The sequence below is a fragment of the Chionomys nivalis genome, chromosome 23 (genome assembly GCF_950005125.1).
Source record: "Chionomys nivalis chromosome 23, mChiNiv1.1, whole genome shotgun sequence".
Taxonomy (NCBI): Eukaryota; Metazoa; Chordata; class Mammalia; order Rodentia; family Cricetidae; genus Chionomys; species Chionomys nivalis.
This window is the reverse complement of record NC_080108.1, coordinates 10,998,039-11,285,224: the sequence shown is the minus strand read 5'-3', so window position 1 is coordinate 11,285,224 and position 287,186 is coordinate 10,998,039. Positions and strand designations below refer to the sequence as shown.

The 287,186-nt window shown below is 48.0% G+C and overlaps 4 protein-coding genes and 1 long non-coding RNA gene across 8 annotated transcripts; 1 reads left to right on the top strand and 4 right to left on the bottom strand.

Moving 5' to 3' along the window:
- Positions 1–3,953: 3,953 nt before the first annotated feature.
- Positions 3,954–15,341, bottom strand: Cfap161 (cilia and flagella associated protein 161). Its single transcript, XM_057756441.1, has 7 exons — positions 15,243–15,341; positions 14,459–14,548; positions 13,716–13,951; positions 12,121–12,211; positions 7,304–7,462; positions 5,804–5,877; positions 3,954–4,779 (listed from the first exon to the last, which is right to left on the bottom strand). The coding sequence occupies exons 1-7, from the start codon at positions 15,312–15,314 to the stop codon at positions 4,587–4,589; spliced, it is 915 nt and encodes a 304-aa protein (XP_057612424.1). The 5' UTR covers positions 15,315–15,341; the 3' UTR covers positions 3,954–4,586.
- Positions 15,342–88,940: 73,599 nt separating this feature from the next.
- Positions 88,941–91,845, bottom strand: Tlnrd1 (talin rod domain containing 1). The gene has a single exon (XM_057756521.1). It carries the CDS (start codon positions 90,638–90,640, stop codon positions 89,552–89,554), a length of 1,089 nt encoding a protein of 362 aa, XP_057612504.1. The 5' UTR covers positions 90,641–91,845; the 3' UTR covers positions 88,941–89,551.
- A 6,813-nt stretch (positions 91,846–98,658) lies between these two features.
- Positions 98,659–106,421, top strand: Mesd (mesoderm development LRP chaperone). Its single transcript, XM_057756232.1, has 3 exons — positions 98,659–98,895; positions 103,342–103,574; positions 105,168–106,421. Exons 1-3 carry the CDS (start codon positions 98,710–98,712, stop codon positions 105,424–105,426), a joined length of 678 nt encoding a protein of 225 aa, XP_057612215.1. The 5' UTR covers positions 98,659–98,709; the 3' UTR covers positions 105,427–106,421.
- Positions 106,422–122,680: 16,259 nt separating this feature from the next.
- Positions 122,681–266,612, bottom strand: Cemip (cell migration inducing hyaluronidase 1). Of its 4 annotated transcripts, XM_057756206.1 has the most exons (30): positions 266,524–266,612; positions 266,137–266,225; positions 187,953–188,062; positions 184,993–185,139; positions 184,381–184,519; positions 183,075–183,311; positions 181,961–182,140; positions 179,102–179,172; positions 177,764–177,859; positions 177,201–177,322; positions 174,086–174,218; positions 173,139–173,330; positions 163,431–163,606; positions 162,139–162,348; positions 154,936–155,141; positions 153,876–153,945; positions 152,179–152,307; positions 150,822–150,907; positions 149,900–150,031; positions 147,794–147,829; positions 147,557–147,712; positions 145,061–145,241; positions 143,714–143,929; positions 140,792–141,003; positions 139,349–139,534; positions 135,877–136,081; positions 135,615–135,701; positions 134,132–134,289; positions 129,586–129,686; positions 122,681–127,990 (listed from the first exon to the last, which is right to left on the bottom strand). In XM_057756206.1, the coding sequence occupies exons 2-30, from the start codon at positions 266,187–266,189 to the stop codon at positions 127,863–127,865; spliced, it is 4,155 nt and encodes a 1,384-aa protein (XP_057612189.1). In that variant the 5' UTR covers positions 266,190–266,225; positions 266,524–266,612; the 3' UTR covers positions 122,681–127,862. The 4 variants fall into 4 exon arrangements, with proteins under 4 accessions (XP_057612189.1, XP_057612192.1, XP_057612190.1 ...); XM_057756209.1 differs by lacking the exons at positions 266,137–266,225; positions 266,524–266,612 and adding an exon at positions 189,184–189,240; XM_057756207.1 differs by lacking the exons at positions 266,137–266,225; positions 266,524–266,612 and adding an exon at positions 188,214–188,300.
- On the bottom strand, positions 189,548–265,795 carry LOC130865261 (uncharacterized). Its single transcript, XR_009056090.1, has 3 exons — positions 265,209–265,795; positions 262,981–263,182; positions 189,548–190,144 (listed from the first exon to the last, which is right to left on the bottom strand). It is a non-coding gene; the product is annotated as an uncharacterized LOC130865261 (long non-coding RNA).
- Positions 266,613–287,186: the final 20,574 nt, after the last annotated feature.

Here is a 287,186-nt window from a genome sequence, read left to right as displayed (position 1 = left end):
TGTTTTTTATAATCCAGTTCAAACCTTCCACTGTAGTCTTCAAGCAGGATGTGTTGTTTCCTTTTGATTTGTTAAGAGTTTAGCGACCAACTGTTTGCTGTGCACAGCATTCGGGCCTACTAACTCAGCCAGGCTCTCATGGGGGCACAATAACTGAATTTATACTGCATGGTTATCAAATAAGTAGAACTACATGGTTATTTCTTCGAAAAAAACTCTAGATGATGAATTTAATAGTGAAAAAGGTGTTTCTAATTTTCCCTTTGGTGAAGGAATAAAAGTAAAAAAAAAAAAAAAAAAACCACTCCCCAGAAACCCACCAATCAGATCTGCAATCCGCACTTCAGGCCTTGGGCAACTTTCTCACACTTGTGATCCCAGAGTCACAGATGACCTCCTCCTCCAAAGGACCTTAAGGCCCTCCCCTCTTCCCTCCCCCTCCCTTGCTCTCCCTCCTCTTCCCCTCCATTTGTGGGTAGAAACAGATGAACTTACAGAGAAGTGTTTACCCGCATCATTTCTTCCTGCAGCCCTGGAGTGGGGAGGGAGGACTTGGAGCTAGAAAGTGACCAAACCTCATCTGTGGGATTATCTTATGTTCCTACTGCTGGAAGCTAGGGTTCCACTCAGTCCTGAACTTGGATTTGCTACCAGTGACCAAGGAAGGATGGGAGGATTACCAGCCTAGCAGATGACAGACACCCCGTCTGGAGGGAAGCAGCCTCTTCCTTGGGCCTACTCCCTCCAGGCAACCACCTCAGCTTCCCTGAACACTTGACCATCTGTGCTTGGTTCTTAGCAACGGGGTCCTTCTCTACCACCTCTCCCTCCTTCTCTTCTGCCTCCTCCTTTATCCACCAAATTGTGAAGCCCTGTCTTTCTCTGAGGCCTCTCCGGCCAGCTCATGCCATCTCTCCATACTTCCTAACACTGCCTGAATTCAAAAGCCCCCTGTCTCCTTCTCCCCAATCCCTCCACAGCAGTCTTTCTAAAGTGACATCATACACTTAACCTCTGCGACCTCTTTCACAACTGGCATCACCTTCAAGATAAAATTCAAGCTCCACTGCTTGGTACATGAAGCTTAGGACGGTACTCATCCTGTAGGCTGCTGTTGCATACAACACACAGTGGCGTAGGGTAGCCTCGAGCAGGCCTGTTCTGGTCTCCTCACGGTATTTGTGGTGTCTTTGAAAGACTGCCACTTTCGTGTAGGGTGTGAAGTCCAGAAACGGTGACAAATAAGGCCCAGGACAGCCCTGTGACAAAGAACTACCCAAACCCAAACAATCAAGGTCGCTATAGGAAGAGCCCTTGGTCTAGAAGCAGAGTCTGGAAGGAAAGCCCCAGCCCTGCTGCTTGGAGCTGTGTGGGCTTGCCAAGAATAATGCCACACATGTAACACCAGAGAAGGGTGGCAAATGAATGGCATAAAAATGGCATAAAAATGACAAAGTGTTGGGAGCTGTTGAGGGCTATAGAGCCCCAGACCCTGAATTCCCTGTGAGCGGCTTGTTTTTTCTATGCTTGCAGCTGCTCTGAGCATGAGACCTTGATGGCAGGCTGGTGGGTCTGCAGCTGAAAGATCTCGAGAGCTGGGGCATGGCCAGAGCTCTACATAAGCTTCCCCTGAGCACAATAAAGTTGCCACTCTTTTTTTTTTCTAAATATTTATTTATTATGTATACAATATTCTGTCTGTGTGTATGCCTGCAGGCCAGAAGAGGGCACCAGACCCCATTACAGATGGTTGTGAGCCACCATGTGGTTGCTGGGAATTGAACTCAGGACCTTTAGAAGAGCAGACAATGCTCTTAACCTCTGAGCCATCTCTCCAGCCCTAAAGTTGCCACTCTTGTATCAAGAGTGACCCCTGTCCCTGTCTGTTTGTGTGCCTTTGTATGTTTAAGTCTTAAGCTTAGTTCCCCGCTTGCAACCGAATCTGTAGTACCCTGGGGAGCTGCAGGCGTAATACCATATAGATCATAGTACAGGACCATTTTGGTGTTTAACTGATGGAGGAGTTAATTTCATTGGTTAAATAAAGAAACTGCCTTAGCCCTTTAATAGGACAGAAAATTAGGTAGGCAGAGTAGACAGAACAGAATGCTGGGAGAAAGAAGCCGAGTCAATGAGTCGCCATGATTCTCCCACTCCAGACAGACGCAGGTTAAGATCCTCCCTGGTAAGCCACCTCGTGGGGCTACACAGAATATCAGAAATGGGTTAGATCAATATGTAAGAGCTAGACAATAAGAGGCTGGAACTAATGGGCCAGGCAGTGTTCAAAAGAATAGTTTCCGTGTAATTATTTCGGGTGTAAAGCTAGCCGGGTGGCCCGGAGCTGGGGTGGCAGGACGCAGCCCGCTGCTCCTCACTACATTTAACAATAAAGGTCCTTTATAATGTAAGATGTTCAACAGGCGATCTGAGGAATGGGTGACCCAGGTAACAAGCTCAGTTCTGAAGTTCACCTCTTCTTTTAGTGACAGGCATGAGAGGCACAGGATTCATTTGTATCCACCATTCTCCAGTTTTGGGCGTTCAGACCTAAGGATCTCTGTATGCTAGTCAAGTACTCTATTATTCTCCAAGCCCAGGATTTTCTCTTACACACACACACACACACACACACACACACACACACACACACACACGGATGGATGGTGGTGGGGATTAAGATGCCCTTGTGATGGGAATGAAAATGGGCCAGAATTGACTACTATGTTTGCAGATGGTTTTGGCTATTACAGAATGTCTTCCCCAGATAGGAGGTGGAGCAACTCTACCTGTCTGACTTTTGCCCTTGGAGACCTATAAGCATATGTTACCCTCCTCTCCGAAGACAGTGACTCTATCTTAAAATAAACTAGCAAGCTTTTTTAAAATACTGTTTCTGTAGGCTGCAGAGATGACTCAGAATTAAAGAGCACTTTCTGCTCTTCAAGAGGTTCCATTCCCAGTACACACCTGGTTGCCAACGATTTTTAACTCCCATACCAGGGGATCTGATGCCCTCTTCTGTCCTTCATGGGTAATGCATGCATGTGATGTACAGACATACCTATAAACACCCATACACATAAAATAAAAATATTTCAAAAACCTTTAAAGTTTAACACTTTAATATGGAAATTGGAACTCTACCCAAAGTAAACCAAATGAGGCTCTCCTAAGATGTGCCCAAGCTTGCACACTTTAAAGCCCCACCCCAGAAACTGTGGTTTGGTAGAAGGAAGTACAGCCTGGACACAGCTCTTGCCTGAGGTCTTCAGGTGCTCGAGTACATAGCCAGGTTGACACCTGCTGACAAAGGCCTTTTCTGGCCACCTCAAGACACTATTACTTTCTTGTCTAGGTCCTTGTCTATGGGGCTTCTCTCGAAGCCCATGGACTGTCTGAAAGTCCCTGATGAAACTCATTGTCCAGGTTGAACCCAGGTTGAGTCAAGATATCTATTTAGAGTTCTGACATTAGTGGCTATAATTGTTCCCCAAGGTGGCTTCAGCACAGAGACAGGCCAGTCATCCTTTGGTACCAATGCCTGCTTCTTGAAGTGTGCTCAAGCCCAGGTTCACCTACATAAAACCTACTGTAACCTACTTTCTACAACTCAATGTGTATTTGGGCAGAGCTATTTATCCTATTATAATATCCTACATCAAAGGCAGAATGAGTAGCTGAATAAACAAGCATACACATTCTGTCCAGAATTTTTTTTTATTTGTGTATTAGTATGTTGGGGGGGGGGGGGGGGGTACTGTGAGGGCAATGCCTGAGCAGGCCAGAAGAGGGCACCGGTCCTCCTGGAGCGGGAAGTTGTCAGCCACCTGACATGGACTCTGAGGACCGAACTTGGGTCCTCTCGAAGAGCAGAATTCACATTTAACCACTCAGCCATCTCTCCAGCCTTGCTGGGACCTTCGTTACCCCATGGCTGACATCATAATTGAGTCAGTTTCAAAAATTCACTAGTGGTAAAGGGATTCTGCAGTGTGATTATAAGATCATAGATCCCCCGTTGAGCAGAGGACCTGACATCCCAGGTTGGAGGCTGAGACAAAAGTAGGGTGTTTTTTCATAACACAGTGATGCAATGGCTGTAATCCCAGAAGTCGGGGTGCAGAGGTAGGGGATTTAATCTCAAGGCAAAGCTACAGCTCAGAACTACACCTTGTTCCACATGAAAGAAAACTGGGAGAGAAACAGCAATGCCAAAACATCCATAAACTTCTGACATCCTTTATTACATAAACACAGCTTTGGAAAGGAGCATAGGCTTTGCAGGGCCTGCTAAGCAAGGGGCTCCGAGTCGGGGTACTGAGCTCGCCACAATTAGGATATCAACAAAAGCTGATCTAACTTCAAATACTATTGTTTTCAGACACCATTTACTCCCTACAGCTAGGCCCCCATCACTACCTTCAATACGTTTAATATGATATTTCTTTTAATACCGTGTTCCTGGAGTTCTGCAGCCTATTGGAAAAACTGCTTGGGACACAACCAAGATTGTTCATTTCTTTTTAAGACCTACAGTTGCTGAGGGCAGGGCCCGAGAGGTCACATGTGTGCCTGGTGTGTCACTATGTGCTGATGCCCATGGCCTGCTCCACAGCACGGGTGTCGTCTGTGGGAGGTTTGGGGAGTTCCAGCATGGTGGTCGCCTTGTTCCTGGGATTCCCAGTAACCAGCATCCAGTGGTTCTTGGGTTTTTCAGCTCTGTGTGAATCCAGATGTGTGTGAGCTGCAACCTCAACTTCCTTCCCAAAATAGGTCCTGGAGCACAAAAGGATGGATTCCAGTTAGAAACTGAATGACAGCGCTCATCCCTCCTAGGAAATCCCTCTTGGACCAGACCACTCTGCAAGGCCCAGTAGAGCCCCTAAAATATACCTTTGCAGGAATATTTCCCCCCTGTTCTAGGAGGTTTAGGCACATGGGGTCCCTTTATAGTGAACATCCTCCCATCAGGGAAGACTTTACTGAATAGCAGCATCAAAGTTCTACACAAAGCATAATTCATAATTATGACATTTAAAAGTATCAGTTACAATTCCAGGCAATAGATGATGTGTGGGCCATGAAGGTATCTCTGACAAAGTTTTTCTCAAATATAATACATTTCTCAAATATAATACATTAAGTTTCTTTAGTGTTAAAAATAAGTATTTGTGCCAGGCGATGATGATGCACGCCTGTAATTCCAGCACTCAGGAGACAGAGGCAGATGAATCTCTGAGTTCGAGGCCAGCCTGGTCTACAGAGCAAGTTCCAGGACAGGATCCAAAACTACAGAGAAACCCTGTCTCAACTAACTAAATAAATAAGTAAAAGGTATTTGCAAAATCAAGTCTTTTGGATTTTAAATTCAGGACAATCAAAACTTCAGGTGATAAACATATGGACCACCCTGAATTTAAACTAAACTTTTGATTGTCTTCATAAATTTAGTAACCCCTTTCTTGAATTATAAAATAAAATGTGTCACTTGACAAGATAAAGTATTTGACGTGCCAACTGAGTGCTTATCTTTGTTTCACAGAGCAGAAAAATTCAAATAACGTTGAGCAAGAACAAGGATTTTCACATATTTGACTTGTCTAGTATGCTTAACACTAATCGAAAACAAAAATTGGCCTTAACTTTTAAATAATTTTCATGAACAATGTCATTGTTCTTAATTCAGCACCTAAAAACCTTCACTTCGCATGACTAGACACAGACGTCTAGTCAAACGTCTCTGCTTTTACGTGCACGACCTGAGCCCACTATGACATTCTTACACCCAGCAGTATGGTACCTTAGGGGGAGATGCCGATGGGCGGCCAAGGCTCGGTTTGTGTGGCGATGATAGATGACAAGTTTTTCATTTGCCTTACAGGATAGGAAAAGAGTACCATTAGCATTCTGTACAATTTCCTGGAAGCAAGAATCTAGAAAATATTACCATTCATTTCAATGTAGTGCATATATAACCTACAAGGCTGGGGAACCATGATGGGCTTCGTGAGATGCACCATGGTAGATATCTACAGGGAAGAATAATATTCAAAGTCATATGTAAGAAGATTTTTGACAACGTGAAACATGGCTGATGCTATTAAGTACACACACATACACGCACACACGTATATATTCAGCAGTTCCTAATGCCATCCTAGGAAGCCAAGCAAGGAGAGGATGGCTACCTAGAAAATTCTGCCAAGCTTCCTTCGCTGTGGATAAGGTGACCATCCTCCACCCTGTACAACTCGGAGGGAGCCTCCAGAAACTGGGATCCCCTGCCAGAACTTTGAAGAAATGGATCCACGGTGTGGGGCAGATTCAGAGGAACCTGGGACTGTAGCCCCTCCCCTATGGGCAATCCTATAAAACTGCTGATGCCCGATGCATGCAGTGAATCCTAAAATCCCTCCCTCTCCTATGACAGACGCCCCCTTCGATATGGAGCAAAGCCTTGGGTTGGGGAGGCAGAGGCAGCAAGCTTGCTCTGTGCCCATAGCAACCTCCCCAAAGGATCATGTCTCATGCTCCGTCACACTTGGTCCAGAGTTCAAATCAAGGGTGATCAGGGACTGTGCCTGCCTCGGTAGCCGCTTGCTGCCTCCTCCCTTCCCTCGGCTTCCCAGCATCTTTCGAGATGAGAACTTAAGCCAGGCAAAGTGGTGCTGTTTGGATACTTGAAAAGAAAGTCTTGGGCCAGCCTGGGCTACAGAGTGAGGAAAGAAAGGAGTGGGGAAGGAGAAGAGAGGAGGGGAGGAGAGAAAGGGAGGGAGGGGGAAAGAAGGAAATAAAGGAGAGCAGAAGAGAAGAGAGTGGAGGACGACAGGAGGAAAGAGAGGGCAGGGATAGAGGAAGAAAGGAGAGAGGGAAAGGAAGAGAGGGAGAGAAAGGAGAAAAGGGAGGGGAGGAGAAAGAGAAAAAAAGGGGGGAAGGGGATTAATGGAGGGAGGGAGGGAGAGGAGGAGGGAGGAAGATATGTATAGATTAGATTGCCAAGCGCATTGCAGGCAGGGATCTCATACAGAGCTGGTGGCCTGTATTGGGAGTGCCCAGGGACCCTGGGTCTTTTGTACTCTTTGTGCAGCGATTCTAATCTGCAACCGCCAGGGTTCAGAGACAGGAATTCAAAGCACTGCCTCAGAACCCAGCGCTGTCCACATATACATTACAAACGAAAGAAAAAGAAGAAATCTTCCTGCGGTTGGAGTGGCAGTGAGCCTCTGCCTGAGGGCCAGGTGTGAGCCCCAGCCCTTTCCTCTCACAGACCCCGGGCCCGTGTCCCGCGTGCCAAGCTCACCCTGACTGGGAAGCCTTCATATTCCAGGCGCAGCTGGGGGTCGAGGAAGGTAGCCTGCCAGCAGTTCAGGTGAGAGTTCTCATCTGTCAGAGTCACCTCCTGGAGCCAGGACTTCTTAGAGGACTTCAGAAGGGTCCTGTGGTCACTCGATAAATAGAGCTGGAAACGGCACATGAGCAGAGTCACCACTATGGGGAAAGCCGGGGAATGGGCCACCAGAGAGACTGTGCAGCAAGCAGGCATGAAAGCAGCTTCTAGAACCCTGTCCCTCCCCCTTCCTGTATCCCTCCCCCCTTCTCTTTCCTGTGATGGTTTGAATGAAAATGGTCCCCATGCTCTTATGCTTGAAGACTTGGGTCCCCAGTTGGTGGACTGTTTGGGAAGGGTTAGGAGGTGTGTGTGACCTTATTGGAAGAGGTGCCTCACCAGGGGTGGGCTTCAAGGTTTCGGAAGTCCATGCCATTCCCAGTTAGCTCTCTCTCTTCCTGCTTCCTACTTAAAGAGCAGATATGAGCCCTCAACTCCTCTTCCAGCGCCATCTCTGCCTAACTGATGCCGTTCCACCTGCCAGCATGGTCATGGACTCTTAACACTCTGGAACCATGAACCTCCAAATTAAATGCTTTTTTTTTTCTGTCGCCTCGGTTGTGGTGTTTTGTCTCAGCAACAGAAAACGTTTTCCATACTCCATTTCCTGCTCCCCTAACTCTTTCAAAACGTGGGACCTGGGTCTGTATCCTCCACGCTATAAATAACATTACCGAAACCAGGCACCTGAGATGAAGCACTCTTCAGCCTGGGCTCATCACAGCCTGCACTGGCTCCTGACTTTCTAGTGACCCTGACCATCTGGAGTCCTTGTTCCCATTGGGAATAGAGCTTAGATGCATGGCTACCCTTGTCAAGAGCCATCCCATCCAGCCGGAAGTTCAAAATGTTCTCTTTGTTAGCTCTTTGCTTGTTCGCCTTCACCTTGAACATGAAGGTGGTTTGTCTTTTAAACAAGGTTTTAGTGTGTTCAAAAAATTAGATTTTATATACGAGTGTTTTGTCAACATATATGCTGTGTGTATATACGTATATGAAGAAGGCTTCAGGTCCTCTGGGACTGGTTGTGAACCACCGTGTGCATGCTGAGAAATGAAGCTGGGTTTTCTACGAAAGCAACAAGTGCTCTTAGCCATTGAGCATTTCCTGGGCCCTTTGTGTGTGCTTTATTATCTACTAAGCTGTGTTTGAGGTTCAATGAGGAAGGCATGAGTAAGTTAGAATCCTCTGTACATTTTCTACCCAGCGAGAGGGGCGACGGGCTGTGGATAAGAGCAGTATCCTGCTACCCTCTGGGTGTTGACTGTCCCCCATATGACTGCTGATTCCCAAGGTGGCATCAGTGGAATACGGGGCCTCGTGAGAGGATCTCCTATGCTTAGAGGGTTCCTCCGAAGACAGATCAGACCGATGAGGCCCGGACCATAGTTGGCATTGAGAACAAAAAGATGGCTGATGTGTACTACGGAGAGAGAAAATGAACTGGACCTGGATAGAAAGGAGCTTTGCTGAAAAGCCGACAGGAGGGAACAACACTATCAAGACCAGTGCTCTGACCGTGTGAGGTGAGTCACAAAACCTGACCAAGAGCTGACGTGCCTTTCTGAGAGAATTGGAGAGACACCTTACAAGAGTCAAACCTCCAAAAGTTGTGAATAAAGAAAGCACTTAGTTTTACAGTGCCAGCCAAACAAAGTGGCATTTCCCTGCACAGGCTGAGGGACTGGAAAAGATAATTATTGCATTTAGCTCAAAGATTAATTCCTACTGTAACCCAGACAAAGGGAGAGAAAGGAAGGGAACAGAGATCTGTCAACGTGCATTACGGCGCTGTATAATTATAACACTGTAGCCCTAGTAAAAATAGACTTCAGTGGATCAAAATAGAACATTCAGGAAGAGCATGTGGTGCAGAGGATAATTTAATATGTGCCTAAGGAAGCACCGGGTGTCAGGAGGAAGAATTATTCGAGAACTAACACGTGAGATGGATGATCATTTGGGGAACTTGGGGGGCAAAACCTTTTACCAAAATAAATCTCAAGTGTATTAAAAAATAAATGTAAACAAATGTCAAACTGTAAACATCTAGAAAGTAATACTTCTCTTCCTTCTTATCAGATCCCTAACAGACTAAACCTTAAAAGCAATGTAGGGGCTAAGGAGATGACTCTGAATAAGACCCTGTCTCAAACAAGGCAAAAAGTGAAAACTGACTCCTAAATGGTGTCCTAGGCACACAGTCACATACGCGCACGAGTACACGCCCCCCACGCACACACAAATAAGTTTCAAAGGAAAACTGATAGATGCATCTCAAAAATACAATTAAAACAACTACAATTTAAAATGAGGAACGAAATAGCAGTAACAAATATTCAAAATTTAATCATCCAAAGGGCAGAGAGGTAAGCCCACATCGATAAAGAAACAAAGACCATATGGTTGCCAGGGAAAAGAATAAGGATGGCAAAAACAGGGAGAAAAAGTGAGGACGTACGAGAGGGAAGGGCAGAAGTTCAGGGACTGAACCAGGTACTGCGATATTTACATATCCTTTCCTGTTTGTCCAGAAGATTAGCAAAGATTTAAATTGTGCTGTTTGCCACGCTTAATGCCTTTTGCATTTATTGTTGCTGAGGGTACAATTGGCCCAATCAATTAAAGAACTGGTTTCATGTTACCTTTAAAAAGAAACGAAAAAAAGAAAAAACAGGATCTCACTCTGAAACACAGGCTGACCTGGAATTTGTGGCAATCCCCCTGCTTCAGCTCTCCAAGTGCTGAAAATATAGGTGTGTGTTACTATATCCAGCTCTCATACTTCTATTTGTATTCGCATTCTTGATATCAGTAATTCTAGGCCAAAAGAAAAAAATCTTTTCTGGAGAAAGACTCACTAACCAGGGTTTGAGGGGTGTGAGCTTTAAGCATTTACTCATCTACACACATGAAACCCTATATGTAATAGAAACTAGAGTAACAAACTCAGGCATGGTGGCACACACACGTGTAATCACAGAACTCAGAAGGCTAAGGCAAGAAGATCGCTAGTTCAAGGCCAGCCCTGGGCTGAATAGTAAGACCACCAAAAGAAGAAAGCAAAGGAGACTGCCCGAAGATATAGACTAAGGACTGGGTCACTCTGACATGGCTGCACAATAATATAATAATAAATAATATATATATTCCTTAAATGTAACGGTTAACGGGAGCTTTGAAAACAGCGAAGTAGAAAGAAGCTGCGTGCTCATTATGGTCACAGCCGAGTTGTGTGCTTTGAAGAAGACACATAGGAAAGCACCAATCGAAGAAGACAGATGCTGGTGTGCACATCTCTGGGTGCTACGCCCCTTCCTCAATGACCTATGCTTCATTTCTGTATCTAAACTCAGGCTGCAGATGGACACCTATGCATGGCATAGTTTGACTGGCACCGTTGGTTTGGCTTAGTGCTACCAAAAGGACTGATGTCATGTCGAACACTGGGATTTCCTGCTCGTGTCCTTTGTCTCATTTGCTGTCTGATAAGACACAGTTTGCAGGGGGGGGGCTTACTGGGGCTCACAGTTTCAGGAATTAGTCTCTCGTGGTGGGGAAGGCTTGGCAGCAGGGACAGCTATGGCTGTGCCTATGGGGCCACTGATTACGTCTCAACAGACCGAGGAGCAGAGAGATTGGGCCTGAACGAGAAAGAGCTATAAGGCTTTTTCCCACTGCCAATCACTTCCTCCAGCTGGTTCCCCAACTCCCAAAAGAGCCCCGCCCATTGGGAACTCAGTGTCCAAACACTGGAACCTATGGGGGCGGGGGCTTTTCACACTCAAACCATAACAATGCCCACGGTCCTAGCTCTGCCATTTAAAGCTGAATGCCTAGTTCCCAGTGTTCTTACGTCAGGGACGCAGGTGAAAACAATGGAGTCACCGTGTGTGAAGCAATTGCGGCATTGCCTGGCACAGTGCTCCAAACTTTATACATTACCAACTCAAATGGTTACTTTACACAAATCCCTATTACAGAGCTTGCATGGGAAACTCAAGGATGAGTTTATCTGGTTCTTTCTATTGTCTGTTTGGGTCTTTCCAGATCGGTCTCACTCTATGGCCCAGAGTCTCAGACTCACGGCAATCCTCCAGCCACCACCTCTCAAGGGCTGGGTTTATAGGTGTGAGCCATGGCACCTGGCCTATTGTACTTCATTATCTCCAAAGTAAAGGAGATTATCAGAGACTTAAGCTTCCTGACTTCGGCAAACTCGTCTTGTCCTTATTACTTCTTAGAAAAAAAATAATTGCTAATCAAAAGCTTAAAATGCCAGAGCTAGAAACAAGGGTCCATGCCTACACTCCCAGATATTAGACAGGACACTGAGACTTGAGGTTCACTTTGAGTCCAGAAGTTCAAGATTAGTCTAAGCAACGTATATCTTGCTGGCGTTGGTGGCATATGACAAATGTCAGTTAACCCGTTCATTCCATTTACTGTTTAACGTGGCATAAACTTTGGCTTTTTGATAGCTGCATTACCAAAAAAGATTTTTTTCTCTTCACTCCTTAGCTTTTAAGGACAGGGATGCTGTTTGCTTGTTTTGTTATTTACAAAGCTAAGAGGAAAGAATCGGGTACACAATGCCCACTGGACCCCACAGACTGAATCCATGGTGACAGCAGAAATGGGGCCCTCATCTGCACAGTCCCTCTGGAGGTAGCTCTTGGCCATTTTGATAAACAAGGACAGACGACAGGGGCACACACAGGAAGACTCACCGTCTTGCATTCCAGGCCTGCAGCTATTCCGAGGCAGAAGCTCTGCCCATATCTAAGGACTTGGCCCACAGCGCTCCTGTCTGAGCTGTCACTGGAGGGTTAGAGCAAGGGGAGAGAGTGAGGACTGTGCCTTCCCATCATTCCCTCACGTTTCTTAGGGCATCTATTCAAATGTCATACTCAAATAACAAAAGTTCCTCTCTGGTCTGTTTGGCTTGCCAGGCAAAGACCTCAGAGATGACGTCAAGAGACCCTGACAAGAATCACCATTCTGGACCCCAATATCCATTTTTGCAACATTACTTAAAATACTCTTAAGCACCAACTGTAAGATATTTTTTCCTTTTCTTGTATTTTTCTATTCATGTCTTTAGTTGAGAAATGCACGATTTTGTTTTTTGGTGTTTTGAGACAGCCTGACACTGAAGCCCAGGCTGACATGGAACTTAGAGGAATCCTCCTGCCTCGGACTCCTGGGAGTGCTGGGGTTACAGCTGTAAACCACCATAGCCAGCTATAAAAGGTCTTCCATTTTAGCCTCAACATCCAGCTAGCCCCACAGATCGAACCCAGAGCCTCCCCGCGCTCTGTAGCCTTTGATTGGAGTAGACTAAACTTGTCATGTCAAAGTTCATGACAAGAACTTCATATCATGTGTGCTACGTTTTTAGACGGACCAAAGTGATACCTCTGCAGGCATTTAATACAATCTTCCCTCATCATCTCCCAGGGACAGAAATGATCCTCGACTTTAAGTTGTTTTACTGCAAACCACCTGTACTTAAATTAAATGAAGGGTACAGGAGGATGCAAGGCTCTGTTCTTGTCACTGAAGGATTGCCACAGTCTTAAAGTCAAAACAGTAGTTTGAGTTGTGATTGTATGTCTCTAAGGGTCTCATTGATCATTTCCAAAACCGCAGGTCAATTTTGGTAGAAGACTGATTTGAAGAGAGGAAAACCCTTCTCGTGTAAACCTTTTATTAAATGACATTTTTGTTGCGAAGCTAGCAAGAGCCATGGAAACTCTCTTGTGAGCACAAAGCATCCTGTAACATTGTTTAGAAAAATCCTTTACTTCCAGGCAGAATGTAAGTTCAAGTCTCTGGATCTGACCACCATGAAGCAAATATTTTGAACTGAACACAATTAGCTAATAACCTGTTGTCTTCAGCAACGGGCATGTAAAGGGTCCTCAGCAATGTTTCTCAAGTAAGCAAGCAGGTTGAGATGTCAGAAAATGTTTCCATAACCTTTGCCTGCAGCCGTTATTACCTGATCCCAGTGTGTATTTGTGTGTATTTGTGTGTGTTCACAGTGGTATTCCTCAGGTGCTGTTCACCTTTTTAAAAAGTGTCTCATTTGACCTGAATTTCAGTAAGTAAGCTAGGCTGGCTAACCAGTAAGGCTCAGATCTGCATGGCTCTTCCTGCCCAGTGCGGGAATTACAAAAGTGTCACCCCACTAGGCTTTTTTAAATGGGGTTTCTAGGAATCCAGCTCAGGTCCTCACACGTATGAGGGAAACTAATGTCTCTTCTCAGATTAAGCTACAAATCCAAGCGGATACTGCCATGCCCTGAATGATAGTCTCTACCTCAAAATGGTGAAGGTGTTCCTGCCCGTCGGGACGGTGGTCTGGACAGCACTCACGCCACAGGGCATTTCCAACTCATCGCATAGCTGGGCTTTAACTTCATCCGGGCTCACACACAGGCACATGTCCCCTTCCAGAAACACGCCAGCCTCCTCCCCCCGGGCATGGTCAGGGTTCACAAGGATCACTTTATCGCCGTAGTGGACAAAGCCATCTTGGGATATTGAAAGCTCCATCTACAGTTTTAAAAGGAATTTTCCAATAAGCCAACCAATTCCTTAGCTGCTGAGACCGAGGTCCCTCCTGAGGGTACCTCCTTTTTTTCTCAGACTGGCACCATTTCAATAAGGCCCTCCCCTTCTTCTTTCTCTTAGTGTCCTTCCCTTCCACACGGTCAAGCAAGTTCCCGGTGACCCTAAACAAGGTCAAGCGAAGCTGTTGGAATTCACATAGGTTGGTTCCATTATAAATTCTCTTAACCCAACATTCTCGAGCTGCAACTAGAAGGCACTTTATTTGGGCAAGTGTTAATCCATCCCTTAGATGCAAACACATTAAGTAAACATAATTAAGGGGAGACTTTCCGTTATGTTTCTAAACCTTGGAGAACTTTTCAAAAACTGTACTTTTCAGATTTTCTTTTTTTAAGTTTTCAAAATGGCTAGTTGTTTAAGACGTTTTCCTTGCTTAACTCACACTTAATTTGACAGCCATTTGAAACTGGCGTTGGAATTTGAGATTACCGGTCTCAAGAGGTTCTTTTTCAGCCTTCTGTTTCTCTGGATAAGAAGTTGTCCCTTCTCCCTCTTCTCTAGGAAGTCTCTCATGCGCTCCTGGGGATGCAAAGACAGGGTAAAGGGAAGCCCAGGGCAGGGCTTGCAAAGCACAGATCCTGGTAGCTTTTCCTTCAGAAGCATCTCAAGTTCAAAAACAGTTTGACAACACAAAGGGAAATGTGATCGTGACAAACATGGCAGAAATGTCCTCAGCATGTCACGGAGGAGTGCTTAGAAAACCCTAAGAACAATGCATGGAGAAGAAAAAAGAGGGTCGCTATGCTTATCCCGTCCACAGACGGGATATTTGGAGACCAGCAGTCTCTACTGGGGTCCTCCTGACTGTGTGGTGAACATGTAGAAAGCCTAGGCAGGTGGATCTCTGAGTTTGAGGCCAGCCTGGTCTACAAGAGCTAGTCCAGGACAGGCTCCAAAACCACAGAGAAACCCTGTCTTGAAAAAAAAAAAAAAAAGCCTAGTTTTCGCTATACACTCGTAACCCCAGAACCTTCCCAACACCTAGGGGTGCCACAAAGCTGGCGAAGGCAGAGAACCCGGAAGGAGGCAATCTGTGCCTGCTGTGGGTTCAGGAACCGCGAAGCTGGTGCTCAGAGAGCAGATGCTCTACACTCAGAGGGGAGTGGAGGACACGGTGAGGCTGAGTGAGAAGAGGCTACGTGCTCAGAGCAGCACAGAGGGAGCGTGCAGGACAGGATCTAGGATCCTGGGAACGCGGCGGCACCCTGCGCACCTCCTCCAGGAAGACGTCTTCGTTCCAGTTGCCCATCCGGACTCCACGACCATACAAGTTCCGCACCGCCATCGTCCCTGCTCAGTCAGAAAGCCAGCTTCCCAGGACACTAGTGTTAGCGTGTCTCGTTGCCATGACGACCAGGCAGCTCCCGGTTGGTCAAGGTCCTCTTGGCTAGCCAATAAGTGACAGCACACCAGGTGCGCAGGTTCCATGTTCCGCCTTAGGCCACCTCACCCTGCCCCTCCCATCACTGCCGCGGTCTTCTGTGAGGAACACCGCAAAGTTGATTGGGAACACCCGCAGCACAATGTTTCAAATGCTCCGTAGGGGGAAGAAAGGTCTTGAAACTTTTTTCTTGGGTTGGATTTTTTTTTTTTTTTTTTTTTTTTTTTTTTTTTTGGTTTTTCGAGACAGGGTTTCTCTGTGGTTTTGGAGCCTGTCCTGGAACTAGCTCTTGTAGACCAGGCTGGTCTCGAACTCACAGAGATCCGCCTGCCTCTGCCTCCTGAGTGCTGGGATTAAAGGCGTGTGCCACCACCGCCCGGCTCAAATCAATATTTTTAAGAACTGACTACTTGAAAAAAAAAAAGTTTTTGATACAAAGTCTGGAGTAGCCCAGACTGGCCTCACAAGGATGACCTTGAACTTTCAATCCCTTCTGCCTTTACCTGGAATCCGGGATTCCAGGCACACACCACCGCATGTGTTTGTGCAGAGCTGGGAATTGGATGCAGGGCTAATATAGATGCTAGGAAGCATTCAACCAACTGAGCCAAATCCCCAGCCCCCAGACTTCACTTTGGAGACTCTCAACTCTTCATGGGGCCCCAAACTGGAACTTAGAATCCTCCTGCATGAACTTCCTAAGTCCTGGGATGGCAGGTGTTTCCCCCCCACCACACCCAGCACGGCACTATGACACTTTTTTTTTTTTTTTTTTTTTTTTTGGTTTTTCAAGGCAGGGTTTCTCTGTGGCTTTGGAGCCTGTCCTGGAACTAGCTCTGTAGACCAGGCTGGTCTCGAACTCACAGAGATCCGCCTGCCTCTGCCTCCCGAGTGCTGGGATTAAAGGCGTGCGCCACCACCGCCCGGCTACTATGACACAAATTAAAGGGGAAACAGATGCCATCATGAGCACTACTCCAGTGCAGTCCATTGGGCTAACTGGCATCACTGAAATGCTGGGCAGGACCAGCTCACAGGGACAGTGCACACTCATGTGCATGGGATTTATGACAGTACCAGCTACTCCATCACATCCAAGGTAAAAAAGGTCCAGTCCACAAGGATAATCCACAAAGATAATGTGCTCGCCCTCCTGGAGTCAGAAGAGGCTTGGAAGCTGTGCTGATCTCGGTGATGGGTCCTAGGTATCCATCCTCGGGGCCCATGGGATGACCCACAACTGTTCAATAAATAGAGAGTTTGCATTGTACTGAGAGAAAGAAGGGGGAAAAGCTTTATTTCGGTTCACATTATCAGAGGGTTGCCCTATGCCTTAGCCCCGTGACTGTTGGCCTGTGTTGAGGCAGAGCATTGTGGCAAAAGAGGAAGACATAGTGAGGCAAGGTTCTTCATCTCATGGACAGGAAACAGATGGGAAGGGGCCTCAGACAAGGTATGCCTTCCCTGGGGATAGCTAGTGACCTCCCATCCTCTGACTAGGTCCCCTAACTTCTACAAAACTAAGTTTCAAAATACCAATGACTACTACCTGGAGACCACGCTTTCAACACATGAGCCCAATAGGAGACAGTTTATATTCAAATTATAACTCCAACTTAAGTGACTTTTGAGGCTCAAAGTGCATGATAATATAAAAAGATATAAGATTTGAACACACAGAAGCAGAAATAACAAAACATGCTTTCAGGCAAAGAAATAGAGACCAGAAATTCATGCAGGGCAGATTACATAAAATAATAAAGGAGCAGAGAGGAAAGGGTAAAAAAGCAAGGCCTGTGGATACTCTTCTATCTATGCACAGGGTGAAATTTCTCAAAAGAAACTGATACAGGGCAGTATAGTAGTCCACTGTAGAGATTTAAGGCAGGCACACCAGGAAGTCTGTTAGGGGACAGCCAGAAGGGCAGCTGTGTCTGTGGGGATGGAGAAGTGCAAGTGGATGAGAAAATCAAGTTACCATCACCAGATGTGGGAGCCCAGCTATGTCATGGGGGGATCCATACCAGTGAGCAGTTAGCGGGGACTAAATGTCCTGTGCCTTGCCCTGGGGAAATAGAGCTAAATAAGAGACTCTTGGCCCCTGTCTTTGTGGAGAGTCAGGAGGAGGGAGCCCTTCTGCGCAGTGAGGGCAGCCTGAGGATGGGGGTGGGTACAGGGAAGGCAGCTCTAAACGGAAGTTGACTCCCCCACCGAAGAGTCCTTTGATACAGAAGGCGAGGCACCAGAAATGGACCTACTCTAATGGAGTGACATTATTTCCCTTAATGTCTCCTCCAACCAGGGCAGCTCTTCCTACCCTCAACAAAGAACTTGTCATGCTGACACAGCAGAAAAGAGGCTTCCAGGTTTTTATGTCTCCATCTGGTTTTCCCTTCTGTTTTCCTTAGATTCCTACAGGCAAGAACCCCACATGAATATATCTCTCCCGAGCCAGGCATGACCCCTTTCCCACCAGAGCCTAGCATTCATCCCAGGTAACAGCTACGTTCCCTTGGACTCTTTCGACCAGAACTTGGCTGTCTTGCACTCAGTCTTTGGTCCTTCATCAGTGCAACCATCAGATGGCCCACTCTGAACACCCTGAAGACTTGACCCCAGAAGAAATGTCCTGCTTCCCAGTCCCTCACCTTCCCCACTGCAGGCAGAGAAGAGTGGGCCCTGGGAAAAGGAGCCTTTTATTCTTCTCCAAACCCTGACAGCTTTAGAAATCCAAGGGCAGTTTCAGGGATGGGTTTGGAAGCAAGGACTAGAAGGACTAGAAGAAGCCAAATGTCCTTGCCAGGAGAGCAGGAAACAAAAAACATTTTCCACTTAGGAGGAGGACGCTGCAGAAGTAGTTGACCCAGGGAGCAGGGGAACCGAGAGGGCAGAAGCCTGCTGGAGACTCCCAGATGGCCTTGGGAGGACTCGGGCATATAGCCAGCATGAAAGTGGAGCTTCAGGCCCTGTCTTCTGGGATTCCAGACCAGAGAGACCCTGTAGCTACAGGGGGAAGGTATCTTCTAAATCACTGAAAGTTTATTTCAGACTTCATGCCTCCCACTCCTTTGCAAGCAGAAGCAAGGCAAACGTAAATTGCATGTGACAAGCAGATAAAAAAAGGGAGCAGGGTTATAGTTTGACTCAAATGATGAGCTGGGACAGAAACGTCCCCCTCCTCACAGGGAAGAGTCATCAGGGCCTGTAGCACAGTATCACCACTTGGGCCACTCTGAACCTCTGGAGCCCAGAGTAGAACTGAGCTGTGGAAAGCCACACGCCTCTCCCAGTGGGTGATGTGGCTAGGGTGACTTGCATCTGCTGTGGGATAATGCTCTTGTACACTGTAGAAATTTGTCACTCATTTTGGTTTAATAACACTCCAATTGGACAGTTGTGGAGGCCCAAAAATGTGAGCCTATTTCCACCTTGTCTGAAGGTCAGAGAGTTTTAACTTGTTCAAAAGTTGTTGACAACAAGCGTGGCTACACACCCTGACCTAGGGTGTGGTTACTTGGTGTTTTGGACATTAAGATGGCCCTTACTTGTAGATCCACTCCACCCTGACCAATAGGCAGGAAATTCAAGCTTACTTCTGCTCCTTCTTTTGAAATAGGAGGCTTGACCTAGGGAGGGGCTGCCTTCAGGATACTTGGTCTAAGGTGGGTTCACTGCCTAAACAACAGAAAGCTAATTACTTGATGTTTCAAAGTACTGAAGCAAGTAACTGAGTTGGCCTTTGTATCATGTTAAAACAGTCTTTTGTCTTCTTTCCCCTGTGGTAGTGAGGTATAAAAGTGTATGGAAAATTAACCATGGGAGGGTTTCGGTATCCACTGGAACTCCCACTATCGTGCTGGGTTTTCTGTTTTATGATTTTCACCCATGTCTTCATCCTCTTTACTACTTTTCTGATCCCCATGCTCCATTACCAATACCTGGTAAGTGGTATTTTTGCTGAAGCTGGTCTCCGACCAGGCAGGCAATAGAGGCGGGGTGACCAGAATAAGAATTCTGGGAAGAGGAAAGACAGAGATGCAGTCACCAGCCAGATGCAGAGGAAGTAAGATGAGAATGCCTTCCTGAGTAAAAGTACCAAGCCATGTGGCTAAACATAGACAAGAATTACAGATTAATTTAAGTGTAAGAGCTAGTTAATAAGCCTAAGCTCATAGGCCAAACAGTTTATAATTAATATAAGCTCTGTGTTTCTTGCTGGGACTGAACGGACTGTGAAATCAGGTGGTACAGAAACTTCCATCTATGTGCATCCAACACAGTTTTCTCTCTCAGCAAACTCCAGCTTCACAGACACTGCCACCAACCCATTCATCCTATCTCCCCGATCAAAAAGAAAAAAAAAGAAATCTAGTCTTTATGGCTTCACCAAAATATAAGTATTTTATACATGGATAGTCAAATTCAGAATGTAGTAGAGATGCTTGACTCCATTTCTTTCCCACCGTCTATTATTGATACTATTGTCATCATCATTTTTTTCCAGATTTATTTATTTATTATATGTACAGTATTCTGCCTCTATGTAAGCCCACACGCCAGAAGAGGTCTCCAGATCTCATTATAGATGGTCGTGAGCCACCATGTGGTTGCTGGGAATCGAACTCAGGACCTCTGGAAGAGCAGCCAGTGCTCTTAACCACTGAGCCATCTCTCCATCCCCATCATCATTATTATTTAGGAACAGTGTTTAAGTGTTCTGCATGTCATGCCTCCACTGGTATGCTTTCACAGCAGTGAGCTCTATGGTACTGGGCTCACAAGGGTGTAACACAGAATCAGTTTCCCAAACAGCCTGCTTTTCCTCTTCCCTAAGTCTAATAAGAAAGCTGCGGCTTACTTTTATTTCACAGATAAAAAAAGACGAGCACAGAGAAGTTCTGGGAAATACCCAAGGCAGCATGGGAGCTAGAGCTGCAACCCTTCTCAAGAGTGAAAGAGAAAGACGCGAGAACAGGAAAATATGGCTTTCTATTTGAATAGCAGCCACTGACCCCGGGCACATCTGTATGAGGTTTTCAGTCTGGTATTGCCAGGACAAAAGATGTGAAACATTTTTACATTATATGGGCCAGCTTTGTGACTTAAATCATAGACTCCGAGTCAGGCATCCTCGACTCAAGGGGCAGAACTTACCACTGACCTGCTTTGTGACCTTGGGTGAAGTCACACTCCACCCTGTAACTCAGTTTCTTCATGTGTAGAATGAGATACACTAAAACCCTTATGGTTATTGCGATCTGTGTCAGGAGGTGTGTGCAGCATGTTGGCTTAGCAGCTGTTTCTGCTTGCTACAGAGCAAGCCCAGGTGCCAAGGCTCTCACAGCTGGCCAGGCACCTCACCCGGCAGATGTTTGCAGCTCTTGAATGTCCGCGTTGGAGGTTCCTTGGTGTGGTCTCATCCAAAAGCCAGCTGAGCCAGACCAGGTCCTTTCTGATTCTTCTTTGAAAGTAAACTGATTTCATACTTGGGCAATTGTGCCCTCTTGTGGCAAGTCCTAGACATAGTGTGCTAGCCCTAAAATACTAGTGCGGTCAGGACTAAGGAAAACCTCAGAACTCTGTTCTAAGGCCACTCCCCTCCCTGAGGCTCTATAAGCAGCTAGCCGTTGCTAAGGAGGTGGGACTCAGGCCTCTCCTGAGCTTCCCTAAAGATCTAAAGCAATAAATGGTTGCTGGGAGACAGGAAAGATGTATCCAGTAATGTAGCCACTGTTGAGGTGCCCACACTCCTGTAAATAAACCCACATGTGTGTTCCTATTAGAAACCCCAGTGAAACTCACTGGGTCACCATATCCCCAGAAAGGACATGAAAGTTGATCAGGGACAAAGTTGGGAAGAAGAAAGGGATCAGCAAGATAGGAGAGGGAAACAATGGAAGATGAATATGATTTCAGTATACGCATGTTAGAAAATGTCATGAAACCTGTTATAATGTTTAATGCATAATTAATATGTGACAATAATTTTAAAGGAGACTAGAGTTTACAAGTCTCTATTTCCAAAGGGGCTCCTGAAATTAATGGTGCATCTTACCTTTCCGTGAGGACCACTAGGATGAAAGGTCAACCGGATAACAGACATCTAAAGGGCTAGGAATGTAGAGTGGTTGATAGATTGCTGGCCCCGTGTGTGTGGAGCCCTGTCTGATCCCCAGCACCAAAGAAAACTGGCTCTGGTGGCTCACACTGCAATCCCAGTAGAGGGGAAGTGGAGACAAGGGAAGCAGAAGCCCAAGGTCACCCTTGGCTCTTCAGCCAGTTCTTTAGTGAGGTCAAGAGACCTAGTCTCAAAAGAGCAAACCAAAATCAAAACCGAAAACCACATTTACTAAGTGACTATTTAGTTGTGGTTGCCTCAGCTTCCTTTCCTGTAAATACCGTTTCATGCCATGTGCTAAGAGCCAAGTGTCGAAGGCTGCCATCAGCCTGACTGTTTCTCCTGGGAGATTTTACTCATTCAGCACCCTGCTTCCTATAACTTATTCTCACCCATCAAAGCTATCTCGAAAGGCCAGCTCCCTCCCCATCTCTAGACTGGATTCAGCCTTCACTGCCTGGCATTTTGTATTTTCTCTGCAAATCCATGCATGCCCTGGGCAATGTTGTCCTAGCAACGTGCAGGGGATTTGTGTGAGCCCCCTTTGCACAGTTGGTCCATGGATACTATTTGTGGAGCCATGGCATGGTCCACAGCAGGTGTTTCAAAGTGCATATTACACCCCAAATTACTCAGCATCCCCTCCTTTGCAGGTCCATCTGCAGTACAATCAATACTCCCTTCCCACAGGTCCAGTCACAACTTTTGTTCACTGAGCGTGTGCAGATGCCCACTCGCCAAACCCTGGGGCCGGTTTCTGCATGGACTTGATCTTTTGCCTGTTCTGGCCTCTGAGTCCCTGTCTACCCGAGTTCAGGTAAATCTTCAAATGCCTGTCCTGGGTCATGAGTGGTAGTGGTAGATGGATCTTCATCTCAGTACTGGGGCTTAAATGACAGGATTCTTTCTCCCCCCAAAATCCAAGACTCAGGATGAACCTTGGGGTCAGGCAGGTCCCAGATGAATTATTGTCCTTTGGATTTCCAGTGTGATGGTTAACTACTGTCAACTTGATTGGATTTAGGAACATGTAGGGAGCTGGGGAGTGGGTCTCCAAGGATACTTTGAAAGAGACGGAATGAGGGATGAACTGCCCAGTGTGTGAGCAGTGCCATCCCATGGACTAGGGGGTCCTGAGGTGAATAAAAGGGAAAAGTAAACACCCCACTCCCAGCTCTCTACTTCCTGATCTGTCTTGAAGGTGAGCAGTCTAGTGCTAATAGCACCACCGTGGAGAGCCACACCTGCCATCACGCCTTCCTTGATGGACTAATCCTTCTGACCATGAAGCCAAATCGGTCCTTCCTCCCTTTTGTTTCTTAGTTAATACTCAGTGACCATTGGGTCCTCAGTTCTCTTCTTGGCTTCTGAACACCTATGACGACGTCCCAGGCTGCAGAGCCGGCTCTCCACCCTGGCCCACGGACAGGCACACTCTGTCCAGCTGACTGAGGGTGGAGTGTTGACTCGGTTTATTTGACAAATTGATCCCTTCCCTTCCTGTGGGCTGGGCGTGTTTGGGAAGTATGGATAGATTTAACATTTTGTTATCAGTCCTGTCTAAAAAGGATGCTGAGCCCCAGAGGAGTCAGACCACTGTGACCCATGAAACACCTACCCTCCATGCCTGGGTCAGGACACATCAATCGCCAGAGCTGTCACCTTTGCAAACATTCCCACTGATGATGGCCCTAGAGCTCTCTGTGGCCACAGTGCTGGAACACATAGCTCCAGAGCCACGGTTCCCCCACCCTCCTAACACATTTGGTTCCCAGGCAAGCGCATCCCTTCTGCAGCCCATAGATAATGTCTTCTATCGATGTGGTATCCAAGGCAAGCCTGTTTGCTTCTTTTCTCTTGATGTTCTCTTTGTATAAATACCAAGTTCACTGAATAGACATCAATGGACTGTGTGAGGAAATCTCTAAGGTCTTGGAGTACTGATGGGAAGACTCAACAAATCCTTTGGAGACTATAGCCCTGGATGGAAGAAAAGGCCCCTTCAGCCTGTTCCCTCTCTCAACCACAGTACCCAGCAGAATGCCATAGGAAGAGAGGTGAAGTAAGAAACACCCACTTTGGATTCCCAACTGTGTTTGAGGCACTTCTCAATGGAAAAATCATTACATAGATAAAAATTTAAGTGCAGCTTGATGTAATGTCAGACTGCTGTAACGCAAGAACTTTGGAGGCTGAGGCAGGAGGACAGTGAGTTTGAGGCCAACCTAAGCTACATAGTAAGACCCTTGACTGTAGAGAAGTACAGAAAGGAATAGCAATGGAACCCGTGTTCATTTACATAAAGAGAAGTCCACCTGTGCAAATTAAAGGACGCTCAAATTCACATCCCCCTGGTACAGCAAATGTGACCACATTATTACAGACTCAGTAAGTTTACGCAAGTTCCCACTAGAAAGGCCCCTTACCCAGTGACTGGTGTCTTTATCAGAAGGGAGAATTTTGGGCCCAGACTCCTGGAGAAAGTGTCAGGAGCAGATGGAGACAGAGATTGGAGACATGCCAGGGGCCAAGACGCCTGTCCCCATCCTTCTACTTTTCAATATTGTCCTCCCAGCTCCTCTGGTGGGGCCATGAACCCCCTTTTCAGTCACTTAAGCTGCCTGCTCTTCATGGCCAGTCTTTGGGATTCGACCCCAAGATCCTGTCTCAAAGACACCAACTCCTCATCAGCTGGTGTAGCGACATGATTCTTCCCCATGTAATGTGACCAGACTTCAAGAGTAGGAAACATAAGGCTGAGGCCAAAACGTTTAGAACCAGTTCTTTTATTGTTCCTCAGGTCATGAGTGCCAGTGACCATCCTTCTAGAACCTTCCATCAAAAACCAGACGGGAGCTTTGTTTTTTTTTTGCCTGGATATTTTGCATCCTTGGCACAAGCCAAGGTTCCACTTGAAGGAAAGAATGTCTTCCTCGTAGCTCCTGGCTTCCGCTCACTTATCCTCCACTATTGAAGTCAGGGCAATCTGACCTCATCTCCTGTCCCCATTGTTATTCACACCATGTGACTCACACACCAACTGCCTCGTACGTGTGTACATCAGATGGGAGCAGAGTTAAAGCCTAATCCCTGGCCTGTGGATGAAGAGGTGTTCAAAATGTCCACAAGAATCTGGACTCTGATGCCCTACCAGGCCTATAGAATAGCACCCTCCCATTTCCCGAACTTTTAGAACTTGCGCAGAAGTGTGTGCCTTCCTCATCACCAGGAAAAGCCCATCAACACTCTGTCACAAAAGATGATGGAAATAGCAAGCTGTGGTACCACATGCCTTTAAACCCCAGCCCTCAGGAGGCAGAAGCAGGAGGATCTCTGTGAGTTGGAGATCAGCCTAGTTCAGAGAGAATTCTAGCGTAACCGAGGCTAGCTACATAGAGAGACTTTGTCTCAAAAAAACAGACAAACACATGGAAATGCTGGTAGCCCAAACTCAGCCTGTGTCTTCAGGTTTCCTATTTTTAGATCTCTGCCTACTGCCTAGCTGACCACAGCAGAAGAGCTGAGGGTCTCAGGGTGGTTGCTTTGGGAAGGAAATCTGGAGCAGCTGAGCAGGGGTGGAGAAGATAGAGTATGAAGCCCACCAGGCCACAATCAATCAGAAATCCCTTTCTGAAAAGCCAAGTTGATCTCCCTTCCCACTCCTAACAAATGATGGGGCCACTTTGGTGTGCAGTGGTCTTGAACTCCATCTCAGCTCAACTAAATCTTCTAAAAAGGTCCTGAATCCTTGCTGTCTTCAAAGCAGCTGCCAGCATTTCCAGGGGTATCCGTTCATCGCTTCTGTCTGAGCCCGCAAGACCGGTATTAGCTTTATGAGACAATGCTCGCTGCCTTGTTCCACCTGCCACGGATGTCTGCTTTCCGCCCAGCTTCCTTCCACTACCTGGAGAAAGAGAATTGTAGAAAGTAGGCTGAAAGCTCCCACCAACGGATGCCCCCTTTAACATTTGATTCAACAATCAAAACCTTCATTTACTACAAGAGCATTTACTGATACTTTGTCTAGAACAGTATCTAATGTTTGTTACTTCACTAAGAACCCGCCTATACTTTACTGGAGGAAGGGAATTTGAAAGCCAGCTCCATCGTTTGCCAGCTAGGTGGCTTCTCCTCTGCATCCCTGTTTTCTTATCTAGAAATAAAGGTGGTAAGGGTGTCTACTTTGTTCACTCAAACTGTTAAGTGCCTAAAGGCCTGTGAGCGGAGCTGAGCAGTACTGACTCATCCTTACTGAGTGGCCTCGGCCTTCATCATCACGATGGACTGCCCTGGGGTTTAATCTTCCATCTACCATCCTTCTGTGCGGTTGACAAGGTTAAGCTCTCAAAGTCCTAAGTGCCTGGGCCTGGCAAGCCTTAGTTAGCCTTCCTTTATCTGCTTCCCTCTCTCTGGATCACACTTCAGAGTGTTCTGTGCTTATAGAATTTCCACACCATATTCCACACTAAAGACAGAGTTCTTTCTTACCAAATTATTGTGCAGTTTCATGATCTTACGCCAACTTTATTTCTGGTCCCACCCCCGTCTTACCAATTAAACCTTGGGTCTTGAGATATCTGTGAACTATGCCAATGTCCCTTGTGTCTTCCTACCAAGGACACAAGCCTGCCCTCTTCAGCAGCAATCGGGAAAAAAAAAAAACTATCAAATTTCTGTGACCCAATTTTTCATATTGAGTTTTTATAGTACAGTGTGGATCACCTTCCTCTCAGTTCCCTGCAAGAGATCTTGTGCGGGAACTGGCCTAGAAAACATGAACTTGGCCTCGGCTCAACGCCTTCTCTGACCCAGTTCAAACCCAGCAACTCAGGGAGATCACTGTCAGTCTTCCCGATCCTTTCTCCCTGTGCGAAAATATCTTAGGCCTCTTACTGCTTGTGCTGAATAAACCTGGACTTCTTGGCACATTTCTCCGGCCATGTGGCAAAGTCATTTGTTGGCTCAGTTCCGGAGCAGGATGAGACTCAGTAGCTATGGGATGCCAGTCTCGCCCCAGTATTCCAGATGGTTCTTGCCACCCCCAAGTGCGCCTGCAAAGCTACAGAACCTTTTGCCAAGGAAGGGAGCCTTGGCGAGGCCCTACAACAACACGGTGAGGTCAGTTGGTCAGGTGCATATTTCAGATTCCTGGAACACATCCAGGCATTGTCTCCTCGCTGAGCTTCGGAGGGTACCATTGCTCATTAATCATCATCACACAGCATCCCTGCCAGAAGAACTAAGGACAAGCAGAGGCGCAGACAGATCCGGGGACAGCTCCAGCGGGATCTATTAAAAGACCGATAGGTCCTGGCTCTTCCATCATGAGTGTGTATATAGACATGACCTCCAGCTAGCAAGTCATTGCTGCCCAGAGTCCCCAACCTCACCTGAGACCCCCCCCCCCCGATGTCACACCCTCACCACCAGCACTATCTAAAGTGCTGATAGAATAGGAAATGTCTCTGCCTCTAACCCAGTCCCGTTTCTGCTTCTTCCTCGCTCTTACGTATTTGGACTACCATCACAACCTGGGCTCAACCGCAGAAGGAAGTCTGGATGGATAAAAAGTTCCGTGGGGAAAATGAGCGTGATCTGACACAAAATAAAACTCCGGGATCTAAGCATTTCCCAGGCTACTTCCTCAAGCACATTAAAGGATTGTCAAGTCACTGACGGGCTAGTTTGAACTGGGTCAAGCAGCCCTCAGTTTGGAGAAGTGAAAAAGGGAACTAGCATTGGACGAGAGAAAAACTGGGAACCTAAGGAATACACAAAGGCAAATTTAAACCTTCAAAATAAATACTTGGCCATCTTCAAATATTTTTATTTAGAGCCCAGACTGGAAGACGGTTGGGTCAATAAAGGGCTTGCTGCTCAAATATGAAGACAATTTCTAAGAGTGGGGAAATTCAACTCGGAATTCTGTACTCACACCAAGGAATGGACCAAAATGTCCCTTGGCTCTCAGTTCAACAAGGGACCTGTGCACCTCCCATTCCTGCATCCAGTGTTCTAGGAGAGGCAGAGGCCAGTGTGGGAAGTCTGGCAGGAAGAAGGCTCCTTTGACAGCACAGCCCTTGGGGCTGGTTCTCCTGAGGGCTCCCCTCCACTCCCCTCTGGCAAACCTCTCTTTGGAATAAAGGATGGGGCAGGGCTCCTCTCGGGTGTCTGCTGCTGTAGATAAGTTCCTGATGACTCCCTTTCGGAGAGATACATTTCCTATTTATGAGGAAGCCACACACCCCCTGCCCCAGCGGGAGGTGCTGATCTCCCACCCTTGGCAACAGTGGGAAGTGACTACGCCCACCCTTCCCCAGCCCTGGGGGATTCCAGCCATTGAAAGTTCTGAGCTGGAAAGATAAACATCACTGCCGATCCCTCATTCCCTCTTTGTTCCCCTTCGGAAACAGAAAAGGAACCGGGAAGGGAATCTGACTGCACGGAAATCCATCTGCAGGGTTGTTAAGGGAAACAGCCTAAAATGGTACTGGGGGTGGGGGGGTAGGGTGGGGGGAGGGGGACTCCTCCCTTCCTCCTCTCTGACACTCTCATCCACCCATTCAGCAAAGGAAAAAAAATCCTAAGTGTTGCTTCCTATTTCCCAAAGGAAGCTTCTGTATACTTGGCATCACAGTACCCTTTTCTCTGTATCTCCAGTCCCAAACCTCCAAGTCACAAGTCCAAGATCACCAGGGGAGACCTGGTTTTCTGTTAACAGTTCTGTAGCCTGGTTATCTGGTTCCAAAAAGGGGAATCATGCCACTAGCCCTGCCTGTCCCCCAGCTTTGTTCAGTGCAAGCACAGGAGTCCTTAGCAGCCGCCACCAAACACTTCTCGCCCTGGGGAACTCAACTCCCACTGCTCTTTCCCAAATGCAGAGGGTGAATTCTTGGTTCCCCTTCCAGTCCCTCTTCTGAACTGCTCTCCCTGTCGGAGAATCTCTGCTATTGAAATCTTTTTCATCCTTCCTAGCCTCTCTCCAAGAAGCTGTCCCCATCCTGACATGTCTTTGCAGAATTCCCCTCTTCTCTACTGGACTCCTCCGCCCCTTTCTCTGTTTAATTAATCAATTTATTTTTATTTTGTATGTAGGGATGAGTGTTTGGCTTGCTTGTCTGTGCACCATGGGAGTGCCTGATGTCTGTGGAGGCCAGAAGGTATACTGGGACTGGAGTTACAGATGTCTGTGACCCACCATGTGGGAGCTGGGAACTGAATTCTGTTCCTCTGGAAGAGCCGCCAGCGCGCTTAACTACTCAGCCAGCTGTTCTCAATCCTTTGGGGGACTCTACCCCTTTTTCACAGGGGTCACACCTAAGACCATCAGAAAACATTTACACCATGATTCCTAACCATAACAAAAATACTGTTAGAAAAGTTATGAAATAACAAGAAAAAATAATTTTATGGCTAAGGGTCACCACCACATAAGGAACTGAACTGAAGGGTCACAGTGTTAGGAAGGTTGAGCACCACTGCCCTAAGCCGTTTTACCCACCCCCGTTATCTGGTCTTTAGCACTAACCTTGCACTAAAGTTCTTTTACACACCAGCCTGAACCCTCGACAGACCAACCATGAGTAATTCCCAGGCAGAACCATCTCACTACACCCAAGTACCTGGCACTTATCCTGGGCTAAGGTTGTGGTAGGGATGGCCGTAAAGAGGAATAGCAATAACTGGGTGCGGTGGTGTGCACCTTTAGCCCAGCATGCTAGAAGCAGAGGCAGGAAAATCCCTGTGAGTTCAAAGCCAGACTGCTCTACATAGCGAGTTCCAGAGTTCCAGGACAGCCAGAGGTACACAGTGAGAGCCCATCTCCGAAAAAATAGAGGAGGAGAGGGGGAAAAAAAGAGGAAGGAGACAGCAATTGTTCATCCATCCCAAGCATATGTGTTTGTATGCGTGGATTTGTCTGAAAAAAAATTATACCTCACTATTTCCCAAAAGAGTTTAAGAAAACACCAAAAACCCAACGTAGCTAGGAGAATAATCTAGAGTGAAAACAGAACAGTGTGTCTCGAGGCACCTGAGACGACTTGTTTACTACAGTTGAGTGCGGGATTTATCTCTGGCTTTCCCGGATGAAAGGAAAATGCGCTGGCGCGTACACTTCTCATTGTACAACAGCCTTGGAATCGCACGGAAAAGAGAAATTTTTCCTGGCACTGTCTTCAAGGAGAAATTCATCAAGTCAGTCTTTATATAACAAACATGAGGTAATGCGAGAGAGGCATCTCCAGGCAGGCTTTACCACAGGGAAGCGACAGTCTTCAGAGGGTCAGCCCTTTGTGTGTGCAGCGTAGGGGTGTGTGCCTGTTCGTGTGAGAGTGTGGTGTGTGGGTGTGTACCTGTTTGTGTGCGAGTGCAGCGTGTGGGTGTGTACCTGTTCATGTATGAGTAGTATGTATGATGTCCGTGCATGTCCGTGTGTGAATGGGATGTGTACACCGGGTACATACACAGAGGACCACGCTGGATACTGTCTTCACCTTCCACCTTTTCTGAGATGGTGTCTCTGTTGGTCACCACAGCTTCCCAGGATCCCCCATGTCTGCTTCCCATCTCCCTGCAGGGGCACGGGGATTACAGGCTGGCACTACCTACTGTGGGATCTGAAGATTGGAGTTCAAATCTTCATGTTCGCATGGCAGTGTTGTACCCACTAGGTCATCCCTCCCTTGCCCTCTCTGTGTTCCGCCTTACTTTTTGAGACAGGGTCTCTCACCAAGCCTAGAACTCAGCCTTTCAGCTGGAGTGGGTGGCCACCTTGGGAATCCTCCTGTCTGTTTTCTCAGCGCTAGGATTACAAACGCTTGTCACACACCCAACTTTATATAGGTCAGGGGGACCAGACAGTCCCTCACACTGCCCCACTGAGCCATTTCTCCACCCCCAATTTTTGTTTTAATTCATCCCAATAAGACTCCTCCTCAGCAGCTGTTGCATATCCAGCACTGTTGTCACTTTGTCCCTGATGCTACCAAGGGCATCTACAGCAGCGAGCAGGGCAGGTGTGTCCCTGTCACAGAAGAACCAGCAGAGAGCCAAGGCAGCACAGGCCCAGGATGAAATGGCCGCTCAGAAGACACTTGCAAACCCATGGCCAAGTAGAAAGGAAAGACCCAAGCCACAAACTCACTGAGTGCCACCCTCTGCTTCAAGCCTATAGATGGCTGATCACTTAGGTGGAACCCCAGGAAGGAGCACCCCCTCCAGGAAATGAAACCCGCTCCTCAAGCCTGGTCTAAGGCCAAACTAGAAAGTCTTTTGCAAGGGGCCAGAGAAATGACTTCAGACAGTTCAACCACCTGTTAACTCTAGCTCCAGGGGATCCAACTTTGACCTCTACAGGCAAGGATGGACACAGAGAGACAGAGACAGACAGACAGAGACAGACAGACAGAGACAGACAGACAGAGACAGACAGACAGAGACAGACAGACAGACAGACACAGACAGACAGACACAGACACAGACAGACAGACACAGACAGACAGACACAGACAGACAGACACAGACAGACAGACACAGACAGACAGAGACAGACAGACAAAAAAAACATGTGTACACATTTTTTCAAAGAAAATCTTTTGCAAGTATGTTCAGCTAACCCTAGAATCCTCCTCCCACCTTCCTGCCTGCCTCTGAAGGGCTCTCCTTGATTCCACCTCATTTCCTCTGCTCTCACTCTTGGGGTGGTGTCGACAAAGACCTGAGGTGTGCCCAGGCCTAGGGAAGGAAATCACTCAAGGCCACGGTCAATCTGCAGCCAGGCTAAGTTTTTCAAGGTCAGCCCAACTCTGCTCCCAGCTTCCCCACAAAAGCAAGCCTCCTACACTGTGCTAAACAAAAAGTGAGGTCCTGATCTAGCCCCTATTTGAAGGAGGTTTGCTCTTTGTTTCAAAGGCTGGACCTGCTTGTCTTTGTGGAACTCACTGGGCACTAAATTCTTTTACTGCTTTTCCTTTCTTCCTCCCCTAACCAACCCCCTCCCAGCCCCCTTCCTTTCACTTTCTCTGTCTCTTTGTCTGAAGAGTCAGGGTCTCCAGGAAACTGTTTCTGCTTTCTTTCTCCAGGCCCCCAGCTCATCTGGTCCTCATGTAGCTATAATTACCGGCACATTTGTACCGTGCAGGGTGGAGGGAGATGCGTTAGTTCACTGAGGGGCTGGGAGAGGAATGGCCTTGATCTGGGCTGCAGTCTGGTTCTAATTTTAGCAGCCACAGAGCAGTGGACTTCCTGGAGGAATCAGATTGCTGGGTTCTCCCCCGCAGGGCTGACACCAGACATGTGGAAGAGATTCACATCACAGAATTGCCAAAGCAGGTTACACCTCCGGGTCACCGGGCCCAGGCTGTGTCTCAGAAAGTAGGAACGGGCTGTCTGAGCTTAGCAAGTGCCTTGTAAAACTTGCTTAGTTTATGCACAAAAGAGAGGGAAATGAAACCACCCACTGGGAAAGGCCAGTAGAGCTGGCTCAAGAATCCATCCTCTTCCTCCTGCCTCACATGGTCCTGATGGTGTCATTCCCTAAGCACCGTGGGTGGGCAACCCTGAGAAGGGTCTGTAATAGGCGCTGGGTGAGTACTGAGCGTCCCCGAGTATTTTAAGTAACTTTACCTAACTATTTTTTCAATAAGGTCAAATTGCTGTATAGTAAAAGGTACAGATCTCAGCTATGAAACAATGGATTTGACAAACCGCATACCCTCAACCAAAGAGAACACTTGGGTCACCTTGGGGTGATCCAGTTATAGTCGTCAGCCTTCGCCACAGGCAATTCTCAGTTCCAGGTTTTCTGCAGTGTACTAGTGCTGACAGCTCTTCAAGGAAATGGACTCACGGTGTCTGGGTGACAGATGGAAGGCTAAGTGAACCCCTGGCGGGTCCTTTCCCAGGTTCTCTCGGTTCACTTGTTCTGGGCTGCATGCGTAAGAATAGCTCTGTCCATTCCCTAAGTCCAAACAAGCCTTCAGGATAGAGGCTTCATGAAATTGGGATTTTTACTCCCACCTGGGAAACGCTGTCTAAAGTTTGGCTTTGTTAATCAAACTTTCCCCCAACCTGTGAGCAGTTTAATAATGTGCTTTGAGATCATTTATAACTGTGCCCTCACTCAGTTTACAGACTGTGTACTAAGCCTGTTTGGAATCGACTGACCTCTAAGAAACACATTGTAAGCCATCTTACCATGCTCTGGACCTCTGGTGTCATTAACCCCTAACAAGATTAATTACCCAACTTTGATTGTACCATAGTCCCTATTTCTCCTTTGTGGTCCATTCATGCCCCCGACTCAGAACAGCGTACACATGGGAGACGCAATGACCAGAACTAACCCCAGCCACTGAATGCAGCACGGTATTAAGAGCCCCCACCACCGCACACCCACAAAAGTGCACAGGGAACAACACATGGCTATAGAGAGATTATGCACTGTTTTATGGCTGTTCTGAGTCAGTAAGTCCAGAAAAAATGGTTTTCTCCCTCATGAGGCCCCTATAGGAGATTGAATAAGACTAGAGTCCCCCCCATTCCCTGTTACAGCATCTGAAGATGTGGCCATTGTTCGGGGCAATGTCTTAAATACAACTCTTAAAAAAGACTCCGTTTAGATTAGAATTGGGGAGACCAAAACCCTTCTGGATGAATCAAGTCGACTCTCGGGCAATTGACACTAAGAGTTAGCCGTATGGCATCACCACATACGGGCAAGTTAGGAATGGTCCAGGGGTCTCGTTTCCTGCCGCAGAAGAGGCACGTTCTCCTAAGGGGGTCTTTATTCCGATCCTTCTCATCCCCGGAAACAGCCCCCGCAAAGCTGTTACATAGATAACGATTCTTCCTCCTACGATCAACCTGAATGCTTTTTTCATTAAAATGTAAGAATGTTTTTTATGGTCCCTCAGCCCGGTGAAGCTTTTGAACAGCTGGTCAACAGCATAGTATCCAGTGAGAGTGTTATTCAGGTACACTTCAAACTGTCATCTTGGTGGACAGTCATTTTCTATAGCCGTCTTGTAAACATTGGTGTCTGACATTGGTTTCTAATGATTGCTGCGTATAGCTTCCATGTGAGTTATAATTCCACTCCTGTTTTGAGTCTTGTCTTTCTTCCCTGGAATGGGCTTCTTGCCACAACCTCACAGAATTATTCAAAGCTTTCTAAATCACTCCCCCATTTGTCTCAGTAAAGAACACTACAGGAAATAGTCGGGCAGATACACTGACTTCACCTGGAAATGAACAGATAGTCTCCGGGACCACTGCCCCCACCCCCTTCCCATAACCAGGGTGCCTTCCTGGTCCTGACCCCCTTCTATATATTCCCTTCAAGCCTCCATGACAGAGACCTGCCCTGTCCTTAACTTTACCCCAAGGTGGGGGAAGGAGAGAAAAGGTCTAGTTTCTGTGACAGAAGTCTGACAGAAACGGCATAAAGCAGCTGATAGTGAATCAGTTTGAGGGGACACAGTCGGGCCTGTCAGAAGGCATGCAGGAGGAGTGAGTGGCTAGTCACGTTGCATCCACATTCAGTAAACAAAGATATATATGGCTGCTCAGCTGATTTTCTTTTTATTCAACCTGGCACCTCAGTCCGTGTGTGGTGCTGCCTACATTCTGGCCGGGCCTTCCCTCCTCAGTTAAACCTTCCTAGAAAAGCCTCACAGAGAAACCTAGATGACTGCCTCATAGGTGACCCTAAACCCTGTCCAGCTGACAATCAAGATTAATCATATAGTCATCTACACTTCATTTTTCCAATCTCAGTTCACCTTACTCCATCTCCAGCCTCCCCTCAACTCCTCATCTCTCTGGGTGTCCATCTTCAAAGTAGTCATAAGGTTTTCTCCTCGAGTCCCTCTCAAACATGCTGACTTTAATCCATATCTGAGGCTTACTCTGGGTGTCTAGTTCATTGGTCACCATTATTATGAATCAAGAAATACTTCATTCCCTAAGGAAGGCATTCCATATTCTTTAATGTCATATTAAGTAACCATAATCCTATCAGCAAAATGCAGTCTTTCATCAAATTCGTGATCCTCCAGCTGCCATCCTTCTCTGCTGACATTGACACTTTCCCTTAGACTCCTCGAATGCATGGGCTCATGGTTGCCTCAAGTCAGGAAAAGAGATAGCTCCTCTCCTTCCTAGTCTTGAGGCCTCTACCAGAGCTCTAGCCCCACCTCACAAAAGCATGGGACGTTTATTCATGAGTAGATTTGTTGATTCGTTTGTCTGCTCTGCACTCAAAGGCCAAATGCATAATCAGAGGTAGAAAACACTGACCTGGAGCCTTGGACTACCTGAGGCAAAAGTTCACACTCCCTACTGTACCCCAAAGCTGTAGCCGCAAGGACATCTAAACACTTGCCCAGCTGACATCAGCATCTGAGCCTTGCTCTGGTCCAGCCCTGCAGTAGAACACAGAACACAACTACTATACAGTCTCTACGGGGTCTAAGTTGTGGAGTCAGGGCCAGCCTGACCCAGCTAAGGCTTTTAAGAGCCAGCCCAGGAAAGTGATGTCCTGGGTCAAAGGCAATCACACTACAATGTGTGCTCTCAGCTGGAGCAGCTCCAGCCTCACTTCAGCATGCTGGGATGGTTCCAGACCTGCTCAGATTACCTGGAAAACATGGATGGGAACATCCAGGAATGGACAGAAACAGTAGTGACCAGGTGTTATGAGGGTGAGGGGTATTGAGGCAGCAGAGTGTGAAGATTCCCCATTCTCTGCTTCCTGATCAGCTCAGATGGGAGGCACCCCCAAACCATGATCTAAAATATATCCTTATTTATTCATTCATTCATTGATTCATTTGGGTATTCCAGACAGGCTTGTTTGTGTAGCCCTCACTATCATGGAACTCATTCTGTAGACCAGGTTGACCTTGAAGTTAAATCTGCCTGCCTCTGCCTCCTGCATACTGAGAGATTAAAGGTGTGCGCCACCATCACCTGCCAAAATATATCCTTCTTAAGGGGCAAGTTAGGAAGGGGATCAGCATGAGTGGAAAGGGAATACCAGAGTGTAGCAGGGGATGAATGTGATCAAAATATATACTACACATGTCTGAAAATGTCATAATAAACCCATTGCTGTATTAAATGTGATAATAGAACTTAACAAAAAAACAAACATATAATAAAATACCTTTACATGTATATGTATTTTATGCACCCTTTTTCCTTTGATGCTTGTGCTAGGTTTTTGGTCAAGACAATGAGAAAATGTAATTAATGTCACATAGAACTAGAGATTTGAATTGAGAAAATTGACAAGTGTTTCCTGAGAATAACTCATCTTTGTAAATTGTCTTAGAGTTTCTATGTCTGTGAAGAGACACTATGACCATGCAACTCTTAAAAAAGAAAACATTTAATTGGATGGCTTATAGTTTCAGAGGCTTAGTTCATTATCATCATGGCAGGACATGCAGCATGCAGGCAGACATGGTGCTGGAGAAGGAGCTGAGATTGGAGAAGGAGCTATGTCTTGACCCCACAGGCAACAGGAAGTGGTCTGAAACACTGGTCAGTATTCCTGAGCATAGGAGACCTCAAAAGCCTGCCTCCACAGTGACACACTTCAACAAGGCTATATCCTCGCCAACAAAGGCACACCTCCTAATAATGCCACTCCCTTTGGGGGCTATTTTCTTTCAAACCACCACAACTCAATGCTGCTTTGATTATAAACGTAAACCAGTTGTTTTCCTGATTTGGGGAAATCTTTTGAAGTTTATTTTATGGATAAATGGAGAAAACAATACAAGTCAAGAATCTTTCAAAACTTGCTTGTCCCCCTAGTACTTACACAGTCCCTGGGCTGGCCACTGTGGGACATGGCCGTGGGGTCCAGGCCCCTAGCCCATGCCATAGTAATGACATGGCACAGATAAGTCAGTGAGAGGAGAGTCCCGAAAGCCAGGCACATCTGGTAGTGACTGTGATTCATGTAAATGCCTCAAATGACCCAGACTGCACGGCTCTCTAGGTCAATTCCAAGTTCCAGATGTATTTTGGCTATACCAATTCCAACTTTCCTGGGGAAAATAACAGCAGGGAGGTCCGAATTCAAAGAGGTAATAAAATGTGATTATAAATTATTTGTGTCGGGGTGGGAGGCTAGGAAGATAGCTCAGTTGCTAAAGTGTTTGCTATAAAACCACGAGGACCTGAGTTTGGATCCCCCATCCCCAGCACCCACAGAAAAGCTTGGCAGCACACATCTGTAACCCTACCACCAATAACACAGGCTGAAGGAGGCAAAGACAAGGGAATTCTTTTTTTGGGGGGGGGGTTTATTTATTCATTTATTTATTAAAGATTTCTGCCTTCTCCCCGCCACCAGGACAAGGGGATTCTTACAGCTTGCTGGCCAGCCAATCTAGCCCAACTGAGGAGCCTAGTTTCAGTGGGAGACCCTGTCTCAAAGTATAGGGCTCAGAACACAGCTTAGATGGTAGAGTTCCTGCCTCACATGCACAAAGCCTGGTGTTCAGTCCCTAGTACCCTATAAACCAGGTATAAGAGCACAAACCTACCTTCCTAGAACCTGAAAGAAGAATCAGAAGTTCAAGACCATCATCCTCCACTACATAGTGAATTTGAGGTGAGCATGTGTTACAATAAGGCTGTCTCAAAAAACAACAACAAAAAAAAACTAGTCAAGTGACTGAGGAAGAGCTGCCCACCATTGGACAGCAACCTCTAGGCTCCACACACACTTATCAAAATAAGCACATGAAAATACACACATTATTATTTGACCAAATAGGACCATGTGAACATATTGCTGAGGCCTCTCCCAGTGCCTCAGAGGGGATGCAGAGGGTGGGGGCACCTGTAGCCCATGCTTCATGGGCTGCCTATGTACATTTCCAGACTCAGCTCACATAGCAGAGTGATATAGCATGAGTCTTTAATTACCATAATTAGTATGGGGTGTTGCGTGGGTCTTATTACACTGCAGAGAAGCAGATTTGTACATTCCAAATAATTGGCTTCCTCCTTCTAGAGATGATTAAGAGGAAGCTGAGCCCCAACCATTGCCTCACCCCCTCCCTTCCAAAATGTATTAACCATGGGCACAGGGGAGGGAAAGAATGTGAAGGGTTAATGGAATCTTTGTTCTCGGTAGTATTTAAGTCATTCCGAGGGTTTGCCAATGCCAATCATAAATATGTATTCTAAAGAAATCATTAAAGGTGATTGAGCAAGTTAAAAATTAAGGGAAAATAATACATTACTGTTTGTCAAACGTTTGCTTTTGCTGAGTAAGTGGTAATGCAGTGCTGAGCCTGTTAGTCCAGAGAGGTCTGGGGAGAAGTGACAGATGGGCAGTGGGGTGACAGAGGGCAGTTGGGTCCCCACAGTCAAAGGGTCAAGCACACTTGCATCTGGTAAAGAAGGATGAATAAAAGTAATCAAGATACAGCCTTACTGCTGAGATGGACAGCAGGTGAGGACCTCAGCCATGAGGCTCTGCGAGGGACCATCCAGGTGGAAGTGATGAGAGAAAGAAGAGTGTTGTGAGACATCCCTCTCCGAGGCTGGAGTGAGTTGTTGCTTGGACTTGCCCCGGAGAAATGAGCATCTATTCACCATTCAGTTAGGGCACCAATAAGAGACCAAATAAATGATTCTACTCAAATGTAGCTTGGAGGACCAGTGAACTTAATTTGGGTTCCTTAAAGGATCTTGGGGATCGTTTACAGGAATGCAACTCGTTGGAAGCTACACCACTGAAGATGTCTCTCTTGCTACTCCCAATGTGAACTGCCCATAAACCCTTCAAGAAGGGAGGAGACTCATGACTGTTCATCCCAACAATTGTAAACGGCTCGACTTCATGAGCCCCTCTCCTCTCCGTGATGGAACATGAGTGGGCTCAGTCTTGCACAAGCATGTCATGTGGAGCAATTATAGCTACTAAGAATACAAGAGGGTAATGGCCAAGTCATAGCAAAAGGACAGGGTTCCCACAAGGGGTCTTCTATCCCAGAACTTTGAGATTAGAAGCCACTTCCAAAAGGCCTTCTATATGGTACCCAAATGGTCCCAGAGAAGCTAGCATCATAGAGCCAGTTACTATGGCTACCACAGTGGGAAAGCAGTCACAATCACCAGCAGAAGGCAAAGCAGGAAACATCCTCAACACAGAAAAGGAGAGGGTGGTCAGAGGGATGGGAGGGGTGGGTGGAAAAGAAAGCCTCATCTTTTGTCTCTCAGGTCCCCCCTACCCAGAAGCCAGGATGAGCCCAGGGGAGGTCAGTATCAAGTACACTGTAATGCTGAAGTTTAGGATTCAGGATTGAGACCAAGGGAAAATAGGAGCTTGCCATAGAACAAAGACAAGAAGAGAGATTACAAACTGCCCGCACAGTAAATTCAGACTGTTCAATAAATTATTCATAAGCACCAAGGACAGGGACAGATAGGCGCAGAGCCGCTGTATGACAGACCATCCTTCACACGGGCACTCTCCTCTCCCACATCCCTCAAGTGTACATGCTTGGAGCCATCACTGGGATCTTAGGTCGGATGAGTTCCCCAGTTTTTCAGGTCACTGAACCCTTCCTGACCTCCACTGCAGCAGAACAGGACAGGCAAAGAGGTGTGCACCCTTTGTCTACACCGGGAATGCAACCCTCAGCCAAGGTGGGATGGACAGCAGGGCAAGAGGATGGCTTTCCCCTTGTCCCTGGTGGACAGGCTGGCTCTGTGCTGTGGAGAGATTTGCGTGTGGGATGCATTACAGTCAATCCTAGAGACAGCTAGCTCGATAAAGCGCTTTTCATAGTCTCATCCCCTCCGTCTCACCCCAGCATCACCGGCTCCTCCACACGTGTCTGCTAATGCATGGGCACCAGTGTTCATACCTCGGGGTCTGTTTCTAACGAAACCCAAGCTAAGAGGATGCTGCCCACAAAACTGCAAGCCTCACAGCAACAGGAGTGGGGACTGACAGCTGACCTCGGGAACTCTTCTCAGGCTCCTTCCCAGTGTCAGTGACCTGCCCGTGGTTGTTCCCACAATCACTGTCTTTTCTGTACCCAAAGGCATGTGTCTTTCTTCTTACAAATGACCTTCAGCATCCTTTCTTCTTGACTGATCGGTTTTCTCTACCCCCCACATATCCACCTGAAAGGAGTCAAGAGGAATCCATTGTGTTTTCATTTGTGAAAAACGTGATGCCTGGCTACGCGAATGGAAAACAAGAATCACCCAGCTCGGCCCTTTGTTCTTGTGCACATAGGAGGGGCCACCATGTTCTTCCCTGTCAATATAAAACTCAGTCCCATGAGGGAAGCCAGACATGTTGCTGGTGCAAGGAAGGGAAGTTGGCAGAATCATATTTGAAATTCTTTCAGTAAAAGGCCTTTGCCACCTTGTGCCCTAGCATCTTGGTTCTTCCAATCACTGGTCCTCTGCACCTCTCTAGGGTAGCCTAGGGCGGGGTGGTAAAGGCCACTGAAATTCCAGTTTTGGCTAGAAGATCAGCGCCTGCCTGCATCCCACAGGTCCAGCTCTGATTGGCAACCTGGTTTTTCAAGGATGTTCACCACAAGGTGCTATCTGGTAGCCATTTAACCTGCTCCCCACTCCTGCGGCCAAACTTCCTCCCTCTGCCTTTCTCTCTTTACTGAAGAAACGAAAATACCCTCCATGAATCCCAGTCTCAGAGATCCTGCTGGGCAGTCTCCTCCTCAACCCTCAGGGCCAACCCTTCAGAGTCCTCTCTACTTTCTTCCCTGGGCCTTCATTTCTTTTCTCGAACACTAAGTTCAAACCACAGGGCCCTGGGGTCTCTTAAGCTTTCTTGCTCCCCCCACCGGACTCTGACATCAAACCCTACAGCTGCTCTTTCCTAGACTGCCTTTCTATGTCCTGGAGTACGGCAACCAGCCCACTGTCTCCCTGGGAAGCAGTGCTCAGAGAGCCACTGGCCATTGCTGCTCCTGCACTCTCAGTGATCCCTGCCAGAATCAAAGCAGAAGCCTCCAGCATTTGGTTCCTGACAAACCCTGGGTCCTAGCTCCAAGAGAAAAATCTACTTCCTAACCCCCAAGTAGCTTTCATTTCCTACCTACTGTTCTTTTGAATGTATTTTGGGGGGTCTACCAGTTCTTCCTGAAGCCTGAGGTCTTTGCGAGCGAGTCATTTGCTGGGCATGAAGGTTCTTTGTACTGGTTCATTCTCAGTTACTGAGGATGCAGGGGCTCTAGGGATCAAGGGGCACAGAAGGCTGTGGTGGCTCTACTCCATACCACAATCTCCCCCGACATAAACCCCTGGCAAGTCCATGGCCTTATTCCTTCTGAACACAGGCAATCTTCTAAATGAGTAGGAAAGCCCATTTTGCTGTGTTTTGTTTGGGTCGTTTTAATTAGAAGAGGTAATATATACAGGCTGTAACAAATTTAAAAAGCACAGTACAAGTGTGTGACAGTGTTTATCTGCCCCCCCATCAACTGCAATTCCTTTCCTCATAACTGCTCATGATAGACAACAAAAGGTCCAGTAGAAGACTTGGTGGATAAAGGTTCCTGCTGGAAAGTCGGATGGCCTGAGTTTATTCCCTGAGACCCACATGGTGGAAGGAAAGAACTTTCACAAGTTGTCTTTGACTCCCACACATGTGCATGCACACACAAACATGTAAGTGGGTCTTCTTTCTATGTGTTTCTTTCATTGATTAATAAAGAAACTGCTTGGTCTGATAGGTCAGAACATAGGTGGGTGGAGTAGACAGAACAGAATGCTGGGAAGAAGGGAAGTGAGTTAGACGGCATAGCTCTCCTCTCAGAGATGGATGCAGGTTAGAATCTTCCCTGTAAGCCACCACCTCGTGGTGCTACACACATTAATAGAAATGGGTTAATCAAGATGTAAGAGTTAGCCACTAAGAGGCTAGAGTTAATGGGCCAAGCAGTGTTTAAATGAATACAATTTGTGTGTTGTTATTTCTGGTGTAAAGCTAGCCATACAGGAGCTGGGCGGGAATGCAGCCTGATGCTCGTTCTACACATGTTCATGTGAGCACTTCCTGCCACACACATGTGATAGGAGACACTTTTTTCACCACAGGCTCCATTTGAAAGATCTTACACTGACCCAGCCTCTGTATTAGGCTGCCACATCCTTTCCTCCACTTCCATGTGTGTGTAGAAGGGTCATGCCCCTGTCTCAGGACTTATAAATAAGGACATGAGATAAAACTGATGATGTGTCTAGTGAGGATCTGACAAACTTACCAAGCCTAAGGAGTCCATGTAACACCCCTGAGCAACCCATAGACAGCAGGCAGCAAACAGGCCTTTCCGGGGAGAGCTGAGAACTCACAGACGTCAGCCTCATCCCGCGCGGTCCCGAGTATAGATGACAAGGGACTTCAGACCATCCCAGGCCATCTCTTAATGACTGAAGATAAAAGGGTGCCTTGACCCAAGTAGGAATGAAAAGACTAAGAAGAAAGGAGTGCAATTGAGAATTCCTACCCAGGAGTTCAAGGGCTCAAATTGCCTCCCTTCCCAGCTTGTGACTCTGAGGTCAAAAGTGCACCATGTGTTAAGAAGTAATTGTTAAGAGCAAAGTCAATTCTCTCTAGATGAATGGACTAAAACCAGGCTCAATTTTCCCCCCACAGGCAAGGAGACAGAAATAAGAAATAACACCCAGTCTCACAGCTACAGACATTGAGATTATCAGATAAATAATACCAAATAATGTCTGAGAAAGAAAAAATGATAGAGATTATAGACAATGGCTACTTTAGCTAGGTAGGCAGGAAGAAACGAGAAATGAAGTCGACGTTAAAATAAGATACATTAAAAATTGAAATTCACTGGGCACACACCTTTAATCCCAGCACTTGGGAGTTCGAGGCCAACCCAGTCTATAGAGTGAGTTCCAGGACAGCCTCAGTCTCAAAAAGAAACCCTGCATCCAAAAGCAAACAAAATTAAATTTATGGATAGATTGAATGATAGAATAAAGGTAGCTAAATAAAAAGTGAGTTCAGAAGAAGAAAAAAAGCACATGGAATAAACATAGGAACAGAGAGAGACAATACAAACTGGGAAAGACGTGAGACGCCAAGGAAAATCAAGTGAGAAGAGACCTAACGTGTGCGGCGAGAGCTCCAGAAAGAGCAAAGAGAGTGAAACAGGAAACACTCCCTGACATAATACCTAAGAACTTTCCAGAATCTATGAAAAACCCTCAGATCCGAACAGGCTTCCGCCATTGCCATCTGAAGAGTTCATAGCTACAGATTCAAGATGGCTACCCCAATATTATTTAGTGCCAAAACGGTAGAAGGGAAAAAAGCCAGACTTTAAATTTGCCCACAGACTCCAGCCCTGAGCCTTCATACGCTTCTCATGTAGGTCAATAACATGAGCAACGAGGCTAACAGCAAGCACATATGTGGCACCTTCATGTCGTGTTTTCTTCCCCCATCTGCAAACAGACGTAAAAGGAAGCCGTCTGTGAAGCCTTCTAGAACAGTCAGTGTCTAAAAACAAAACCCACACCAGCAACAATGAAACAGAATAAAGTAGAAAAGACCAACTCTTAGATGGTGATTTATTTAGTGATGCACTTGAAACACTGCCTGTACTGCCTGTTTGCCAAGCGTGACCTCACTTGCTACCTGGGACAGAATGACCTGGAGAAGCAGCTGAAACAATGGATCGTTGCCCTTAACCTGACCAATCTGGCTTACTCTGTCGCCCAACTTTGTGGCTTTAGAACGCACAATGAAAATATAAGCTGGACATGATACCAAGGCCTTTCAAGAGTTGTCACGGCTTTGGTTCAACAGCGACATCTTCTCTTCCACTCTTTGTCTAAATGTTTATTCCAGAAAGATTCCCGCAACATAACAAAAATCCCGCAGGCACCCCGGAACCCTGCTCTGTCTTGCACTGAGAGCCACACAGAAGCACAGTCCAGGCTCTGGCCCAGTCGCTTCCCCAGGGAAGCCTGTGACCAGGACACAAATGCAGCACTTCATCTCACGTGAGCATCCTCTGCCTCCTTTTTTTTTCCACCCAGCCCTATTCAACCTTTCCGGGAATTTCTAGTTCCTGGAAACCAGGACTCAGAAGCTAATACACTGTTTAGATTGCTTTTATAAAAAGAACAGGGCTGCCAGGCAGTGATAATGCATGCCTTTAACCCCACCGTTTATGTAAACACTAATGGAGGCAGAGGCAGGCGGACCTCCGAGTTCAAGTCCAGCCTGGTCTACAGACCAAGTTCCAGGACAGCTGAATCTGCACAAAGAAAAAAATTCTATTTCAATAAAAGGAGAGGAGAAGAAAGAGGAGGGAGGGAGAGAAAGAGAAAAGAAAGAGCAGGTCCATGGGGTGGATTTGGATTTTATCATTTCCCCCATGAGTCTGGTTAACTTCTGAGCTTCAGTTTTCCCATCTCTAAAATAAGGACAGTCACTGAATCAGAATTCTCTAGGATGAGAGAGAATCAAATGCACCTTTAACAAAACTAAACCAGAGGGAGCTTATTGATTCTATATCTGGATAGAGGCAAAGGGTTAACCAGGAAGTTTCTTGGGGGCATCACAATCAGAATCCCTAGGTGCTCTTTCTTAGTCTCCATCCTTTCTTCACCTTTACTGCCCTCCCTTCCTCCCAGCTCCCACCTCCTTGGCAGTCCTAGGCTGTTTCCCAAGCCTAGAAGCTCGCACCAGAAACCCAACAGCAAACAGAACAGGCGCTCTAGTTTCCCTAAAATCGTGTTGACTGGCCCAGCCCTAGGTCACGTGCGTAGCCCTAACCCAGCCCCGAGTGAAGACGCCGCGTGAACGCCCACAGCCTTCTGCATCTGAGGGCTGGAATTCTGTTCACAGAATTCTCCCAGAGAAAGTTGTTAAATCCATTTTATCTAACAACGGACCCCAGAGCTTGGCAACTTAAAACTAACAGCCATAATTATCTCATCACATCCTCACGCTGACAATATGGGTGTGGCCTCACTAGAGGTCTGACTCCAGGCTGCCTTTGGAGATAAGGCTGAAGTCATCTCCAGACTGCTAAGACAGAGGGGTGGCCTTTGGAATTTGTCTGCGTGGTGCTGGGTCAGCCTTGGTCCCTGGGAATCCAGTTCCTGCTTAGCTGGAGCCTTCAGTGGTCTCTGCCCATATGGGTCCCACAGGGAATAGTTAGTAGCAAAGAAAGAAAATAGACCGCAAGACGTGAGACCTGAGAAGCCACAGCCAAAATTCAGAAGTGACATACTGCTACTTCTGTGAGCAGCCAACACCAGTACACATGAAGGAGAGGAATGAGAGTAGCATTTGCTGATGTGAGGATGACTGGGGACCACGGTGGACAGCACACATTTAAATGACCTGGAGAGGACCAGGCATATCCGGGTTACCACTTCATCTCCCTTAGCCCAGACCTGGCACAGGTTAAAATATGCAAGGCTGAATCTAGGGGACTCCTATAAGTTTGAAGAAAATTGGCATGGTGAAACAAAGTATCTGATGATACACAAGAGGCAGAAAATGAGTCATCTGAGTCCGTTCCTCAACAAGTGGCTGAGGTTCGCAGCAAAGATGAACAGAGTTCAAGGGAGACCCCAGGTCTTCTGCTCAACTCCATTGCCCAGCCTTACCCTTCCTACATGATCGTTCGCTGACACTGTGTGACAGCTCTGGCTGTCCTGGAACTCACTTTGTAGACCAGGCTGGCATCAAATTCACATAGATCCACCTGCCTCTGCATCCCGAGTGCTAGGATTAAAGGCATGTACCACAAATGACCGATCACTGACAGCTTTGTTTTTTGAGACAGGGTTTCTCTGTGGCTTTGGAGCCTGTCCTGGAACTAGCTCTGTAGACCAGGCTGGTCTCGAACTCAGATATCTGCCTGCCTCTGCCTCCCGAGTGCTGGGATTAAAGGCGTGCACCACCATCTCCCGGCTCACCGACAGCTTCTTAAAGAACATGGAATTCCAGTGGTCTGTTACTCAGAAACCTGCCTCACCTCTCCATTTGCTTTCTCCTTCCAACCACGTAGATGGTGGTACAATCTGTGGTTCAAGGATGAGAAGGGGGTGGGCCAAAGATGACCTCTGTACAGATCTAAGACAAAGCTCAGAGAAGAGACATCTGGACATCTGGGTCAGACCCTAACGCTCCTGCTCAAGTTTCTAAGGGAAGAAAAAAAAGGTAGGCAGAGTATTTGACTCCTCTAAGCTCAGCATCCACATCTGTGAAATGGGTGCACACAGTATTTTTTATTCCAACCTCCCTGGTTTCTCACCCTTGTGATATTCCCATGAAATGATTTGGGCTCCCAGACTCTAAGCTCAAAACAAAATACAACCAGCCTTTTCTCCCAGTCAGTTCCTCATCTCAGTCCCCTCCTCTGTTGACAGAGCCAACGTTGTATTGGATATCTGTTATGTGTCCCCAAAACAGTCAGCAAAATCAAGGAACCTGACAGCTATTCAGACCTCTGGCCTCACTCTCTTCCCTCCCGAAAACCCTGATTCCCCAACCTTTGCTAAGACTGGGACTTCATCTTGTTCCCACCTGCCAAAGCCCTCCAACCCCACCCCTGCCCTCACGTCAGTGTTCCAAGGGCTTTGTCCCTCTCAACTTCATCTCTCCCAGGTATTTCCTCAGCTAACACTCACTCCTCCTCAAGATGCACACTGCCTTGCTCAGAGAAGGCAGATACAAACTGTCTTTGTCTTCCCTAGACATGGGTGTTAACGAGTTTGGGCAGCTCAAGCAAACACAAGGAGGGTTTAAAGGCAGGATGAGCTTCACCGGTGCAGAAAGAAACGCATGTGTCTGAGGAGGCTCGCAGTCGCTTCCGGCAAAGATGGATGCTCTCTTCTGCCCCGCTCTAATGCTGTTGGCATGTTGCACAATGGGGACCAACTATAGGAAACCGAGTCTTGGCCTCATTTCTGAGGATGAAGGCTGTAAGAGTGTGTGGTCTGGGGAAGTGGGACTCTTGGTCCTAGACTGATGACTAGTGTGTTTGTTCCCAAAAGTAAATCTTCCCAGTACTTCAGGGATTGAACGAAAACCTTACCTAACACCCACATGTGACAGTGGCTGATGTCCCCAAGAGCCATTCAGGTCAGGTCAGGGTTTCCCTGGCTCAGAGGAACCCCATATGCTCTGTTTCTTTACCCAGAATAAGAGATCCAGCCATCAGTGGGAAAGGCAGAGGGCTTTGGGAAATCTAGGGACTGCCTTGGCTCTGGGCCTTACCCCAATAGCTCCAATCCCCTTCCTCTGTGCTTAAGTGGCTGAGAGTGTTGCCAATAAATACAATCTAGTGAGTCATTAGCCAAAAACTGGATTGTTTAATTCAAGGGAGAAATTACATTTAGGAAAAGAAAATTTTGCATTTCGCATCAAATGAGAGCTCGGTGGACGCAAAGGTTGGCCAGCAGAGTTAGTGAGCTTTGTAGCCCACACCAAGAGCAGCACCAAGACAGGCAGTAGGGAGCAGTGTGAGCATCTTCAGTGGACAGTGGAAGGCCCGTGGGTAGGTGACAGAGCCATCTCTAGGAGTTCTTCTAGAGTGTTTGGACGAGAGAGAGGGAGAGAGTGCTGTGTGCCTTTTTTCTCCAAAATCAATATTTGAATTCACCTTGCTCACGTCTGACCCGTGTCTGACCTCACTGATCGAGATCTAGATTTAATTCCGTTTCCTCCCAAATTCTAACCTAAATAACTAAAGAGCTATTGTGAGCTGGGAGCCTCCTGTCAGCAGCGATCAGAACCGGAAGGGGGAGCTGGGCTCTTGGGTCAGATCTGGGCCTGCTAGCCACATCCTTCTCAGCACCTCTGACCATCCCGGTGCATGCGTGGTTGCGCCGAGTTTCCCTTCCCCCTGTATCCTGAGCCCTGTGCTGACCTCTGCAGGACCTTCGTCTCAGGACTTCCTCCCCACCTGTCCTCATTCTGCATCCAAAGAGGCATTCCTCCTTGTAGAGGACCTTCAAGATCATTTGTGATGCTCTGGTGGGAGGGGTCATAAAAAGACACTCCCTGTATGAGGTAAACCCTACTGTGTGGTCTTCCTGCCTATGGCCCCCCAACAACTCCTTTCTCTGAAGCTTTTTCACAAACCTGCATCCCATAAGATGTTCTCCAGGGAAGGTAGCTTTTGTCCCCAGAGCATTGTTTTTTGAGTGTTGAGTAGGGCATGAATCCCATAACATCCTGATATTGAACTTTGAACCTTCAAAACCAGGAATTATCTGCCTTACGTATTTCACTGTAGTAACACAAAACTAATATAGAAAATACATTTTAGAAAATCATCCCAGTAGTAAGAAATATAAATTAAAATATCATTTTTGATCCATTGGCAAATATTTTCTTAAGCTATAGTAATATGTACCGATGACCAGAACAGTACGGTTAGATCAGTAAAAAAAAAAGTCAATCATTCACTAACAACAAATGAATGACCTGGTTGAATCTTTTCTAGAAAATTATTTGTGAATGTGTAGTATGGGTCTTTAATCATGGTTACACATCCCTGTGATCAACAGTTGAGAGTCTAAGGCTAAAACCTGAGGGTTACAAGTTTGAAGCCCACTTTAGGCACATAGTTCAAATCCAGCGGGAGTACATGGGGAATCCTGTTTCAAATATGTGTATGTCCTAGCACATGTGTGTGGGAGGATGGGGCTTTTATTTACTCTGTTTACTAATAGATGAGTCAAGAATGCATACCATAATGTTGCATACTATTTTGAAAGATTAGAAAGAGCTAAAATCCCCCATAGAGGGATACTTGGATGGATTGTTTTATGCCCACATGAAGGAACATCAGGAATCATGAAAGACATATTCCTAAAAATAGGAAGCAAAGAGAATTAAGAATAGTGGTTGAGGAAGAGGAACAGAGGAGAGTTGGTATGGATCCCCCCAGGTGAGAGTAAGACCCCTACCACAATTTGTGAGCCACATTTGAAGCAAGCTTTATTAAATACTGGCCAGGACGATGGACACTGCCCAGGTCCATACCTGGGCTTCCCAGAGGATGGCCATGAATTACATTAGTCCTGTGATTACAGAGGAAAAACCCACAAGGAATTGTACTTCCTGCCTTCATCCAATTAGGAGTAAGCAGACATCCTAATGTACTTCCTGCCTACCTACTATGTGAGATTACACATCCTGTGCAGTTGAGGCAGGCAACCTTGTCTACAGAAGTAAAAGCACTCGTCTCGTTATCTTACGGGAGCAACAGCCCCCAGCATTCCAGGAGGTTATCTGTAAGCAAGTGGGGCTTACAGGCGAGAGGTCCCTTTGCTTTGTTTATCTCAAACACAGTAACTCAAAGTATAACTTCAACCCTCACCATGGACGGGGGAGCACCATGAGCAAAGTGCAAAACTATAGATGAAAACGTCACAATGCAATCCATTATCTTATATGCTAAAAATTCATCCTTAAAAGCCTAATACGATAATAAGGGGATGTGAAATTGGCTCTGCTCTGTACTATGGAAAGCAGGCTACTCAGTCAGCTATGTCCTGTGCTTCCACTCTCCTGTGAGTATCTGGATACATATTCTGTGCTGAGAAAGAAACCGAATCACAGCACACAGAAGGACCGGTCCACTTTGAAAGCAAGAACGGCTGACCAAAGTGATGAGAACATGGAGCTGTTGAGTGTTCTGCCCTAAACGGGATACCTGCTGATGGTGGCTCAGGGAACGTGGCTGAGGAGTAGAACACTGTGAAACATCTTCTAGACACGATATGGCTGTTGCATCCATGAAATCTCAGCAGGATTAACACTGGCACAAGCCTGGGCCACCAATAGTCCCGCAAGGGTAGGAAAGACTCATGAGGCCTCATCGGTAGCTGAGGACCTACTGGCAGTAAATGGGCTGGGGGATAGCCATATTCCTCAAACCGGTAAGTTCTTGGGAGAAGAGACTTTGTGGAAGGGGAGGGGAATAAGATAGAAAAATGATGAGATATAACCAAAGTACATTGTTTATGTATAAAATTGTAAGAGAATAAATTTTCAAAACGTGTGTATGTGCTTTATATAAGCGAATGAATGAATGAGAAGCATTCCTTAAATGATTAGTGTTCTTTGGATTGGCAGGTTAAAGGTCTTGTTTTCCCTATCTAACCTCTGAATTTGAAAGTTCATTGCTGCGTGAGGAAGAAGGAGCATAGCCTAAATGATTTCCTGGACCTGAGGCTCCAGTGTGGGCCACAGAAGGAAACTGAGGCTGTCAAGGACACAACAGCCTCTGAGTAGGCAGCTTCAAAATAAGTCTAGACTCGGGAAAGGCTGTGTGTGGCCCCCTGAGGCCACTTGCTGGATCTATGCACGCCTGGGGCAGGGGCCTGCTGTGATCTGCTGTAACCCCAGAGAAAAAGCCAGATCCACACCTCTGAAAGAGGCTCCCAGCCCCTGAGGCCTATGGGCACTCCAGGAGTGAAAGCAACGAAGCCCTCTTCACTCTCACCTAACCCCAGGTCTCCCTAACTTTCAGCTCTACCCCGAGCCCCTATTCTTCCCACCTCCCTGCTTGCCTTCTGTTGACCATTTCTCTCTGAAAGCCTCTATCCCTAGCTCTGGAATGATAGCCCATAGTTCATTTTGTTCTATGAATATTTGGAGCATAAAAAGTGTGAGCTCATCATAGCTGCTGCTGTGCACACTGGTGCGGAGGTCAAGAGCAGCCCACTCTTCAGCACTGTGAGCAAAGAGAAGCCAGAGACAGACAGGTGAGACAATCAACATAGCCCACTTTGCCTGGGTTCTTCAGGTTTGAGCACGGCAAAGAGCCCCACATTCACAGAAACACCCACTGTCCCTGGAAAACCAGGACAGTCGGTCACCCTGGGGACAAACAAAACCCTTTGGCAGGGATATAGAGCATCCTCTATGGATTTGTTGGACGAAGGCCCAGATTTTAGGGGAATTCTGCAAATACAGTGTTATTTATCCGGCAGCTAAAGAATTAGTTTCAGTATTTAAATACTATCCAAAGCAGATACAGCATTTCCCATGACCCTATCCCGACTTCTCAGTCTCCAGGAATCAAAGCCCTTTGTGAGGTTTATTTTCTTTATAATAGCACCACCTTATATAGCTGCCCACACAACCAAACTGACCTTGGAACTCCTATCTCTGTGTTAGGTCTACCCACGCTTCACTTGCAGGACAGGAATAAGCTTCTGTTCTGTACAAATTCTACAAGTAATCTTTTCCTTTGCATACTGATTGCTAAAAGCCAATGGGCAGATTCACATTCAAACCCTCAGGTAAAGCAGACAACAGAACAGAGCCCAGGCACTAGCCCTGCCCAGCGCTCAATATTCTTCTTAGCTTTATTTTTTGTTATTCTGGTTTTTTCCTTTTTCATTAGAAACAAGTTACACTGGCCAGATGTGGTGATACACATCTGTCATCCTAGCACCAGGGATTGAGACAGAAGGAAGGCATCTGAGGCGAGCCTAAGCTATATCTAAGCTGTTATTGAAGACATGGATAAAAAGGGGGCTGAAGAGGGGACTCATCTGTTAAAGCACTTATTGCCCTTTAACAGCGACTCAAGTCTAATTCCCAACAATGTCAAGCAACTAACAACTTCCTGGAACTGCGGCTCCAGAGAATTTAATACCTTCTTCTGGCCTCTTTAGGCACCTACATACATGTGCACATGCTCTCAGAGGCACACAGACACATAATAAAAGACAAAATCTTAAAAGAAAAAGTTCACACAAGGATTATGGTTGTGGTAAAACAGCCAATTACTGTGCTCAAGGCCCTCAATCTCTAGTAATGAGAAAAAGACAGAAGAGAGGATAACGGGCAGAGGAGAGAAAAGAGAATAAGACCTAAGAGATAGGACAGAGCTGGGAGGTGGCGGCACACACCTTTAATCCCAGCACTCGGAAGGCAGGCAGATCTCTGAGTTCGAGGCCAGCCTGGTCTACAGAATGAGCTTCATGACAGTCAAGGCTACACAGAGAAACCCTGTCTCAAAAAACAAAAGAGAGAGGGGACAGAGAAAAGAGCAACTATGACTTCATTAGTGGATCCATTAAATTAGAACCCTCATGATTCAATCACCTCTCAGCAACCCATCAACTGCCAATCAAGTCCTTGACTGCTGAGCCTAAAGCCTTAACACTTATGTTGTTCACAAGATCAGAGCACTGGCAAGGCATGAGCCTAGTCAAGTGCCAAGTTCCACCCTGCCACCTTCCATCAGGCACCTTGAGAAGACTGAAGGTAAGGTATTTAGTTCTTTAGAGTAAGTTCTGTAAAGCCCGCGCTACTACGTGTACTACGGTACTATGTCTGTAGCATACCGCCTGCACTACCAAAGGGCCTGGAGATTTAAACACACACACACACACAGAGAGAGAGAGAGACAGATCATCCTGAATTCCCCAAGAATGCCCCCTTTATTGTGTTCAGGAGCAGCTTATATAGGGATCCTTAGCTGATAGCTACGCCCCAACCAAACCCACCAGAAACCACTCTCCTGCCATCAGGAACTCCTGCGGGTCTCGTGCTCACTCCTGAGGGTCTCAAGCTCAGAGCAGCTGCAAACACAGAAAAACAAGTTGTTTTGCTCAGAGCAGCTGCAAGCATAACAAATTGTTTACAAGAAATTCAAGGTCTGGGGGTTTACAGCCTGGAACAAATTCCTCCAGCTGTAACAGAGGAATAAAATATATACAATCTCCAGGGCTATAGTGAGAAGTCCTGTATACAAGCATATAAAAAGGCGCATAGTAGGTATACAGAAATAGCTGTAGTTAGCAGTTAGCATTTGCGGTAAGAGTGAAATGAAGTAGAAATAATACAGAGATGGTATATGGGCCGTGCACCTTCCTAAGCTGTTTGTACTTTGCTGTGATCAGTGACCACAGGACCTATGCCAGGAAGCCTGAGAGAGAAAAATCAAACCATGGTAGAAATTATCACCCCTTCATCACCTCCCTCCCCCAGCTAAAGGATACTTACAGGGCATGGTGTCACAACCATGTCCTCCCTCCCCATTCTGTTGGTAACGATCTCAGTAAATGGGCTATTTCTATCCACAAGGGCCTAAGATATAAGGAAATACTAAAAAGTATACAAGAGGGATAGGCTAGAAGATCTAAACTGAGAGAACTGGAAAGGTCCTTCAACCCACAAGATCTGGAGACCAGGATAGGCTCCGTCCCCGAGAATGGTTTGTGATGGTTCTGAGAGAAACCTCTTCCTATTAGATACTGCAGTCACACCAGGTACTTTAGAAAGCAGCCTTCTGCCTAAGGAACTGACTGAACTTTCCTTTCTACTTTAATAATCAAGTTCACAGGCTCACAGAGAAAACTGAAACTAGAGGCATGTTCAACTAAAGCAGTAAGAGTCACCTTGTGATTCCAACTCAAAATCTTCTCGGAAAATCTTCCATGACAAAACAATGGTTTAAATTCTTGAAGAATCAGGGAAATGAGGCCAAGGTACTCAATGAGACAACATAGTTATCCATCTTCCTCCATGTGTCCCCCGTGTCCCTCACCCCTAACCCTGACACTGTGTTCATTAGTCAGAATGTTCTATGTTCTACAGACTCCCAAACACAATTCAATGAGCCCAGCGAAGGGCAGAATCTATCAGTCATTGTGAAGGCATGGCTGAAGCTAACTACAGAGCTTACTGGATCCTTCAAACTCTTCTTCTTGTGGCTCCTTGTTGGTGGCTTCATTTCCTTCAGGTTTACTTTCTCAGGGACCACTGATTTCGCAGTTCTCTGGCCCTGGGAGAAACTGGCTTTCTTGCCCAGCCCCCGCGATAGGCTTTGTTGTCCCTGGGCTTCATCAGGTTCTCGGCCTTTTGGCCAGGAATCAGTTTGGGTTGCCATTCCATCAGAAAGGGTCAGAGCAGACAAAGACAGCGGAGGATCACTTCAGCTTCCTCTGTCACAGCTCTTGACTGACATACGGTCACTTCTCTCGGAAAGTCTAGTCTCCAAACTTTGCTTTCCTGTGGTCCCCAAAGTCTGGGTTAAGAGACACCCAAGATTGCTTCATCTCTGTTCTACCCTTACGGATTTGTGAGTCTTTTCTCCACTGGGCTTAAACAACTGAGTGTGCTTTATGAAATCCTGTGTCTGGAAGGCTGAATTTTAATCTAAGTAAATTGTTTTGGGTTATTATAGGAAAACTCAGAGGCACGGCTGTCAATCACTCTCTTAGTCAGCTCTCCTTCCGATTCTAGATATATTCTGGGAACATCACCCAGAGCATTTATGATAATGCATTGCACGGAGTTACACAACCAAATTTTCTTAACCTCAGAAATCGCGGACTTACAAAAATAGTGTCAGAGAGGAAGATGGAAGATTCAGAGCAACATAATGCCAAATCCCAACCCTGTTTCTTTGTCTTCCAAGCCATATGTAGGAGAGGAAGTCAGATGGCAAGGAGGTACTGGAGAAAGAGAAGCCTTGCCAAGGACCCTCTGTTTGGAGGGTGGTTAAAGCCCATGTTGGAACTTGGCTCCCAGTGCAGCAGAGTTCAGAGTGGGGGCTTTTGGGAAGCGATTGCACCATCACTACTCTGCCTTCTCTCGATGGGGTCAAAGCATGTCTGCATTATTGGAAGACAGCACAAAGTGGGAGATGGGGGCCTAGTTGGAAGAAGTGATTCCTTACAGTTCTGGAGGGCTGGGAAGGCCAAAATCAAGATGCCAATCTGAGGTCAGGACAGCTGAATTGATGTGTTTTTTAGGTTCTTTTGAGAATAAGTTGCTTCCACAGTCTGGCCTATTTGCCCTGCTCTCCTCCCCCACTGTTTACCTCTTGCAGCCAAATCCATTTTTAGAGAATCAGCTCCTTGAAGAAGACATCCTTACCCACAAAACCCTGGTTGGTGGAGATGCCCAAGATCAGAAGTGACACATGACCTTATTCACAGGCACCCACTGACGAGTCTACTGTGCCTGTTTCCAGTCACCCACATGTGCCTGCATTGCTCCTCAAAGTCAGCAGGGACTGTGCTTTATTTAACTCTCTAGCCCCCTGTGGAGCAAAGTGTCTGAGCCATCGCAAAGGTCTGAGATATTGTGGACTGAGCTGTTGTACAAATGGACCATATGCCTAGCCATACTTACGCAGGATATACTGTCATATAGTTCCAAGTAAGGGACCAAAAGGGATCAGTCACAGTAGACTTTGGGCTTAGATGTTCTAGTCTAAGTAGCTCAGCAACCTTTCCGAGAATAGACCCTTGGACCGTCTTTAAAAGATAGCTCTACCTTCCACACTTAGCCTATACATTGAGTAGGTGCCTAAAGCAAACCACAGTGGGGAGCAGCAGATGTGGTAGGAGTCACTCACATCTAAACATTTCTTCAATATGAGCGTGGTGGCACATGCCTATAATTCCAGCACTTGGGGGAAAGAGAGATCACTAAGGGCAGCTTTCAGCTACACAGCAAATTAAAAGCCAACCTAGGCTACATAAGACCTGCCTCCAAAATAAAGAAGAAATGATTGTTTAATTGTAACGCAATGTCTGCTCTGTATGCGTTATGCGCTACACGCTCCGGAACGGTTCAGTTCTCAAGCCAGGCAAGGGGCTGGAGATTGGAACACACACGCCGATACTGAGACACAGGTCATCCTTGAAATAAGAACGCCAACTTTAGTGTTCCAGGGCAGCTTATACAGTGCCTTCCCTGACCAATGTCCACAACCTAGCGCTCAGCTGCAAGCCCACCAGAAACCACTCTCCTGCCATCAGGAAACTCCTGAGGGTCTCGTGCTCAGAGCAGCTGCAAGAAAACAAGTTGTTTACTCTGGCCACAAGAAATCCAGGGTCTGGGGTTCCAGTCCAACATTTAATTGCATATCAAAATTAAAGAAAACAAGGGTTTTTTTTGAATTAAGAAAACCAAAGTAGTGAGGATCAAGCCCCAGGGACTGGAGACTAGAACAGCAGGCCTCTTTGTTTTATGCTGTTGTATGTTTTAAAGTTGGGATTAAAAATGCAAGCTTGGATCCCTCTCATAATTTACCAGTGTTCTAAAACCACTTCCTTAGCTCTTTCCAATAAGATGATCTTTTTCTTGCTTTTGCCAGTGGCTAACTTGACTACATTTTAAGTGGGATACCCAGGCAGAAGACTGCCTCCTACCTGGTAGACCCCAACCTAGGAAGCTAGTATGCCCCCATTAGGTCAGCTGTCCCACTCTCTAGGAAGGTGTGGGATATGCCCCGTTTCCTGGCATTGTCTCTCCACAGGTCTTAGTGAGATGTGGAAGGCCATGGTGAGGGAGGATGCTGTGGGAAAGGAAGGGTCTAGGGCTGCTTGACCCTGATTCAGGTGTAGTTTGGACAGAGTCTCAAGAATGCTTGGTGGCTCATGTGACCCCTGGGTAGTATCCGTTGGTCTCAAGATGTATCTAGGTTGAAGTTTTCAATGAACACGTGCCATACACACCTGCCCTTGCCCCCTTTATACCAATCGCCTTCAAAGGTTTATAGGGCGCAGTAGATGGTATCACATCACTGATAGCCAGTGTTGACTTGAAAGCCCCGTGCCAGGTGTGTCTTCTGCCCCCTGGCAGATGTTCCCTCCTTGTCCCCTTCTCTGTGCCCAGGAGACTGACCTGGTTGTTCTATCAGTCTCTCCCTGACCCTAGGGCTCCCTCTGGGTGTGACCAATGCAATGCCTGCTGAAAAGGGAAGAGAGGGGAGGAAGTTGACTATTTGTCTTGCCGACTTACTTCATTGTTAGCCTGCGGGCAGTGACTGTCTCCCTTGATCAATTCGCTGCTCTTCCCAGGCTTTGTCCTACTGTCTCCCTCCAGAGTTCTCAAATTACCTAGCTACAAAGCAGGTCATTTGTTCCCTGTGGGTACCCAGCAGATAAGGTGTTTCTCGATGAGAACACCCAGAAACCTGTTTATATCTGGACCTTACATAAAGACCACAAGGCAGGTGTGACGATAGCTATGCCCACCCTGTGACTAGAAGATGCTGGATACGGTAGCATAAAATCTGCAATTTTTACAATCCAGAAAAAAAAGGAAGAGGATGGGGAGTTCAGAGTATGTGAGACCCTATCTCAAAGACACGTAACACCCAGAGAAAGAAAAGGAGAAGTAAAGGGAAGAATCGAGAACAAAAGAGAGAAAAATTTCTAGAAGATGTGCAGGCGCTGTGCTCTAAGTCCTTCATGATCTGTCGGGTTTAAGGCTTGATTCCCAACCCATGGCACCAAGCCTTAACACATGAAAGGTATCAAACTTTAAAAGGTAGGATTTTTTACTATACTATTTATGCCGATGTAAAGCATGCATCCGGCGGCCTCTTGGTTGCTGTTCTCCATTCCAGCAGAGGACTGTGACTTGTGAGTCTACCCCTAAATAAATAACCCTCTATTCTCAATTCTGAGCTAGAGTGGGATTTCTTTTAAGCATCCTTCTTCAGACTTTCACAAGAGGTCTTCGGGTCTACAGAGCCCTGCCTGCACGGATACAGTGAGATCCAAACCATGAAACCAGTTTCTCTCGGCTACTGGGAGACTTGGCCTCATCACCCATCCAAACCAATGGGGCCAAAGGGCCATGCAACTGAGCCTCCAAAACTTATCCATAATGATGGTCCTCCTTTCTCGAGAAGCAGATTATCTGAGGCCCTAGGGATCTGAGGTGGTGGAAGGTTGTCTGACATCCAGACATCACTAGAGCTTCTCCTTCCCAGGGCACTGGAGAGAACCTGTGGCCAGTGTAGCAAAAGAAATGACAATAGACCTGTCTGTACGGCTGCCCACCTCTTCAACATATCCTTCCTGCCGCAGGAAACCTACGGACCCTAGGTCAACTGCTTTCTATGCCTTCCATATTCTTATTATCAAAGCAAAGGCTGGTGATGCCAGGCATGGGCTGCCTGTCACTTGGGTAGAGACTCTCCTGCCTAAGCCTGAGTAAGGAAAGTAGCTGTAAGGAAAGTAGACCCTTCCATTGCCTTCTGACATGCTCACCTTCTGCCTAGTGAGTGTCTCCCTGCTCCCTCATCCTAGTTAAGCAGCTCTGCCTAAGTCTCAAGTCAGGAAGTCCAGGGCCAAGCCCTGATTTTGCACTTTCGGCCACTGATTGGAGAAGGGGTTCCCTCTGGAACCTGGAAGTTCCCATCAGCTTTTCCTTTTGGAAACATGAGTTCTGCTACCTTGCTGATGAGCCCATATAAAAAGTTGCAAAGACAGCATTTAGAAAGAGAGGAATTCAAATGTTGGTTCTGACAGAATCAGGACCCCAGTGAAGCAGCCTGGATTCTGGCATGATTCTGCTACAGTATCCCATGGCAGCAGCTTGTGTGTGTTTAGCATATATGCTCATGTGTGGGGGTGCGTGTGCATATGTGTACACAGGCCTCTATTGCTATGTTTTCTGACACGGGGTCTGAACCTAGAGCTTTCTAATGGACAAGACTGGCTGGCTGCAAAGCCCCAGATATCCTGTCTCCACCTCCACAGGGCTAGGTTATAGACATGCCCAGCAAAGCTTTGCTGGCTCTGCTCACTGAGTCACCTTTGGAGAAGTTCCTTGCTTTTTGAGGCTTTGAAGTTCTCTTCTGTAACAATAGCCCTTGACGATTCCAGTCTTGGTCGTAAAAGCCCTAATAAAATGACTAGAAAAGACTAGATTCTCCTCACTGAACAGTCTTAGAGAACTTGAGATGTGGTCAGTGGACTGAATAAATCAGTCAGGCCAAATAATTATGTTGTCTTTTCCCTACATAGACAAAGTCAGAAACAGGGAACAGTTAGAAATTTGTCCGACAGTCTTTCGGAGGCTTCTGAAAATTATCATCATTAGCATTATTATTATTTATTAAAGCTGCCTCTGAGCTATATTCCAGCAAGGATAGAACCCGGTCACAGGATCTGTATTCTGCCAGAACACTGAAAAGCCCTCCTGGGTGTGTTCACAGGATACTGGGTCGGATGTAGCAAGGGAGAAAACAGGCCCTTCCTTGATGCAGACAGAAGACATGGCATCAATGAAGGCTGGATGGGCGGGGCTCTTCAGGCCAAGGATGGGTGGGTTTGCCTCCTTTCACAGGAAATGGGTGAAGCCCCGTTTGGAATTATTCCTCAGACGTTTTGTGCCGTAGAGGAAATGTCTTCTGATAGCACAGAGCTATTGGTTTCCTGTTGTGAACTGGGAATTTCCGACTTGCCCAAGAATGGCCAGGAAGGGAAAGGGTAGTTGTCTGTTGAGAGTCCTTGTTTAATGAAAATGCTAATCCAAGGGTTTCCAGAGCACTGTAAATAGCCAGAAGGGAGATTGGGCGTCAGGGAGAGGTCATGATAGCAAGGGAGGTCTTGTGAGCAGACAGGTTTGTGACCACGTTAGTTCTAAGAATATTTACTGAGCAGTTCTGTTGTGAGCATTGCACTGTGATAGCCAGGTAGACCAGATGGCTTGGACAGCCTTCTCCCTCTAAATAACACGCAAGTGAGGAAATTGATATAAAAATGGATTTTGAGTAATATAGGACCAAAAACAGTTTGCTTAAAACACTTAGAAGTATATAGTGTACACTGGATTAATCTTTCCTGTGTACATACTGTGCACATACACCAGGACGGGTCAGGACAGGCTATCAATTATCCTGCTTTATAACTCTTCCACCTTAGTTCCTTGAGTCAGAGTCTCTCACTGAACCTAGAATTTGCCTTTTCTGCTAGGTTGTCTGGCCAACTGGCCCCAGAGACCTCTATGTCTGATGCATCCCTTATACTATGCCCTGGGGTTACAGACATGCACAGCCACCCCTGACTTTTCCATGGGCACTGAGGATCTAAATTCAGGTTCATCTATCCAATGTTCTTACCCCCTGAGCATCTCCCTAGAACCTTTGGAGTAGTATTACATGTTCTGGGTTCTTTTGTACCCCCTTCTCAGTTTTTTGTTTTGGTTTTTCGAGACAGGGTTCTCTGTAGCTTTTGGTGCCTGTCCTGGAAGTAGCTCTTGTAGACCAGGCTGGCCTCGAACTCAGAGATCCACCTGCCTCTGCCTCCCGAGTGCTGGGATTAAAGGCGTGTGCCACCACCTTTTTTTTCCCCTTCTCAGTTTATAATGAGATGGAGGCTCCCTAGAGCGTGACAGGATCGTACCGAGCCCAGGCTATGCTCTGAATGCTTCCACCTGTGTCCTCATCTAGTGTCACACTGGCCCTAAGAAACAGGTCTCCAGAATTGAGAAGGTAACAGTTTACTGAAGGCCATGCGATGTAAGACACAGAACCAGATGTTAGCATCCCTCTTTCCTCTCCTCTATATCTCAGACTCCCTTCTCTGATGTATTTTGCGGCGAGTAGGTTTGTACCTGCATTAGTCAGGTGGGGGCTGACTCGTTTTCAACGTGTGCTAAGAGATCTTACTGAAGATTTTGTTTTTATTAACACAGGGTAATAGCAAAAACAAAAAACTTCCTAAAAACTCAAATTAGGGATAGTCCCCCTCCAATTTCTTTTCCCAAAGAAGTTGAAAAACTATCACCAACGGTTTGCCAGCATGCCCTCGTTCCTGGGTTACGGCCTCACTCTGAAATTTGCCTTTCTCTTCTTCCATGTGTCTAGCCCTGATTTGCTATGCAGAATAATTGGCTCCTCCTATGAACAACTGCCTCTCCGCTGCCCCCAGAGAGAAACACAGAAACCCACAGAGATGGGTCCTAAGTGCTGCGGTTACACTGCCTTAGAGCACAAGTCTTTGTTTCCTTGTGCTTATGTCTGTGCACATATCAGGCTGCTGATTGGGAGCAACCATATCATTTTATAAAATATTGACCACAAACTTTTTTTCTTAACACTTGAAGGGTGTTCATGCACAGACAAGTGTTCTTCCCTGCATTCGTAAAGCTTCGAATCATGTTTACCAAGAACCAAATTCCACCCTGAGAACTAGGGATCCAGACAGAAATGAATAGAATGTGACCATCTTAGGGAGGTGGCTCTCAGTCCCCTGGGGACACTGTTTATACTGTGAGCTGGTCCTCCCCACACGTTGTGCCAATTCTCCACTCGTGGGTCTTTCTCTGTGATAGCGACTGGGGAGAGAAACGTTCATTGCTTTAGTGTCCCGTCTAGCTAGAAATGGCTATGAAACACAGAACAGAGTTTATGTGATACAGTTTTTGGAATAAACACAAGTCTGTGGAGAGGTGTTCTGGAAAAGCTTTCTATGACATGAAAGGAGGAACAAACGCACATGTGGCCATTTGCTTCCTGTCTGGAATGCAGACATGTGGGGGCTATCTTGTGATGAAGGGGTGGCCAGTCAGAGACTGTGGGCGAGGGTAATACACACCATCCCTCTGCTCTTGATGACAGCACTGAGTGTAGTCCCCAGATAGCAACTGCCTGATTTACGTATCCTTTTTCTCATGCTGGGAATAAAACCAGGGTCTTATGCATGCAGACCGAGCTCTCCGCCAGTGAGCATCCTCAGCCCTTGGTTTTTGGAGGCCCAGTCTTGTTATGGTCCCTGGAATTTACGACTTCTCCTGCCTTTTCCTTCCAATCTCTGGGATAACAAGTGTGTCTTTCGAGCCTGGGGGAAGCCCTTGAAAGCAGGATGGTAAGGAGGGCCTGGGTCTGCCAAGGTTAGTCTGCCAGGAGCTCACAGGATGGGTGATAGAGAAAACAGAGCAGAGCACGCTAAGACTGCTGAATTCAGAGAAATGAGGCAGGGAGTAAGCCTACAGCACCCAAATTAAGGAAAAGATTCGAGACGTAAGTGCTGAAGTCTAATCTAAAATGTCAATGAACCATACACACATACGATTTTGGAAATGCAAAAATCTCTGAAAGACACAGGCTATAAAAAATCTAGGCAGAGAGACAGGTATTAATAGCTATTGGGCTAGTTTCCCTTTGCCCTACTGGGCCTTGGGTTGCTCGTCTTTGATTCTCTGGTTCAAGAACAAATGTCCGGGTCTTGGGAGGTACCAAGTGGTAGAATGTCTGCCTCACTTGTACGAAATCCTAGGTTCTAGTCTCGTCACTGTATAAACCTGGTACGGTCACAAAGGCCTATAATCAAAGTACCTGGGAGGTAGAGCTGGAAGGATCAGAAGTTCAAAGTCTGTGACTACAAGAAGTTCAAACCTTGTCTGGGATATATAGTACACACCTTGTCAGTGACGCATGAATGTCCTTTAAGAGATCATCCAAAGTTACCCTGATCTAGAAAGGCCATGCCCCGAGTTCTCCCCTTGGCCCCCTTTTAGGTCCCCGAAGAGTCTCACCTCAGAATGCCCCTTGTCCCACTCTCACTGGCTAAAGTCTTGCCGTGTGACTACCTTTCCATTTCAGCCCTGGGAAAAGATGCCCACTTATCACCTCCACCCCTCCGGCACCTCCACCTGCCTGGGTTTTCAGCCTCTCTCAGAAACCTCTCAATGAATAGGTTGCCCCAAAGCACAAGGTGGGAGGCGACTTATCTAGCCTCTGGCTTCAGATAAGAAACTCAGGCCAGTCACGGTGGCACAGATCATTGATCCCAGCACTCGGGATACTGGTAAGTCTCTGTAGTTGAAACTACCCTCCCTACATTGTCTACATTGTAACTTTCAAGCTAGATAAAGCTACATAGTGAGAACTTGTGTCAAACAAAGCAAAAACAAAAAAAAAACAAAATTTCAGAACTTCATTTGTAAAACCCGAGTTTTACAAAACATTGAAGACTCCATGAGATGTTAATAGGTAGGCTTTTTTTTTTTTGGTTTTTCGAGACAGGGTTTCTCTGTGGCTTTGGAGCCTGTCCTGGAACTAGCTCTGTAAGACCAGGCTGGTCTCGAACTCAGAGATCCGCCTGCCTCTGCCTCCCGAGTGCTGGGATTAAAGGCATGCGCCACCATCGCCCGGCTTGGGTAGGCTTTTTTAAAGTACCTCTGTCAAACTTGATGAAGTTAAAGGTAGTTTTATGATAAATCATCTCAGACTTTAACAGGATAATATTTACTATATAATACACGCTGGCATTTTCAAAAGCCCTGGTTTGGCTCACCAGGATTCTCTGCCCTTGTTGGGCAGCAGCTGGGACTTGCAGCTGACTTCATCTTTCCAAGGAGCAGCAGATCTGTCCGCTGGCTGGGGAAGGGAAACAACCGTGCCCCCAAGCAGGAAAGGTCTTCGTCCACTTATGTTCAAACAGGAGGAAGGCCCCAGCTCCCAGCGGCCCCAGTGAGCTTCATCGAGGGAGACAGGCCATGGAGCACAGCTGGCAGGCCAGGGACCATCCATCCTTCCACTCCTGGACAGATGCCTCTGTCCATCCAGTCCCACCCAGGTTGCTGAGGCTTTCGAAGTAAAGAAAACGGGCAGGAAGCAGAGGAAACTAGCTGGGGAGAAATACCACACCCCACACACATACTCCCCACCCCACCCACATCCCTGTGTGACCACCCCTTCTACTTCAGTCTTCCTTCCCTTCCCTCCTCCCCCCAGGGTTCTTTCCTTCCTTTCTCTTTCACCTCAGGCTCAGCCTATGCTAATTGATTCCATTTCCCTTGGAAGCTACCTTCCCAAGCCCAAGAAACCCCTTATCTTCTATCTAGGATTTGCTTTGAAGCACTTGGTGGTGAGCAGTGTTCAGCCTGACTGAGGTGAGGTGGTTGGGGTCCATTCCCCTTTTCAGTACCATTTTAAAACCCACACACCTAGCAGGCATAGTAATAAACTTGGCCTTTGGGGCTCTTAAATTGCCAGACAAAACCAAAGTCATAAAAACAAGCAGAAAGGGAGCACACGCCAGAGAAACAGAAAGTCCAAATATAAAGTCTTAGCAGTAATTACAGAGTTGTAAAGTTCAAAGTCCTGAGGAGTGATTAATAAGCACCCCCCCCCCTCCTGTCTCAAAACTGATTTTGCCGGCTGCTCAGCCTCCAGACACAGCCCTCAGCATAACTCCACGGTCACAGGCCGGAGGCCACCTCCTTAACACAGACTCTCTGCAGTACTGAGCCCTAACTTCTGAATATAAAGAAATAAATGGTGTAAACCTACGTATCCCGTAGCTCACTGATCCAGCCAGACTGGCTGGCCAGCAAACCCCAGAGCTCCTCCCACTTCTACCTCCCTAGTGCTAGGGCTTTAGGCATGTGCCACTGCACCCAACATTTTGTTGTCCATGCGTGCTGAGGGTTGAACTCGGATCTGGCTGAGATCCCCAGACCCTCTGGTTTTAGTTGTGAGAAATCGCAGTAATATATTAAATGGTTGGTTTTAGGTTTTGGTCAACACTTAACCATCCGCAAACGGGGCCAGTTTGTGTTGTTTTAGAAGCCAAAAAGATGGCTCAGGTGTTAAGAGCATTGAATGCTCTTCCAGAGGACCCAAGTTCAATTTCCAGAGCCCATATGGTGACTCACATCCATTCATAACTCCAGTTCTGGGGGATTCAATGTCTTTTGCTGGTCTCTACAGGCACTGCACACATGCAGTGCACAGACATACATGCAGGCAAGACACTTAGACACATAAAAATAAATTTTAAGTTTTGTTCTAAGTGAACAACTTCAACACATAAATGAAAATGTTGGTTCTTTTTGTTTTGGGTTTTTCTTCATTTTGTTTTTGTTTGTGGTTTTGTTTTTGGTGCCTGTCCTGAAACTAGCTCTTGTAGATCGGGCTGACCTCAAACTCAGGAGGCAGAAGCAGGTGAATCTCTGACTGCTGGACTTAAAGGCGTGCACCACCACCACCAGGCTTATGTTTTGTTTTTTTAAGACAAGGTCTCACCATATATCGCTGGCTAGCTTTGAACTTGCTTAGTAGACCAGCTTGGCCAGGAACACCACACACCCAGGGATAATTTCATAAATGACTTCAGTTTATTTTGCTTGTACTTCAAGATTAAAGTTTTCAGCTACACTAAGAGCTTTGAAACATCACACCATGTAAACATGATCAGGTGTTCCACAGTGTTGCCCTTGGGGAGCTGGAGCGAGGCGCTTGATGATCTGGACTGTTTTCCAGGACCAACCTCACACCCCGGGATCCTGCCACCTGTGTCTGTCCTCTACTTGAGCCCCTTCTCTACCCCACCTGCCCAGCACTCTATCTCCTTATGATGTCTGGGAATACAGAAATATGAGGGCTGGTCAAGACACCCAAATTTCACCTCTTGTCTTTCTCTCCTTTCAACACCAAAGGGGTTTTTATTCCTACACTCAGCTCTCTGCTGTGTACACTTTACCTTCCAGGAAGGAAAAAACCAAACACAGACGTTATAATCAACAGGGAAATTGTCAGTTTTTTTTTTTTTTTTTTTTTTTTTGGTTTTTCGAAACAGGGTTTCTCTGTGACTTTGGAGCCTGTCCTGGAACTAGCTCTGTAGACCAGGCTGGTCTCAAACTCAGAGATCCGCCTGCCTCTGCCTCCCGAGTGCTGGGATTAAAGGCGTGGGAAATTGTCAGTTTTGAGCTCACAAATTTTATCTGCTTTTTATTTCATGTGAATGTTCTCTAGTCCACGAGGACAGTCTTTCCCCTTTCTGTGCCCATGCTCTGAAAATTCCGTTGTGGATCCTGGTCGAGAGATGTGCTTGGCACACCTTGGTTTTTAGCAGGAGGGTGACAGCTCTGATGGTCCCCATGGCTGCGAATGGACAGACTTGCTCCTGTCTGTCCAGTCTTTTTTTCCCCCTGACCAGAAGCTCTCTACCTCATAACATCATGATTACTGTGGTTTAGCTATGGTTTTAACGTGTTCTTCAAAGATTTTTGGGTCGGAGACTTGATTCCCACTGTACTGGGGGCTAGGGCTCATGGGATCTCTGACAGGCAGAACCTCATGGCCGATCATGACTGGCCATTCCCTGCTCTCAGGTTTCCTAACTCATCAAGATGACACTTCTTTTTTTACTTAAAAATTTCCACCTCCTCCCGTTTCCCTCTCCCTCCCCCCATTTCCCTCCCCCCATCCCCTTCCCCCTCCCTCTCCAGTCCAAAGAGAAGTCAGGGTTCCCTGCCCTGTGGGAAGTCCAAGATCCTCCCCCCCTCCATCCAGGTCTAGGAAGGTGAGCAGATGACAAGTTCTTTATCAGTTTGATACATCTTCTGTGAGGTCCCACCCAAGCCCAGCTGATGCCAGCATCATACCCAAACCTCCGGAGTTATAAAGCAAGATAATTTTTTTAATCAAATAACCCAATCTCCAGCGTTTCGTTGCAGTAAGAGAACACAGACAAACGCGAAGGTGAGGATTGTTGTGTTTGGAGTTAGGGTGGTTATAGATCCAGACCAGGCAGGAAAAAGGAGCAGAGATGAAACCTTATGCAAATCTGAAAATTTAGAATATGAAAAAAATGAATTGTCAAGTGTGATACTTATTCTTGGTTGACAATGTGACTACACCTGGAATTAACCGAAACTCAAATGGAGGGCACACCTGGGAGGGGGATTTTAGCTTAATTTTAAGTGGGAAGATTCTATTTCTAATCTGGATTGGCAGGCAGCAGGGAGAGAGAGACACCAGACCAGCGTGGGCTTTTGAAACCCACCCTCCAACACACACTTCCTCCCACAAAGCCACACTCTCATTTCCTCTCAAGTAATGCCACTCCCTTTAAATATGACCCTATGGGGGCCCTTCTTACTAACCCCCCCCAAAAGAAAAAGACTAGAGTGCCCAGGTCCTGGCCAACTAAAGCTGGTTCATGCTGCTGACACTCAAGCGTGGAGGCACTCTAGGGTGTCTTGGAATTACCTAAGCCTCCTTATTGTATAAAATACAGTGAATGTTGAAAATATCAATGAGACACGTGACCTATAGGTTTATATAGAGTTACGTGTAGACAGATACAGTGTGCCTACAAAAGCCTCTGTGGTACTGCGAATGAGCCCCGAAGCCCCTGCTATGTAATATAAAAGCTCCAATCTTTTGCACCCATACTATTTTCTGAATCTGGTCTGCTCCGGCCTGCCCCAGAAGCGTACAACCCCTTGATAAACTATCTCAGTTTCTGTTGCAACTGTGGGTTTCTGTTCAATTCCTTGTTCAGAGACACAACCTAGAACCAGTCCCCCCCACACCTTGTGCCATCTGAACCCTGATATCAGCTAATATCAATAGGAAAACTTCATAGTCACAACTATAACCAGCTGCTGGGGTTACTCTGATCCGTGGGTGGCAACGAACGCTTACTAAACCACATAGTACTCTGACTGGCATTCAGTAAATCCTCAGCAAAAATAAATTTTTTTTTAAGTTCACTAGACTCCCAATATCTGCCTTATTGCCATTTGTTCATAAGTCATCGATTTGCTAGACTTTTCTAGCAGAAAAAACCAAACCAGGCTCTTCCAGAAATGTTTCCGGAATTAAAATTCACCAGAGGTCCCGGTTCCCCCCTTTAACAAGATAGGCTCAGCTCCGCTGACCATCTCTGGCACAACCCCTCTCCTTCCCCATTGCCCATGACCGCTCTACCAACTTTGTTCCCACTCTTCCTCTCAGGACCTTGGAGTTTACTTCGTCCCTGCCAACAGTTTTACTGAGCCATCCTCACGTCTATTTCCAGACCTCGCCTTTTTCATTTTTCTTTTTCTTCTTCCCCCACCCTACCTCTCCTTCCTCTTCCTCCCTTTTGTTTTGACAGGAAGTCTTGTAGCCCACACTGGCTTCTAATTCTGTGTAGCTGAAGATGACCCTGGTTCCTGATCTTTTTTTCTCAAGTGACAAAATACCAACATGCCAGCATGTGTTCCCTGTCCAGTCTCCCAGCCTTTCTCTTCCGCATGTTTTAGCATCATTGGTGAAAAAAGCCATTGGCAATTCTAACTTTGCTTTTAACATTTGAGGAACCTAAGGAAAGTGTGATTTGAGGAAGACAGCCCATGCTGACAATGGGAAGATTATCATGTGGACTTAGAAAGAGAAGGCAGATGGCAAAGAAATGACAAGTCCTGCTGAGGGACAGAAGACACAGAGGTGGCTACCAGGAAGGACCCTTGCCTCTAGCTCCTGTAGTGGGCTTTCTCCGTCCACCAGCCCTCAAATGACACAGACTGCTTATGATGTATGCTTGGCTTTAGTTCATGCAACTTGATTTTCCCTGTTTCTCTTCATCTACATTTTTGCCTCGGGGCCTTTTACCTTTCTTTTGTTCTACTTCCCCATTTCTTCCCTGTCTGCCTGTTTGGCGACTGCCTGACCAACTGGCCCTGGGTATCTCCCTCTCATTCTGTCTCTCATCTCAATTCCTCCTCCTACTTATCATCTCTGCCCACCAACCCCACCCACCCCTCTACTGCCTAGCTTTCGGCTGGCTGGCTTTTTTCATTAGACTAGGCAGGTGCCTTAGGTGGGCAAGATAAGACAGCAACACATCTTTACATGGTTAAACAATTACTCTGCCACACAAACAAATTCAACACATCTTTACACAGTTAAACAATTACTCTGCCACACAAACAAATTCAACACATCTTTACACAGTTAAACAATTGCTCTGCCACACAAACAAATTCAACACATCTTTACACAGTTAAGCAGATATTCTATTCCACAACCTGGTCCAAGTGGGGTCTCTGCTCCAGCTGCCTCTGCAACCCTTGGAGCTCTTAAAAATGCTGACTCAGACCCGCTGATGACCACAGTCAGACTGCATTGTAACTAGACATCCAGGGAGTTCGCGGGCAACACTGTGCCCAAAACCCTGGGTAGAGCAGCAGATCACATCTGTGGGAGCAAGGACCGGGGTCTTTAGACCCACGAAAGACTGGGTACAGAAATAGCTTAGTAACCCCACATCTTGGAGGCAGCATTCCTGGAGCACATGGAGCCCGAATAGGTAGTGAGGTGATACATATAATCAATAGCAAAACCAAGGGACTTACAACCGCCTTGCTAGATATGAAGAGGCACTTCTGGGGATGCTTGCACTCAGTAAGAAACAACAACCGAGCCTGGCGCTGGCGACCCCAGTGCTCAGGAGGCAGAGGCAGGCAGATCTTTGAGTTCCAGGACAGCCAGAGCTACACAGAGAAACCCGGTCTTGAAACAAAAGAAATGAAGAAAGAAAGAGAAAGGAAGGCAGGCAGGCAAAAGCTGAATATTACATGAGACTAATGAGTGGGCTATTCTCATTGGTTTCTTATTATTTGATATTAGGCCAAAGAAAGACTACACAGCCAGGTGTGGTGATGGCACACCTATAATCCCAGCACTAAGGAGGCTGACACAGAAGTTCATAGGCTGAAGGGGGACAGCCTATGGCATAGCAAGGTCTTATCTCACGGAGCAAGAGGAGAAGGGAGGGAAGGAGGGAGGAAGGAAGGGAATGGCTTCCCAAGGTCTAGGTGCATTTCCTGTCCTGTCCATATTTATGAAAGGTGTCCATCCGGTAGAACGATCAGGATCAGCCTACTCCACTGGCCTTCTTACTGACAATGACGAAACTTTAGCCTTTGGCTTTGTCACTCCCCAACCCCCAAACCTCTCATTGCCAGCTCCTCGCCTTCCTTTCCCTATGCTCTTCTGTCTAGATCACAGCCCTTCTTCATTTTAAGAGCACTGCAAACTTTTGGGGTGTAGGGCAAATTAGAGGAGATGGAGATAGATAATAAGGCCCTGGACGTCAGATCCGCTTTTCTCATTGTTGTGTCCAAATATCTGACAGAAACAAAGGATTCACTTTGGCTCATAGTTTGTGCAGACAGGTCATTATGGCCTGGAAGGTGAGGCTGATGGCAGGGACTTCTCGCTTCTAGAAAGACCAGGAAGCAGAGAACAGGAAATGGTGCTCATTTCCTTTTCTCTTTTTATTCAATATAAGATCCCAGCCCAGTGTGTGTGCGCACTCTGGAGGCAGAGGCAGGCGATCTGAGTTTGAGGCAGCCTGGTCTACCAGAGCTAGTTCCAGGACAGGCTCCAAAGCTGCAGAGAAACGCTATGGGGGAGGGGGGTGAGAGGGTACAAAACAAAAAGATCCCAGCCCATTGGATGTTACTGCCCACCTTCAGGGCATTCAGCACCTTTCAGTCTTCTTCAGCTATTACTCTCCAGAAATATCTTAGTCACCCCTACACTGTGTCTCCTAGGTGATTTCAAATCTGATTAAATAGACTACTAAGCAAGCAGCATCAGATCTGAGTTTCTGAGATTTTACTTTTCCTGAGTCCCAGCTACACCTCTGCTTTTCCCTTCCACAGCTAGCTCAAATCAGGCTTCCGTGACTGAAGCCAAGAGCTGAAGCCATTCTCCAGGACCTCACCTTTCTCCTTAGATGCCATCACCGTGGGTGAATCCACGCTTACCAACTACTATGCTACACTGCTGTGGCGTTTATTGATTTACTTTATTCATTAATCACGCTGTGGCTAAAACCTAGGGCCTCACAGATGCTAGACCAGTGCTCTATTACTGGACTATGCCTGCTTCCTTGTATTACTTTAAACACACAAAAGTAATGTAAATATGTGTGTATCTAAATTATGATGCCATCTTTTCAGCTCCCTTTCTCTTTTGAAGTAGGGTTTCATGTAGCCCGGGCTAGTCTTCAACTTACAATGTAGCTGAGGATGACTTTGAACTGACCTCCCTGCCTGCCTCTCCTGGGATTATAGGAGTGTACTGCCACTCCTGGCTAGGAGTTCACATTGCTTTTTTATTTCAATGGCATGCTTGTTTCTCTATATGACTGTATACACATGTGCACCGCTGCTCGTGGGAGCCCAGAGGAGAGCATTCGATACCCTGGAGTTGGAATTACAGGTGGTGTACAGGCGTGAGCCACCCGTGCAGGTGCTGTGAACGAAACTCGGGTCCTCTGCAAGAGCGGTACACGTGCTTAACCGCTGAGCCATTTCACCTGACCCAGAATCTGTATTTTTGAACAAACTCCCTGGGAATGTGAAAGCTGCCCTCTCTCTACCCACAGCAGCTGACAAAGCTTCAGATGATTGCGTGACGTGACCTTGATCACGTGAAGACTTAGCATTTAAAAAGGAGCTCGGGAGGAAGTTTGGATTTTGTAGACCTTGGAATTGGTAGACAGTTCGAGCTGATTTTATATAGCCCTAGTGGGGTAGGGGGTCGGCCTCACAGCCACATCTGGGCCTCATACGTATTTAGGGTACAGAGAACCGCTTTGTTTTCTAAGATGCAAATACAGACTAAAAACTCCTTTTTTTGGTTTGCTGGCAAAAGCTTCCCTGAGAGAGGAAGACGTCTTCCCCGCACCCTGTTCTTTCCAGAGTTGCTCTGCATTGGCTAGGCTTGTCAGTAGCCATCACCTCACTGAAGCAGGAAATGTCTGATCTCCCTGCCTCTCCCCCACTGCAGGTTTTCCCAGAAGTCAAAATACTAATTACATGAATTGCCATGATAAATGGGACTTTGAGACTTGGATTTGAGAATGTAGCAGAATACGTTGTCCTACACTAAGGGAGAAGTCCAAATTTTCAGTAAAGCAAATTTAAAAAGTTCTTTTTGCGCATGTTTGAGAAAAGGGGACAAGGGAGGATAATAAAGAAAGTTGGCCTGGGAGATTCCTCAGTGAGTCAAGGAAACCTAAAATGACTGCTGGCAGTTCTTTGCTGGGGCTGGGTGTGGTTCTCTCTCTGACAGCTCCAATAAACTGCTCAAGGGTGCAAGTGACCTTGAGCTGTGTCTCCAAAGCCTGAAAGACTTCCTACTGCTTTCTTCTGATACTAACTTGGAGTTCATCCCTAACCTGTCCGGATCTAAAGCCCTCAGTTCATCCACCAATCCCCACTTAAAATTTAGCTAGCAAACCCATGCCTACCTTGGCAGGGTTGCATAAACCCAGTGCGTGCGTTTCGGTGACCCGAAAGTCTGCTGTCCGGTGCATACTCAAGAGAACATGCACCCGGGACATGTATGCCCAAGGGTGCTCAGAGAAGCTCTGTTCCCAGTGATGCTGAACCAAGAACACTGGATTATCAACTAGTCATAGAAAATGAATGGGGCCGCATTTACTCTGTGGGATATCATAGAGTACTGGGAGCTGTAGTGGACTTCGCCTCCAGATATGATGTCATCCTCACTGCCCTGAATCAGAGTCACTGAGATCATTCAGGATCTCCCTCACAATGCTCAGCCTACACGCTTTCCTTCCTAGAGCAATAGCTCCTTAGGCCCTCACCTGAGATTCCAGTTCCAGCTCGCGCCTGTCACTACCAGCTGCAGCTAATCCCGTCCTGGCTGCACGAGTTGTTTGGTTTACCTGTGTTTGGGGAGGGTGCTAGATGTATGGAAAGCAGAAGGTTGAAGGGGTTGTGTGTGTGTGTCCTGGGATGCAGCTTCCCAGGTCTTCACACGATAGGGTGGTTGGTTTTTGGTTATACAAATACCTTTGGGTCACCCATGTCCCTGTCGGTGATGCCAAACAAGTTCATTGGTTTGCCGAGTGAGACTTGCCTGGAGACATTTCTCAGGTCTATGAGTATCCTACCTGCGATGATCAAAAAAAAAAAAAAATGCCTTGGGGATGGCTGCCCTCGGGTACTCAACAACGGGGGATGAATTCTACAAGGGACCTGATGGAACAAACCTATTCAGAGGTGGGTGGGCAGGGTGGCTTAACGGATAAAGGCAGCTGCCACCAAACCTGAAAACCTGAGGTCAATCCCTTCACACAGTGAAGAGGGAGAGCCAACTCCTGCAAGTCCTCCTGAGTCCATGTGTACACTAAATATAAGTTCAAAAGTTCTAAGTGATCAAAGGTGTCAGAAGTCAGGAGAGTGGGATCTTGGAAGGCAGGGGACACTGGAGGAAGGGTGCCTGGGGTTCTGTGTTCCGGTCTCTAATCTGGGTTCTAATGGTCTGAGTGTACACTGAGTAATAAAGCATCCCAGTGAATACTCATGTACTTCTTCCGTATACATGTAAATACACACACAATGTATAATGTTTAATATAGTGTGTACAAACAGGCATGTCACGCCTGAGTTAACATTTGACTTAACAGCACTGAGAATGTAGATGGACTGGTATCCTGCTTTACAGGCCTGTTGTAGGATCCGAACCTTCGATTCCACCCCCAATGCCACATGAACTGGACATGATGGTAAATGGCTGTAATCCCGGCACTCGAGAAGTTGAGACAAGACCAGAACCTCAAAGTCCTCTTCAGCTACATCCTGGGTTCCAGGCAATCTGAGTCAAGCAGACTGTCTCTAATTAAAATAAAATCTGACTTAAGGAAAAACTCATCAGTCTGCTGATTTCAAAGCAGCACCCGGGACTCCTCCCGTGGCCTCTACTACTTTGGGTCCTTTCTCTGCTGTGACTAATGGGTCCGCTTCCATCTGCTTCACTTCCTTAGTGATGGCCTCCCCTGAGACCTGTTATCAAAACTCCCCATCTCTGGGTTCTACATCCTGCCCCTCCTAGCCACTCCTTCCAGTGTGTTGATATCTGCTTCCACCATGATCCCCTTTCCCATCACCCACCTCCCACCACTGAGTCCCAGAAAAGACCAGCTCCTCTGCATGTCTACTCTTCCCCCTTGGGACCTTCTGTGACAGATTCCCCAGCTAAAACATTTCTTTAGCATCACCATCCCTCCCATCCTTGTGACCTGCATTCCCAAGGAGCAGCGAAACCTCAGGCCACCGCAGTCTTGCTCATTCTTCCTAGAAGGATCAACTTCCATTCCATCAGATTTGTTAGTGAGCCTGGATCTTGGCTTCCTAGGTTTTCCCTCCCCTGACTATGGACATCCGTAGCCGACTTTGCATGTTTGGGCTCCTTCAAAAGAGCTAAAGAGCCGAAGGCAAAGTATTATGTGAATGCTGTCCTCCTACCTATGCCTAGGTTCCCTCCCAACATATGTGCCTGTCTCCATCTAACACAGAAGTTTCTCTGTCTCAGACCTAGGTCACCCGGATACGACAGATGACCTTTTTGTTTAGGGTGTGTGTACCTGCAGCATCAAGCTCAAGAGTAGAGGTCAGAGGGCAATTTGTGGGCATCATTTTTTTTCCCCTATGGATCCCAGGGATAAAACTTGGGTTCTCAGGACTGGCAGCAAACCTTCACCTGCAGAGAGACATCTCAGGCTCATGTAGCTGTTGTTGAATACCAGAAGATACAGAACATTGCCTGGGGACTGCCTAAAATGACACAGCAGGGGTATTTCCTCCAGCCGCTTGGTGGAGGAGTTGAGTAAGATCCACTAGAGACAGCAACCCGGATCACGGAACACTAAGGTCAGCTGAAATTCCAGAACTGTATCTCCCCCCCCCCTTTTTTTTTTCCTGGGGTGGGGTTGGAGGGGGTAAAACTTCTCTGAGAAAAATCCAGATTTTTCAGAAAAATCAGGGCTGGCTGGAGTCACTGCCCAGACAGTTGCTGGCCTGTTGGCCTGGGCTGGGTGCTTCCCCGCCCTGCTCTGGGTCAGGCTGCCGGAGGACTGGAGAGGGAATGAGGCAATGCTGGCAGGGTGGTGGCCCAGGGAACTGAAGAAAGGGCTGCAGCCCACGCACTAAAGGAAGCACGTTTACCAGAAGCGAGCAGGGATTTGCATACAAGGGAGTGGCAACTGCCTTTCTAACCCTACAGGGTCCAGTCCCCTCAGCACGTTGTAACAGTAGTCACGGACCAGCCAGAAAAAGGTCAGCGAAAGGGCACTTAAAAATGCAAGCAAGAGAAAAAAAAACAGCCTTGTAGAAAAGGATGGAAGTAGTAAGTGTGCTAAGTGAAGTAACATGCGCTCAGAAAGACAAATACAGCATGCTCTTTCTCGTATGAGGATCGTGGCTTCTGATTCTTCTATATGTATGAGGGAGTGTGGGTATGGATCAGAAAACTAGAAAAAGAGGCCCACGAGAAGGGGGAAGGGGAGAAGCAGGGAGGGTTCTAGCACTCAGAATCCTCTTTTAGAAACAGAGTCCCATCTATGCCTCTTTCCCAGACCTGTGGCAAAATGGCCACATGCTGCTTGAGGCTAGGGTTGGAGGATATAGCTTCCTTAGAAATAGAAACCACTCAGGTAGATGGACACGGAACTTGTAGCTAAAGGCTTTGTGTGTTATCGTCTTCACTATGACCAGCATAGCAGGAGAGATGTTACAAAGACAGACACTTGGGTCTCTGTGTCCCTTGAACTACCAAACTATTAAAACAATGGGCCCAAAAGAATTAAATTTTCTCTGGGAATCCCTTGCTGGAGGAAAGGAAAGGTAGAAGCCATGGTGCCAGCCAGAAGAGGAACTTGTCTCCTGGGGGGGGGGGGGAATCCCACATGTTTTGACAATTTATCAGATCACTTTGAGGGAAAGACTGAAGAGGCAGCTGTGTAAACCTCTTGCCCCGATCGTTCTCTGTGGGTTGTGACCCTTTTGGGATCCCATATCTGAAATTTACGTTATGATAGTAGCAAAATTACACTTATGAAGTAGCAGTGAAATTTATAGTTGGGGGTCATCACCCCATGAGGAACTGTACTAAAGGGTCGCAGCACTAGGAAGGTTGAGAAGCACTGACTTAAACCTAAACCTCAAGCTAGGACCCAAATGGACTTTGAGGGTCACTGGATCTCCTTGTTTGTCCCTCTTCCTAATGTGCCCCCATAGAATAAGTCTCATTTCTCTGCCTCTCGCTAGGACTTGTTTCTTTAATTGGCATATTGGGGATCGGTGCCCAAGGCTATGGTTGGGGCTGCCGGAGGCTAAGCTTTGACCATAAAAAACTCGTAACTAAAGCATGGAGGTGAAGAACTACATGCCCCAGATTCAAATCCCACATCCACCGGTCATCAGCTGTGACCTTGAGGATACTTGAGCCCTCTGGGCTCACCCTTTCACCTGTAATACTTGGCAAATGACATCCAGGCTATCATGAGGATGCATGCTTGGCCTGGATCTCTGGGTCACGTGGGTATCAGTTTTGTCAGGAGCGGCTGGGGCAAGGAATGCCGAGTTCCAAGGATTCCTCCCTGGCATTTCCACTGCCCTCCTTTGCTGCCCATACAAGGAGGGACTCGTGTACTCCAATCTATTTGAAAGATGAAGATCTAGGGGTTGTCTGAGGCTCCTGACCAGCAGCAGGCTTCAGATATATAAAATGTACCTAAGGTTGGAGCTACTGGCTTTTGTTCGCTCTTTTATGAGTAGAGGCTGTAAAAGACGTGAGATTTCCTTAGGGGACAGGACCCGAGAGTATGGCTGAAGACAAACTCCGTTGGCATCAAAGGAACACAGCAGCAGTAAAAGACCCTTTCTGGGAAAACCGGTTCCTTCTGGTCAAGAAGAAAAGACTCGGACCAGGTGGAGAACCTAGCATTCTAAATTACCAGGAACACAAACAAGCTAGTTGGAGTGGTCAGTCACCTGGTCAAGGGACTGCTTCTCAGGAAGGTGGCTCACCTTACCCCGTGCTAAAGAGATGGCAGAATAATTATCCCTTTAACAATACTCTTTTCCCCTTCCCAGAATTTCCCCCAGTGGCTTAGTTCCCATAAGCTGCAGTGATGTTCTACTGGATTTGTTCACCTCAGAGAAATGCAACTTTTCCTTTTGTATTCTGTCTCTTTTGAATCCTGGCCAGATGTTTGCTTTTTTGTTTTGTACTTTTGGGCATCCCTACTCTTTCTCCAAAGCCTCCCTTCCCACTGTGTGGCCACTTGTACACCGTATGGTTGACCTGTGAGCTAGCTTAACTCAACAGACAGGGCTTTTCTCCCCTTCTCTTCTCCATTTTCCTCAGGCATCTGCTGAGGAGTTTCTCTTTTAAACTCAAAGAAAATTGTGCATTTTGGCTTTTCTTGACTTTTGAACTCTTCCTGTCTTTCATTTCTTTAATCCGGTAGAGAAAGGGAAGCTATTCCTGCACCCTCGGACCATGTCTACCGGGATAAGGGAGAGATGAAGAAAGGGGCCACAGGGGCTGTCACCTGAGAACACAGCATGTGGGTCATGGCGGTGGCTCAGGAAGCAGGGGTGGTCACGGGTGGGAGAGTGGGGGGTCATTTGCCTTTCAAATCAGACAACCTGAGTTGGGTCTTCAGGTGTGGTAGAAGAAAAGAAGCAATTTCGTAAGTTGTCCTGACTCCCCACACATGCAAACGCGCAGAGTCACACAATACTGAATTAAAACCGCATCTAATTGGAAAACTCTTATCGCAATGACCCTCCTAAAGAAGTCCACCTCTCAGACACCGTTATTGGATCTTACCTCAGTCTAGGCTCAAAAGGCCAGACTTTTGCTGTATCTTGTTTTCCTTTGAACTTTAGGTCATGGCCTTGTTTTCTCCCTGGGCATTACCCATAAAAGAACTCGCGTCTCCTCTTTGAGTTCCAAGTTCTCCATCTGTAAAATAGGGATGAAAAAACACCTTGCATGGTTTTAATGATGCATAAATGGGTTGGGGTTGCCTCGTACACAGCCAGTGACAGTTATATTGTCAGTGCTACTGCTCACTTGCAGTCCCAAATCGTTTCTCATTAAAAATCTTTCTCCGAGTCAGGCACATGGTGGCAAACACCTGTGGTCCTAGCACTTGGGAGGTGGAAGCAGGAGGATCAGGAGTTCAAGCCTAGCCTTGGCTATGAAGTGAGTTCCAGGCTAGCCTGGGTTACATAAGTGTCTGTCTTTTAAAAATGCATCAAAATAAATAACCCGAGAGCTGCTCTTATAAGAGCTCTTTCTTGGTCTATTTTGCTGCAGACTCAGGATTCACTCATCAACGTTGTACAAAGGCGCCATCCTGGAGTCCCAGGACAGAAATGGACCCTGGGTCCCCAATGCTTCCTGAAGTCCCTGAAAATGTCCCAGATTGTGAGACATAATTAGATACCTAAAAGAGGAAACTGTACATTCAAGCTTCCCCAGAAAATTTCAACTATTTCAGGGTTACAAGTAGCGTCAAAGTAACCTAGTCCAGTGACCTCATTTAAGGACGAGGACCCTGAGACCTAGGGACAACAGCTGATTCGTGGTTATGCAGCGCAAGAGAGAACACCAAGTTCTTGATCTCGGCTCATTTACCACAGCGCAGTGACAGTACTCAGAGGAAAAACACTTTCTCTTTCTCTTTCTCTCTGGGATTGAAGCAGTCTTAACTCCCACCCAGACTCCAAGCTACTTAAGGCAAGGATGTGTTAATTGTTTGTCCACCAACACGTGGTACTTAGTAAATATCTGTCACTCGGGGGAAAAAAGACTGCTTCTGTACAGAACAGGTAACTTTTTAAAAAGTTCTTCCTAGCCAGGAACATGTGTAATCTCAGCACTCGGAGGTTGCTGGGGCAAAACTATGAGTCATTCATAGAGATGTCCACGTGAGCACTATGTGCTAATTATTCAGAAAACAACCAGAAGATTTTATGAGGTAATGATGAAATATGTTGTAGTACATCCACGAAATCATACTGGAGTTGTTTGTGTTTGCGTGCGTGTGCATACGTGCACATAGGTAAACTTGCCTGTGTTCCATACACAAGTGGAGGCCAGAGGTTCATGTTCAGGGTCTTTCTCAGTCACTCGCCACCTTATGTTTGGAGACACGGGGTCTCTTACTGGACCTGGAGCTCACCATATCGGCTAGATCGACTGGCCAGTAGGCCCCTGGGACCCCTCTGTCCCCTCCCTTTCCTGCAGCACTAGGCCAGACTGCTACTGCTGTCTCAACTTTTACATGAGTGCTCAAGCTCAAAACTCAGTATCCACACACACTTGGACAAGAAGCACTTAACCCCCTGAGCCATAAAATATAGACTTGGAGCTATATTTTAAATTCATTCTGTCAAAATGAGAAACTTCAGGGAAAGGATGCCACAGAATGGCGTGTAAAACAAACCGCTAGGTGCGATGCTGTTTCAGATCTTCAGAAATGCTGCTTTGCTTGGATTCACCTTTGAGAATGGCTCTCTTAAAACAGTGAGGGTAGGGCTGGAGAGACGGCTCTGTAGTTAAACATGGTTCTTGTTCTTGCAGAGGACCTGAGTTCAGTTCTCAGCTCACAACCCCCTGCTACTCCAGCTCCAGGGATCCTGGGTCATCTTCTGGCTTCTTCAGATACCTGGCTACACATGATGCACATAAAACATATGTGCATGAATAATAAATGACTAAACCTTTAAAACAGTGACAGGCAGGATGGATAGCAGAGATTTGAGGGGGCATGGAGAGGTCGGGGTTCTCAAACTTTAGGATTTCTGTGTAGAGTAATAGATTCCCTTAGATGCTGGATGCACCAAAACAAGGTTGCTGTTCTAATGCAAGAACAGTTTCTTTTCAAATGACAATCACTGCCATTATTTCCGTGAGATAACCTTTTACCAAAAGTGGGGGAAGAATACATTCTTCGAAGAAAAAGAAGCCCATGGAGCTACTTAAGTCCATTATAAGTAGCTGCTAACATTTCACAGTGTTCTTTTCCATTTGCCCAGACATGAGATCTTCGTCGTGGACAGTCTCTGCTTCTCAGCCAATATCTTGGAATCACTGTTTCTAGGTGGCAAGTCGGGCTAACTCCCCATTTCCCAGAACATTGTGTAATATCGAAAGGCTTCCCAACTGAACCAGAAGGCAAAGTTTCTAAGCATTTCTGTCCCGTTCAGAAGGACATAGCTGCATCCTACAAGTCCTTCTGCTTCTTTCTGTGTGGTCCTTCCATGCAGGCTTCATCCGCTAGCTCTTCACAGATGTCACCTATGTCCTGCATCTTCAGTATTAAGAAAAATAAGCCAGGCCTGGTGGCTCTCAATATCCACTCACAGCAGCAGTTACGCGCCCAGGGGACCCTGCTTCACCCTCCCCAGCTGTCGGAGCAAAGCTATTTCCTTCCCCACACAAGCTGGCTACAACCCTTGCCATCATGGAGCCCAGGTTGTTGTGGTGACCTGTGGAATGCCTGGCCCGGTAGTCATGGCAACAAAATAAGCAGAGCCCATGAGAAACTAGGTCTGTAGCAAAAGTAATGAGAGTGTGCTTATTTCCTTGTTGGAGAAGCGGGGACAGTCATAGGCCCTCACTTGGGATTCTAGTCTCTTATCCTTCCTGTCCCTCCCAGTTGCATGTGATCTCGTGAAGGGCTCTGTGTTTAAGAGATGGAAGGTTGTCTGGCAGTGGTGGTGCACATGTTTAATCCCAACCCTTGGAAAGGAGAGCAAGGCAGACCTCTGAGTTCAAAGCCAGCCTGGTTTACAGAATAAGTTCCAGGACAACCAGCAATACACAGAGAATCCCTGTCTTGAAACTACCCCCTTCAAAAAAAAAGACGAAAGATTAACTGAAGGTGGAATTCCATGACACAGTTTCCATGAGGTCATTGTGCACGCTGAGGTGGAACTTTTCAGTGATGTCACTATTCTGGGGTAACCCACTTTCCACAAACCCTTCGTCACGCGCCGGTAAATACGCTCATAAACTCATTGATCAACCAACGAGTTTACCAAACTAGGTTTAGGAGGAATTGTTCCATTGGTCTGTCATCAAATTCTCTATCTGGGGTGGACAGACATCTGTTCCTGTCTCCCCAGAAGTCGCACAAGACCAGAATGACCCCCTTTCCCCTCTAAAAAAGGAACAGGGATTCTTTCCCTGAGAGCCAGTCACCACCATTATCTTGGGAGAAGAGGGGACTGAGACACCCTCTTTCCTCGGGGGGATGTCAGTGAGCCCAGTTTTATGAAGGTGGTCTCATGTGGCAACCAGGGCTGCTCTAACCTCAGATGGCAGCAGCTCCTTCAAGCCCAGAGGACAGATCAGCCCTGCACAGCTGCCCTGGCAGACGAGGAGACAGCCTAGGCACAGGCTGTGTGCCCATTCCTTTGCCCGTCAGGCTGTTAAGAGAAACCCAAAGAGTTAGATTTCCACAGAAACCTCTGCTGGGGGGAGGGACCGGCCAATGTTCCGGTACCAGCTGGAGGAAGAGCTTGCCTCCCAGGAAGAGACTTCAGAAGTTCTGACAGTTGAAATGAACATGCTTTCTGGCTCTCCCTTCAGAGAGCCTATAAAATTCTATCACTATGGAGAAAAGCCAGAGAACTTGGGAGTCTGTCTTTCCCTACTTTGGCCAAATCGTAACTAAATCGATGTTCCTATAGCAAATTGCCTCCTGACTTCTCTGAAGAACTGAGTTTTGGGATCTAAGTGGTCTTCCTAAGACCAAGACAGGACATATCAGGGGTGGGGACAGTGGGGTGACTCAGTGGGTTGAAGGTGCTTGTTGCTTCTGAGTCCAGGGAACCACATGGTGGGAAGAGAGACTCCCAAAGGTATCTTCTGACCTCTACCTGTATGCCATGGTATTTGTGCGTGCAAGCACACACACACGCATGCACACATGCATACACACATACACTAAATATATACATGAATAAATAAAATTAAAAGAAAGACTGGAGTCAGTTTAGGGAGAGGGTCCCTAAAAAGACAGATGCACAGGCTTCTGGCTTCTCTTCACATTGCCCTTATATCTTGTGCACGTAGCCCCCACCTCCCAATGCTGGGAAAACAGGATCCTAGATTATGACTCAGAACCCTGATTTTTCTGGTTCTTAAAGACAGGCCATTTTGTGCCAGAGAGCACTTATCACTCTTGCAGAAGACCCAGGCTCGGGTTCCAGTGCCCATACAATAATTCACAGCCCTCTTATAACGCCAGGTCCAGGGAATCCAAGGCCTTCTGACCTCTAAAGGCATCAGCCATGCACATGGTGCAAATGCATATCTGTAAGAAAAACTTTCATAAAGGAAAATATTAAAACTAAAAGCAGGCCACCTACTGGATATGATGAAATACTCCTGTAATCCTACCAGAGGCAGTGGCATGTGGATCCCTGAGTTCAAGGCCAACCTGATCTACATAATGTGTTCCAGGCCAGGCTAAGGCCCTAACTCAAATATTCTGGTGAGGTGGAATCTTGTGAGGCTTGTTTGGTCTTTTTGAGGCACAGTCTCACTGTATAATCCAGGCTAGCCTTAAACTGGCTATTCTCCTGTCTCAGCCTCCTGGAGATCATAGCTGTTTTTCACCAGACTCAGCTGCTCTGAAGCTTGTGCTTTTCCTCAGTTACCTGGTGACTCAGATTTTTTTATCCACTGTGGCTGTCACTTCCTCCATTTAGAGATGTCTAGGTCTGGAAGCCTCTGTGTGTGTGTTCATGTGTGTGTGATTGTGCTCTGCTCACTCCAGAAACGAATTTAAGTACATTATCACAACCTGAACCCGATTATGGAAAGTCACGAGTAATTTTTGTATTATAACAATCACAGGACTAGGAGCCAGCACTCAATTCTCACGCCAGCTTCAAGGGCTCCCTGGGGAGTCTGGTTCTCAGTGGATGTGTGGGAAAGACCAGCTTCCCAGGGTGGCAAATGGTTTCTAGACCCTTAAGGAGAAAAATCAAGAGGTGGGCACCTAGGCCTCTAGTTCACAGCCCAGAGTCCAAGTCTAGCCAAGGCACCACAGGTGCTGTCCATATATCAGACCAAAGAGAGAGAGATTAGACTGTGTACAAAAATCATCTCATCTCATTGGAGTTCACTCAAATTCCTGGGGAGCTGACAAGATTTTATTTTTAGGGGGCTAAAGAGATGGCTCAGCAGATAAGAGCACTGACTATTCTCCCCTGGGACTCAGGTTTGGTTCCTAGCACCCACACGGTGGCTCACAACCATTTCTGTGGGATCCAACTCCCTCCTCTGGCATCCATGGACACACATGTGGTACACAGAAATACACACATAAAACAATAAAATAATAATAATTTTTTGAAAAGATCTTATTTTTTTGAGACAGGGTCTAGTGTAGCCCAGGCTGGCTTCCAATTAGTAGGTACCCAAAAATGACCTTGAACTCCTAATCCTCCTACTTCCCCAGTGCTGGGATTATAGGAGCACATCACCAGGCTAAGCAAGGACTCTACCCACCGAACTACATCCTCAGCCTCTGGAAGACCCACAAATCCGCATCCTAAAGCAGCCTTGTCCTGCAGCTCACCGATGCTCCTTATCATGGGACCCAGGAAGCCATCTGCACTCAACTATCTAAAGGGCTGGAACAAACTTTGTAGAGAAGCCAACAAAGCAAGGCACAAACAGGGATGAGAGCGAACATGGGATGTCTTGTGACCCACCCTGCTACAACTGGGCATTGGCTGGAAGGAGGGGAGAGGGGAGGCCTTGGAAGTGATAATGGTTTGGCTTTGTTCTCTGTGGGACCCAGTCAGTGGCGTGCTGCTGATAATGAAGGTGCAAAAAATTTGACAGCTGCAAGTTACCATGTAGGGTCAAGATTTACTGTACAAAAGGCATGACTGATGGCTAAGAGGTGCAGTTGAGAGTGGGCCTGATGTGGCTTCACCTAGGAAACCTTGGATCTGGGAAAAAACCAACATAAGCTTGGAGTAGGAGGCTGGGGGTTGACCACACAAAGTATGAAATATAAAGGTTGAAAATGTTGGTACCTGACAAAAGGGAACTGGAAGAAGGGGTTAATAAAACATTTTCTTCCTGGGACTCTGCCTTTGAAAGAAGACACCCAAATCTTACATTTGTTAATGTAGATGTGTTTACTGAATATGCCTGTTAGGTGACTATAAGGAAAGATGATGTGCTGTAGGAAATCCTACAGCCAGTAGCCTGTAAGTTACCCACCCACTGCGGTGTGGCCTCTTATACTATTTATGTGGATGTAAAGCGTGCATCCTGCCTCTTTTCTGGCTATGGGATTTGGTTGCTGTTCTCCATTTGGGCAGAGGATATTGATTTGTGAGTCTACTCCTAAATAAATAACCATCTATTTTCAATTCTGAGATAGTGTGAGATTTCTTTTAAGTGTCCTTCATCTGGCACCCAACATGGGGTTCCAACCCATGACCCTGAGATGAATCTCATGCTCTACCGACGGAGTTAGCTGAGCAGCCGGGACAAACAACCTCCTTCCAACAATGATGTTACCATCTGATGGTCACACCTTTAATCCCAGTCCTCAAGAGACAGAGGCAGGAGGATTTGTGTGTTCAAAGCCAGCCTCGTCTACAGAACAAGTTCCAGGACAGCCAGGGCTAAACAGAGCAGCAACCCTGTGTGTGGGGAAAAAAAAAACAGACCCTGGGTTTGAAAAACAAAAAAGATGATGCTACTGCCTGATGATCACACTGGGAACATAGGTAAGCAAACACAGTTACAACAAGTTGGTAAATACTAGTGTATAATAAGTCCAGGCTACTACAGAGGCCCCACGGGAGAGGAACTGAACTGAAGAATGGCAGAGGGGCCGGACGGTGGTGGCGCACACCTTTAATCCCAGCACTTAGGAGGCAGAGGCAGGCAGATCTCTGAGTTCGAGACCAGCCTTGTCTACAAGAGCTAGTTCCAGGACAGGCTCTAAAGCTACAAAGAAACCCTGTCTCGAAAAACAAAAACAAAACAAAAAAAGGCAGAGGGAAAAGCTACGTGGGATGATTGGTCCAAGGAGAGACAGCTTGGCTTGTGTAGCCACTTAGACACTTAGAGACAACGAGAATGCATGGAGCTCCATGTCGCAGGTACAGTTTGCAAAGGCAGCTAGAGACTCCGCCTTCTAGAAACGTCTTAACTGGGCAAGCAGCTTTAGTTCTCAAGTCAGTGGGAAGATCGTGGGAAGCGCTGCGGAGTGGGTGAGCAATGAAGGTATCTGCGTCTTCGAGACACAAAGGTGCCCGAAGGAGCAGAAGTCACTCTTGCTCCGGCACCCTCTAAAACGCACAGGCTGTTATGGCGAATGTCCCAGTTTTCTCTGTATCTGTTTCTTGGGAGTGGATCACCAGGAACTCTAGCCAGTGCTCTGCAGTGGCCCAGAAGGAGCTCCAGCCAAATGTGTGAGACTCAGGAAAAAAAACCCTCATGGAATTACCCTCTGTAAAGTAAAGAAATAACTAGGTCAGAAGCATTTTATCTAAATGACCAGACGGACTCCATGTTAGAAATAGACACATTCACGTAGCCAAGTAACCCCAAATGCCTGGCTCTGTCAGAGACAGCCCATGGTTCATGGTTGTTTTCTGTTCCTACTTAGCAGCCTGTGACCTGGGCAAGCAGTTTCAATTGAGCACCGTCCTCTGAAACGGCTCTCTGTCCCCCAAAGTGGCTGCCAGAGCTGAGCGAGGTAAAGATGGAACAGAGCCAGCTACTACTTCCCTTTCATTAAGCAGCTTCTGAGTATCCAGATGGTACCCAGCGATGACAAAGATGAGAGAGACATGCCAATCCCCTAGAAAGGCTCGCACTCCATCACCCTCCCAGTCTCTACTGCCCCTATCCAGCTCTTGGTGATCTAAAATGGCAGCCAGACTCCGAAGCTACCTGTAGGTTAGTGTGTCCTGATCTAAGACCAGGCTAGGTGTCAAGTAGACAGGAGATTCTTCTGCTCTCTGCAGAGCAGACCCCGTCCAGAAAGAGCCTCACACCACACATCAACACAACCTGGAAATTAGAGCATAAAAGAAAACGATACCCAGGCCTTGGAATGAACCTTGGAATGAACAGCCTCTCTAGAAAACTACCCTTCAGTTGGACAGCAAACAAATCATGGAATTTCCACATCCATGTGGTCATGTGGCGCAGAGTATGGAAATCAGTTCTGGCTAGCATCATTCCCCTTTGGCAGGTTAACATGGCCAAACTGACCCAACCTAGGGATTACAAGGAGTGGAGACAGCAAAGGGCTAGCGCAGAAGATTCTTAGGACGGGTTAAGGTGCTTAAATTGGTCTCCTGTGATCTATCTGCTCCACCTTTCCGTCAATTCTACTACAGGGTCATCTTCTCGTCTTGGTGTTCCCAGCACCAGGTTATTTCAGGCTCCTCCTGCACAGTCAACTGTGTGTCTTTGCCTAGGACTCCAAAATCTCCAGCATCTGTATCTTCACAACTGCCAGTAGGTTCCAGTTATGTCCTCTGTATGGAGCTTGTCACTATGTGTATACACACACACACAAAAAAAATTAAATTTCTGAGGTAGAAATTATGATCAAGAAGAATAATTCCAGTTGGTTCTAGCTCATAGAAATGATGCTGCCTCCTGATATGCAAGTGGTATATTCTGGAATTAAAGATGGGACAGGAGTAAAAAGACACCCACATACTCAACAGGGCATGGAGTCTTCAACCTTGGCATGCATCGGTCTACCTGGAGAGCCTGACGCAACAGAGCAGCTTCCACTGAACAAACCTGACATAGCATCCTGGACAGTGTGGTTGCTGCAGGTCTCTGGACCACACAGCCCCTATGTGACCACGTACAGCCGTACCCTAGTTGGCTCCTAGCATCTTTGTGCTCTATAAATGACCACTGCAACTTCCCTTCCAGGAAGGCTTGCACCACCTGCTTATAGAAACTCGTTACAGGCATTTTATTAGTTTCATTTCAAAACCAAAACCGAAATTACATATATGCTTTGTGGCCTCTGACCTTAATGGGTTCACAGCCTTATTAAATGGACCCAGTCACAGTTGTTCAAGCCAACAATTTTTCCTTGTATATGTAGACAACTACCCTTTTTGAGCCTTTTATCATTGTGGGGGAAGGGGATTACTCACAGCTTTGCTTAAGCAAATCGGACCAATTAGTCACACTTATGCAAAGTAAATAAAGGAGTAAACCCCCAGAGGATCTGCCTGGGGCACAGCATCTATTTCCACCCTTAAGGCCCAGGCCTCCTCCCTAAGAAGTCTTTTAGTTACTGGAGCCAAAGGTCAAGCCAGGCAGCAGCCTCAGGCAAAGTGCTAAGTCTGGATTTCTTCCCTAAGCCCTCTCAATGTCTCTGTGCACTGTTTCTTGGTAACTTTCCTATGTCAAACCCCCGCTAGTCTGCCTGTTCACCCTGTTCACCCGGCACGTTCATTCAGAGAAACAGGTGTCCCTGTTAAAATTAGCTGTCTCAACTGCCAAAGAGCTCAGCTCCCCACACCAGTTTAAAAAGGAAAACGTAAAAAGGACCACCAATCAGCCATTAACTGATGTTTCCAAAATTATAAAGATCATAGGGGTTGGGAAACAGACAAACCACACACACACACCCCGAGTATTTCACATTCTTAACAAGAACTCAGAGTGATTAAGAAAGGCCAAACTTTAAACAGCCAGAGAAAGGCTTGTGATCTCCCCCCCCCCACCCCAGTAATGCTTGAAAGCCTGTTTTGTCCCATTTCCTTGGTCGACTGTCATATATAATGGCTTTTGTTTGGGGAACTTAGCTGATTATCCTTTTTCTCCTTAGCATTCCTAAGGTTCTTGACATCTCAGAAAGGACGGTCAGGGATGGTCTGACTTACAATCCTTGACCTGGGAAGTGAGAAGGACCGAGGGATGGACTGGAAATGAACACAGTAGTGAGGTTTGATTTACATAATAAAAAAAGACAAGCGAAAGGAGGCCACTCTGATTTTCTTCCTGGGACCAGTAGCTCTGTTGACCTCATTACACTCCATTAGGAAAGAGGTTGATGGACTTTTAAAAAAATCAGGGACTATTTAAAAGGAGTTTGGCAGCACATGGGAAGAAAGTTACAGTCTCAAAGACCTGTGCCCAAGTCCCTTGCCCAATCAAGCATTGCGTACACACACACACACACACACACACACGGGGGGGGGGGGCACGAGCACAATGGTGCTATGTGCTCCTCATGCTGGCTCTCAAAACCTGCTGAAAAGACAATTCATTTCAAGACACCTGCTGGTGAAGAAACCCAGAACCTCATAAACAGAAGAGAATAAAGAGGTTAAATGTTACTTTTCTTCAGGACAGATTTTTAACATTCCACGTCCAAACCTTTAAACACACACCAGCATTGACAGCACCTGCCATCTGTGAGAAAGAGTTTCAAATTTAATTTGGAGATTAGCTAGTTAATGGCATGCAATGAGATAGGGCAAGTTTGTTGTTTTTTTCTTTTGGCTTGCGTGATTTTTAAAATAACTTCTTTAAAGAGTCCAAGAATAAATGGCAATTCTTTTTTCTTAATTACCAGATTTACAGGTTTCTGGCCCTTATTTCCTCTGGGTTCACTCTGTGATCCTCTGACTGAAGGAACTATACAAAACTTAGATTTTAATCACTATTTGTGTAAATCCAATAAATAGAAATAACTTCCATATGCACTTAGGATTTCCTCCCCAATCTCCCTGAAGTTGATCTAGACTAAACCTTACAAAAGAGCAGGGGACTGAATAGCTCAAGGTCACTTTATATTACTTTAACAGTTTAACCCTTTCAGGACCAGACAAATTTTTTAAAATTCCTAATATTTTTTTTTTTTGTTTGAGGCAGCCCATGCTGGCCCAAACTCACAGCAATGCTCCTGCTTCAACTTCATAAGTGGTGGAACTGCAGGTGTGAGCCACTATGGCTGGCTTTCCCCTGACCACTGTATATAAAATGTATACACCCTATCACTTCAATATTTTTCTAAGAGTGTGAGAGGATAATTTTACAAGTTAAATTTCAAATTCTTGCAACGAATATAGCCATTCAAGCTAGTCAGTAGGACTGTCTTCACGCTGATGTTTTATAGTGAAAACCGATTTTTAAGCACAGTAAATCCCAAGAAAAATGTATATGAAACTTATAGCCTGCAGGAGTCTTTTTGTCCATGTGGCTCTCCCAGGCTTCAAAGCTATAAGTAAATTTGTCATTCTTTTAATAAGAAACTATTCAACAGTGTCTTCAGCAAAGTATATCCCTCACAGCCCCTATCCCCATTTTCTGTATATGTCTACGGAGAAGACAAACTACCATGACATAATTTTAATCAACACAGAACCCTTTCAGTACACAACCCACCATCTGAACCAAGGTCACCAAAACAAGTCCTCTGCCAGCAATTATGCTCTAGAACGTTCTTCCACTCTCCAGGACATCCTCCTCTGCCACACAGCCAGAAGAACCGTAAGTCATAGGGATTTCTGAGTAAGGCCTAGCCTCCTCACCTAAAGATGCTAAATGCACTCAGGGGACACACGGGGCAGTGGAGTCCCATGCAGAGTTCCGGGAGCTGGCAAGGCTGCAGCCCACAAAGCATTAGGAAGTGCTTTAATCTGAGAAGGAGAGGCAGAGCACCATCAGATGCCAGCCAGTCTGAACCTTGGCTCGTGATGACAGCGAGAGAAGCAGACACAAAGACGGCTAAATTTTCCAGAAAAACTAGAAGGAAGACAACCCTCCCCCCAACAGTCCACCCCCAAGCCCTGTGTAATCCAATCGCACACCACCTGCCTGTAAAAACAGATCACATACACTTGTCTTTCTGGGGTGCTAGGATGCTCAGGAGAGTCATTCTTGAGGGACAAATGGCAAAGGTTGGGCACTTGGGGATCCACTTGCCCCTGCCCACAGATGACAAGCAGTATACACAGTCAGTGGAAACACAGGAACCGCAAAAAGGCCATCTGAGAAACATAACAATTTAATAGATGAAATAAATACTCCAGTACATGCAGGGTTAAAAACTTGACGTTGGGGGAAAAAAATCACTCTATAGTGTAAATTAAAAAATAAAACACACGCTCACAGTAGCCTTCCCCCCATTTGCAAACCACATGGCAAAGTCATACTCTTATCACACCATGTATACTCTAATTCAACAAAAAGAAACGACATACAAAAAGGTAGCTACATCCATGTCTAAGGAGTGAAAACTGAGGTAACCTTTCTTTTAATTAAAAAGAAGAAAGAAATGAACCCATGACCTCTTTCCTGCCCAATTAGTAATTGAGTTGAGGGGCTGGAGGGTGTAGGAGGAATCCTGCAGCCAGCAAGACTACCTAGATCCATCTTCTGTATCTGAGTCCCTACAGGGGGCTGGTAGACACCTGGACCCTCTGTGTATGTGTTAACTTGTGTATATGGCCCTGCGTTCTGGAAAATTCCTCTTGAGCATTTAACATGGGGGGGGGTCACCTATAATTTCTTTGGTATAAATGGAGAGGGGAGGAGTAAGAGTCTTCCTTTAGCCTGGGGTGGAAAACGGGGGGGGGGGGAATGAGGATGGGGCAGGGGTGCTAATTCACAGAATTGGAATTCACTGGCGGTAAAGTCCTGGGTGAAGACCTTTCCCTTAAAGCCTGAGATAGCAGGGTGCAGCCTTCAGACACGGCGCAGGCCGAGTTCCTCAGCCTCTCCCTGTGGTCCGACATCTTGGCGCCCCCATCGGGGTGCTGCGCCAGATCCCTGAGGCACTGGGTCAAGAGCACGCAGGCCGACACCACGCTCATGGCACCTCCCAGGATGGCGGTCTGCACCGCCTTGCCTTCGGCGCTCACGGCGGCTGCGCGACCCAGGAATTGAGGCTCGGTGGCAAAGCCCACTAGGGCACTCACGGCCTGCACCAAGGGCCCGCTGAAGAGTGCGCAGCGGCTGCGGGCCAGCTCGCTGGGCGCTGCCTTCACCTCGCGCACGCATGCCAGCAGCGCCGATGCACTGGTGCTCATGCACTTGACGCCTAGCTTGAACTGCTCGCGCGAGAAGCGGTCCCGTGACTTGTCACTAGCCAGGGCGCACGCGTCCGTCAGGAACTTGAGGTTGCGAGACAAGCCCTGCGACACCTCCAGGAGCAGCTGGGGGGTCATGTCGGCCAGCGGGGTGGCTCGAAGCACAGCGCAGCCCTGCTCCACCTCGTGGCGACAGCGTGTCACACGGTAGCGGTCCACAAGGCCAGGCTGGGCAGGTTGAGCCCCCGGCGTGGCCACGGCCGCCAGGTAGGCCGCATGCGCAGAACACTCGGTCAGCGACACTACTAGGTCGCCCAGTTCCACGAGACTGTCCCCTGCCTCTCCAAAGCGGCCCATGTTGAGCTGGCTCTGCACGTCGTGGGTGAGGATGGACAGCCCCTTGGTGCGCGCGATGATGGTGTCCCGGCACTGTTCGAAGGACTCGGCGCCAGCGCCAGGGGAGGCGGGGCTTTCGGAGAGCACCGGCCGCGCCTCGCTCGACAGCAGCAGCAGGTCGGCCACCAGCTGCATCTTGCCCTTGCAGTGATCACAGATTGACACCAGCCTCTTCCGCGGCTGTGAGCTGGCCCCGCCGACGGCGCTCCCAGGAGCCGGAGAAGCCGCCTCGCCAGTGGGTTTCCCGGCACTGCCGCTAGCCATCGCGCCCAGGGGGCACTGGCATGCCGCTGGGGAGTCCGCTACCACCGCCGCCGCGACTCAGCTGGCCAGGGCCGCGCTGCCTTCCGCGCACCATCATGCCACCCACCGCGGCGGGCACAGAGATCGGGGTGGTGGCGGCGGCGGCCGGGGGCCGGGCGTCGCGGGGCGGGCCCAAGCCGGCGGCAAGCTCTTTTGGGGCGCTGTGCACGCTCGCTGGAACCGTGAGCCGGGGCACGGTTAGACTCTCAGTCCGCGCCCCTCGCCACGAGCCTACCAGAAAAGTCCCCGCTGCCGGGCTGTCGCCGCCTTCCTGGGCATGGCCGGCCGGGCCGCCGGAGCGGAGAGGGCGGGACGGGGAAGGCTGGGAGTTGTCCTTCCTTCCTTCCTTCCTTCCTTTGAAATCAAAATCCTCGGCTCCTGGAGGAGCGCGGGCGGCGGCCCCGGGCAGGCTCTGCTGTCAGCCGCTGCGCGGCGGCGATCGAGCTCAGCGGCGCACGTGGGCTTCAGGCGCGGTGACCCCGCCAGGCGACACCGGCCGGCGACGGCGGCCGGAGCAGACGATCGGGGGCGCGCGGCCGCATCTCCCGCTCCGGCTCTTGGGGTGCTGGGCGGCCACAGGGCCGAGGGCGTGGCTGGCTCTGGGGCGGCCGTTCGTAGTCAGTCGGGCGGGAGGCTGCAACGCAGGGCGCTGGGCGGCCGCGCCTTCCCGCCTGGCGGTTCAGAGTGCGCGGCCCGGCGCCGCGGCGACACGCCGTCCCCGCCTGAATGGCCCGCGCCCGGCGAGCGGCTGTCGTGGCGACTCCATCCCCGTTCCCCCGCGCATCCGACGCCCCGGGGTAGTCGGCTCAGAAGGTGCGCGCGGCTCCGCGGCGGCCGACCCGGGCTCCGACTCCTGCCATGTTTGTCAACCAGCAACTTCCGAGCGACCTCCGAGCAACTGAAAGGAAGGGCGGAGACCGCAGGCCAGGGGACACCCGCCTGCCCGCGCGCGTCTGCGGCTTTCGCCTCCTCGCGTCCGCCTCGCCCCCGGCTCGCCGCCGCCACCTCGGCCGTAACCTCCACGGAGCCTATAGGAATCTTTTGTGTGGCGTCACCGCCTTTCGTTTAAATCCCGCTTCCTCCTCTTGCCCTTCCTCCCGCCCCCTCCGCCGATCCCGGATGCTTGCGCGATGCGCTGCTCCTCCCCCGGGAAGCTGGGGGCCGTGGGAGGACGCCGCGCCCAGCCCCGACACCGCGGCCCTGGGGGCCGGTGGTCCCCGCGTCCAGAGAGGCTGGGAAGCGCGTGTGATGTGGAAGGCCCGCCCTCGCTCCGTTCCCCGGCGCCGCACACACCCTGGGGACACCGGGGCGCAGCCGCGAGTGGCCTTACGTAAGCTCTCAGCCAGCCCCGGGGTTTGGTGCTTTCTCCCCGCTGAGGGAGCGAGTGTAAAAGGTGATCTGTTTTTGCTTTCTTGAGGAGGAGGCCACTTATTTATTACCCTCTATTTTTTTCCCCCGGATTCCAGTTCGGATCTGTGAGATTCGGTAACTTATGCAAGCCCTTCCCCGCCCTTTGTTGTATTCGACCCTTTCCTATGGGTGGGTTTCCATGAAGCACTGAAACAACAGGAGTGCTGGTCACGCTGGAGTTCCCACAGCGAAGGGGATCAGAGACAGACCCTTCCTGGGGTTAGTCTCCCCCTCCACCCCCCAAGCCGATCAGGAATTATGTGACCTTGGGCAAGTTCTTTCTTCAAGTCAGGTTGTGTGTGGTGACTCTGTTCTAGCTGGCTAGAATTAGTACGCGCCTTCATCAGCAGTTTGCCTTTTCCTGGCTCCATCTATATAATGGAATAATAGCAGCCATTGTTAAGTAATGAGCCCGAATCTAGAGGTAAACACTGCTGTCTCTGGGTTACCGACTGGGAAACTGGTGACCCAGATGGCTCTCCTCCTCATACACAGGGTTTAAACCTAAGACCTTGAACTACTGTACTTTTATTCATTAATTTAACTTTTTATATATTCTGGAAACAGGGTCTGATTAAGTTGTCCAGGCTGGCCTTGAACTTCTGACCCTCCTCCTTCCACTTCTCAAGTAGTCGGGATAACAGGCCTTTGCCGTCCAGCCCTGTGGCCGGGTGCACTAAGTGACTTCCTAAGCTCCTTGACCACAACAGATGGCTAGAAGAGGTGGTCCTCTACCCCCGCCAGCCACCCCCTTTTTTCATCAAGGCCCTGTGTGCAGGAAACGCCTGGAACACCTGGGCCTCCTCCCAGAAAAGCACTCTGCTCTGAGCAGTCCTAAAGCCTTCTGCTGGTGCACAGCACAGCTGGGTGTGCTCAGCCAATGGAAATGTTTGTTCCTCTGTCTCTTCCTAGGACCTCCACAGCCAGTTATAAATGTTATTTATAAGTTGGGTGACCTTCAAATTTATTGTCCAAACCCCAGTAGTTTACAGAGTGAACTAGGAGACAAGTTATTAATAAGTTAACGCGGAACAACAGTTACAAACCCGGATGGCTAGTCATCCTACTCATAAACAAAAAATGCCCTTACGGAAGATCGTCTTGATTCTAGGTGAACCAACTTACTCTACAGACTGAAGCCAGTGGCTCTCTATAGGAGTAGTAGTTCCATAGGGTTACTCCTTTGTATTTTTTCTACAAGGGAAAAACAGCAGACTCTATCCATGGTAACCCATGAATGGTCCTAAGAAATGGTTTCCTTAGCTCTAAAATCTTAGAGGCCAGCTAAATGGCTTAGAGGGTGAAGGTACCTTCCGATAAGCCTGACAGCTTGATATTAGTCCCTTGGACCTGCATGTAGAAAGAGAATCATCTCCTGGCCCCTACATGGTAGCATTCACACAAATTCGCACGTGCACACTGAATACGTAAATAAAAATTAATAAATTTAAAAAGCCAAAGAGAAGCTGATCCTTTCTCCTTGTGCTCACGCTATTCCAGGAAGCTGTGGGATCAGAATATGTTCCCAAACATAGTTGTTGCCCCTGGAGTCCAATTTCTTTTCTTCTGTTGTTACTAGAAGCCTCTTGTCCCCAGTATACTGCACATGGACCACCCCCAGTTGGTTTGTATCATGAAATTGGGTGTAGCTATGCAGTTTGGTAGGCTAAATTTTTGGCTTTCCCGCCTTCATTTTTCAGATAGTGCCACTCCTAAACTGATCTCTCCGGGTTCCACCTTCACCTGCCTGTTTTCTGCTGCTATTGTTTTCTCATAGCTCAAGTACTAGGCCTCTACCACGTGCCAGCCCCTGTTTAAGACGCTGAACTTACATAATAGATTATAGTAGGCAACCTCTGCCTATGAAGATTAGAGTCCAGAAAGGGGCAAGTTCACGAGCAAGTGCCCCTCGTTACTGTTTGTACAGTGGAGGCACACAACAAAATGAACCCCAGATCAAGTACCACATACCAAGTTTTTCACTCAAGGTGGGCAGACTTCTTTGGTACATTCTGACCAGTGCTGGGGAAGTAGAGGTAACTTGCAGACCAAAGCAGTGGAAGCCAAATCTAAAATCTCCTGCTCTTTCTCACCTTTCTGTAACTTGGAGGGACTGTGCCCAGAAACATCCGTCTTTAGAAATGTCTCATCTTCTGTGACCCCACTCACCCTAGAAATAGCATCTTTTTAGTCTCTCTCCCAGTCCCTGGCCATCACCAACTTCTATGAGTTTGATTCTTTGAAGTCCTCTCTTCCTTTGTATCTGTCGTATTTCATTAAACATAATGTCATTAAGGTTAATCAATGCTATAATGAGTCAATTTCCTTTTTAGGGGAAATAATATTCACCTGTATGTACTTTGGGCTTTCATACCCAAGCCTCATGTTACATCCCTGAACTTGTGGGCTAGCAACCAAGCTGTCTGGTACACAGTGCCACCCAGTGGTCGGTAAGGAAGCAGTGTTGGTCATAGTTTTCCTTTGGAGTTGTGTTCCTTGGTTTTATGGTTGTGCTCACAGAGACAGTGGTCTCAGTTGATCTATCTCTCTTATGCGTTTGCAGACATCCCAGTTCATTCTCTCCTTCTTGAGTATCACTCTTGGCTGTATGCGGGGGGTGCAAATGAGCTCTTGGGAGGTAGAGGTAAGAGGGTCAGGAGTTCATCATCTGCTGCTATATAGGAAGTTTAAAGCAAGCGTGGCCTAGGCGAGAGATCTGGCCTAAAAACAAATGCCACCTCTCTTGGAGAACAGTTTACAGCTGAGGAATGTGGTCCCAACCCTTTTGTCATCACAGGTCATGCATAAGAGCCCCTTGCAGGCAGGGGGTGCAGAATCACCATGGAATACAGCACCCTCCCTACCTGGTATGTCCTCTAGACTTCTGGCACATCATGATCCTGTCCAGTATACTGCACACCTGGGTAGAACTTTGGCCTTCAGTCCCTCATCTTCCCTCTTGCCTCTGCAGTGAGTGAGGAGGCTGTGCACAGGCCCAGCGATGCATTGGCAGAAACGCCTGAGCATTCAGCTTCCAGTATCTGAGAGTAGGGATTTCCTCCAAGGGTTTCCATGGGCCCAAGGTAGCTTGCACAGGCCAATAATTTCATAGCCTATCCCTTTGCTGGCCAGTAAGAGAAAAGATGAATCCCAGAATTTAGGGACCGCAGGCAGCTAACATTAACCATTCCTGGCCTGGATACCTGGTGATTAGTATCTATAGATTAACTGACTATTGCTGCCTCACACAGCTTCTCTGGACCTTTAGATATGCTTGGGCATGTCTGCCCCTGGTGTCCACTGTGCTGTCTGCCTAGCCCGGGTGAGGCCATTGCCATACTGTTTGGGGCTACAGGCCTCGCTCCCTCCACAATCCTGTCAGCCTGTGAAGAACAGAGCTGGTCTCTATCCTCTTCCACATCTGATGCCTTACAATAGTCATCGACCAGTGCTGATGGTGTTCATTTGTCAGACCTTCTCTCAATTCGATTGTTAAAGGGGTCATGTTTGGCACCAGTGACATTCCCACCAGGTCCTGCGCCTCTTTGACCATTTCATTCCGTTTCTCAAATGTGGATGTTAGGGCTGGAGAGATGGCTCAGAGGTTAAGAGCATTGCCTGCTCTTCCAAAGGTCCTGAGTTCAATTCCCGGCAACCATCTGTAATGAGGTCTGGTGCCCTCTTCTGGCTTTCAGCCGTACACACACACGAAAATAAATACACAGACACTTATCATTGGCCTGATCCCTTTAGCCCCTTCTGGAATCTATGTAGAATTCACGGTAGATGGCTTATCTCCTCTGCTAGTACCAAGCCTCCGATGATGCCTGAATCCTAATTAGTCTTAACAATAAAAATCCAGAGTCAGGGTGAAAGCTAAAAGACCAGAGAAGCAGAGCAGCAGCTACTAGACGTCTTACCTCTATGAAATCTCAGACTGAATGGGGCCTGCTGTCCCTGTGAATCCTTAAGACTGAATGGGAGGGGTCCTTAGACTGAATGGAGACCCTCCTTATATTCCCGTCTCTACCTCTCTAGTGCTGGGATTAAAGGCATGAGTCTCCCACGTGCAGGGAGTGTGGGGATCAGATGTGTGAGCCACCTCTGCCTGGCTCTGTGGTTCCTTTAGACGGGTGGTCTTGAACTCCTGATCTCCCGGCTTCCTCCTCCCAGTGTTGGGATTAAAGGTGTGTGCCACCTCTGCCTGGTCTCTTTGGTTAACTAGTGGCTAGCTCTGTCCTCTGATCTCCAGACAAGCGTTATTTGTCAGGTACCGAGGGCTGCAGGTTCACCTTCCCGTGTGTCTCACCAGCCTAACAACAAGTCACTGGTAAATAAGGTCCTTCAGAGTTGAACTGGCCCAAGTTCCAAAACACCTAAATATACTTAAAACATCAAAGTGTTAAAATCTAGTTGCTCCAGATGTTTTCACATCAGTGGAGTGGGAGCCAGATGGGTTTCCTCCTCAGATGACAGTCAGTAGCCCTGGAACTTTCTGACTTGTTTCTATGATTGCAGTACAACACTTAAAAAAAATTATTCTCTGTAACCAGATATTGTGGGCTAAGAAAACCAGAAACCAGCATTTTTTCACCTTACCTTGGCAGTTGGCAGAATGAATGACCAAGGTGACCCCACCCTGCAGAGCACATGATCCATCACAGCTGTGCATGTTTTTTAGCAAGACTGTGCCAGGACAGAGCTCCAAGCCACTGGGTGGAGCCGTGTGCCCCTGGGAGAAGGCTCATGACATTTCCCCTATGATTTCAGGAAAGAAAAAAAATTCCTTTCTTTTTTTTTTTTTTTGGCTTATGAGTTGTTTCTGCACAATGTCAACAGAAAACTTCCATGTGTTTATGTATACCCATGCGTGAATATGGAAATGTCAGCCTCTGCTACAGTAGGCTAAATGCACACCGCATTTGACCTTAGAGTGGAGGTCAATAAGGTGCTTGTTGCTAGGAAGCTGCTTTCTTAGGCTCTGCTTCATGCTGTTTCCTTCATAAGAAGCCTGATTGTGTTTGGACTGGTAGCCAATCCAGCTAAATGACAGTTCCTCAGCCCCTCTCAGAGGCCGACTCCAGCCCACGAGACCAGAAGTGCTGTGCTGTGCACGATTCCCTAATAGGACGTTTCAAATACCTCGATCCCACTGGAAGGCCTTCTCCCTTCACCTTGGCTTCCTTCCCATTTTCTTTGCTTGGAATGTTATCCGGATGACTGGAACACCAGGAGCCATCCTGGAACTTTTGATGCCCTTGAGGATGGGAACTCCAGACCAGTGTGAAGAGGCAGTGTGAGAAAGAAGTCTGGCTGGCCCAGAACACCTTAACATGCTCAGTTTCCACCTACTTCTGTGAGAGAAGTTCCAGTGATAAGACTTTTGTTTAAACATCTTTTTTGTTTGTTTTTTCGAGACTGGGTTTGTCTGTAGTTTTGGAGCTTGTTCTGGAACTAGCTCTAGTAGACCAGGCTGGGCTTGAACTCACAGAGATCCACCCGTCTCTGCCCTGAGTGCTGGGACTAAAGGCATGCGCCACCACCACCACAACCGTCCAGCTATTTAACAACACAGGGTTTCTTTTAGCAGTTCTGAAACTAGCTCAGTAGACCAGGCTAGCTTAGATCTCAGATCTGCCTGCCTCTGCCTCCCGAGTGCTGGGATCCTCATTGCCTGGCTGAGCCTGGAACTACTTTAAACAATAAAAAATGGTTATGTATTAAATAATTTAGAACTTTTTTCAAAGATTGAAAGACGAGAGTGGGTCGAACCGTCTGTGGAGCAGAATGACAATAGAGCCTCTATTTACTGCCTTCGAGAAAAGTTGCCCTGGCTGTCCTTAGCTTTTTAGCTGGAAGTTCTCGTGGGAAATTGTTAGGGAGCGAGGCTGAAAGTCCACACCCTGAAAAAGGGCCTCACTAGGGTCAAGGCAGTTTGCATATCTTCCCCCTGTCTTTCATTTCACAGGCAAAAACTGAGGCCTCCAGGACGCTGTTTGGCAGTTTCTGCAGGTCCTGAGGGGAACTTTCAGATCTGGTTAGTGAATGTGGGACAAAAAGGCTGACTTCTAACAATCCCCGTCGTAAAAGAACAGTCCAGCGGAACCCAGCTAGGTTAGACAGTTTGGCCAGGCTAAGGGGAGGAGCCGTAGGCGGAGCCTGGAGATGGGGCGGAGCCGTTAGGGTGAAACAAGGGGAGGAACCGTTGGTGCCCAGCCGGGTGAGGCCCTAGAGCCATGGGGCGGAGTCTGGGAGGAGGCGGAGCCAGATGATCGGATCTGCGGGGCCGAGACTAGGGGCGGGGCTTCCGGAGGAGGTCGCCTGGAGGAAACGGGACGAGGCGGGGCGCAGTAGGCTACTTGATGGGTGGGAGGTGGAGCCACTGGCCCGAGTGTGCGAAGGTGGAGCCACTGGCCCCTGAGTGTGCGAAGGTGGAGCCACTGGCCCCTGAGTGTGCGAAGGTGGGACTAGTGGGGCGAGTACTGGACGTCGTTAGGCACAACACACTACGGGGGCGGGGGCGGAAGGCGCGGGGCGGGGCGGGGTGGGGCCGGGCTCCTGGACTTCGCGCTGTCTGCGCAGGCCCAGTGTGCGTGCCGTGGTTCCGCTGGGCGGCTAATATGGCGGCCTCCACCTGGATGCGCGCGGTCCTCCTGTTTTTGTGTGCCTCGGACCTGCTGCTTCTTCCTCCTCCTGGGGCCTGCGCGGCCGACACGCCGAGTGAAGCCACCCCACCTCCGCGGAAGAAGAAGGACATCCGTGATTACAATGATGCCGACATGGCGCGACTTCTGGAGCAGTGGGAGGTCCGTGCTGCCCTTACTCACGGTCACGTCTCCATCCAGATCCTTTCTCTCTAACCTTTACCCCCTTGGTCTTTGTGACCCTCTGACTTCTGTCCCCCGATCTCTAGCCCTGTCCTGTACCCAGGGCCCTTATTGACTGACTCAAGTTACTGCGTACAACCCCCCCTTCCCGTGCCTTCATTCCACCATGGCTCAGGCCTCTCTCCCCAGTGTCCGTGAGCCATGACTGCTTGGCTACCCCAGTCAGGATTTAGCTTCTCACCAGTCAAGCCCCGCTTTCCCTGCTGGGCCCCAGTGGTTTCTACATTAGTCCTGGCGGACATTGAACCTGCAAACAGGGAGAGAGCACTTCTGAAGAGCGTTCCCTCACTCCCCCTCCTGTTGCTAAGTGAGTGGGTTGTGCAGGTTGTCTCTCGAGAACGTTTTTTAGCTTTCATTAGAGATCCTTCCAAATATAGAGGGTGTTTCCGATTCCTTTGGTGTATGTACCTGCTGGGGCATTTGTAATTTCGTGGGTGGATTTATTTTACTGGTGGGGAGAAGCTAAGGCATCTCATCTGGAACTTAGGTTTTTCTTTCATTCAAGGGAACAGTGGATTTGTTTTGTAAGAGGCCATTTTCTGATCTGTTACTCTAACACACTGGGGTGTGTAGTCCCAGTGAGAGTGTATAAGGTGCCCAAAAGCACATTGCAGCCTTCCCCCTTTCCAAAAGCAATTGTACCGTCATATTTGATTTGCACAGCTGATGGACGGTACCCACTGGGTAACTTGGGGCACTTAGTCTCTTTCTGCAGAGAACTCCCAAGGTGTGTTTCCAAAAGTGATGTTTTGACTTGTAGCTAACTTTACTTGTAGTAAAGACTTTTGGGCCTAAGTTGAAAGCAGCCACCTGCTGAATTTGTTCAGAAGAAAGGGGACCCTTTTTTCCCCCCACGTTATCTGTACCCAACAGAAAGCTTGAAGTAGTGGGGCGGCGGTAGTGCATGTTTTTAATCCCAGTACTTGAGAGATTGGTGAAGGAGGCTAGCCTTAGTTAAACCTGAGCCACATAGTAAATTTCCAACTAGTTTGGGCTTCACAGGGAGACCCTTTCCCCCAAAGAGAAAAGAAAAATGTAATATGGGTGAGTATCACTAATGAGGAATCCTCTCATTCTCTCCTCTATTTCAAACTGTCTTTTTTGGACTCTAGTAAACAACACCTTTTCATTTGCCAAGGTGAGAACCTTATCTTGTGAAAAGCTTTGCCATGGTCAATATGGTACACTGAAACAGAATGGTTGGCTCCTCTAAAGAGAAGATGCAGCAAGCACATCAGAAGGCCGCAGGGAGGGGGTTGCATTAGACAGGATAAGGAGAGTACCTTAGAGTCTGAGAGAGACCTGGGCTTTGGGCAGAATAGCAGAGACCAACAGGTTAACATTCAGTACACTTGAACTTGTGAATTTGGTCTGGTACAGATCTGTGCTGTAGTTCCCTTATATGCATGATGGAAGTGTTGATGTTCACCTCCAAGCAGTTGCAAGTATTAACTGAGAAAACTGGGAGGACTTGGAAGAGTGTAATTCATAAGCGGTATCGAGTATCAGAACTAATGAATTTCGGCTGTGTCTGAAGCAGAGCGCTAGTGAGTGGTCTTGAATACCTTAGGGCCTATGCTGTATTTAGAAGTAGTGAGTGGTTGGGTCTTAAGGGGATGAAAGCAGTCTTACTAGGACATCATAGCACTAGATACCATACTTAATCATCTCAACCCTGTTTCTAGTTTTTTTATGAAAACATAATTTTAGTAGCTGTAATCAGTACAGATGGACTTTTAAAAGTTGGGTTTGTTTCCTCTGATAGCTATTAAATAGTTCCCTTTGGACCATCTTTATAGCTATACTTTTGTTATTTTGTTTTTTTGTTGAGACAGTTTCTGTTTAGCTTTGGAGCCTGTCCTGGAACTTTGTAGACCAGGCCTCCAACTCAGAGAGCTCCACCTGCCTCTGTCATGTTGCCCCCCCCATGTGCCCTGGAGCTGTGGAGGGGTGGCCGGTAAATGACAAAGCTTTGAAGTCTGCAACTTCTTTAATCCTTTCTCTTGGGTGATAAGGACAACTGTTTCCTGAGGGCTGACCCTGAGACGACTGTTTCCTGAGGCTACGCCCTTGAAGCAATTTGCCCAGGGTCACAGCAGGTTAGCCTAGTTTGGAATTCTGTCCCTTGACTTCAGAGCCTGTTCTTTGACTCACTTAGCTACACTGCTGCACACATTGGTGTGCACTGTGCAGGTGGACTGTAGACACTACAGATGTGAGCTCCCTTCCCCAGCAGCCCTGCTTTTCCTCTGAGAAGAGAAGGTTCTTCTGCAGTGGAGTCTTTAAATTTGGGAGTGCTCTGATGGCTTCCTAATAGCATGACTGTTTCCTGAGGGCCTTACCTCAGGTCTGTGGTAAGGTGGGGACTCTTGTGTTCAAACTGATGGTGAGTCTCAGCTAGCACAGGAAATGCGGTGTGATTGTGCTTTTTGTGGAGGCCAGAGGGATCAACAGCCAGAAATATATATTTAGCTTAGGCATCAGGCCTTCTGGTATATGTGTAAACTTGCTTGTTCTTTGAGGTTGTCTGATTCCTTCAGTGGAGAACTTAAGCAGTTCACTGTACAGGTTGGAGATACGGTGTGTCCAAACAGACTATTATAGTAACTCCGCAGATGGTCGCTGTTATCAAGGCCCCTGAAAGAACAGAGTTCAGCTTGGTTGTCTACAGATTTCTGTGGGGCTTGGAGAAACGAGTTGAAAATGTGAGACTGCATGCAGCCAAGTGTGTGGTGCAAACCTGTGGTTCTGGCACTGGTCCTGCTCCCTCACTCTCCATCTTTTTCCCATGGGCGGGGTCTGTCACCGAATCTGAAGCTAGGCGAGTGGCCAGCAGACTCCAGCCATTTTCCTCCCTCTAACCCCAGTGCTAGGATTGTAGGCCTGAGAGACCATGCCCAGCTTTTTAGTCTATATTAATTTGGTGTGAGCCACAGGTCAGAGAAAGAGCTGGTGTGGGTGGTCAGTTCTTTTCCTCCTCCATGTGGGTCCTGGGGATTGAACTGGGTCATCAAGTGTGCCTAGGCAAGCGACCTTTATCCACTGAGCCAACTCGACCACCCTTTTGGGGATTTTTCTTTTTTCTGTTGTGTGCATTCTTTCTATTTATTAGGTAATAAACAGAATAACTAATAACTATTTATTGATATTCCACTACTAATACATTCTTTTTTTCATTTCTGATGTCAGTATGGACTTTATTTGGTGTTATAAATCATTATTTTTCATGCTCATGTTATTCCAAATTTGGCCCTTGAGCTGCTGCTTCAGGTTGGCGTCTGTGTCGTTCTGACGTGGTATGTGATTCATTGAGCACTTCTTTCTGTTGCAGAGATATTTAAGGTTTCGTTTTTGTTTCACAGGCAATGATTAGGCTTTTCTTCAAGGAACCTACGCTTTAATATTTTTACCATCTATTCTGTCATCTACTTGTCCAATCAATCTGTGCCTACAGCTACAGTCTGATCCCACAAAGCAACTCTGTCTCCTTCCATGTTTGCATCTTCCCTCAAGTGAGGAATTCGCTGTAGTCGCCCTCAGCAGGTCTACACCGTTTCCCGTCCCTAGAATCCGCAGAAGGTGCTTTCAGAAGTGCTAGGTCACAGCACTGAGTAGGGCAGGCCTGCCCCCTTGGGATTGAACACTTGTGCGCAGTGGATTGCAGGGTTTTAAGTACGCAGCACGAAGACGCAGACCCTGGGCATGCTAGAAAAGCATTCTGTCATTGAGGTTACAGACCATTACACCAGATGTTCCTTCCTGTTCATTCGTTCATTCTGTCTTTGTCCCAATGGCTTCTGATTTGCTAAAAATTGATTTCTGTCACCCCATGTTCATTTTACCTGTTCCTGATGCTTTAAACAAATGGGATTGCATGGTCTGCCTTTTGTGCCTGTCAGGTGTTATTTTTTAAAAACAAAGTTGTCTTAGTGGTTTTGGACATTGACCCCCAGGCCTCGCTCATGCTAAGGCAAGCACTCTACAACTAAGCCACACCCCAGCTGTTTTAGAGGCAAGATCTTCCTGAGTTGTTAAGCTGGCCTTGGATTCTCCATCTTTCTCCTTGATCTTCTGAGTAATGGGGATTATGTACCTTAGCTACTATGCCTGTATTTGAGATTTGTTGTAAGAGTATTTGATTTTCGTTGTTAGATACCTGGATGTGGCTGGTTTTGTTATCTACCATGTTGGGTAGATTCTTTGAGAGTGAGCACATCATAGAAAATGTATGACACAGGAACCCTGAGTTGGTGTTAGGGAAGTCTTGTTTGTAGTAATTTGGTGGTGTGTGCCCTGCTTCTGACGTACTGGGGAGTATCTGTGCAATTGGAGAGTCTGACAGGGTTTAATACCCTCTCCTGGCAGAAAGATGACGACATAGAAGAAGGAGACCTTCCAGAGCACAAGCGACCCCCTGCACCTGTCGACTTCTCAAAGCTAGACCCAGGCAAGCCAGAGAGCATCTTGAAAATGACAAAAAAAGGGAAGACACTGATGATGTTTGTCACTGTGTCCGGGAACCCCACTGAGAAGGAGACGGAGGAAATCACCAGCCTGTGGCAGGGCAGTCTGTTCAATGCCAACTATGATGTTCAGAGGTAAAGACCCCAGGCTAGGTCACTTTTCTGTTTTTTTTGGGGGTGGGGAGGGAGGTGCAGTTGATGTTTAAAATAGGGTTTTACTATGTATTTACTATGTAGCTCTAGCCATTTAGTCCAGCTGCCTCAGACTCCCTGCCTCTGCCTCCCCAGCTCTGGGATGCAGCTTCGGGTCACCTGACCTGCATGTGTGCTGCTGATTTTTCTGGGGCTGAAGCAGTGTCTTTTTTTTTTTTTTTGGCAGACTTCCCAAGGACCTTGGACCTTTCCTGTCTATGAATTCTTTTAAGTTTATTTAAATATTTAAATTTATTTAAATATTTTTCTTTAAACTTTTTGGAGGAGTCAATCAGTAACTTTTAATAATTGTTTGGTTTTGAAAGTTTTGTTTATCTTTGTCTCTTTAACTTTTGCCTCGTCTCAATAAAGAGTTGTATTGCTTAGCATCCTAGAAGGCTGAGTGAGTTGCAGCTCTCCAGTCCATGATGCAGCTGTGTTGATACATGCAGCTATCTCAGGTGACTAATGACTAATGTGAGAAGATCTGTTGTCAGAGACCATATGATCTTAAAATACAATTGGAAAGGTTCTACTTTATATACATTTTCTTCGTTGATTTTGACCATGTTCACCACCCTCTCCCCTATCCATCCAGCTATGAGTGTCCCCTTTTTTAGAGCCTGCTTTTTCTTGGTAGTTCTGAAACTCGAGGTCTTCAGATGTCATAAGAAAGTAAGGAAGTGGTGAGCTGTGGAGCAGGAGTTCCTGAGAGTGCACTTGTGCAGCACTCAGAGACATGTCTTGGTGATGGCTGCTCATGAGGAAGCCTTGCTACTGAAAGGGGCAGGTGTGGTGTGCTCACACAGAAGCATCGTGCCCTCTGGCCACGCTTTTGTGTGTCACCACGACCCATGCTGTTCCTTTTTGCTTCCTGGGCCCTGCTGAGTGGGGATAAGCTGAGCTGCTTGCTTCTGATCTTGGTTAGGATTTCTGCCTGCTTGTCAGGTATCCTTGTGGGCCTTGAGGAGGAACCATGTAGTACCTGCTCTAAGCCAGTGACTTTATCCTTCTCAGTGAAGACATTTTGTTAAATAAAAATAACTAGAGACTTCAGAACATAAAAATGGCTGGGCACAATGGCATGTGGCTGTAATCTCAGCCCTTGGAAGGTGAAGTCCAGAGGATCTGAAGTTCAAAGTTACTCTCATATGGTATCATCTTTGACTACTTGAAATTTTTTATCAGGAAAAAGGGAAACAAAACCAATCCCTCCCACCCCCCAAAAAAGTAACACAGAGATGGAAGTGACATTTCAGAATGTTAAAGATAGAAACGGGACTCCTCCCACCTGTCAGCCTACCTGTGCCCCCTCCACCACCCCCAAGGAATTTTTCTTTTATAGTCTCTTGACAAGGGCACCATTTATGCTCCAGGAATATGAGCTTCTGCTTCTATCTAGATCCAAACAGGATGTTTGTTTAGAGTTCAGCGAACATTAAAGTCAGCAGCCGCATGACCCAAGGCAGTACAGTGCAGTGTTGTGTATTTGTGAGGAATTAACTAGCGTTGCTTACCGATGGCTTCTCCATCTAGGTTCATCGTGGGATCAGACCGTGCTATCTTCATGCTCCGGGATGGGAGCTATGCCTGGGAAATCAAGGACTTTTTGGTTGGCCAAGACAGGTGTGCTGATGTCACTCTAGAGGGACAGGTGTACCCTGGCAAAGGAGGAGGAAGCAAGGAGAAAAATAAAACAAAGCCAGAGAAGGGTAATAAAAAGAAGGAGGGAGATGCCAAGCCACGGGCTTCCAAGGAAGATAATCGAGCTGGGAGCAGGAAAGAAGATCTCTAGTGGGTGGCAAGCTTCCCAGCATTCCAGACGACATTCTCGCGTCTTTTAGGGTCTGTGTGTGACCTGGTCAGTATCGCAGTTACTGTATGAAGGCTTCACATATGGAGGCAGGCTTTGTGACTGGTAGTGGACACTGGCAAGTCATGCTAACTGTGGCATCGCCTACATGGAAACTTGATAGACGTTCTGTACCTCTTATGCCTGGTGAGTCCTTGACGTCTCCAGAGTACCACTCCCGCCTCTTCACTGCTCGGCTGTGTTCCTGCACATCCGTTACAAGCTCTCGTCAGACAAGCCTGGGAACCTGTGGCTTGACTGAGGCAGGCATTGACTGTCAGTCCGTGAAGATAAGTGTGCTCTGTGAACCGTGCAGCTGGCTCTGCACACCCAGGCGCCGGCCAGCTCGTGCGGGATGTGTGGGTTAACGAGATGCGCCACTCGAATCCCGAGGAATCATTTCAGATGGCTTCAGTCCTCCTCATCAGTCCAGGGGACCCATTGTCTGTCAGCCTTCCTGTGGTTGGAGAGGGAACGCGGTTTGTTCTGCCTCGTGTGAGGGGAGAAGGGTGCTTCAACTGAGGGCTCATGCTGTCATGGCCGACAGCTATGACGTTGGCGGGGAGGGACCAGCAGAATCTCCATCAAGTGGACCTCATCTACAGTATTTCTAGGTGGTTTTCTTTGATAAAGTGCCTAAACTTGTACTTTCGGATGATTCTCTCATGGTGTGCTGTTGCTCACATCTGGGTTTTGCTGTTCGTAGGGTGAAGCCTATCTAAAAACATTTCTATGAAGAAGCCTTTTCTAAGAACCTACATTCTTTAAAACCTCAGTTGTGATTGTAAGCAATTCAGAATGGTACGTAGGAAGTGTCACCGTTAGTGTTGAGTGCGAAGAACTGCCCTGCCCTGCTGCCAGCAGTTTGTCCCGGTGGAGCTACTGTTGATTGTTTGTTTTTCAGAAATAAAGTATGTTTACCGGCTTCCGGTGATGTATATATTCTGTCCTCATTTTGGCCCCTATTCATGTTTCCCTAGTGAGCCACACCCTCTCCCTCCCCAGCTCAGGGTGTCCTGGACGCAACCTGCTGAGCCTCTTCAGAAAGAGGCTTTTCTTGGTCCTCGTACATTGTGAGCCTGGGAAGATGATCTGTTGCTATCCTTCTGAGGGTGCTGCCAATTCAGAAGCTGGGCCAGGGCACCCAGCAAATCCCTGGGGTTTTCCTGTTTGCACACAAGGCAGTTGGTGCTTCTGTCATATCTGTACCTCTTGTCCCATAACTGGAAGCCTTCATGTTGCAGATACAGGGCTGTCACTGCTTCCTGTGTGGTATGTGCCCATTTTACCCAAACTCATGCATCATCTGAGAGGTACTGGGTGCTGCCGGGTCCCAAGGACAGTGCAGACATGACGGACATGACAAAATGACCTAAAATGGTGACCATGGGAGAATGGAAGGATGGAATGGAGGAGGCCAGGTGAGCAGAATCTTTTCCTTGTTGGGATGGCCAGTGGCTCTACCAAGGGCCTGGAGAAATAGTCAGAGGGAACAGCCCCTGCAAAGGAGCAGGAAAGGGGACTCCAGGAAGGCCTCAGAGGAGTCTGGGCTGGGCAGTGAAGCCTGCAGCTTTACATAAGTTTAGTACTGTGATAGAACCGAGAGCCTCTTAGTGCTTAGACCATTGGCCTCCCAGGTTTACAAGTAGGGAGGCTTCAACCAGCACTCATTTCCTGTTTCTTGTTCCTAGTTTCTGACTGTGTGTTCCAAGCTTTCATTGCAACTCAATTGTTTGAAATCCAGACACATCTAATGATCTTGTCTAATTATTAACACTGCTAAAATGCCCAGTAGTTTTGCATTCCTTCAGATGTTCAAGTTTCTCAAGCATGAGAAGCGGGGCGGGCTACTGGTGCTTTTGCCACGGACTGACTCTCTTGGAGATCGAAGACCGAGGGAGAACAGGGGTGAAGGCTTAGGAGAACCCAGGATTCGGCGAATGACAGACAGACACAACTCTAATGAGATTGGAATCTGCTGCAACTTTACTAAAATTCAAGCATCACTTTTAAGAGATTACAGAAGGAAGTTGGCAGACATAAAAGTTTCCATAGAAAAATGATTACAGACAATTGACTATTCTCAGCAAGTTTTGTGGTCAGGGCCAGGTGGGCAGAGCTTTTCTTTGAAATTCGTCTCACACCACTAGCTAACTGTGCTTCCTCATGGCCCTAAATCATGTCTGCCCTCAAGGTAACCAAGGTAACCCAAACACCATTCTTCAGGATTCCACCCCCAGGGTTTGTTCCAATATTGAATGACTGACTTCATGTTATCAAGAATGGCCTGCCTTTCTTTCCTATCTAAAATGCACCAGGGGTTTCTCATTCTGGCTAGCCTCTCCATAAATGGTAACTCATGCCATTCCATACATTTTTCTTCATAATTTACCCATATTCTACCAAATCTCCTATCATGGGCTCTTTCTGTTCTAGGGTATCTATAAATTCCCCTAGAGAGCGAGCTGGAGTTTTAATCATAACATTAATGGCCTGAATCAAGGGAGGGAACTGACGCATCAGTTCCTCCGTATTCAAGGAGCCGTTGGAAATGCTTCCTGGTTCCTTGAACAGATCAAGTTTTTGTCAAGAGAAAAATAGAACAGAAGCAGAGTCAATGCAAGAAACCATCGCCAGGAACAAAGTGAACGAGATCGTTGAGGCTGATCAGGCACCTCAACTCGAGCAGACTGCCAGGGAACCGCCGGGGGCCAAGCTCCGGGAAGCACGAGCCCCTCATTTTGAGATGGCCACCACCTGAGAGGCATTTTGTCACACAGGCGGGACAGCCGTGGATGTGGCATGCTTTCTTAAGTCAAATAGAGTATAGAAATAAAGACTACAGAAGTCATTCTTTTACAAACTGCAGATTCCATACAGTGGTACCAAGGTAGGAAAAGCAGGTGTAGTGATGCATGTGTGCAATCCCAGTGTTGGGGAAGTAGAGGTGGGAGGATCAGGGATCCAGGGCCAGCCAGGCTAGGGTACATAGTCTGAGGCCAGCCTCAGCTACACCTGAAACCCTACCCCCCTCCAAAAAAAAACACTAAACAAAACAAAAAGGAATAATTCAAGAAGAGAAATCTGTCCCACAACTCAGGGTATTCAAAATTCTTGGTGTCCAGTCTTCTCTAGTCATCTCTTGGTAGCTTTCTCAGCCTCCTATGTAAGCCTCCTCTGCCATGATTGCCCTCTGTTATCACACTCAGGACACGGCTGCAGTTAACGGTGACTGCAGGTGGTCCAGGAAACTCTTATGCTGGAAATTGGTCCTGGCGCTGAGTCAGTTATCAGCATTTCTGAGCAGGAGAGCCCGCCCAGCCAAGGCTACACAGAAACCCTGTCTCGAAAAACCAAAAAACAAAACAAAAAAAAAAAACAAAAAAACCTCACCCCTCTCCTCCATGAGCATTATGTCAGCCTTTATGTTTGTATGACAATGTGGCAGGTATGACTGTCCTGGGGTTGTCCTCAGCATATCACATTCTGCCCCTCTGGAGAGGTCTGACATCACCATATTGTTACTCATGGGAGAGTAGTTTTTCTAGTGGCGTCTAAGTTTTTTTTCTACATTTGTTTATTTATGCAACGTATGTGTGGGCATGCCATGTCCTGGATTCTATGTGAGGCCACCTCTTAGAGTTGGTTCCCTCCCTCTATTGTGTGGGTCTCGGGGATTGAACTCAGGTCACCAGGCTTGGCTGCAAGTGTCTTTACCCACTGAACCATTTCTCCTAATCAAAATTCTGTCATTTTGCTGGGAAATGTCTTTATGCTGACTTTTTTGAATTTTCAATTACAGATTCAGCTCCCTCTCCTTTGGTTTAAAAAGTTGTATGAAGTATATCTTTTTTTCCCCGTATTTATTAAGCTCTACATTTTTTCTCTGCTCCCCTTCCTGCTTCTCCCCTCCCCTCTTCAATCCTCCCCCAAGGTCCCCATGCTCCCAATTTACTCAGGAGATCTTGTCTTTTTATACTTTCTACTTCCCATGTAGATTAGATCTATGTAAGTCTCTCTTAGTGTCCTATTGTCTAAGTTCTCTGGGATTGTGGCTTGTAGGCTGGCTTTCTTTGCTTTATGTTTAAAAACCACCTATGAGTGAGTACATGTGATAATTGTCTTTCTGTGTCTGGGTTACCTCACTCAAAATAATGTTTTCTAGCTCCATCCATTTTCCTGCAAAATTCAAGCTGTCATTTTTTTCTGCTGTGTAGTACTCCATTTTGTAAATGTACCACATTTATTTTTATCCATTCTTCGATTGAGGGGCATTTAGGTTGTTTCCAGGTTCTGGCTATGACAAACAAGGCTGCTATGAACATAGTTGAGCACATGTCCTTGTGGCACGATTGAGCATCTTTTGGATATATACCCAAAAATGGTATTATTGGGTCTTGAGGAAAGTTGTTTTCCAATTTTCTGAGAAATTGCCACACTGGCATCCAGAGGGGTCCCACCAGCAATGCAGAAGTGTTCCCTTTCCCCCACAACCTCTCCAGCATAAGTTGTCATAAGTGTTACTGATCTTGGCCATTCTTACAGGTGTAAGATGGAATCTCAGAGTTGTTTTGATTTGCATTTCTCTGACTAAGGATGTTGAACATTTCCTTAAATATCTTTCAGCCATTTTAGATTCCTCTGTTGAGAGTTTCCTATTTAGGTCTGTATTCCATTTTTTTTATTGGATTATGTGATCTTTTGGTGTCCAATTTCTTGTTCTTTGTATATTTTGGAGATAAGACCTCTGTATGATGTGGGGTTAGTGAAGATCTTTTTCCATTCTGTAGACTGTCGTTTTGTCTTGTTGACTGTGTCCTTTGCTTTATAGAAGCTTTTCAGTTTCAGGACGTCCATTTATTAATTGTTTCTCTCAGTGTCTGTGCTGCTGGGGTTCTATTTAGGAAGTGGTTCCCTGTGCCAATGCATTCAAGTGTACTTCCCACTTTCTCTTCTATAAGGTTCAGTGTGGCTGGCTTTATGTTGAGGTCTTTGATCCATTTAGACTTGAGTTTTGTGCATAGTGATAGATATGGGTCTATTTTCATTTTTTCTACATGTTGATATCCAGTTATGCCAGCACCACTTATTAAATGGAAAAAAGAAAGCATAGTTAACATTTTTTGCTTCTTTATCAAAGATCAGGTGTTCAAAGATGTGTGGATTCATATCCTGGTCTTCTATTCGGTTTTATTGGTCATCCTGGTATTATGCCAATACCAGGCGGTTTTCAGTACTGTAGCTCTGTAGTAGAGTTTGAAGTCAGGTATTGTGATGCCTCCAGAAATTCTTCTATTGCCCAGGATTGTCTTGGTTATCCTGGGTTTTTTTGCTTTTCCAAATGAAGTTGAGTACCGTAAAGCCTTGATTCTTATTAGCAGGTTGTGATAGCACCAGCTTGCACTTCCAGCCCTTCAGGGGCTGAGATGGGGGGACGACGGGGGTACACACGGGATGGAACAGGACTGGGGGGGGATGACGGACACTGCAAATTCAAGGCCAGGCTGGGCTAACCAGCTAGACTCACCTCTAGAATAAATAAACTATGGGAATAGTTAAAAGCTCTATAAAAGATCTTGGGCTGATTAGATATCTCAACAGGTAAAAGTACTTGGTGAAAACCTGCAAAAAAAAAAAACCCTCAAAACAAGCAAACAAAAAACTGAGTTTGATTCCTGGGTCCCACAGTAGAAAGACAGGACCAGCTCCAGAGAATTGTTCTTTACCCTCCACGTACACATTATGGTGCTCTGTGTGCGTGCACACACACCACACCACACAATAAGAACACACGAGCAAAGACTATGGTGTGATGTGAATACCTATAATCCAACACTTGGGAGATGAAGGCAGAAAAACAGCAATTCAAAGGCACCCTCAGCAACAGCGGGGGTTTGAGGCATCTCGGGCCTTCTTAAGACTCCGTCTCAAACAGAACAAAACAAGAACTTCCTCTCCTGACACATCTTTCTCGCTTAAGTTTCCTTTGGGGCCACTGTCTCTGACCATCTCCAGACTGATGTCATCACAGGAGAAATAGAATTTCATTTGTTCTTGTTTCCGTCTCCCAGTCTGGGCTTTGTGCTCAGCAGTCTAGCGGCTGTAGCACCTCTGTCTTCGTAGTAGACCAGAATTTCACTTAGGATTTTACCGATGATGTCATGGAGAAAGCAGGGCCAGCTGTGGCTCCAGACAGGATGGCAGAAGCACTTGAGCCAGGTCGATCCTGTCTCTGGAACAAGGCCCCAGACCCTAGCAGAACTGATTCCATGATGGAAGTACCATTCAGGCCGTAAAACTCAGGATGTAGACAGCACCACCTGCCAAAATGAAAACAGAGCCCTCCTATCGAAGTCCATAGCTCCTAGAAAGCCTCTAAATGTACTAACCTTGCTCTTGGTTTCCATAGTTCTGCTTCTGGCTAACCGTTCTTGTTCATCGAAGTATATCATCTTAGGATATGGTTTCTGTGCTTAAAATCTCACCCCAAGAAAGGTCTGGGGCTACCCTGGGATCTGGAAAACTGGTGTAGTTGCTGGCCAGCTAAGAAATTCTCTTGGTTTACACGCAGGTCTGAGTAGTCTTCTCTAATGGGTAGCCCACAACAGTCTCCTGTCTTAGTAAGAGACAGAGTTATCTGCTGCAGCCCAAGGCTCCAGCCTGCTCAACCTACCTTGCTATTCCACTTCCTTGGTGGCCATGGGGACCAGAGATGAACACCTGACCTCGGGGCATCCTATATGAGGTTGGCAAGTCAGATCCTCCTCGGCCAGAGACTGATTGAATGGCTGATTGAGTTCTTGTGATGGACAGCTAGCTGGAAGGCCCAACGGCAGAGACATCCAGTGGGGAGCCTGAAAGGTTTGGAAGATCTGACTCCTTTAGGATGGAATCTGACAGTTTCCTCCTTGACCAACCTTCAGCCAGGCTCCTTCAAGCTCACTAGGCCTCAGTCTTAAGCATTCATCTATGGCAAAATTGTATTGCCCCATTTAGCAAGAAGCCTATCAAGTCAGTTCTAGGCTGACAACTGACCACACTTCGTATGGGCTGTGGCTTGAACGTGAAATATCTTCCACAGGGTTATGTGGTCAACGCATGGTTCCCAGCTGGTGGCACTATTTTAGAATGTTCTGGAAAGTTTAGACTATAGGGCCCGGTGGGAGGAAGGAGCCCACTTGGAGGCGTGACTTTGAAGGCTAACAGGCCCCCAACCCCTTCCTCTCCGGTTCCGTTTCTACGAACAACCTCCTCCACATGCTTCTGCAGCCATAATACTCTGCCCTAGTACATGGGACCAAGCCACAAGAGACTGAAGCTGTACAGCAGACTGTTCAACCTCTGTGTACGTGAAGAGATACAGGAAAGGCAGATATCTGGGGAAGTTTTCATCCCCTGCCACCTCTGACACAATGCTTTAGCAAGAACCCAGTTGTAGACCGCCTTGGCGGGTTACTCTGTCTAGGGTCTGTAACCCGCCTGACTGGTCAGTTATTCCAGGGTCACGGAGAGGCACCACCTGAAAGACATGGGCCGATAAGAGGAAGGAGGCTAGGCAAATTTGTCGAAGCCTCCGTTTATTAGAGTCATTGTTACAGCTTATATAGCCCCTGGATGAGGAGCTTGGGGGGGCTGGGGCACGGGATCTTGCCACATGGTCCACGCTGGTCACGTAGGCCAAGAGGTTACGATCGGTCAGGTCACGATTCCTTGGTCAGGAAGTCACGAGTTGACACACCTAGTTCTCTAGATAGTTTGGAATGTGAGGCGGGTTCCTCTAACAGATAGCTCTCTATTAACAGTCAATTTGGGTTTGGGATAGGCTTTGTCAATAAAACAATTCTCAATACAATTGGGAAGTGGAGCCCTCTGCAAAACTCCTCAGGGCGGTGATCCCTATAATAGTTTGGGGGGGGGGCATGGCTCCTGACACCCGGTAAGCCAGGATCCCCTCACCCTGGGTATCCTCTGCCATCCTCATCCACCAACCCTACCCTGCCAGCCTCAGCTCTAAATCCCAGCTGCTCATGGTGTGTGCAGAATGCTGTCTTCTGTTGCAATAGTTCCTGATTAGAACCCATTTTTATCGCCTTCATCCTATCAGACTGTGGTTTTCTTTCAGAGTCTGAAAGGCAAAGGCCCAGAAGAAGTGGAAATTCTGCTCGGTTCCGTTGCAGGGTTGCGTGCAGCAGCGTGCATGTTCTAGAGCTGTAATTCTCCACTTTTCTAATGCTGCAACCCTTTAAAACAGTTCCGCATGTGTGGCAATCCCCAACCATAAAACTATTTTTGTTGCTACTTCATAAATGTAACTTTGCTACTGTTTTGAATCATGTGTTTCCCGGTGGTCTTAGGCGACCCACCTCCCACTTCCGGTTGAGAACTGCTGTTCTAGGCTTTAGCGCTTATGCCCACGCTCACAGCAGCCCTACAGCTGAGCTGATACACGGGAGTGGGCTGAGGCAGAAAGGGTAGTGATGTAACTGGCAATGAGAGCCCGCCTCCTTCCCAAGACTCCTGTCAATCAGAGGTGGCGGCACGCCCCTGAAGCCATGCACTTGAGAGACTGAGGCAATAGCAGTGTGAAAACTTTTTTAAAAAAAGACTCCAGTCCATTAATGTAAAGTTTTACGTTCTCTTTTCTTTACAGCCTGAAAAACAAAACAGCTCCTGGGTTTACAGTCGACAACTCTCAACACTGTCTTCCCATTTAAGAGCTAGTTTGCAATTTGAGCGTTGAGTCCACTAGGGGGCAGCAGAGACTGGCTGTGCTTGGCTGCCGCGCCAGCCTCTCGGCTTCTCCACCAGTCTTCTGGGGAGAATTTTCCCGCAGTTATTCATTGCTCAGCCGCGCTCAAAGTGTCTTGTGAAAGATGTGTATACTTACACACACACACACACCTTACACACAGGGAAGCCGAAGCCCCCCCGGAGAAGTTAACATCCTGCCCCCTCCAAAGTCCAACCACAAAGAAATGACAGAGACAGGGTTTGACCTCTAAAGTCTGCCATAGCTCAGTCAATTTACCTGGGGGTCCTGTTCCATGGACCTCTCCGCAGACTCACCTGCTTGCTCCCTGACTAAGTGTTGGGCCCCACTGATCCGGGGCATCTCGAGGATGATGAAGTGGAGGGGAAGAAGGCGGGCAGGACCCTCCTTCTGGAATTTACACATGTCACTGCATATGACATGCCAGCTCTGGACAGTGCGTTCTACCCCCTATGCATAGGTCTTCAGTCCTTGGCTCTCTTTTCTCCCTCAAGGCGGCTGCTGGCTATGGTTATGGTGTTTCTTCACAGCAATGGAACACTAGACAGCTTTTCTTGTTTTTTGTTTGTTTTTAATGATAGGTGCGTACACAGAGTTTGAAGGGTTAAATTCAATTTAAATTTCCCAGTCATAGCATCCCCTCCGCAGCATTCTTCTGTGGAGGGTGTGCTGGCCCACTTTACGTCCACTTGACACAAGCTAGAGTTACCTGAGAGGAGGGAACCTCACCTGAGAAAATGCCTCCACAAGATCTGGCTGCAAGGCGTTTTCTTAATTAGTGATTGATGGAGGGCCCAGCCCATGGTGTGGGTGGTGCCATTCCTGGGCTGGTGGTCCTGGTTCAATAAGACAGGCTGAGCAAGCCACAGGGAGTCAGTAAGCAGCGCACTCCTCCATGGCCTCTGCATCAGCTCCTGCCTCCGGGTTCCTTCCATTTGAGTTCCTGTCCCGACCCCTTCAATGACGGACTCCAATGTGGAAGTGTAAGCCGAATAAGCCCTTTCCTCCCTAACTTGCTTTTATGGTCATTGTGCAGTAGAAACCATAGTTAAGACAGAGGACCAAGACTCTTTGCTGTGGTTTTAAACCCCGAAGTAAATGACTGGAATGGAAAACTGCATTGGCCACAGAGATTGTTCTAGAAGGACGGCCATCTTCCTGGATAACAGCTTCCTTCCAGGCAGGACAGCTTGCTGTTCCCACCACTGTGTACTTGACTGAGCCTTCACTCCCAGGTGAAATGGTCTTGCTTGCAGAATTCCGGAATCTTCCGTGACTAGCAGGAGGCTGTAGGCTGACTGTGATTACTGCTGACACAAATTTCCAGCAGGCAGATTTTCAAGTGGTCCCACCCAGTGCTATAAAGCCAGAGAGTCAAGAGCCTTTCCACAGGGTTCCAGTCTGGGGAGCTCTGAGCTGGCAACTGGGTCATTGGCAGAATCTCCGGGGAGTTTGCTGAGTTCACACAAACCTGGGCTTTCCGAACACTGTAGACCTCAACAGCCTACTTGCCAGATACCTGCTAGCTGCTCACCACCAAACCCAGAATGCTTTTTAAAAATAAATTACGTACCAATCCCAGTTCCCCCTCCCTCCTCTCCTCCCACTACCCCCAACCCTCTACCTCCCCCCCACCATCTGCTTCTCAGAAAGGGTAAGACCAACCCTGAGAAGTCATCTAAGTCTGTCCCATCACCTCCTTGAGACAGGACCAACCCCACCCCCACCCCACCCCTGTCATGTCTAGACTGAGTAAGGTGTCTCTCCAAAGAGAATGGGTTCCACAAAGTCAGTTAAAGTCAGTTCATGCATTAGTTAGATCCTGGTCCCACTGCCAGTACCCCATATACTGCCCAAGCCACACCATTGTCACCTGTATCAGGGGCCCAAGTTCGTTCCTATGTAGGTTCCCTGTCAGTCGAGTCAGTGATCTCACACAGCTCGGGTCAGCTGATGCTGTGGGTTTCCCCCATCATGGTCTTGACCCGTTTGTTCATATTATCACCCCTCCCTTACTTCATTTGTACTCTGGGAGCTCCGTCTAGTCTCCAAGAGTCTCCTGAGGTCCCCCAGGTAACATTCCAGAATCAATGACTTAGGGGTCTGGCTTTGGGCCTGAGGGGCTGCTCTAAATATAATGCGGGGAGGGCGTGTCTGCTCGAGTCTGCTCCTGCCGGCCCGTGTGCTTACCTAGGGAGGCAGACTCCAGCAGGCCTGGTACAGTTAGGCCCCAAACTGATGGCCGTGGCTGTCATCTCCGAAGCTCTACAGACTAACCTCTATGAGTAGCGGTGAGTTGGGTCCTCTGGACTTGAGATTTGTATGAAAAGAAATGGCACAAGTGGGCCTCTTTTCCCAGTGCAAGGAGGTCCCTGCCTCCTCTAGGACAGACCTGAGATCTACATTCCTGTGTTTGAACCACTGCAGGGTGAGGATGGACATTTCTGTCTTTGAGCTCTTCTTAGCAGTATACATCACAATGCTTTCTGGGCCAGAATATGTCACCTTTCTGGGCCTCAGCTAGAGTTGGGTATAGTCCACCAGGAGTTTGCCATTTAAAATAAAAAGACTTTTTTTATTTTATGTATATGAATGTTTTTCCTCCCTGGTGGCCATAGAGAGCAGAAGGCACTGAGTCACTTGTAACTGGGATTGCATACTTAGGAGCCACCAGGAGGGCACTTAGGAACAGAACCTGGGTCTGCGAAAAAGCAGTGCTCTTAACCACTGAGCCATCTCTCTGACACTTTGCCACTTTGAGCCTACTTCTTTAGGGTTCTGAGAGGCACAGATGAGGAGGAGGAGGTGCAAAGCTCCGGGGGCAGAGACAGTGGGGTATAGGAAGAGGCCTGAATCGAATCAATTCAGCAAAGCGCACTGTGGCAGCAGCTGTGAGCTAGCACGGCTGCAGCGCTGGGAAGCTCGCAAGAGAGGCGTTGTCCCCGGGAGGCCAGGGGACATTTCCTACCAAGTACAAGCCAGCTGAGATGCCAGCTCTTGAGAGACTGTCCCAGGGACATGTGGGGAGGAAATTTCCCAGGACATTCTCAAAATAGAGAATGAAGCAGGTATGGGCACCAGGCTGAAGAGGGATGGGAGCAGAACCTTAGGTAGAGAGAGCTAATTGTGCATGCATGTGTGTGTGTGTGTTTGAAAAGTGTATGTATATGTGTATAAGGGGGAAATGGGTGTATGAATGTGTGTAAGGGAATATTTAGTGTGGGTACATGTGAGTACAAATGTGCATGGTGGTTTAATGAGAAATGGCTCTCATGGTCTCATGTATTTGAACATTTGGTTGGTTTTCAGTTGGTGGTAGTGTTGCCAACAACATGAAATATTTGTGAGGTAAAACTCGTTGGAGGAATGATGTCACTGGGGGACGGCTTTGAGAGTGTTGCCCTATTTCCTTGTTGTGGGATAATCTTTTCATACACTGTGAAGACATGGATTTGTCATGGCACCTTCGGATTGGTTTACTAAAGAACTGAACGGCCAATAGCTAGGCAGGAGAGGATGGGTGGGACTTCTGAGGACAGAGAGGAAGAGAAGGAGGAATCTAGGCCCAAGGAGTAGACTCAGAGCAAGTTGGACGTGCCACACTCAGAGAGGCAACTGAGCCACGTGGCTGGACATAGATTCATAGGTTAAGTTGTAAGAACACACTGGAAATGAACCTAAGTTGAAGGCCCAGTTTTCATAGTTAATAATAATAGATTGTTATTTGGGGACTGGTGATCCAAAGATAGTCCAACAAGAAAGCTTGCTACATTCCCTGTTCTCTCTCTCTCTCTCTCTCTCTCTCTCTCTCTCTCTCTCTCTCTCATTCATGAAATGTGATGTGTTTACTTCCTGTTCTGCTGCCACATCTTTCCCACCCTCATGGAGTCTATTCCTCTAGAATCTTAATCCAAAAAGTCAGCCCTGTGTTCCTTGAGTTGCCTGTATGAGAGTATTTTATCAGCACAGCAGAATAGCAATAACTCAGTGTGTCCCGTGTAGCTGAAGATGCAGGTTCTTTAAACCTACTGAATGCTCAGAAGAATTTTGCAGTGTACATCCTTATACTTAAGCTGTATCACCTTGGGCTAAACTTCCAGGGAACTAATTAATAGGTCAAAGAAAAAAAGCTCTTTCCTAGGACATTAGTTTGCAATGCTAAATGTATTCTAAATGGGCTCTTTCTGCTTTTCAAAGACTTGTCATGGGAATACGCTGGATGAATACCCCCCCCAAAAAAAGACTGAGTAGTGTGGTGGGCGCCCTGATGATGGCTTTTTTTTTTTTTTTTTTTTTTTTTTTGGTTTTTCGAGACAGGGTTTCTCTGTGGTTTTTGGAGCCTGTCCTGGAACTAGCTCTTGTAGACCAGGCTGGTCTCGAACTCGCAGAGATCCGCCTGCCTCTGCCTCCCAAGTGCTGGGATTAAAGGCGTGCGCCACCACCACCTGGCCTGATGATGGCTTTAATAGCCACTAACGTTTCCATAGTCACCAGACTCTCAGTTGGGGGGAGGGCGCTGAAATGGTCAATCTCTGATCACTTTTTGGAGTATTTCAAGATGCTCACAAGTCTTTGTTCACAGGGCAGCTTGTTTTTGTGCTGTTGGGGCTGCTGCTGGGATTGAATCCCTTTTGCCCACTGCCCACAGGCCATGAGGTCACCTGTATTTTCTCATGGTGGTTCTTCTGCCCCCTTTCCGAGAAGACTGCATTTGGTTTGTTTTCATCTTCTGCAGTGGTTTGGGATGGAGACATCTTATTTTGAGTAGGACGAATGATCATCATTAGCTTTTGTTTGCATTCTTCAACCTGCAATTACAGATCTATCAACGTCTAGAACAACATACCAGGCTTTCCTCCCACGGGGAAGAAGGAGAATCTTCCCGGCTTTTCCTACCTGCTCCCTCCCCTGCCTGTGCTCTTCTGGAGTCTACTACAGAAACTCAGCCTCCTTTCTGAGGACTCTCAGGGACTCCCTGGGGGACCCCGGCTTTGCCCTCCGGCAAGTCCGATATCTGCAAAGCCTTTCCTGTGCCTCTGTCCTTTCAGGCTTTGCTGCCAGCTCTTCTCCTGACACCTCTTCCTCATTCTGCAACCCTTAGTGTTGTGACATCTGGTCGGGAGAACACCTCAACAGCATGGTTTGGGGAAGAGCACACCCAAGTGCTACCCATCCCTCTCAAGCACTTGGATGCCAGGCCTATTTTCTTCTGCTCTTATTCTGGGTGGTACCTAGTACCAGTTTTTCTGTAGACTGGTTAGTCCCTTTTCTTTATGAATTTAGTGAGTTGGGGATCTAGGAGATGACAGGAGAGGGGGTGGCAATGAGGTAGTAGCTGGACAGCTGCTGATGCTTCAGCCTTGGTGTCATAATGGCTAAGCAGCCCATTTGTCACACCCATGGCAAGCCTGTTTCCTACGCTCTAGGTGACTCTCAAAGCGAGCCACACTTGACCATGCGGGTGACTGTTCTGGGCTTACTTAAAATAAGGCGCATATGGAGCTGGAGAGTTTTAACTCGGGGGTTAAAAGCATGGGCTGTGCTTGCAGAGGGACCCAGATCCGGATCACAGCACCCATATGAAGTAGCTCACAACAGCCTGGAACTCCGGTTCCAGAGGAATCTGAAATCTTCCTGCCTTCTGTGGAGGCCCAAAGAGGCCAAGGGACAGAGACTTTAGGACTTGTTTTTAGTTGGAGATTATTGGGCTTCTAACTCAAACAAAGGTCCCAGCTAGTTGTAAATCAGAGTTCTGCTCTCTCAAGGCTATTGTCAACAGGTGTGGCTAGTTGCCAGACCTCGTGCTCCTGAAATAGAGAAGTAGTTGGTTTCTACCTAAAACAAAAGTCTAAGAATCCAACTAACTTCCAGTTCCCTTTATGGAAATAACTTGGGATTCCACCCAGGGAGTGGTTTGCCTCCAGAGTGTTTTGGTCTAGGGCATAAACTATGAATGGACCCCATGACTTTCAATTTGTGTGTTAATGCAGTCCTTTTGTTCCTCTCCTACCTGTTGAAATTAAACACGACGAATTTTCAGTACTCCCTGAAATTCCCTCCCGATACTATCCTATGTGTTTCTGTGTTTTATTATTTTTGTTCACATCTTTGTATTCTTTACTGTATTTCTAAATTCCCTACGCCTCCACTCTGGAAGAAAGGTAATTTTGTCGAGGCTGGCCCCTGACAGTCTTCCGAGTACTCACAATCACATCACACATCCCCTCGTACATCATTAAATAGTGAAAGATTTATTTTGTTCTCTTTATGTATACATCTGTATGTCTTAGTCAGGGTTACTGTAGTTGTGATGAAACACCAAGACTAAAAGCATCTTGGAGAGGAAAGTGTTTATTTCACTCGCACTTCCATATAACAGTTCGTCATCCAAAACAATGAGGGTAGAAACTCAAGCATGGCAGGAACCCGAAGGCAGGAGCTGATGCAGAGACCATGAAGGGGTACTGCTTACTGGTTTGCTCCCCAAGGCTTGCTCAGGCTGCTTTTGGATAGAACCCAAGACTACCAGCCCAGGGGTGGCCCCACCCACAATGGGCTGAGCCCTTCCCCATCAATCACAGTTTAAGAAAACTCTCTACAGACTTGCCTACAGCCTGATCTTACGGAGGAGGCATTTTCTCAGTTTGGGCTCCCTTTTCTCTGGGGATTCTAGCTCATATCAAGTCGACACAAAACTAGCCAGCACAGGGTGCTACAAGTGTGGAGACCTTCAGAGGCCAAAAGAGGCTATGGGTGTTGGGCGGCCCCTCCCACACCCCTGCAGAGCTGGAGTTGCCCATGGTTGTGAGTCACCCAGCAAGGGTCCTGGAGTCTAAACTCTGGTTCTCCAGAAGGGCAGTGTGTGCTCTTAAACCATCATACCATTTCTCCTGTTCCCCAACCGTTGATTCATTTTTGACTATCTGTTTGTGTGTCTGTGCTTGTCTCTGTGTGTCTATGTACGGTACCTGGGAGTGCAGGTTCCCACATAAGCCACAAGAGGGCGTCAAATGTCCCAGATCTAGAGTTACACGCTATTGTAATCTACCCCACTAGGTGGCTGAGAACCAAACCCTGGTCCTGTGCAAGAGCTGCACCGTGTGTCCCGCCCCAACACTGACTTGTACATGGATGCTGGGGATGTGAATTCAGGTTCTCATGTTTACATACATGCACTGCACAGAGCAAGCCATCTCCTCAGACACATCCTTTAAAATAAAACAAAACAAAATGCAGCATGTGTTGTGTACACGGCAGGAGTGTTGAGAGCTTGGATTTCCTTCAGTGAGGAGGACCAGAGTCAGGCCAAGTGTTCTACCTGGAGCTAAATCCCCAGTCCCAACAGCCTGCCTTCCTGACGCTGGTGTTCAGCAGCAGCTGCAGACGGAGTGTGAGGAATCTTGATTCTAAGAGGTGCTTCTGGAGTTTTCTGGGAACAAGGAAATCTCTTTTTCCACTCCGTTCTTCTCTCCCTTCCTTACCCCCAACACAGTCTGTGATCACGGGACTCTCTTCTTCAGTAGGTGCCCTTCCCTCCCATATCCCATTACTTTTCCTGGTGAGGACCTCCTATTTTCCCAGCCTGCAGGGCGGGGACTGAGGTGGGTTACAGGTGGCTAGTAGGATCCTGGCCTCACTGGTGGTAGCAGAAGGGAAGTCTAGTCAACACCCCAGTACAGAGCCATCTCAGATAAGAAAGGCAGAGGTCCCTATTTTTGGGAAGCCACCACCTGGGGACAGCGGGAAGGGTGACAGCCCACAGAAGCTGCAAACCCCAGGATCCTGGGCCCCAGGGGCTGGGCTGTTTTGTGGAGCCCTGCGGAGTGATTCTCATGAGCAAAGTGGGGGAGAGTGAGGGGATGGGTGTGCCACGTGGAGAGACAAAAAGATCCTCAAGGCCCCGGGGGAGAGGAGAGGAAGGAGGAGAAAAGACAAGAGTCCTGTGCTCTTGGGACTTATCTGGGGCCCAGAGGTTGTGGGTAGGGATGGAGATGTAGGAATTTGTCACCTAAGGACTCTCCATGCCCAGCCAAGACTGTCCTGTTAGTAACTGGGATAAACGCTCCTGAGTTCCTTAGATGGCTTGCCAGTGCATGTAAAGAGACCTTAGCTGTAACCTTCCTGACCACCTAAGGCCAGTCCATGCTTTTTTGGAGTGACCCTCCCTCACTGACTCCATCCAAACTGTAGGAAGGTCCCCCTTCATTTTTGTCTCCGGGCTGTATCATGAGGTCCTCAGGAGGCAATGTCCACAGAACCCTCTGCAGTGCATCCTGCTCCTTCCATGGAGCCTCCTCTGCCTTCACCTCCACCCTGGTGGTGTTGAGCGCATCTCCAGCCAGCCAGCCAGCCTCCAGCCAGCATCTAGACAGGGGCTAGGAGCTTGCCTGGTGCTCTACAGCTCCTCCTCGTGAGGACCTGGCGACTGTATCAGAAGCAACCAAAGGTCTTCAGGGTCCGTTCTAGTCACATGTGGCTTCTTTTGCTTTGGATCCAATTGACAGTGGTAATCGCCTGTCAAAGGCCTCCTGACAGTTCATTCAGGGGTCTCTGTTACTGATTTGGCCCTTACTTGTATATGACAGCGTAAGTTGAAAAAGAAAAAAAGTGTATAGATCTGAAAAATGAAAATGTATTTCATCTTATCTTCTCAATAAGCCAAACAATATAAAACTACTTACTAGAGTTATAATATGCTTCATTCGCAAAGCTCCAGTAATTTCCAAAGCACCTGCAAATTTGACATTTTGCTGTGGAAGTCTCTCATGACTTCCATGTGCTTCTCTCTCAGCCACTGTTTGATACAGGAAAGGCTGCCACACTCCTACAGTGAATCCCCTGCTAAACTGAGGCGGGGAGGGGACACCCCCGCCCATCATCTCATCACCCTTTGTCTGGCCCTGCCCCGCTTCCTACCAGCCCTCTTGCAAGGTAGCACGTTTTATGCTCGGATGTCCTCAAGTCTTCAAACTCTGGTCACTACCCCTGGCTGGACTGTAAAGGTCCCTTTCTTATCCTACCTGACTCTGAGGTGAACTCTGATATCTCTGCCCAGCCTATTGGCCTTCGTGGTGATTCTAACTGACGTTAAAATTCCTCCCTACTTAAAGAATCCTGCTACACCCCTCCCTGGGAATGCCCTGGCATATTTTACTGTTTCCTGTTGCTTTTGGGGCATGGTGTCTGACATAGGACAAGAGTTCAAACGCGATTGCTTCCCAATGCTAAAGTTTCTCCCCTGCTCCCCTGTTCTCCTCCCTCTCCTGTCTTTCCTTGAGACTAGGTCTTTAAAAAAATAAATTATATTTATTAGTGTTTGTGTGACAGTACATGGGTTTTGGGGATGAAACTGAGGACACCAGGCAAGTACTTTTACCCACTGGGTTCTATAGGACCTTGCAACTCCCAGGAGGATCCAAAGTTTTAAAGAAACAATACTTGATGAGAGTAGACCCAGGGGACATTTTGTTGCTCCTGACACAGTCCCCAGGAACCCACCAGGAGGAACTGTAGAGGCACTAAGTAAGCAGTCAGTAGTACATTCTTTTCTGCTGCTCTCCAGTCTCTGGCTTCATCCTCCCCAGTGCTGGGATTATAGACTTGAGCTGTCATACTCAATGACATTTCCTGAAGGCTTGGGTCATGCATTCACTGTATTGATTACACAGTGTATTCAGCGATGGCTCATATAATAACTATTTACGGACAGCTTAGCACCACTAACCTGGAACCAGCTCCTTTAAGTGGATTGTGTACATCCACATCCACACTCTTGCTCACACAAGGGCACAGATGTTCTTTTTTAAAATGCCAATGTGTAAGTCTAAGCAGCATTCTGGACAGTATCAAGAAAAGACCTTTCCATGGTGGTGGACATGCTTTATATTCACACAGTCACCAATGACATTCACTAGATTCTTCCAGCTGTGGAGAATCTGCAGTGTGACCAGTACTGATAAGGAACTATATTTTACATTGTTCTTAAATGTCAGTATCCACAAGTGGTCCAGACCGTCTCTGCTCAGTGTGCCTCCTCACTCCCCTCCGAAGCCCATTCCACCTATCCCTAACCCTTGTCTGGGGTTCAAGTTGGCCTTGTTTCTCCACCTCTGTGCCCACGCCCCTCTCAGATGTGCAGTTTGTCCTCTGGTCAGAACCTGAGAGGAAGGACAGTTGGTCTTTTGGCTCCACAGTGTGTAGTAAGAAGAGCGGTGGGCTGCGTTCCAGCCGCCCCGGCTCCCGCATGGCTAGCTTATGCCCGAAATAATTACATGGAAACTGTATTCTTTTAAACACTGTTTGGCCCATTAGCTCTAGCCTCTTACTGGCTAGCTCTCACATCTAGATTAACTCATTTCTAATAATCTGTGTACCACCACGAGGTGGTAGCTTACCGGGAAGATCCTAACCTGCGTCTGTGTCGGGTGGGAGGATGATGGCGACTGCTTGACTCGGCTTCTTTCTCCCAGCATTCTGTTCTGTCTACTCCACCTACCTAATTTTATGTCCTATTAAAGGGCTAAGGCAGTTTCTTTATTTAACCAATAAATTCAACACAAAACAGACTCCCACATCAACAGTGTGATGCCTCCCCCAGATTCCCCAGTAGGAGGGGAAGAATTGAGAGCATCCTGGTGGCTTAGGGAGACGGGGATAAGGCAAGAGTCTTTGCCTGATCACATAAATGGCGTCTTCTCTGCCAGCGCATCCTCCCATCTGCTCTTCCCAGTGCTCCTGTGGGATGTGAGCGAGGTGGAATTCTGATACACAAATGGCTCTTGGGAACAAGACCAGGAAGTAAGTGGGGCAGACTTGGGTGATTTCCATCTTATTTTCCACAGACAAATGGTTTAACATGAGACTCACTGTCCCATGAAATGAACCAAGCAGACAAGACAATGACATTTTTTTGTATGTTTCATATGGTACAGCAGAATTTTTCCAAACCAGAACTGATGTCCTCAGCTCTGGGCACACCCCTTCCCAGTGCTCCAAAGGACATCCTCTGACAGAATACTTATGATTCTTCACTCCTCTGACAGTGACTTCTTGAAGTACATATATAATAAATAAATAGAAAATAGACCTTTGTTCACGGTGGCACGTACAAGAAACATTTACATACAAAACATGCTGTACACCCAGTTTCCGAGACAACAGAAAGAAGATGAGCCCTTCAGGAGCCTTTCAATCAAAGGCCCCCAAATCAGTGGCAATGCTGATGAACAGAAGCGACAAAGCAACTTTCTAAGCAAGAAAGACATTTGTACTACCAAGAAAATGCCTGGACAGGGACTCTTGGTGGATGGTTTAGGAAAGAACCCTTTCTGTACAGAACCCCGCACTGTTCAACATATGTACAAACCTGGAGAACTTTCCAAAAGGTATTTGCTGAAATGAACCGAGCCAAAGACATTCAACATTCACGGCCACTGGAAACTGATCGCATTTTAAGTGGCTCACAATGTGAGCCCCTCGCATTGAAAATTCAATGAAGCTTCAACAAGAAAAAGATGAGGTCACTTTTATACCCTTCCCCGCTCCCACGCATCTCCCCAGAAGAGGTCTTTCCTCTGATGTTGGCCACTGAAGCAACCCTGTCTTAAGACGCTGGGTCCCTTCAGTGGGAAAGACCCTCTGGGATTTGGCTCAGCCTGGGGAGTGGGCTCTGGGACTAAGGCTCCTTGGCACCGCTGGGCAAAGAGGACCAAGAAAGTCTTTGAAAGAATTTGTGGTTGGGAAGGAAAGGGGACCCATGCCATTCATGAACCCCAGGGAACACCTGATACCCCAGAAGAGCATCAAACATGGATAGTTTCTGCTCCTCCGAGCTATTTGCTTAGATGGGGTGCACACTAGCTGAGAGACCCTGGGCCAGAACCAACTACTCTCAGATCCCCGTGAAAAGCCAATTTGGCCCACCAGAAGAGCATTGGCATAACCAGACGATAGCCACTGGGCTTTCCAGCACCACTGTGGAATACGATAGCACCAAGAGGGTTCCACAGTCATGAGCAGCCCATGCCCAAGGGAGGCAGGCAGTCTGAAGAAAGAGAAGATGGCAGGATTACTGCCTGTAGGAGAGCAGGCAGTGTGCACTGAGGAGCAAGATGAAAAAGCCCTTTACAAAGATCATTCTATTCTGGCCTCTTCTCCCGCTGCATGGGACACGCCCCTTTCCAGCAGCTACTTTAGCACTGGACACCCCAGACTAGCTGCTGAGGCGCCATGATGTGGCAGTGTATACTGAGATCGGGGTTCATGGATCTGGTCTTGTGATTCTTCCCCATCTCGGGTCTTATTCTCCTCAGATGTAGGCGCAAAGCTCTGGACTAGGCTGTCCTCGAGGAGTCCCCAAGGCCCTCTCTGGAGATCTCTGACACCCTAGGTTCACCGTGGTGTGAGCATGCTCAGATATCCTGGAGTCATCTACTCTGCTCTTGGAGGAGAGTAGACTCTGGAGGCCCATTGTAGAGGCTCAGGTCTGTGAACTCTCTGCCCTCTCTCGGAGTCAGAGGGGGCTGGCTGGAGAACACTGAACTAGGTTCTGCGCACCGCAGCTCAGCTCTTTTCTCTCTGCTGACCCTGCTTCTCTATCATAAGTGGGTCAGCCGTGGAAGGCACGGTAACCTGCCGTGACACAGAGGCTACAGGCAGCGGCGGGAAAGCCTTCCACCTCTGAACCACGACAGAGGCCACCTCATCTCTCTCTACCATCTCTGTCCTTCCTTCCTGCCAGCACCATGGCACCCAGAAGGAGCCTCCCCCCATGTTCCTGGGTAGTGTGAACTTCCCCTCCTCTGATCTACCACTTGTCAACCGCATCACTTTCTTTCTGGATTCTCATCCTGGTATCAGAGTGTACAAAGACCTGGCTGCCTGTCACCTGCTGAGCCCAACCCCCCCCACCCCCAGTGTGAGCTCTCACCTCTCCATCCTGTTTCAAGGGCACTCATAGCAGAGATGTCAGCTACAATGATGACTTCTACTGCTGATCTCGAGACACAGAGCAAAACACTGTCGAGTTCTGCAATCCCAGGAAGGGCCACCACGAGCCGCCTAGTCCCACTGCAATGTACCAGCTGAAGTCTTTTGAAAAGGGAGCCTCTCCAAACAGAGGACTCCATCTCCTCCCCAGCACAGTCTGCCACTCTGGCCAGCTCTGTCTGCACGCCAGCTCCTAACCCTAAGAAGACTTATCCACGCTTACAGGAGTAAAGATGGCCTTCCCTCCATCTGCCACTTAATGTGTCTACAAGTGGCTGTGGAAATCTGTGAGTGGTCCCATCATCTGGACCCCTTCCTATCTGGGGTCAGATTCCTGCCCCAGTGGCTGTTTGCTGCCAGCACAACCCAAGTCTCTTTGTATGGTCCCCGAGCCTCTCCTGATGAGGCACAGACAGGAGAGAAGCACCCAAGAGGAGGTCGCAGCATCAGCCAACACTGCCCGGGTTGCCGCAGGTAGACTTGAGTTAGGGGCAGGTGGCAGCACCGAGGTCTTTGATATCTGTGCCTTAGCCGAGTGGGGCTGACAACCAGGGGACGCAGCCATCCTGTCCCTGGCCGCCGTAGGGGTCCAGCCTGGGGTGTTGACAAGTGGCAGCTGTCCTTATAACTTCTTTTTCCTCACCACGGGGATGGGCACCACTTGGAAGATTTTGGCCTTGTGTTCGTCAGTCTCCAGAGTCACCCAGGTGGGTCGGAAGCTACCTTTGAAGCCGACAAATGCCATTTTTTCTGTCAAGGGAGAAAGCAGGCAGGTGAGAATGCTGCCTGCCATGCCCTAGCACTCCCCTTCAGCATCCTTTGCCCTGATGAAGCAATCTCTCCCAGCTCCATTGGGCTATGTCCCTTTTGGGTAAGCTCTCAGCCCAGCTGGTGCTCAGATTGGATTTTTGTATGGGGCCTGTAGGTATCACTCGGACTTCATTGCTACCTCAGTGGGGCAGAGGGCTCTGTTACAGGAGAGCCATGCACAGCAGGAGACTGGGTGGATGGGGGTAGGGAAGGGTGCCAGTAGGATGCCTGCCTGCCTGCCTTCCAGCTGACCTACGGGCACCAGAAAGTCTCCGTAGCCTAGGACTCCACCTGTGAAGCAGTGGCATTTGTCTTTAAGATCTCATCCTCAGCTCTGTCACTTTGTGGCTCTAGGAGGGCAGGAAGGATCTACCCAGGACATGAACGACACACAAATGTGGGACTGAGTAGAACCCCAGTTCTTAGGCTTCCATGCTGCATGGTGTCTGCCCTGCACTCCAGTGACCCAGAGATCTATGTCTACATCAGGAGTGGCTCAGGCTGGAAGGCAGTGCACACCTATCACCCCTTGGACAAGTACCACTTGACGCTGGTCATTGTATATCTGAGTCCTGGGCAACAGCATCTTAATTTAACAGAAATAGCCTTGGGGAAGCAAGGTTCCCTCTCTCTACTGGCTGCTGTGGTAGGCTTTTTATCTTTCAGGATTTTTCTCTGCCTGCTGCAATGGGATAAGTATTGACATGATGGGTAGCTGGTTTTGCCGTTCATTATAATCAGGGCATAGTCAAGACCTGGCTCAGGAAGGCAAGGGTTTGTATCCAAGCAAACATCTCCCTAGGTAACTGTTGAATTCTTCCTCTTCTGTGGAGGGAAGCATGCCCGCTGCCCGAGTTATTTGTCAATATAGGAGGTAATTATTAAACGTTCATCACGGCACGAGGCTGGCACTGAGTGGTAGCTGTCACAGTAATTCTCACTCACACATCTGCTCCCTCTCATTTAAATCTCCCCGGGGTCTCGCTCTGAACAATCTATGATACATGAGCATCAGGTGGATATTTATAGCTGACTGGCTTTGTCCAGTATCTCCAGGAAGTCTGGGTTTCATTACAGAAGAGGTGCTGTGCAACCCTAAAAAGCATGGGGGAGGTCTCTGGGATTTAATTCTCTCTTTTCCTGTCTCAGAAGACAAGAACTTTTCCAACTGTAATAGATGCTACAAAAGCAGACATGAGCCAGACTTATGAGGAGGATGCAGGCCTTTGACCAGGCTGAACAGTCCGACAAAGGCAGTTTATGATGGCGCTTTTGCTTGTGGAGTGGAGGGGGCAAAAAGCTTTGGAAGTATTCTGCCAGTGTCTGGTCCCAAGGGAAAATGAATGAATGCACTGTAGTGCAGGGATGGTGAGCAGCTGGCACCAGGCCAGGAGGCTCCTGGCATTGCTGAGGATTCTGGGACTATACCCAAGCCTAGTGGGAAAGGGTGTCATGGATATGCAGTAATGGTCAACAGTATCTCCACCCCATCTGCCCCTGGTTCTGAGGTCAGCTTACACCTCACTCCGACTCACCTTTCAACTTGAGACCTTTGTCTGCCCCAAGCTTTTCCAGCACTCTGGTCCAGTGGCCTCTGGTGACGTATTTGCCCTTGGATGCCATAAGAACTATGGAACTGAGAAAGAAGGGACCGGTCAGACGACAGGAACGAGAGGAAACTGCAGTGAGGGATATATGTGGGAGCGATGCTGGCCTTGGGTAGAACCTGAGGTGCAGTGCCCAGGCCTGGCCAGGGACTTGAGAAAGGGTATCCTTCCCTCTGTCTTATCCAACGTACTCTTTCCTTTCGGTGATAGGGATCCTCCAACATCTGGTGTCCCTGGCCTTCTCAAGCCTAGAGAGGGCTCCTTGCTCTTATCTGTAGAAGAGTGTGTGTAAGGAGCATGTTCTCTCAGGGTACCATACCAGGTCCTGTGCTGGGGCTCACAGTGTGACTTCATAAGCATCTCTCTCTCTCTCTCTCTCTCTCTCTCTCTCTCTCTCTCTCTCTCTCTCTCTCTCTCTCTCTCTCACACACACACACACACACAATAGTTTTAAGACATTGCATTTCCACTTGAGATGCATTAATGTGATAGTTTGCATGTAATTGGCCCCCATAATCTCATAGAGAGCGGCACTATGAGGAGGCATGGCCTTGTTGGAGGTTTTCTTTATAAGAGTTGTTGTGGTCATGGTGTTTTTTCACAAAAAATAAAAGCCCTAAGACAATTTCTCATAGTTTAATGCTATTTCATGTCTTTGTACGTAGTTATGCGTTTGTTTCCTTCTTTTCCTCCCTCCCTCTCTCCCTTCCCGTTTTCTTTCTGATTTTATTTATTTTTATTTTTTGAGACAGGGAATCACTATGTGACCCTGGCTGGCCTGGAATTTACTATGTAGAACAGTCCGGTCTCAAAATTCATTGAGATCCACCTGCTTCTGCCTCCCCAGTGCTGGGATTATAGACATACATTACCATGCCCAGTTAATATGTACTTCTTCATTCAAATAATCTCACCCATGTTTGGGATAGAAACCAACAGAAATACGGTGAAGGAAAAAGCCAAGGCAGCTAGAAGGGAGCAAAGAAGGAATGAAAATGGGGATACAGGGAAGAGGAAAGAGCAGCCATCAAGGGTGCCTGACGCACGGAGCCTTGGAGACCTGCTTCAGTGGCTCTACATGGGAATCCCTAGGGACCATTCTGCCAACTCACGGCAGACCTTCTGACCTACAAGCTTAGTTCCCACAATCTTGGCTGAATTTGTAAGAACAGTGACCATGCCCTGTGCCAGGTTCCCTGTGGAGTCCATATTTCTCTCTTTTGTCTGTCTTTCTTTGTGTGTGAATCTGTGTGTCGTGTGTATGTAGAGACCAGGGGAGGATGTCAGATGCCTTATTCTACCCTCCTCCACCTTCCTCCCTTAAGACAGAGCCTCCCACGGAAACTTCTGCTGGGTTGGCAGCCTGCAAACCTGAGCGGTCCTCCTGTCTCTGTCTCCCACAGTTCACAGGCACAGGTGTGGCCATGCCTGGTCTTTTACACTGCTGCTGGGATCTGAGCACAGGCCCTAATGTTTGTGCAGCAAGCGTGGAGCCTGGGATCTGTGTGAGTGGTTTCTGTGGATGGCACCGGGCTTGTGACAGCCCAGCCTCCTCTCAGCTGTGGGAAGTGTGACCCAGTTTGAGAGCATTCTGGGAAGAACACCGTGTAATCGCTGCATTTCCAGAATGGGCTCCGTTATGTGTCACCTCCCTCTCTGGTCGGGCAAGATCAGCCTGATTTTGTCAATGGGATATTGACCAAACAGTGACACACTATCTGTGAGGGCTTCCCAGAGGGGTCGCTCAGGAGAGCAGGGGGCAGAGAATCCAATTTGCCAAAGTCTAGGTGGGGAAGTGGGCAGGCTGTTTTTCCTGCTTTGGGCTGTATTTAGGTCCCAATGCTAAGAAAATAGTCTCCTCAGCGGCAGCCTCATGCTGGGCCAGACATGGGGAGTGAGCACCACCCTCAGAACAGAAACAGGGCAGGAGCCCCACAGGGCTTCCGACTCCCAACTCCATGGAATTCTGAAACCACAGACCACAGTCCAGACATGGAAAAACTGTACAGGATTCTGGAACTTGCTTTTACCCCCAGCTTTGTCCCACTGGGAGCAGAAGGGGAACTAGTGTACAATAAGGGAAAATGGGAGGGCAGCCGGGAAGCTGTCTTGGGCTCTTTAAGAAGGCTCAAAGGTGGAGGCCCAAGGGATTGGTAAGATGAGGCCCATTAGTAAGAGAGAATTCACTGCAAACACGTCCTTGGGGTGGATTCAGGCTCTGCTCCCAGGAGGAAATTTCCCCATTGTTCAGACTCAAACACTGAAGGTCTGTGGCAGAGAACTCAAAGGAAGGTCATACACTCAGGGTGGTATCTGGGCCAGCTGACAGAAGTGGGGCACGGAGCTAGGCATGCCCATCACGCAGCCTCCTGGTATGGTTTATATCAGGGTCTCTCTGCCTGGTATATTATTCTCTTGAACACTCCTGGGCCTGCTGGCATATTCTCACACAGGTGGAAGGTCAGAGGGGTTCCCAGAAGCTATTCTCAGTGTCTATGGTGTGAGTTGCTGGGGCCCTGGGGACAGTGGTGTTCCTGGGGATGGGTGGGGGAGGGTGGAACAGGCCTAGCCAGGGTCTGAGTCGCAGAACAGAAACACCTCTCCAGCCCCACCCAATCGCTGCTTCCCAGGAGGCCAGGGAGGGGTTGGAGATACCCTTTCCTGTCTGTGTATCCACTACCAGCCAAAGACTACATTTCTACATTTCTCCTGTCAGCCAAAGGCTGACTGAGACTATTTACATTTCTCCTAGGGATGTGCAAAGACTTTGAGGAGCCCCACCCCTCACTCCAAACAGAGCAGCTCTGGGGGCTGTTTCTCACTCCCAGCTTCTGTGCTCTGCTTCATTTCAAGAAAAAGTCCTGTGGCCAAAAAAGACCCGAGACCTACTGATCTAGATAATAAATGTGCTTCCCCGACTTGGAAAGTTGCATTCCTCTGTATGAATCTGCATGAAAATTGAAGTGTGGGGCTGGGGAACTGGCTTGGCCTAAAGAAAATGTGTTTGTCTTATGAGGATCTGCATTTGACCCCCAGAACCCATGTCAAAGACAGGTGTGGTGGCACCTGTGTTTAGAACCTCAGTGCTAGGGAAATTGGAGACAAACATCAGATTCTTGAGGTTTGCTAGCCAGCCAGCCTCACCTACTTGGAGAGTTCCGGGCCAATAAGAGATTTTTTTAAAAAAAATCAAAAACCAAAAAAACAACCAAAAAATCTCCAAGTGCCTAAAGAATGGCACCCAAAGTTGTCTTCTGGCTTTCATACACATGCGTGCACACCCATATATACCTACACCTGTGGGCTTTCACGTGCATACACGTAAATATGATGTGAAAGGAACACTGGCTGTGGGAAGAACAGACACCAAATGTGACCAAGCAAAACCTCTTCTTCAGAATCGCACATGGAGCCCAGTTCCCCCGGGGCCGTGAGAGTACATCCAGACGGGTGCTTGTCTCCCTCCACTCTTTGACTACAAAGCACGTAGGTATTACAGGGGCCACATGAATTGCACAGGGCCTTTTCCCCCACCAGCTTGCGGCTGCAGAGTTCAGGGAGTCAACAAGCATAAATTAAGTCCATTATGGAGCCGCTATCAAGGAGTGTGATTCCTTGGTGGGGCATCCACCAAGGCTCCCGGTTCTGGTTCAAGCAGTGCTCCAGTGGAAGATGGTGGATGGATGGGAAAAGATCTCAGGGAGGGGGACCCAGCTGTGCTAGACTCGAAAAGAGGTGAGGAAAGGCTACCAAGGATCTTCACATTTAAGAAGCTCAAACTAACTTCCAGTATGGGAGATGGGAAGAAAAGTGTTGGTTCGGAACCTCGGTCATGGTGTTGGTTGAACAACAGGGACAGAGGGGACACCGGAGAAAGACCAGGTGGGAGGGCAATGGACTAGGTTAGGATATGGGGTGGAAGAAAGATACCCAGGATTAAGTTCAGATTCTGGTCTAAATGTCTGGGAGAATGATTTAGAAAAAGACGTCAGAAGGAGTGGTTGATCTGGAGGATTAAAGGATGAAAGGGAGAGAAAAAGGGATGAGAATTTAGTTTTACGAGAGACATCTAGGGGGCATCCTTTAAGCACCCATTGGATAGGAACGTTCCGGGTTTAGGAAAGAGATCCAAGCTGGAGAACTTCAGAAGCTACCAGCGTTTGGATCCTATTGGAGGCGTGGGCGGGGATGAGATCACTGAGAGAGAGTGTTGTGACGGGGGCAGAGGGTCAGGCAGCCTTCCAAGGTGTGAGGCAGCAGTCCTCCATGCCTCCGCCTGACCTACATCCACAGCGGCCCTGCCTCTAGCGGGAGCAGCGACGGGCATTACGGCCTCCCCACACGGTAGGCACAATCTGCAGGCACAGATCATCCCAACTGGCAAGTATCACGAGGGGTTGGACAGGACAGACAGGGCCCTAGCCAGGAATCTCTTGTGTTCCTGGACAGGCCAAAAGCTGAGACGTAGACTCACTTGTCAGGGATAGCTGCCACATAGTTGAAGAGCTGCCAGGGTATACCCTGCAGGATGGCACTTCTGAAGCTCCCATGGCTCACCACATGACCTCGGTTCCCGTCAATCACCACTACCTGGATCCCATCTTCTGAGCAATGGTACTTCCTGCCATCCACCTGCAGGGCCAAAGCAACATAGACGTGAGGGATCCTGGGGCAACTGAGGCCCCAAGGGTCTCCTTTCTGTGTGGTTTCTACGTAGACACTAGAGACAGAATTTGGTTACACAGCTGCTCAGTTTGAGACCCCTTCAGGTCATTTTCCTGTGCTATCTGTAGGTTTGAATAGTGATCTCCCCCAAAAAGAAAGACATGCCCACTAGAAATCTGTGAATTTGATTTTTATCTAGAAATAATGTTTCTGAAGACACTTAGTGACATACAGAGGTAACAATATTATGGATCTCAGGACAGGAACATCCCAACTGTTTGGGGCAGGCACTAAATCCAATGATAGGGGTCCCTTAAGAAGAACGGTGACAGATATGGGATAGGCACAAAGGAGGAAGAACCTCATGAAGGTGGGACCAGGATGTCAGCGAAGTGACTCTTATCCAAAGGTCCTTAGAGTCACTGGGAGTTAGAGCAAGCTCACGGGCTTCCCAAACTCAAAGAGAACAACCTTCTTCTCTCTTAACCCATGCAGCTTGTGGCAATTCATCACAACACCACCTGTTACAGGTTAACCTGACACACCCCCACCGGCTCATGCTCTGAACCTTTGCTCCCCACCTGGTGAGGATGTTTCAGGAGTGTGTGGAGCCTTTAGGAGAGTGAATCAGCTGGAGGAAGTCAGTGACTGAGTTGATCCTTAAAAGTTATTCCTGACCCCCTAGTTTCTGCCTCTCTCTTGGTTCCCTGGTCCTCCCAGAAGGTCAACAGCTTCTGCTACCTGAGCAGGTGCAGTGGTTTGAATGAGCAAAGCTCCTGTAGGTCCATATACGTGACTGCTTGGTCCCCATTTGGTGGGATGGATTGCGAAGGATTAGGAAGTGTGACCTTGTTAGAGGAGGTGTGTCACTTGGGACAGGCTGAGAGGTTTCAAAAGACTCCCACCATTCCCGGTGTCTCCCTCTGCCTCCTATTTGTGGATCAAGATGGAAGCTCTCAGATGTTCTTACCACCATGTTTTCTCCATCGTCATGGACTCTAGCCCTCTGAAACCACAAGCCCCACACTAAACCCTTTTGTTTATAAGTTACCTAGGTCGCGGCATTTTGTCACAGCAATGGAAAAACAAACATGACAGCAGGCCCCTGTGCACTGAGCTGTGCCGTTGTACCTTCCTTGCTACAACAAACCAGAGCTCTCTGGAAACACAAGCCAAGACCCTTCTTCCCTCCCGTAAATCAGCGGGTTCTGTGTTCACGGTAAGACAGAAGGAGATAATCCACCCACTCCACCTCAGTGAGCAGCCTTGGTCCCCACAGAACCTCTGCTTACTTCGATGTACGCGAAGTCGTTCCGAAGGTGGAAGTAGTGCTGCCTGGAACTTTCCATCTTGACTTCCAGGAAGTGGTCCTTTGTCTTCTGAGAAACAAGCATGGAACAGTAGTGATGAGGCTGTGAGGTCTGGGTGGTCTTTCTCCTCATGTGCCCTGGGCCTTGACCCAGAACTGAGTCATGGGGCCAAGTAGGTGTCCAGAGAGGCGCTCAGCTAGGTCTGAGCTCCCTCTTCCCCCCAGAGGCATGCATGGGCACTTACCAGCTGAGCTCCAACGAGCTTCTTGGGCATTGGCACATCCACCACGGCCTTCTCGGTGAACCTGGGGTAAGCGGTGGCTGTGCAGTCGCTGATGCCCGCATTCCTTGGGAAGAGGGCTTTGATCTTGACTCGCTCACAGCCCTTCATGGAGCAGAAGGCAAACTTCTCTCTTTCATTCTGGGCTTTTAGCTTCAGGAAGAGCAACCTAAGCACAGAAGGAGCCTGGGTGTTCCTACGGGACACTTAGAACCCTTCTTCCTACCCAAATCAGACAGGGTGGACCCGCCTGTCATCCCAGCACTTGGGACGCAGAGGTGGGAGGGTCATCTCAAGTTTAAGGCCAGCCTGGTCTATTTCTTGAGTTCAAGGCCAGGTAAACTACCTAGCAAGACCTTGTCTCAGGCAAACAAATGAACAAACAGATCAAAAAAATCTCTTTGCCACTGAGGTTGCGTCTTGAGGGCTTTAAATCATGAACTGTGTCTGTCAGAGTCATATACAGTTGGAGGAAGAAAATAAATGTATTTTAGAAATATATTCAAGATGGGGCTAAGAGTGCTGGCAAATATTTTCTGAGGACTGTGTCATGCCATTGTAAACTGATATATCATCTAATTTAATCCTCAACTTTGCCCACCGTGTGCCATTATCACACTGACTTGCCAGATGGGGATTGTCCTAGAGAAGTAACTGCCCCACTGGGGGCTAACAGCACTGGGAGTTTCCCCATCCCAGTGTGGATCCCAACTCTACTCTCCTTCAAGCCATAACTTATTCTAATAAGAACTAAGGGGAAGGAAGCTGACCCATGTTCCAAGGAGGCAGACAATGAAGCCACCACAGAACTAACTTGGCATCTGATATTGTCCTTTCATCTCAGAAAAATGCTCTCAAGTATTGTCTGTAATATCTAATGATAATAAGGACTGACTGTCTCTACGCTTTCCTTTTGGGGAGCCAACTTTTAATGAGCCCACTTGGTTTCGGGCCTGCGTGACACAGCCTACTCCACCCCACTTCTGACCAGAGTAGGCGCTCACATCGGATTCTCATTATGATGTGGGAGTCTCCTCTGTATGCTAGGAATATGCTTTATTACCATTGGTTATTAAAGAAGCTGTTTCGGTCAATGGCTTAGTAGAGGAAATCTGACATGGATAGAGAGAGAAAGTAGGTGGAGTCAGGAGATGCCGTGTAGCTGCTGAAGGAGAAAGATGCCAGAAGCTGGATCCTTACCAGTAAGCCACAGCCTTGTGCCAATACACAATGAATAGAAATGGATTAATTTAAGATGTAAGAGTTAGCTAGAATTATGCCTAAGCTATTGTCCCAATAGTGTTGTAATTAGTTTCTGTGCTGTTATTCGGGCTGGGAAACTAACAAGCAGTCTCTACCTACACTCATTAGACTGTTTATTGGCTACAGGGAGGCAAGAGGATGCATTCTCTTGTGAGCTACAATGAAGAAGGTGTTGGGTCTTGTTGTTTACTGGTTGGTAACTGAGTTGTAAGGACATGTGAGGGGTGGCTGCTGTGACTATTTTGTACCACTGTCCTCCCCAGAAATTGAGAAAAGGCAGCTTGAGAGAGGACCCTGATACAAGAGGCTTGGCATACGCACATGTATTCATGTATATGAGACCATGAGGGAATGAGCCTTGTTTTGCATCTGAGCTGCTTCAAGCCACCACAAAACAAGAACCTTTGTTCTGCTGGATATGGCATTAAAGGATTGAATCTTTAATCTCAGCACTTCAAAGGCAAAGGCTGGTGGATGTCTTTGAGTTTGAGGCCAGCCTGGTCTACACAGTAAGTTCTGGGCCAGCCAGGACTATCTAGTGAGAACCTGTCTCAAACACAAAAATCAAACATATACACAAATAAGATACCTTTGTTACTGGCATCAAGAGATCCCAGACTAAACTGGAAAGTGTCAAACGGGGAAGTCTCCAGCTCAAGGCCAAGGGCAGAGCCAGTGCCCCCTGGATGCTCCGCAGAGGTAATACCTCCTGCTAGTGTTGCCCATGACCACACCCAACTGGGGCTCCCTTCCCCATCAGAACCCATGCCAAGGCCCAAGGGGCAGACGTCAGCATGGCCCCTTAGCTCCTATACTGAACTTAGCAGTGTTAAGATTTCTTTGTTACCAGATCAGAGCAAGGGGAACTTGAGAGATCATCCATCACACACTCCTCTTACAGATCACAGGTCTAGCCTTGATCTGTAACCCGTGGGTGTTCCAGTGAGCTGAATGTCAGGGCCGTGGGGTGGTGAAGGAACTGGGGCCCTGGCTTCAGTGAGCCCCATGCTCCTGGAGCCCTGCCACCAATGGCCATACTTCTCCTATACCATACTCATTGTTTGGTGACACCTCCCTTGGCGGAAACTGGGAAACCCAGCAGGACAGGGCACAGCTAAAATCAAGCCAGGGACCACTTCCTACCTTGGAACTCCTTCCTCTGAATCTATTTCCATTTTACCCCTAACTACGCAAGTTGCTTCTCCACTTATAAAGAGAGATAAGCTACTCTGTTTTCTCCTCATAAGGAAAACAAAATGCCCGTTAAATGACCTTTTACGTTTTCTCTGTGACCAGCTTCATCACTGTGAGGCATACTGGACTATCTCAGTTGTTAGCCTGGAGTGTGTGTGTGTACAAGCACAAGTATTTATGTGTGAGTGTGGGAACCAGAGGTCATCTCTTGGTGTCATCCTCAGGAGCTGTCCATACTAAAGCGACTTGCATTTTTACCTGGACTTTGCAGACTAAACTCTAGGCTGGCTGGTGAGCCCAAGGAATCCGCCTGTCTCCACCTCTCCACTTCTGGGATTTTAAAGGCCATGGCACTGTGCCTGTCTTTATTATGTAGGTTCTAGGCGGCTGAACTCAGGTCTTCATGTTTGCGCAGCAGGTACTTGATTGGCTGAACTATCTCCCCAGCCCTGGGTTTATCTTGAGCGGAAAGGACCAAAGAGCTCCTCAGTGTCGTTGTGCAGACACCGTGCCTCCCTTGGGTCTCTGTTGACCAGTGAGGGTCAGCAGGAGTTGGGGGCTTGGGGAATAGATAGTCATAGACTCAGATGCAGCTGGGGAAGGTTTGTGCTGTGGCTCCTGAACAAGTCACTCTTGTGTCTCCAGTATCTTCTTTTCCCACCTTCAAATTAGAAGATTGTTCCTTTGGGTTTGGGGGATAGCATATCACATTCGTTTGTTTGTTTTTCCTTACTCCCTGTACTTTATTTTCTGAATTTTTCCCTACAATCCACTTGCAGATTTAATAGAAAGCTAATGTCTCTCTGAGTATTTGACTGTGTTATGTGGCTGAGAACATGGTTGGCGTTAGGATCAAAGCGCCTAGGAAAGCATTCTGTACTCACCAGTATCAACTACACTCTAGTTCCTGGAGTCTGGGAAGACCCAGGATACACAGTGAACTGAGCCCCACTTCTGCAGACCAGAGAAGCCTCCTTACCCAGAATCCTCATCCCAGTAGTAGTGGCTCCTGCCGGGATAGCTCTGCTCCACCTTGTCCATCTGCAGGGTCCTCACGAAGGTCCCGGTCTTGGACGTTTGCTTCAGCAGGCGATTGTGAACGTCTGAAAGGATGGAAAACGTGGTGCCCTTTGGGTAGCAGAGCCCCACTCGGATCCAGTCGCCCCTAGAAAAGGAGGCAGAGTTAGTTCTGGGCAAGGGTGTCCAGGCCGGGTGAGCGCACCACAATAAGAATGCTCAAAGAACTCTAAGTGGGGAGGTTTAAAAGAATTATTACTAAGTGGCAAAGTGTCCAAGGAGAGAAGGATGGATGGCGACTACCAGAGGCCAAGAAGGGTCACGGGGATGGGTCACCTATGAGCATTCAAGGGCTGATCTAGGGGTGCTCTGTGTGGGTTTTAGCTGGGATGATGGGGTTCTTTCGATTGGGCTATGATTAAAGCGCATAAGCCACTGAGGGCTAGGTTCAGCCCCTTCCTGATAGAGCGTGATTGGAGGGCCAGCTTCCTCCTCCTTTCTGCAACGGATAAGTGTCTGTCTCAGGAGTGCAGGGATGAATACATGATGCATGTAGGAAATGTTTGAATGTGAACATACACAGCTGATCTGAAGCCCTCTCCCTGACTACTTCCCCTCTACCGTGGTTTGCATGGATGGACCTGGTAGGTCTTTGAGCAGCCTGGGAAAAGCTGTGATCCCCCAGGGCATACTGGGAAGGATTATCTAGATTAGGCTAGCTTCTCACCAAGCCTGTGAGGGATTTTTCTTGACTAGATTGATTGAGGTGGGGAGATCCTCCCTAAACGTGGGTGACACTGTTCCATCGGCCGGGGTCCTAGACTGAATAAGTGTGCCTCTCCCTCTGCTCTCTGTCTGCAATGTGACCAGCTGCCTCCAGCTCCTGCCAACACGATGCCCTCACCGCGACACACTTTAACATCAACCCCTGAGCAAAATAAGTCCTTCCTTCCTTAACTTGCTTCTATTAGGACGCCTTACCCACAGCCACAGAAAAGGAATTAAGACACCTTCTCGGAGCTTTGCGCCCTTCCCCATAAACAACAGCAACAACATCCTGTAGCCTCTTCCCATTTCCTGAGCACTCGGTAATGCCAGGAGCTGGGTGGCAGTTACCATATACTCACTAGCTCACTACATATGCTTTGTGCACTTGGGAGGCCATAATCACGCCAAGCCTTTAAGAGATTAGCTGTTTTGCCTGAGGCCGACCCCGGATGCATCCTGAGCCCACGCCTCTGGGTTCTCAAAGACATGGTAGGTGACAAGAACCTCTTTGGATACCTCCTGCAGGGCTGAGAGGGACCAGCCTGAGGTCCCCGCTAACCACGAGGAGTTCTGTCTCTGCCTGAGCTCAGCCAGCGCCACTGTCCTGGGTCACGTGATCCTGGCTGCTCAGACTCACTTGTTGAAATTGATGAGCCAGATGGCAAGCTCAGCTGGGGCTGTCTGATCCCAGTGGATGGTGTAGCCCTTCTGCAGGGTGACGACGGGCTGGTACTGCTGGTAGTGGGTGCTCCTGGTGAGGGCTCCCTCCAGGTAGAGGGGGTGGCTAGGGAAGTCATTCTTGATGATCTTCATGCGCAGGTTGCTGCTCTTGTAGGCCTGGATGTACATCTTTGAAGTGTACAGAAATGCTGTTAGAAGAACTGTCTCAGAGGGCCTGGCTAACATCTGATCACAGAGGGCCTTTTCAGAGCCACTGTCTCTTTATGGAGCCCGAATGGAAGGAAGACCAAATAAGGGGACATCTCTCCCTGCTAATGGACAAAGCCTGAGCTGCACTACGCTCAGCAGTCACTTTTTGGGGTTTCCAAAAAATGACCTCTGCTGAGGCATGACCAGTGGAACTGCCAGGAGTTGGCTGCCAGCTACGTGGTGAACCGTGGAAAATGGATGCATGTGCGGAAAGAAGGGAAAGAGGGGCCCTCCTGTCCTTCTTCCTCCTTTCCTAATTCCTTCATTTCATCCTTCTTACCTGACCTCTCCCTTCTTCCTTTTTCTTCTCTCTATATATGCATTAAACACTATGGGTGTTAGATAAGTACTCCACCACTGGCTATATCCCTAGGCCTCTTTCTACTCTTTGAGTCAAGGAAGGGCTCACTAAATTGCCTGCCCAGGTTGGTCTTGGCACTAATACACTTGTAATCCTCCTGCCTCCACCTCCCTAGCAGTTGAGATGTCAGGGACTGGGAGCACCGTGACCAGTGGGAGGGGCATACTCAAATGCCTCTCTAGATACAGCTGGCCCTTCACTGTCTAGGAGAGTTTGTCTGGGTGTGTGGCCCTACTTCACGCTCTGCCTCCCGGCTCGTGGGCCAGGTAGTGTATGTATCAGTACCCACCAGATGAGAGCATGTTGTCTCATTCCAAGAAAAAACTGGAAAATAAGACTGCCAGCCACTACATCTCCAAGGGACAAAGAGCTGAGCTCTATTTGAGACACTCTTCTGGGGGGCTCGACAGGTAAAAAGTCTGTTATAAAAGCCTAAGAACCTTCGTATGGGTCCCCAGTACCTATGTAAAAGCTGGCAGGGCAGCATGCATCTGTTACCCCAGCACTGGGGGTAGGCAGAAACAGTGACTCCTGGGAGCTTGCTGGGCATCTAGCCTAGTCAAAACAGTGACTTCAGGGGCTCAAGGGAGCTTATGTCAAAACAGAAGGTGGGCAGGGGTAGACATGTGTACACTCAGGGAAAAGCACACAAACACATACTATAACATGCATACATCACACACATACACAAGACTTTGTTCAGTTCTCTGGCTCATCCCATATTCATAAAGTGATATCTCTGCAGTTAAGACCAAGAGAGACCATTACACCAAAGTGCAATGATGTGCTTTGGTAAGAACGTGCTCTCTTCCCTTCTAGTGTGTATGTGTGTGTGTATATAAAATGTGCTAGTGTCGTGTATATGCATGTATGTTATGTGCATATATATTATACACACACACATATATATGCTAGGTAAGACGAAAAAAAGAAACTTCAACTTTGTCCATCTTACAGGGCTGTCCAATGCATCAAAAGACATAATTAACCTGTAAGCTTTCTGATGTCCATTGTGGTGATAGGAATGCCTGCCTTGTAGGGTGGTCAGGAAGACACGGTTATCACATATTTCTCCTCTGGACCACCTGGTCCAGGTGCTTTCTTCCTAATCTGACAATTTTCTCTGGCCTCTTTTCCCTCATTCATTCATTCATTCATTCATTCATTCATATCAGTCGTTCATCCAAGAAATGGCAGAGATGGTCACAGGGTAATGGCAATTATTTCCGGTGTTACACTCCAAACATTATATAACTGTTTCACATGTTAGTCATGGGTCATGTGTGCCCACTGAGTCCTGGACATGAGAACCAGTTTTCAAATGCTATTTTAATTACTTTAAACCTCAAAATGCAGATCCGAGTCACGACATCAATCAATCAATCCATTTCAAAACAAGAGCACTGAAAAAAGTTTTTCCTCTCATTAAACACAGCTTGGTTGTTTCGCTAGGTCTCTGCAGCTTTGCTGAGAATCAGAAGAAATGGGCTCGTAGGCTAGAGCAACGGCTCAGCAGTTAAGAGCACTTGCTGCTCCTCTAGAGGACTGGGGTTCAGTTCCCAGCACCCACTTAGAGGTTCCCAACCATCCCTAACTCCAGTTCCAGGGGATCTGGCACGTTCTCTGATCTCTAAGAGCACCTGCATGCATATGGTGCACAGACCTGTGTGAAGACAAAGCACTCACCACGAAAATAAAATAAATACTTAAAAAAGAAGTAGGCTAGAAATATAAAATATATGTGGAAGCTTGAAGTCCATGAACAGAAAAAAATTTCTCCATAATTTTTATATTAACCACATGTTGAAAGGATAGCATTTTGAGTATGTGTAAAAATAATATTGAATTAATGTCACATTTTTTTTTATCTTTCAACATGACTACCCGGAAAGTTATGGTTTGTATTATATATCTATGTCTAAAAAGGCATGGGAGGGGGGATTTTATTTGCATCATCTGAAATCATTCCTAAGACAATGGTTAAAAGAGTTCAGCTTTCAGCTCAAGTTCACACACAAGGACGCCAAGGCTCCCAGGGTGTGAGCTTGGAGGCCAGTGGTTAGTAGGTGCTGCACCCTGACATGAAACACCCCAGGGCAGTGTTTAGACCGTGAAAATCCCATGAAACGGGAGTGAGGGGCAGGAAAGGCAAGGAAGGAAAATCCTGCCTCGCTCTTGACCCAACATAGAGTTGGACACACGCCAGGCAATCTGAGTCCTTGTCACAGGAGTGAGTGGAGAAGCAAGTGACTTAGGGTGGCATCCCACCTGTGCATAGCGCCCACTGCAGATGGCCCCTCTCCAGTCTGGGACGTTGATGCAGTCTGGGTGCCGAACCAACCAATTGTCATCCTTAGTGAGGTAGGAGCCAGGGTACTCGGATACGGAGCCATCCACATCGTGGAACACAGATGTCTTGTCCCCGTCCATGTCCAGCTGGTTGAACCAGGGCCCAGGCTCTCCGAAGAACACTCTGGAAGTAATCTGAACAGAGCCCAGGAAAATAAGGCTGGGCCCGAAGGCAAAAGGAAACTGCAGCCATCATCAGGCCAGGGCAAAGTTTCCAATTTCCTCTGACATTACAAAGCAGCCAGACGGAGGCTGCCCTTGGGCGCTGGAGGAAACCACATGGATGACCATCTCACGGAACTCTGATAAACAGAGTGTCACTGTGCCTCAGCCCTGAAAATTAGCACACAATTTTGGCTCCACTCACTATGGTTTGGCTGCTGTAGGTGGCCTTGGAGGCTGGCCTGATGAAGGAGGGGCTTAGGAGTCAGTGAGTGTGAGCGTTCTGGCGAATGAGCTGGGGAGGAGTGAGGGATGAGTGCTTGTGCGAGAAAGTGTGTACAAATAGTGCGTAGGGGTACCCATGTGTGAAAATTATGTATGAGCTTGTGAGTGGGTGCATTGGATTTGAAGACGACCTCACAGTGCAAGCCATGGGATATCTCTGTGACTGACCTCCTGCAGGCCCTCAGGGGTCTGTGTAGCAGAAATGAAGTAACTTAAGTTCCCTATCTTACCAGTGACTGGGCAGAAAGGCAAACGCAGTAGTAGGAAGGAGGAGGAAGAACTGAGGAGGGGGTGGGCAAAGAGGGGAGACGGGAATAGTGAGAAGTAGCAAGCCCCACAGGCAGCCTTGACCTGCTCTCCTGACCCTCAGCTCCTCGACCTTCTCCATCTACAGCCAGGAGGCCCCTGTTTACATTCTACTTTCAGAATGAAGTTAAACAATGTCTTCAGAAGATTTCCCTTGGACACTTCTGGAGTTGGGAGATGATGTGTGCCAACTTAAGTAGCCTGGTCCCAACATCCAGTGTGGCAAGGGTCTAGAGGAACAACCTCAGAACCCCGAGTTCATCTCTAGGTTCTTACTGGGGCACAGACCAAAGGCCAATGGGCATTCACCCAGACTCGACCTTTTTCTGTGACCTGAGCTTGTACTTTTCCAGTTTGGGCAGAAAGCAAACTGGGACCTGGTCCAGACTACTTGAAGGAAGCTATTCCACCCTCGCGGCGGTGGCGACAGCTCAATCTCTAAACTGTGGGGGACATGTGAGTCATCACTCAAAGTGTGGCTATGCCAGGAGTCTGTCGTGGCACCATACTCACCGGGACATCCTCAAAGGCAATGTTGGTGACATTGTTGTGGGGGCAGCTTTGCCAGGCGTTGTTTAGGCGGAAGGCCAAGGCGCTGGTGTGCCGGCCCTCGAGGGCCGCAAACTTGCGGAAGGTACAGTTTTGGATGTTGATGGGACCATCGTAGAACTGAATCCCTCGAATCGGAAAATTCCTGTGGAGTTAAGGAAGTCAGACGTCAGATGATTGCTGTGTTGTTACTTCTTCGGAGGTGACTGGAAAGAGCTTTTCCGTGTAATTCCCGACTCCCACCTCCAGCAACCCCCTCCACTGAAAATCTTTAAGTCAACTAACTCACTGGGAAGCCATGTATGAACATAGTGTCAGTGAAAAGAAAGACTGCTGAAGAGAGATGGTGGATGGATGGATTGGGTTGGATGCATGGGTAGATGCATGGGCAGACAGATGAAGGAATGGTGGGTAGATGAAGAGATGGAGAGCTTGTAGGTAAGCTGGATGGTAGATGGATGGACGGTACGTGGGTGACCACATGAGTGGGTGGTGGTATGATAGACAGCTAGCTGGATGAATGAACGGTAGGCTGGGAGATAAATAGCTGTCTATTTAGTCGCTGGCTCAGGGACCTCTGTTTAGACAGTTTCTCTCCTCTTCCCATCAGTGTGTCCAGTCAGTAGGAAAATACTGTAAATACTTCAAGAGACTGCCAATATTCTGTCCCTTGGGAGCGGAACACTGTTAGTCATTATCGTCCTAGTTTTAGTTGCTATGGCAATTTAATCAGATTAAGATCCAGATGAGCTTCCTCTGTAAGTCTACCCAGCAGCAATGTGCTGGGCTTGGGACACTGGAAGGAACAGAACCACACAGCATGGGCCATGATAAAAAGAATGACAATGTAACTTTCAAGTATGGCCAGAGGCAAAGGCTGCTCTTGCTAGAAAAGCAAGGCCACAGACAGACACAGATCCCCTGAGAAGGCTTGATATTGGGGAGCAGCAGGAAGGGAGTGGGAAGAGGTGGCAGCTGGGAGACATGAAGGGACCAGGGAAGAATTAATGATGTGGAAGCTTCACCCTTGCCTGGCAGGAGGGAGGGGCTCAGAGGGATCCTTCCCATTCGCTTGAGACTCTTGAGCAGGGTATCAGAGATGACCCAGGAGGGATTGGTCAGCCAGCTTGGTGGCCTTTCTCAGAGCTGGTCACAAATCTAAGCTTATCATTTTCTCAATCTAACATGTTCACTTATACCCATGTCTCTACTTCTTCTGGCTTGATCCCTTCCCTTCTCTTCTGCAGCAAACTTAAGGAAGCGAGGGAAGAAGGAAAAGGAAAAGGAGGCGAAGTATCTGTCTCCAGAGAGAGGCTGTCCCCAGCTGTTTCTCGTCTTCTATTCAGGCTCCCAGCTATGGCGTATGCTTCCCAAGGAAACCTCCACTCGCCCCCAAATCCCCTTGTGTTTCCACATTTTTATATTTGTAACTGATGGTGTCGTCACCTTGAATCCTGACTCTCGTGGAGGGAGAGCTTCCGTGCATTTTCCCAGTTAAGGTGTTGGGGGGGGGGGTCAGCACATTCTTGCTCATTCTACACAAACCACGGGCTTCAGACCCTAATCTACTTCTACTCAGGCAGAATACACCTCCGTCAGAATTGCACAGTCCTTTCTAGCTCTGTCAAAGGCAGTGTGAGGAACCTGCCTGAACCTGTCATGCTTCCATAGACATGATCACCTCAGGAAGTTACCAGAATATCCTGCTCCTGGAGGTTGGCAACCTCCTAGAAAGAAATTCTAGAAATGCAGACTCAGACCCGCTTGTAAATAAAAGGGTTGGCCATGTTCCTTAAGATAAGAGCCAGGCCTTCTTGACAGCTTGGCCAAAGAAGACCAGGCATATGCCTCTGAGTATGCCTCCAGGGTATCTTTGGGGAGACCCACGTGCATGCACCCAAACAAAGGTTCAGTTTGTGTGTTTCTGTCCTGATTGTAGCAGCAAAAACCATCATTTTCACAAAGAGGCAACTAAGTCAGTTCTAAGGCCTAAGTGGAACAAGTCTCGCTTCTTGTATGCTTGGCAGCCTTGAGAGGCGACCACCTAGTGACGGTCTGTGTTTTGGTGTAAAAGTCTGATCTGTGTAAGACATGGCTGCAGGTTTAATCACCTCTGCTGATCTTCCTATAAGTGGTCTGATTGCCTCTCTGCCACACTCAGGCATGAATGAGACTTCATGTGAGTTGTTACAGAGACTCAGAACCCCTCTTCTAGACATCATGTTCCCTGAACACTGGCTAGGACCATATCATGTATTTGATGGCTGTGTACTTGTTGGCATCTAGTCTACACTGTTTTTGGACTTCTCTCCTCATTCCATATTTCATTCTCATTCATGTTCTTAGAGAGCCAAAAAATTCAGAGTCAACACATAGAAGCCTCTCACTAACTTCCTTCTTTCCATGGCTGTGACTCAAGCCACATACAGAAAAGTGCAGTTCCCACCATTGCAAACCTACTGGCCTATGGGGAGGGTCCTTCCACTGTGGTCCAAGCCACCTGGGCCCCAGATCCTGTTGTCCATCATTTCTGTGCCCACGTTGCCACTCTCGCCAACAAACAAGCTGTTCTTTATCTCCTGCTTGGAGCCATCATCGTATGGGAAGGTTCCACCACTGCAGAGAGGAGACGTTGGGGGTGAGATGTCCAAAATAACCTTCCACAGAAGGCCCATCACAAATGACAGTTACTCTTACCTGGCCAGGGTCAGGCCAATGCCATTATCAGCAAACCTGGGGACAAGAACAGACGGTCAGCACACACTCTCACTCCACAGTCAATGAGAATATAGAAGGAAGGACCCTTCTCTGTTGCTGGAGTCTCACTGTGGACCATCGAGGGAGGAGTTTCACTGAGGAAATGGTAACTTTCCACTCTCCCCAGAAAATGGGTAGTCGGGTTTCTCTTCGCAGATTGGGTGTTCCTTGAAGTGTCTGGTGGAGAGCTAGAAGTTGTACCCCGCATTGGCAGGGGTCTTCAGTGCTCAGCATTTGGGGGCATGAAGCACTAACTTCAGGAGAGCTGGGCCTCACAGGCCTCCCTTGCTAGCCCACCTCTGGCCGAGCCACTGGGGCCTATGAGGGTGATCAGGATAAATGGAGGGGGTGCAGAACACCTTCAGGACCAGCACTGACTGAAGGTGGACCGTGTGGGAACTACTCTCAGCCAACTCAAATCACTAGTTTCCAAGTTTCTCAATAACCAGGGAGGCTCTGTCCCTGAAAAGACCAAGAACAAACCCCATAATTACACTATGCTGATCACAGCTGCTCCCCAGAAACTCTGAATGATTTTAGGGTCAGTATGAGCAGGTTTCTGGAGGCAACTGGTTCTGCTTCATGAAGGAGCTGGATCTTGGATCTGGGTTGCCTTTACTTCCTTTGTTCCCTTTCTCCTGCCCAGGACTCCCCAAGGGGCTCATTTCCCCCCGGGGCCATTTTCACCCACCACCTGCTGTTTCTTGACTCTCCAGGGGCTTCATGGCTCCTGTAAGCCCAGAAGGCCCAATCCTGTTCCTTTCTGTGTCAGTCACACTGGTGTGATCCCGGTTTCTACAAGCTCCCCAGTTCACACTTCACGCTCAGCTCCTTTCCAGCACGCTGCACTTCCCCTTCAGAGATCTAGCCATTCAAACCAATCAACCAAGGCTCACCCAGGGTACCAGGCCCTCTAGCTCCTTCCTCCTCCCTGGTATCTCCTGGTGCTTTGCCGTGGTCTCCCCATGCTCTTCTGTGACCCTAGCGACCTTGCAGACACTCATAGCTCCCTCATCCCTCATCTGTTGGGGACTCGAAGATCGGACATCCATCCTATCTTGTCTCTGGAAGATTTGTGGGCATTTTCACCACATGCTTTCTGAGCATCTCCATCTCAGCATATCTAAAAACACAGCACCCACCCATGCCTGTTCTCTGTGCTGAAGGCTGGGTTTATCCACACTCTCCGTTCTATGATTCTTCCTCACCTGACTTGGAGTGTGGTATACATTTGGTGTTCCATCCTTCTTCCATCTTCAGGGGTACCCTCTCCCATCCTAACCTGCATCTGGACATACTGCCCCCCCCCCCCCAAACTCCTATAAACCACACAGGGTTAATTCTCAAAGTCCTGGAAGAGACCATTCTGTCGGCTCTGGACCATATCAACTTTGTCTATTTCTGGGACCTCAACCCTAGTGCCAGCCACACTGGGCACTGGGCACTTAGCTTCCTTAGAACGTCTGGTGAGGGACAAGAAGATAAACCCTCATTAGCAGGATGAGTCATAATTTTCTTTGCAGAAAGAGAACCATGTTTGGCATTAGACTCTGGGGACTTCGTGGTAAAGCAATGTTTGGGGCCCTTTTTGTTGGGCTTAGAACATCAAATCTCATTTGTACCACTTGTTAGCTATGCGATGTGAGACATTCACTAACTGAACCTCAGTTTATCATTAATGGAGCTGGAACTGTACATTATTTTTTTAATTTGCATTCTTAAGAAGTATAGTGAGAAAGAAGTAAAACCAAAGTTTAGGCACACATTGAGTGCCCAGCACCGTGGTTCCCTTTCCCTTCCTGTACTGACCAGCCATGGACCATGAAAGAGACCAGCCATGAATATCCCTACAACTATCCCAGCATTCTGCACTGTGGGTGAATCTGTCATTCTGCTGTGGGTTTTTCCTCCCCCCACCACTGTCTGCTGCCATCCTACGCCCCTGTCTTTCAGGGGGAGCAGAGAGCTCAACGTCAGTATGTTTAGAATCCCCTGTGCCTTGCTCACTCCTCAGTCAAGACTCTGCGGCAGTGTCACCAGACTCACCGGCAGCTGTCCAGCCACACGTCCCCACCCCGCAGCCAGGCTCCGTGATCCTGGTTCTTGTAGGCGGTGAAGTGGCGGATGATGGCCGGCTCCCGGGGCTTCAGGGGGTCTGCGTCCTGGTGAGGGCTGTACCTGGAGAGTGGGACGACACAGGTGCTATTCCTTCTGGTCTCTGTAAGATGGTTTCCATAGGTTCTCAGATACTTCTGACTCCACAGAAATTCACTGGCACGCAGGCTCTGGCATGGACACTCTGAGCTTCTCCCAGAGGCAGGAGATTCCATCTCTAGGGCCTAGCTCCTTATAGGAGCCGGACAAGAGCTCCTGCTTTTGCTAATGACCCTGAAGTTTTAACAACAACTTCTTTTGTTTCCTTTGAGACAGGGTCTCACTACATCACCTTGGATGACCTAGAGCTCACTCTGCAGACCATGTTGACCTTGAACTCACAAAGAGATCTTTCTGCTCTCCCTCCTAGGTCCTGGTTGGAATTAAATTTGTATACAACCCTGTCCAGGCTTGACAACATTTTAAAAGCAGTCTCTGGTCTTTAGCTAAGCTCTGGATTAATTTATTAGCCTGGCTAATAAATCACATTGCCTATGATTAAGTGGCAGTGAAGGCTTCCTTTTTGATCACCTTTGCAACCCAACCCAGTTCTGTTACAGCTCTGGCCATTCCTACTGTTCCATAGTCCTGGCTCTGTGGTGGGATCTGGGTCTAGGGATTTTGGTCTCCTTTTGGCTACTGGAGCCTGGACTCTAACTCAGACTTAGTTTAGACTTCCAGCACAGTACTGCATCTCAACAACTGGCTCCCTGCCAGCTAGCCAGCACTCATTGCACAAAGAAATGCATGACTGAAGCAGGAGAAGAGCAGGCAAGGAGAGAGGTCCCAAGGGACAAGTCCCAAGGGTTAGTACCTGGCAGAGATGATGGAGAGGAAGGGCCGCTTGTCCTTAGCTGAGGCCTCCGTCGTCTTGACTCCATTGTCTATGATCATGCCAGCCTGTGGGAAGAGGACACATTAGCTACCACGGTTGCCCGCAGCCACCCTTGCACACCAGCCTAGGCACATGCCTTTGAGCGTGCTAGTAAACCCCAGCATGATTCTCAGAACGTGTCTATGGGAACAGGGATGAAGAAAGCCTGGCCCACTCTGCATCTCTCTGACCAGATCTGGAACAAGGTGACCTGCGAAGGTGCAGACAAAAAAACTGGGGTCTAAGAGTGTTTAACCTGGGGTCATAGAGCCAATTCTACATACAGAACGCACACTGCTTTGAAGAGTTTCTATCCTAGACCCCCAAACCAGGGCTGTACTCAGAAGTGTGTCACAGACTTTCAAATGAAAGGCTGAACTTAGCTTTCTTTCAATGACATTTGATAGCCTTTCCTGGCTCCTGTTTGACTTAAGGAGAAAGACTCTTCTAAAGATTTTTTTTTGGAGGCAGGGTCTCATGAAACCCAGGCTGGCTTACATCAAACTTGCTATGCAGCCAAGGAGGACTTTGAATGCCTGATTCTCCTGCTTCAGCCTCTAGAGAGCTGAGATTAAAGGTCTATACCATCACGTCTAGTTTATATACAAACCCAGAAAGTACCAATTTCCTTGTCTTCACTATTAAAAATTGGACCAGACACCATCCTGATGTCCTAGAGACCATCTTGGTTCACAGAGTGTTATCTTTAATCTCAGCCTTGTCCCCAGACCTTCTTGATGTGTCCAACAGCTCCAGTCTTAAATATTGTCCTTATGAGAAAGTTCTTGATATACTGAAGTACCAGACATCCCAATCCTTCCCCCTTTAACTCTAGCAGCTAGCTTGGAGCTGGGTACAAACCGGTATGCAGAAAAGGGGGACAATCAATGAAGGTGGTCAAGAAGTTTCCTATTTTCAACCTTCTGAGATAGCACTGCACAGATGGAGTCACCCACTTCCCAAAAAGAAGGGAGAAAGTCTAGGATACTAATGCTACCTCAGAACCATGTCCAAAGTTCCCTCAGTTCATGGCCAGACCTAATTTTATAGTCAACATCACTCATGCCCACAAATGCATCACAGAATCAAACCCGATGTCTAATCCAGCACCCTCCGGGAGGGGAGCCTGGAGTGAAGGCACACCTTGCTCCTTTGGTTGGGCAGATGCTTGTGGTGAGTGGTGAGTAACCTGCCGGCCTTGGAAGGCTTACCCATGGTAAGAATGTAGCTTTTCCAGGCAGGTAGGAGCAGGGGAATGAACAGGCTGGCCATAGCGATGCAGCATGGAGAGACTTACCCGGTAGTTAGAATGTGCTCGGTTGTTGTGGAATTTTCCCAGTGGAATGTGCTCGGAATAACCTGGGGAATACATTCCCACAGAGGGGCCCGTTGGCACATGGTGAAAAATGAACCAAAATCCCGTTTCCTGTTGACAGGGCAGAGGAGAGAGCCACAGTAATTAGTGTCAGTGAACTCCTGATTGAGTGGTCCAGGCTCCGGGAAGGGATGCAGTACTGTGAGCAGAAAACGCCATCATTAGACATCACCAAACACACCTGTGGTCCAGTGCTTGCCTGGACACACACACCACCAAACACACCCAGGTGGTCCGGTGCTTGCCTGGACACCACACACCACCAAACACACCTGTGTGGTCCGGTGCTTGCCTGGACACCACACACCACCAAACACACCTGTGTGGTTCAGTGCTTGCCTGGACACCACACACCACCAAACACATCCCTGTGGTCCAATGCTTGCCTGGACACCACACACCACCAAACACACCCCTATGGTTCAGTGCTTGACTGGACCAAAGGAGAAACTCAAGGTTACTCTAATTTGTGATTTGACTACTTGACAATGCTCACTCTTCACACCAGCCCTGCCCTATCTGCCACTGTCCGAATTACCGGGTCCCTGTAGAGGTTAGACTCCCAATTGATAAGAGTTCTGAAAGCAAGGCTTCTCAGTCTTCCTTGGAGATCTGGAAATTGAGACTCAGGAAGAGCAACAGACAGGATCAGGGTCAAGGACCCAAGTAAAACAGCAGGGGAGAGCTATGTCAGAGCAAGGCTACTGGGGCAGAACATGGGGCTTGTTGCCCAGCTGCTGCCATCCAGCTCTTCGGGGCTCCGGGCACATTAGGTTTCCCTGCTGCAGCTTCCTCCCTAGGCCAGGGCATAGCCTTGATGTCAGAATCACGTGGTGTTAGCTTACCATGCTGATGCATCAGGTACCATCCGAAGGAAAAATAACTCATAGAGAGTTACTGTGCATAAGTTGCTTAGTACTCTGGGATGGTTCGGATATAAGTGTCCCCAAGGGCCTCATGTGTTGGAATACTTGGTCTCCATCTAGTGACTCTAGCTTTCTTGGTGTGACCTTTAGAAGGGGGAGATGTGGAGGAAGTGGGGTCATTGGGAGTGGGACTTGAGTATTATAGCCTGGCTCCACTTCCTGTCTTCTTTTTTTCTAAAAATTTTTAAAGTTTTAATGTTTTATGTACATGCATGTCTTGTTCGTATGTATGTTTGTGTATGCCTGGTGCCCACAGATGTCAGAAGAAGGCATAGGATTCCCCCGAAAGTGGAGTTATGGATGGTTGTGAGCCACCATATGGATGCTGAGAATCGAACCGGATTCTCTGCAAAAATAAGTACTCTTAACCACAGGGCCATCTCTCCAGCCCCTCTCTCTGCTTCTTGGTTCACCCAGATGTGAATGAGCTCCCCACTGAGGCAGCCCCAAGTAACACCTGCCATCACGCCTTCCCCATCACTATGGACTGCATGCAATCCCTTAAGCCACAAGCCAAAAAAACTACTCATTAGCTACGGTCACCGGGGTCATGAAGTGACAGGCAGGACTGTCATTTAACACCAAATCACAAGACTCCCTCTCTCCAGACACCTGGAGGCGTGGTCTTGGGTTCTGAACACACACATTTGCAGGGCATAGCATGCCAGCTCCACCTGTCTTATTTCTGCTTACCTCAGACCCCGCAGCTGCACAGTTAATGAGGTTGTTGTTGGGATTTGCCATCCAGAAGGTGGACACAGCGCTGCAGGGAAGGGACAGAGGTTGAACAGAGTCAGATAAGGGGCTACCGGCACCCTTTCTGCTGCATAGTGGTGGTAGTGGTGGGGCATGCGAGACACCAAGATTAGTGGAAAAGAGTCTCTTGTCTGAGATTTGAGAAATCGTCGATGTATCCATTTGAGGCTTTATTTTTTCACTGTAAGGCCGCACACTTTAGCTGTGCACTGTTCAGGACTGCAAGGCTAGATGCAGTCTGTGCTTCTACAGAAGCAGGAACGTGGGTCCAAGAAAGTAAGCCTTTCTAAGGAGGGCATCTGTGCAGGAAGCCATGCGGCTCTCTGCATCTGCCTTTCTCTGTCTATGTTTCTCCTCTGTGTCTCTGGCTCTTCTCTGTGTCTCTGTCTTTCTCAGTGTCTGCGTGTCTGCCTATGCTTCTTTCTGTCTTTGCATCTCTGTGTCTCTCAGTCTGTTTCTCTGTTTTTTTTCTTCTACATCTGTCTACTGTCTCTCTGTGTCTGTTTTCCTGTCTGCCTGCTTCTGTCTGTGTCTCTGTTTTCCTGTCTGTGTGTCTGTCTGCTTCTGTCTCTTTGTCTTTCTGTCTGTATTTTTCTATCTTTGCCTTTCTGTGTGTGTCTTTGTAACACTGTCTGGGTCTCTCTCTGGCTAGAAAGAGATTCTTGTGGTCAGACTGATGGGTGCGTATTGGGAGCTGGTGTGGCAGCTACTTCCTGTCCACCAGGATGCCACGTGGCATTCAACCACAGGTGAGCCAGAGTTCTCCAGACAAAACAGCGCTAGTGAGACTCATGGAGGAAGCAGGGACGAAGGAGGAGGGAGGAGCTACCATGGGGACCTCACTCTGAGAAAAAGGCAGAGGTAAACAGGAAGCTTTTAAAGGTCCTTTTAGAGGTCCCGAGGCAGGATGATGGACGTTCATGCTCATCCCTCCCACCCTTCCTTCCCCAGACCCAAGTGTAAGGGGCACACCTTACACTACTATGCACACACTTACTTGCAGTCCTGCCTGGGCTTAGGAATGTACCCTGGGTACGAGTCCTCCGTGATCACTTTGCACATCCTGCTGTCCCGATCTGATGGGAGGAGGGTCCCCGACTTAACAAGGAGGCCGAGGCAGTGGTCAAAAGTGTTGCGTTCCTCTGGCCCATCTTCAGTGAAGAAGCAGTGGCCCAAGGAATTATAGCCCACCACATCCTTGATCTGCAGGGTCAAGACAGGAGTTTCACTCAGCACACACCTGTGCGTGTGCCCAAATATTCATTCACTGAGTGTGAAACAATGCTGAACTCCACAGGACCTAAGTAGACTGGGGGTTGGGGTGGAGGCAACCTTGACCCCCAGGTAAAAGCCTTGAGGGTGGACAAGGAAGTGAATGAGAACTCTCTGGTGGGATGTGCTGGGGACGAGGCTCCAGGGGATCGGGAAAGGGATGAGAGCTCAGAAGTGTGTAGGTGGTTCCAGGGGGAGACCCGAACCCTCATTCTGTTGAGCTTGCCAGGATGTCCCGAAGAGGGTCTCCAGGGCCTGAGGGGGGGCGGGGCAGCTCCCCCAGGTGGCAGCACCACGGCGAGTCTGAGGGGTGGTTCATCAATGTCTGCACTAACACACTGCTATAATCCCTGGAACCCAAGCCAGTTTGTTGGTCCACGATGCCTACCAGGATGCCTTCGCACTCTGGGCTGAAAACCAGAGAGGGCTGGGAGAGCCAGCTGCTGGGCCACCTTCCCAGAACTACAGAGTGTGGAGAAAATCAGAAAGAGCGTCTTGAAGAGACATGGTGAAAGCAGAGCGTGGTCTCAGAAACAACGCCAGGAGGCTCTCAGACCAGCCTGCCTACCTTGTCAACCACAACGCTCTGGACTTGACCTCTACCTTCTCCAAGGCCTCGGAATCCTTAGAGAGCCCTATCCCAAGTCCCAGTTCCCTGTTCACGCCAGACTCCGACGACAGTGTCTCTCCCACATAGACTCCTGCTTTGGCTCAAACGCCCGAGCGGAGATGATCTCGGCTCACGGGGTACAGTGGGTGAGGGTGGGAACATTCTCGTCTTTACTGTGTTCTTCCAGTCCTGACTGTCCAGTGATTTCACCCAGTGAGATCTCCCCCGCTTCCCTGTGACCTCGGATCAACCCACACCTCTTAAGGAGCCACCACTGTGCTGGAAAATCTGTGCATTATCCAAATGCCCTTGGCACTGACTGAAATACTGAGGCTATGCCGTCAGCCCTGATGCCACTACAAGGGACTGTCTTTCTCACTGTAGGGCGCTCAGTAACCTTGGTCTATCCCTGTCAGATGCCAAAAGCAACCCTACTCCACCCCATTCCCCAACCCCATCCGCCCCAAGCTGGTCCCAGACTTTCATTATTCTGTAGTTCACTGAGTGGGGGGGGGGGGGGGTTGACAAAACTGTCTCTGATGGAAAAGTGTTCGTCCAAGGTGAGCAACCCCAGTACCTCCAGGTTCTCCCATGGCAGGTGCCTGCTCCCTAACTGCAGGTTAGTCAAAGCTATTAGAGCCATCCCCACAGCAAGCCCCTCCACACTGAACGCTGGCTGGTCTCTTAGATCTTTTTATCTTGCTGTAATCTCACACAGCAAATGTCTGTGGGAAAAGCCATGGCAGGGATGTGGGTTTTTTTCGGGCCTGTGTGTTCACGGGGAAGACCACACTGCCTGCCCACACCAAGCTCTCTGCCTCCTAAGCAAGCCTCCTTCCTTTAATCTTTGACAACGGGCGAGGGTGTGACCTTGAAGCCCATTCACTCCTTCAATAGGCATTTCAGCCAATGCCAAGGTCATCCAGTGGGATGCGTCCTTCTCTTCTAGTGAGAAATGAAAGCATGTTATAAATAGCCCTGGAAGACAAGCCTGGGAGGGGATTCGGCTGTGCTTGCTGGCAGAGACCTCTAAGATCAAATTCAGGGCCTGGCTTCACAGAGGAGGCAACTGTGCTCAGGGAAGGGAGGTGGGTGTCCCAGGGTGTTTGGTGTACCCTGAGTCTCCTGTCTTCTGCTCATGGATCTTTCTAACTTGTCCCGACCCATTTGCCCAGCACTTTAGATCACATGGTCAGGAGCCCTTCTCTGAGAGTGAGTCAACGAGCAGGAACATTTTGCTAGCAAGTGCTCAAGAAAGAGTTGGCCTCTAAGGCCTGTGAGAGGCGATGCAAACAGAAAGGGCTTCACCCGAAAACAGCTACTGTTGTCAGATGTCCAGTGTCTTACAGTCTTACACATGCTATCGTGTTTCAACCTTAGCTCAATGGATGTCACTTGACTTGGATGCCCAAAGTCCCTCTTTTTGCAAGGGCCGAACTCAGACTTGATTTCCATCTTGTTTGAAACAGAGACCAATCCGCTGTCTTAAGGGAGCAATGAATCTCGCAGAGCCAGGAGGAAAGGAGGACAAAGGAGAAGGAAGGTCTGGGGCAGGAGAGGAAGAGTAATTCACACCTTTCTTAGCCACAGACTGGCTCTGTTACTCATACTGAGTATCCCTTGAGTGATAGAGGGGATACTAAAAACTGTTCAGATTGTTTCTCCTCAGAACACTTCATGAAATTGATTATTAGTTATAATAAATGGATAAAGAATGGATAGATGATATATATTATATATAGACAGATAGATATAAATAGATGATGAATGGATAGCTGATAGAGAGAGATAGATGATAATAGAGAAACAGATACAGATGCTAGCTAGGTAGATATATAGGTAAGTAAGAAACAGATGATGGTTGCATGAATAGATGGACAGGGAAATAGAGATAGATGGGCAGCCAGGTAGATGATAGGCACATACAGATAGACTTATCAACTAAATATTCTCTCTCTTTCTGGAGCTGTCCTTCCTTATATGCTGACCAGAAATAATGTGTAATCCTCTAGTCATTCTCTTTGAGAAAACCAAAACTGTATTTCCCCTTCATTTTTCTGAGCATCTTCTTGCCTGCCGAGAGCAGCTCATGATTCCTGGAAGCTGTTTTAGGTCTTCCACTGTGGTCAGTAGGGTTTGGGCAGGAAATTGAAAAGGAGAAAATTCATATGAAAGACCCAGAAACAGCTGTCAGGTATTGTTTCAACTAAAGTGACCCTTGATTTAGTTGTCACTGAGTCAGGGCATTTGGGGGTGGGGGTAGCTAAGACTGTCCTGTGTATATCAAATATTACACGGTCACTGCAGTCTGAACTGGCTTCCGTCAGCAACCTGTGTGTTCTACAAAGAACGATGCTTCAATTAAACAGACACAAGCAGAAATTAGTGATCAGGTTGACTCTCTGGATATGCAGGATTCCACGTTAGCTTCAATCAAGCTCAGACCAGAAATATTTCATTAAAAAATTGCCTATGAGAAACAGGCACTGACTCTTTCCCCTTGGCTGAGTTCCCCAAGCGATATGGGGTGCCAACTGTTTACTAGGCCTTTGCATGGCAGCATAAGCCACCTAGAGGTGACTGATTTAAAGCAGGAGCCTGTGCACAGGTTCTATGCAAATACCAGGCCATTTGATACTGGGACTCAAAATGAGGGATTTTGGCTCCCTCAAGGGACTCCTGGTACCAAAGAGGATGTTACTTACTCCTGAAATCTAGGGTGGGTATGATATTATTAATATGTATCTGTATGTATATATAGATACAAATATGTTTATGTATATACACACAGACATACCAGCGGGAAGCCTCACATGGAATTCAGCCATTTTAAAAAGAAATTTCATTTCCAAGCTTCTGCTGTTATTAAAAAATTTAAAAATAAAATTCCCCGAGAAGAAGCTGGCCTTGGAGCGCAGGCAAGGGTCATTTGTTCTGCAGATCTTAATGAGTTTTTGAATATGCAAATAGAAGTTGGGAGAGGAAACAGAAGAAAACACTACCTAAAAAGGGAAGGAATGCATCTGAGACTGTGCAGGGGAGGTGGGAAGGGGTGAGGGGAGAGGATAAGGGGAGGCAGAGCTCCCTCCTAAGGTCAGGTGCTGCCTGAGGAAAAGTGTGTGACCAGAGGGTGCTGTTCTGGAATATTCTCTACCCTCCTTTTTGTACCTCAGTCTCCCAGTGAAGTCCTGGACCAAGGTAGCTTTGTGGGAAAGGAAAGATAAAAATCTGGGTCCTACATCTGGGCTCAAGTGGAAAGGAGAGATGAGAGCAGCTATGCAACCTGACAACACCCAGGCCATGGTGGCGCACACCTTTAATCCCAGCACTCGGGAGGCAGAGACAGGCGGATCTGTGAGTTCGAGACCAGCCTGGTCTACAGAGCGAGTTCCAGGACAGGCGCCAAAGCTACACAGAGAAACCCTGTCTCGAAACAACAAAAAGAAGAAAAAAAAGAAAAAGGGGAGGACACATTCAAAGACATCAGAAAAGGGGTGAGCCAGGGAAAATGGAAGCCTCTCCCATAATTCCCAGGGCTGTGCAGCTGGCAGAGAAGATGCTGGGTTTCCCATCCTGGGCCCCAGATATCTTCAGTAGAATGCCAAGAGAAGGGTGTGGTCCCAAAGATGGAGAGCCTAGGGTCTGCCTGGACCTGTTAGCCCACAGAGCCATGCGTGGCCCAGCCTGCATGGAGGCAGTGGGAACTTGCTGTTGGTTTCACCCCCCTGTCACTTACAGTAAAGATAAACTGTGAGCCAGTGCCCAGGTAAAGGATGTGCTTCCTTCTGCTCAACCCCCCCTGACTTAAAGGAAGGAGGTAGAAGAGAATAGATCTCACACTGGAGTCTGGTACTTCTGCTACAGGCCAGGAATATACTGATTGCCTTCCAGTAACAGGAAGGCAATGTTCCAGGTCCTGCCTTAAAGCTTGACATATACATGAAGCACACACGGAAATAAACTGAGCCCATTTCCCTGTGGCCCCTGCAAAGAATGTATGTAAAACCTCTCAATGGGAAAATTCTTCCTTCCACCCTACACCTGTTAACATCCTGGGGATAGCGTGTGTGGAGCCTCCCTCTGAAGGCAGGCTTCCTCCCTGCACCCACCAGCACCGTGGTGGGCCACACTACATTGCCAGAAGGACGCCCTCAACCTAAGAGAGCAGTTTGGTGAGTTTTTCCTGGAGACCCTTCGTATGTGAGCATGCACTGGGATTTTTCAAAGTGGCAGAGAGGGAGCTCATTCATGCAGTTTTTGCCAAGAGCATCTAACTACACAGGCCCTACTTTTTGGTGCAGGCATATGCTGGCTGCTATCTCCAGGAAGCAGGGATGTTTTCACAGAGCACATAGAAATGCGGAGGCACATGGTGCTACCACCATTTCGTGTCCCCCTCGAAGCACATCACTTGTTTTATCTGGTTCCGCCCTCACAACAGCCCTTTGAAGCTGACTCTATCAGCATTTTCACTATGCACTGGAGGAAACTGAGGCCCAGGGAGTTTCCGTCGCTTCCCGCGACTCTACGCTTTTGACTTTTGATCATAGCGAAGAGATGCACGGGCTGAGAGAAGAGCAGTGGTTTGCTAAAGGAAGTGGCATTTTAGAGCCACACTGCTAAAAGCTGTCTCCAAAACGCAGAAAAGCAGAAGCTTGTGTTTGTGTCAGAAGAGGGAACTGGTTTAGATGTTGAACTAGAAGAGGCTGGAAGAGGTGGCTCAGTGGTTAAGAGCACTTGTTGGTCTTGCAGAGGACTCGGGTTCATTTCCTAGTACCAGGTTCCAGGGATCTCATGCCTTCATCAGACGTTTGTGGGTACCAGGCAAGCACATGGTATACATACATACATACATACACGCCTGCATTCCACATAAAAATTGATACACATAAAATAAAGCAATCTTTTTTTACAAAAAAAAAAGAATAAATGATAGGAAGGGGGGCTGCCTGAAGCAGGTTGAGGATGAAGGAAACTGGCCCCAAGGATGGGGGTACACAAGCAGAGGATGGGGAAGAACTATGAGCTAGCTGGCCTCCCGGGACACTGCAGGACCTGCTGGGGTGGGGCAAGTTGCTGAGACACTTCTTGGCTCCATACAGCTCAGCTCCACACAGCTTGGGGTGCTCCACACAGCTGGGATCTACTTATCTGGGATCCACCCACATCTGACCAGGGACGATGCTAGAGAAACAATCCCCTGTCCCCCAGCCCAGGGCATCTGCAGTCTAAACCACAACAGCATCTTTGTCTCTATATGGCCTCTTCTGGCTCTGTCAACTGAACCCTCTCCCTGAAACGTAGTCACCCCCTGGTAAACCCTGCAATCCAGGCAGCAAAGAAACACACACCAGCGTGAAAAGTCAACTTCTAGAGCAGCTGCATTCAGGATGGCGTACAAATGCACATTCCAAGAGCATGCAAAGCCAATCTGCAAAACTTCAGGTCTGCCTGGGATATGGCCCCGCTGCTGTCTGCTTGGCTCAGAGAACCAGAGTCCTGGATGCTGTCTAGATGGCTAACAGTGCAATTTGGTTCCGCCTTGGAAAGGCTGCAGTGAGTCTGTGCCTCCAGATCTGGCAAGCACAGCTCAGCTCAGAACTGCATGGTGGGAGATCCCTGAACGGCCACTAGATATTTGTACCTGGCACCCCAACCATGTGGTAGCTGGATAACAAGGCAGCCGAGAGATGCTCCTTTCTAATTTGGCAGCTGACATTCCTGGGAACTGGGCAGGAGGAAGTCTTAGCTTACTGTTGCACGGATCTGCTGGTTGGGCAAAGCTGTCCAGGGTTCTGCTCTAAGGCTCTGACTCTACTGTGGGTACCATTGACTCATTGTCCCAGGCTAGATCTGGGGGATAGGGGGATGCCCTAACTTACTGTCTCCCTTTTCCTACCATAAGTCTCTTGATTTCCCCACCTAAATTAACACAGACTCTTGGGGATGGCCCCCTGCCAGCTCTCGAAGCCTGTAACTCACTGAGGGGCTGGCTCCCCATGCTGTCCTGGCTAGTGTCCCGCATGCCTGCTCAGTTCCCCAAAGCCAGCCTGTTCTTTGGCAATACCTGGACTCCCTGCTCCGCAGATGGGTTGCTAGGATAATACAGCCAGGAATGTTTCACACGCATCCTCTACCCAAGCAAACTGAAAGGTAACCCTGTTCTGCAGGACTCCCAGGAGGAAACCGGAGACCTGACCGACTCCATAGTCTGTCCAAGTTCACACCAGAAGCAGGTGAGAGAAGGCACAGCCCAAGACCTCCCTTCCCCGCATGGCCTAAGTCCCTAGATAGGCTGCCCTTCCAGCAGGCACTTACCAACAGGCCATTGGAGCCGTGGACAGTGACGCAGCGGGAGAAGGTGTGGTGAATGGAGAGGTCCCTGATGTACGTAGGTGGGTCATAGCCTCCCCGCTCATCCAGGTCGCCAGCCAGGTGGAAGTGAATTGGGTACTGGCCCACCAGCTGCTGCCCCATGTACTTTAGCTCCACGCCCTCCAAGTGAGCGGCTTTAAACCCCAGGGCAAACTGCAACAGGAAAGGGAAAGTTAAAAGAACCCCGAGGCCGCACCTGATCCCTGCCACCCATCTGATACCTGCATCCCCAGAGGACAGAGGTATCACCTTTCCAGTCCTTTGTCACGGAGTACCTTCTGGGTACTCAACAAATCAACGACGCTCTGTGCACATTGATGACGATGCCTGGCCCTCTTTCACTAAGGAAGTGCAGCAAGGCTTTACAAGATGCTGCAGGATAATGGACTCTGGATTGGAAGTGCCCAGGACAATAGCTAGACTTGCTTTGATCTTCCTTTGCCATCTCCATAGCCACCAATGATGAAGGGATAATCCTAAAATGCTTGGGGGGTGGGGGTAACAGAAAACCTGCCGCAGGAGTGCTGGGGACTGGAAGACTTCAGGGTACCATTGCTTACTGTGTGAAGCCTTCTCCCGGGAAGGAAGGGGGTGCTGACTCTGGAGATACCCTGAGTCTCTGCTCTGGGGGCGTGCCTATGAGTGGTGGGTGGTCACAGCACAGGGAAACTGCTCGGCCAGGCAATGTGTGCATTCCAGGAGCTCCGCAGAAAGCACAGTCTGGAATGACGTGAGTCAGAAGCAGGTTTGGCCAACTTCTACCAGAGGAGCTGGAGTTTGATATGCAAACCATTTCCCTAGATTCGGGTACCAACTGGAACACTAGTCCAGCAGTCAATGCCCAGAGAGCTGCGTTGAGAATGAGTCTGAGCAGAGTTTCGGCTTCATGGGCGACAGAGCCGTGGGGACTTAAGACCCTTCTCATGAGCGGGAGGCACAGCAGTAGATTGTGTGAAGGAGAATTACTGTCTCCTCTAGGTCTCACTGTGCTCGTGGTGACAATAGCTAGAACCACAGACTAGGGACTGGAGACTCTAGAACCCCTAAAAACGTATGTCTGAACCACAAGACTCTCCCCACTTCAAAGGCCAGCAGAGCTCTCTCTGTGAACTCTCAGTTTCCTTTGGACAACCTCTTTGTTGACATTATTAAAAAGAATGACCTGCCAGGCAGCGGTGGCGCACACCTTTAATCCCTCCTGTAGGGCTAAGAGCCTCAGCCAGGCAGATTCCTACCTTGATGTGACCCCCGAAGGTATCGAAGTCAAAGAAGTCACAGATGTGGCTGCTGTAGGGGTAGCATTGGTCCTCCATCTCTCCCATCACCACGATGTTCCGAGTCAGGAGCCCAACCTCAGCCCGCATGTCCACACCGTCAATCTCCTCCCCAATGTGTAGGTACTGTGGCTTCCCTAGGGCACAAGAGGGTGAGGGGGCAGATCGGCAGGTGTAGCGTGCCCACTGTCTTCCTATCCTGTCCTCACACAGATAGCTGTAACTCGCTCTTCACCAGGCCCTCACTCAGGCTGGGTCCCACGGTCCTTGTTCCCACGACACAGAACAATGCTCACATCCGTATGGTCACATGCCTAGGAGCGGAGCTGTTGTTCATAACTACCCATGCTTAGGTCTTAAGACCATCACAGATTTGGTTGCTTGTCCAGTAATATTTATTCTTCTTCTGATTTTCAGAGCTAGACTCTCCCATGATCCATCTGACCCAGGGCTTCCCAGTGGTGCTGGGCTTCCCCCCACCTGCCTTCATCTAGGTAGAAGTGTCAAGGGTAGCCTTGAGTAGCCTCTCGTGCTTTCTAGCCTGGTGGGCTAGCCTCACCCCTCAACAGAGGAAAGCCACGGACTAGAGATGGCAGAGCAGAGGAGGGAGGGAGGGAGAGAGAGCACGTCTCTCCAGAGCTTCCACTGTAGCTGCCTTCCAGCTACAATTCTTCGGACAAAACTAACCCTCTCCCTTGCAGACCCCCACTTGAGAGGAGGGCAAACAAACGCATGCTCTACTCTCAGCAGCCTTGTGGAAAATACATTCACAGCCTGGTACTTGAGGAAGAGCAGGCTGGTGTTCCTGTGCCCAGAGCCGAGGGCTTGTATACATGCCCCTGTGGCACCACAGGGAGCAGTGGGGAGGAACTTGCATCCTGTACTGTGCTGACTTCATCCCACAGAGGAGGCCCTCTCCGGGCCTATGGGTCCTAGCCCTGTCCTGTGGCACATTCAGAAGGCATTGCCTCCAGCTGACAGTCCTTTCCAGGCCAGCCACCTCATCCCTCATCTGTGTTGCGGATGCTCTCAATCCTCGAGCTTTCCCAGACCCTGCTATCCTTGAGAAAAAAAATCTAACAAACCAAACACCCTCCTGCACTCCCTCCAGAACCCTGTCCTGTGTGGTCTGAATCCTTGACCCTGTGTTCTGTCCATTCTCTCCCTCCCACTACCTCACCCCCTTTCCAGTCAAATTCCCTTAGTCTCAACCCCTCCCATCTTCCCTTCCTCCATCTGTGTAGAAAACACGGCTTAAGACAGGCTCATTACTAAGATGGCTGATGGGTCTTGTGGCTATTTCTGTTTCCCTTGAGGATGCAATTACAAAGCACATGCCTCTCCTGTGTGGACTTCCATCCAGCCCAAACCACACCACCTACGCTACTCAGTTCTCACTCTGACCTTGACTTGATCGAGGAGGCCCTTGCCATGGCCTTGAGATACCACGAGTGCCCCTGTGTGAAGGCCCCGGGTAAAATTAGCAATACCCACCACAGTGGCCTTCCTCTGCTTTCTCACCCACAGGAAGAGCTGACCCCTGCCCTCCCCCTTCACTGGCACACATCCTGGGAGCTGGCAGAATTGTTAAGGAAGCAATGCAAAATGGTTTTAGAATTCTGCAGACTCAGTGAGACAGTGGTTTCTTTGAAGCAAGATGACATTGCTGCACGCTGAAGCTGAGAAAACAGCTCCGGGCAAGAGAACGGCGCGTGTTTTCTGTCGCATCTGTGACAAATTACCACAGCTTTATTTTTTATGGTCCTGGAGGTTAGTTGTCCGAAGTTCATTTCCTGGGGCAAGTCAAGGTGTTGGCAGGGCTGCTTGCTTGAGAAGGTGCCGCATAGAAAATGTTCCTGGGCTTTTTCAGATCCCAGAAGCCACCTGTGCTCCTGGGTTTGTGACCCGATCTCCCACCTTCCATGGCTCCATCTGCTTCAGTCTTACCACGGCTTTCTCCTCCCTAATCGTCCTCAATCCCTCTTATCTGATAACCTTTGTAATTATATTGGACCTGCCCACATAGCCCAGGACACTCTTCCATTTCCAGAACTGCAGTCAGAATTCTAAGTCCTTTTTGCCATGTGAGGCAATATTCATAAGAACAAAGAATAACATAACCAACCTAGATTCAGCCTTCCACAGAATCCATAAGAGTCCCAGGTATAGCGACAGTCAGTTTTCTGGTACTATAACTAATACCTGGGATGAATCAATTTAGAAGAAGAAAGGTTTATCTCAGTTCACAGTTTCATAGGTTTCAAGTCAGGACCTGCTGGCTATGTCGTTTGGGCCCGTGATGGCACAGGATCTCATGGTGGTTGCATATGCCAGAGGAAGTCCATATACTTTGCGGCCAGTAATAAAACAGAGAAAGGAGGAGACTAGTATCCCAAAGTCTTCTAGAATATATCCCTAACGAACTTAAGCCTTCCATTAGACGTCACCACCTTCCAACGGCTCCATGCGGAGTCTGACAGCGCTAGAGGAGATAATCGGAAGCAAGTTAACTGCAGACCGCTGGTCTTCTTCCTCCCTGGACCCACTATGGCTTTTGGGTTGGGTCACAGTCATGTGTCTTTACTGCTTTAAGGTCCTCTGGACATGTATGTAAAAGCCTCTGCTTCTATCCCTGGTTCATCTCCCTGCCTGTTGGGTCTGTGGCCTTCACAAGCGAGCTAGTCACAGGGCAAGGGGCAAGGATTGTCTCTGAAAGTGGCGCACACTGCTTCTGAGGGACACTCATGTCAGAAAGCCAGACAGAGGAAACACAGAGACAGCCTAGTGGCTGAAAAGGAAAGAGCCTGGGGCACATGGCTGTCATGGGGGTACAATAGGGAGGCTGTTTCTCTTTACCACTGGGCAGTGGTTCTGGGGGCTGAGGGAGAACTGTGAGCCTGGGCCTTTTCCAGCATGGCCACTTCTGTGTACTGCTGAGGATGATCTCCACAGAGGGTGAGTGGTCACTCTTCCTGGAACCTATTTATTTCCCACACACCCTTGACTCAGACTTCGAGGGCTGTGCAGGTCACTGTACCTCTATGTCCTTTTATGATGCACTCTCCGGTGGCATCTCTTCAAGAAGGACTGAACAGCCCCCTCCCACTCCTAGCCTTCTATTTGAACTCCTGCTGTCCTAGGTCACAGGGCCATGAGTGCTTTATTGATTCACTCTAGCTGGGCCAGAGTTTCCCAGAGGGAAGAGGTCTGTCCGAGCAATCTCCATCCTTCCTTCTGTCTCATCACATGTACCAGCTGTGCATGGTAGTCTACAGACTTGCAGCTTCCCCACATACATCTTGCCGGGGGACCACTTACATGTCAGCTTCTGTCTGGATACATCTTCCTTCTCTCTCTTCTCTGCCAGCGGAGAACCTCTGCTCTTCTGTTTGCTCTCCCAAGCGACCCCTGCTCAACATGCAGAGAACTGGACCCTCTTACAAAGCTGGGTATCTGTCCCCAAGAGCATCTTGGATCCTGGTCTTCTAAGTCTCAGGCTCCCGGATCCAGAACTAATCTTCCCTCGTGGACACCCCAAAGAACAGAGTTACCGACAATGCCCAGGGAAACTGGCAAAGCATTTTTCAGCCAAGCAAGACAGTTTGGGGTTGTGTGAGGGGAATGGTCAAAGAACTGACTCCCACTACCAATGAAAGGGTCGAGGGAAGTGATGGGCATTCCACTGGGTCCTGAGAGGTACAGCACAGATCTGGCTTCCCAGGAGATGTCCCCAGAGGGATAGATTTATTTTGGGAATAGGTGATACAATGAGCTACTGGCTCAGTCACACTAGCCCTCCTTCTACTAGTCTAAGGCAGAGGGGCAGACACTCTAGTCCCTGATAGGTTCAGCGCTTTCATCCCCACAATCCTCTTTTGTTGCCACCATGCTGGCTGGTCTTGCCTCCTGAGGCCCTTTGCCGTCTGAGCCTCAGAGTTTTCACCCACCTGGTTGCCTCTATCCAAGACTGTCATTCTCCACATGGTTCTGAGCCAGGCTGTGTGACTCAGTTTACAGAGGTGCCTGGAGCCTATGGTTTAAGTTCCCTGAACCTTGGGCCTTTCATCTATGAAGCAGAGATTTAAAAAAAAAAAAATAGCTCGCATCCCAAAAGGTAGCTAGATCGTTAAGTTAGTTAATCCACAGAATGTGTTTAAACAGCCCTGGGCACATGGTTGGAGGCCAGGGTGACAGAAATGACAGCAGCTGTCAGGGCTGTCTCCAGAGCTCCACCAGTGACAGGAACTGATGAACAGCTGGTTTCAGGGTTTTCTTTGTTCAATGGGGGTAAGGGGAGCTTGAAGGACTTCAGGTGGAGAGAAGGCTGTGTTTATCAGACTCCCATGGGTTAAGGAAGTGCAGGTCCTGCTGAGAACTGCAGGGATTTTGCAGTCACAGCCAACTCCCCTGATGCAAGGCTCCTTATCAGAACCGTTACAACACTGCTGCTGTCCACAGCGAGGCCGCTTATCTCTCTCCTTGTTCTTTCACAGGCCACTCCCAACCGCAGCAGCCGCGTGGAGCGGTATGCCTGATTCCTTCTGTCCCTTCCTGATGAGGGGCTCTCCCACCCCTCTCCACCCCCCTCCTTCTCACAGCACTCGCAGGCTGACCAGGTCAGCATCGTCCTGAATAATTTGAGAGCCTTGGGCCAAGGAAAGGAGCAGGGAGGACCTAAGACATAGAGGGACTCTAAACTTGGTATTTTTCTGAGTTTATCCACACACACCCCAATACCATACTCTGCAAACCTCCCCCGGACAAGCACAGAATCAGACACCATAAGAACAAGAGAAGAATTAGACCATCAACACCTTCTCTGGGAGACAGACACATAGGTACACTTGTAGGTTAGACCCAATCAAACCCAGAGAGTCAGGGGAAGTGGGCTGTCTTTCTCATACTGGCTTGCTTAGTCTATACTAGCACTACCCAACCACCCACAAGGACATCCTGTGACAACTGATTCCATGTTTTTCAACACAGTAGCCACTAAGCCCATGCGGCTTTCACATTTAAAACCTGTCTACTCTCCGAATTTAATTTGACTTCAATTTAATTGAAGCAGCCACCTAGGGCTGGTGGCTGCCACATTGGAAATCGTGGACTTAGATGTTTGATTTCTACAACCTCAGTCTCCTGTTCTGCTTCACACATAAAGCAAGAATCCCCAGAAGCTGAGGGTCTCACAAAGAACGAACAGGTGACCCTGGAAAGTGTTGGGGCTGTCAGGGGACAAGACACTCAAAGTAGTGGTGGCAGTGGCTCAAAGTGTGGAGATTATGAGGCAGAGTGGGAAGCTGACGATGAAAAAGGGGGGCAAAAGGCCAAGGGGGAGACTTCAGCTGTTGCAGCCACATCAAGAGGTGCTGGGAATCACACTGCAGTTGGCAAAATTTTGAAAAAAAACTTTTTAAGATGACTCGTGTGTTTCCAGCACTTTGTCTCCTCATCTGTTTCTCATCAGCAAACCTTTAAAATGCAAAGAAGGCTATTTTCTGGAATTAGAAGGAAGGAGGATCCGAGAAGATGGTACTCCTATCTACTGCCAGACTGAGGAGGCGACCCTATAGAATGCAGCAGGTGGGAGAAGGCAGGCACAGAAAGGGATGCGCAGGTGGAGTCCTCTGTGTTAGTGGGGGAGGGAGAGCAGAGAACAGACTTTGGAAAGAGGAGCAGTGGGTGCCTGCTCAGGAGAGACAGATGGACAGACAGGTATGCACGCATACTCATCCCCACCTGAGGCTTCTGTGGCACGGCTTGCCAGAAGGAGCTGTTTCCATGGGGACACAAAGCCTCTGAGCAGAGTGGCTGATCCACTCCTACTAGGCGGTGTGAGGCTGAGGCAGAATCCTTCGCTGCTAAAGCATAAAGGACTTGGGGCATCACGAAGCAAGTCTAGCATTGTCTCCACTCCTACTTGTTTGGTTTTTCGAGACAGGGTTTCTCTGTAGCTTTGGTGCCTGTCCCAGAACTAGCTCTTGTAGACCAGGCTGGCCTCGAACTCCCAGAGATCCACCGGCCTCTGCCTCCCGAGTGCTGGGATTAAAGGTGTGCGCCACCACCACCCGGCTCCACTCCTACTTTTATCCTTTGGGACTTGACCACCCAAGTAGCCCTCTGACACTCCTGGTCCAGTTGGTTGAGTTGGTGGCATGCTTATTGGGAACAGTAGCCCTTAGCATGAACCCCCACATCTCTGCTGTGTGAGCCTGGCATCGCATGGGTCCTTCAACCTCAGGGTTATCTTGCCATCCACAGCTCTCCTGCTCAAAGTGAGATTTCCTCTCTGGACCTTAAGATGCTCTATCTTGGGATTCAGATGAGGTCTAGTCTGCCCAGACTTAGCAGAAGTCCTACTCCTACTTCCAGCAAGAACTGGTAGTCAGTTAGGCTTCCCCCATTCTGGATAGCTACATGTTGCTTGGAGCTGCAAGGAGTGACATCAATTCAAAGGACCTGCCAAAGGGGGCACCTGACATCCCTAGGAGGTTGTCTACCATGCACTGTCCCATTGGTGATCACCTATGTGTCCTATAGATGCAGGCATGGGAAGTTCTGCCTTGCTAGGGGACACCCAGCAGACTCATAGACCTCAGTGGGTTCCTGTACATTCAAACAAAGCCCCTAGTTGCCTTCTCCCCCTCTGAGTCCGAGGAGTTCTCCTCATGACTGGACCACCCTGCTCAGGTAGTGTGCCTACATGACTTCCTTTCTAGCAATACTTCTCTCTCCTAGCCACGCTGTCATCTTCTCCCATCACCCTGCTTAATCTTGAATTACTCAGGGAAAGCACTATGCCCACTCCAGCTGAGCTGGATCCCTTCTCCCTGTGCCCAGCTCCTCCCACATCTTTCTATCATCATTATTGTGACTGGAGTTGTATTTTTCAGGCTCTTTGATGGAGGCCTTTCTTCCTGCCGGGATGCAGCTTTCCTGGGAGCAGGGAATGGTGTCCATGTTGCTCACCATGGCACCCAAAAGGCTGATACAACTGCCCGGCACATATTATGTGCACAGGAGTTGCTGGGCAAGTAGATCCTTATGTTCCCCACAAAGGTGCCTGCCCATCATTGGAGAGGAAGGTGCACAGATGTGACTCCCACACCTGGAGACACAGAGATCTCCAGAAGAAAACTTCAGGCTGCCCCAGATGTGAATCTTCCTTAATAATCATGATAGAGGTTGTTTTCTCCTCCACAATGCCATGTGCCTACAGGTCCCAAATGGTGGAAACGGCAAACTGAAGCATACCAGGTCCAACCATTTGTAATTAGTCAATCTCCTTCCTTCCTTCCCACACTGAGGATCAGCTACTAAATTATTGCACTTAGGGCTGTGGAGGCGGCTCAGTGGTCAAAGCACTGGCCACACGAGCGTGGAGACTCAGCTCAGTTCCCGCACCTATGTAAATACTGGTTGGATGTAGCAGCTCACCTATAATTCCAGGGCTCCAAAGGTGGAGACTGGAGATTCCTGGAACAAGCTTACCTGGTCAGACTAACTGCGTCAGCAAGCTCTAGGTTCAGCTGAGAGACCACCTCAGTGAATAAGCAGGAGAAAGACAGAGGATGACTACCAAGATGAACTTTGGGCCACCACCCATATACCTGCACATCTCCCCACATGTGCCCAAACATATTAGAACATGCATACACATATGCACACAAAACCCACATACACGTGAGAAGAATAAAAAGAATTAATGTAGCTGATGTCAATAGCAATTGTAGCAAGATAGGTATGGCGGCGCAGGCCTTTGATCCTAACACTTGGGACATACTTAGACTTTTATCACTTAGATTATTCTGTTCACTTTGTTTCTTTCTTTTGGGGATCAAATTGATGTAGACTCGATTATAAGATGCCTCAAAGCCTTTCCTGAAGAATGCAGGGTTCAAGCCTTATCATTTAAACAGGGGATCTCTTACCTTGCAACTCTCCTCATCTAGACTCGACCCGCCCCCGCTACTGCCTTCTCTTTTTTTACCCCCAAATTAGCATCTCACTAAAAATGTTTTTGCAGACTCTGTAATGGGTGCCTTGGGATTCCAGCTGCGTACCTGACACAACAGGGCCCCCCTTTCCCCAAGAACAAGCTCAGGAGGCAGAACTCCATCATGGCTTCTCTCTTCATGAAAATCAGGCTCCTCCCAACCAGCCAAGAAAAAAGATTGTTTAGAGTTTTAGTTTCTGAAGGTTTATTTCTAAACTACTAGACATTTGAAATATACTGCATATGTCTTCTCAGGGCTGAATTTTCTCATCAAGATTGAGATACTTCCCCAGGTAGTAGTATATGGCATTACTTAAGAAGGAATAGGAGGTGTGGCTTTGTTTGAGGAAATGCGTCATCGGGGATGGGCTTTGATGTTTCAAATGCTTGAGCTAGCCCCAGTGTCTTTCTCTCTTCCCGTTGCCTGCCAACCTGGTTGTAGAATTCTCAGCTACCTTTCTAGTACCGTGTCTGCCTGCGTGCTGCCATGCTTCAACCATGATGATAATTGTAAGCAAGCACCTAATACGTTCCTTTATAAGAGTTGTTGTGGTCATGGTGTCTCCTTACAGCAATAGAACACTAACTAAGACAGTCTCTTTTGCTATCTAACAATCTGTGTTTCTGGTAATATCACAAAACATCAAATATTGGGAATGAAAGTTAAGATTCAGGAGAAGAAAAAAGGAAACTTGAAAGCTATGGAAAGAGGGAAATTAAAGTATTGAGGTAGACTAATTTTCAAACAAATATTCATTCTATCATTTCAGTCTCTGTAAGAAAAAGAGGCTCTTCTAGTCATTCATGCTGAACTTGACCATGGGCTGTGTCCTGTACTGACCTGTGTTTTGGTCAGCAGACTTTTTATCAGAGTATGTCAGCTTTGTTTAGTTTTTCTGAGTTCATTTTTTAAAATTGTGTTTTGAAATAAGATGTTACCTTAAAGCTCAGGTTTGCTTGGAATTCACTATACACCCCAGGCTGGTCAAATTCACCATGCAATTCTCCATACCTGGTCTCCCAAGTTCTAGAATTCTAGACATAAGCTAGTATGCCCAGAGTGAGCCAGTTTTAAACCCAGACTTTAGAATTTCTCCATTTCCCTCTCATTTCTATAGGAACATTCAACTTCTGTCATAAGAAGAATGTGTCTGGGGAAGACTAAGAATAGTGTAGAACCGATCTGAACCCAGTTTCTATGCTGGAGCAAGACTCAGTGTAGAACAGCTTAAGGACAGTGCTATGATAGTGTCCCCCAAAGACCCATGAGTTAAATCAAGCTTTGCCATGATGCTATTAGGGCTAGCCTAGTGGGAAGAAGTTAGATCATCTTCCTCTTTCTTTGTTTCCTGGATGCCATGAGACAAGTAACTCCTTTCACTCCTAATTCTTGTCCTGACCAGCAGGGCCAACAAACCATGAACTGAAGCTTCCAAAACCATGAGCCAAAATAACCATTTCTTCTTAAGTAAATTTATTTAAGATATCAGTTTAGGCTGCCTGCCTGGACAATGTATAGATGCATCAGAACGGAGCAAATGCTTGCAGCGAGACTCTCATCGTTTTCTTTGTTACACAGCATTCTGAGAATAGCTCACAGATACACATCTCCTTTCACTTGAGGTCTACCCGTGTCCAGATTCATGCAGCCTGGGTAGAAGTGGGATGCCTACCTGCCACTCTGACCTGTGTAGAGGCACAGGCTTTGCAGGTGAGAACCTGGAACTCTTCCGCCTGGTACATGGAGTAGTCAGTGCTGGCAACGACCAGGGTGTCTCCAGGCCTCCAGGACTGCACATTGTCCACCAGGTTCAGGATGGTACTGTTTACGTTGGTGTCGATGCTGACCGTGAGCTTGGGCCTCACTGTAACCCCAAAACAGGAAGGAGTGAGAGGCAGCCCTTTGCCCTCAGCAAACATGTGGCTGTCCACCTCTTCCCCCTCCCCTCTGGAAATCGGTAAATGCCAGGTGTGCCCTTCCAAAACCCAAATCACCAGGCTCTCTCCATCACAGTCTCAGTACTTACAGGTTTTTGAAGTCAACAAAAACCCAACCAAAAAAGACCCATTCATTAGCTCCGGGCAGAGGAATTTTCCACTGACTTCTAAGCTGGTTTTCAATGCTCTGCCTCACCACACCCACTTTGCCCAAAATGTAAAACAAATATAGACCTTCTCCACTGTTATTTACAGTAGCCGTAAGCCCCACCCCCAGTCCATCCCTAATGACTGCTTTCTGGAGATGCTGATTCCAGAACAAACCAGCCATTTCCAGTCCTTTCTAAGGAGGACCGCCTGGGGAACTGGCTTTGAAATAAATAACAGAAGAGGCAGAAAGTCTGTGTCAGCCCTGTCCACCAGCACACTGCCTTCTTGAACCATGCCCACCCCTTCTAGAAAGGTGTCTGATGGGGCGGAGCGTTGCTGTCTGCTTTCAACTCCAGGGATGTCTGACTGCTCCTGTCTTTGTGCCTAGACCACTCAGTGGGGGTAATTACGACTCTTTGATACTCCACACGCTGACCCAGCCATCCCGTTTCACAGTGCCTAGCAGCCAGGTCAGAGACCAGAGCGTGGCTGCATTTCTAACCCAACAAGGAGCCAGGATCTGCCTGCTTACCAGGTTTCCCACATAGGAATCGTACTCGGTAGTTGCGGCAGGCTCGGCCCCGGGTGTAGCAAGCAAACCTGTAATCTTGGCCATTTTTGTAGACAACTTCAGTGTTGAGGGCAACTCCGTCCATTGTTGTGGCCTGAGGGTGGAATGGAAATTACAGAGTAAGGGTACTTTTTTATGACGCGGGGAAGCCTTGATTAATGTCCACATTTTCTATTTACAAGGCTAAAATTGTCCTCACTGCAAAACTATTTGCAACAGCCCAGGACTATTATCCCGATTGTCTATTAGAGTTTTGTTATAAGAAAGACAGTATTAAGTCTTGGAATGGAGGTGAAGTGTCCTGATTTCGGGGACAGAGTCAGCTAGGTTTGGGATCTGGAAGGAAGAACACCTTGCCTGTGTCCTACAGGACTTCCTGCTATCATTGTGTGCACATGTAAAGAGCACCCAGCACACATAGGCTCTCTTAGGCTCCTGGTGTGCCCCTACTACCTGATGAACACCCTACCACCATGAGTCCATGGAAGGAGCTGGATAATTATTTATCAAGGACTCACCCCGTTCAGCCCACAGGTGCTCAGAAGGGTTTTTACATGCTACCAGGAGCCTCGAGGCTCTGTGCCCAGGTTCTCCCCTCAAAGACTGAGGTTTGGTGGGTTGAGGCTGCAGCCTGGGCAGCAGCACTGTAAAAACTGCCCAGGCGATGCTAACAGGTAGAAAAGTTTGAGCTTGGGATCCACTGCCTCAGCTAAAGAGCTAAATGCTCGCGGGTATCCATTGCATCCTCACAGAGAAACTAGGAAGAGGCGGTTGGTTCTGGTGATAAGGAAAACCATGCGCAAAGAAGATGAGCATCACAAGTCAGTGGCAGAGACAAAAACGAAGCTCGAGTTTATAAATTAGCTTCAATGCTGCTCCCATTCTAGCTATGCCCAGCTTAAAGGCCTTTGTTCAAACATCCTGTTCCTCATTCCACCACCCTCCGTTCGCCCTCATTGTATCCTTGAAGTTGAGCAGGGATGCCAAGCAAGAAGCGACAAGGGCAGGGCACAGTTTAGGAATAGGCTCAAAGGAGGGTGGTTCCTGCCAGCTGGGGCTCATCCCAAAGCCAGGGTGTGTCTGTCTGCAGACTGTGACTGTCATTCAAAGATGTGCAATTTAGAAAAGCACTGTGGCCATCTTTGGCCCAGAAACCATGGAGACAGACTTGGATAAGGAAGGAAAGTATCACCAAGGAGAAGAGAGAGAGAGAGAGAGAGAGAGAGAGAGAGAGAGAGAGAGAGAGAGAGCTAGAGCTAGACTTTTTAGGAAAGATTATTTGTACCTAATGGAGCCACAACTTTGGCTTGATATGCATGCTAAAAATCAATTAAATTCCAGCTCTTTCCAAGTCATGTGGGCATGATTTCCATGGTCTCTGCAGCAGCTGAGACCAGGTTATAAACTGGTCCCTAAGGGGACCCACTAAGGCCCAAAGAATTCATCACCAAGTTCAAGGTCATCAACTGTTAAAAAAAAACCCTGCTCCTCTGACCTCAGAACCCCACAGAGCCAGCTCCATCTTTAAGGGAGTCCTGTCGTACTGACAACAGCAATGGGCCCTGGCTCATTCATTACCCATTAGGACTGGATATTCGTCATGGGACAAACTCCAGAAATGATTTCAAGGAACTGCTTAATTACAGAGCTTTCTCTTTTAATGACCTCAGTCTTGGATAAGAAGAGAGAAAAAAAAAAAAAGTTCTATCACTGCTAAATGGCAAGAATCTCTAAAGAAACATTATTAGCCTTGCTTGCAGATAATAAAATACTTAATAATATTATCATGGTTACCAGTAAATTAAAATAATTTTGAACAGGGCAGAGTGTCACTTGCTTTTAATCCCTGCACTCAGGAAACAGGGGCAGGCGGGTCCCTGTGCTGGCTTGGTCTACACAGTGAGTTCAAGGCCAGCCAGGCTGGCGAGACCTGATCTCAAACCCTTCCCCCAAGTTTTTGAATGAAATTTGTAGAGAGCATTCAGACGCCCATGTATGGAGTCAGTAAGCCCGTGGAACCAAGTTTTGAGGGAACGTTTATGACCCCTAATTTTGCAGTGAGCCATGAAGTCAAATAATCTGATGGACCTCTACAGCCATCTGTAGGCTGTGAACAGACCGTGAACGCAGAATGAGGACAAGGGGTTTAAACGGACCCTCACTCCAAGGGTGGTAGAAATACAGAGGCCACCCTGAGGAGACATGCCACTCAAAACCTTGCACTGTGGGTACTTCAAACGGTCACTGGTGCAGACAGGTGCCTTCTCAGCTAACTCAGACCTCTCTGGCTTCCAGAAGCAGTTTCCTGGCCACAACCTCTAGGCCAGCTACTGGGGAGGGGGGCAATGACAATCTTGCTGCTGCCTCATGCTTCCCCCATTGCTTTCTCCAGTCCCATGGAGGCCACAGATGTCTGCCCCACCTTGTTCCCAGAGGACCTGATTATGTCCACATGGAACAGGTGTCCCAGAGCCTATGTCACACGCAATCCCGGGCAGTGGGAATGATACAGCTATGATGAGGGCTTAGTGGAAGCCCCAAGGAAGTGGCAGGCAACGGGCAAAGAAAAGAGGCATATGTGAGAATCTTTTGTTTCAGTGTGTGCCCAATGTGGCAGTCATCCCCTCCTTCAGGTAGAATAGAGTCTGAGTGGCAGACTCTGAATGGTGACTTCTATACACCTTAGAGGGAGCAGGGCTGAGGGCATGCTCTTCCTCTGGGTTGCTGGGCATGGGCTACACCTCATGTCCTATCTGCTCACCATGTACTCAAAAGGGCATCAATGCAGATGAGACGTGTGGACCAAGCAGGCCCCTGTAGCTGGCGCTCTCTCAGACACAGCTGAGGAAGCAGAGTGAGAATAAGGATCAGGAACTCAGAGGCAGGTGCTGGAGTCTTAGCTTTCCACAGCTAGGAACCTTTGCTTCTCCGTGGTGGGAGCAGAATAATTAACCTTCTTCAGAGGAGGGGGTAGACACTCATACCACCCAAGAGACAAGAAAAGGCTGTGGCCCACAGAGCTTTCTTCAAAGCAGAGTCTTGGGGTTTTCCCTGGCTGTTGTTGTGAGGTCAGTACCTGTATGTCAATGGGTCGATTGCAGATTTTTCCTGGGTAAGCCGCTCGGAGATCTGAAATTTTCTCCCCACCTTTGCTCTGAGGTACCTTATCATGGTTGAACCACTCCGTCCATTCCACGTCTAGGCGGAAAGCAGAGACAAGGTCAGACGGGAAGCCGCTCCTATTGACACTTCTCTTTTACAAAGGCAGCGTTAGTTTCCTGTTACTACAAAACCAATGAGCAAGATGTAGAGAAATAATAACCCACCCAAAAACCCGCTCCCAAAGCCCATCACTACCATGGCTGCTTCCTGCAAGCTTCTATGACCAACACCACAATCTAGCACATAAAAAACTAAACGTCACAAGCCCGGTGGAGGAGCCACACAACTCTTAACCACTGAGGAAAGCTTGTTGACAGGTCCCCCCATGTGGCTTGGTTAATCAAAGACAAACTCTGTTGCAATTTCTTTGTTGATGCCTAGTAATGTGTCCCTGCTGGCGTAAGAGAAATCCTTGCTATTCCCAGCCTGGGCTTCTGCTAGCCGGTTTTACCAGCCCGCCTCTAACAAACACCTCACCTTGAACCCATTCGCTGGTTGAAGAAACATTGAAATGTTCACCATGCTCTGTCTGGAAGAGTTTGAAAACCCGGGCAGCAGCCGAGCCTTTGTGACCTGTCAGAGACACCAGACACTTGAGGAAGCAGAGACTCCATGAGGAAGCCTTCACTTCTGCAGATCTTCGATATGATTAGGATTGGCTTTAATGTTTGTTTTGTTCTGAGACTGGCCCAGGCTAGCCTTGAATTATGTAGTCAAGGATAACCTGGAGTTTCTCTTGTTGCCTCCACCTCCCAATTGTCGGGATTTCGCCCAGTGTGCGTGCATCACCAAGTCCAGTTCACAGTGGATTTTTGTATTTTACTTATGGCTCTCTTGAACCATTTCCTTAAGGAATCTTAGCCCCCTAACCAGATTATTCTTGTCATTTGGAAAGAGGTTACATTCATTTTTTTTCTTCTGTGTGTCAGTTTTGAAAGCTCGGTTGCAACTTTCTGTCAAATAGAGAGTTGAGGGAACCTGTTCTTTCTCATGATCTGAGTTCTGCCTTGGGATTAGAACCAGCAGCTCTCACCCCATGTGCATGGCGGAGGCTACGCTGTACGATGCAGACCCTCTACAGGGCTGTGGATGTAGCTTAGGTGATAGAGCGCTTGCCTAGCATGCGTACACCCTGTATTTATGCCCAGAGCCATGCAAGCTAGTGATGGGGATGTAGACCTGTAATCTCAACACTCAGGAGGTGGAGGCAGGAGGACCAGAAGTTCAAGGTCATCCTCTGCTATCAGGGGAGAGGGCCTTGGTCCTGCCTCAAGTGATGTGGCAGACTTCGTGGACTCCCCATGGGAGACCTCACCCTGAGGAGTGGATGGGAGTGGGGTGGGAGGAGGTGGGGAAAGTGGGAGGAGGGGAGGGATTGGGAACTAGAATAGGTATGTAAAATAAAAAAAGATTGTTTTAATAAAAAAAGGGAAAAAAAAAAAGAAATTGAGACCATCTTAGGCCACACGAGACCCTGTCTTAAACAAACAAACAACAAAACCTTTCTATGGCTTCTAGTCCTTACTGTTCCTCTGCAGACCTCCTCCCAGCGCTTAGCTTTTCTTTGTCAGGGAATAATTTTTTGAGAAGTTATTAACAATTCTTTGGAGATGTTCAGAGTCTAGGGAGAAATCTATTTTCTTCCAGCATGGACCTTTGTCCCTGCCTCAGAATGTAGTACCTCAAGTGCCCAGAGTCTCGACGGGGCCCTGGCAGATGGGCAGCTGTGTTCTAAGACTGGTCACTTACAACCCACACAGCCCCTGGTCAGGGAGACGGCGGAGGGGCCCGGACCTCCCACCATCCATTCATTACCTTGGTATTCGATGTGGTCTTCAACTGAAGAGGAGGGCTTGCCCTTCACAGTGATGAAGCTCCAAGGGTGTCTGAAAAGAAAAAAAAAAAAAAAAGTCAGGTTTTTCACACATTGGAGCCTGCACTTGGGTGGGCAGAGTAAAGACAGGGTTCCATAGTTGAGTCTCCCTAGCTGCTAGAGGAATTTACCATCCACTCCATGGGCTTCCTTTCCCCATAGAACAAGAACCTTTGTTTTGCGAACACAAGGGTGCCTGCTTCCTCACCAGCCAGCTCGCCTGGGCCTCTGCACCCTGGAGATAGCTTGACTCAATGCTGGCATGAATGGGTATGAATCACAATCAAACACACCAACAACCCAGGGGTGCCACCCGCCAAGCCCAGTTAAATCCTGCAGCAAATACAGCAGCTGTGTTCTGACAGAGGCGATTCCACGCATGCCCACTGCCTCCAAGAGATGACCTCTAGAAAAATGGCACCGGATACTGTGACCGGCCACTTAGCCACCTGCCTTAGACCTTAGAAAGGAATGAAATATGTTGGCCTAGTGCTGGAGAGGGAAGGATAAAGGTTTATGATTTGGGAAATCACGTGGCCCTTTCTCTTTGGGAGTGTGAACTGTTCACAGGCACGTTCCTTAGTGGTCTTTGCCTTTCCAGCATGCCACATGCAGTGGCTGGGGTAAGGGCTCCATCTTAAACACAACACCCTAGCATGCTGAACGTCTATACTGAAGGGAACTAAGAAATGGCAAAAATGACCCTCTAAGTTTTCTCCCTGAAGCGGGTCCGAAGCCTTTACCCCCACGAGAGAGGTGCCCTCTCTAGAGCTGAATGAGGAATTCTGGGAAGAATTCCAACTCCGTTCACTCCAGTTAGCTTATCTGAGAAAGGCTCATCAGATTTTCTCATTTATTCTCGCCACTTCATGAAACTTAGCATAAAATAACTCAGGTTGAACTATTTGGATTCTTACGGCTTCCTTTTCCCTAGGGAGAGAGACCCTGCGGCATGTCAAACTTAAAACAGTGAAATCAGTCTGCCTTTCTTCTGAGAACCAGGCTCTTGCTGAAGACCCCCATCCCCTGAGAAGGTGGCAGCTACCTTTGCATGACAAAGCAAAAAAAAAAAAATCTTGGTGTGAGAAGCTTTTGATTTTGCTTGGACTTCCTGTCTTGGGGAGTCATTCCTGACCCATGCTCAGGTGGAGGATTCAGCCATGTCGCATTCTTACTGAAGTCTTTAACTGGCTTCCCATTGCCCTTGGCATCAGCACAGAGCCACTGACGCCCCCCCCCCCATGCCAACCCTGCAGCCTTGTCTCTCCTGCCCCCCTTGCATGCATATCCCTGCTCCGTCTTCCCTCGCTCCTCATGAGAGCCACACACTCGCTAGAGCCACTGGTTTCTTAGCATCATCTTGGCCTCCTCCCAGCTGTGATCCTGCGCTCAGCCCCCTTTGCCTGATATCCTGTTCTCTGTCATGCGTACCATTCATCTCCATCTGCTCATGCAAGCTCAGTCAAGTGAGTCCCACCAATACCTCCTCACTATTTCCCGAACAAACAAATGAAGGGGACCATTCCCAGAACATCTGCCGATTTTTAGATGCTCAGCTCTTATCACTCAAACCTACAAAGGAAGGGGAGGCGGTCTATGTAATTCCTGCTTGCTGTGGCCGGGAGGAAATGTGAAGGTTCCCACTGTTCCAGCGACTTTCGTTTGTAAGGACAGAACAATCACGAACTGTGCCAGGCAGGGTGACAACTATGTTATTCATATTATCCCATGAAACCTCTCCCAGCGTCCTTTGAAGATAGATCCGGAGATACCCGAGTCTACAGATGCAAGAATTAAGCTAAGAGGGTGAGTCACTTGCCTGTGGTCACACCTCAGTGGCAATGCAGGACAGCCTCAAAGCCAGTCATCAGGAGCCACCACAACCTTCTTCTGATGAGGCCCTTCAGTAGCTGCTCCTTTCAAAGTACCCTCTCTCTCTCGGCGTAAATGAATAACTTGACTTTTGGGTTTATGGTGTGGTGAAATGAAAGCATGTTTGGCGTTGGCTGACAAAGGAGCCCTGCCATCCCAAGATATCACTGTCATATTTGGCTGCTTGCGTTTCCTGCCCCAGTTCCCCTTCCAGAAGCTACATCCAGAGAACACGGCCTAGGACCTGGGGTGTCCCTTCCAGCCCAGGAGATCTCTGTCCAGCCAGTTATATTACTATGCAGGCTAGAGAAGGCTCTGATCATCTCTGAGCTTGTCCGTATCTGGAGATTGGGAGTCACACTCTCTAACAGCTTTGGGGCAGAGCATCTCAACTTAGAACCAGCTTACAGGATCAGAAGATGTGGTCTTTGTGTGCCAAGTGGCTTCTTGCAGTTGTCCATGTGTGCTCATGCCAATATTAGGCATGATCTTACAATCCAAAGCAAGTAGGACACACACTGGAACTTGTCAGAAAGGCTCCCTTCCCTCGGGTATTTAGCTGGGTGGAGATACTTTGTATAATCCCTAAACCACTGTCTGCCAGTTCCCGAAGAACAACAGGAACCCTGAAAGGGTAAGCGGCCCTTAACTGCCCATCGGGACTCTCACTGATTTACAGGTTTCTCACTTAGGGCACTGAGTGCTTATCAGTGACTGACAGACGTCAGTCCATATAGGAACCCATGCATTACAATAGGGGGACGTTCCAGTAAGGAAACCCAAGCTTCCTTTAGACACAAGCTCTTTGAACTTCACCCAGGGTGGAGGAGTGGTGTGCCGGCCTGCTCTGTGCTGGCACTCAGTGTCATGTGGAGCTGGAGACAAACCCCCTGGTCAGTTCAGTGAAGACCACAAGTGATGGACCGTACCTAAATCCAAGATGTAGGAAGTGCTTGCTGCCCAGTTTGGTCATTGCCTTCCTGGCTGTGTCATCCAGGTTCCTTGAGCCTTCATCATTCACTGCGACAGAAAGGATCCTGCCGTCAGGCACCACATTCAAATACTGGACCAGACGTTCGCTCTCCTTCTTGGATCTGTAGGTGTCAAACCTGCAAAGGCGAGAGACAGTAAAGATGTGGCTAGTCCTGGTGGCAGTCTAATGGACACAGAGACCTAAGTACACGTTTGTTTCAGCAACGGGGATGCTGTCCAAAGACCCTGAGGACCCAAGTCTGTAACAAAGAAGCCATCTTCACAGAGCAAGCCAGTGTGGGTGTTCGGCTTGCTGTACAGATACCCAAGAAGGAGGGGTCTGATTTGGCCATAGTGTTTACTCACCAGATAAAATGCCTCAGAAATAACCACAGTGTTAGAGAGCTTGGGCTCTGGGGTGTAGAATAAGTCACATGCTTGGGGCTTAGGCTTTTAATGTCTCCTTTCCTCCTGGGGGTGGTAGCTCATGTCTCTTGGAAAGGACTGGGAGAAGACCCAGACACTTAGGAGGGATTTCTATCTCCAATCCAGACCGAAGCAACTCCTCCAAAGTCCTCGGGAATGACAGTGTGACTGTCTCATGCAATGTCTCCCTCCCTGGAGCAGCTGTGTATGTCAGCGTCATTAAACTGTCGCCTCTGATTCATACTGTAGTGGTGATAGATTCTTAGCCATGTGAACACTGCTTGCTGCCTTTCTGCCTTTTCCTCATCCATTCTCTTTTTAAAAACATTTTGTTTACTATAGTAAGAATTTTAATCAAGAAGCTCATCCTTTTAAACAAGAGTTTTAACATCCGTTTAAACAACATGGTTGGTTTATTAAAAGGATGTTAGAAAATTGATCATCTCTAACTACAGGTTGTGTGTACTTGTACACATTTGTGTTAAATTCAGCTTTGCTGTACAAATACCTGGGAAGGAAGGCACCTCTCCAGAGCGGGACCCCCGTCCTTGGCACTCACTGCTGCATGCCAATCTCCAGGGAAGCCCCCCAACTGGGAGAGATCCTGAACAAGTGAGTGCATGAATAGGGAAAAGTCAACCTTACCTGTCAGAATGGATGACTGTGCCTGATTTGGGGTCAATGACATGAACAATGACTCCACGGTGACCCCAGCTCCTTTCAAAAAAATATCCTCCCTCCTGCATGCCTCCAGGACGAAGGGTCTTGTTGAGAAACGTCCAGGAGAGTTTTTTCTGTCCGTGCAACTCAAGAGTGCCTCCTCTGCCCACTCCGATGTACTTCAGGCCATAGTAAGGGTCTGGCTCGATGCCTTCATCAGCCCTGCAAGAGAAAAGCAGTTAGCCGGTGACGTCTCTGCAAGAGGCTGAGCCCCGAGGGGACTGTCACTGTTCCGTAATCCCCGCTATGGTCTCAGAGAGCCAGCTGCATTTTTGGTGATGACATTAGGCCTGCAGAAAAGCATTAGCAACCTGACCTTCCCAAAACAGAGCAATAGTGAGCACCCAGGGTAGCAGTGCTTAACAGACACTGGTCACGGCCACATTCTTCCGTGGTTTCTGTCTCAGTCCTTATCGGCTGTAAAATCACAGGTACTTTCACCATGTGCCTGCCTACACTCAAACATGCTTGACTACCACGTCTTAGAACTTGCAATAGCTTAAAAAGGGGTCACAGCCAGAAGGGAAAGCCACGGGGAAAATTCCTGTCTTGTGTTTGTTTTCTCCAATGGAAGCATCCCCCTCCAGGAGAGTGAGTGGTGCTCCTAAGACCCAGAAACCTACGGGAAGCCAGAAGACTCAGAAGGGTCCTAGCAATGGCTAGACACAAGCTGTAAACAATTGCTGAGGTGAATGGAACTCTCTCGTGGAATTGCCTGCCTGTTGGGTTGGAAGCTCCATGGATGCAGTTTTCATGAGTCAGCACTCACGCTGCTGTGGCTTTTAGGAGATGCAGTTACTCTGAATCACCTGTGCTCTTATAGGTAACCCCAATAAACCTAGAGGTTCCCCAAGCTAGACTTGGGTAGAATAATTTCTCTGGTCTGTCTTTGGTGCCCTCTCTGGAGTGAACGGTATTTGCTCACACCTCGCTACGAAGCATTGCACCCTGTCCTTTCCAGCACTAAGCAACCTCTTCCAGGGTCATGGAATGACCAGAAAGCTGCTGCCAGAAGCTCCTGTGATGCAGCTGCTCCATCCACGCTCCATCCACACTACGATGCTCACCCACATCACCACGTCTATCTCGTTCACGGATACAGTCTAGTGGGACACAAGGGTGGTTCCTCTCTGCCATAGAAGTCCAGACCTCTTGCCTCCCTCTCCACGGGAAAACCTCTTTCCCATCAGCCCCAAGAGCAGTGCTTGAACCCCGAGTGAGGTCATCCCACCTTCCATACAGCACAATACTGAAATTGCCCTCGAAAGGGCAGAGGGCACTCCCAGCATGTAGCTCTCCGCCGTCCTCGATCAGAATGTGCCGGGCACGCAGCTCGATGTGCTCATGGTGGTCTTTAATGACAAGTTTGCCTGAAAAGAGAACAGGGAGGTCTGAGAAGACAAGAACCTTGGGTACGGTTAGAGTGGAACCCAAAGAAGGCTCCCTGCACCCCATTTCTTTAGGCAGGCAAAGGGGTCCATTTTCTCTGCACGCCTATGCCCACTTGTCTTGTGGAAGTTACTTTTCTCCATCATCTGCTTTGCAAGATATACCCAGTGGTCATCTGGTTTATTGCCATTGTTCCGCTTGCTGAGTTCAATTATCAGGCAGGTCAGGGTGAGAACAGGTGCCTTCAGAGCACCTAAGAGCTGTCATTTTAAATGCTCTTTCCCTCCCCCAAGATTAGGCCATCTCTCAGCGCTCTGAGTCGATGGCCGTCTCAGATCTCCAGACGCTCTGACCTGAACCTGACGCGTGGAATATTTGTTCTGCCTATCTTAGCTCCTGGCCAGGTAGAGCCATGTGCGGGGCTCCGGGTGGTGGGGCAGACAGGACAGCTTACCTCCCTGTGAGATGGTGATGGAATGGACGGTAGCAGAGGAGGTGAGCAGTAGACTCCTGCCCTGACCGATGTGTACGTGATGGTCTCGGTCATGGCCAGGGCTCCAAGGCTGCAGGTCAGGGTTCTGGTCAGGACATTCAACTGCCCCTGCCCAAGACAGTGACATGCCACCAGTCAAACTCACCAGTGTCACCAAGCGAAAGATAATGAATGGGTGGGTCGGGCGAGTACATCTCCATGGCGCCCTTTTCTTCTCTACCAGGGTTGGAAGCGAGTCCTTAGACACTAGAGAGATGCTCTCATCTGGGAGGCAGGTACCCTGGGGTTTGGGTCCACGCTTTTCATGACTTTATCACATGACTCTGGACAGCCCCCTTCCTTCTCTGATTTAGCTTCCCATTTGCCAGATGTGGGAATTTTCTGCCTGGTGGGATGTATGCTGTAGGCTCCTCTCAAGGCTCTATTCCTTACCACTGGACATGTCCTTTGTAGGCAAATGACACCAAGTGACACATGCAACATTACTATAAGAGATACTGGCTCTGGCACAGCCTAAGGCCACTAAGCCGGGGCAGTTACTACGCTTGTCCAGGGCAGTCTTATTCTTTCTGTTCTGAACTCTAGGAGCTGAGGAAGATGACGTTTTGCAGGTTTTATGGGCTCCTCAGGGTAGATAGCCACCTGCTCTTGTTCTGAGGACAGGCTGAGCTTCCTGCCCAACATGCCCCAAGGCAGTCTGAAGCCAAAAGTGGCCAGCGTGCATGCAGTGATCTCAAGAGCCAGAGTGTTTAGTACAACTGGGGAGACTTTTGGATTTTTACAAGATTTGCTGAGGATCTATTCCAGGTCTGTGCAATTTGAAGATGCAAAGAGAGATATCTCTGCCTCAAGGAGTCAATTCCTAGAGGGTGGAGAACAAATGTAGCCACCTGGAGTGTCCAAGGTGCAGACCAAGAACCTCCTGGGAAGGATGGGCTCCCGCTAAGTGAACAGCGCCTCAGGTCTCACCCCCTCACTTTCAAGCCAAGCCCACAGTCCTTCCCTGTCCAGGAATACGAGTTTGCAGCGAACTTTGCAACTCGGCCTGACTCTGTTGGACCTGGTCCTACAGGCTTACCCTTCATCGGGAGCATGAACCCCACTCTTCAGAAGCTCCGAGACTGTGACTAAGATACAGTACTTCCAGGACTGGATTTGGCAGACCCTGGGTATTTGTGGAAACTGGGTATTCAGACATGTGGATCAGTGAATAGCTGAAAATCATCTGTGCCAGCCCTGAAACATCACCATGGCAACGTGCTGATTTCTCTGACTAGGGCAGAGGCCTCGTGAAGCAGGCTATAAGGGAATGCAGGCTGCAGCTACTTGAAGTATGAGTGGCAAAGGTGATTTCTACTTCTCTCAGAGAACACGGACTACAGGGCTCCAGAGAGGGCATATCTCCCCTCCGAAGGGTTTGTTTGTAAAACTGGCAGGTTGGAGAAGGCACCCAGGAAGTATCTGAATATTCCTCTTCAGGTCGAATCACCCAAAAAAATGCAACTTCTAGCCTGGAGTCAACACCCACTTTGGCCTTATTAATTGAATGAGCAGATGAATGAACTCGGGCACTGAACACTGACATTATGGTGCCTACTTGCTACATCAGCCAAGAATTGAGAAGGTTTTGTAAGAATCCACTGTGGAGGTAGAACACTTCCTTCCTCCAGTGGGCTGGTAAGCGATGGAGTCCAGTGTGAGGTCCGTTATTATGGAAAATCTTAAGACTTGATGAATAAGCATAGCATTTTAAGATAAGCATGGTGGCCATGGTAGTGTTATTAAATATCTGTCCAGTTTCTAAGATTTGTGTCTGTGCCTCCCATGTCCTGCTAAAGGTGCCAGTTTTTTAATGGCTGTTTCCTATAGCCTGGCTGAAGTGTCCTGTGCTTCTAATCTTAATTTAAAATCTCATAAAGATCAGCTTGGCACCACAAAGAAGGAAAAAAATTCACACACAAGAAAAAATTCAAATTACTTAAAGACAAAGTTGACAATATTGAGGTAGTAAAACAGATCTCTGTAGGGTACTGGGGCACATGTCTCTAACCTTAGCACCTGGGATGTTGGGGCAGGAAGATGGCAGGTTCGAAGCCAGCCTGGATCATACTGAGAGAGAAACTGTCTCAAAAACAACTGGGCGTAGTAGGTACATGGCTTTGATACCAGAACTCCAGGGGCAGAGACAGGCAGGTCTGTGAACTTAAAGCCAGCCAGGGCTATCTTGTGAGGTCCTAATATATGAATATATGTATATATGTGTCTGTGCATTTATGTATTTATGTATGTATGTATGTATGTATATTTTGTGAGGTCTTCATAGGTGTGTGTAAAACAAAACAACAAAAAGAAAACACAATCTAACCCTCTCTGAGCATTGCGACTGAAGACTTCCTGGGGCCCAGATCCTGATCTGATGACAAGAAGTGGGCAGGAATTCTGAGCTCTGCAACCGAGTAGCCCAGACAAAGACAGAAAGCTGAATATCAGTCGAATGCTCCCTTGCCCCTCCCCGTACTCTCCTGGGCAGTTTTTAAATTTTATATTAGCAGGTCACGTTTTTTCTTCTATAAAACTCCAAATTTCTGTTCTCTTTTTAAAAATTCAAAATATCTTACAACAGTGTCTCCCTTTCCCAATGGCCCAGCACTGGAGAGATAGGTATTCCGTCAGGTAAGTCTCAGCTCTGTGGAGACCCTCCCAACCAGGTTCACTTGCAATGGAGCCCCAGCAGACGCTGAGCTTGCAATCTAGGATGATTCTAGGCCAGTCTGTCATTTCCTAAAACAACCTGAGGCAGGATGAGGCTTGCCTGCAACCAAGGTGTTCGAAAAGGACCCTACCCCAGAGACTCCCCGTGATCTCCCTCTCTCAGCAGCCTGACTGTAACTGAAGGAGGTCTGGGTTTTGTGGAATCTCACCTGCCAATGTGGCCCCCGAGAAGTCGACTAGGAGGAGCCAGTTCATGGCCAGCACGACCTTAAGGGAGACATGGTGCCTCCCAGCAGCCTTCAGTCTGACAGCATGCTCCCTGAAACGTAAGCACAGGGTCAGAATTGCATCCCCGCAGTAAGCACCAACAGGAGACAGAGTCACCCACACAGAGGCCAGAGACAGGCACATGGCAGGACATCAGGAGAGGCACACCCCATGGGTCCAGAGCGAAGACCTTCCTCACCTACCATGACTCAGGGCCAGGCAGATCTGGACACGCCAACTCAGTCATCGCTCTGCCCCTGTCCTGCAGCTCTGAGCTAAGTGCTCCTCGAGCTCCCTCCCTTTGGAATGGAGCCTTTCTATGTAGCCGAGAAATAAGAGAGACTAAGCGTAAGTTGGCAATCCAATGCCACAGGCTGGCTGTGTGATCTCTGCTGGTATGTGGCCTTCTCTGGACCTGGTTGTCTCATCAGGAGTGTAGAAGATGAGCTGATTTTGAACTTGGCATTGTCAGTGTGCGCTACCCATCTGTCTTCTCTTTATACAGTAACAGAACCCCTGGTTTTTATCTGGGTGCCTGGTCACCTAGAATAGCCAGCATGCTCTTCAGTTTCCTTGAGGTCTTGGGTTTAAGTTCAACCGATAAAGCAGACTTTCATCCAATGCCCTTAAGGGAAAAGAAAAAAGGGCTTCCTTCCCTTCCTTCCTCCCGCCTTTCTGCTGGCTGGCATGCAGATAAGATGGCTGGACCTCCAGTAACTCTCTTGCACCCATATAGTAGGAACCAAGCACTGAGAACGGTGATCTAAACGACAAAGAACTCTGGGGCCAGAAGTAACTCCGGATAACAGACTTATTATGTCTTCTGCTAAGGAGACAATTTAATTTCTGTTTTATTAAATAAGCTTGTGTTTTTAAGAGATCCGCTGTGATTTCTTTATTTTACTGTTTGCTCACACAGCAGGTGACTGTAGTACTCTGGATAAACATCAGGAAGGGGATTTTAGCAACACTATAGAGATTGGTTTTTGTCTTTGTGTTCTCACACCTGGGCTTTGGGAGGGGGTAACCCTAGTTTCTGAACCATCTCCCCTTGTCTTTCCCAATAGGCCTGTGACTGAACCTAGAACGAGCAGAGCAGACTTTATCCCGAGAAAGGGGCTCCCAGAGCTCTGCCTCTCAGGCCTGCTCGGTAGCTAATCTGATGCCCCTGACCTGAGGCCCAGGGAGGCTCTTTGTGCCAGCTCAGCGAACCGAGGCAGGTGGAGGGGAGAATCTTCGACACAGGTGGGCTGGGAGGAGGGCTGGGAAGGAAGGAGCCGCTCAGAATCAAAGCCCATGTGTCTCTCTTCCAGCACCCCGCCTGACCCAGGCTGGCTCTGCCAAAACAACAGAGGCACCTGTCTCTGGTATCTGGGAGGCCACGGTTCCCATGGCTCCCAGGGAGGATTGCTGCAAAAGATGAAGAGGAATGGCAGGAGGTGGTGCATCCAGGCCTCGGGCTGGGGTGGGGTAGGGGTGTGTCCTTGCCAGTGTCTGAGCCACAGGAAGTAGAGAGGTCACTGTGCCCAGAGCTACCACATGCAGAGTGCACAGCCTTCAGGCTTTTCTGTACAGGGTGGGTCTCAGGACCTGGAGACAGTCCAGCTGCAGTAGATCCTACAGATGCCTAGGTCATTCTTGGGAACTGTTCACCCAGAAAGACAGTGTGTTCATCTGAAACTCCTGGCAGCAGGGTGGGAATTCAGCTTCTTGGTTGATGAGACAGGCTTGAAGCAGGTTTCGGCTGTGGAAGGCAGTAGAACGGCTCATGGGGAACAATGCTTGGGACTTCTGGGGATAGCCAGCAGCTGCAGGCCAGCCGACGCTGCACTGGTCAGGCTCAAGGGTTGCTGGGACATTGGTCATGATGGGCTCAGCTGGCTTGTCTTCCCAAGGGTGTGGGAACCCCATCGATGTGTAAGAATCACATCCTTCCTCAGGAGACCTGTACCTCAGGCCATTAAACATCTTCACAGTAACAGGCAAAGTTCCAGATGTGCGGTGTTCCCAAGTCCAGATGCCATACCAGCCCTGGAGATTCAGGTATCAACAGAGGAGCAAGAGTGTCCATGACTCCCAGGTACAGGGGCTTTGCGCATCCTTCCATGGCTGTCCTGGAGTCCCAGATTGTCATCTGTAGAGAAAGCAGCGTGTTAAAAGATCCAGGGCTGGAGTGGGGAGATGACTTAGCAGCTAAGAGCACGGGCTGCTCTTCTAGAGGACCCAGATTCAATTCCTAGCACCGACATGGCAACTCAACACTGTCTGAAACTCCAGTTCCAGGGATCCAACACCCTCATACAGATATACATTCAGGCAAAAACACCAATATCCATGAAATAAAAATAAATAAATAAAAATAATTTAAAAAGACCCTGTGGTGCCACCTGGTCTGGAAGCAGCACCCTAAGAAAGAAGGAGACGGGAGAGTTAACAGACGGAATCCTGATATGAATCTCAGGGAAACAGGAAGTTGAGACCATGGGAAGTCCCTTAGTCTGGAGCTCCCCTTTGCCCTTCTCAGAGCACTTCACTGCTATAATCTACTTTGATGAAATGTGGGAGACATCAATGCAAAGGAGCCTGGGGTCCAGCAGTCCAGCCTGCCCCTCAGAGAGGTGCCCGTCGGAACCTTTTGCCTCCAACGCTGGGCATCCCTCAGGATGCTCCATGAAGTTGGCCTCTTGGGCATGTTCCTTCTGAGACCTGCCTCCTTGTCACAAAGACCAGAACCCCTGTGGCTCTGCCAAGCCAAGCCCTTCCCCAGGAACTAGCTTCCTAAGATGAAACACTCTGCACCTTCATCTCCGGTCCACAGAAGACTAAGGGACTGGGACACCTCTCCCAGCTGCACTTCCCTCTGCGTACCTGTTACCAGGGCAACTCCTCCATGAGCAGATGCTCACCTGGCAGATCTAGTTTTGCATTTCTTTTCTTTCTTTCTCTCTCTCTCTCTTTTTAAATAGGGTCTGGTATATAGCAGGCGGGCCTCAAATTCACTGTGTATCAGAGGATGATCTGGACCGTAATGTCTGTTTGCCTCTACCTCCCAAATGCTAGAACAAATGTGTGCTATCACTCAGCATTTATTTTTTGGGGGGGGAAGGGGAACCGGGTCTATAAACCTCAAGCTGGTCTCAAAGTCAGGATGTGTCCCTTCCACATGCTGGGATGGCATACATGTGCCTATATCTGGTTCTGACTGAGCCTTACTAATAAGCTTCCAAGTGAGGCCAACACGGCTGAGCAATGGGCTGTGTTCTGAATAGCAAGGATCTAGCTTAATCACATTCTCCCCGTTCTACAGGAGGACAAACTGAGACCCCACAGAGTAGGAGGAGGTTACTTGCATTGAGCAGAATCAGATAAAGGAAAGCCTGACCCAGTATCTAATGGAGAATGTTTGGATCCAAGTGACGAGCCACAAACCACCTTGCTCTTTGCTTGGGAGGGAGGAGGCACCAGGAAAACGGGGTGTGTGCCTTTTCCCTTATGTTTTCCCTCAAGCCACAGTTTGGATTGTAAACACAAGTCTGGGGTGCCTTGCAGGAGCTCAGATAGTCATATGTCATCTTTGCTCCCTCCCCCGGAGGAACCTCCTTTGATCTGGGAAATTCCCACTGGAACCACCTGCAGAAGCCATGCCTGGGTGCTGCGGTACATGTAACAATGACTGGAATCCTCACCATGGACTCACCCACACCTAAGCACAGCATCAGGACCCCTGTGTGGTCCTCTGCACTATCAGCTCCTCACATCCCACCACCCCATCACCAGCCGTGGTTGAGGCTTCCCAGCCTTTACTGGCATGGCTGGGGAAAGCAGCTCTAGGACCCTGCTCCCCTCTACCTGACCTTGATCAAGCGCTCCTGCCTTGGTGCTCATGAGCACTGTGGGGGGGGTGGGGGGGAAGTAAGCCAGACCTCTATCTTCAGGGATCCCTCCAATCCCAACAGACTAAGCCGAAAGCCCGACATTGAAAGGATGGACACAACCCTCCAGCAAAGCAGATACTTTGCAGTAGGAGCAGTTACTTAATGCAACTTAGTTGCTCCTGAAGTTAACCCTTTTCCCTGCAAGACACAATTCTCTTTTCTTTTTTCTGTTTAGAGCTTTCCACCCAATTCAGTATCTACTCATATATGGCCGTGTCAACTTAATAAAAGGGAAATAAAAAATTCAGAGTCTCAGTCTCTCTCTCTCTCTCTCTCTCTCTCTCTCTCTCTCTCTGTTGTGTGTGTGTGTGTAAATGCATGCAAGAATGTTAAGGCAAGAGCACAACCTCCTGTGCCATTCCTCAAGCACTACCTGCTTTACCTTCTGAGGTAAGGTCTCTCACTGGCCGAGAATTGGGCTACACTGTCTGGCCAATGAGTCACAGGGATCTCTCTGCCTCTGCCTTCCCAGCGTTAGACTTACAGCTATGTGCTACTATTTCCAACATTTTACACTAGTTCTGGGAACTGAACTCGGGTCTTCATGCTTACGTGAAAAGCGCTTTACTGACTGTGCTATTTCCCAAGCCCCGACTTTAGTTTCTTAGCAACAGGAAGCGAGTGAAGCACCCTACAGCTGTGTGTGGTGGAGCAGCCACAGTGAGGATCAGACCTGAACAATTTACTGATGCTCAGCTCGGGTTTCCAGCCTTGGGGCTTAGTGATTCAGACAATGTATACTGAAGCAACAAGTCTCTTTAGAGCAATGGACTCGTGGTACGATGTGGGTCAGTGTGGGTGCTAGCACTTACTTCCAAGTCTACAGACCTATCCAATCAGAAACTGTGCTGGTAGGGTCCCATAACCTTCTCTGACAAGTCCTCTAGGTGACTATGATGTGTGCAGGGTATTGATTTCGTTAAAAAGAGACACTTGTCAACCATTCATTAGGTGTCAGGTTGGTGAATGTTTGGCATGGTGTTGGCTAAGTGCTGACATTCCCCGGTGCATTGCAAGATAGGTTCAAAGAGAGGCCTCTGATGGGCCACTTGAGTGGGAACTTAGTCCTGTAGCAACCTGAGCTCCAGTTCTGTCAGCTTCAGCATGGGGAGCTACAGAGCTGTCGGGTGTGGTGAGATAATCCCCCTATGGTGTGTGGCACAGTGCAGGTCCAGGGTGACCCTCCTCCGATGTTGGTATGTCACCATCACCCGGGTCTGGCTTGTTTTATCCGCCAACCTAGATTGCTAAACAGGGCTGGTCCCTCTCTCAGTAGTGGGCTGGTGGTACCAACTGAGGAGCTGAGAGGTACTTCTAAGTAAAAAATGCTTCCTCCAAGCATGTCCTTGTCCTTATAGAATGAGGAGGAAACATAAAATGACCTAATGGGATCCCCACACTGGGCTCCGGGCAAAGGTTCTGTCTGGTTAATGCAGTGTGGCAAACACGCCACTTGGGGTCCTAACCCCTGATGTACCCAGCTTGTTTACAGGAGAGAGTACAGGAAAAGCTGGTCTTCCACCTCAGAGGCTGGGGTAGGGTGCCAGAGAGGGCCACTTCTCTGGTCATTTACATTTTAAAAATTACATTTTTAGCTTTCTCAGACTATCGAATCCTGGAGGCTTGGCTTGCCCCCTGCAGTCAGGCAAACCCCAACTCCCAAAAGAAAGGGAGAGAGATGAAAATCAAGAAGAAGACTACCCTGCCCCCCGACTCGCACCACAGGATCAGTGAGAAAGAGAAGACACACAGGGCACCCAGAGAGCAGATCTGTTAGGCTCCAGCCTACCTCCTGCCAGCCTCGGAGTCTGTGATTGGCCTCTTTAATCTAAATGTTCCTCCAGTTCACCTGTCACCCCACCTGCCACTCTGCACATTTTGTGATTTGGAGTTGAATATTCCGTGTCTACCTCTGAGTTCTCCCTGACTCTAGAATCCCCATCTCTGCTTCTTACTTTGCATCTATGGGTTACTGAATGAACTCTGTGTGTGTGTGTGTGCGCGCAGGCGCGCGCGTGCATCTGTGTGTGTACACCCATATCTGTATGTGGGTGCACTTGTGTGAAGAGGCCAGAGACCCAGGTCTCACTAATTAGAGGAAGCTGGCTGGACAGCAATGTCCAGGGAACCCTGGTCTGCTTCTCCACTGCTGGGATTATAAGCACTCACGGCTACATGGGCTTTCGATGTGGATGCTGGGATTTGAACTCAGGTCCCCCAGTTTGTGTGGCAAGCACTTTATTGACTGACCTAGCTCCCTGGCCCCTGATTATAGCTTCCTTTTAGAGGATTTCATTCAACTGTGAGGTTCTTGTGCCTTCCACTTTGGGGCATGGTTGCCTGAGTGTCAGGACTCCAAAAACCCAGTTCTTTAACAGAAGGCAGAAGCTCCAGGCTGGGCAGACAATGGCGGCCCAGCCAACAGCAAATGAGCAATTCGTTTGCCAACCCTTCACTGAATCACCTCGTCTCTCTGTAACTCTGGACTCTGTTCAGGGCTCTCAATAAAACAGGTGGGTGTAATTTTGAGGTTGAGACTGGATCCATTTAAATAAAAATATTATTTCTTCTCCTGTCATTTAAGCCTTCTTTTCTACCTGTGGAAAATAATGTCTACCCTATTCAAGTTGAATTTGACACCCCCACACACACATCATGAAGCAAGAGAGGAAGTTCTTGGTTGATACAGTTGCCAAGTCCAAGGTCAGCTTGTAGAACAGCTGGGGGTAATTTAAGGTTGCTGCAGGGAAGGCTCTTGGCCTCTCCCAGCAGTTCCAATATTCTCTACAGAGACCACTGCATGCTATAAAAGTTAATGGAGTATCTCAATGGCACCCTCATATTCCCCCAATATTTGATGCCTGACACACTCCTGAAACTCATGTAGGTAGTGTTGTCTTTTCCCTTTGGGGTATGGCTACCTGCTGGGTGCCTGCACACACCCTGTCCCCAGCTCGAGCTGCAAATGCCAGAGACTTCACAGTGTGCCTGCTACCCAGGGCTCCCAGAGCTCTGCCTTTTCTGTTTCTAGTTCTGTTACCACTAGCTCCATTCAGGGTGCTGGGACATTCATCCCCGGGGGTGGGGGTGGGGGTTGGGGGAAGGGGTAGCGACTTCCTCCTATCTCACAGTGAAAGTTGCTGCATCTCACTGGGATGGAGGTGGAACCTGAGCTGGGTTTTCATCCCACAAGGCATTGGAAAGCCCCTAGAATGCTGCGCTCAGTCCATAGAGGTCTGTGTAATAGAAACTGCATGGGTACCTGAGCTCCCTCTACCCTAAGGCCCTCCCCACAGTCCCTCCAATTCCGACCTTTTGTCTGTACTGCATGTGACAGCTTTTTCCACTGTGACATGCCTCTCTCAAGGGCCTTTTGTCCTTCACTTCATGGGAGCATCTTTCTAGTCTTCTCATCCCATCAAATGGGTATAGAAACATGATTCAATAGAAGTCCAACTAGCCAGCCCAGGTTCCTCCGCCTCCTTACAAGTCTGTCAAATCCCGCAGAAATTTAGAGACAGGCGCTGTCACTGGACTCAAAGGCCAGTTGCCCTAGACCTCAGCTGCAGCTTCCTGAGCTTTCGTCTGCAGGCTTATGTTTCTGGCACGCTGGGGAAACTGACTGCGGCCAGGACACATAAGGCCATGAGCATCTGGCTGGATCACAGAATGCAGAGAGTTCCTGTGGGCCAGAGAGAGACGCTGGCCTCGTGTCTTTGCTGGCTCCGAAAGAGACGGCGGCGGTAAACACTTCATCAGCTGTAGTCCTAAGTGAAAATCCTAGCATCCGCCATTGGGTCAGTATTCCTCCTGGCTTGAGAGTGCCCTCCCTGTGCATGCCCGCTTGTTTCTGAGGCTCAAGGAAGATTTCTGTCAAGAGCCCCTCCCCATCACCTCCCATCAGGCTGGAGAAGCATGCTGTTTATCTCGTGTGTGTGTGTGTGTGTGTGTGTGTGTGTGTGAGAGAGAGAGAGGGGGGGGGGCAGAGAGCACGCCTGAGAGAGAGCTGTCACTGTAAAGAGCTGACAAGCATGCATTTCCTCTCTCACTCCCCAGAGATCTAGTTCCTGGACAGGCCCAGTCTCCTGCCCTTGGATACTGATGCAGGCAGACTCCCTCACAGGCACAGTGAAAAAAGGAAGAGTTTTTTTTTTCTACCCAAACAAAGGAAAAGAATTTTCCCTTAACCACCAATACTACTGACTACTAATATGCCAGGGGCTTCACAGCAAACAGGTCTCCAGGTCTCTGTGCACACTAGCGGATATCCTACGATTCAGTTGAGCCCTGACACTGTCATGTGTCACGTGTATTTAGCACCCAAGGGGCTGAAACCTCTTCAAACACAGAAAGGGCTCATGATGGCATTTAGACAGTCATACTGGGCTTCCTTCACACTATGAAGTAGCTAGTCCGGGCAGGCTCAACACCTGCAATTCCAGCATCCAGGAACCTGAAGCAGCATTGCTACAAGTTTGGGGCCAACCAGGGATCCCTATCCAGAACCCGTCTCCAAAAATATAAACAAACCAACCAGTCAACAAGCAAATTAAGCAGAATGCTTCTGGGAGCAGATTGGACAGCAGCCACATATATACACTCAGGGGATGGGTGAGCATGCGTGTACGGCACGGGGACGTCAACAGACGAAGGTCCAGACGCAATTTGGAATGAAGGTGATTAATTTGAAGCCTCTGTGTTTCGTGTGAAGGAAGTAAAGGAGCTGGGCAGGAAGGGGCAGGACTAAGAGTTCAGGAAGGGCAGCACCAGGCCACAGGCTTCCTAAGTCCCAGAGCATGCTGGGGCCTTGGCGTGCCTGTCTGCTCTCCTTTCTGCCCTCTGTTTCTTGATCTTCTGATGTGTGTGCATGGGGCGAGGCCACCTGCATGGGCTCCGGAGGTAATCCGTGAGTGGATCTATTGGCTGGGCTCATTGAGGGATGGCTGCATGCCCCGGTAGAGGAAGAGGCCATGGGCTGGAGTTATTGAAAATACTGGTTCTCATCTCAATGTGGCTGGCAAGTGCCTGCTTCAACGCCATGAGAGCAAAGTGCTATCAGGGTCACCACACAGTTCGTTATTAAGGGAGCATAGAGATGAAAAGGGACAACCCTGGGACACCCAGGTACAGCTATTCCCGAAGTTAATATTATCCTTGGAGTTTTCAATTACATGAGGTAATCATGTTCCTACTACCTCGTGTAAGCCAGTGTGAATTGTGTTTCTGACATTCGCTTTGGGAACGGTCCTGACTAGCAGGGAGCCAGAGGGAAAGCAAGATGAAAGTTCTTTCAGGTCTCTTTGATCTCATAAAAAGGGTACAAAAGACTTCCTCTCCCAAAATGAAGCATGCCTGTCCCCCAAGAAATGTGGGCCACCTCAGAAAGCAATAAACCAGCGCTGTTGCCGGGCTCTGTGGGACTGACCCGCAGGCCTGTAAGTTTGAGGCCAGCCAGAGAACTTAGAGGACTTGCCAGATAAAATTGAAGTTTAAAAAGTTGGGGGCAGGGGCCATAGCTCAGTGGAGAAGGCTGGCTTTAACTCTCAACACCATGGAAGAAAAGAAGTGAAAAGAAAAGCAAGATAATTTCTGCAAGAACCATTTACATCCTACCTCCACCCCACCCCTCATCACAGCTTCCACAGATCTCCAGGGCAGATCCTAAGAGTTTAATTTAAGATCTTCTGGTCTTTCTCACACGCCAGCGTCTGCTCCTGCTATTCTGTCCTGTTGGACTTTTCCTTGACAACGTGAAACCTGTACTTCCCTAGGATCTTTTCAGTGTTTTTCCCATTACCTAATATCCTTCCCACTCCCCACCCCCACCCCAGCCTGGGTGCTCAGCGCTCACCCCAGTTCTTACAGAACGTTCGCGGACACCCTCTTCCCCACCCTGCCCTCGGGACCCCTCGAGCATCTCGGTTGCTTTCTTTACAAACATGGATCGGATGAGGATTGTGTGAAGCTTATGAGGGGGAGGAACCGGGCCAGCTGTAAAGCTACTCAGAACCGAGTTCTGCCATCAGTGGCCTCCGCATCACTCGCAAGCTTCCCCCAGGTCACTGAGTGGCAATCTCTAGGCGTGGCTGTGCACACTGAACTTTAACTTGCTGGCCCCAGAGACACCTTTCTTGCTCCTCTTGTCCCGCTGGAGGAGTCTGAGCTGCTGTTGTGCCAACTCTGTGGTCCCCGCCCTTCTCCATCATTTCTATCATCAGGGTTACCGCACGTGTGGCAAAGGAGGTTAGTCAGAGCAGCCTCCCAAGGTGGTGACGAGAGAGGAATCCTCTGAGAGTTCTGAGGCAGGCATGCACCCATGAGGAAGCCTTTCCAGTTGGGTCAGAAGCAGAGGCCCCTGCTGGCCCCTGTTGGGTTGGGCAGGCAGGCTGGAAGGTCATGAGGCAGACCTAACAGGCCTGGCAGCAGTTCAGAGAGCCAGCCTCCCTCCCGGCTACTGTTCTCAGACTCTCCCAAACCCAGGAAGGGCCGAGACAGGGAATGTTTGCACAGCAGATAGGCCTCTCTGCACCTCCCTCTGTCGGCCACGGTGGGTGCCAAAGGGCACGCCTGCCTTGGGCCCAAGCCCAACCCAGAGTGCTCCTTTGATCTGAGAGGTTTGTCTTCCCTGCACTATTTATTTGTAGTAACTGCCGTGGTTTTCAACCACGCCAAATACATGGAGAGGAAGCTGGCCGGCGGAGCTCTACAACAGAAGCCATTGCTTCCCTCAGAGCCTGGCATTATTGTGCTACCTGCACCCCATCTCGCAGGTGTGACCTGCAGTTCTGGGCTATGCAACAGACACCCACGTTCTCGGGAAGAAAATGACTTTTGGAAAGGCATGGCTGGAAATGGCAAGGCTCTGGGCCTCAGTCTTATCTTCCTGGAGGAAGTGTGTACTTTAGTATTTTAACACTTACTTAAGACCACGAGGTTGTGACTGGAAAACGCAAGACATAGACGCCTGCCTGCAGAAGCTCCCTCTCTGTCTCCTGCTCTGGGATCTCCTGCTCCTGGCTACCAGGAGACCCCCCAAGCCTCCAAACAACCGCTTCTTTCATCAATACAACATTCCACTGTGAAACACTCAAATATACAGCCAAGCACTTCACAGTGAACCCTTACTGGCCACACTTGCAACTACCAGCAACACCATGCTGTATTTGGCCTTCCATGTAGCTAACCATACATGTTTCTACCTAGTCAAAAACCAACCTTAATTTTTGAAGGCACATCCAGGCAGAGTGAAGCAACTTGCGTTTCTAATGTGTTTGACACACACCGTGTACACTAGACTTCAAAACTCACCCATGTGAATGAGACACACAGAGCTGATGGATGTGTGTGTTGAGTGTGGACAAATCCATTGTGCCCATGTAACTGAAGGCCTAGGCAGGTACAGAACAAGGCTGTTGCTCTACTGACTTCCTTCAAGTCCTGGCTCAGTCTAGTTTACCCATGGAAGGCAGCCACTTCTCCAGTTGAAAGTATCAAAGAAGAGTACCCATTTTGTCTCTTCTAGAACTTCACAGCAAAGAACGGTGCAGGGTGTGACCCTTTGTGTAAGGCTGCTTGTGCTCAGAGCCCCTTAGAGCTGCGTCTTTGTTGCTACGTATGTCATGAGGAGCTCACAGTAAGTCTTAGCCAGTTGTGAACACATATGCCATGCCACATCGTGGCTTTGGCTCTGCTGTTCTAGGCAGTCCCCAAAAGCAATACTGAGGACTAAAGAAGAGGGTAGCTTTGCTCTGAAAACCCCAACAGACGATCCAGATGCTGTGATAAGCAGGCATCCTTGGTTCAGATCCACTGTACAACTTACTCACTGAGCAAGACTAGGCAGGCCCCAGAGCTGGAGCTCCCCATATCTGTGGGAGATACAGATCAAGTCTCCCAGTGGATGCCAGAGACCACAGACAGCTCCAAAGTCTATGTGTACATTTGATGTGGGTTTCCCCTCTGTATGCTGTGATTACCATTAATGAATAAAGAAACTGCTTTGGACCTATAGCAGGGCAGAACTTAGCTAGGTGGGGGAAAACTGAACTGAATGTTGGGAGAAAGGAGGTAGAGTCAAGGAGAAGTCATGGAACTGCCACTGGAGGCAGATATGCTGAAACTTTGCTGGTAGGCCACGACCTCATGGTGATGCACAGATTAATGGAGATGGGTTAAATTAAGATGTAAGAGTTAGCCAATAAGAAGCTAGAGTTAATGGGCCAAGCTGTGATTTAAATAATATAGTTTCTGTGTGATTATTTCTGGGCTGAGCAGCCGGGAACCAACAAGCGGCCCTCCTCACTACACACATTACACGAAAGGGAGTTTGGGGGTCATTAGAAATACATGAAGGGTCATCTGGGTATAAGCACTCTAATTCTGTGACAAGAGACTGATATGGATGCCAAGAGGCTAACAGGTGTGTAGCATACACAATGTAGATACACTGAATTAAGAGACGTTCTTGGCAACAAAGAATGGGATGTCCTAAGATATCATCACATGACTCCTGGCAGTGTTGTTCAATTTTAAACATATGAATTACGTATTTCCTAAATTTTCTACCTGGTATTTTTGGACCATGGTTGAGTTGACTGCAGGAACCTGAAGCCCACAGAAAACAAAACCACATGCGTTAGAAGCTTGGAGGCGGGTCAGGCTGGCTTCTGTGCTTCTCTGTTCTCCAGCTTCCTCAAGCTGAGAGGCGCTGGTAGCTGCAGAACCACCCTCAAAGGACTGGGAAGCATCCAGGCGAGCACGTGGCAAAGGTTCAACAGACAGGGGAGGAGGAACTTTGCCTGCTAACAGAGGCTCGCACCCAGCGTGTGTCACACAGCAGCTCTGTGAGCCTGGGAAATTTCCACGGGCTCCCTTTAAACAGGAGCATTCATGCTGTTTTATGATATTATCTTGTGGGTTTATTTTTCCTCTCCCGTTCCCTACTCTCCCCACCACCTCCCTTCATGCTTTTGGGATGAGGCTCCACTCTAACAGGTAAGGATACAATAAATAGGCTTGTATCTTCTGCCTAAGGGAGCGCTGGAGAGAACTTCAGATAACACTTAGGTATGGTGGTTCACACCCAGACTCTCAGCATTTAGGAAGCTGAGGTAGGAGGATTGCAAGTTCCAGAACAGCCCAGACTGCATAGTGAGATTCGGTTCCAAAAAAATAAGAGGTGGAGAAGGGTCAGCTTCGGAAAGTACCTGTACATGAATGCACTGCCTAAGATCTTCCAGAGGCTTCTGGAAAAAAGTTATTACTCAGAGAGAGAGACAGGGAGAGAGAGAGAGAGAGAGAGAGAGAGAGAGAGAGAGACAGAGACAGAGACAGAGGGAGAGAGACAGAGAGAAGAGAGACAGACGAGAGACAGAGAGACAGACGAGAGACAGATGAGAGACAGAGAGACAGACGAGAAAGAGAGAGAGATCCTGGCAGAGATGATTTAGCGCTATCTCCACTGGTTTACCTATAGCCTGCAGAGGCCCAGAGAATGGGTGAACTCAGACTCACCTGGCTCTAGCCTTTTCCTAATTCTGTTTGCCACAGGCAATTCAACCTCTGAACTGTTGTTGCTAGAATTTCAATCCAAGTCAGACCCTAAAAATCACCAAGAACATTTCAAATCTCCTCCTTCAATTATTTTGACATATGCGTTTAATCAGCAGTCACCTAGCCAAGCCTAAAGTACTCCTCCTGCCTGCCTGCGGCATCGTGCCTGCTCCTCAGGTTCCCCTTGTCGCAACTGGGATGCTAGACCTGCTGATTCCTGCTACCATTACTCTGCCAGGTGGGAATGCATCAAAATACAACTCCGTGGTCTGGAGGTGTAACTCAGTTGTCAGACTGCTTGCCTAACACACGTGAAGCCCTGCACACAATCTCTAGCACCAGATAAACCAGAGTGGTGACACGTGCCTGTGAACCCAGCGTGTGGGAGGTGGAGCCAGGAGGTTCAGAAGTTCAAGGCCTTCCTTGGCTATGTAACAAGTTGGAGACCAGCTTGGACTCTGTAAGATTATGCCTCAAAATAAGACAAAAAAGAAACATTGCTTTGTACCATGTAAATATATTGCCATTTGCCAATATAAAGCAAACACAAAACTTAAAGTGGGGGGCCCACAGACCCTTTGGTTTGTTCAGGGGTCTCCCACAAAGAAAATTTCAAAGTGAAATGAGATGACTCAGTTTCAGCTATCACGTATTTGCATATCAGATTGAGCAACAAGAAATGGTCCACGTTCAACTGTTAGAAGAATGTGGGGCCCATAAAATTCAACCTGTTCATCACGCAGCCCCTGACTGCACATAGACACCATTGTGTCTAAGCCTGGGAGGTGATGTGGGGACACGGGGTTCGAGGAACAGAGCTGCCTTCAGAGTGGTTGTTGGTCTTCACTATCTAATCTCCCTGCTTGCATCTCTTTCCCGGGCTGCACCACCTTTTGCTCTGAGATCTCTGACTTTGAAACAGAGCCAGACTCTTTCTTAGGGCTTCTGGGGCACCACAAGCTACTCCTTGAGCAAAATCTACACTGTGTTCGGATCAGCAGTGACAGATGTTTGTAGGACGGGCCTCCTGCAGTCAGGTTTACCCTGGGAACTCTTTCCCTCCCTACACTAAGATGACTGGAACATACTTTTACTGACTGAATGCGAGGGTCATGTTTATCCTGACCCTAATCCTTCCTATGACCCACTTTTGATTCCAGGATAAGACCTGTCTTCCAATAACTCTAACCTCTGTGCTGGCTGAAGACAGCTGACATTTGATTCTGGTGCTAGCAACCAGAAGAGCCCAGCTTCCTCAGCCATTAAGGACATCCTGGTTTCTGTGTATTGTCCTCGTTGCCTTTCATGTCCCACGTGTTGTCAAAAGAGAGGAAGTGATTCTCCTGACTCACTCTTTATCCCAGGGCAGAACCCCAGGGTCACCTGTGTGACCCAGGAGGATTCACGATGAGGAGGCAGAGGGTGTGGACCACAGGGTGATGCCCACAGATACTCAGTCATCTGGAGGAATGTGCTGCAATCCACATCAGAACAAAGACAGGAGATCTCACCCTGGGAGTGGTGAAGAGAGCAGGAGCCACTGACCCATCTCACTGCCTCTTTTCCCTCTCTTGCTCCTGGTCCTGCTGTGGAGGAACTGGTGTTAGATTCAAGGCTGCCTGTCACTTACCCTTTCTAGGCCCCACACCTTGCAGGGATTTCACCCCTTGGGCAGCCCCAGCTGATTGGCTGGCCCCAGGAGATCACTGCTTGAGAATGCTGCCTTACACTCTCCAAACATACCATCCAGCCTGATTAGGAATTGCCATCCCCACCAAGCTCCTGCCATTAATACCCAGCATTGCCTAGCCTTCCCTCTGACTAGACTGGTTCACATAGGCCTGGCCCTTGTTGGACAATCCCAGCATCCCACCCACCAATCTTGCCAACTGAATCTCTCCAGTACACAATCCAACTCTTCTCAAAAGCCCTGGTGCTGACCCTTCCCAGATACTATGGCTCAGAAAAGGGTGGCCTTCATCTGGTTGCCACATCTGAGCAATCATTTCTCAGCATGAGGTAAGCAGAATCGGCCTCCCTTGAGGATTTCTGCATCTTCCTTGACTCACTCAGCTTCCCTTGCCTGGTAGCTCTTGACACCAATCCATGTATTTTTCTTCCTTGAATATCTATCTATCTATCTATCTATCTATCTATCTATCTATCTATCTATCTATCATCTATCTATCTATCTATCATCTATCTACCTACCTATCCATATATCTGGTTTTTGTTTTGTTTTGTTTTTGAGACAGGGTTTCTCTGTACAACCCTGTTGTCCTGGAACTTGCTTTGTAGAGCAGGCTGGACTCAGACTCAGATCTGACTGCCTCAGCCTCTGGAGTGCTGGGATTAAAGGGTGTACGCCACCCCAACCCTGACTCCTTTGCCTTATTTTAACTGAGCTGCATTTTTGTGAGTTCACTGATAACACCAAGAGACAACTCACTTCCTGGCTCCCATTCTCTCTTCAAGCTGTCCCTTCTGCGTGCTGCTCTTAGCCACATACAACTTTCACACCAAGAGAAGCCCATGTGTCCCTGATTTCCCTGTCCCTCACATCAGCTCTTGTTACCCAGCTGGAGCTGGGGAATTATTGGCCCAATAGCTCTGTGATCACTAGCAGGGCAGGTGACTGCCCTTGTCATGGGCAGGGTTGAGGAAAAGAGAGGGATCAGGTCAAGTGAGGGTTTGTGGCTGGAATAGAGGACGGGGCCCTTGCTGAGAGAAGGACAAACAGCAATGAACTTCTAGAAGTACCTCTTTACATGAGAACCATGGGGTAGCCAGTTGTGCACAGATGTTTTTTAGACAGGAGGTGGTGGGGGTCAGGAGGGAGGTGTAAGTTTTAGAGGTAACTTAAGGAGTCCTAGTTCAAGGATAGCCTGATCTAAATAACAAGTTCCTGATTAGCCAGAGCTATACAGCGAGACCACAGCTCAAACAAACACAGAAACAAACAAGAGAAGTCCCCGAAGCCAACTGTATGTCTCCCAGATCAAGGGAAAAACCGACTTTCAAGACTGAAGTCTGAGGCCACAGAAACAATCAGCCTTGGGCTCATCTTGGGGGCTGCACCCTGGTCTTGCTTTTGGGATTACAGCACCAAAGTCAACTGTTTAGGGGTAGTTTCCCACACCCCTCCTTCTCCCCAAGAGTCCCTTCCTATCTAAGGGCAAGCCCACACCTTTAGGCCAGCAATGCTATCAGAGTGTTTGAAGTTGCTGTCTGACACTTGTGGGGCTTGCTGTCCACCTGCCATGTCTGGCTGCCAGCCAGCCGCACCACCTGCTCAGTGAGGGCCACCTTTCCTGCCATTCACAGCTGCCGACAGCTCTGTCCTGACGGGCGACAGGCTCCGCCCTAACGGGCTAGGGTACACTGGGTTCACCTGCCCAGACTGATCCTCACTGGGGAAAAAACAAAACCCTAAAAGACACATCCTAAACCAGAGATCCAGGTTCATCTCCACCTTCCGGAGAAAAGTCAACGCTGTGAAGGGTCCAGAGCAGGAGACAGGGCTCCAAACATAGGCCCAGGTCTCAAGCATGTGAATAATCCACTCCCAAGACCTGAGCTGCACCTTCAGCTCCTGTGAGGCGGGCCACGTCCACCCACCATGGACATTCCGGCAGGGTTCAAATCCAGGCTTGTTCCATCTGCTACCGACAGACATGGAAAACAGTGTGGCCACCTCAGAAGCCAGTCAGGCTTTTGCTCACTCAGTTACCTGCAGGACTCGAATGTCTGTTCTTTCATATAAATCCAAATCAAGAGAAATCAAACTCTTTGCCATTGGGGGTAAAAATCTATGTGTAAAGTTTTATATCACAATATCACTGTCCCTAACAGCCAGGAACGGAAGCAACACAAACGTCCATTGACTGACGCGTGGATAAATAGGTATGGTCTCTCCACACAATAGAATGCTGGCCAGCCAGACCAAAGGACAAAGTCTGACATACCCTGCAACATGGATGAGCCCTGAAAACATTCTCAACCAAAGAGACCAGAAAGACCCCATCACCCTGCAACATGAATAAGCCCTGAAAACATTCTCAACCAAAGAGACCAGAAAGACCCCTTCTTGTCGGATTCTGATACTTCCACCAGAAATGTCCACAGTTGACACATTTCAGGCATGGAAGTCAGCTGAGTGGCTGTCAAGGACTGGAACCAGGGCGAATGGAAAGTGACAGAAGCCAATGGCTGCTAAGTATTGGGGGTGACCATAAAAAGGACTAAAAGTGAATTATAATGATGCCAGTTGAAAGACCCTCTACAAAAACTACTTAATCACAAGCTTTAAAAGAAGGCATTATAGATGCAAAATTACGTTTCAGTAAAACTGTCAGGAAAAAAAAATCTAGGCCCCTTCTCGGTGTCCCTCAGACAAGGGGCTGGGCCTCTGTTAGCCTGTGTTCTTGTCTGTTACGTGAGGATGAGGACACCATGACGACCAAACTGGTGTTGTGTAGCATGTGAGAACCACTGGAGAGCATCCTAGCTACCGCCATCACAGAATCCAGGCTCTGTCATGTAGTCCCCATGTGGTGACATACCCTCTAGGTATCAGGGCCTGGTGAGTGACTTTGCTTGGTCCACATGAAAGAGAGAGAGATGCTGAGGACGCTGGATGTCCATATAGCCAGGAAGGAAGTAGCTGAGTCAGGATTAAGTTTCACTTGGTCTCATTCCAAAGCCTGATCCCCATACACCCCATTCTCTCTCTCCCTGCCCTTTCCCCAGCCCTCATTTGGGAAGCATTGATGGGATACGTACTAGATACCAGCTCTAGATTTGGCTGTTGGGAGTCAGTAGCTAACAAAGTAGCCATGTTTTTTTGTTTTCTTGGGCTTTACAATCTCCTGGGGGTGGATAATGTCAATCATCCATCAATTGCCAATTATCACTTGAATAATTACAAGTGACATTGCGAGTTATTGTCACAAGGAGAATGCCACAGATAGGAGAGTAAGACAAAAGCAGATTTCTGCTGGCAAGGAACCGGGTACAGAAGCCTGTGTTGGGCTACCTGCAGGACCAGGGGAGGAGGGGCAGAGCGCCCAGGTCAGCTGTGTGACTGACATGGATATGAAGAGGTATGTCATGCTCTGAACCCCTGGGAAGTTCATGCTGGTGAGGAGAAGCATCCAGCTCCACAGCAGAACAAACACCTCTGGACCTGATGCTGCAAAGGGATTAGGAAAAGGCTGATTTTTCCTTCCCTCTCCCACCTGGTCTGGCCTAAAGAAAATTAAGCCATTTATATGGGAACTTGGATCAGTGTGGGTGGGTAAAGGAAGCCCTGCTCCCTGAACAGGGTGTGCCCACCCGGGACAGGGTCAGACCGAGGTGCAGCGGGGGTGGGTAGAAGGGCGGACCAGGGAACTCTCCCAGCTCCCAGCTCTGGAGAGAGGATGTCGGAGAGCAGATCTGCTTATGTCACAAATTATCAGGTGTATCTTTGCACACGACTCCGAGGCTCAGTTTTCTCCTATGTCCTCTGGCTTCGCACGGCCCCGCCTGAGAATGCTGCCTTTCCACCTCAGCCCTGGGCCGTCTGCCTCACAGTCACAGCCAAAGTCAACATAGAATGTTCAAGTCTGGAACGTATGGTGTCCCAGACTCCGCTAAGCTAAAATCAGTCCAGGAAAAGTTTTCAGAAGGATCCTTGTCCTCCCTAGACAAAACCCACGGCGGCAGGGTATTGATGATCAGAGAACCAGAACCTGGAGGGAGGTGACTGTCAGCACCTTGGGTACTCAGGGACTACTGACGGGTCTCTGTGCCATGATCTCATGCCACCTTTATACCAGTTTAAAGTCGCTTCCCGAGCTTCACATTCACGCTGCTAGACCAGCTGATTGAGAGAACGTCTCTAATGCCGAGAATTGAACATGCCTCGTGCTGTGTCCTGGGGTCCTGCTCGTCTAACCAGAGGCTGCCCTCGTCTGTGTTCCGCGTGCCTGCCTCGCTGAATTCTAGGATGGGAGAGAAGTCCTAGCATCTCTGAACATCTCTGATGCCTAAGAGCCACCTTATCATTTCGCTGCGACCTGTCTCTCTGTGGTGGCAGGCCTTGAAGTAGGGTAGGGACACAGCAAAGAAGGGTAGCCCTGTACAGCAGCTGGTCGGGTTCAACCGGCTTTAGCTGAACCGAGTAGAAATTCCTCTCTAGGCTGCTACAGCCTGTGAGTCACCCTGGGGGAGGCTTTCAGTAACATTCCCATACCATGGAGGCCGTGGTCATCCAAAAAGCCCAGAGAGGAAGGAACAGGCAGAGTTGTAACCTGCCTAAACATAGGAAGGGAGACTGCAGCTGTTCCCACCCCCTCCATCCTGGCATCCTGTGTATTTTAATGGCCTTTTTTTTTTCTGGCCTGGGCTTCTTCCTCCCAGATGCGCTAAGGATCCTAGGGCATGCACTGCCAGAGGACACCGGCTGGTGGGCGGAGGAGTCGGGCATAGAAGCCCAGGAGACAACTTCAATTTATCTTGCAGGGGGGGGGTCCACAGGAACAGCAGTCCATGCCCACTGACCAGCTGTTCTCGAGGCTGGAGTGGGTGAGATGAGGACCCATTAGCGTGGGTGTAGGGCAAAGGTCTTGATGGCATGCCTTCTGGAGATCCATGCCTGGCCAACTTCCCAAAAGTTGCCTTCCAGCCTCACTTGGCCGTGTTTCATATTCGATGGAGGCCTGAGGCAATTCCTGTTCCACCCTGCCTTAGTTTTGCCATCTGTAAGGTTTTCTCTCTCTCTCTCTCTCTCTCTCTGCCAAGCACCAAGCCAATGCAATGAGAATGCTAAGAAGCCCTTCAATAACTGAGCCTATCAGTATAGTCTCTAAAACAGAGGGAGAAGCACAATAGTTTCCCTGGCAGGTCACAGAGTTGCCTGAGACACGGCATGCAGCGTTATTCTGGCTAGACTTGTCCCAGTTACCGGGTCGTTCCTCCTGCGTGTCTCACAGTCCTAAGGCCATCTTGTCCAGTCCAGGGCATCCCCTCCCGCTAGCCAAACTCTCGCTCTTTCCAGTTTTCAATTTTAGAAGGTGGTCCAAGCACTAGCCTGTGATCCTTCCCGGCTCTTTTCCCTCACCCACGTCCCTGCTACCCCCCTGGATCACAGCATCCTCCACACTCTCCTCCACAGGTCTCTGAAATTCATCTCCCTGTTTCCTGTTTACCTGATCGGATCTTCTCTCTAGGCTCACGCCATTATCTCCAGTATCACAACCCTGTCCACATCCAGCCACAACCATGCCTTCCCTTTGTCCTCAACCTCCCCAGCCATCACCTGCCTATCTGCCTCTCACCATACGGCAGTGCAAGGCTTTTGTGGAGAGTTCATGACTGGTGTATCAGTGGATGGAATGGGGAAGGTGACCAACCATGGGAGGAAAGAGTGAAAGGAGGCAGGGAGGAGAAACTGCTTGTAGCTCAGCTGATGCCTGTTAACTAAGCAGGCCTGTTTAAAAGGCTTCATAAGACCAGGACGGTAGCACGCTCACCTTACAAGTGTGGGGATCTGAGTTCAATCCCTAACACCCTACATTTAAAAAAAAAAAAACAGGTGTGGTAGCACAGTTGCGATCTCAGCACAGAGTAGACGGGAAGGTGGATGCCTGGGACTCACTAGCCAGCCAGTCTAACCTACTTGGTGAGTTCAAGGCCAATTAGAGACATTGCCTCAAAAAACAAGGCGGATGACACCTAAGGAATGACAGCTAAGGTTGTCGTTTGACCTACGTACTCACATACATCCATAAACAGGGACACACACGGATACACACACAGATACACAGAAACAGACAGACACAGACACACGACTACATAAAAGATAACTTAGCACAGATGGCAGCCAAATGAGTCTTCATGTGGGTTGTTGAACACCTAGTATTGTGTCTTCAGGAAGAGATTCAGCTTAAGACAGACTACTGGGCTGTGATGATGCACGCCTTTAAATCCTAGCACTTGGGAGCCAGAGGCAGGCAGATCTCTCTGAGTTCAGGGCCAGCCTGGTCTACAAGAGCTAGTTCCAAGACAGGCTCCAAAGCTACAGATAAGCCTAGTCTCCAAAGAAACAGATCCCAAGACCACTTACAACACCAGTGTACTGGATAGTTTTATGTCTGCTTGACACAAGCTAAAGTTATCCAAGAGGGGGGAATCTCAACTAATCTCAATTAAGAAAATACCTCCACAAGATCAGGTTGTAGGTAAGTCTGTAGAGCATTTTCTGAACTGGTGATTGACAGGGGAGGACCCAGCCTATTGTGATTAGTGCTGTCCCTGGTCAGGTGGTCCTGGGTTCTATAGGAAATCAGACTGAGCAAGCTTTGGAGAGAAAGTCAATAAGTAACATTGCTCCATGGCCTCTGTATCAGTTCCTGCCTTTAGGTTCCTGCCATGCTTGAGGTCCTGTCCTGACTTCCTTTGATGATGAACAGTGCTGTGGAAATATCAGCCAAATGGACCCTTTCCTTCCCAAGTTACTTTGGTCACAGTGTGTCATCACAGCAATAGTAACCTTAACTAACACAGCCGATATAGCTCAGAATCTGGTCCAGGCGCTGTGCTAGGCACTTGCCACTTATCTCCGTAGGAAGGAATTGATGCCCTGTTTTACAGATGAGGGGCCAAGAAGTTTGGAAATTGTCTCAAGGTATATGTGGCCAGTTAGAGAGAGCTGTTGACCGAATCTGATTCCGCCTGATCACAAACCTTATGACTTCCCCCCGTCTCTCTGGTCAGATGCTGCTATTGATCCGTACTGATAGGGCCAACTGTACTGATTGGCCGGGCGTCTCTCAGCCAACACCTTTTAGGGGGTTGGGCACTGGTGTCTCTCAAGGACCTGTGAGAGAGAAAACTGAGCAGAGGAGGGGATAAGAGGGAGGAGGAGGACCTTCTCTAGGCAGTGCTTGGGAGTCAACCAGTGATGTGGACCAAGAGCAGAAATGAAGGAGAGAAGGAGGCAGGGAGAGGGAGAGAGAAAGAACCTCAGTGCCCTCCCTCTGTCCTTATGCCAAGGTGACAGCCAGAACCAAGACACACGAAGTGACCTTCTCCCTTTGTAGACAGTGGGAGGACACTCTGCTGTGTCTTTGGATTTTGGGGTCTCCCTCAATCATTCTTCTGCTGCCCTCCATTTCCCACGATTGGCATGGAGACTGTGTTGAGGTAGGACCCCTAGCATCTATCTGCAAGCCGAAAGCAGTAGTCGCTCACTCACGGCCCAGGGACCAAGTCTGGCCGGCTGATGTGGTTGGTTCAACCTACACGGTGTTTGGGAGAATTTGTGACAACTGAGAAATTTTACACACATCTCTGGGTTTCTAGCTTGGCTGGAAAATCTGCAGCTCCAGCAGCCATCAGCTGGAATGGGCCACGCTGCTTCAGTCAGGCACAGTTCCTCCTCTAGGAGGTGCAGAGGGAAGGCACCCTCAGGCCATCCCTGGCCAAGGCCCCAAGTGCTGGGAGAGCTGCTGTGCCCTCCTTGGCCTGTAGCTGGTGAGGACAGAGAGTGGCGTTGTCTGCTAATGAAGCTAAGGCATGGTGGCCCCACAGTGGGGAGCCAGGCAGCTTCTAAGCCTTGACAATCGGTTGCAGGACCTCCAGGAAGACTTCTGGGATTTTTCAATGCAACACCAAATACATCTGGCTTCCTGACCTGGACCCCCTAGGGCTCTTCCTCAGGCCACAGTGTCCTCCACCCCCGTGTGCCCCAGGCTGGTCTGTCCAGGCCACCTGGGCAAACACTTGGGCACTGCAGGCCAGGCTGGCTGCCACACTTCAGGCTGGTGGCACCCTACAATTTGAGTAGTGTGTCCCAAGCCGCTCCCTGGAGCTCAGGCCTGTTTACTTCCTCAGGGAGGCATGATGGCAAGGAAGCCATTTCAGAACCAGCAGGCAAACTTTTCTTTCCAACTTCAAGAAGTTTCCAGAGAATCCAAGCACATATTTCATAACGGCAGCCTTGCCATGGCTCTAGCAGCTGAGCCAAGAAGAAGGGTAGCACTGACAAGCCAGCAAGGTCCCAGGGATGTGGGAGGGTGCCCACAGGCTACCGTGGCCTGCAGAACTGGGCTGGGCAGCTGTGGAGAGCCCAGCCCTCCCCTCACAGAGCAGGACACAGCAGACAGGAACCTCTGCTTGTATCGGCCTGGAGTTCCCCCCTCCACCATACTTCTAGCCCCCAGGAACCCTTACCAACCCTTGCAAATACTGACCTCTTCGGCCTTCCCACAATCCCCTCTGCCCATGGTCCCTCTTCTGCTGCCCACCTGCCACTAGAATTAGGAGCTTTGGGGTTTTCTCTCCCTTTCATGTTTGGGACCCCAAACATGAGTCAGTTCCCCACCCCTGCAGTTCTCTTTCCACAACAGCCATGGAGAAGCCGTGAGATGATGCTAAAGGGGGAGGGGAGTGTGGTAAACATAGGCCAAGTTTCAGAAGCATTTGACAGAAAGCCAGAAGGAACAAGCACTTGAATGGGAGAGCCACCACACAGCCCCCTTGGTGCCTGATGCTGCCTGGTACCCAGGGAAGTAGGCAGATGAGAGTTTCCAGCACAGAGCCACCTCTTTCCCCTTTCCCCTTCCGGTTTAGGCAGTGCTAGGCCAGTCATCTGGCCCAGCCCTGAGCCCAGCTGACTTCTCGAGCCCACAGAGATGCCACAGGTAAGGGTGAGTCAAACAGCAGCATTTTCTGCTGAATGCTCACCCTACACGTGGGGCAGGGGACGCTGGGAAGCCTGGCCCATGAGGTAGCAGCTGAAGGCGCTGGTACTCTTGCAGGAGCAGAGGAGGGTGGGAGGCTATTGTGAAGCTTGGAGAGCCCATGACTACAGGTGACTTCCTTTCTCAGGTGGCCATAGAGACCAAGCTGAAGTTCCCTGTGGATCTGAGGTGCCGTGTGAGCACTGTGAAATGGGCTCTTGGGATCACCTTGTCCATCAAAGATGTGCTCATAAGCATGGTGGATGCGGACCCCAGATAAACACAGAAGAGAGAAAACTCTGGGGCTTCCCATGTCATTACCAAGGAGTGTAGTTCGATCAGCTGCTGCCAAGCAACACAGAGATGGAATATTGCTCCTGAACTTGCACAACAGCTAGGATTTGGACAAGTGGAGTCAGAAGCAAGGACCAGAAAAAAATCTGCAGAGACCTGGGGTAGCTAGAAGGGACAGAATGGACAAAAGTGTCTTGCTTAGACAGAAACCAGAGAAGTTCCATAAGAAAAACCACAACCTGTGGGGAGGGTTTGTGGGCATAGGCGAAACCTCCTGGTAGGGCTGATTACATCAGCCACCATCCCGGCTATACCACAAGCTCCGTTCATCTGGGACAACTTCGCTCCCACAAGTGAGCATCTTGAATAACAAGAAATATGTACTATCCGTGTCCCTAAACAAATCAAAGGATGTTTGATTCAGATGCTCCGCAATATCCGGGCACTTTCTCTTGATGGAAGGCAGATGAGGCTGAAGAAAACATACGAGAGCATTTAGCGCAGGAGTCCTAGCAAGCCAGCACAGCTCCTTGGCACAGCAAGGCTTGGAGGTTCACTGGACTCGGCGGCTCTCAATCCAGACAACTCTGGTTTGTTTTTCTCCCTTCCAGCAACCTCTCAGGAATGTTTTGAGGACAGACACAAGTTGATGGCCGGCAGAGTGTTCCATACCAGTCCGGCGTGGAGAAACCATGGCATTCGTGCTCTTTGGTCTTGCCACATTAAACAGCTCTTCCAGGAAATCCTGGGGAGCTCTCTCTGCTTAATGTGATTCTAAGCTGTACCCCTCATCCTTTGCACCCCCTTCAACATATTAGTCCCTGCCATTTACACACTCATTTGTCTATCTGCCAATCACAGGATCTACACGGCAACAAGTTGCCTGATCTATGCATCTCGGGGTGCCTGCCTGGCATTCTGTTTTCTGCCCAGTTTCAGGCAGCCACAGATTGGTGAGGAAGGCTCAGGACTACTGTGAGGAGCTCCAGCTGCTCCAGCTGCTCCTCAGCCTTGGGGGGTCTGGCTGCAGGAAGATACATCCCCTGGACCATGCCTCTACAATAACTACAAAGGCAGGAACTGTTGAAGTCATCCTCAAGAAATGGTCCCGCCCTGGATGGGAGGGGCAAACAAAGGCTGGAGAGAGGTGAGGGATAATTTTTTTAGACCAGGGCCCCATGCATCCGAGTACTCAGAAAGCCTTTAGGAGTTTTCAGGTTTGGTTCTCACATTACTGCCTACTGTTCTGGCTTGCTATAAAACACTGCTATGCCATCTGCAGCCGAGGTCTTTAGGGAACATCATTTGCTGAACACCCTGTTGGTTGGACTCTTGAGGTCTGGACATGGAAGCTGAAACTAGATCAGATTTTGCAGGGCATGGGTGGAACGTCTTTGGTTTGTGCAAGGGCTGAGGACTAGCTTGAGGAAAAAGGAAAAGGAAGGAGCTGGGGAGATTGGATTCTTGGAAGAAGGAGAAGGTATGTGTGTTTTAAGAGGGGTTTCAAGCTGGGTTTTAGTTTGGGTTTTCATGTGTGAGCGTGCGTGCATGCGCGAATGTGTTTATAATGCATGGAGGTCAGAGGTCAACTTCAGCTGCCATCCGCCTTGTCTTTTGAGACAGGCTCTCTCCCTGGGACCTAGGGCCACTGATTTGACTAAGCTGGCTGGGTACTGAGCTCGCTGGACCTGTCCGTCCCCCAGCACTGGGATTCTAAGCCTGCATCACCATATCCAGTTTTTGTAGTAGGTGGTAGGGCTTGAACTCAGATCCTCCTGTATTTCTGGGATGACGGACTGAGCTAGTTCCCCAGACCCTCAAGCCGTTTTTTAATGGAGCATGTGTTATCAACCCTCTTTATTTTGAGGCCTTCAGCAAAATTTATTTGATGTGCCTTGTATTTTAGTGCAAATGGACAAAACCTCAACATAAGCTACAAAGACAGCCAGAGAGTGGTCCAAACAATTAATTTCCTTTAAATTACCACCTCATCTACTTACAAAAGGGGCCCCTTCAGCCTCGGAACTCCGCTACTCTGGCCGTTACCAGCCCCAGCCCCATCAGGACGCCTTCTGGGAAGCAGAGTCCAGGTCCCACAAAACTCATTGTATCTCCCTCCTCAGTCAGGGAAACAGGAGCCTGTACCAGGATTCTGAGGCCAGGAAAACCACCAGCAGTGGAGAGGGTGGAGGAATTTTCCAGGCACTTTTTGGTTTAAAAAGGGGAAAAAAAAGCCAAAACATTACCAAAAAATAAATAAATAATAAGCTACTTCCCCTGTCTAAATATACCAAGCATGAGGCTCTTTTTATGAGCAGACCAAGTTACACACGACCTATTTTACTGTTTCCCAACAAAGCACTTAGCATTTGAAAAAGGCCACTCAAAAATAAGAGTGTGGATCTTTCCATTTGCCCCTAAATGTTACTGGTATTATTGAAAAAGAGAAGACGAGGTTCCAGTTGAGGCGTGGGCTCCAATCTGTCCGCCCCCCGCCCCCGTGGACACCAGTGGGGTAGAGGGACAGGTGGTGGGGAAGTGAGACGGTAGATGTCACAGAAGCATCCTCCCCCACAAGTCCCTAAGGAAGAGGAAACCTGTAGAACTGACAGGTTCTCACAAAGTCTGGAAACGCAGAGGCGCGCCCAGAGGTCTTCCATGACGACGCCAATCCATAAAAGTGTTAAAAGGACATGAGCCACTCCAGTACATCTGACTGTGGAAGACGGCCGGGTAGATTCCACACACTTCTACCAAGTCAGTCTTCTCTGTGGACTCGAGAGCACAGAGGGACTGTCCCCAGGGGGCTGACTCTACACCACTTAGGATCAGAGACCCAGGACACGACAGATGCGACCCATAAGTGAATGCTGGCAGAGCTTCTACGCACTCGTGCAGGCCTGGGCACTGGTGGGAGGAGGACCCTCCCCTTTCTCTGCTTAGGGGTTCACGATTGCTCTTCATGCCTTGGCTCTGCTAACAGAGTCTGCTGATATCTCCTGCCCAGCCCCTGACTCTGGTCCCTCTTTGTCTGCCTGGACAATCACATGCGACACACGTATCACGGCAACCTGTGTGTGTCTGTACGAATTTTGAGACGTAGCTCAGAGTGGAGAGAACTTGACCCGGTTTCTATTCCCAGAACCATAAAAACAATCCCGAAGAAAGAAGAAGTGAAGATTAATTATTTGCCATCACTTATCAGAGTACCATTTACGTATCCCATTAATAAATGTTGAGTGTTAGGTTGGTCCCACGTGAAGCTGTCATGGATGCTATGGCCCAAGTACCGAAACCTTTTTTTGCACTTCCTACCGGTGGCGAGGAGAGCTCTAGCTGTTCCTGAGTCTTTACTGACATTCAGTATTAGTCTTTTGACTGCACTGTGTGAGCTCAGTGTGGTCAGAATGTAAACCAGGGAGTTCTCTGCAAGCCTTAGGCTTCTCTTGTCCGTGAAATTCTACTCAAGTCTTTGCCCGCTTTCTACCAGATTGTTTTTTTTTTATATATTAATTTAGACTAGGGTTTCTCAGTCTTCCTACTATTGATATCTTGGGTCAGACGTGCTAACTACTTTCTTTGTTAACTTGACACAAGCTAGGGTCATGTAACACAGCCTTCTACCCTTCCCTTCCTCCCATCCACATATCTGACACCCTGGAGATGGATGGGTAAATAAGGGCCATGGTTTCCAGAAAAAAAAGAAAGAAAATAAAAAACAAACCAAAAATATCATTTGAGTAAAATTGACCATATTCTGAGAACTGGGAGCGACTGTTTTTCGATATGATCTCACTCTATAGCCCAAGCTGTCCTGGAACTCGTGGCAATTCTCCTGCCTTGGTCTCCCAGGTGCTGAGATCGCAGGTGTGTGACACCACCCTTGCTAGAGACTCACTTCCAGCAACCCAGTGAAGTGGAGCGATGCTTTGCTGTTTCTGAGAAATTAGAAAGGGTGAGAGCTTATTTGGGGGTGGGGCTCTTTCTTTTCTCCTTCCTCTTCTTAATCTTTCTCCTCACTGGCCCCCACCTCATACTGTGCAAAAGCCAGAAGCCACGTGGAAAGGCCGTCGTATTTTAGGGGAGGTCTCCATGGGGAGACAGCTTCTGCTGCCAGCCACGTGAGCCAGCCTCAGATGGTTCTAGCTCCAGCTTTTCAACTGAAGTAGAACATGACAGGAGCAGCTGACCCTGCTGAGAGCTGCCCACATCCTAGGTTTGCGAGACAAGAAAAATAGTGCTGCTTTTGCAACTCAGAGCTTGAGGAGAAGCTGGGCGGCCATCGACACGTGGAGTACCTAGGGTTTCACAGGAACTTTGCAGAGTTTTAAAACACTCACAGACACCAAGTTCTCCATGAACCTGCACCATGACCTCCCCCAGCACATTCTGACTTTAATCGAAGAACATGTGATTGCTTGAGACCTCGCATGAAGGCAGGTACTGAATCCTGACGTTGAGACACGGGCTGTCTCTACCAACTTTTGGACCAAAGCGATCCACTATGTGGAACTGGAAATGCCTTGCATAAGATCCCCCCTCCAACTCTGAATTCTCTGTCTCTCTTCTGTCGGTCTTTCTGCCTCTTATCTCTTGCAGACACACACACACACACACACACACGTGCGCGCGCACACACACACATACACACTTTACTTGAACTCAAAGCTACATCAGTTTAGAGCAGCGTCCAGCACAGTAACCTGAAAACAACACAGATCAAAGAATGCACAACTTGCAACCGTGGCTCTAATAATACCAGCTTGCACCCGTGGAAACGAGCTAAATGCGGAAAGGGCAGACGCTTCCAGCCAGATTTTTCAAATCAAAGCAGGCCGCCTAGGAAGGGCTCTGTGGCGGTGTATGTGAGGCATGTGAGCTCTCTGAAAAACACATTCTTGACCTGTAGGACTGAGCAGGTGAGGCTTACAACAGAATGATAGCCAGGAAATGCCTGGTCCTCTTTCTCTCAGTTGCTCAGTCACGCGGCTTCTAAAGCTACCTTTCTCGGGGCTTTAGCACGTAGACACCAGCCTCACACCAGCCTCGGGAAGGTCAGAGGAAAGGAAGGTGCCACTGTTGACCTTGAGGGAGCCATAGGGCCAGCGGTTCCATCCAGACCCCTCTGAGAAGAGCGTCAGCGAGCTGTGACTTGTGGTCAGCTTAAGACCGCTGACATTCTGAGCCTACAACTTTCCGATGCCCACCATACGGGCATCTGTAAGAATAGAGGCCAGGACAAAGAAGCGGAGAGCTGGGAGCCCACAGCTCCAGCCCTGGTTCTCGAACCTGAAGGTATGGGGTTGTTAGAAGGTGTCCGTCATTCACTGTCTCTGTACGGGACCCCTAGACAGAGGCCATCTTTCCTGGTCCGGCAGCTGCTGCCCGATTCTGAAGGTAGCCTGGTTAGCCCAGGTCCAGCTGCCCCTCCCAAAGCTAATGTCCTTGCATCCTGCTGCCTCCTCTACCCTCCCTGGAGAGACCAGTAACTCAGAAATGCTGTGGTGACCAACCGCTATGTCTGAGTTCACAGTTATCTTGGATGTCACCAGCAGGCCGTTGCTGTTGTTTCCCCGACCCCAGCAGCCTCTGCTTTGCCTGACCTTTTCCCCGCTGTGCCTCTCAGAACCTTGTACCTTGCCCAGGCCTCATCTGCTTCCCAGACAATTTCTTCTACCTCCTACCTAGGCCTTAGTCTAGTTCTTTCCCAGAGTCCCCATCAGGTCCCCAAGGCCACCAATCTATTTTACCACACCCGCCAGATCTTCCAGGTTGGAGATTGGACCATTATCCCCCAGACCATGCTTCTCAAACCTAGCAGGATGTAAGACCCTGCATTGTAACTGCTTCTGAGTGACTTCCCAAGCCACATGGAAGGTGGGGTGTCAGCATTTGCTGAACATGTACAATTGTATAAGCCTCGCAGTAAAGGCAGTTCCTGGGGCCTGCTTCTCACCCAAGCTCCCCTGGAGGAGAGAGGGGCCCCAGCATCTGCAGTCTCAGTCTCAGCTGTGACAGAACAGTCAGGTGAGAGGAACTGGAGCCCCACAACCAGCAGGACACCCCAGGCTAAGGGATGCCCCATGCCTCCTCCCCACTGTTCTTAGGCTGACACCTAACGGATGAGGATGACCTGCCGTGACCTGCCGGCGGGCCATGGCAGGAGCAGTGATTGCATTTTCAGCTTTATACTGATAGTGGTAATTACTGCAGAAAGCTGAACTTGGTTCAACAGAGATGACAGAAATCGAATTACAGAACGTTGAGCAATTGACCACGGGATACTGGACAAAGAAAGCTTATTGGTGGATGTGAAGGGGACAGGCTGTCAGCCCAAACCAGAAAACTTGGACCACAAGAGGGGCGAGGGAGGTAAAGAGTATTCTAGGCAGGGTGGTCCCAGATCCCCCCCTGGTTCCCCACTGGCCACACACACACACACACACCCCTGTGTCAGTTCACAAAAGACTCTTAGACACAAGAGCCTGACAGTTTCTGAGGGGACATTTATGCACAGTGGTCTTTGGAGAAGTGGCAGGAAGGAATAGTCTACCAGCCTCTATTTTCCCTGTAAAATCCCAGTACTCTTTTGGAGTGTTTAGCTGGCCCTCGGAGATTCTCTCCTCACCATAGAGCTGGCCTTCTAGACACATCCTCATGTGGAGCAGAGCCTGAGATGCAAGACCTCATCCCAGTAAGACCTCCCAACATCCTGAGGCTTAACAGGCCAAGAGGAGAACCTGATCTACCTGATCTGCCTGCTCTGCTTGAACTAGGGGAGGTGGCCAGCTGCTCCTTTTTTCCTCCAAAACACCCGAGAAACTTCTGCGTTTATGGCAGGGTTCCACAGAACAGTTTGAGGGCTACAGACCTAAAGTGGGCCAAATGTAGTATGGTGGCCCAGAGAGGTGGAGTCCATCCATGGCACTTGAATGAACCACACAGCAGTGAAAGCAAGGGATTGGGCGATGGGGAATGGAGGGGCAGATGCATCCCTCGAGAAATAGCAGTCCTTGAGGTGGCTCAGCAACCAACCCACCCCATAGAACGCTCAAGTGGCGGAAGGCAATAGAGGGAGGGTCCAGTTCACCACTGAGAGCAGAACAAATGCCAGGGGCATGGCGATGGCAGGTGTTTAGAGGCAGGATAGAAAGCCAACCAGACCGTAGTCCATGCTTTAGGAGGGTGAAGCACTCAGGGAGCAGAGAAGGCTTGGGGCAGTGGTGGGATGTGCGCATGTACCCTACCACAGATCCTCAGCATAGCTGCCAAGGGACTGTTTGCTTCTGTAGTTTATTTCGTCATCACCCACTCTCTATGTGGGTTGAAGAGGGAGAGGCTGAGTCTCCCAAGCTGGGGGGCAGGGATCAAAACCGATTTCTTTGTAAAGAAACTGTGCAAGACACCTCTTCTAGATACTTTAGAATTCTACATACTTGACTGTCAACTAGGTGCCCCTGCTGTGTGATGGCAGGGCTTATTCCTCCTGTCTCTCTGTAACATTGGCTAATCTCAGTATATACACATAGAGAAACATACTTGGTCAAGAAGTATAATTATTATGTCTCAGTCAAAAAGATTGAATCCAGACTATAAATCCAATTGACACCTGCTCAGTTTCAGGCCCAGCTGGATTCAACTATCTTGGGAGCATGAAGCCGACCTTAAGTCTACTGAAGACCGCTTCTGAGGAGACTCAGTGTGATTTATTACAAAGACATTTTTTTCACATTGGAACCTGAACACAGGCTGGGACAAACAAGAAGTCACCCATTGCCCCACAAGTCACTGTCATTTTCTTAGCAGATCCAGTTCTGCTACACTCTGCTTTGCATGAATGAGTTTCACGAACACTCTGGGAGGGTCTATTTATATCACCAGGAAGAGACGGACTGAAGAGAGGGATGGAGGGAAGGAGGGAGGGAGAGAGATTCACTCTGCAAATGATGAGATGCAGAATTTTTAAAATGTGAGGTCTAGCAATCAAGCTAATCTTTCAAATCAAGAAGCCTGATGCTACAATGGCCCAAATGGTTTACAGCCCTTCTTATCTTCAACAGTGTGATATTCAGACTGAACCTTCATATATAGCTTTGGATTCAGTTCCTGGAGTCCATGTTCCCAAGAAGTCTTAGGGCCAATCTGTGTGCTTTACTTGGTGAGCAATTCTTTCCCTTTTCTTTCCCTTAACCTGTTTGAGGTTCTGACAGATGATGTAAATTTCTGTCCACATCTTTCCCAAAGGAGGAGGGGAGCTGGGGGCAATTTAGATGGATTGTAGACTGGCCAGCCTGGTAATTTGCTAGGTTAACTTTGCCAACTTTGAAGCCTGGCAGTCTTGAGGGAATGGAAGGAGGTTTTCGTTCTAACTTCCTGTCCACTAAAGCTTTTCAAAATGTCTCCACACCACAGATGTGTCAATATACCCTCCCCTTTCAGCACAAAAGTATCATGCTTCCCGTTGTGACTTATTGGTCTGTTTTTATAAGAGTTCCCAAAGACTGAGGGCTAGGGTTCCTAAAGTGCTGTCCAGATTGTTCACTGTCCCTGACTTAGGACTAAAAATCGTCCACCAGGCTACATTGTCATCTCTGTCAACAAGCTAGTTTCCCTTCATCTGCTAGTCACTGCTTGATGGCTATTCAAGAAAGGTACTTCTCTGCTGGGCAGTGGTGGCACACGCCTTAATCCCAGCAGAGGCAGGTGATTCTCTGTGAGTTTGAGGCCAGCCTGGTCTACAGAGTAAGTTCCAGGACTGGTTCCATAGCACTGAGAAATTCTGTCTTGGAAGGAAGGAAGGAAGGAAGGAAGGAAGGAAGGAAGGAAGGAAGGAAGGAAGGAAGGAAGGAAGGAAGGGTACTTCTCTTCCTCCCTCCCTCTCTCCCTTCCTCTTTCCACCCCTCCCTTTCTGTCTCCAACCCATCCTCCAGTCTTAGGTACAGAGTTCCGAGTTAAGTACTTTGAGTCATGGAATGAACTTGTCACTGGGGCCATTTCGGTAGCAGTTTGCAAACAAAATGATGAAAATTAAATTGGCTGTAGCACAGTGGAGTTGAAGGGGAGAATCAGACCTTAGAGAGATAAACGCCATCCTCAGTTCTGATTCTTGCTGCGGGAGTCTGGACATGTGACACAACCCCCACTTAAGAACTAATAAGAGACTTATGTATGAGAATATCTCCTAAGGAAGGAATGGGCAGGCGACAAATGAAAGGAGAAACAGAGCAGGAGAGACTGGACATTGCCCTGAAGAACAAACACCTCATCAGAAGGCATTCAAATTATACGAACAAACGTCAAAGGCAGTGCTTTTGGGAGTCAAACTGAGCCTATAACCGTGACCTCTGATCCCTGCTTTGCCACAGAGTATGTCCTAGGTACAGCAGCTGCAGGTGGAAACTCCATGATCTGAGGCCTGGAGACTTTAAAAGCCTAGAGGCTTCTATGATCTGAAGCTCACAATTCAGATCTCGGTTCTCTGTCAGCTTCTGCACAAAGTCACAGCTCAGTCTGCACACGACTAATCCAGGAGAACACCAAATACAGTGACACAAGGCAAAACCACACAACGTGATGGCAGTGACATTCATGATGGACACCAAGCTACATGGAAATGCCTTCCTGGCTATCCTAAAGCAAGGCTCAGAAGTCAGGGCCATAGGGACCAACATGCATCGGAAAGCCTGCAGCCTCCACAGGAGCAGATACCAAAACTAACCCTGGGAAACGTGGCAGTAAATGAATTTCGTTAGAAGTACAAAATGCCTAATATCTGAAGAAAACTGCATTGTTATATGAAGTCTTTGAAGAGAGGATCATGTATACATACAGACCTAGGTGTGTGTGTGTGTGTGTGTGTGTGTGTGTGTGTGTGTGCTTGTATGTATGCTTATTCTCCTACCAATTACAGTTATGTCTGCTCCCCCAGAAGTTGCTTAGTTAACACTAAGCACATGAAAGTAACCAGAGAGGCTGCTGGGAAGAAGCGCTATAAGAGTAGACGCTGAATTTGCAGGTACAGACTGTGCATATGCAAGGGAAAGTGTGAAAAGTGAGTCGGCCCTTAGCAGGGAGGGAAACCTGGCTTCTGTACTTCTTTCGCTTTTCATTTTGCCCTATCCCCTCCTACAGTGTCTCGGGTGTTTGGACAGCTCTAGACATACCAAACGCACCTTCAGATAACCTGCAATGACCAAATCATGGAGCAACCGAACAGCTCCATGGGAGGACTGCCCACAGATCACAGTGAGGACAGGAGCGCTCTCAAAGCCTGCCGAGTCCCCGTGTGTCCTAAAGTTCCTCGGGCCTGAAGGATACCTGAGCATCTGGTCAGCCAGAAGCCGGTGGCTTGGCTCCAGAGCTGAGTGACTGATGGCGACTTTTGTTCTCATCCCAGATGCTAATGAAAAGCGCAATGGCCCTTGCTTACTTGTTTGAGCCAAGGCCACGTGTGCTGTGGCTTGGCTGGTGCTCAGCATTTGGAGTGGTTTAAATAGCAGGTCAGGCAGGGGCCTTCCCAGCCTAGCCTTGTCCTGGAAATTCTTATAAACATTTCCAAGAAAAAGAAGAGAAAATAATGCCTGCTTTGCTGAGGGTGGAGCTGAGGGCAGGGACCTTGGAGTTAAGAATTTGAATTTGATCCTGGTACAGGTGAGTGTCCTTCACCAGATCACTTAATTTCTCTGAGCCTCAGTTTCCCCACTTGCAAATGGAAAGTAATGCCAATACAGGTTTGCTGAGTTACCAGATGAGGTTTTTACATGTAATTCACGGTCACTCTATAGTGACTGGGGTGGCCACCTGTCACATGGCATACCACATTCAATGATTCTCTTTGTCTACCAGTGGAGGTGCCAAGACTGTACCAACATACAGTGCAGATTTGTTCTGGAAACCCAGGAGAGAAAACATACAAGCAGTCTGGGGAGCTCATAACTCCTCCTTACCTGATGAAGAAAACATGTAAAAGAAAATGGAAGTGGAAGTCATTGTTAAATTAATAGGCTCACAGGTAAATGGCTGGCTGGAGAACCTTCCAGAATATTCTTTGTCTCAACCCAAATTGACCAAAGTTGCATTTGGGGTTTTTAGAGAAACCTGTTTCTTCACAGGTTCAAAAAGTTTACTTTCTGAGCTGAAGGTTGAGCCTCTGCCACAATGGGAACCACACAGGATCCTGAAAATGAATTATCTACTGTAGCTATCCATTTTCTCTTTTCTTTTCTTTGAGACAGGGTTTCTCTGTGTAACTTTGGAGCCTGTCCTGGAACTAGCTCTTGTAGACCAGGCTGGCCTCAAACTCACAGAGATCCTCGTGCCTCTGCCTCCCAAGTGCTGGGATTAAAGGTATACACCACCACTGCCTGGCTGAGTCTTTCTTATTTAGTGAGAGTTTTTCAAACTATGAATGAAATATGAGTCAGTAAAACTAGACATAAGGGTTTGTCACCTGTTAAGGAGAGCTGACAAGCTACTGGTGTCAGGATAAGGCTCAGAGTGCCCTGTCTATAGCCCACCACAGGAGACTGGAATTTGCTGATGTACCCAAGCACAGTCCTGGGGAAAGAGTCAGCTCTGTGTGCTCTGGGGTGTGAGGTCACTGGTTTGGAGCAGATAACAGCGGGACTGTCCTCTTGTGTTGAAGGAAGATCGGACCAGATGCAATCAGAACTCCTGAGGCCACCTGCAGCCAGTGTGCCAACAGGGGAGACCTCCCTGGTGCAGTTTTAACTGAAATCCTAAAGAATGCGAATGTGAGATTCTAGGAAGCAGTGATGACGCACTCGTGGTAGGGGAATGGGAACAGACAGAGACAGCAGCCTGGGGAGCCACATAGAGAATGTGGCTGTGACCAGGGCAGCAGGAACTCATAGCAGAGTTTGCAGAAAGGTCAAGCGAACACCTCTCCCTTCTTGTCCACAAGCTCTGGGCAGCCACTGTGAATCAAACACAACCTCCTTCCCTGGGAACCCCAAAAGGACCCTGACAAGCCTTCTCACCTGAACTGGTGAGATACAAGATAGTCACAGTCCCAGCTGAGAGGAAAAGCCTATGGTCCAATACCAGGATCCATGTAGGGCTTTCAATAGTCAAAGTACATGGGCACATCAGCCAACCCCTGTATGTCTGGGCTTGGCTGAGTCTTAAGTCCGCACCTCTGAAAGATTTAATCTTCATTCTGCTTCCTCACTGCTTCACAGTCCCCATCTGAGACATGGGGACATCTCCCCGTGGAGTATGTAAGAGCTCTCAGTCCTGGACTCTAGATATGTCCCTGGGACATGTTCAGGAAGAGGCCATTGCTGTTTTGAATCCTTTTCATTCTTTGATGTTCCTTTCCATGAGTCTCAGTCCAATCTCACTGGGCATGCCTAGAGCCTCCCTCACCATGCTGACAGTCAGTAAACCTGTGAAGACCTGGCCACACCTGGCTTGTCAGGAACCAATGGATTAAGATGGAAGACAAGGCCCCCTCACGTCTGATCTCAAGACAGGAGAGCTCTGGGGATAGTGTGAGAAGTACAGAAGAAAAAGGAGTGGGTCTTTGGGATCTGTGGAAAGAAGAAGAGCTCTGAGAGAGTTGGCCTGTGGCTCCGTGGGACCATGTGAGGAGTTGGCCTGTGGCTCCATGGGGCCATGCTAGAAGAATTCTGGAGCAATGGAAAGGATCTCCAGTCCTCTTCCCTGCCCTGAGTTCTGGCTTTAGGCTGCCACAGGAAATTTGCCTGATGGAGTCAACAGCAAAGGTCTTACTGGAGAAGACACTCTGCTCCTGGTCAACTCTCTGAGGAATCTCAGTGGGCCTGAAAGTGGTTCTCATCCATGATATGGCTTGTGCTTACTTAGCTCAAACATCAACAAGAACCCAGAGACTGACACACGCAGGGGAGGAGATCCCCACAATGCTCTGAATACTCTCATTTCAACAAGGAACTCTGGCAATCCCTCTCTCCAGTTCCATCCTGGAATCCTATTCTTTCCCATTCAATCTCTCGGTGTAAAACAGATCTGGGGCTTGCTGTCGCTTTAGTGTGCAAGACCGCCTCGCCTCAGAGAGATTATACAATTTTGTCATGACCACACAGTCAGCAGGAGCTCCTGCAAGACTCAACTCCCAGCCTATGCTCTCCCTTGCTTTGCCCGTTTTCCCAGACTTGGCTCTCCCTCCTGGCCATCTGCTCGGGGGCCTGAAAAGTGAGGTGTTCTCTGTGGCAGCAGATGGAAGTCAGTCATAGAGTATGAACCAAATGGCACCACGCTGGGGGCAGAGATGTTCTCAGCCTGAAAATAGCCTCCGTTTATGCTACAAGTGACATGAGGAGGGAGAGAAAGCCAAGGCATTGGCCAAGCAGCTGTACGGCCTTCTCCAAACACCAACCTCTCCTGTCCCGCTCAACCCTCACCCAGCAAGTGACTGTGTTTAAGGCAGTTCTGATGCTGCTAAAGTCAGCTCAAAATTCCTGTCCATGAGTTCTTCTGTCCTGCTGTGGGAAATGAAGAAAGGCAGAGGCTCGTGGAAACAGAGTCTGCTTGAGAAACAGATGGTGGGGGCCAAAGGGGGGTTTAGGATACTGAGGCCAAAGGGAACTTGCCCCCCCCCCCGTTTCAGGGACCTACTGCCTGGCACAGGGTGGGTTTGGCTTGGAAGGGAGAGAGCTATGATTGTACACATGAGAGGACCATCAAAACAGCATGAGCTCATTACAACCATCCATCAACCTCGCTTCCTGCAAGGGTCTCTGAGGTGTTTGCCCTAAGGGGCAGCAGTAGAGAGGCGCATGCATGCAACCAAAAGACAACTCCAAGAGCTGGAGAGATCTGACTCTGGGCAAACCATTGGGGTTAATGGAAAACCCATCTACCGAAGACCCCTTTGCAGTTGGGAGCCTATGTATAGTGACATCCGTCAGGTTGCTGCCCTGACTGGGAACATCCATCAAAACCAATGGATATATCGTGGCTTCAGGAGTTATCAGATCCCCTCCAGGAAGACTGGAATAACACACTTCCATTTCCTCCCTGCCTGGAGATGAACTAACCTGATCACTGAACTGGCGTCTCAAGCATCCACAACCAGGAGGGAAAGAAAACCAATTTTGTTGCACTTCGAGTACTTGGTAGCAGCTAGAAGCCCCTGATATGGTGGTCTCTAGAAAATTCAAGAACTGCCAACAACTTCTGACTTACACCTCTTTGTAACCCCAAGAGAAGACAGAAAGGTGCAGCTGGGGACGGGGTTAGGGACTTGCCAGCCAGAGTTATTTACCCTTGAGTAATGCTCCATCTCTTGTCAACCCTAGCTTCGTACCATTGCCTCGTGGGCACATCTAAGTGATGCAAGAAAGGGAGAAACCTAAAGGGTTTGCGGAAGTACCCTGGGCTCCTCCAAGTCCCCGTCTGCACGCCACACACTTCCTCACCTAACACCCTAAGCAGGAGCCTGGCAACCATCCTCCCTAATAAAAAGACCTTCAACTTTTCTCCTGAAGATTTCTTGGATCTGACCCCCTATTACCTGGTCAGCATCCCTGCCCTGGCCCTGCCTCTTTAACGCAAGCCTCACGGCTTGGGTCTTCTAACCTCATGGCTCTCAATTACAGAAAGGTCATAATTTCTCGTCACGATCCTTCAACTTGAACCCTGCACTGTTTCTGGTCACCGATAGCACTGGCACATGAAACTACCAGGAATAAAAATGAAACAAATTAAGATTTATGACTACAATAAGCCAGAGGAGAATGGATTTTTTACGTGGGCCCTCCTGAGTGTGAACCACCGCAGTCCTCACCCTGCACTGCCAGGGGCCGTCTCCTTAAGTTAAGAACGTATCAGCTCCAGTGGGGAAAGGGGATTGTGATTCCATCTCCACATCCTTGGCATCTGAGTTCTAACATGTCTTGCTTCTTAAGTTATTCCATAATCTAGAAGGTGAATATGTGTGTATAAATATATATGTGTGTGTGTGCATATATATATATATACATATATATGTATATATACACACACATATACATACATACATATCCAGGGTCACCACAACTGACAAGGTGCACAGAGTGAGAGACTTTGGAGCACTCAGCCCTAAATGGAATGTCTTCATCAAACCCCTCCCCTCAAGGTTTGGGGATCTATGTGGAAGAGGAGGCAGACACATTCTAAGAGCCAGAGGTGGTGGATGACTACAAGGAAACAGCATTATCCAGACCCAATGGGACTAATGTACATATGGACACATAGAGATTGTGACATACAAACATGCACAGGTCCAAACCAGATGAAGTCCCAACATGGAGGGTGGGGGGAAATGGACATAAATCCCACCCCTAACCAAGAAGCTATGCACAACTGATAACTGCTGGGAAATTCGTTTTTTTCAGTGGCGTGTCACAGGTGTGTCAGCTACACTGAGCCAGGCATCATGCTTAGGAGCTGTTGGCCAACATAAAATGGATTCCATTTATTTAATGAACTCTTTGTTTTACTCTGTTTTTGTTTTGCTACTTTTTGTCTTATCGTTTATTTAGTTTGTAAGGAGAGAGAGAGAGAGAGAGAGAGAGAGAGAGAGAGAGAGAGAGAGAGAGAATGAGAATGAAATTGGATGGGTAGTAGGTGGTGAGGATCTTAGAGGAACTAGGTAAGTAGAATGAACATAATCCAAACAGACTGTGTGAAAAAAAATCCATGGTTACCCTGATATTAGAACCAGATAAAGACTCAGCAAAAAGAAAGAAGAAAGGAAATTAGAGGCCAATCTTGTTGATGAACATAGATAAAAAAAATTCCCAATATAACTGAGAAAAACATCTCAATGATTATGTGCCACACTCAAATTTAGCTTCACTATAGGAATGAAAGGATTGCTCAATGTATGCAAGTCAATAAATAATAGAAACTCAAGAAGAGAAATCACATGACCTCAACAGATGGAGAGAAGACCTTTGACACAGTAAAACATCCCTTCATGATAAGAGCTCTGATAAAACAAGCAATATAAGACAATATCTCAACCTAATAAACGCGGCATACAACAAATCTACAGGCAGTATTGAAACATCAAAGCATTTCCAAGTAAATAAGGAGCGAGACAAAGCATGACCACTCCCCCATTTTACTCAGGGCAGTGCTTGAAGTCTTAGCCCATGCAATCAGAGAAGAAAGGGAAATAAAAGTGATGCGAATAGGAAAGGAAGACGTCAGTTTGTCCTTATTTGGAGATGACATGATCCTATGCATGAAAGACCCTAAAGATACCATTAGAAAACATTTGCAAATTACAAACATTCAATGTTTTTGACAAAGAAGTAGAATGCAAAATCAGCAGCTTTTCTATATACAAATAACAAAGTCTCCAAAGCAAGGGATCCTTGAAAAAAAAATCTCATTCATAACAGCCTCCATGAGTACCTGGAATAAAGCCAGAAAGGGAAAGCCCTCCACAATGAAAGCTTTAATACACTGAAGAAGTTTCAAGAACATGGAGACACTCATGTTCACACATTGGCAGAATTAATAATTATGAAAATGGCTACATACGTAAGGAAATCCACAGATTCAAAGCACTCCACATAAAAATTCAAATGAAATTCACAGGTATAGAAAAAAAAAACCTCTGAAATTCATATAGAATCAAACTATTCCAAATGACCAAAGCAATCCCCAGAGAAAAATGCTGAGGAGGCCGTGGCTAAGTTCAATTTACACTACAGAATAATGGTAACAAAACAATACGGTTCTAGCACAACAACAGACAATGGGTAGACCAGAGAAACTGAATGGAATAGAACTGTCAACTATAAAGACACACATCTACAGCCACTTGAAGTTTTATACATATGCCAGAAACATACACTGGAAGAAAGAAAGCCTCTTCAACAAATGGTGCTGGGAAGACAGATTTCCACATATCAAAGAATGAAACTAGATCCATGTCTCTTGCCTTGTACAAAAATAAATTCAAAAGGGATCCGAAATCAACGTAAGACCCAAAACTTCAAAATTACTAGAGGAAATTATCAGCAGAATATTTCAAGATCTAGGCGTCCGCGAAGGTTTTCTGGGTGGTCACCGATAGGGCAGAAAATAGAACCAAGGACTGGCAATGCAGAGACATAAGGCAAAAAGTTTCTGTGCAGCAAAGACATTGAGTGAGTGGGGAGACAACCTAAAGAGCAGGAGAAAATCTCGGCTACCTATATATCCGATTAATGTCTAGTATATAAAATAACTCATAAAAGCTAACTATCACTAAACAAAATAATAGAACCAGTGTGGTGGTTTGAGTGAGAATGGCTCGTATATATTTGAAAACTTAGTCACCAGTCAATGGATTGTTTGGGAAGGACTAGGAGGTGTAGCCTTGTTGGAGGAGGTTTGTCACCCTTGCTGGGTGGGCTCTGAGGCTCCAAAAGCCCACACCAACCCCACCTCTTTGCCTACTGCCTGGGAACCAGTTACTGTTCCAGCACCATGCCTGTCTATTTCCTGCCCTGGCGATCATGGTCTAACCCTCTGAAGCTGTAAGCAAGCCCCCAGTTAAACGCTTTCCTTAAAGAGCTGCCTTGGTCGAGGTGTCTCTTCATAGCACCAGAACACTAAAACAATCAACAAATGGATTAATAATAAAAAACAGCCGGTTCTCAAAGGCTGAAGTACAAATGGCCCATAAACATAAATTGTGTTCAGCCAACATCACTGTATCAGAGAGAAGAAAGTTAATCCTATGTCTGGAGCCGATCTCATGCAGGTCAAAATGGCAAGAAGTGCTGATGAGGGTGTAGAGAAATAAAAACCCTTATTCATTGCTGGTAGGCACGTAGACTTGGGGAGTCACTATGGAAATCGGTATAGAACATCCTCAAAAGTCTAAAAATAGAACTACCAAATGACCCAGCTAATCCACTCCAGGATATGTATCCAAAGGGAGAGAGAGAGAGAGAGAGAGAGAGAGAGAGTCAGAGAGAGAATGAAACTGGGTAATTGGGTTGTTTGCTGGGAAATGGATGCACATGGAGATCCTAAGGTTAAGTGAAATAGTCAGGCTCCAAAAGAGAAACGCCACATGCTGAAGCTCATTTGTGGACCCTAGGTTTTTACAGAGACCCATCAAATCTGTTATGTTCATAGGCCATGAGGGTAGACGTGAAACTGCCTCAGGGAAGGAGGGAGACCAGCAGGAGTGGCTGTGGAGAGAGAAACGGGAGAGTAGGGCAGCTGAGTAGAGCCAAAGTACATGGCATCCTCGCATGGAGTGTCTTCAGTAAAACACAATGTACAATGTGCAGTGACCACATGCCTACAAAAATAAATATTGCTATATGGTAAAAATTATTAATTGGTTAATTAATCCTCAGCAACCAGCACGGAACCTGATGTTTGAACAATTACTTTCTTTCCACTGCCTTCCCAAAGGCCTCACACCCTGTTGTGAGGTCTAAACCTGCTGTCCTTGGAGTCTATGTATTGGGCTCCACATCCCACAGCAGATACTTTCGCGTTTTCAGTGAGTTTGAACTTCAGCACCACTTTGAGAAATAGACAATTACAATAAAATGGTAATATCCATTTTTTTGAACATTTTTTTGAGCATGACAAGTTGTCCTGGATGGTCCCTTGTTCATGTTCCTTTATCATATACAACAGCCCGGCTGGCTAAGGACTGTCATCTCTCCATTCTACAGGGGAGAAAACTGAGGCTAGAAAAGGCTGGGGAATTAGACTAAAGTCCTCTTGTCTCCAGATCCTCAGGAACCAAGTCGGAATCCAGAACGCTCTTAAACTGCTTATTGCTCTCCCTGCCCTCCTTCTACAGATGCAGAAACTGAGGCTTAGAAAGTTTGGAGGGCTTCTCAGAGTCACAGAGCTAGTAAGTAGCTATGCCTGCCTCTCCATCCAGTGACCAACCACCACCCCTCTTTTATCAGGCGGTCTTGACTATGGTTCAGGGTATCCGGGGCTGGGGAACTTGACCGACGGGGAAGCAAGGTCCTAAGACCAGAAGACCCCAGGAAAGCAAACTCATTAGAACATAAAAGACGCACTGTGCCACCAGCCCTCTGGAAATTTATGCAGGCCAGAGAAATACTGGGCTCTGCCTGCATACTTTTGGCAGTCGGAAAGACATGTGACTCATGGTGTTTATAAGGAACAGACTTATAAAGAACCCACTTTCCTCTGGCCAGTCTGAGTAGCTATAGCACCACGGAATACCATTGCCCAGGAGAATTCCAGATGAAACAGAGTAAACCAGCTCAGGAACAGACACATACAGAAGCAAGATGTAGCGCATTTGTACAGACACACACAGAAGCACAATGTAGCGCGTTTGCAGACACACACAGAAGCAAGATGTAGCGCATTTGCAGACACACACAGAAGATGTAGCGCATTTGCACAGTTCTACACAATTCCAGGAAAGCTCTGCACAGAGGCCAAGAATGGCGGATTAACAATGGGTGAGAAAAAAGCCCAGGCAGAGCTTTGCTCTCCCCACTCAGGCTGCTGGGCGGTGTGGGATGTCTTCAGTTTGCTTCTCAGGATATCTGAGGAAACCCAGGTCGGGTAGGCAGGCTCACCCACGAATTCTGACTGCCCAGATGAAGAAAAGGGGCCAAATATTCCAAATTAACTGAGCTTCAGTTTCGCCTGGCACAAAATAAGGCCTATCTCTCAAAGACTTTCATAAACTCAATGAGATATTTATTATAAATTTACATGCCCCAGGGCTGGTCTCTGCATCATTTTTCCTCTTCCTAAGACCGATCTTTCCTATTCCTTTATGATAATGAAATGCGCAGAGAAAAACCCAGCCTTGTCTTAACTGATGTGTATCTTCATCCTCTATGCACAATGCTCCAGCGGGGATGCACGGCCCTGCCGCCACCTGTCTCCACGTACCAGGGCTCTCACTCCAGGTCCCATCCTGCTTTGACCCGGACATAAATGGTGTGTGACGAGATCGCACATGAAAAGCAACGTCTGAACTGCAGCCACTGACCCCCCTGCTTAAAGCAAACACACACAAGTCAAACCAGCCAGCCAGATTGGAGCATCCTGAAGGGGCCAACCCTCTAGCAGCACCCAGCCTTGTCATGCGTGAAACAGACGTCCTGGCTCTGTGGCTCCACACTTGAACTCTTCTCATGGGCCTCTACATGGCTTCCTGAGAGCCTCACCACACAGGACATTCGTGGCATCCAGGCCAGCAGGGAAATGGGTGAGGCCGCAGGAAGAATTATATAAGCCTCCATTTGTTTTTTTTTTTTTTTTTTTTTTTTTTTTTTTTTTTTTTTAAACAGGAGTGGGTATTTTGGGAAGGAACCGACTGGATGAGCTGTTGAGCAGTCTTTCTGGAGAGGCTGTGGGAAGTTGCCAAGCAGCTTCCTCTCTGGGTCTTCGGGAAGCAGGGTTACTAACACCACCAAAGAGAGATGAAGATGTCCAGGCTTGTTGGACCAGCCAAGGAGAGCACCAATGTGGACGGAGCTGGAGCCTTCCTGACTAGGCTCCCTTCGACATGCCAGGAGGCCAGGTGTTTGTAAACCATTCCCCCAGCTGGCTCTCCACAGACAAATCCTTTCATCCGCCTCAGTGTTTCCATCAAGAGACCAAACTGATCAGGGATGAAGAAGGCCTGCCTTCCACTCCCTCACTTCCTTTTTTCCATGTTAGACATTACTAATCAACCACAGATCTCATCGTCTGTGAGTACCACATTGAATTCTAAAATTCTTTCTAAAAGACTGCCTGAAACCACCGACAATGGCCTATGGGAGATGGTTTTCAGTGCCACATCTTCACTCTTTCTCAACCACCAGTGAGTGAGCAGCACATTAGTGTTTGCATTGTGAGGCTGACCTGCTGAGATCTAAATATTCCTACACAGCCACGGGCTCTCTGGACCTTAGTATGCAGGGATTCTGCTTAGCTGAAGAGTACACCGTTCATATTTGTTTTGGGGGAAAAAATTCAAAAGTACTTAAGAATCTAGAGCACACAAGAATGCCTGCATTAAACATGCCCACAGACAAGCTGATCTTCTTGGAGCCCATGGTACGTTTGCCTTTCTCAGCCTCTTGGGAGTTGGAACGCGGTCCCGTGTTTTAATCTGGCCAATGATCAGTGAGCAGAAGTGGCATGTATCATATGCAGAAGGTCTTCATGGATTCCACCATGTTTCTCTTCCACCCTGGTGATCATGGGAGCACATGCTAAGACGCCACTTCTAGTTGGGACGGTCCTTGAGGAACTGGGATGGACATTTCCTCATTAATGACCCATGTTGAGCACAATCACAAATGAGAAATAAAATTTTTTTTTTTTTAACATTGGGTTACTGAAAGCTGGGAACTGTTTGTCCCTCTGGCATTGCTTTGCTTAACCCGATGCCTACACAGCATCCATTACCAGCCATTCTTTTTATTCTATCAACGACCTTGTGAAATGGAAAACATGTTACTGCCCACATTGTGCACACGACATTCATGTATAAATAATGCCTATGAGGTATATACAAATAATGTCGAGAGAAGTAAGACAATTAGCCGGTCAACTAATCATGAAAACGACTTCTATGCTATGGTCATGTGATTTTTCACAAGTGATGGGACATATCAACATGGCCTCACTGAAGATTACAAGCTGACTTGACCCCCTTGCCCCTACCGCCACCTGTGGTGGGTGAGGGATCTGACCCTCTCTCTCCCTTACCGGATGCAGCACTCAAGAGAGTGGGCCCTGTACCTCCTCTGGGCAGCACAGCAGGGCTGACCCTATTGACAAGGGCACTGGTAAATCAGCCCTGAGAATAACGGGCCTGGAGATCTGGCTCCACTCCTCATCCACCATATGGTGGTATGGGCATGGGAGAGATGATCCTCCTCCCGCCCCTTGCCACCTATGGTATGTGGGAGAGATGACCCTAAGGTCATAAAAGCAGGAGAACTGTCCCTGCCCCTCACCAGCTACAGCACTCGTGCTTGGGTGAGTGGGCCCTGTGCCACACCTGGGCAGCACAGTAGAGATGGCCCTGATGGTGTAGGTGTTGGAGAGCTGACCCTGAGAATCTGAAAGCAGGAGAACTGGCCCCGCCCCTCGCTCATCGCTGCAAAGGGTGAACTAGCAGGGGCAATGCTGAAGAGCTCACCCTGGTGCTGAGGATGGGGACAGAGCTGTTGGGCTGACCAACCCTACAACTACTGAGACCCAGAACTAGAGTTATGAGTTGGTTAACCCCAACATCCACCCCAACCATGATCTGCAGGATATGTGAAGGGGCTGGTCCTGCAGGCCCAAAGCTGCAGGACTTTCATGGCATAGGGCAACAACAAGATATCCAAGAGGGGTCCCAGTGAAGGCTCAGCATTAATAGTGTAGAAGAAACCAGAGACCTCGACCAGACCAATGACTCTGCAATGAACACTTGCAAGGAAAGATACATGGACAAAAGTGCTTATTGCATGACTCACTGTGCCACACTAGAGTCTCCATGGTGAGATGCTTTCTTTTCCCCGCTCTTTTCCCTTAAATTGTCTTCTATTGGGGGGTTGCAAGGGCAGAAGGAGGAACGAAGGGAATGAGGAAATGAATGGGATTGAGATGTATGACATGAAAGACATGAAGAATAAAGGAAAAGAAAGTTTAAAAAAAAAAGGCTGACCCAACACCAAAATCATTTCTATGATAACCAAATACAACCACTTAAAAATAAAGCCATAATTTCCCACCATAGCCTAAATTAAGGATCACACCCTTCTTTGCAACAGTCACCCAAATCCCCAGATCCAGACACACCCTACGCCCGAATGCTCCCATCATCCTCTCTGCTTCTACTCACACCTTATTTATGGAAGCACTTCCTTCTGTTCTGTAGGCAATGTACAATTATTTAAACCATCCTCCCCAGTTCTTTTCTCTCAGATGACAAGATTCTACACATTCCAGGACAGCCTACCCAATAGACGTCCCTAGACCCTTCCAAGCTATATATAATTATTATTATTATTATTTTAGGAGTGTTATAATTTTAACTCCTTCTAACACAATGACACTCCACTTCTGTTTCTATATAAATAGCCTTATTGCAAATGCTTAACTGTCAGCAAACTTCATTATTTTCCAGAATCAGGCAGAGTAGACACTACACACATAAAAACATAATAGATGTCTCTGCCCTTTCATCACCATATAAATATGTCAGCAATGAGATATCGAGAGGAAACTATCTCTTCGACTTTGTCTCGGAGGAAGGCGAACAGCCAGTTTCTAGTCCCAGAGACCAACTGGTTACCCAGTTTGTACACACTGTTGAGTTCTGGGTTGCAGACACACGGAAGTGGAGTGCCCCCACCTACTCCCATCACTTCCCATCATGGCCTGTCTTGAGGCTCCTCCCTACCCCCAACACACATCCTTGCAAGAGGAGAGCTCAAATCCAGCTAGAGAAGATGATTAGGGTGCCGGATAAACAAGAATGCGCTTATTTCGGAGAGAGCTTTGAAAGTTGTGAGATCTGGAGCAATCAGAGAAGCCTTCCAAGTAGAGGAGATGCAGCTTACTTAGGCCAGGAACGATGGCTCATGGGAGGACTGATCCCATGTGGAGCAGTCATAGTTCAGACAGGAGGAAAGAGGAGCTGAAATCATGAGACTGGCAAAGCCGTAGACCGCAGGAGATGAAAGCAGAAAGAGACTGGGAAATGGCTGAAAAGCTACCAGCGGACCCAGCCGTGTTCTCCTCTCTACCACCGAGTATAGGAAGTTTGGTTTTAGGGCTCAGGGTCCTGCTGAGTCAGGAAAGCATGGAAGGGGTCAAATCTTTCACTCTCCTGTTTTCTTGATCAGGTTGGCACACACATAGAGCTAATTCAGCCTTCAAAGAGACCCGTCTCCAGACCCGTCTTCACTGCGAAAGGGTCTGCCGGAGACAGCCCGTGTCTTTCAGCTCACTGGGATTTTTAAGCATAAATTCCAGAGTGGGGGAGTGTTGGAAAGAGGGCACCGGCAATGGAGCCGTCCCAGGGAAAGTATTTATTCTCGCCTTTCCTCGGCCAAGGAAAGTTTCTGCTCTGGAAAAAGCACCTCACCATGGACTAAGCTGTATGGCGGAGGTTAAAATAGAAAGATGCAGTTCGGATGGCCTGTGTCCTGCTTTTAACTCTGCTGCTCCTGGGCCAGAGAAGAACCTTGCCCCTCCTGATTGCAAAGACGCATATTTTTTTTAGGTTTCGAAATAATACCCTGCTTTTAAAATATATATATTTGATTCTCTTTATTTAAAAGGCACTGGCTGGTTTGGATTCTTTAACTGGAAGATTCTCATCCAAGCTTTTCATATTTTAAACTAAGAGACAAAGGAGAAGGAAAGGAATAAAGGGGAGGACCAGAGGAGGAAGAAGGAAGAGGGAGAAGGCAAAGGAGAGAGAAATGAAGGAAGAAGGGGAAGGGAGAGGGGAACGGGAGAACACTCACTGTTGGATACCTGGGGCCAAGTTACCTTATTTAATTCTCCTGGTCAGGCTCTCTGGAAAATACTCTCCATCTCATCGTTATAACAAAGCCAGAACAAATCAGTGGCTGCTTTTGGAGCTATAAGCTCTCAAAGGGTAAGGGTCACAGCCATTGATTGTATCTACTAGGAAGGACACACCAAACCAAAAGCAGATATCCAAAGTCTGTTCTGTTGGTGCAGGGACCGCGGTGCAGAAAGAAGGCTCCCCTGGTGGAGACGGACCTGGATGTCTCCAGAGATGACTTCATTGTCAATTTGACTGGACATATAGTCACCTGGGGGTGTGTAGCTCTGGATGTACCCGTGAGGGTGTTTCTAGAGAGGTTTAAAAGCAGAGGGGATGGCCTGTCCTTTATATGCAAGGCACTGTTCCCTGGCCTGGGGTCCTGGACTGAATGAAAAAGGAATAAAGAGAAAGTGAAGTGAGAGATAATACTCGCGTCTCTCTGCTTCCTGACTGTGGCTGGACCATTGCCAGCTGCCTCAAACTCCCACCTCTGCCTCCCGCACCAGGATGAGCTGTATCCCTTTGTAAACCATGAGCCAAAATCAACGTGTATCGTGTGAGTTACTTCTGCCCTGCATTTTATCATAGCAGTCAGAAGGAAAACGGACACACCTCCTCTTCCCCGAAGCTCAGGGAGTCACTGAACACATATGTCCACGTTCACAAAAGGTATAGCTTACTGCTCCAGGCCTAGAGGAGACGAAGTCTATCACTCGAATCTACCTTTTAGAAAATGAAGCAAAATCCAAACAAAGCAATTTAAACGGTGCCTATGAAAACAAAACAAGACAACAACAACAAAAACATCACCATAAGCTGTAAACAACAACAAAAACTCAACAAGGAAGCTCGTTCTCAGCCTCAACCAACACTCAGAATACACAGCCTTGATGAAGCAAAGCAGAATTAAAGTCACAGATAGTAGCTTTCATAGCATAGAGGGGAGGGACCACCTCAAGGGGGTAGGTAAATTAAAAGCATAACGTGGGATTTAGCTCAGCTCTGGACGGAAAATATAGCTCAATTAACTTTGGGGAAAATAAAGATTTCTAGTGTGGAGGCCCCAGGAACCACGCATCTTTTTTTCCCCTCCTGAAGTGTGCTGTGGAGCTAAGATGCCCTCATTCGCACATGGCTGGAGCACACCTATCCTTAAAGAGCTGTCTGAAGACCCTGAGGGGAATGGTCCCTGCTGGGGCAGCTGCCTGCTCTTCTTTGAGGCCTGGAGAGTAGAAAGCAGACAGAGAGGAGGTCCCTAAGGGACTGTAGAGTGGAACTGGGACTCAAAGGACAATAGGAGATTTCTAAGGACACTTGGAACTTGAAGAGGGTCTTCTAAGGCAAAGGAGTCTAGGCGGTGCACCACCCTAGCTGTAGGAGAGAAAGATCAGGGACCAGGCTGAGATGAGGCCAGCAGCTAGGCTGTGAGTCGTGCCCAAGAATAAGCCAGCAAGTCTGGGCTTTACTCTGAGATGGTAAGAGGGAGAGGCTCAGCTTTGACCAATAAACCTGGACTGCTGGCGGCTCTGAATTGGGAAAAGGCCAGGTAAAGGAAGGGGCTCCCCCATTTTTACGAAGCCCAGACACCAGAGGGTTTAAGTGGGAGAAAAACAACCACTTGCATGCTCATCGTCTCCTTTTATTTCCAAGAGACAGAAGAATGAGTAGAAGCAAAACTAACCATTCCCTAAAGAAGGGAAATGGCAACGTAATGCCGTTGAGTCTGTCCTTTACCATTTCCGTGTGGCTCTAGGGTAGAGCCTTCCCTGCTCAGCACAGATCGTGAGAAACCATGATTGACACCCGAGCTCCCGCCCCCACCCTCATCCCTCTTCCCTCGCAGCATCTGAACCTTTCAAGATACAGCGCTGTGGTCATTGCTTGGCCTCTGCCGTGTTTATAGATGCTTTCATTCCAGCATTTTCCCAGCCTAATAAATTAGGCCTAATGAGTTGCTTTCCTGCTGCATTAAAAAGGACATGACTGCATGTTTTTCATAAACATGTTTCACCATAAATCTGCTTCATCTGATCGGTGAGCCAATTCTGCCTGCAGAAAAATATGAGATTCTTCCAACAGATTAAAATATCAAATGTCCCTGCGAGTGACAGTAATAAGCAATGACAGAAGCCACCCCCATTTACCAATGATGTTAATTTGCTTCGTGCTCTGCATGTCTTCACAGCGAGCTCACACATGGGTGAGACTAACCCTGCTTTGCAGGTGAGAGACCTGACGCCCAGCCACGAGGCTCAGATTCAGGGCCCTGCAATTGATGGACAACACAACAGGCTTTCATGCCGAGATTATCTCTAAATTTCCTGCTCTTTTCCACCAGCTTATAATACAAATAGGTAACTGTGGTAGCTAATTCTTGTGGTCAGATTTATTGAACTGGAAAATGCCTAAAGCAGTAATGTGTGTCCCTTTGAGTGTATCTGTGAGGACATTTCCATAGAGGACTACCGGAGGAGGGAAAGGCCATCTTGAATGTGGGCAGAACCATCCCATGGCAACGGTCCCTGGCTAAATAAAAGGCAAATATGAAAAGAAGCGAGTTGGGCACAGGCATTTCCTTCTCTCTGCTTCCCGAACCACAGAAATGTGGGCAAGCAGCAGCGGTGAGCTCCTGTGACCCTGCCTCCCCCATTATGATGGACTTTATCTCCTCAAAACTTGAGCCAGAATAAGTCCTTATTCCCTTACGTGGCTCCTTGTCAGGAATATGGCAATACCAGTGAGAACAGCCACCGGGACAGGGAAGAGTTAATAGGAACCTGCAGAAAGGACCTCCAAGCCTCTCTTTGAAACCAGCCTCAGGTGAACATGAAGGAAAGTGGTCCCCAGATGCTGGCTATGCAGGTAATTGGAGCGCTGAGGAACACGCTGCTCTTGATGGATTTGCCAAGGCTGGCTGCCCACAGTTCAGGAGAGAGCTGTGGTCGGAGTGAAATAAAAACCCTGCTGCAGTGAGCCTCTGGTTACAGGTACAGGATACAGGGCACTCAACATTGTTGACCAAATAACACCAGAGAAATCTAGGTGTTTGTGGGTCATGTCGATGGTCAGTGGACAGTGAATGAATGGACACAGGCAAAGGCAATTATGTGTTGAAAGTGCACATAATTGAACATATTTTTAGGTAGATGGACAGACAAATGAGTGGAAGTGATGGTGGGTGGACGGAAGGAAGGAAGGAAGAGAGAGAGAGAGAGAGAGAGAGAGAGAGAGAGAGAGAGAAAGAGAGAGAGAGAGAGAAATTTGATTAGTGGGTGGTTAGCTGGACAAAGAGCAGACAAGTTTTCCAGAAGCCAAGTCACTGAGTCACTAGAAGCACAAGACTTAAAGACACTGATGACTCAGGAAAGAAGATGGGGAGTTGTTTTCCAACCCAAAGCTAATCTTACCCAGACCAAAACAGAAAAAAATTTAAGTTGCTCTATTTAAGCTGTATTATTAATCTCAGTTGTCTTATTAAGGGTGATCTCAACACTGCCACAATGTTGTATATTCATATTACTATTAAGAGAAACGAATGGGGGTTAGGGTGTAGCTCAGCCTTCCTAGAATATGCAAGGCCTAAGTTTGATCCAACCTCTCTCCCCCTCAAAACACTGAAGAAGAGAAAATGGAAACAGTGCATCCATTTGTGGGACACAGAATTCTCCGATCTCCTACCCGATTCTCAGCGCTGGGAATGACGGCAGTCCTATAAACCAACACACCACTTTCCCCCCACAAGTTTCATAAGGAACTTCAGTCTGGGTAGACAATGGGTCACTGGGTTTCCTTCTAATTGACTGGAGAAATATTCAGCTGCAACATTGTTTCTCAGAGTGATACAAATACTGACCATATGACATGACTATTTCCTCTGTGTAATTAAATACCAGTTTATGAGATTTTTAATGGCCACATTGCACTCAATGTCGGCAGAATAATAGATCCAACCTTTCCCCTACTGCTGGGCATTTGGGAATTTCTAAGTTTTTAATTATTATGATCATCACTTGATTAAAAATATCTTGTCACAGAAACTTTGTGTTGTTCCCTGGAAACTTTTCAAATTTGAAGTCCCAGGGACTGGAGAGATGGACTAGCAGTTAAGAACATTTGCTGCTCTTACAGAAGACTTGAGTTTGGTTCCTAGCACCCATGGAGGGCGGCTCGCAACTACCTGTAACCCTAGCCACTAGGGGACCTGACGCCTTCTTCTGGCCTCCTCAGGTACCTACACTTACATGCACATACACACACATAAATTTTACACATAACTAAAGAATAAATATTTTTAAATCCCTTGGCTACATTTAAAAAACTAAAACTGAAATCTAAGAGATGACATTGCTGCCTCCCTGGGTGCCCATTTGCAAACTTTCCCACGGGTATTATCTGCCCTCCTCAAGTCCCTGCACCTGGCTGCAGGTGAGACAGTGAAAGCGCCTCATTAGTCCGCCCTTGCAACCTCATCCGCTAGCGTTCGCGCATGCCACTGGCATTTCATTGCACTTCTCTGCATGTTGGACAACCGAGTCCGTTGACAACTGTTTTCACGGGTTTCAGGGAAGTCGGGTCTTGCCTCTCATTGGCTGCAAACGGCCCACTCTGCTACTGACTCCATTCATGCCTCCCCGTGTGTTCTTGCATTCCAGCCTGCCGACTCTTCACTTTCAGAGCTGACTTTATTCTCAAAGCCGTAACACAGATGCTTTCATGTTGTCACCCCTGCTTCCTCTGATGATTCTATGGTGATTGCTTCTTTGTCACTGTGACTGACTTTCCTGTCGCATCACACGCACACAGCACACCAATTTATTCCCCTTTGGCGATACCACTGCAACCGCATCTTGTGTTTCGCAGTCATGGTGTAGACAGATGCTCTGTATCCCACTGCTGGCTCTGCAGATGCTGTTAGAATCCTGCCTACAGAACTGAAGTGGGAGAGGAGGCTGGCTCTGATGGACAACTTGACTGGATTAAGAGACACCTAGGACACTAACGGGGCCCAGCTGTGAACGTGCCGTGAGGGTGTTTCCAGAGAGAATTTCACTGGAGGAGACAGAATACCCTGAATGGAGGTGGGACCATTCCACGGGCTGGGGGGAAATGAGAGCACCCGCATTCCCGACACTGTTTCCTTCTCTGCCTAGGGGCGAGCAGGCAGCCTCATGCTCCAAGGCCAGGCCTTTCTGGCCCGTGATGTATTATACCCTTAAACCACAAGGTGAGGTAATCCTTTCCTCGAAGTGGATTTTTGTCAAGTATTCGTTCACATGATGAGAAAAGTAACTGATGCCCAACGGAACACACAACAGCAGGAGCTTGGGGACGAGGGAATGGGCATGCATCAGGCCATCTCTGGACAACACCGGCTGACAAGCACAAAGGGGCATGATATCAGCAGGTTATCACCTATCCCAGAGGTGAGGTCTCCTGGCCACAAGCAGGTCTGTACAAATGTCAGTCCGACAGCCATGATAACAGAAGCCGCAGAAGAGGCATGCAAACTAGAGGCCACAGATGGGGTTAGAAACTTCACAGTCATCTGACGGGCTTGGGCTCTTTCATGCAGCCTCCAAACATGATGTTTTCCTCTCCCCAAACACTAATCAAGTGGCTTTGGTGATGACACCACAGTGGACACTGTTTCAGGTGTGCCAAACTAAGTCTGCAGATGCCATGCACCCGGGCCTAAAATAAAATCGCTAACTTAGCTAAAACATTGGGAGGGGTTTAATCTTGATTGTGCGGTTCTCGGGCATAAACTTTGTGGATGATATCACGTCACAAGGTCAAGGGACTGAATATACCTTCGGGCCTTATCCTGTACCAAAGAAAGGCCTTCAAAATAAGCATCCAGGTTGTCTCGGAACCGTTTTTAAGAAGTGGGGAATTGGATGTGGATTTGGTACATGATGTGGCTAGAATGTCCCCTCCAAAATAAAATTCATTTCAAAGTTGTCATGGTAACAGTGATGCATGTAGGACCATAGTTAAGCCATGCGGACTCTGCACACACCCTCTGAAGAAACTAAGGACCTCTGCAGGGAGAGGTTTTCAAAGCCTGTTACACACTCTTGACACTTTTGGGGTTTTATTTGTAGCCCAGACTAGCTTCAAACTCAGGATCCTTGTTCTCTAATCCTCTGAGTTTTAAGATTATAGATATGTGCCACAATGCCCAGCCTGAGGCTAATCTGAACAATGGGGATTTTTTTTAAATCCTTCCTAGGGTATACTTATTAGAAATGGGCAGATCTGGAAAGAAAACTAGACATGAACAAAAGAAGTTCCAGAAATACCTGGTGACTGAATGAGAAAATGTACCCCTACTTCCTCTTTCCAGGAAGAAAACTGTTCTCCTGGGTCATCCCACACTGCGGGAGAGCTTTTTCCTCTGAGCACTCACAGTGCTTCTCTGCAGAGAATGTTTTCCAAACCCAGGATCCTCAAACTCGCAAGGACACGGTCTCTGAGTTTTGCAATGTGGACTGGCAGAGTGAACGCGCTACCACGAAGGAAGTAACGCTCATGATCCACCGCCCACACCTGCATTAGTGAATGCATTGGAGTAGCCCGGGTCAAATGTCTAGGAGCACCTCACGAAGGCTGAGAACACAGCCATTAGCAGGTAAGGTAAGAACAGCCGTCACGCGGCACCTACGCGTGAGCATGCCATGCCCCCGCCTGTGAACATTGCAGAGGCTGTTCTGCTGGCTAGCAGATGCATCCTTCAGGCTCTGTCTTTGCTGCACGCACCAACATCTCTCATCAGCGGTAAGTAAATCCACACTGAAGAATATTCTACCAACCAGAACTTGAATTTTATTAAAGTATCAGGTTACAGACACGGCTCAGTAGATAAAGTGCTTGCCGTGAAGGCACGAGAGCCTGGGGGTGATAGCCAAGGACTCAAGTTTAAAAGCAAAAATAAAACCAGGCAAGTGGTGTGCACGGGAGATAGCGATAGCAGGATCCCCAGGGCTTGCTAGCCAACCAGCATAGCCAAATCAGCAATCGAGAGACTGCGTCTCAACAAAGTGGAGAGTAACCAAGGGAGACATCTGACATTAGCTTCTGATTTTTCCATGTATGCCACGTTCTCCTGCACACATGCACACATATACACACAGTAACAATTGTGGTATTTCCTTTTACCGCTGTTAAGTGGGTTTAATTAAATAATGACTCTGTAGCTCAGAATCAATCACATGTTAAAAAGCAGAAAGGCTGGCCCATGATGACTCAAACAACTGTCCTTATGTGAAAAGTCAAATCCAGACACTAGTGAGTGAAATATGGAAGGGAAAAATAAAGTGTTTCCCACTAAGCCCACCATCAGAGAGACAAATTTCATGGTGGCCGTTTGGGTTTTATTTAAGTTAGATTTTTGTTTGTATATCATTTGTAAATTTGTCTTAGAGTTAAGATTGTATAAGACCTTATATAAGCTGAAGGATTTGTACCTAGTCTCCTATTTACACGCGTTTAAATGATATAATAATAAAGGTAGCTTGAGTCAACACGGGGCATCCTTGGGAATGCTTCCCCTTATAAAGCGGCTGTATGCTGCAGAGGTAAGCACAACACTGGTCCTGAGCCTGATAAACCACAGCTTAACCACCGCGGCAAAGGCAGCAGCTGGCTGGCAGACTCCCTCTCCAAACCTTTAACTGGTGCCGGGCATGGCTGGGCACGGGAAGAACCTGCCTTGGTGGGTGATTTTTAACCTGAAAAGAAGGTCTGCTTGTTTGTAAGTCCTCTTTGTAAATATTGTACCGGGCTGGGCAGGAAGGGGCAGGTTTTCAAAACACCCATAACCATCTTCTTCTGCATGTTCCTTCTGCCTTGGAGCTGACTTCCAGAATGCAAACAGCCTCTAGCAGGCTTGCCAGGCAGTGAGAGAGACCAGGCTTCCCCGGGGCTGATGGGATCTCTGAATTTTATTGGGGTTCAAAGCCTCTTCTTTGTGCTGTTTAGGGATAAATCTGCCCCTCCTGCTTTACCATAGTGTGGGAGCTAAGGGGAGGAGAGGTGCAGATGCAGGAATTGAAGCCTTTGTGCGGACAAACCCATAAGGGGAGCACGCAAGACCAGTGCAGCCACGGTGGCTCTGCACACAGCCAGAGAACCTTTCCCCTGCCTTGGCTGCTCTGAAGACATGGCCTTGTTTCCTCCTAAGTCAGAGAGGCATTGAAATTCTCCCAACAACGATGGAAGCCAACAGCCAACCTGTTCCTTTTGCTTGTCCCTGGGTTAGGGTACTAGTTCGGGTACTGTGCCCGTTTGTTATCCAGTGGAGAGAAGGATCTTGGGCTTCATCATTAAAGGGAAGCATCTACTCTGACACCAGAATCTTTCCCCAGGTTTTTAATGTTCACCTGAAGTGGGGGAAGAAAAAAAAAAACCAACCTGGAATCTATTGGGAAAGATGTGTTTCAAGCAAGCCTGGTCCTGCCTGGAAATTGGCCTTGGGATAGTTAGAAAAAATCAGTGAAGAAACCTGGTCTCCTCGGAGCTGGAAGGAGCCTAGAAATCATATAGCTCACGTTGTTCTTTCACAGTTTGGGGACAGGCTCAGAGAGCCACCTGTCGCAGCTCACACAGGCCCTTGGTGTTGAGGCTAAAAACACTAGACTCCTGACCCCTGCTGCAGGACTATTCCAGGAGAACCACAGTTACATCTTCCACACAGGGAGACACAGTTTAACACATTCCCCATTCCCCAGCTGAGCAGAACCATCAGTTACAGACCAGGGGAAGACACACAGGGAGATACAGTTTAACACATTCCCCAGCTGAGCAGAACCATCAGTTACAGACCAGGGGAAGACACACAGGGAGATACAGTTTAACACATTCCCCAGCTGAGCAGAACCATCAGTTACAGACCAGGGGAAGACACACAGGGAGATACAGTTTAACACATTCCCCAGCTGAGCAGAACCATCAGTTACAGACCAGGGGAAGACACACAGGGAGATACAGTTTAACACATTCCCCAGCTGAGCAGAACCATCAGTTAAGGCGATGGTCCTGAAAAGACACTGACTCCTTCAGCAAGGCGCAAGACAAGGAGATCCGAATGTTCTTAGAGCCGAAAGGAGATCTTGGGAGATGGAGACAGCTTAGTGGGTGAAGCTGAGTTGGTGTGCAATCCTGACAACCTGAGCCCAATCCCTGGAGCATGTGTGATTGACTCCACAAAGTCCTTTTCTGACCACTATACATGCATCCTACCCTAACACACAGCTAACACAATGCAATAAAAGCAAATTCTGTGAGAGAGAGAGAGAGAGAGAGAGAGAGAGAGAGAGAGAGAGAGAGAGAACTTCTGATATTCACCGAATTCCAGATAGGATCTTTGAGACTCAAAGATGTAATTTATCCACAACAGAAACATGAGGCAGAGGCAGAGAGAAGACCTGTGGATTTGGAGCTCAAGAGAGTCCCAAGATTGTACACCACATCTCCTTACACTCAGAAGAGACGGTGAAACCTGTTTCTGGCCACTACCTGAGAATGCAGACCGCCGGAGGAGAGAGGAACAGTTACAATCGCACTGGGGACTCTTACTTTGATCCCTGGAAGGAATCAGCAGAGAACAGCGGTGCCGGGAAGCCATTCTGCAGAAGGTCTGCACCCCATGCACGTCCCAAGTGACTCATTCCTGTCCCAGTGCCTCTGCAGAGGTGCGAGCACAGATCAGCTCCTTCCTTGGGATACTCCTGCCCTAGGGAGAGCAGCCAGGAGCCCCTCTGCTGCTCTCTTCCTCCCAGCCAGGCCCAGTCAAAATCATAGCTACCATGTTGGAATGAACAACCCACTCAAGTAGTGGCCTTTGCTTCAACTCTAGCAAGGGCTGGATCCAGCAGCAGCATTTTCTAGGCATTGGGTCCTTTACCTATCAGTGACCAAAGAGGTTGTGACTACAACTGGTCCCTATTTAACAGGAATGTCATCTCTCACTGATGCTAGCTCAGGCCTGTTTGTATCATAAACCCCAGCAATACATCCTAGACGGAATGCTTAGGTCCCTCCAAGACATGTGCTGAGATCCTAACCTTCAAGCTGAGTTTTTACCACCACCTCCTATGGGCGGTAACTAGGCCATGTGTGTGCAGCCCTCATAAAAGGGATTAACACCTTTACACAAAGACCCTGGGAAATAGACTCTTTCTTCTACCATATGAGAAATACAAGCCAGAGAAGGTCCTCATCCGAGCCCCCGATGCTGCCATCCTGACCTCAGGCTTCCAGAATTACAGAAAGCCAGTTTCGTCTGAGCCACCCCATACTTTATCACCACAGGCCGAAGTGATGGAACAGGGGCTCTGAGAGAAGGCGCCAATTCGTTTTTCTCATTTCTCCACCAAAACAAGACTTGTTACCACCACCGTACACACAAAAACTAGGGGAATCAGGCTGTCCGTAACTGTACCAACTCCCACACCAACTAGGGCCAGGACTAGAACACACGACCTCTGCCTTGAAATCTGAAGTCATCTTGATTCCATCCCAGGACAGACATGTGGACCTGCAAGGAAGCTCCCAGAACATGTACCAAACCAGAACGGTTTATTTCAGTCTTTTAAAGAGTCACCGGGAAGTTCCATCACTATTCTAGCTAGCCCACACCCCACGGTCATTATTTTAAAATGATGAAACCAACTATGAGATGGTGCTGGCGCTGGAACTGTGCCCCTGTCAACATCCGGTGTGTGGGCAGGCTCCTGGGAGCCATGCTGCTGACGCAGTGGCTCCGAGCAGAAGCTGCCTTCTGGCGAGGTTGGTGTGTCTGTCTGGAGTCAGAGTCAGGCCACCGAGAATGGTGAAGTGGCCACTGGGTTTTCTCCGTTCTCTAGCTTTGCCCTGTAACCACCAACAGGTTAAATCAGGTTTCAGGATCTGCGACTGAGATGCGGGGCATGCAACCTCCCCTGCTTCCATCCTGCCTTGCTGCCCCACTTGTCACAATTATCCCAAGGAGATGAGCTGGCAGCTAGACGTCGTCAGAAATGAACTCGAGGCCATGTTGGCAGAATTAGGGCTTGGGCAGATAACAACGCAATGGGACATGTCATTATACCCAGTGCCCTAATGTGAGAGTGATTGTGTCAACAGTGGGGCAGGGGGTTACCTTCAGGATGCCGCCCCTTCTCCTACCTTCCTGCCTCTCTCCAGATCCATCTATTTTCTAATACAATTCTGCGGTTTCTCCCAACAAGAGGCAGAATCTAAATTTCTTCTTTATGGGAACTGACTTTGTTTCAGCTAAAAGGGAAGGTAAGACTGAAGGAGACTGTATTAGTTACTTTTTGTTGCCTTGATTTAAAAAAGTAACTTGTGGAAGAAAGAGTATTTTGGTTTATGGTTCCATCCTGGTGGGCAGGCAGGGCAGCTGGAAAGGGAAGCTGAGAACTCACATCTTCAAACATGAGGTAGAGAGTGAACTCAAAGTATAGCCAGGCTTTAAACTCTCCAAGGCCTCTTCCTGTGATGCTTCCTTTACCAAGACTGCTCCTCCCAAATCTCCCAAACAGAGCCACCAGCTGGAGACACAGTGTTCAAAGGTCTGAGTCTGTGGGAGAGAGTTTTCCTCTAAACCAAGAGAGGAAGAGAGAAATGTAGCATTAAGCTGAGAGGTACCTCAAGGAGACAATGCAGCCTGTTTCTACCTCCCAGAACTTTATCAGTCACCATGGGGACAAATTCAGACTTTTATCTGTTGATAATGACAGGCATACGGTACCACCACCCTTTTCCCCTCTGTAGACAGCTGACTCTAAGGCCAGACACGTAGGTGAGGCTGTCCTAGACCAACCAACTCCAAACTGTCTGCCAAATAATGTAGACCTAAGAGCTCACTAGGAATTGAAAACCCTGTCTCCATCAGTGAAACCAGCTGGCCAGGCTGACGATAGGATGGTTATTTAAACCATTGACCCCAGGGTGTGCTTTGTTCCACAGTAATCGTATACTTTGAGAAGTGTTGGGAATGCCTCATAGAGGAGAGGATGTGCCTAGAGAGGACCAGGAGGAAAGAACAATGGGCTGTTGAATGGCTGGTTAGAGAAAACAGCACATATAGCAGGGCAAAAATGGCAAGAAAACAGCATTATGTCCAAAGGCCCATGAAGAGCCCCAGTGTGTCCCTAGAATCTAAACTGGAAGGGGAGCCTACCTGGACCAGACATTAGAAAGAAGGCTAGTACCCAGCCGCGAGATGTTTCCCCATTGGTACCTAGACCGCTGACTCAATAGCCTCAGTTTATCACAGATCATTGGCAAGGTATCAAAAGGAGCGAAGTCGATGCATTTGGCCCTGTGCTGAGGATTGGAATATCTCAAACATGTCCCGACACAGTGGGGATGTCAACTACTATGCAAATTTTCTCTCTAACTCTGATAAAAAAAAAAAAAGTTTTTTTTTTTTTTTCAAGACAGGGTTTCTCTGTGGTTTTGGAGCCTGTTCTGGAACTAGCTCTTGTAGACCAGGCTGGTCTCGAACTCAGAGATCTGCCTGCCTCTGCCTCCCAAGTGCTGGGATTAAAGGCGTGCGCCACCACCGCTCGGCCAAAAAAAGTTTTTGAAACTGTGATTCGCATAGACCCCTCAAGAACAGAATGAGGAAGGTGTCCCGGCATAAGATGAGAAGACAAGGAACAAATCTCAAAATAAGAAGAGATGTAAGCCTGTTTTCCAGGATTTGGGGGCGGGTGGAGTTGGAGGCAGTGATTTTTGAGACAATGTCTTTCTATATCACACACCACACCTCAAACACTGGAAAGAGAAAGACACTCAGAGAACCCAGAGAACAGTGAGTGATTTCCCCCTGCCTCTTTCACCATTTGCGAATTAAATCCAGCATAAACTCCCATCTCCCGAGAGTCCACCAATGATGCTTAGAGGTTCGTAGAGTCTGGGGCAAAGGTGAAAGGGCCGTGTGTGGCCTCTGCTGAACGTTGATGAGACACCTAGGGAAGGGCGAGCCAGCCAACTCTGCTGAAGGACTTCACAGTTCCAGCACCAGGCAGCCAGCACCCCAGCGCACCAGTCTAATCCTCTCTTGGCTAACCCTGCAAGCAGAATCCCTGCAGGCTGGCCCCAGCCTTCACTCCCAGACGTATCCAGGCTTGGTTTGCTGAGAGGGAGCTACTGGAGTTGGCCCAGATGATCAGATCAAGTGTCTGCCTGAATTCCGACAGAGCTGCCTTTATCGCATTCCTGTTATCTCTGTGCTGGTAACCGGATCAAATATACTCTTCCAGGCAGCACTAGTCAATGGATAAAGGAAAGATTGTTTGATAGAATTGTGCTGGCCTAACAGGTTAGTAAATTGAAAGGATAATGGAGTTAGCGTATCTTCTTGCAACGTGAACTGAAACGAATTCCAGACAGGTCAAAGAGCTTAAAAATCAACTCACGAATCAGCAGGGAGCTCTAGAACTTTCCTTGGTAAAAGAGATCAAGACGCAACTAACTGATAGGTTTGGCTGCATGAAAATATTTCACATGCCATATTTTTAAAGTGAAAAATAGAAGAGAGAACTTTACAAATTTATAGGCATTGTGGCCATTATAAGAAAAAATATGAATACCGCATAAGTAAGCATATAAGAAGAGTGCTTGACTCGAAAATTATTTCAACCTTACCAGTAGTAAATAATTATAATTATGTGTTTGCAAACAATAAATAAATATCGCTATGGTTTTTCACCCGCTAAAATGAATTTTTAACTTTAATAAGATGTGCTGTTGGTGCACCTGGACCTATTATAAGCAGTGAAGGTGTAAATTTGAATATTTGGAGGTGCCTTAAAAGAAGAATCACAAAGAGCCAAAAACTTTGACCCCATTCCATTTCTAGGAATTTTTCCTAGGTGACTATATCAAAACTAAGGGGAATGCAGCATAGCTCCCCCTAAATGCATTAATAATGAAGGACTTAGCAAGGAATTAGAAGTCCTTAAAAGAGCAATTAAATTGATGATTTTTAAAGTTGAGACAAAAACTTAAAACTATGTACGTGCAAGTTAAAGTTGCATAAGTGCATTATAAAATCGCCTAATAACCTCGGAAAATTATTCATCAAAACTCCAGCCATGGCTCTCGGGTGGTAGAGCTAGATTCCCACCCACCCCCGCCCCCGTAATTTCCGATTGATAAATTGTGCTGGTTAGTTTGTGAACTTGACACAAACCTAAACATATTTGGGAAAAGGAACCTTAATTGAAAAAATGCCTCCACCAAACTTCCTATAAACAAAACCATAGGACATTTTCTTGACTAAAGATTGATGGGGGAGAACCCAGCCAACAGGGAATGGTGCCACCCTTTGGCAGGTGGCCCTGGGTTGCATAAGAAACTAGGCTGAGAAAGCCAAGAGGAGCAAGCCAGTAAGCAACATTAATGCATGACCTCTGCAGAGTCTCTGCCTCAAGTTCCTCCTGCCTCAAGTTCCTGCCAGGACTTCCCTCATTGAGAGGCTGTGACTAAGAGTTGTAAGATGAAATAAATCCTCTCCTCCTCAAGTTGCTCATGGTCATGGTGTTTTACCACAGCAATAGAAAGCAAACTAGGACTTACATCTAGCTATGTGGTGGTGTTATTTATATTGTACGAGCCTGTTAAATGTGCATGCATAGGCAACATGCATATTCTTTTAAAACATTTAATCACATATCTTCCCTAGTTTTCAGTCATCGCTTCTTTCTCCAGAAACTTTTAAATCAGATTGATTCAGTATAGTACCAGAAGATACCCCTAAATGTTAGTATGATGAATGGATGGATAAACAAGGAGATGAATGAATGACTTTCCGAGGGAATGAATGAATGACCACATACACACCTGGGCATTTTCTTTCTACATTTAAAAGCTGGAAACATTTTGACACTGCACCTACGTTAGTGAGGTCACATTCTCTTGCAGGCCTGAAAAATCTCGAACCCCTAGGAGCTTGTGGCTCCTTCACTACACCAGGCTCTCTGATCTCTCTTTGCCCAGAATGCCCATCCCTGATCAACAGATAAATTCTTACTGCTAATGTTCAAATAAGCTTCAGCTTCCTCAAGAATGAAGGCACCCTTCCCAGCCCTTTTCCTGCCCTCTGTGTGAGAATATATTATTCTCACGTGATCGCACCCCACCTGCTTCCACCGCTACCTCAGGGTTAGAAGAGGCGGTCATCTGGTTTGTGCCCTCTGTCTCTGGTGCTCAGCTGATTAATAAATGCCTTTAGAAGAAAGGGCCTAAGCAAACGTGGTAGCTCATGGTTTTATCAAGCTCCCTGGCAGGGACTCAGAGAGCTCTTAACCCCATATAGATCCTTCAGTAAACAGGTCAGACCAATAGATGCGCAGGTGGCTTATCACACCCCTAGATTGGGACACAAAGCACCCACCAAGAGTCCTGTGATAAGAGGTTTTTCACCCAGAATTCCATAGTCTGCTCATTCCTTTCCTGGCCGTCTCCACTGGAGCACTCTGGGATAAAAATGGTAGCACGGAGGGCAGACACTAGCGGCCCTGGATCTCACAACAGCTCACTCGACCATTCTGAGAGTGACCAACAAAAAAGATGACCCAAATCTCTGCTCACTTGCTTAGTTTTGTGAATAATAATAACAACAACAACAAATTGCAAAATAGATCAAAAGTAATTTTATAACATTCTTACTGAGGGCTACCTAAAATTCCACAGTATTTTAAAGAAAGTGATTTTGTTTTCGAGCAATGGATAACGTTGTTGGATTTTCAGGGTTCTCTGCTTGATTAACCAGTGACCTAGCATACACGTGTCTAACCCAAACCTTCTCTAGTCTTCCCAATGTACTTCCACACTGGAGTTTCCAGGACCTCCTCCTTCTCCACCAGCCCATGTCCAATCCACTGCCCAGTGATGTTCGTTGTGTCCCCTGAACTCCACTCAGATCCGTCCACACTCTTTTTCCCACTCCCAGCCTCTATAGCCCTGCACTGACCCCAGCCTCCTAGCCTCTTTTCTTGCTAACCATGGTCTATCAACACCACCCCCACTCATATGAATCTTCTGAGAGTTACCGGAGGGATTTTCTTAAAATAAAAAGAACCTTTCCCCTACTCATACTTCAGTCTCTACCAGCCAGACACCTGTAGCCGGAGTCCCTGTTGTCCCTCCTGAGACCTCGCACCCTTGATTCAGATCACCGACCACAGTTAGAAGCGTCTGCATGTATGCTGTGCACTGCTTCTCCCTGCTGTCCCCCTCTGGACCATACTGTCCACACACAGCTGGAAGATGGCAGACACAGAAGACCAGGTAAGATGCCCGAGATGTGCCCGAAGTGAAACACACACTAATTTTGAAGACTTGTTATAAAAAGACACACACTATATTTCAGTATTTTTAGACTGACTACTCTCTATGAATGGTTGTTGAAGTTGCAATATTTTGAAGGCATTAGACTATGAGAAAGTATATTGTGAAAATTAATGAGCTTTTTATATGCATGTGTATTATGTGTTTATATATGTGTGTGATTGTGTGTGTGTGTGTGTATACATGCGCGCACACACACATGGAAGCCAGAAGTTGATGATGGGTATCGGTCAACCACTCTCTAGCTTATAAATATTGAGAAAAGTTCTCTTGCTTGAAGCCAGAGTTTTCCAACTCAGTCTAGCTATTCAGTTTGCTCTGGGGATCCTTTATTTCTGCTTTCCAAGTGATGGCTGGGATTACAGGTGGGCCATCACACTCATCTAGCATTGACATGGATGCAGGAACTCTGAGCTCAGGTCCTCATGCTTATCAAGTACTTTACTGGCTGAACCATCTCCCCAGTCCCACAAAAATGAGTTTTGGGGGCTGAAGAGATGGCTCAGAGGTTAAGAGAACTGACTGCTGTTCCGGAGGTCCTGAGTTCAATTCCCAGCAACCACATGATGGCTCACATCCATCTATAATGAGATCTGGTACCCAGAACACGATACACATAATAAATTTTTAAAAAATGAGTTTTGCCCACCCTTTTCATGTTCACAGGATGGCTAGAATACTCTAACCTTGTCTAAGGCTCCCACAGGACTTCCATGGGACCGTGCGGCTTTGGACAGTCGTCTCCCAGTAGCCTCTGGAATATTACGAACCAACTCCATTGTCCTGCTAAATTAGTCAGCTTAAGTCAAGTAAGCAGAAGATATGTTTTGGTTGAAAAGACATCCTGTAGAAACCAAGCATCCCAAGAAGTTTGGAGAATCAGGAAAAACTTTAAACATCATCGGAGGCTACAGAATATGCTGCCCCTGTCCTGATTCCTTACACAGAAATCCAGGACTGCTCAAACATTATAGGGGGTTATTGTTGAGATAGGCAGTTGAGATAAATGTTGTTACCTCAAAGCCTTGAGACTCTTCTGCATGGCAACGGACCCCACGTCCCAGGGAGTCAGCACTAAGACTCCCAGATGCTTCCCATGCAGAGACCCCTATGAACCGCTTCCCATGGCTCTGGTGGCCACGAGTAAGCCTGACAGCATCACTTTCCCTCAGGTCTGTGAGTCTGCTCAGCCCTGGAAAAGTTAGCCTCTCCATGGGGATTTTGGAATGCACTGGCTGCCAGGACTACCACCATCTTTGCCTAAGCCACCTTCCCCAGGAGCTAATGGCTGCCTCCTGACCACTGGCTTCTCCATTCAGAGCCACTGGGGTTAAAGGCTTAGGCTTACAAGACTCAGATTTTAGGGGTGATCTTCCCCTGCTCCTCCCTTGGGGTCTCATCTCCAGTCCCAAGAGACTCACAGACCTCCAAATATCCATTTCCTAGCTCCTGTGCCCTTGGCCAAGGCTCTTGCTAACCCTCTCTGGCCAGCACACTGCACTCTGCTTTAGAAGTTGATTGCATCCTTCAGGAGGTCTGCAGTCTCCGAGAAGCCTTCCCTAGGGAGCTGTTTGTGCTCTCCACAGTGACACTCCATATTGCTTTGTTCACACCCTCTTACAGCCCAGATTGGAAGACGGCTGTCTGTCTATCTCTCCAGCTAAGCTGTGAGCGGCTCCATTGTGGAGAGACAATGATGCTATCCTTAATCTCCGGGGGTCAGAAAAGATCCACACTTTAACAGTGACTGCCTTGGGGTTGGAATTCCTTTCAACTTGCCCTATCGACAAGGATAACATTCCCCCTAAACACGTTCTGCCAAAACGCAAGAATCAAGCCACAGCAGTCATTATTAAGAGCATGGCCTTTTATAGGTCATGAGGCCTGGATCCAAGGTTTCAGCTCTACCCCTTCAAACTGGGTGATCTTGACTAAATCATGCCACCTTACTGGGCCCCCTCCAAGTGCAAAATGGGGCAAAGGTCTGTCATGGTTGTCATGTAGATAAATTGAGGTGGTGTGTACAAAGTGTTTCATGTGGACCTAAACTTTGCAAATGCTCAATAAACCCCAGATAGTAATTTAAATGGTAGGAATCACCCCAGGGCCACAGGAGCACAGACCTCTCAGAAGGTGACCAGTAGTCACTACCTTTGCCCCACTCCCTGGGCAAAATATAGAAGAATTAGCATCGCCAACTCTGATGGCCCAGGCCTGAAATCCCAACTACTCAGGAAGCTGAGGCAGGAGAATGGAAAGTTGAAGGTTTGCTAGGGTTGTGGGGTTAGTTGAAGACCAGGCTGGTAACTTAGCGAGACACTGTTTCAAAGGAAAAAGGAAAGGGAGTAGGAGGTGGGGTGCAGAAAAAAAAACCTGCCAATGTGATATGACTGCTCCACGATATGGTTAGGGTTTTTATTGTAAATATTAGAGAGACAAAGAAATGAAATAATGAGCATGTTCGGCAGAGTGGACATGATTAGGGCTGGGGAAACAGGAGAGAGAAAGAGAGAGAGAGAGAGAGAGAGAGAGAGAGAGAGAGAGAGAGAGAGAGAGAGAGAATAGTAGAGACAATGAGATAGCAGGAGAGAATAGAGTAGAGAGAGAGGGAGGGGGAGGAGAGAGAAAGGAAGGGAGAGGAGGGAGGGAGGAGAGGGAGAGAGAGAGAGAAAAAGAGGAGGAAGAAGAAGAAGTAGTAGGAAATAGCAGGTTGTAAGAAGGGTGAGTAGCTGAGGGAGGGAAGAGCCAGGAGGCTGGTATGGGGGACTTTGATATACCAATCACAGATATAGAACCATGGAGCAATATGCCCCCTTCTGCCAGAGGTCAGGGAAATGACTCCTTTTGGCATCTGAGAACTACATGGCTTAAGAAGTTCCTGAGGAATGCTGACTTTTTTCTAGCCACCAAAAATCCTCCTGGAGTCCAGATTTGAGCTCATTTCTAGATATTTGGACAGCCTGTGAGACCTAACAAGAACTATGTATGTTCCTACTCCACGCTAGTCACTGGCAAAAATTGTACACAGGTCTCTACTCTGTGCCAGGTGGAGATTGTTTCTGAATAAGGCAAGGACCATTGATTGCACTCTCGGTGATGAGAGAAGTCATCTCCAGCTAAAAGGAACCACATTCTCCAGAATGATCGCCAGTCAACTGTGAAAGGAGCACAGACACAGTTCAAATTATGCCTCCCCTTTCTGTCCCCAGATCCCAGTGTCCTCAGGCAACCTCCACAAAGCATAGGCTCGGGTTTATGCTTGTAGAGCAAGATTTGAAAGAAGCATCACCTCTGTTTTTATGCCAGAAATAGCATCTTATTTAAAGCAACAGTAGATGGGTATGTTTAAAGGAAAAAAAAAATGCTTCATTCCACAGACATTCTCAGAAAATTCCAGATGTTGATACGCTGCCATTTGTACCAATCCTGCCCTATGATTTTAAAATCTGAATCAGATGTAAACTCTTCCTCGGCCACCTGAGAAGCCTCAGCACACATCCAACCCGCAATTACGTGGTCAGCAGCATCATCGAGCTGTTGGGAGTGATGATGCTTTTACATACCAACGATATGGCCAGGCCTTTGTGCTTTTGCCAAGCCATTTTGGTAAGAAGAAAACCAAGTATCTGACTGCTTTTGCTCCCACTACCTAGAACAGAACAAAGGAATCTGTTGGGTGGCATCGGGGCCTTTACAGAGTCCTGGGATATGGGCTGAGGATGTAGCTCAATCAGTGGAAAGTTTACCCAGCATGCTCAGGACCTTGGATTCCATCCCCAGTACCATGTACACTGGGCCTGATGGCATACACCTGTATTTCCAGTACTTGGCAGGTAGAAGCAGGAGAATCAACAATTCAAGGTTATCCTCAGCTACATAGTAAGCTTTCAGCCAGCCTGGGATGCACGCAGTCCTAGAGAAGGGGTAGGGGAAGAAGTCACCCACACAGCGGCATTGCGGTACCATGAAATCTGCTGAAGGGCCTCCCGCAGGCCACTTGTTTCTTCCTTAACCAGAAACATAGGTAAGCAAGGGAAGAGGAAATGGATAACTTCAGTTCCTGAGTCAAGTGCCTCTCGTGCCCCAGTTCCAAAGAGTCTCACATCCCCAAAGAGTCACAAGTGCCCTTAGCATCCCAGAGGCTTGCTTGAGCCACCATGACCGAGGGTGAGGCAAATAAAATACTCATGCTAGGTATAAAATATAGAGAACATCTCCCGAACAAACAAAAACCCAGACAAACAAAACGTGAGGAGGGACAGAAAGCTCAGTCCTTAATATATAAATGATACTGCAATTCAACATTTAAAAATACAGCCAAAACACCCATGATAGAACCCAGGAACAAAATACTAAGTGAAAATAGAATCAGTTTAAAAAGAGAAAAAAGAAAATAGACTCAGTATAATGGCTCGTTTTCCCCCTTTGCCTCCGGTTCATACGCTTCCCAGTGTGCAATGAGTGACTGTGGAGTCACTCAGCTGTGAAGAGCAAGCATGAGTCAGGGCGAAGAGGAATGTGTGACCTCACGCGGGGTTGAGCAACGGCGGAGAAATGCAACATTTTGCTGAGTAACATGGAAATGGATCTGAAACGTATGGATTAAATTCCTCCGAAACCGACATGATTCTTCAAGGGAAGGAAAGGAAAAGTACTTAGCGGTGGTGTCTGAGGCTTTTTTGAACCCAATCCTCTGGAAAATGAGCACACGCGCAAATTACTCAGTGCCTGCAATCCAGCTTCGAAATGCGCTAGTCACAAACCACTGGCTTGTTTAAAAACATTTTTCCCCCAGCTCAAGCTTGCTCTCTCGGCACTCCTACGAGGGCTGATCATCTCTACTGCTCGTTAGAGGAAGAACAGCTGTGTCCCACCACACAGAGAGGGCAGGAACAAGTGTCCCACCAGACAGTGTGACAGGTGTCTTCTGCAGGAGGCAGGCAAAAGGGCATGGAGATGGCTCACCTGGTAAAGCGATTGCTCCATAAGCATGGGGAGCTGGATTTGATCTCCAGAGACAGTGGCATATGTTTATAATCCCAGCTCTGAGGTGGCAGGGACAAGAGGATCTCTAAAGTTCACTGACCAACTGACAGTTGAATCACCAGGTTCAGCGAGAGGCGTTTTCTCAAAACAGGTAGATAGAGAACAATTGAGATATTGACCTCTGGCCTCTACAGGTATGCACATACAAATACATGCACATACACACAAACATTTTTTGATAAAGAAGGCAGGCAAGTCATGCCTTGAGCTAAAAGCTGAACAGAAGTGCCACACAGGTGTGTCCTCAGATCCCATCTGCAGGTAGCATGGCCCCTCAGGAACATGGAGGGGAGAGGTGGAGTCTACTTATAACCAAGCAGTGGCCTCTACACCCGCGTCAAGGATGACTCAAACTTGCCACCCGCTAGTCTCCCAGACAGTTCCATGTGGCTGAGAGAACCAGGGTCTGTGGTCACCTCTGTCAAGACACCAGGGCAATGCAGGAACTACTCTGAGCATAGCCCAAGGAAAAGCCTAGGAAGGTGGGAAAGGCTAAGACTCCATGCTCTGGGAGCCAGTCTACATACAGGGTTCTGGCTGCTGTGAAGGCCAGATGCTCCTCCAGAGAGGAGAGTCACTGATCACCCTTTTTCTCCAGCCTTCCCTAAACTGCCCAATAGACAGAAGGAACTCCAGGCAACCACAGATGCCTATCCCTGGAGATCCCGTGTGCCAGCATGCTGCATGCCTCTGCCAGGGCTTCTCATATACCCAGTAGGTTCTTCTGAAGACTGGGTGATTTCTAAGTTCTCTGGACTAAGCAAGACTTGCTTTTGTCATCTTAAATAATGTATATGGTTATGCTGGAAGAGCTGGGACCAGCCCCAGAAGGGGCTTTCCAGGTCCCCTTTAAATGACTGGGACCACTCATCAGTGATGGCTGCCCATCTATTGAAATGGTGTTCCACTCAGGGTATCAGTTTCCTCCTTAGGAGAGAGTTTTACAGGGGGCTCACAAGAACCACACTTGAACTACCTTGCTAGCCAAACTCTCCCATGCCAACCTATCAGTCTTACCCCCCCCCTTCTAGGACCTCCTCCTTCAAAAACACTTTGCATTCAAACTGAGCTATCTTGCATTAAGGAAAAGAGATCCAAGGTGCTCAGTAGAATGTGTTAACATTTTACATCCAGGAAATAATTCTTTTTTTCACTACCGGCTTTTATAACAGATGAAAGTCTAAGAGGTTTAAGGCTGATTGACAGGTTTGAAAATAAACAGCCTATTTTTGCAGATAGTTCACAGCTGTATCGCTTCCTCCCATGGTGCGTTCAACTGGAGTTTTCTGTCAGAGAGCCTTTGCCAATAGCAACCCTTATCCTCTGTATTCTTTAGGTTAAAACGTGCAAAAGAACTCTGGTCTTATTCCTTTGGAAATAGATGACACGCACATACACACACCATTAAAAAAAAACAGCAAGACATTGAAATATTTGAAAGATGCAGCAAGATAGACTGTACTGAAACTTAAGATAACTCCACTAATATGGCTGCCTGGAGCAAAACAAGAAGAGGCCGGGACAAAGGCTTTTCAGCTGTGTGCCTGGGAACCCAGAAGGATCTTGGGAAGCTCTTGTGGGCCTCGGCACAAATACTGCTCCCCTCCTAGCCGTAGAGACTTTTTAAAATCTGGTTTGTGGATGGGATTTAGTCATATTTGAGAGGAATAAATTTTATAGTTAAAGTCCTCTTTATAACCCGTAGTGCAGCAGACAAAAGACCCCAAGACCTACCTACCACTGTTTGGCAGGCTTCTCCATGATGTAGCCCAAAGTCTGGGCACATCAGCGAGCCTGTGTCCCGAGTCACATACACACCAGAGAGTTGCAGGAAGGGAGCCATTTAGCACTGTTGGCCCTCTGGATCTTTCTCTGCGCCATTCTCTCTGTGGGGAGTGTTTTAAAGCTCCCCCCTCTCAGAATCCCATTATCACCTAAGTTAAAAATGTCCATTAACCCTTCCAGACTTCCATGAAGCTTCCTGGCTCCAGCTCCAGCTGAGTCAATGGCTCCTCTGGTCCCCCAGTTAGTCCTGACCTCCACATTGTGAGTCATCTATCCTGGTCCCCCTCCTGACTTGGAGGTCTGTCTTCCCTGTAGACTGTTAACTCTTAGAGAGATCTTGGACCCTGTCTGCAAATCTACCTTCCCAGAAACTAATTCAAGGCTCACCACAGAGATGATCACAGCCTTCTCTACTTCCAGCTTCCAAGTGTGGTGGTGGATGACAGGCAGCAGGAACACACCTGCATCTCCGGCACCCGAAATGCATCTGTCATCGTGGCCACACCACCCTTGCAGGAATGCTACAAGGATGGGGGACTGAGGAAGACAATTGGACTTTAAAACTTCGTTTTTTACTTTTTTATAACAATGTAATCTTTTAGAGTCCAGGAAAGTTATTTAAATGTAAACATGCATTCTCACTGTCTGGGACCAGGGTTAGATGAAATTCCTCAAATGATCTCTTAATGCCACCAAAATTGCATTCAAATGCTCCTGCCAGGCAAAGATAAATTGCCATTTACACAATAATCTCGCACTTAAAAGTAGCTGGGTCCAGAGAGTTTTGGGGAAATTTATTATGACATGGAAAAGGGGTTCAAGATATTTAGTCTGCTGATAAGACAGCTTAGGAATGACCATAATTATCTCTGGGAATTTGAAGGGTCTTTATAAGGTCATTAGAAGGTCATGGGCCAGCTTGGCTCCATCTACTTGGACATCAGGCATTGACTTCAACAACACCAAAATGAGTTAGTCGGAGTTACAGAAAGTCAAGGGTAATTTCAGAACCAAAAGCACCCCCTCCCCGAGCTTGTTAGAAATGCAGACCTCCCAAGTCCACTCCTCAATTGCCAAGGCAGAGTTGTGCTCTCTCAAGCCTTGCTGTAGCTTATGTGCATGTTCGAGCTCAGGAAGCTCCCCTAATGTAAGAAGGTAAGAAAGCAGGAGGTTGGAAGAGCCAAGGACCCTGCCCAAGATCTGAGAGCCTGCCCAGGCTGGGAGCAGAATGGCAAGCAATCACCTTCCATCCTGTCTCCAAGGATGCTCCAGTCCCCATTATCTTTCCTGAGAAGTACAACCACATCAAGGGAAGTCTGAGTTCTGCCTTCATGTTCACTATAATATCTTCAGCACCATACCCTACAGCTGCAGAGACTCGGGCCAAGAGAACGAAGCACTCAGCTCAAGGCTGGACAGCTTGTGGTAGGCCACTGAAGAAGCCTTCAGACTTCCTGTCCCTAGCAAGAGGATATACAGCAGTCTGCCATCGACACTCTGTATGGCAAAGCCACCAGCTCTGCTCATGGCTTCCCTGTAATAGAAAATACCCAATAGCTAACTTCCTCAGCAGACAGAGGGAAAATGCACAGCTCTTTCCAATGCAGTTGTGTTTCGAGCACTATACGGTTGCGAGTAAACCTTGTGGTCTCACTGCCCTTGCAGAAGATTCAAAGCAAATGCCTTATGAATGCCTCGTGAGTTCCCTAGGCAAGGAGCCTAGAGAGAGTCTAGGGTGGAGAGAGAGATACTCGCTCAAAGCCGGCGCTTTTGCAGGGAAAGCCTGCCTAGGTTTCCAAGGACCCCTCCCTTGCAGGGCTGGGAAGAAAAGGCATATTAGCTTCCTGGAGCCAAGCAGAACTTAGAGGAGCCAAGCAGAGTCCAGGGACAGGCCCTGGAAAAAAACAGGGGCAGGAAGGAGCTCCTCTGGGTGGGAAAGTGTGTTTCCTGGCACCAAGGGACCTGAGGAGCAGTGTAATGTATATTTGATGACATTTCTCAGCAAGCAGCCTCTGTGCCAGAGACCTAGGCTAGAACAAAGCCTGGCACCAGGGCAGACGGAAGATAAAGGGAAACCTGCAGAACCTGCCAGAGAGGCCAGGGTGGCCCCAAGGGAGTGATTAGACAGCAAGGTGTGGAGGAGACTGATAAAAGTCACCATGACAGCCACCATCCTATCCAAATCTGCACAGTTCCTACGTGTAAGACTTGGGGGGAGGTGACGATCAGGCGGAGTAACTGACAACAGAAAGAAACACATGGCCCTGAGAATTTCCCCCGTACCCTCGCCCAGCTGCTGCCAACTCCAGAGTCAAGCGGGCAAGATCCCGTTCCGAGGAAACTGGAGCTGCCTTCGTAGTGATGAAAACCAGAAAAGTCAGCTGCCACATCTCTCTGATAAGATCAAACATCTGTGTATTTGCCACCACATGCAAAGATACATGTCATTCAGATGGTCGCAGTTAGGGAGTCTTGGGGGGGGGATGTGCACTTGATCTACGTGATGCTGCTGGTCTGCCAGCACTGCACGGGACTAAAGGGGGTCACTCATGCCGCAGGCTTCAAAGGAGCCAACAAGAGTAACTAGAGTTGCCCTTACTTTCTCACAAAATGTCACCTTTGCCATCTGATCCGTCTGTCCCAAAGACTCAGACACAGCCGCCACAGACAGAATGCTACAGAACCAACGATGAGCTCTTTTCTTCCTCCCCTCGTTGGCCTTGCTCCCCTGGAGTGTCCTATGATTCAGTCATTTTCTTACCTGGAAGCTACAGGGACACTGGAGACAGGACTCTGCCGTGACCAGAAGACAGCCCAAACTTCAGGGTGAGGTGGGGACCCAGAACCTTCTTTTGTAGTCACATCATCAGTGGATGAAAGTCAGAGAGAGACTCCCAGCATCAGTAGGCTGCTCATGAGCTCCATTTTCCTTTCAAGTGGAGGAAACAAAGCGTCCTTCTGATCTATTGAGAGAGGGGACGAAGGAAATTCTGAGCACACTAGAATGGGAAACTGGTAGGAATAGGTACAGGTGCATGCACACAGGGGGTTGGGGGGAGAGACCTAACAACAATACTTGTAGCTCCATTGCCCAAATCTCTGTGGCGTGTCATATGCTAGTGGTTTCTACCAGATAGAACCCCAAAACGAGAAACTTAGGGAGACCTCCAAATCCAGTGAGGACCAAAATACTGTGAGCAAAGTATCTTGGCCAGGTTGTCATGTCCGAGAAAAACTCAAGCGTGTAAGAGAGTGTATGGTGGGACCACTCTAGTCTGATAAGGTCAATGTCTTTCCTCTGCAGCCAACCAGAACTTTATCTAGAAACAAGGTCTTGAAGACCCTCTCTACCTGTACCCCAAGGGTGCCAGGCCTCAGCAAAAGAGTGAGGCCCTGTAGCAGATCGTGTGAGGTCAAAGGACTGGAATGATGAGGTGAAAATTACTTTCTTTTTTTAAAAAAAAAAAAAAAAACTATTTCCTCCAAATGGGACAGGTGCAGAAACAATAAAAATCCTTCAATGTATCTTTCTGTTCCGTCAATGAGGAGTCAAATATGACAATAAAATGGCAATGGAGTCACTCCCATCCAGTTGTGGAGTTAAGAAAGAGGCTACTGGGTGGCTAAACACAGCTCAGACAAATGCAGAGCATTTTGAAATGCACATGTAACCAGGACCACTTTACGTGTGCTCTCTGCTCAGCACCGAACTTAAATACTTTGCTCTATACCAGTAATTTCCCTAGTCACTGATAGATTCACCTTGCCCTCACTGACTCATGACATTTAGTTGAATTTCCCAAAGTCACAGATTTTGCTCTCTCTCCTCCTTCCCCCCTCTTGTTTTTATTATTTATTATACACATGCTTCCATCACAAGCAGAAATGACCTTCTGATTTCTTGTAATTTTTAAAATAAAGGAACACACACTCTTCTGTGTTTTGGTATGGGTCAGTGGTTCTCATCCCATAAGTCACAACCCCCATCAGAAAAGACAGATATTTGCAATACATTAGAAAAATTACAGTTATGAAGTAGCAATGAAACTAGTTTTATGGGCTGGGGGTCACCACAACATGAGTAACTGTATCAAAGGGTCACAGCATTAGGAAGGCGGAGAGCCACTGGTATAGGTGGTCCTGACAAGAAAAGCCCATTCAGTATTTCTTACTAGAAGAAGGAAACAAACCCTCACCCAGTTCCCAAGTAATCAGTCTGAACCATCATCTCCTGGGCTAAGCAGAGCCTCGGAAGCTGCCTCCAGAGTCCTTTAGGGGACACTGTTAGGATCAAAAAGAGGACAGCTCGTTTTGCACACCCTCTTAGACACTTCCTTGAAATTTTGTCTTATGTGGTTTCTTCTCCATTCTGTCATAGACTGTGAAACTAAAGTACTGATTCATTACCATAGTTATTAAATTGTTTAAGAAAAAATGGCCTTATGCCCTACACTGAAAGCAGTTTAGTTCTAAAGCTAATTGCAGGTACTTTTATCTCACCGCCTGGATCGTATAACAAAGGCTGCGCACCTGTCACGCCTCTGAGGGATCACCATGGTGCCACATAAGACTAAAGTGACATTAAGAGGTTACACAGACTCAGAAGCAAGCTGGAAGAAAAGCCCAGCCCCCGGCAGGGTAGGCTCCCTCCTGAGTGGTTAGTGCCTCCAAAAAGAACACCTAGGTCCACAGGTCTTTTACTCCCTTTCTACCTTCCCATTGTCTCAACACCTGAGTTGGTGAAGGAGGCGCCTGACTGCTCCAGACTTACGGCCACGGGCCCCGAGTGGCGGAAGTAGCTGGGAGCTGTCCATGGTGGTGCCGCGCCTGGGCACGCAGAGTCGCCTGTACCCCGCCCGCGGGCGCGCCTGGGGTCCCTCTCCAGACCGCTGACATGGAGACGACTCCCTGGCTCACGGTCTCCTGAACAGGGCTTCAGCCAGGCCGTGGCTCTCACATCAAAGCTTGACTTTAAAAGGGAGTTCTTACCTGTGGGCAGAGTTGGCTGCTCGGAGTAGGACTGAGAACCTCAGACCTGGCGCAGGTGGAATATCCAACTCTTGGGGAACACGGGTGCACCGCCCGTCTCGTCAAGAACACACGCATTCTCCCGGGTCCATTCCGAAATCTCCCCGGACCTCGTTCCCAGAGCGGCGAACTGGAGAACCGTGCACGACTCCGGCTTGCGACCTGCTGAGACCTTGGTTTTTCTGCCAATCTTGCGCGACCCTTCTCGCCGATGACGTCCGTTGCCAAGGGCCAACAAACATTCCCTGCAGCGCTGCCAGTCTTAGTGTTTGCTTAAATATCAGCAGGGACCACCGAGGTCGTCTAACATCAGATCATCACCGCTCGCCCCGTGCCAGCGCATCGCTGGGACGGCAGAGGGAACCCAGGAGACCTTGCCAGAGCGGAAGCGACAAGGTGCAGACTTGTGAGGCTCGCGACCACTAGCCACAGGATAAGCTTGTTCACTGACTGGGCTCCTTCCGAGACCTGCTTCGGGGCCATCGCTTTTCAGTGGGACAGTCGTTTGTGTGAGCATCTAGTGCCATTCACAGGAGGACAACCTAAGCAAAGCCTCCCGTCGAATGCGTTCCTGGACGTTGGTGTCCCCAACACCTGCCACATGTAAAGATCTCAGAAACGTCCACGAAGGACGGTGACGGGGGCGTATGCCAACATACACATAGACAGACAGACGAGCAGGCAGACAGACAGACACACGGGCAGGCAGGAAAACAGACAGGCAGAGGCAGACAGCAGAGAACAGGCTGGACAAACAGGCCGACGAAGGGCAACGTTTTCCCTAAACCGAGGGGAGGCGCGGGAATCCGACTGTCCTCGCTCCTGCAAGGCTAAATCCATGCGCCCTCGCGCCCCAGTACCGGTCCTCTTACCTCCGCAGTTCTCTTACCTACGGCTGATGACCGAGACAGTGCCACGCCTCGGGGACCTGGAGTGCAGCATCCCGGAGTCTGGTATCTGATCCCACGCGTCGAGCCCCTGAGCGTGAGTAAACGGGACGAGAGCTCGCGGGAAGTGAAGTGCCGATCCGGGCCTCACTCGGCACGGTGCGCCCCCGGCACCAGACCACTGCCACTCTGCGCAGCGGGCGCTCTTAGCTCGACTCCGCGCGCTCACTGGCTTACTAGCTAGCTCGGAGCTGCCAGCCTGAGCCGCCGCTTTTTATAGCCGCCTTCCGGGGCTGGCTCCTCCCCACCCCGAGCCCCCGGCGCCCGCACTCATCCCGTCCCCCCCGCCCTTCCCACCCCCGTCTCAGGGCAGCGGTCCTCCCACTCACCGAGGTGGGCGGCCTGCGGGGCCGGACCCGGGCGGGCTCTGGCGGCCGCTGGGGGAGCCGCAGACCCAAAACCGAGAGCCGCCGCCGGGACGTGCCACGGCCACCAGGTGAGGGCGCTGGAGCCCAGGACGAGCGAGGCCGATCTCGGAGGTCTGTAGCAGTGAAAGCGCGCCTTGCACCCAGTGGCCTCCCCAAGGGACGGTCAGGCGAGAGAGAAAAAAGAAAGGCCTGCGACTTCCACAGAGTCGCCACCACTCTGCATTCCTGCTGTTAGATTCCAAACCCTTCCCCCTTTTTGTCAGCGGACATAACAGAATCTAGAGTCGCCTTGGTCTAGAGGTCCTTTGGAGGGGAAGATGCACCCTCTTGCAGTCAGAGATCTCGGTTTGAAAGAGGGTTCACTGAGTGTTTACAGGCTTGAAAATTAGAGTTCAATTCCCAGAATCAATGTAAAAAGTCATGGGTGATGGTCCTGGTTTGTAATCCCAGTGCCGCGGAGGTGGAGACAGGAACTTGCTGGCCAGCCAACCTAGCCTATTAGGCAAGTTCTAGGTGAAAGAGAGACACCTTGTCTTAAAAACCAAAATACCGAGATGGGCAGCTCTTAGGGTGGGGAATGCGGTGAGGACACACCCCAGGCAGCTTGACCTCTGCCCTGCGACATGCATACACACATACATCCCAGAAGAAGGGAAAGTAGAGTGATCTCACTTTCATGTACCAGTTTTCTGCACGTGCTAGTTACTTGACCATGAGCCTGGGGAGAGGAATTCAATGAGATTGAAGAGTGTGGGTGCTAACTCATAGCAAGGGCTTGCCATCCTGCATGTAGGACAGGCCATGGGTCAAAACAAGAAGGGACCACCGATGAGCTATTCTCTGCCGCAGGAGTCAGTCCATACAGAGTATATGGCATCTCCTTAACACTGGGTGTCCCTGAACATCGACTACTTAACCACTCCGAGCCTGGCAAGTAGTGGAAAGCGTTGGAGGTTTTTTTTTTTTTTTTTTTTTTTTTGGTTTTTCGAGACAGGGTTTCTCTGTGGCTTTGGAGCCTGTCCTGGAACTAGCTCTTGTAGACCAGGCTGGTCTCGAACTCACAGAGATCCACTTGCCTCTGCCTCCTGAGTGCTGGGATTAAAGGCGTGCGCCACCACCGCCCGGCTGGAGGTTTTCTTTCCAATTCATTTTAGTTCTAGGATGAGGACTTTGATTGCAGTTCTACCATCCTGTGCCTTCCCCCCCCCCCCAGGAACTTGTTACCTTGCTTTCTCCCCCTCCCCCGGGTTAATGGGAGTCTCTAAATACACATTTTTTCCTGCCTGCCTGCCAGTGACCTGTGAGTACCACTATGCAGGAGGGGCTTCACTGTAGCCAGTGTTCTCCAGAGTGGGGAATCTAAGTCGGGGTCTTGGGGCCAGTCTGTGGCAGGGACTTTGGAAGTCTTTGTCTAGGTCCTCTGGACAGAACTTCGGGCACTACTTGGAACCAGGGAAGCATGTCTCCAAACATTTTCTAGAAAGTTGGAAACAACGATCAAGAATCTCAGTCTGTTTGACATCCAAGCACACCAGATCTGGTCTCTGCGGCAGGCTTCCTTTCTTGGCCCTTCCTTTCTAGCTGGAACTGGAACCTAGCCCCTTGTAAAGTGCCCCATCCAGCTCTGTCGTGAGCACTCACTGCATTTCTTTCTTAGGAAGCCATCCCCCAGGCTCACAAACACTGGGGCCTGGGTTGGGTGTCCAAACAATGGGCTCAGTGGAGAAAAGTGTGTTTGGATCGGCCTCCCAGGAGCCACATGTCTGACTCCCCGTTTCCAACCGGGGGAGCACAGTCTTGAGACTGCAAGGCTAGGGAAGAGCTCATTTCCACCGGGACCTACGAGAGATGAGGAGTGGCTGGCCGCCTGTTTAAGGGATGGACTCTGGGAAGTGCTGTGTCATGCTCTCTCCAAGATCCAAAGTGCCCAGCTCATCCCTCTGACATCCAGTTTTCTTTATCATTGACCAATGCCTGGGGTGGGGTGAAAATGCTGATGAACTACAGACAGGCTCCATCCAGGCAGACATCCACGCAGCACGTCTGCTCGGTCCTCTGTGACAGACAGGATATGATGGGTAATTCTTTTGGGGTGAATACTGACAGTGTGAAGGATGGATTTCCCAGCCACACCTCTCCAAATCTGTGTGTAAATGCAGAGATGGGGGCTAGCTTCAGAATGGACTGTTGGCTTTCTAGTTCTTGCCAGGATCTCCCCAAGAGAAAGAGCAGTTGTCTTGCCCGGGGGATGGAGTCACACCCAGCCTCCATACCCTGTTGAGGAGTTTCCCACCACCTTCCTGAGATATGCAGCCCCTAGACCTCATCCTGGGTGTTGTGACATGCTGCCTGCCCCGTTCCACAAACGGCCTGAATCCAGCAGTTTTTCATCAGTCAGCCAGCCGTATTCCACCATCCGGCCCTTAATGCAAAGGTCATCTCACTCCACCTACTGACCACTAAAGCATGTCTGAGTGAAGTTTGAAGGGCCGGTCACACCTGTGGCTCCATTTCCCAAACCTCTATTCCTGGCTTCCTGGGACTGACTAGGGACTGAGGAAACAATTAGAAATGAGAAGCGTGATGGGGCTGAGTGAGTTGCCTGTAGAGCTCACAAATTCTAGCAGACAAGAAAACCCCCAGGACCTGAAAAACACATGGAGGAGAAAAAGAGCAAATTTAAATCCCACCAACAGGGGTCGCCCTTGGATTCAGAGCCTGAAGTCAGGTTTCTAGCACTTCGAGTTCCTAAATTCCTGTTTTGTTGGAGGCAAATGAAGTCCAGTAAAGAGAGATGGAAAAAATCAAAAACAAACAAACCTGCCAATGTTTCTGGAGAGTTCACAGCTAGCAGGAACTTGAGACTGGAAGTCCGAAGACTCATGCCAACCTTTTGGGAGAATGTAAGTAGATTTCTGCATTTCTCCTTCAAGGTGGCCATCACCATAGAGAGGGAATATTAAATACATGTAAGCTTGTGTGTATGTTTTCACAACATTTTTCTTAATTGGAAAAATAATTCTATGTGTTTCCTATTTTCAAAAAAAACGGAAGAAATTTGGAAAACACACACAGGGGCATGTCACCTAGCTTCGAGTTCAATGTGCCAGTGAGTTTACAGTGTGGAATGTTTTTTGTTTTGTTTTTGTTGATGGTGCCCTACCCTCCACCCCCAAGGCAGGGTTTCTCTGTGTAACTCACTGTAGACCAGGCTGGCCTCAGACCAGCTACAATGTAAAAAGTTTTAAAAGCCAAGCACAGTAGCTCACACGGTAATTCAGATCAGTAGGAGGAGGAAAGAGAATCTGGAGTTCAAGGTCATTTTCTACTACAGGGGGTGTGTGTTGGTGGGTTTTAGAGACAAGCTCCGTCATCTGCAGAGAGGGAGCCTGAACCGAGAAAATGCTGGGCACATTTGGCCTACAGGCAAGTCTGTAGAGCATTTTCTTGATTATCGATTGATGTGGGAGGGCCCAGCCAAGTGTGAGTGGTATCATCCCTGGGCAAGTGGTCTTGGGGTGTATAATGAGCAAATTGAACAAGCCAGGGGGAGCAAAACCAGTAAGCAGTCTTCCTCCGTGGATTCTGTTTCAATCCTTGCTTCTGGGTTGCTGCCTAGAGTTGCTGCCCTGACTTCCATTTATGATGGACTGTGATCAGGAAGCCAAATAAATAAATAAGCCAAATCTCCTTCCCAAGATGCTTTTGGTCATGGTCTTTGTCACAGTAATAGCAACCTAACTAAGACGGGGAGTTTGAGGCCAGCTTGGCTACCTGAGTCCTTGTCTCAAACAAGCAAAGAGCAAAACAAAAGCTTGAAATTATATTTATCAATAAATTGAAGGACAAAGGAGAAAATGATCTCTTCCAATCAAAGCCATCTCTGGCAGTTTCAGTATATAGGGAAGTGCAGAAATACATACAAGTAGACAAGCATTTAACAAATGGCTCCATAGTTCAAAATCCTTCACCCCAGCACATGCCCTGGGCTGTGTCTCTTGAATGCACATATCTACCTGCTACTGCTACATCATCCAGCACAGAGTCCCAGCATGACTGATTATGAATGAATGGGCATATGCACACATGTCTCTTAGAAGGACGATGTGAGCTGGGTGGTGGTGGCTCACACCTTTAGTCACAGCACTCAGGAGGTAGAGGAAGACAGATCTGAGTTCAAGACCAGCCTGGTCTTCAGCATGAGTTCCTGGATAGCCAAGGCTGTTATACAGAGAAACCCTGTCTCAAAAACAAAAATTAAAAAGACAGACAATGTGACTGCAGTAGAGAGGGTCAGCGGGTAAAGGTACCTACCAAGAGAACATGGTAGAAGGAGAGAACCAACTCCCCCAAGTCATCCCGACTTCCACGTGCATGCTGTGGTATGTGCATTCGTGTGTACACACGTGCACACACACACTCAAATAAATGTTTTTAAAATATTTTTAAAAAGAGGAGATCTAAACCCTTGAAAAGATGCTCCACTTTTTCTATTAATAAAGAAATACAAATTAATCTGACTAGCAAAAATCTTAAAAATGTGGTAGTACTTTTGCTGGTCCTAGGCAAGCGAGGGTGGGGAGCAGCTCCACGCATTCCTTGCTGATGTGAGCCTGTGTCCATGCAATGTGAGGACAGTTTGACAAGGCTTGTGAAGTGCACATCGCATTTCACTTAGTAATTCCATCCTCAGGAACTTTTCCTACAGATACGATGTGGAAATGATCAACACCAGATTTTATATACAGCCTTATATCTGTGTGTGTGCGCGTGCGTGTGTGTGTGACATCAGTCCTGGCCTTCTATTTGTTTCAGTCAGGGTCTCCTCCGTCCTGTGTACACTGGGCTTTCCTGGACCATGAACTCTTAAAGACTCTCCTGCCTCTCACTGTCTGGGATTACAGACTGCCACCAGCTTGAAGTGTCTTTTGAAGATTCGAACCCAAGTCCTCATGTTTGCGTGGCAGATAAACGCTTGGCTGAGCCACGGCCCCAGCTCCTGCAGCACTATTTCTATCCATTGCAGCAGAGCAAACAGTTTAACGTTTATAACTGGAGTTAAAGATGTTAATCTGCAGGATAGCGTATTGTATAGCTGTTGTGGGGACACAGAGATGTACGCCTTTATCTCCGGCTACTTAGTGAAGGGAGGAGGATTTCCAGTTCAAGGCTAGCCCAGGCTGCACAGTAAAACTACATCAGAAAAAGAGATAAAAAGAGGGAGAAAAAGTAATTGCTTCATTAGATTTTTAATTGTGTTATGTGTCTGTGTGTGTATGCACATAATGCAGGTTACTCCTGCAGTCCAGAAGAGGATGTTAGATTCCCTGGAGCTCAAGTCAGAGGGAGCTGTGAGCTGCCTGACACGGGTGTAGGGGCCTGAACTGCAATCCTCTCAAAGAACAGTATAGTCTCGCACTGAGCCACCTATGTAGCCCCATAATAATTATGTTAGTAAATGACGTTAGACAAAATGAAAAATTAAAATGTACAGCAATGAATACTACCAGCTGTGCAGACACAGGGAAGGAAATGTACGTTTGCAAATCCCCATTTATTTCTGGAAATAAATGACCTAGATCATGCATAAGAAGCTAATAACATGGTTTCCTCTGTGTGTGTTTAGTATTTAGTATATTCATAATGCTGCACAACTATTTTTTCTTTTCCAAATTTTTATATATTTATATTTTGAGGAATGTGGGCACGTGTATATGTGCTAAGCACATATGTAGAGGACAAAGGACATCTTTTGGGAGTCTCTCTTCTGGCACATGGGTCCTGGGGATTGAACTCAGACCGTGAGGGTTGGTGGCAAGCTCCTTTATCTGTGGAGCCTGGCCTGGTTTTTTGCTTGGTACTATTGATAGCTTAGGGAATGAGAAGGTGGGAAAGACACACATGCAACAGGAGACTGCTCTTTCATTTCCCTGCCACCCAGACCCGAATAATCACACAGAGACTATATTAATTACAACACTGTTTGGGCTATTAGCTCGGGCTTCTTATTAACTAACTCTTAATCCATTTCTATTAATCTGTGTATCGCCACAAGGCTGTGGTTTACCCGGTAAGGTTCTGTTCTGGCATCTTTCTCCTCCAGCAGCTACATGGTATCTCTCCGACTCTGCCTACTATCTCTCTATATCTCTTCCAGCCTGGCTATATTCTGCCCTGCCATAGGCCAAAGCAGCTTTATTCATTAACCTGCAAGAGCAACAACTATACAGAAGGACTTCCCACATCCCCCCCCACATCAATTACACATAATAAATCTAATAAAATAATATTTCTTTTTCTTGTTTAGCTATGGCTTCACTATGCAGCCTGGATTGGTCTGGAACTTACAATCCTCTTCCCTTAGCCTTCCAAGTAGCTGGGATTACAGGAGTATACCTCTGTACATATTCCTTTATTTAACAGCCACACAATGGGAAACCAACAGTTCCTTTGCTTTTTCCTCTATTTTTTATTCCTTTTTGAACCTTGTGAATTCCAACCCAGTTAAAACTTTAAATGACTTTTAAGTGCCAAATTTTATATCATACACAATAATTTTCCCCTTAATAGCTTATAAGTGTTCTCCAATGTCTGAAATGCCTTTCAAAATTATTTGAAGGTGATATGCCATTTCCTGATAAGGTTATGCTTTATATAATCAATCTTATTGCTGACGTCAGCATTCTAGATTTGGCTTTGAGCAGTTTTGCATGATTCATCCGTTGCCTGGCATTCACTTCGTAGGTGCTCTTACCTATGCTCAGGCTTTCCTCCTGAAAACTGCCACCCATGTCTGCTCTAATCTCGACTCCTTTCTTCTCCATCCTAACGCTTGCCCTTCATGTGTGTTTAGTTTTTAACTCTTTTCAGTGTGGTAGAAAACTAGCATGCTCTGCCGGATTTTCCTGCCCATCCAGTTGAGATCACTCTTCCTTCGCAAACTGGTTGGTCCCCATAGGCCGGTTTAGGACTTGACTGCACAAAACACAGCCAGGTAGCTGCACAAGCTGGGCCCCTTGACGATAGGCAACCTCTTGGAATATCAGGAACCAATGGAAGCATAAAAGTACAGCCAGAGCTCATGTTCCAAGACAGAAGGCAGAGTGTGAACATCCTGAGACGCAGCAAACTACTTCTGTTCACATAAAACTCCAGATTCTGTGTCACTGGGACCCCTCGATGTCCGCCATGAGCCACCGTCACCACCACCTGCTGTGTTCATTCAGAATGTATCCTTCAGCTATTTCCTTAGCGTAACTACCCAAGATTCCTTGTCTATGCTGTTCCTTTTGCTGAAGTGCTTGTCGCTTGTGAACCAGGAGTCTGCTCAAGAATTACTTTCCCAGAGAGGACTTCCTAACCCTCTACAGTAATGTCACTGTCAACTTTCTTGTTCAACCTCTTACCTTGCTTTATTGCCTGTCCTCTCTATACTGTAATAGGGGTGTCAAGGGCTCAAAAACAGTCTTTTTTTAAAAAAAATCAATGACTGTTTTCAGTGCCTGATACAGTAGGCACTCCACAAGTATTTGCTACCTGATTGAACATCTTTCAATTACTGATCGCTAGCATCAACAAAAGGCCATTTATAGAAAGTAGATACAGTCTAACAGAATGTATCTTGGATAATAAGATATATTAGTTCTTACTAAGTATCAGATACTTCATTTGCATTTCTGAACCAATGCTGGGTACCAGGGAATATCTGGTTGATGACTTTCAGAAATATTTAGATACAGCACAAAAAATAACCCAGTTCCTAGTCCTATTTTGGGGGAGGGGACGACAGACAAGCATGAAGCCACTCTCAACAATTATGTCAAATATCACCGTCATTTTGAGGAATAGTCTGACCTTTCCTACCCTGAGTTCTCAAGGTGTCAGTGGCCATGAGGCACAAGACAAGGGCACAGTTCCACACTGCTCCTGGCGGCAGTTTAGTATGTTATTTTCAGAGACTTCCACTTAGGGGAAGCTGGGATTCTTGGCTTCACAGCAGGAGAATTTCAAGATGACCCAGTAGGAAGCAGAGCTGGAGTTTATTGGGTGGAGATTTTTAACGTATATTTGAGAGGGAAATTATTGAAAGAGAAGCACTCAGAGGAAGACAAAGTAGCGCCAAGTGTGGGTGTGGGCTTCTCTGAGGAGAGCCGAACTTCGTGACTTACATACCTCTGATTTTTGTGGTTTCTAAAGTTGCACCTCAAAGCATTGCAAAGGAGTTTTAAAGGATATGCCATAGGGTGCTTCTGGGGTACACTGGAAGATCACACAGCCGATAAGGTAAAAATCCCTAGGTCATGTGGGCTACAGAAGAAGTTACGATGTTATTAACTGTTAATAAAAAATGTACAGCCTTGTTTGTAAAATTCCTGGAAAACTGCTAGTTTAGTGCTGGGAAGAGAGTAAGTCTGTACGTAGGTAGACCTGAAGCATGGTGCATTGTAATGTTACCATTCTTGTTTGAAAGTACCTCTATAGAAAAGGGATCCTGTTTCTGTGTAGGTATTCTTTGAAGTAGAATTTATCATTTGTGCTGGAATTCTTGACTCTCAGTTGGGAAGCAATCTCAGACTCCAGGGTGTGGGACTCCTTTCTCTCACATCCCCTTAGCTTTCCTGTCTCTCTGTGCTGCCTCAGCAGCGTCCCAGGCAGGAGTTCCCTATAGAATCCCAGAGGTGTGCCCGTGTGTGCATGGGTGTCACATCCATCTCCTCCTCTCCAGCTGCGAGTCTGAAACGGTGGCCTGTCTTACCCCATCTCTGGCCACAAGCCAGCACAAGGAGGGCCCAAGTAGACATCTACATCAATCAACACATAAGACATCATTTCTCCACTAGGATTCATAAATCCAAAGAGAAAGCCTCCGTGTGAAAAACAGCATGTAAGCAGACTACAATTAGGTGCTCCATGTCATTCTTGCAGAATGAGGAAGTAGAGGCAGAGATGCCCTGAGCTGGTGCACACACCCCTCATGATTTCACGTCTGATACAGCATCATGGTTGATTTTAGGTGCCATAAAGCCCTGTTTCTTCTTTGAAAGCAAAGAAAGTGTGCTCTAGAGGGGCTAGAGTGTTGGGATTATTTGGAGTCCTGGCCTCCAGCTGCTCTCCCCTGCTAGAGATCTTTATTTTCCTTCTGATTTGAGTTACTGAAAGCTGTGTCAAAGTTGTTTACCAGCTCTGCTTCACGAGCACGCGTTGCCTTGCCTTGAGGATCAGAGGATAAGGTTTTCACCTGTTGGCCCACCTGACTGTTGAGTGTATAAGCCTCTGTGGTGCTATTGAATAAGGGGCTTCTTGCCAGTGACTAGAGGTCCATGTCTGTCTTTGTATGTTTCAAACTCCAGCCCCTTGCCCGAAGCTCGCAAACTGTATAGAGCGCAGACAGGCGTTGTGCTCACTAGAGAGATGCCTAAATAGGTAATGTGCCTGTCGGGCAAGCATAAGTAACTGAGCTCATATCCACAGCAGCCACATAAAAAGCTGGGCACGGCAGGGCACGCCTGTCACCCCAGTGCAGGTCAGGAGGGAGACAGGAGGAACCCTGGGACTTATTATCCGGCTTGTCAAGCCAGTCTGTGAGTTCCAGGTTCAGTGAAAAAGACCCCATCTCAAACGAAAAAAAGAAGCGACTGAGGAAGAAAGTTGACGTCAACTTCTGGTCTCCATACACAAGTGCATTTGCATGTACACCGAGAGACACAGACACACAACCACCACATAAAAGAGTGCACTCCCAAGAAAGTAGGCTTTGCATAAACTGTCTACAGATCAACCCCAGATCTTGAGAAATTTCCTTCCCCTGAATGGCCTAAAATGAATAGGATGTATGTAAACACTGGAAAGCCTACAGCCCTCAGGGTCACTGACAGGCCTAGGCAGGGTGTGTTGGTGTATGAGAATACATGCACGGCCCACTTAGTGTATTTATGGCACTTGTCAATCCCTGGGAGCCTCAAACTGTCCCCGTGGACTGAACTCAACTGTTTACACAGGAGAGAGGCCACTTCTGTGCATCTGGAACGAAGCAAGGGAAGAGTTATAGCAGCCAGTTGCAGACTTGGGGAAGTTCGTGCTCAACCTCTCAGCAGAGAGGCAGCCCAGGAATGACAGACCTGTAGAAAACATGAAGGGTGTGCTGCTGCTCACGGGCTGGCTTCTGGGAACCTCTCTACTGGTGGAAGCTGTCACCGAGACGCTCGAACTGGAGTTACAGGTGTTGGTGAGCCACCATGTTGGTGCCGAAAAACCAAACCTGAGTTCTCTGCAAGAGCAGTAGCTTTTAACCTGAGCCATCTCTCTAGCCCATGTTTCAGTTTTTTGAGAAACTTCCAGACTTAACTTCATAGTGCCTGCACCAATTTACACGCCCACAAATAGTATAGGGGACTCTCCGCCCCCCCCCAGTATTTGTCATCATTTGAATTCTTGATAAGGGTGTTTAATGCAAAGACTCAGGACTCAATGGAACATTCATAGCACCCCTGCTGAGACTCAGCAAATACCACTAAAGAGGGGGATAAAAACTGTAAAAGCCAGATCATGGGGAAGCTGGCCCGGAACCCTGTTTTCTGAGCACGCGGCCACTGCACTCCCAGACTCAAAAGCAGTTGTGGCTGCCTGCCCAGGGCCTGCACACAACTGAACCTGTCAATATTCAGTTGTGGATGGGACAGGGGCTCCTGGAGAGAGGTTCCAGGAAGCCAGTCAGTGAGCAGCACGCACTCTCCAGAGAGCCACTGGCAGTTGGTGGCTTCTGGGACAGGAGTCAGTCACTGACTGACTGGCAATTTACTGGTGATTTACTGACTTATGTGTACCCTCAGTGGATAGCTCCACACCCCTGCCAGTGACAGGGTGCTGGTTAAACCCAGATGTCACAAAACCTAAACAAAACAAAACGACACAAAGAGGGCTTGGCTCCGGGAGGGCAATAAGAGGGCGCAGTGACAAGTGTCACCAGAATGTGTATTTACACATACAAAATTGTCGAAGAGTAAATAATTCAAATCAATAAATGAAACCAGTTCCTCTGGTTCGTTTTTCTATGGCCAGAGAACAGTATCTTTCTAATAATTGCCAGAGACTTTCAAGAACCAACGCTCAGGAGAGTTCCTTTTGTAATTAGATAGAAAATAATCTGGTTTCGTGGGTCTCAGATTTACTGGGGGATGAAATGAGATCAAGGGGCTGGCTGCTGAAACAGATACACACTCCACCCCTGAGCCAAACACCCTGCCCAGCCCAGATTCTCCTGGTCAATAGGCTTGGAGGTGGTCCAAGAATCTGCCTTCTGAATTCTCAAATTCCCGTGAAGCCGTGGCTGCTGCTGGCTAGGAATTCCCGCTAAGTGCCTCAACTCCTGGGCAGTATCAGCATTGGCACGGACAACAAGATGAGAGTAGGTTAAGAACGCCTTGCAGTAAGAGTACAGCAGGATTTGGGGCAGCCTGATGTTTCAGACTGATGGGCTAGAGGGACACAGAAAAGGAAAGAGGACAGGAGAAAGTGAGAGGGACCCTCGCCCACCTACGTAGATCTGGCTTCATGCAGCTGGTTGGCTAGAGCAATTTTAGGGAGCGGACATGCTCCCCTAAAATCTCATAAACAGGACTGTTAACACAACTAGCAAGCCATGTTCTAATCTCTTTGTATAACCTATGTGCTGCCAAAATCTTCAGTATCTAAAGGTTCATTCATACATGTTCTTAGGTTTTCTACATTCTTCCTCGTATGTCGGTCTGCCCAGGACACTCAAAAATCACCCTACAATTTTATTTAAAAGAAAAAAATTATGGGCTGGCAAGGTGGTTCAGTGGGTAAGGGGCCCTGCTGCCAAGCCTGGAGAGCTGAGCTCAATCCCTGAGACGGACAGGGTGGAAGGAGAGGACCAGCTCCTGCAAGCTGTCCTGACCTCCATACCCAACCCTCACACAATAAATAAAATTGCTGTGATGTTTTACTTAATCACACCCCAAATAAATCACACAGAGGCTTATTCTTAGTTATGAATGTCTGGCGTTGGCTTGGCTTATTTCCTGCCGGCTTTTCTTATCTGACTACCTTTTGCCGCTGAGCTTTTATCTTTCTCTATTTCTATATGCCTTTCTTTACTTCTTTCCCCATGGCGTGATGTGAAGCGAGTGGCTGCCCCCTGACGTCCTCCTCGTCTTTGTTTCTCCTATTTATCCTCTCTGTCTGCCAGCTCCGCCCATCCTTGCTCCTGCCTCGCTATTGGCCGTTCAGCTCTTTATTAGGACCATCAGGTGTTTTAGACAGGCAAAAAGAATCACAGCTTCGCAGTTATCAAATGCAGCATAAACAAAAGTCACGCACCTGAAAATAATATTCCCCAACAATAAAATAATAGTTTAAACCCTTCTTGTGATAGAATAAACAAATCAACATATTCTTTTTCTCCCTCATCCTTTGTTAGTTACATATTACCTCCTTTGAGCAATGAACCTGCAAAAGCCCCAGGTCACTGACAGGGCAGTTTCTAAAGCGCTTACGTGGGTTCTTCTCAACACCAGCACTGGACTCTTTTAAAGAGGGCTGTCCTTTCTCCTAGTTGATAAAATCACTGGCTTCACTTCACTCTGGTTCTGCCTAAAGTTCTTTCCTGGCAGCTGTCAAGGACCCAGTTGTACCTGAATATTCCAGGTGAAGCTTGCAGGGCTTCTGGGCCTCCACGGTGGCAAAGCTGAGCTCTCTGCCCACGGTGACAGAGACAGGTGAAGTGTGATTGCTCCTCCACCTATAGACTGTGGTCGGAGAAGTGGGCCCTAGGACACCGCAGTAACTCCTTCCCTCCCTCCTCTCTCCCTCCACTTCCCCCTGTGGAACTGTGGCCCATCTCAATTAGGGAATCCACAGACCAGGCACTTCCAAGGACTCGCCTAGGTGGGTGTCTCTGCTTGAGGAGGTTGATATGATGCAGAATCCAACACTCGCATCAAAGCGAATACGAAGCAGTTTGTTCTTGAGCCAAATACAAGTGACTGTGGCCCAGGATTTTGGAATGGGGTTGCATCCATGTCATGCTCCAATGTGCAAACAGTATGATGAAGTTTTATAGTTAGAGATAATAACCGTGATCGAGATATTTTTCAAATGCCATGGCAGGACCATCCAAGAGGTGGGTTATAGCCAAGTGGGCAAATCTCTGCCACAGGTACCAGATGCTGTCTGATGACCCCCTTAGCCTTCAGATTGATGTGATGCAGTGGTCCCCTACGTTAATACAGACCCCCAAAAATTCACCTGATTATTATAAGAATGTTTGGTCAGAAACTATGATGGGCAATGAATGACTATTACAGGAGCTAAAAATAGTCCAAAATAATTTTGGCTCTGGATCTGCAATATTCCAACTCTTCACAATTGCAAGGTTCTCGCAATCAGCCTTGAGAATATTTAACATGGACATAGCTTTTCTCCTGGGAACTCTGGCTCACAATCTGAGATCTGACTCTTGAACTCTTCAGAGTGAGTCAGAAGGTAAAGCAATAGCTGATGTCATGTGAGCATGAAGAAAGTTTACAGAATAAGTGGTAGATGGTGTGTGTGTGCGCATGCATGCGTGTGTACGTGAGTGTGTAAACGTGTGTGTGCATGTGTGTGAATTCATGTCCATGTGTGAGCGCATGTGCATATGTGTAAGTGGTGGGGTAGAGACTAGAGTTCCCATTTAAACAGTAAAGGCTGGGCAGCCCTTATTCTCAGGAGCATCCTGGGTGACTCCAGGACCTTGGATTTTTGCTGTGAGAACACTTGGTCTTTAAAAGGGAACCTGGCACAGCCGTTAGCCTGTGGGGCCAACGCTTACAAGAGAAGTAAAAACCACTCCCTGTGGTTTTAAAGGTGAAACAATTTTTTGCAAAGAAAATTCTCACTTAAGAAACAAAAATTTAAAAACAAACAACAACAACAAAAACCAGGCAGCCCTACTAAGCGTAGAAGCCACCACTGTGTGTGAGTAAAGATTCCAAACCTGTGGGGCAGGTAGAGCCGTTTTCCCACACATTGCTAACATCTTCCTCTCACCGTTTCAGTGGAGAATGAGCGCTCTGTTTCTCCAGGTGTTGCTGGTTGGGGTTCAGAGTACAGCAGCATGTTCTGGCCCCGTGGAAGCCTCACCTGAATCGAACAAGGTAGGACCAACTCATCCTTATTTACCAAAGGAAGGACAAGCAGCGCAGAGAGGTTAAGAGTATCCCTGTGACACACAGCTGGGACAGGAATGCTAACCCGGGTGACGAACTCCACACAGGCACATCAAATCACTGCTCTACCTCTCTAGGGCCAAAAGATGTGGTGCCTTTCCCCATCTCAGAGCTCTGTTGACAGCGCATATCACACTTGGAGTCTGGTGGTTTCTCAGTGTTTACTGTCACTTTTCTATCAGAACGTAAGCTCCAAGAGAGTGCGCACATTGCTCATGGCTGAAGTTCCGGAGCCAGCGTGTCGTAATGGATTCTCTGAGAGGCAAAGTGCTGAGTCTGGTCCATCAACTACCCTGGGGTTTGGTAAGGAGATGGTATACTGCTGGAGAGAGGGCTTCGTGGTTAAGAACACAGGCTGCTCTCCCAGAGGACCCGGGTTTGATTCCCAGCACCCACATGGCAGTCTCGCTCTTAGAAACCACCGGTAAGTCTAGCTCCATGGGATCTGATGTCCCCTTCTGGCCTCTGGCAGGTAATGCATGTACACGGTGCACAAGCATACAGGCAAAACACCCACGCACACAAAATAAAATATTTTTAAAAAGACTGCGTTACATAGTCCTTATACTTTCTTTATGTGTCAAATGATTTTCTGTCTAAGAAAAAGCCTGAGGTTTACACTGGAACAGAAGTCGCCTCTACGGTGACAGCAAGAGCATAGAGAATGAGCACCACCTGGTCTCCTCGATCTATGTTTTGCCTCAATTTTTCTTAAGCTGCTAGAACCTGGGGGCATAGCAGAGTTCCAACTACATCTCACAAGGCTCCTTCCTAACCAAAGACTAGCGTAGCGTGCCCATGGGGACACCACTGAGGCAATGGGCTTGGCAAAGAGCAACTGAGTGAGCAAAAGATTAAACAAAGGAGTACTAGAATTTGTGAAGATTATGACTATGAAAAAAAGAAAGTACAGAAATGTATCCAGTGAGTAGGCTAGGGCCACGGGCAGACATTTCACAATAGAGAGCTCTTGAACATCCTGTGTGGTTTTGAAAACTTATCTCTTGAGTGATCAGGGACATAATATTACATATTTAGACAAAACTGCACAAGACACATCAATTGTGGAAGACTAGAACTCTAACCCGCTGTGGGGATGAGAAAACACTGTGCCCTGACTTTCAAGAATGACTTGGCATGGCTCTAGGGGAGCTGAAGGCAGTCCCTAAGACTCCGTTGTACTCCACACTGGGTGGGCAGTGGACCAATTCAGTCTGCAAGAGTCTATGAAACCTGCAACCTTAAACCATCACGGATGCATGAGTCAGAGTCTGCACGAGAAGAGGGCACATGGAGACCAAGAAGACTTTCCAGGTCAGCTTTCTGACTTTCAGATGTCCATCTGAGAATCTAGAGGTATTTGACTTTAAAGTCCAGATGCCCAGAGCAATTAAATCAGAATCTGGGGATTCAGGCATCAACATATTTAAATGATTTCAACACATTCGGAAGATGAAGGCCCTTCAGGAAGAAGTCTTTTAAATCATGAGGTGTGCAAAACCATCTTTAGTAAGAAAAACCTGGAGGTCAACTTAAATGCCCACTGACCGTCCACGGCATGAACTGGAATATACTCATAGACATGAGAAGAATAAATACCTATGTGGTACAGCCACACAAATTAACAGGGGGTACAGTCTGGATCTAGGCTGTATCCCCAAGGCCCATGTGCTGAAGACTTGGTCACCAGTTTGGTCAGTGGTTTCAGTGACATCAATTCTTAGCTATCTGGATCTGTCTACTTAGAGAAAGACATCATGGCGGGGTGGGGGGGGACTGTTCCCAGAAATCTACTACCTCCATCTCGGCTCCACCTCCTAAAGGGCCATAAGCTCCCAGGGTAGTGTTATCAACTGGAAGCAGAGTCAAACTTGAGCCCATGAGGAACATTTCTTATACACCCTTCTTACACACGTGTGTGTGCCTAGGCACATCCCAACATGCACATGCCTGTAAGAACTAGATCGTGCTACTCTACTTTTAGATGTGTGCTCAGAGCTCATGGGGTTACAGAGGAGAAGGAGGCGCTGGGCCCTCATCTCTGGGTGGCAGCTGGTGGCAGCTTTATCTCAGAACTCCGAGCTGAGAACTACAGGTTGTCTGCAGTGTGACGGAGCCCACAATGAGAAAAAGGGAGCAGGCTCAAATTCCAAATTATTCATTCAACAAGGATTTGGGTCCTAACCAATGAGATGGTCCACTTGGGGAGAGAGCGCAAGTCCCAGCCTCCTGGAGAAGAGGACAGTTTCTTCCAACCAGGAGACTTCAAAAACCACCGCCTTGTGGCAAATCCTCTACGCCGACACCCTACTGCAAAATGTCATGTTAAAAACTGCCTTGTTTTCAATCATCTCTTGAATTTGTCATGTTATTTCCCACATGTTCACGTTCTGACTACACAGGAACGCGAGCAGGCACAAAGGGGGATGCATGACGGCGTTCGCTCTAGAACGTGGGGAAGAGAGTCTGTGACTAGGAGAAAAATGAGGTCTAACAAAATGGTTTTCTAAGGTCTTGGCGATATTTACTTCTTAATTCAATAGTAGGAATATGAATGTAAATATTTGGGAATTGGTTTAATTTTTAGTATTTTATGTGTATGGGTATTTTGCCTGCATTCCTAATGCTCAGAGGCTGGAAGAGGAAATCAGAATTTCTGGGACTGGATTTCCAGACAGTAGTGAGCGGCCACGTGGGGTGCTAGGAATCAAACCTGGGTCTTCCGGAAGAGCAGCAAGTGCTCTTAACCACTGAGACATCTCTACAGCCCATAAAGATTATGTTTCTTTCTTCTTTTTTCTTAAGAAAAGAGAAAAATTAGGTGAGTCAAAGGCTCAAAGCCAGTATATCTTAAATAGCATCTGAGCCAAGGTTGACTATATACAGCCAGGTCCAGCCTGGACCATGCCCATCTCGGGAAGTGCTAAGTCAACGACCTAGACAGGGAGAGATTCAGGCAGCTGACTGTCTATATAGGTCTGCAAGCTGGGGCCACCCCCAAACACATTCAGACAGTACCAGATAGGGTCAGGTGTGAACACGCTGGAACCAGGCAGCTGGGAAGCCCTTCAGCAGGAGAGCAATAATTGGGCAGCAAGGGCTCAGGCAGATGAATGAATTCAGTGTGCAGTTTTTAGTGTTTCTTGTTTTGTTATGTCCTAACCCAGTCTCTGTACCTCTATTTAAAGTGGGCGCATGCATCCATTTCTTCCCTCCGGGCATTTATTTCTACTTACAGAATTTCATTCCATCCTTTCTTGACTGTGGCTGCTATAACTATCACTCACAGAGACGGAAGGGATTCATTTAGGGTTATAGGCTCACTAAGGTGTAAGAATTCTGAGCCAGGCTGCTGCACGCAGAACTTTCAACTGTCCAATGCTCACTGGGCCTTCTTCACTCAACTCTTTTACCACCAGACAGTCTTTCTTTCCTATACAGAGCCCTGACAAACCTGGGCTCACTGAGCCCACAGAGTAGATCCAGGCTCCTCAACCCCTCCATGACTTTTATACAATCCTCAAAATCTGCAAATATTAGTGTTTTTTTTTTTTTTTTTTTTTGTGTGTGTGTGTGTGTGCATGTGGTGTGACTTGGTTTCTTAAAACAAAACCTCAGGTATATTTTCTCACTATATTGATAAATTTGGTGACAACTGATTTTTTTTTTTTTTTTTGCCCATTTTTAGTTGTCTCCTATGCTGGTTGGTTTTTGTCAGCTTGACACAAATCCAGACATGGGCGGGAAGCGTCTGTAAGATTGGTCTGCAGACAAGCTGTGGGCATGATTACTGAATGTGAGAGAGACCAGCCCACTGTGGGCGGGGCCATCCCTGGTGATCCTGGGCTCTGTAAGAAAGCAGGTTGTACAAGCCGTGGAGAGCAAGCCAGTAAGGAGCACTCCCGGGTTCCTGGCTTAGTTCTCCTCAAAAATTAGTATCACCCAAAATTAATAAACTCCTTCCACCCCAAGTCACTTTTGTCCAAGGAGTTTTCCCACAGTAACAGAAACCCTAAGTCAGTCTTGGAATCTTACATCTTTGTGCAATTGCCTCTTAAGTTTGTTGCAATCTCTCTCCCTTCCTGGCTTATCACATGGTTGGAATTCTTGGCATCATAATATAGTGTGGATAGCAACACCAATCCTTGACTACAGAGCAAAGAACTTGAATATAATCAATGTTAAATTTTTTTTAAATGAATTAAAAAGCAAGCTTAGCAGGCATGACGGCACATCTGCAATCCCAGCTGAGACCCAGAGGGTGGAGGGAGGTGGAACTGATTAAAGATTAGCCTGCGCTGCAGGGCGAGACCTATCAAAAAAAAAAAAAAAAAAAAAAAAGGCATTATCCTTCTGTACTGATTTCACTAGAATTTCAAGTCAGAAGCAAACGTCAAGTCATTATTGCTGGGCTAGGATGTAGGCCAGGGGTAGAGCATTTGCCTAGAATGCTCAAGGCCCCATGCTGGATCCCCAGCACTGAAACAAAACCACTACTGTGGGGTTTGGTTTTTAATTACGGAGATTATGCCTTACCTATTAACATGTTTGTGCATTTTGTTTGCGTAATCAGAATAAGCCCAGCTTGATCATTCATGCTGTTACCGTGCCAGAACATCTGTCCTGTTCTGAACATCTGTGGAACATTCGCTCCACATATCTGCATCTGCATGTGAGCGCTACTCTGGTCTAGGTGTGTATCAGTGTGCATCTGCATGAATGTACCTTTAATCGTCTACAGATGATGGAATTCACTGAGCCTCTTAACAGTAGGAAAGACTTTATAATTGCCTGAGCCTTGCGTGTTTTTGGAGACAGTTTTACACTTTTACCCGTCCTTCCAGTGCTTTCAGCCCGTTTTCTTCAGGAAGCTGTGTCTCGACTGGGTGTCTCTGCTGTGAGGCTTTGCATCCTGTTACGGACTAGAAAAGCTGTTCCAGGGTTGTCTCTGAGACTTGGTCCTCAGAAACAGATTCGCCAGTAGCCTAGACGAAGGGGAACGCTAGAGGGAAGGCATGTACGGCTTCCAACTGGACCTGATGCTCTGGCTTCGTTCTCAGAAACAGTACACATCTGTGGTTCCTTTCCTGATGGCTCTGAGGTCTGTGTACCCCACATTCCCCACTGAACTCCCAAGAGTCAGGGAGCCGTACCCCAAAGGAGTTATCTTGACAATTCATTTGCCCTTCCAAGCTTCAAACAGTTCTCACAATCTGAACTGTTGTAAGCATGGTTTTGAGAGGATACTTTTTCAGAAACAATAACCACCCGATTCTCCACGTTTACAAAGAATGTGACAAAAACCCCATCCATCCAAAATCTTTTTCACCGGCTGGTGATTTGGATGGTGACGGTACCCACAGGCGCAGCTGTCTGTTTGGATACTTGGACCCCAGTTGGTAGAACTGTTTGGGAAGAATTAGGAGAGAGTTTTGGAGGATGTGTCACTGGATTTGAGGTTTCAGAGGCCCACAGCAGGCTCAGTTAAATCCCTCTCTTTGCTTCCTGGCTGCTACTGAGATGTAAGCTTTCAGCCTCAGCTACAGTACCAGGCCTGCCTGCTGCCCTGCTCCCCACTATGATGCTCACGGACTCACCCTCTCAAACTGTAATCTCCCAATGAATGCTTTTCTAAGTTTCCCTCGTTCGTTCTGTGTCTTCACAGCAATAGAAAAGTGACTTCTTGATTTCAGGGATAACAACCATCAGAACGAAAGTGAAGAACGTGATCACAGTACCTTACCCTGAGTGTGATTTCTATGCCTGTCTCTTAATATTTGAGTTTTCGTTAGTGGAAAGCACCAATTCATATATTAGAAATAACCCACTCAATCTCCAGCCTATGAAGGGGCTTTTTCATACATCCTTGATTTCTTGTTTCCTAGAGAGGAAGGCAATTTAAGTCTCCCAGACAGAAGCTTCTGTTCCAGAGCAAATCTGGTGGGCATCCGTCATTGAGGGGTGAGCACAGCTCAGGAAGAAACCTGCAGTCAGGATTCAAGACCCCTGTGGGATTCCATTACTTCACCAGCCCCGCTCAAAAGGATGCTGTTTCTACATCATGACGAGCTGCTTTGAATGACTATGAAGCAGCAATGAAGGAACCGGCCTCTCAGTTTCTATCTGCCCACGGGGTAGTTTCCTAGTATTAATAACAACTGTTGAAAGTAATCTCATTCAATTGTTTAGGAGGTAAAAAAACGAAGTAAAAATAACAAAGATGTAAGCACCCCCAACAAACAGGATGAGAAGTCAGGTGTTTAGAACTCCAGGTTAACTTCCTCTCAACAGGCCTCTGGGAATTTTCTCCCCTTCTGGTGCTCTGGACTTCTGGGCCTACCCTGGAAGCCTTGTTAATGCACTCACTCTCAGGGGAACAGCCCTGCCCAAGGCTCC

Bases quoted from the DNA above. Each gene is read 5' to 3' on its own strand.
- Tlnrd1 (XM_057756521.1), bottom strand. From the start codon at position 90,640: ATGGCTAGCGGCAGTGCCGGGAAACCCACTGGCGAGGCGGCTTCTCCG.
- Cfap161 (XM_057756441.1), bottom strand. From the start codon at position 15,314: ATGGCGGTGCGGAACTTGTATGGTCGTGGAGTCCGGATGGGCAACTGG. The intron at 12,212-13,715 runs GTAGAGACTATC...CTAACCCTCCAG, and splicing joins AACACCTTCACCATTTTGAG to TGACAGCTCAGACAGGAGCG. The intron at 5,878-7,303 runs GTGAGCTTGGCA...CTATCCTGTAAG, and splicing joins ATGAAGGCTTCCCAGTCAGG to GCAAATGAAAAACTTGTCAT.
- Cemip (XM_057756206.1), bottom strand. From the start codon at position 266,189: ATGCTGCACTCCAGGTCCCCGAGGCGTGGCACTGTCTCGGTCATCAGC. The intron at 179,173-181,960 runs GTACGGTCCATC...TTTTCTTTTCAG, and splicing joins TTCCTACATCTTGGATTTAG to ACACCCTTGGAGCTTCATCA. The intron at 173,331-174,085 runs GTAAGCAGGCAG...TTGGGGTTACAG, and splicing joins ATTCCTATGTGGGAAACCTG to TGAGGCCCAAGCTCACGGTC.
- Mesd (XM_057756232.1), top strand. From the start codon at position 98,710: ATGGCGGCCTCCACCTGGATGCGCGCGGTCCTCCTGTTTTTGTGTGCC. The intron at 98,896-103,341 runs GTCCGTGCTGCC...CTCTCCTGGCAG, and splicing joins GACTTCTGGAGCAGTGGGAG to AAAGATGACGACATAGAAGA. The intron at 103,575-105,167 runs GTAAAGACCCCA...TTCTCCATCTAG, and splicing joins GCCAACTATGATGTTCAGAG to GTTCATCGTGGGATCAGACC.